This window comes from Pelodiscus sinensis, chromosome 5, assembly GCF_049634645.1.
Source record: "Pelodiscus sinensis isolate JC-2024 chromosome 5, ASM4963464v1, whole genome shotgun sequence".
Taxonomy (NCBI): Eukaryota; Metazoa; Chordata; order Testudines; family Trionychidae; genus Pelodiscus; species Pelodiscus sinensis.
In genome coordinates, this window is record NC_134715.1 from 20,654,350 (window position 1) to 20,938,392 (window position 284,043).

At 42.5% G+C, this 284,043-nt stretch overlaps 1 long non-coding RNA gene across 3 annotated transcripts; it reads left to right on the top strand.

Moving 5' to 3' along the window:
• The first annotated feature begins 21,838 nt into the window (after positions 1-21,838).
• LOC142829538 (uncharacterized) lies at positions 21,839-137,255 on the top strand. Of its 3 annotated transcripts, none has more exons than XR_012904032.1 (5): positions 21,839-22,227; positions 94,780-94,816; positions 107,348-107,475; positions 110,385-111,790; positions 136,346-137,255. It is a non-coding gene; the product is annotated as an uncharacterized LOC142829538 (long non-coding RNA). The 3 variants fall into 3 exon arrangements; XR_012904033.1 differs by lacking the exon at positions 136,346-137,255 and adding an exon at positions 129,854-130,029; XR_012904031.1 differs by lacking the exon at positions 136,346-137,255 and having other exon boundaries at positions 110,385-112,060.
• The last annotated feature ends 146,788 nt before the right edge of the window (positions 137,256-284,043 follow it).

The following is a 284,043-nucleotide window of genomic DNA, read 5'->3' on the forward strand; positions in this document are numbered from 1 at the left end:
GCATTAATTAATTAATTTAAAAATATTTTTACCTTGTCTATTTAAAATATTTGAGGCAGCATTAATCTTACTTATCTTTATCACATGCTATAAGGGAACATTTAAGTTTTTGCTTTATATTTTTTCTGCTCTGAAATGGTGAGCCTGCCAGGAGGCATCACTTCCTGTTCATCAGGAAAGCTATCATACCCAGATGGGCTATTGCAGGACATTACAATATAAAAGACTATGTGTATTTCCATCTTCTAGAATTCAAGCTGAAGGGAGGAGTCCTTTGGGGAAATTAAGATTGTGAACAACATTTTTTTTTTGGTCTTTTCTTTGCTGGTTGGACTCTTGTCAGGGCTAAAACTATACACAGAAGCAGAGATCCCCAGGGTTAACCTGTGTTACCGTGAAAAACATTCAGAGCTGACAGATCACTACAACTATCATCTTGTAAAACCACAGACCATAAGTCATTTGCATAGATAAGTTTGTTAGCTTTGATTTTATAAAAACTCGCTCGTTTCTTTTTTCTAGTTTACTGTGGGATTGGCTTCAGGCATTGTCTTTGCTGTGAGTTCCAGAGGTACACACTGAGGGTATGTCTACACTACAGCGCTAATTTAGTTCGAATTAGTTAATTCGAACTAAGCTAATTCGAACTAGTTCATCTAGACCTAAAAACTAGTTCGAATTAGCATTTTGCTAATTCGAACTAGCATGTCCACATTAAGTGGACCCTGAACCGGGGTTAAGGATGGCCGGAAGCAGTGCCGGCAGGGCATCAGATGAGGACTTAAAGTGTGGAGCTGCTGCCACAGTCTAGCCGAGGTCTGTGCTTAAAGGGACCTGACCCCCACCCCGGACAGACAGTTCTCAGGGCTCCCCACTTGCAAAGCAGTCCTGGCTTGGAGTGCTCTGAGTGCCCACACTGGGCACATCACAGCACTCGGCCATCAGCCTGGCTGCACTTGCCGCAGGCTGCCATCTGGGAAGAGCGGGCAATTGGGGGGCTGCAGGAGAGCTTCCACCCCCAGAAGCCCACAGAGCCAGCCCAGTGCTCCCCATCGGAGGCTTGTACCCCATTCCTCCCTCACCTCCTTCCACTTACCCTTCCCTAGCCCCCCTTCCTGATGTACAAAATAAAGAAAATGTGTGTTCAAAAATAGAATCTCTCTTTATTGAACAAAACTCAGAGAGACTGTGTAAAGGAGGTGGGAGAGGGGAAGAGAGAGGGTAGGAGAAGGGAGGGCAACTACAATGATCAGAGGTTTGGAACAGGTCCCATATGAAGAGAGGCTAAAGAGACTGGGACTTTTCAGTTTAGAAAAGAGGAGACTGAGGGGGGATAGGATAGAGGTCACTAAAAGCATGAGTGGGCTGGAGAGGGTGCATCCAGAAAAGTTCTTTATTAGTTTCCATACTAGAAGGACTAGAGGACACCAAAGGAAAGGAATGGGTAGCAGGCTTCAAACTAACAACAGAAAGTTGTACTTCACAAAGCAAAGAGTCAACCTGTGGAACTCCTTGCTCCAGGAGGTTGTGAAGGCTAGAACTAGAACAGAGTTTAAAGAGAAGTGAGATAAAGTCATGGAGGTTGGGTCCATGGAGTGCTATTAGCCAGGGGGTAGGAGTGGTGTCCCTGCCCAAAGTTTGTGGAAGGCTGGAGAGGGATGGCACGAGACAAATGGCTTGGTCACTGTCATCGGTCCATCCCTTCCAGTTTCCCTAGGGTTGGCCACTGCCGGCAGACAGGCTACTGGGCTAGATGGACCTTTGGTCTGACCCAGTACGGCCATTGTAAGCTCAGGGCTCAGGGTTGGGGGTCTCAGTGGACTACCTTGATTTTCATGCACACCTGCTCCTGTGTGGCCAGGCTGGCAGCTCTCCTGCTCTAGACGGCCACTTTCCTGTGCCTAGTGCGGAGGTCATGGACAAGGTCCACGATGTCCGCACTAGCCCAGGCGGGTGCCCGCCTCTTGTGGTCCCGGGCAAGCTCCCGGGAGCTGCCAGTCTAGCCCGGGAAGAGGGGGAGGGCTGGGGGGCATCGGGTGGCTGGCTCGAGCCGTGCCAGGTGCAGGGTCTGCTGGCTGGGTGCTGGCAGGCTTGCACCTGACACGGGCACCATAGCCAGCCCGTGCCCCTTTAAGGGGTCCGAGGCTGGGAGGGGGGCATAGAGTTTCCCTGGTGTTGGCCAGAGTGTCCACCAGGGAAAGCTGGGGCGGGCTAGCCTCCCACTAGTTCGAATTAAGGGGCTACACACCCCTTAATTCGAACTTGTAAGTTCAAACTAGGCTTAGTCCTCGTATAATGAGGTTTACCTAGTTCGAACTAAGCGCTCCGCTAGTTCGAAGTAAGTTCGAACTAGTGGAGCACTAGTGTAGCGCCTATCAAAGTTAATTCGAACTAACGTCCGTTAGTTCGAATTAACTTTGTAGTGTAGACATACCCTGATTTGGGGTAAGTGATTGCTCTCTTGGGACTCGGAACAACTTGAATATTCTGTATTCTTTGGTGTATTGTAACCATGGCTAAGTCCAGATTGCCAGGGTGGCAGGATAGACTGGAATGATGCCCAAGGGACAGTCTGTGACTCCATAGCAAGGCAGTTAACATCACTTTACTTCACACCTGTTACTGGATTGGTGAAATCTAAATTATACAACACACAACCAGCCTGGGTTGTTGGCTCCACTCCATGATAGTCATTCCTGAGCCTGACACTCATTATCAGGAACTTCTCCATCTTCTTGAGAGCTTGATATTCAGGAGTGTGGAGCACCTTCCATTTCTAGTGAATTCAGTCAGTGTTACGGGTGCTCAAAAATCAGGCCACTGGTGTTCTGCACTCAGTCAAAAGGATTTCCCTTTCCCTACCAGCCAGATAGGAGAATTCAAATCTATCTAATGATTCAGCCTTGGTAACTTTGACGAGTAACTGACACAGGTATGTAAACTGACTTCACAGCATGTCTGCCACTTGTGGCAAATTGCAGAGTCCAGGGATGCAGCAATTAAAAATCATATACAAACAGATAAGCAGAAATCATTGGAGCTACAGGGGGGTAGGTAATGGCACAATTTCAATATAATGCACAATGCATTGTAACTTGTGTAAAGAATGTAACCGATTTATTTTTCCAATGAGATATTATTTATTTTGTATGCCTAGGAAAAACAATCTCCAAAAACAATGATTGTAAAAGCTGATTCAGTCCATCTAGCAAGAAAGCATTCTAATCTAATCTAACATGGTATTATCATGCACAGTTGCCATTTGAGAGACAATAGAGATTTGGTATTTGTCTCCTAATAAAATAATTACCTTTTTAAATACTGGGGGAGGAGACTGCAGAACAGTCTTCCATAGTCAACTTGACTAATTAATCTTTTGCTGTAATAATTATTGCTGATGGTTGTACAAAGTATAGAAACCAAAGAGCAACACTTTTCTAGAATGATATGTGGAATAATATGCATGTAATTGATACAATAATATGATATTTATTTTTATCTACATTGTCTCTGAGAAATGCCAAAACAATTTGATGAGTTAGAGATGTCCCCAAATGCCGAGATGATGGAATTGCAGAACAGAGTTGTGACATCAGTGGGTGAAAATCCAAATGGTATTTGTCACAACTGCTTAGTTAACTTTCCCAGTAGCAAACGATCATGTAGTATTTCATACTGAGCTCTGATGTAAGTCCTATATTGCAACCACAAGATTTCTGTTCAGTATGTGGGCTTTGTCATTACTAAAGACTGAACAAAAGTAACAGACCAGCAAAGGATACAAAAAATGCCATATGTTGACCACCTGACGAGGACAGCGATACTGACACTGAAATGCTGAGGGAGATTAGAACTCTATAATAATGGGGGATTTTAATTATCCCCATATTGACTGGATACATGTCACCTCAGGAAGAGAAGCAGAGATAAAATGTCTCAATGGCTTAAATGACTGCTTCTTGGAGCAGCTGGTACAGGAACCCACAAGGGGAGAGGCAATTCTCCATTTATTCTTGAGTGGAGCACAGGATCAGATGCAGGAGATAACCATTATAGGACCGCTTGGGAATAGTGACCATAATATAATAATATTCAACATTCCTGTGGTGGGAAGAACACCTCAGCAGTCCAGCATCCTGGCATTTAATTTCAAAAAGGGGAATTACACAAATATGAGGAGGTTAGTTAAACAGAAATTAAAAGGCACAGTGACTAGAACCAAATCCCTGCAAGCCGCATGGAAACTTTTTAAAGACACCATAATAGAGGCCCAACTTAAACGTATACCCCAAATTAAAAAACATAGCAAGAGACCTAAAAAAGAGTCGCTGTGGCTTAACCACTATGTAAAAGAAGCAGTGAGGGACAAAAAGGCATCTTTTAAGAAGTGGAAGTCCAATCCTAGTGAGATAAATAGAAAGGAACATAAACACTATCAAATCAAGTGTAAAAATGTAATAAGTAAAAAAAAGATATTGAGGAACAGCTAGCCAAAAACTCAAAAAGAAATAACAAAATGTTTTTTAAGTACATTAGAAGCAGGAAGCCTGCTAAAAAACCTGTGGGTCACCTAGATGATCGAGATATAAAAGGAGCAATCAAGGATGATAAAGCCATTGCGGAGAAACTAAATGGTTTCTTTGCTTCAGTCTTCACGGCTGGGGAAGTTAGCGAGATTCCCAAATCTGCATTGTCCTTTGTGGGTGATGAATCTGAGGAACTGTCCCGGATTGATGTGTCATTAGAGGAGGTTTTGGAACAAATAGAAAAACTTAATGTTAACAAATCTCCGGGACCGGATGGCATTCATCCAAGGGTTCTAAAAGAACTAAATTGCTGAACTATTATCTGTAGTTTGTAATCTATCCTTTAAATCAGCTTCCGTACCCGATGACCGAAAGGTAGCTAACGTGACACCAAAATTTAAAAAGGGCTCTAGAGGTGATCCTGGCAATTATAGACTGGTAAGTCTAACTTCAGTACCGGGCAAATTAGTCGAAACCAGAGTAAAGAATAAAATTGTGAAGCATGTAGAAGAACATAATTTGTTGGACAAAAGTCAACATGGTTTCTGTAAAGTGAAATCATGTCTTACTAATCTATTAGAGTTCTTTGAAGGGGTTAACAAACATGCAGACAAGGGGGATCCAATAGATATAGTATACTTAGATTTTCAGAAAGCCTTGACAAGGTCCCTCACCAAAGGCTCTTGTGTAAATTATATTGCCATGGGATAAGAGGGAAGGTCCTTTCATGGATTGAGAAGTGATTAAAAGACAGGAAACAAAGGGTAGGAATAAATGGTAACTTTTCAGATTGGAGAGGGGTAACTTGTGGTGTCTCTCAAGGGTCAGTCCTGGGACCAATCCTGTTCAACCTATTCATAAATGATCTGGGGAAAGGGGTAAGCAGTGCAGTGGTAAAGTTTGCAGATGATACCAAACTGTTTAGCATAGTCAAGACAGAAGCAGACTGTGAGGGACTCCAAAAGGATCTCACCAAACTAAGTGAATGGGCAACAAAATGGCAAATGAAATTTAATGTGGATAAGTGTAAAGTAATGCACATCGGGAAAAATAACCACAACTATACGTACAGTATGATGGGGGCTAATTTGGCTATGACAAATCAGGAAAGAGATCTTGGAGTAGTCGTGGATAGTTCCCTGAAAACGTCCACACAATGTGCAGCGGCGGTCAAAAAGGCAAATAGGATGCTAGGAATTATTAGGAAAGGGATAGAAAATAAGACACAGAATATCTTACTGCCTCTGTATAAAACTATAGTACGCCCACATCTTGAATACTATGTACAGATGTGGTCTCCCCACCTCAAAAAAGATATGTTGGCCTTGGAAAGGGTTCAGAAAAGGGCAACTAAAATGATTAGGGTTTTGGAACGGGTCCCATATGAAGAGAGGTTAAAACGACTGGGACTTTTCAGTTTAGAAGAGGAGACTGAGGGGGGATATGATAGATGTCTATAAAATCATGAGTGGTGTGGAGAGGGCAGATAAAGAAAAGTTATTTATTAGTTCCCATAATAGAAGAACTAGAGGACACCAAATGAAGTTAATGGGTAGCAGGTTTAAAACTAATAAAAGAAAGTTCTTCTTCATACAGTGCATAGTCAACCAGTGGAACTGCTTGCCAGAGGAGGCTGTGAAGGGTAGGACTATAAAAGTATGTCTACACTACCCCGCTAGTTCGAACTAGCGGGGTGATGTAGGCATACCGCAATTGCAAATGAAGCCCGGGATTTGAATTTCCCGGGCTTCATTTGCATAAGCGGGGCGCCGCCATTTTTAAATCCCCGCTCGTTTGAACCTCATGGAATGAGGAGTAACGGTAGTTCGAACTAGGAAGCCTAGTTCGAACTACCTAGTTCGTGCCGCGTGTAGCCGCGCGGCACGGGGTTCGAACGAGCGGGGATTTAAAAATGGCGGCGCCCCGCTTATGCGAATGAAGCCCGGGAAATTCAAATCCCGGGCTTCATTTGCAATTGCGGTATGCCTACATTACCCCGCTAGTTCGAACTAGCGGGGTAGTGTAGACATACCCTAAAAGAGTTTAAAGAGAATCTAGATAATTTCATGGAGGTTAGGTCCATAAAAGGCTATTAGCATGGGGACAGAAATGGTATCCCTGGCCTCTGTTTGTCAGAGGCTGGAGAAGGATGGCAGGAGACAAATGACTTGATTTGTGCTGGCCACTGTCGGTAGACAGGCTACTGGGCTAGATGGACCTTTGGTCTGACCGAGTACGGCCATTCTTATGTTCTTATTTAAGAAAGTACGTGCTCTTTATGGCAATCACATTTTATCCTGTTTTAGCTGGCCAGAGTAAGTCTAAGGTCTGACACTGGGTTCCCAAAGTACGCCACACAGGTATCTGTCAAACACAAGTAGTTTATTTCCTGACAGCTAACAGCTGTGCCCCATAACTGAAAGAACAACATAACAACGAAGTGGCATATTTTACGTCCCTTCCTGAAAGCCTGGGACCCCAGGTAGGCTGTGGACGAAGTGGGAGGTTGTCTCAGATTCCGAGGCGCCGATACCCAAAGCCCATCGGTGAAGTCCAATTTGCTAGGCTCTGAGGCAGCCTTAAATACAGTTTTCCTGCCTTGTCTGGCATTTTGGAAATTTCAAGGGGTTACTCATTAGTGCTGATGTAGCGCTTAGCTCTTAGTTATCAATCTGGTTCTGATCTGGATCTTCTTGTTCTTTGGCCCTGTTTACGTGATCAGTGCGTTAGGGTAAAGAATTGTTTATGTGTACTTGTCCTTTACCCTTATCTCATACTTGTTCTTGCTATACTGGCAACAATGCTTATCTTAAGTGGTGTATGTTCCCAAATACTTCCTTCTGGCTCATCAGATATAGGGAAAAGGGAAAGGGGGGAAGGAATGCAGGCCTCACCACCCCTAAACTAGCATGTACAAAGTTCTTCTGCAATTGACCACTACACCTGTCTCCACTGCACAGTTCAACTTCGAGTGGACTGGAGACAGGGCTCTCGCTCATAAAATCTTGACAAGCACTCTTAGCCCAACATGTGTCAGTTCCATATACGTTTGGCAAAGCTCCATGTGTTTGTTTCCTTTTTAGTTGGAGTTATTTACCATTATTTAAGATTGGGAAGCAAGTTAGAGAGTTTTTTTTCTTTCTTTTTAATGACAATTTGGACAATGCCATGCATGTTTGAGTTAGGGATTATTATTCCATTAGTCACAGGTGAACAGTAATTAATTAAAGCTCATTTATTATTGGCTAAGATTATTTTTCAGATATACATGGGCTAACATAAAATTATAGAAAGCATGGAAATAACAAAGGAAACACAAGAAAGAACTATCTAGAACATATTTTTAAAAATGGATTGCTAAAGACTTCAGTGCAAACTTCCATACACCATCACCCCAATATGTCTAAATGCTTTTCCTGAGGATGCATCTATTAGGCAAAAGGGAAATCTCTTACCCATGTCAATTCCATCCTTGCCTTTCAGACTGTTACATCTAACAAAGCAGCAAACTAATGCCCAGTGTGAGGATTGTTTCTGTGACATCCATTATGAAAGACCTATGGAAGTAAACAGTGAGTTGAACCAATTTAATTAGATAGAAATGTATCAAGGTTCGATAAAAATCACTCCACAAACATACCTGTTTAAATAGAGAATGTTATCCTCTTTCTATTTTTTAATTGGTGGATATAATTCCCTATTAAATGCATTGTAAAAGTTCAAAATGATATTTTATTTTTCTATTAAATTCTATAGACTTTCCCATAAGGCGCGGGCACTTGTCTAGTAGATTGTCTACACAGATAACTAGTTTGTGGCAAGATATGGTGTCAGTCTTCCCGCACACTAACAAATCAAAGTAGACTCTGTTGAAGCATACTAGCAGATTGTTAATGGGTATCAACAGTGTCCACATGAACAGTCAACATGCAGCAGGCTAGGATGGGATAGATTCACATCACAACTTGCTGTGAACTAAAGCTTCACATAGATAAGCCCCAGGAACTCCACTGATTTCCCCAAAATTGTTTCAGACAGGTTGCCATCAGATGGTCACAACATAGTGTCACAACTGACTTCAGCTAGATATTTTACTGGTGACCTGTAGCTGAAGATTACGTATACAGTTTCCAAATTACCAGAGTCCCTCAGTCCCCCTTCAAATTCTCCTTAATACAAACCCACAACTTAGTAAATAGACAAATCTGAATACATGCTAACATTTTACCTACTGGAATAACATTCTTGAGACATTACATCTCATTTTGAAAGTGTCCTTAGGAGAAAGCTAAAAAATACAGAGTCACATTGCACTTTAATGCCATGTAGGCCATGGTCAGAAAACGCTCACCCATAAAGTTAGATGAACCTACATTATTCATAGGATTTTAATATTTTAGAAACATATTCTTTTATCTATATAATATCTTGTTATACAATGATCAGTATTAACAGCTGAGATTCTATGCCATTTGGGGTGAATTTAAGAAGGAAATGTTAAGTTATTTTTCCAATCAATGGTATTTATATGGTTTCATTTGTTTCAGAATTATAGAATGATATGAAACTACCTGGAAAAAGTTGAGACTCAGACACCTGCTACATTCTCTCTTTGATACCCTTATTATTTGCTACCATAAATGCCTATACGACTTTGGATGAATTACTTATTGTCTGTACCTTGGTTTCTTCATTTGTAAAATAGAAACACACAACAATGTGTAGGGAAGTTGAGGCTAACCTAATTTGGAAAAATGCTAGATAATAGATGCTTTATTGTTCTTACCAACACCAATTAAATGATAATATACTTCTGTTCTGAGGGTCTCCGATGGCCATTAATGCTGTTTGATTTCCATGGCAACTCTTGGTTTTGTTTTGTTCATTTGAGGCATCTACTGTCATTGATTATGCTACCATTTATTATGGATATGGACAAAAGTAAGTAGGTTCTCCAAAAATCTTTTTGGTTGTTTTTAGTTTTGCAGAACAGCCTGTAAAAATTTGTATCTAAATGCTAATTGATCATAATCTCTAAAGTCTGAAGCATTGTATAAATGGTGTATATGAGGTAACATTGACTATTCCATTTGCTATATCTTGGTGGAGAGCAAGAGGCTTGATGTTTGTTAATACAGAAAGCCATGGTGGAGGTGCTGATTTTAAACTCCTTTTGATTATTCATATGATCTGATTCAGCTGCTTATTCATAGGCAAGGTGTGGCAACTTCTTGTCTACACCAGCTTTTGGTACTCTGCAACGGAGGACACCAGGGACAAGGCCCCATGTTCATATCACCAGAACTGGTGATGCCCAGCTTGTTCCTGCTCACTTTTGAATAATGTTGACACAAATTTTTGCTATAGGGGCTACTTGAGGTGATCATGAAATGTGGTCAACAATGACACCAAGAGATGTTGGTTTTGTGCCATGACTCAGTTTAACCAGAAAACTTGGGATTTTGTGCAATTCTATTGCTGAAGTGGAAAGTAGACACTCTCAGTTTGTGTGGATTTGGTCTCAGCTGCCACATTTGTAAGCTCTCCTAGAGAAGGATACTGCTTTTATCAATCTGTCAGCAGCTTATGACACAAGTTGGGAGTGTGGTCTGTTACTAAAACTGCAATAGCTTCCCACATGCAAAACCAGCGCCCCCAAAGCACTTCCAATGTAAGAGGATAGACAACAAGTTCATATATACAATCAGCTGACTAGGTTTAAACTTTTTAGTAATGATGAATCCTATGCAACACTGATCAAGGGCCTTGAGGCATGAGTTAAAATGGCTTAGAAATCTCAGCATAAGAAATAACTTTTATTACCTTATTGCTTTGGTATGAAAGACTCTATAGGACAAAATGATTGACTGACTAGGGAATATGAAGAAACAAGTTGTGATGCAGCTTGAGATGATGCTTTGTGAAATAAAATATCAGAAATTATTGGAATGACTTCTGACTCATTTTGTTTTCTTCTGAGGCATTTCTTGTTAAGGTGAATGTTTGAAATAAAAGATTATTTCAAATTAACCATGATGGCGATTTCCTAGGTAATTTTGAGGGGAAGCTATGTGAGTAGTACTCTGGGAAATAATCAGGAAAGAAAAAGCAATGAGGAGAAAATAGTGAACCCTAGAGACTAGAATTACAGAAATTACACACTCAAAATACTCAGTTTAGAGAGATATTTAATATCTCTTGAACACAACAGAAGGGAATCTAAGGTGAAGATATATGCAACTAAAGTATTAGGAACAAGGGAGAAGAGAAACTACACTGTAATATTTCATGGCCTTGATTGTGCAGAGTTCAGCAAAGAGCACAAAGTTTTTTCATCCCTTTGCAAATGTGATCAGAGGCTGTATTTAGTGAAAGCCAGATTAAACCATAGACATAGTCCTCTGTACAGGCCACCAGTATATCTCAACCATCTTGCCAATTTCCTCCCATGTCTAAGAGCCCGGGATAAAAGTAATGGGTTTAGAGAGCAGAATGAGCATGTCTGAGGAGACATGAGCTTACTGGTGATCTTCAAATACATGCTGCCCTTCTCTCCCAGTCTTTTTTTTTTTTTTTTTTTTTTTTTTGTATGACTAACAGGTCCAGTATTGCTGGGAACAAGGAAGAAAAGATTTCTGCACCAGCATATAGGAAACAGACCTGTCATAACCCTAGCATTCCTTTTGCAGAAAGTCAGTCACCGGCCACTGCCTAATTACTTTTTTTTTTGGTCTAGTCAGATTATCTCAGTGTCGTCTGAACCTCTCTGTGGTAACTCCTATTAACTTGCAATGATACCTGCCAGAACTGATCACTTGTCAGACTCTTGCTATTGAACTCAGCCAATAAATTGTTCAAGGTTCAACTTGATGCTCACAAGCACTGAATTTAAAGTTAGTAGAAAGCTTTATAGGCTTTTCTACCTTTCCTGCAGGAGAGAAATAGCTACAAGTTTATTGTTTGGTTAGTAAACAAAATGCTGAACTGCTGATCACTATCTCCACATGATCAGGATTAATTAATAAAATAATCTAGCAGATGAGAAATGAATTACTATACTGAGCCAATCCCTTATTAAGTACTTATATTTGGCCTATAATCCAGTTTAGACATATAGCATAGGAAGAAAGAAAAGGCATAACCAGTTTAACCATAGTTACAATTTAACCCAGTGGTCTCAACATCTCCAATCTAGTGTATCCCTTTCAGGAATCTAATTTGTCTTGCATACCCCAACTTTCATCTCATTTAAAAACTACTTGGATTATTCGTAGATGGTATAGTGCAGTGGTCTCCAATCTTTTTAAGCATGAGATCACTTTTTGAATTTAAGTGCAATTCAGGATCTACCTCAAACTCAAATACCCTTCCTCTCCTCCTTCCTGCGTCTTCTCTGAGGCCCCACCCCTGCTCACTCCATCCTCCCTTCCCCAGCCTCACTCACTTTTATCAGACTGGGGCAGAAATTTGGGGTGTAGGAGGAGTTCAGGACTGGGGCCAGGGTTTGGAATGCAGGCTCCAGCTGGGCACCACTTACCACCAGTTGCTTCTAGCTGGTGGTGCAAGATGCTAAGGCAGGCTCATCCCTGCCCTGGCCCTGCACCACTCCCAAAAGCAGCCAGCAAACTTTCTCCATCCCTGCCCTCCTTTAGTCTGTGGAGGTGGGGTACAGGTGGAGGGAGGGACACCTTGAGATCTATACCCTCCTTTCCCTTCTTTCCATGCCCTTCACAGCAAGCCAGAGGATCCCATGGGTTGGGGGCAGCTCCAAGGCAGAGGGCAGGAGCAGCACAGCAGTGCTGAGAGGGGCAGCTGAAGCGATGGCACTTGATAGTCTCCTGGCCAAACCTCTCAGGATCACCTGTCAAAGGTCCAAGATCTACCAGTAGATCCTGAGCTACTGGTTAGTGACTACTGGTGAAGTGCTTACAAAAGGTTTTTTTTTCTTCATTTTAAATAAGCAATTCTGAAACTCAGAAAGCTTTCTTAGAAAAAAAAGTATATGGCTTACCCATAAGCACAGGGTGTTTTGTCATCAAATGTCTTTGCAAATGTGCCAGCTTCATGCTGTTATTTGATAGAGTTTCTCTGCAAAGGAAACACAAAGCTTGAATAGGAGCACAATTTGTAGATGTGAATCCAAAAGCAATAGATTTCTTGCAGAACTGATTTTTTTTTCAGTCAGTCATTTTCAATTTCTTGCAATTTTCACTGTAACCATTACAGCCACTTCTAGCTCATTTTAAAAATCTATTCATATTTATACCATGATAACATCAACCTCATTAACATACTTGCACATGAGAAAATGACATAAAACAGGTTTAATACACTGTGTATACACAAGTTATGTTACCACATAATGTAGTATATAGAGCATTATAAACAAGTCATCGTCCGTATGAAATTGTAATTCGTACTGATTTTTCTAATGTTTTTTATGTAGCCTGTTGTAAAACAAGGCAAATATCTAGATGAGTTGATTATCACACAGAAGACCTGTGTGTAATCCCCAGTGTTGTACCCCTGGTTGAGAAGTATTGATTTACTCACTTAGTTCACCTGGCTAACAAAATACATTTCAATTAATTTCAACAGCTCTAGCAAGAGAATCAGACTCCATTATTTCACTTTCATTTTTTGTCTTAAAATGTTTGTCTATATAAAGCTGTCTGAGGCTGTAGGGAACACCAGTGGCTTCTGGGATTTTAGAGCATCACAGGTGTGTTGCAAGGAAACTGCCTCCAGAAAGGACATTAATAGATACTTTATGATCTGACCAGGCCATTGGGTTAAAAATATGAGCAAGACAGGTTTCTGGTATTTGGGGTATTACTGTTAAGCTTGCAGACATGATCTAGAACTTTTACCAAGAGCTTCATTGAACTCTGTGAACATAATGAGACTCTTTTAATCTTTCCAAAAATTTATCCCCAAAGAGGCCATTACAAGACAACATACTAGGTAGAGTCATTCTGTTATCAAAACATTCTGTTGGCTGAACCAGCAGCATGGGAAAATAATAAATGCAGATGTACTGAATCATCTTTGTACTCCAATGTTTGATATTTTTCCTTTAACCTCCCCCTTTTCCCACAATCCATGGAGTCCCACTGGGAGTAGCAATTATGGAAACACTAGTAAAGGCCAATCAAAGATTTTAACCATTTTGTCATTTACTTCTAATCTGTGCAAGTTTAGGTGATATGATAGTTAAAACTCTGACAGCTGCCTATGTTCCATCTACTCTAGTGCTACTGCCTGTGCTACTGGTAATGGACTTGCACAGCAGGTACCAGTAGTGGCAATTTTTAAACAAAAACACTAGTGTAAATTGGACTTAAACCACTGGAAGTGAAACTTAAATTTAGGAGCAGCTGTTGCGTCTAGCTGCAGAATGGGAATTGAGGTCATGTGGAGAACACGGTCTTCTGTTATGGCTTCTTCTACAATGCTCAGCTCAGCTGGCCAAACACAAGAACTTTTGCAATACTCAGCAGGCAGGACAATACTTCTTAGTAGCTACAAAGAGTTAATGATTAACCATTTCAGTGTGTCCTGTATAACACAATGACCATAGGCGTGCGCAGCACATTTCATTAGGGTGTGCACCCAAATAATTTTTTTAAAATGTATTCTTTGACCACCATTAGCCACGCCGCTGGAGGTAATACTTTTGCGGCAATATGGACACATGACCAGAAATAAAAGGTGTCATATGACCCCCCTCCAAGGACTTTTCTCACCATCCTCTTACCAATAGGGATTAGTTTCGCCCTCACCGACCCGCCTCCCCCATGCAACTATCCTGCAATTGCATTAACCTAATGTGTGTGACATTAACTCGGGGCGGAGGGGGGAAGAGGCTGGGGGAAGTGTCCCCTTGAAGAGTTTCCTCCCTTGAGCACAATAAATTTTGTGTTATGCACCAGTACTGAGTTTGTGACTTGTTTGGATGTGCCACTGTTTGGATGTGGCACCCAAGTTATTAACAAGTATCTTATAAACCTCTACCTTTCCCCTGTGCTGCCCTGTCTCCTTCCCTTGCTCCATCAGCTCCCCTGGTGCTTACAGCCCCCCAATACCTCACCCACCTCTGCTGTCCTGACTTCTGCCCTTCTCACTGCCCTCAGCCTTCCTGAGACCTGCCCCCCTCCAAAAGCCCTTCTCTCCCCCCCGTGCCCACTCCTCGAGTAGCCCCACTCTGATCATGTGAGCTACCCCTCCTCATCCCCTCTACTAACACCTCTCTCTACACACCTGCCCTGCCTCTCTCCTCTGGTGCTGGTCCCTCCCCTGCAGGTGTCTGCCCTTCTGCTTCATCCCCAGAATTCCCTGGCACCTGCACCTTCCCTTACCCCTGCACCCTCCTGGTGCTTCCCCCTTCCCTCACTGCTCCTGCCCTCTTTTTCCCTGATGCCCACCCCCTCACCACCCTCTGCCCCCATTTTCCTCATGCCCCTGTGCCATCACACATGCCTTGCTCCATCCCTGCCTTCCTCATGCCCACCCTTTCATTCAAGCCTTCTCCCAGCACCTCCCCTTCGCCCCTTTAGCTCCCAAAGCCCTTCCCCTCTCCTCTCTTAGCATCATCCTGTCCCCCCTCTCACTGACACTTCCCCTCCTGCCCTTTTCTTCATTGTCTCCACTTGGCCCCCTAGTATTTGTCTCTCTCCTCCACCCTGTCCCTTGGTGCTTTCTCCTTTCTTCTCCTGACCTGCCCCCCTCCCCTCAGCACAAGCCCCTTCCTCTCTGACCCTTTCCCCCTATTTTTCCCTCCTCCTCCAGCAGCCACCAGCTGGTCTGTAACAGAGTTCTAGGGTCGCCCTGACTGTCACCCTTCTGGTGCTCCCCCTACTCTGTCTTTCTTAGGTTTCTCAGACCCCTTTTGGGCCACAAAACCCCACCCTGCAGTCTCTGGTTCCCAAAGTTCCGGCAGTCTCCCCATCACTTGGTGCCTGCACCGGGTCTGACTCTGTGTCAATTTTTTGGGTCCTCTGTCTGGTAGAAAAATAATCCAGAAAATATCCGACATGTGCAATGTCTGGTATTTCCTGGTTTTCTGGCTGGGCGCCAGACTGAAGCCTGGTGCCGGCAAGGGGAATGACTGGAAGGTGGGGTGCGATCGGCACTGTGAGCCTCTACTTGAGTCTGATATCTTGGGGAGGAGGAGAAGCCCTGTCCCTGAGCATGTTGTGGAGCTGCAGCTGGGTTACCAGGTAGACCACCTCCAAAAAAACCGGACACACTTGATCATGGACAGGGTGGAGGGACTGAATGGGGGCGGTGGCTGGCCAGGAGGAAGGGAGGGTGGGAAGCAGAGCTGGGAGGGAGGTCAGAGGCGACAGGGCTGGCCGGGAGGAAGGGGGAGCTGGGAGGAAGAAGGTGCAGGAAGCAGAGCTGAGGGTGGGGTTCGAGGAACGCAGGGTTGGCTGGGAGGAAGAGGGGGGCTGGGAGGAAGAGGGGATGGGAAGAAGCTCTGGGGGACGGGGGCCAGCCACGCTGCTCCCAACCCCAGGGCCCCCTGACCCCGGGCCAGCCGTGCTGCCCCCTCCCCAGGCTCCCCCTCCTCAGGCCGGGCCGGGCCACTGCCTCCAATCCCGGGCCCCCCCTCCCTGGGCCAGCTGCATTGTCCCACTTATTCCTCTATTAGTTCTTGCAGGTGCCTATGACAAGGCCAGCTTCTGTAAACTCCTGGCTGTTAGCTAGTGCTTAACTGACTTTGTATCTAAAAGCTAGCCAGTTCATTGTTCAGGAATAATTCTGAATCTCTCTCAGTGCAGCAATCAGATTTATAATGCCATCACTCTCTGCTTCACAGCTATTTCTTTTATTGATGACTTGCAAAAGTCAGCCTTCTTGTACCATCGGAGCAAGGCCACTTTCAAGTGAAGCTGTTCCGTCATCATATCCATTCAATTGGGCCATCCAGGTCAAAGCCAGATTTCAGTATGTGATCTGCCTCTTCCCAATTCACCCCAAACAAGTCTTCCCTACCGCCAGGGTAGTAAGTAAGGAGAGGCAATGACAAATATGATCAGAGTTGTTGTCTTGTGAAAGTTAGGGGGAAATGGAAGCTTCTTGTCAAAAAGAAGGCTGGAGAAACCGGTGTTGTGCCCTAGGGAAGCTATTAGAATGAATCAGCTCTCATTCCACGCCATGTGGACAGGATCACTGACAAACATCACAATGACATTTCTCTTTGTCCCTCATGAGATGAAGTCACCTTTATTCTGAGTCCCAGGGAACTTGCAGGTTTGGCATCATGGCCTGAAGTGACAATGCATCACAGAAGTACCATATTGATACTCACTGTAATTTCAGAGATGCTCCAAAAGACATGTCAGTTGCTTACATAGTATATTTAGAAGAGTATCTTATCCGGTCTTGGTGACTGCTTATGCCTATCTTTTTAATTCATCATCTGTTCCATTGTATTATCAGTTGTAAACATCCCAGTAAAGTAGACATTAAGCTCCTTTAAAATTACTATGTCCTCCATCAGGAGGGTATCGTCATGATTGTTCAAGGGATCTTTTTCTTTTATCACCAGGGCTACAAGCCTTGGCAACAGGGAAAAATGGAACATCTATTTATAGAAGCAGCGAATGAGGAGTGCAAAGACCTAAAGAAGGACCAATTAGCAACTATTCTGTCTTGTTAGCATTCAGTTTGGAATGGAATAGAAAAAGGAAACTCTAAGGATCATGTCATACTGGGAACAACGAACCCAATTTGATACTGCCTAAGGGAAGCACATAATTACAAGACAGTATGGGTTCCAGAATGGAATCCTGTAGAGCCCCAGAAATAACAAATGGTACGTTGAAGATAAAGGGACTTAACTGCAACAAGCTGGCTTCACTGAAAGGAATAGAATTCATGCCATGCTAGATAATCCAGAAGGGATCATTAATCTCTTCTGCAAAAACTGATGGCCATTCATATAAAAAGGCAGACAAATCCTAAAATAGTAGGAGATTAACATGGGCTTGTTCAACAGATATGTGGAGGTAACGCTGTGGGATACTGCTATCAGGCAGTATGGGGTGGGTAACAATTGAAAAAATGAGATTGAAAATATATAATACATATTGCTGATTAGGAGATGTTCTTGTATCTGATAAGCAGCTATAGTCTGGATGATAAGAGTGGCGAGGAGAAAGAGAAGGAAGATGTGCTGTACAGCAAGTCCCTAAAACCAGTCATAGCAGCATAAATTCAAGGAAATACTGATAATTTCAAGACAAAGAAAAGGAACTGGGAAGAGAGTTATCTACTCTTTCCAATATTCTTTCCATTTGCAATAAATAGAGTCCAGCTTTGTGTTATTTTTATGTGTATACCTATCTCTGCCATAATCATAAAGCCTATCTGACTAACACACACACACACACACACACACACACACACACTTTTTATCTAACCTCTACCTGAGTTAACCCAGATCAATAAGTACTGTTACTTTCTCCATGCTGGAGATGGACCAACAGAGGTGGGTAAGATTGTTTCATGCTAATACAAAACTTCCTTTGTGACATTGTCTGATATATTGCCCGGTTTCCTCAAAAGATGTCACTAGCTCTTGGGTTCCTCTAGTGAGAGAGTAAGAATGGCATTTCTCTCTGCCTGGAGTTTCAGAGAATGGTCTAAGAACTATAACATGTTTTCTCCTGGAACTCCCTGCCAAATTTTCTCTCAAAATCAAACAATCTGGAGAAATATCATTTGGTTTTGATAGATTTAAAATGCATCTTGTGACATTTCTCAGCCTCCAATGGACATTTTCTGAGTCTGTGAGATCTCATGTAGATAGCTATTAGAGTGCTATCATCTGAAGTCTTTTGGGGTAGTTTTCATCCTGGACTCCCTATTCAAAGTATCCCCTTCCCCTCCCTCCATGGCGGCTCAGCTGAGCGCTGTGTGCTCAGCCAGGTGCCACGGTGGGAGGGAAAGGGGGGACGGGGCGGTGACGTACACAGCCCCGCCCCCAGCCGTGTACATCAGCGCCCCACCCCCTTCTCTTCCACTGTGGTGGCCCACTTCATGGGGGAAGGGGGGAGACCGGCCAGGAAGGGAGCAGCGCTGGCTGGGAAGCGAGGGGACTGGAAACAGCTAACGAGGGGGGGAGGGCAATGCGGCTGGCCAGAGGAGATGGGAGGAGGGGACCACTGGCCGGGAGTGGGTGGGGGGAATCAGAGTTGGTGGGAGTGGGGAGAAGTGCAGCGGCGCTGGCCAGGAAGATCAGGAAGAGGAATGGGCCGGTGGGAAGCAGAGCTGGGGGTGTGTGCAGGGGGACTGGCTGGGGAAGATCAGGAGGGGAAGTGGGGGAGAACTGTCCAGCCAGGAAGGGGTGAGTGAGCAAATTGGCCGGCGGGGAGCGGGACTGACCTGGGCACTTGCTGCCTGCCCTGCGCAGGGTCCCGGTGACGCACAAGTGAGGAGAAGGCTTCCCCTCCTCCTCACACTCAACCGACTGAGGGTTCCCAGTGGCAATCGTGGCCCCGCCTCCCAGCTGGGACTCCCAGCCACTCCCCCTACCCACGCCAGGCTTCCGTCTGGTGCGCAGCCAGAAAAATCAGAAAATACAGGACACTGAACATTTTTTTTTACCAGACACAGTGTGTAAATACTGGACTGTCCAGTACAATGCTGGACACCTGGCAATCCTACCTGCCTCTCCTCCACCACAGAAGCCCAGCTGAGTGGGCAACACTCAGCTGAGCCACCACGGAGGGAGGGAAAGGGGGCAGGGTGGTGATGTACATGGCCAGGGGCAGGGCTGTGTACGTCACCACTCCCCATTCACCTCCTGCTGTGGTGCTCAGCTGAGTGCTGCGCCCCTCAGCTGGGCTGCCGCGGGGGAGCCACCAGCGCAAGGGGCCATTTGGGCTCTCCCACAATGGGAGGGGACAGGGGGCGGGGCAGTGATGTACATGGTCCCGCCTCCTGGCCGTGTACATCACCGCCCTTCCCCTCCCCCCCTCACGGCAGCCCAGCTGAGCAGACAGCACTCAGCTGAGCACCACGGTGAGAGGGGAAGGGAAAGGGGAAGGGGTCAGGGAGAGACAGAGGGGAGGGAGAGGCAGGAGGAGGGGGAGAAGAGAAAGAGACAGAGAGAGAGGCAGGAGGCGGAGGAGAGCTGAGACAGAGAGGGGAAGGCAGTAGGAAGAGAGAGAGAGAGAGACGGTGTGAGAGACCGGAGGCTCAGGAGAGAAGACCAAGGTGGAAGAGAGACCTGAAAATCCCATCGTATGATGGGCTAATTGGCTAGTTCTGAAATAATGGTGCTGTATGGACATACTCTTTGAAGTCAATGCAATGTTTCTGGTGACTTCAGTGGAAGGACGAGCAGGCCCTCAGTTTGATGATTGTTTCCAGCTTGAAAGGATTTTGCTGTTCTCATCTTGACCTGTGAAAGCCAGCTTATGTTTGGGTTTTTTTGTTTGTTTGTTTGTTAGGGTTTTTTGGGGGGAGGAGGGAGTTTGCAGTTGCTAACCATATTTATGAATGTATGAAGTCACAGAAAGTAGGGGCAGCATTCAATGGATCAATTATGTAGAACTTTCGTCAGTTTTGTGAGATATATGCCCCCCTACTGAGCAAATTAGTTCCCAGGCTTGTAACCAAATTGTAGCAGTGAATAGAAAGAGCTCATTATAAAGTCTGAAAGGTTACCAGAACATCTTAGTCTAGATCTGTTCTTATTCATTCCATCAAATATCTCAATTTCTATGTCTAGTTTATGAAAAAGAAAATGAAAAGAAACGACTGAAAACATTTTGAAATAAGTAATGATCAGAAAATTTGCTGTATCTCTAGGTAAACATTCTTACTGGCCATTAGTGCGTTAATGAGCACAGAACACTTCAGTGAATTATTCAGTGATGTAATTGCTCAGAAAGAACAGATCCTAGAAGGAGACCCTGCAGTTTAAACTTATTTTAAAACTTTGACTTCCAAAAGCTAGGGGTAGTAAATTGTCATTTCTCTGGCTATTTATATCACCCAATCCCAGATATAAATAGGGAATACAGGAAGGTGAATTTAAATTATATCTGGACAGATCACATTTGGATGCATGGTCAAGAGGAGAAGACGCTAGGTAAACAGGTCATGGAATTTTGTAGATGAATGCGTTAGTTCAATTGTTCAATTTTTATTTTAGCTTGTGATTATGGAAAACCAATGTTTAGTCTAACAAGATAGGCGAGTGTGTCATATTTCCCTGATTCCTGATTAGACTCCTAATATGTCAATTGATTTAAACTAGTATAGCTGAAAAAGGAACAAAATGACATGCCTTGAGGATTAAGCATTGGCCAAAAAGAATATGTTGGTGACTTGAGAAAAATAGATTATAAATTAGTCAATCCTCAGGAAGCATGCAGGTTTTCGCTATGTGCAAAGGGTCTTATTTATCAGAAGAAAAGATTCCATCTTGATTCTGATTCACACCTTGATTCTGGCACCTTTTTGCCTTTTTAGGGTCACATGATAAATTGGCACCCTGGGTTTGGCTCAAAGCAGAATTCACTATCAACATATTTCATCAGTTTTGCATGAAAAGTGCCCAGCACTTCATTCCCATGGCTTCTGTGGGAAGAAGATGATCCTCAGCACTCAACTTCAAGGAGGGATAGATATGATGATTGACCAACAATGAAAGCCAGATTCTTACCCACTTCCTTAGCTCTTTCTCTGGTAATAATAAGCAGTTGCAACAGCAGAAGTTTTAATCAGCTAGGCATTCCTCCAGTGTGGGAAAATCTGCAGGTGGTATTTGATGGACTTTATGCCACATACTTTCTGGGCCATAGGGGAAGAGAAGGTAGTGGGAGGAACTAGAGTACCTCATATGTGAACTAGAGTACCTTGTATTAAATGAGGAGATTGATATAATAGGCATCACTGAAACCTGGTGGAATGAGGAAAATCTGTGGGACACAATAATACCGGATATAAAATATATAGAAAGGATAGAGCAGGCCGGGTGGGTGGCGGGGTGGCACTGTATGTGAAAGATAATGTAGAATCAAATGAAATAAAAATATTAAGTGAATCAACATGTTCCATAGAATCGCTATGGATAGTAATTCCATGCTCCAATAATAAGAAATTAGCAGTAGGGGTATATTACTGACCACCTTGTGAAAGGAAGGTATTGAGGCCTACCCAGAATATGTCAAATGAGCACCAGTTTAATTATAAGTGTAAAGGAAAGGCAGCACTCTCAGATATAGGAGATAAAAATAAAAACAAAATTTGATTGGTTGACCAACAATAACCCCGCTTTTAGGGAAGTAACTAACTCAGACAGCAGTATGCAACAAAGTGCTGATTACCCCAAATGGAGCAGACGAAAGTTTTTTGTAAGGGCAGAATGAGACAACAAAAATCTAATGTCAGCAATTGACAGGCGAGTGGAGGAGTACCAAAATACCGAAACAGGGTATATAAGGTTGGCTGAAACAGACCAAGAGCGGACGGGTTGCGAATCCAAAAAGCCAGGTCTGATCAACCAGGGCTCCCTCCCCGGCGCTGAATCTCGCTGCCGTACAAAAGCTCCGAAAGGGGAACAAATAAGCTCCGAAAGGGGAACGAATACTGGTCGTAAGTTGCAACAAAAAATCCAAAGAAAAGAAAAACATAAAGAAAAGAATATCTCCTGAATCTAAGCAATGCTTCTATCTTTCTTAACGTGAGTATTATATAATTGTTAACTCCATAAATTGTTTAAAGGTAAATCAGGAGGGTATATCTGTAGGAGAAGTTATTTCTTGTTTTTTTTAACTGTACTGTTTTTCTATTTTTTCTTTGTATATTATATTGTCTTAAAAGAATCAAAAATAATGAATTGATTTAAATGGAAAATTGATTATAAAGTAAATAGAAAAAAAATAATCTTTGTTTGACCCTAATAAGAAGTATTCCTCTCTCTGTGGTTTCAAATCCTTAAAGAACCAAACCCGGTTACCGAAACACCTGACCAGGACAGCGATACTGACATTGAAATGCTGAGGGAGATTAGAGAGGCTACCAAAATAAAGAAATCTATAATAATGGGGGATTTTAATTACCCATATTGACTGGATACATGTCACCTCAGGAAGAGAAGCGGAGATAAAATTTCTCAATGGCTTAAATGACTGCTTCTTGGAGCAGCTAGTGCAGGAACCCACAAGGGGAGAGGCAATTCTCCATTTAGTCCTGAGTGGAGTGCAGGATCAGGTCCAGGATATGACTGTTATCGGACCGCTTGGGAATAGTGACCATAATATAATAACATTCAACATTCCTGTGGTGGGAAGAACACCTCAGCAGTCCAGCACCCTGGCATTTAATTTCAAAAAGGGGAATTACACAAAAATGAGGAGGTTAGTTAAACAGAAATTAAAAGGCACAGTGACTAGAGCCAAATCCCTGAAAGGTGCATGGAAACTTTTTAAAGACACCATAATAGAGGCCCAACTTAAATATATGCCCCAAATTAAAAAACATAGCAAGAGACCTAAAAAAGAGTCACCGTGGCTTAACCACCATGTAAAAGAAGCAGTGAGGGACAAAAAGGTATCTTTAAGAAGTGGAAGTCCAATCCTAGTGAGATAAATAGAAAGGAACATAAACACTATCAAATCAAGTGTAAAAATGTAATAAGAAAAGCAAAAAAAGATTTTGAGGAACAGCTAGCCAAAAACTCAAAAAGAAATAACAAAATGTTTTTTAAGTACATTAGAAGCAGGAAGCCTGCTAAAAAACCTGTGGGTCACCTAGATGATCGAGATATAAAAGGAGCAATCAAGGACGATAAAGCCATTGCGGAGAAACTAAATGATTTCTTTGCTTCAGTCTTCACGGCTGAGGACGTTGGGGAGATTCCTGAATCTGCACCGTCCTTTGTGGGTGATGAATCTGAGGAACTGTCCCGAATTGAAGTGTCATTAGAGGAGGTTTTGGAACAAATAGAAAAACTTAATGTTAACAAATCTCAGGGACCGGATGGCATTCATCCAAGGGTTCTAAAAGAACTAAAATGGGAAATTGCTGAGCTATTATCTATGGTTTGTAACCTATCCTTTAAATTAGCTTCCGTACCTAATGACTGGAAGGTAGCCAACGTGACACCAATATTTAAAAAGGGCTCTAGAGGCGATCCTGGCAATTACAGACCGGCAAGTCTAACTTCAGTACTGGGCAAATTAGTCGAAACAATAGTAAAGAATAAAATTGTGAAGCATATAGAAGAACATAATTTATTGGACAAAAGTCAACGTGGTTTCTGTAAAGGGAAATCCTGTCTTACTAATCTATTATTGTTCTTTGAAGGGGTTAACAAACATGCGGACAAGGGGGATCCAGTAGATATAGTATACTTGGATTTTCAGAAAACCTTTGACAAGGTCCCTCACCAAAGGCTCTTGTGTAAATTATATTGCCATGGGATAAGAGGGAAGGTCCTTTCTTGGATTGAGAACTGGTTAAAAGACAGGAAACAAAGGGTAGGAATAAATGGTAAATTTTCAGATTGGAGAGGGGTAACTAGTGGTGTACCCTAAGGGTCAGTCCTGGGACCAATCCTTTTCAACCTATTCATAAATGATCTGGAGAAAGGGGTAAGCAGTGAGGTAGTAAAGTTTGCAGATGATACCAAACTGTTTAGGATAGTCAAGACAGAAGCTGACTGTGAGGGACTCCAAGAAGATCTCACCAAACTGAGTGATTGGACAACCAAATGGGCAAATGAAATTTAATGTGGTTAAGTGTAAAGTAATGCACATCGGGAAAAATAACCCCAACTATACGTACAGTATTATGGGGGCTAATTTGGCTTTGACAAATCAGGAAAGAGATCTTGGAGTTATCGTGGACAGTTCTCTGAAAACTTCCACAAAGTGTGCAGCGGTGGTCAAAAAGGCAAATAGAAAGCTAGGAATTATTAAGAAAGGGATAGAAAATAAGGCCCAGAATATCTTACTGCCCCTGTATAAAACTATGGTACGCCCACATCTTGAATACTGTGTACAGATGTGGCCTCCTCACCTCAAAAAAGATATTTTGGCCTTGGAAAGGGTTCAGAAAAGGGCAACTAAAATGATTAGGGTTTTGGAACGGGCCCCATATGAGGAGAGGTTAAAGCAACTGGGACTTTTCAGTTTAGAAAAGAGGAGGCTGAGGGGGGATATAATAGAGGTCTATAAAATCATGAGTGGTGTGGAGAGAGCAGATAAAGAAAAGTTATTTATTAGTTCCCTAAATAGAAGAACTAGAGGACACAAAATGAAATTAATGGGTAGCAGGTTTAAAACGAATAAAAGAAAGTTCTTCTTCACACAGCATGTAGTCAACCTGTGGAACTCCTTGCCAGAGGAGGCTGTGAAGGCTAAGATTATAATAGAGTTTAAAGAGAAGCTAGATAATTTCATGGAGGTTAGGTCCATAAAAGGCTATTAGCCAGGGGATAAATTGTGTCCTTGGCCTCTGTTTGTCAGAGGGTGGAGAGGGATGGCAGGCGACAAATCGCTTGATCATTGTCTTCGGTCCCCCCTCTCTGGGGAACCTGGTGCTGGCCACTGTCAGTAGACAGGATACTAGGCTAGATGGACCTTTGGTCTGACCCAGTACGGCCGTTCTTATGTTCTTATGAGTTTTCTGGCAGTAGAACAACCACTGGCATTTGGTTGTAGAAGAGCCCCTTGGTGATCATTGTGTATGGTTACCTGTCGGACACAGCCCCTCCCCTCCTTCTCTTCACTGGTGTCTAGCTGACCAGACACCTCTGCTTTTCCCTTCTCCCTGACCTTGGCTTTCTTAGTTATAATTTGTTAAGCTTTTTATCGTGCCTTTAGTACGTTCTTAGTACAATGCAAGGCCATGAGGCCCCATTTTGTTTAGAAACCATATTGCTTATGAATATGTATTGTGGCAGGGAGTTGCCCTGTACTGGCCCATTAAGGGGCTGAGACCTGGAGTCAGGAGGAAGCCCAGCTGAGGCAGCTAAGGAGGGCCCAGCTGGAGGACATATAGCTCCTGGGAGGAGTAGAGAGACCTGCCTGCAATGAGAGAGGCTTTGGCCTAGCAAACCTAGGCTACCCAGCCTGAGGCCTGCAAGGAAGCAGTCATGGAGGACGGGGCTCGCATAGAGGCAGCCCTAAAAGGCTGGGCAGCAAGGCAGCAGCTGCGGTTCTCTAGGAGGCAGCTGCAGTAGGCTGGGGGAGTTTGACCCAGGGAAGCCCCAGGCCATAAGTCCACAAGGCAAGGTTGTAGGAGGCAACCAGACAGGCAGAGTGGGAGAAGAATTGGGGTTCTTAGGGAGTAGAGAGGATGCTGGAGGAGGAGCTGAGGAAGAACAATGACTCCACACCGGAAGGGGGTGTGGACCAAGACCAGAGTAGTCACTGCAGGAGGGCAGTGCCCTGAAGAGAACACCTCACTCAAAAGGGGTGCATCGGCATCGGAGCAGCCAGTTACTTCCCCAAAAGTCATCCTGAAGAAAGAGCCATGCAGAAAGTGAGTCGAACCCACTACAGTATGTAACCTGTGAAATGTGTGTGAGATATGAATGAGAAATACCCAACCAAAAAGGCAGTTTAGGATCTGTGACCTTTTAAAGCAGACAAAGACTGTGAAAGCAGATAAATTCACTGAGAAGCAGACAGAAAAAAATCTCTCTCTTGGACAAAATGTAACATCACAGCAGAAACCTGGAACCGGTTCAGGGGGATCTCCCAAGGAACATCATGGTTGAGTCTCCGGGAAGCTGACACCTGGCCAGCACTCCAGCCACCAGCGAAATCAAAAGTAATCTACACTGCATTTGCAGCCTGTCTCCAAAGTGTGTGTGTGTGTGTGTGTGTGTGTGATTTTACTCTTAAGAATCTGTCCCAATAAACAACCCCAAAAGTAATACTGATCCAGTCCACCCTTTGTTCCTCAGCATGTCTAAGGAAGTGTAATAGAGATAGTTGCAAGGCTTAATTTTTGTGAAGATTTCAACCACGTATTGGTAGCCTTGTGGATCGGGAGATAGACTTGTGTGGGTATTTTTTAATAGGTGGTAAAAGGGGCACAGAGGTATTTTTTAATAGGTGGTAAAAGGGGCACAGAGGTATCTTAAAACAGATCTGGTGCAATTTACAATATCGTTCCAAAAAGACAAGATATGGTCTTTGAAGTATGTTGGAGGTCCTGTTCCCAGCATCTTAAACCCACAGTCCATGATATTATAAAAACAATCAAATGTGTTGATACCTCCAACAGCAACTTAAATATTTTTTTAGGGACCATGACCAAGCAGCATGGATTAGCACCTCCAGCTCTTTCAGAGAATGAACCCCACCATTCTCCAAAGCCACACACACAAACTCCCCACATTTTACATGTAAAATAATCTTATAGAGCTTATAGCCCTTGTGAGAAAAATCTGTTTTTTAAATCATATGTCACACTTTCATATTTAGTTCAGGTTTAGTCATGCAATTTCACTTCAGAAAAGTTTAATATCAAATATTATCCTTCTACTTATTTTCTTTCTTCAGAAGAGAATGATTTCAAGGACCCTGAATTTTAATAATTGTATCATGAGTTGGGAGTTTTAGTATTATACATTTTTCCTTATCTGTATTCACAAAATGTTTTCATTGTTGGTGAGTTCTAGGTTTCACATGGTGCAGGGATGTATTTCTTTTTTTTGTTTAGCAAATTGCTTATAGGTCTTCAACCAAACACAAAGCAGGCAGAAGAAAAAGAAGGTGGTTTAGTGCATTTCACATTTATAAGAAAGGCTTGTAGGCCAGCTCAGAGTAGCAGTTTAAATATCTCTCTCTCTCTCACACACACACACACACACACACACACACACACTCATTGTCTCTCTCAGATTGGGGCTTTCGTTGTAAGCTGCATGGCAAATCGGACAGAAGCTTATCAGAGTTTTACCAACTGTTTAGTCATATGAAGTGAATATGAGCAAGAGCTGTGGCAGAAGATAAACTATTCATACTATTGTCTTCTGGTACTATATTGACATTCATTTTAGACTGTCACAGTCAATTTTTGCACTGTAAATCATGCCAGTGGCTTTTCAAGAAGTCATGTGCATAGCAGGGCTATATTTGTTATCTTAGTTTTGTTTGTTGAAAGGTTGTCACAACCCACTGAATGGCCATTAGGTCAAAGTGTTTCGGTTCTTGAGTTAGTCCAACCAGAAAACCCTCTGCAAATTATATATCTGCAATAGAGATTTTTTTTTTTAAACCTCAGATATCTAGGCCCATCTAGAAATAATTTAAGTTGCATTTTGCAAAATATTGCCCATCCCTTCCCTCTTATGTAATTACAGAGACACACCTGAAGGAATTTTTCAGCCTGTAATATCTCAAGGGTAATAAAACTAAAATTGGGCCACAGATAAGACTGTAAACTTTGCTTTATCCTGTTAGTATGGTCTTGTTGTTAAGAGACTTCATGGAGACTCAAACGAACTCATTTCAGTTAGTGGATCTCCCAAAGATCCTGTGTGACATGAGGTAAATAAGACCATAAGAATGGTGATAATGGATCAGACCAATGGTCTGTGTAGCTCACGGTCTTCTAACAGTGGCCACTGCCTGATGCTTCTAAGTGAATAAACAGAACACAGAGAATCAATGCATTCTCTGTCATCCAAACCCACTATCTGGCAGAGGCCTAGGGACACTCAAAGCATGAGGTAACATCCTGACAATCTTGGCTAATAATCATTGAAGGGCCCGATCCCCCATGACTTACTAATTCTTTTCGGAACTCTGTTACAGTTTTGACTTTCAACATATTCTGGCAACAAGGTCCATAAGTTGACTATGTGTTTTAGGAATCTAGGGGTCAGACTGGACAGCTTAATATGAGTCTACTGTGTGACACTTGCAAAAAAGGCAAATATCATTCTGGGATGTATTAGCAGGAGTTTTGTAAGCAAGATATAAGAAGTAATTCTTCCAGTCTACTCATTAGGCCTCAATTTTAGTACCATGTCCAGTTCTGGGTGCCACATTTCAGGAAAGATATGGTCAGATTGCAGAAGGTCCATAGAAGAGCAGCAAACATTATTAAAGGTCTAGAAAACATGACCTATGAGGGAAGATTGAAAGAGGTGGGGTTGTTTAGTCTAAAAGAGAAGGGGGAGAGGGAGCATGACAACAGCTTTTGAGTATCTAAAAGATTGTTACGACAATGGAGAGAAAGTATTCTCCTTAACCTCTGAGGATATGACAAGAAGCAATGGGCTTAAATTGCAGCAAGGGGGTATGACTACACTGCAGAGTTTTTTTTGTTTGTTTGTTTTTTTGAAAAACAGCTATTTTTCCAAAAAAAAATCCCTTACGTCCACACTGCAATCACATTCTTTCAAAAAAAATTGAAAACAGAGGGATTTTTCCAACATTGGTAAACCTTTTTCTGAGGAAGAACCCTTTTTCTGAAGGAGCTCTTTCAGAAAAAGCCATGTGTGGATGGGGAAGAGGGAGTTTTCAAAAGAGGAGGCAAGAGGAAAAAGCACAGGTGCCCTGGTAGCCACTCCATCCATAGTAATAATAATTGAAGCTTAAATGTGAGAATCTATTCAGTGTGGACGCTATCTTTCGAAAAAGCAGATCACTTTTTCAATGCTCTTTTGCTGTGTAGATGCTCTTGTAGTTCTTCAGAAGGGCGGCTGGGATTTATTCCTAAGGTGTCCTCACAGGTCTCTCTCTCCAATGATGATGATAACCAGAAGGCTGCTTATGTGTGTGCTCAGTGATGTGTGCTGTGTAGACTTGTGCACTTAGTCTTCACAGCAGACCCCAAGAAAGCCCCCAAAGACCACAAACCAGATAAGGATTGAAGGTGCCAGGCCAGATTTATTGTAAAGTGCACTACAGTAAGAGTTGTCAGTAGTCTCTACTGAACCACTATGCATACATATGTACTTGCCACAATGGAATGACTTAGTCAAGTGGGAAATTTCCACTTTCCTCCAAAGACTGTCTCCCCAAGACACCACCTTATATACAGGTACAACAAATCACACCTCACTGTTGATGTATCAGGTTGCCACCTTCTGACACTGTCAGGTAACCACCCTCTGACCCTACTTAGAACCACCCATCACCCTGTACCTCATGGTTTGATTAGATCATCTCTTTCCATCATGCTGTCATTTTAGACCCTTTCCTGAACCTAAGTCTGTATCTGTGAGGAGTGGGTACCAAGGTCTTTTTTTAATTAGCTAGTGATATCATGTGCTTTCCACTTATGACCAGTACCAATTATTGTTCTGCACCTGGGCCAATTACCAATTAGTGTCCAATTTAAATGTCCGCCAGTGATATGAACGGAATAAAAAAGACTGTCTAAGGGTATTTCTACACTACAGTGCTAATTCGAACTAACTTAGTTAATTAGTGAATTCGAACTAAGCTAATTCGAACTAACACATCTAGAACTACAAACTAGTTCAAATTAGCGTTTTGCTAATTCGAACTAACGCGTCCACATTAAGTGGACCCTGAAGCGGGGTTAAGGATGGCCGGAAGCAGTGCCGGCAGGGCATCAGAGGAGGACGTAGAGCGTGGAGATGCTGCCTCAGGCTAGCCGAGGGCTGTGCTTAAAGGGTCCCGACCCCCACCCCGGACAGTTCTCAGGGGTGTCCCGCTTGCAAAGCAGTCCTGGCTTGAAGTGCCCTGAGTGCCCACACTGGGCACATCACAGCACTCGGCCATCAGACCGGCTGCACTTGCCGCAGGCTGCCATCTGGGGAGAGGGGACAATTGGGGGGCTGCAGGAGAACTTCCACCCCAGAAGCCCGCAGAGCCAGCCCAGTACTCCCCATCGGGGGCTCGTGCCCATTCCTCCCTCACTTCCTTCCACTTACCCTTCCCTAGCCCCTCTTCTTGATGTACAAAATAAAGATAATGTGTCTTACAAAATGGAATCTGTCTTTATTGAACAAAACTGGGGGAGACTGGGAAAAGGAGGTGGGAGAGGGGAAGAGAGAGGCTGGGAGAGGGGAGGGTAACTAAAATGATCAGGGGTTGGGAACAGGTCCCATATGAAGAGAGGCTAAAGAGACTGGGACTTTTCAGTTTAGAAAAGAGGAGACGGAGGGGGGACAGGATAGAGGTCTCTAAAAGCAGGAGTTGGGTGGAGACGGTGCATACAGAAAAGTTCATTAGTTCCCATAAAGAAGGACTTTATGGCTTGGTGGCTTGGTCACTGTCTTCGGTCCATCCCCTCCAGGGTCCCTAGGGTTGGCCGCTGTCGGCAGACAGGCTACTGGGCTAGATGGACCTTTGGTCTGACCCAGGACGGCCATTGTAAGCTCAGGGCTTAGGGTTGGGGGTCTCAGTGGACCCCCTTGATTCTCTTGCACACCTGCTCCTGGGTGGCCAGGCTGGCAGCTCTCCTGCCCAAGCCGGCCACTTTCCTGTGCCTAGTGCGGAGATCGTGGACAAGGTCCACGAAGTCCACACTAGCCCAGGCGGGTGCCCGCCTCTTGCGGTCCCGGGCAAGCTCCCGGAAGCCGCCAGCCTGGTCCCGGGAAGAGGGGGAGAGCTGGGGGGCATCGGGTGGGTGGCTCGATCCATGCCAGGTGCAGGGTCTGCTGGCTGGGTGCTGGCAGGCTTGCATCTGGCACGGGCACCATAGCCAGCCTGTGCCCCTTTAAGGGGCCCGGGGCCGGGAGGGGGGCAGTAGAGTTTCCCTGGTGTTGGCCAGAGTGGCCACCAGGAAAAGCTGGGGAGGGCTAGCCTCCCACTAGTTCAAATTAAGGGGCTACACACCCCTTAATTCGAACTAGCTAGTTCGAACTAGGCTTAATCCTCGTGGAATGAGGATTACCTAGTTCGAACTAAGCGCTCCGTTAGTTCGAATTAAATTAAATTCGAACTAACGGAGCGCTAGTGTAGTGCCTATGAAAGTTAGTTCGAACTAACGTCTGTTAGTTCGAACTAACTTTGTAGTGTAGACATACCCTTAGTGATTTCTTTTGCAAGCAGAACAGCTGCAGTCTCTCTAATCTCTTTTCATATTGAAGCTGTTCCATAGCTCAGTCATGTTTTTGTCCTTCTTTGTACGTTTGTACCTTCTTTGTATCTTTTTTTTTTAAAGTCATGTAAGTTGACATCTACTTCTATTGAAGTCAACAGCAAAAACCTCATCCTTAGTCTTTCTGTAGAATGGAGATAATTTCCTGCTTACTGGAGATTTAGTGAGGATAAACTCATTAATATTTTTAGTTGCTTAGATACTATGGAGATAAGAGCCATCCAGGTTCCTAGATAAATACATAGGGCAAGGAGAATTTAAACCTCAAATGTCATACATTGTGTTCCAAATCTGCAATCCACTCTTTTGTCAGGTTCCAGACCTGAGAAATAAGTTTTCATGCCTACACAAAAGCGGTTGTAGTCACAGTTATTGTTCCATATGCGTGGTAAAAGAGTGATAGTTTCTTATTTAATTGCGTTGGTGTTTTATTTATAACTTTTAATTACATAGTATTGGAGTTGCCAGAAGGAAAATTTATATGGTGAGCTGTAGGCTCTGGCTGGGACTCTTAACTTTCATGAGATGCATGTAGCATAGAATGTGATCAGAGAATGATCAGAAAATGAAGCAACAAAGTTGTTGTTCAAAGCACCATCTAGAATTTTATGAGAGGAGGGACAGAAATTTTTATGAAAAGCTAATCTGGAAATGGAGTTTCTCTCCCATGAAAAGTTTCAAGTTTAATTATTTTCCCAAAATGATTTCATAGAATAAATTGACTTTCTCTGGGAGGAAAAGTAATCTATCTGTGTGCTCATCCAGCTTTAGTCTTATATGCAATATGCAAGTCAGATTTTTGGCTATAATCTATAGAAGAAGAAACAAGACAGATTCTTGTCTAGGTCAGCTGCCATAGAAAGGAAAACCAGACCTAGAGATGCAATGGAGCTCAAGGGTCTCCAGAACATAAGATCAGCCATACTGGGTCAGACCAAAGGTCCTTCTAGCCCACTTTCCTGTCTTCTGACAGTGGCCAATGACAGGTACCCCAGAAAGAGTGAACAGAACAGTGAATCATTAAGCAACCCCTCATCTGTTACCTATTTCCAGCTTCTGACAGAGGCTAGGGACACCATTCCCACCCATCCTCGCTAATAGCCATTGATGGACCTTATCTCCCTGAATTTATCAAGTTCTTTCTTGAATCCTGTTAAAGCCCTTGTCTTCACAACCTCCTCTGGCACAGAGTTCCACAGGCTGATCACGCAATGTGTGAAGAAAAACTTCTTTGCTTGTTTTAAACCTGCCACCTATTAATTTCATTTGGTGATCCGTAGTTCTTGTTATGGGAACAAATAAATAACTTTTCCTTATTCACTGTTTCCACACCAGTCATGGATTTATAGACCTCTGTCAGGTGCCCCCTTAATCTTCTTTTCTGAGCTGAAAAGTCCCAGTCCTTTTAATCTCTTTTCATACAGGACCCATTCCAAACCCCTAATAATTGTTGTTGCCCTTTTCTGAACCTTTTCCAATGCTAATTTATCTTTATTGAGATGAGGTGACCACATCTGTACTCAGTATTCAAGATGTGGGTGTACCATGGTTTTATATAGAGGCAATAAAATGTTCTCAATGATTCCTAACATTCTGTTTGCTTTTTTTGATGGCTGCTGTACACTGAGTGGATGTTCTCAGAGAACTATCCACAATGACTCCAAGATCTCTCTCGAGTGGTTATAGCTAAATTACTCCCCATCATATTATATGTATAGTTGGGATTATTTTTTCCAATATGCATTACTTTGCATTTATCAATATTAAATTTCATTTGCCATTTTGTTGCCCAATCACTTAGGGTATGTCTACACTACAAAGTTAGTTCGAACTAACAGACGTTAGTTCGAACTAACTTACATAGGCGCTACACTAGCGCTCCGTTAGTTCGAATTTAATTCGAACTAACGGAGCGCTTAGTTCGAACTAGGTAATCCTCATTCCATGAGGATTAAGCTTAGTTCGAATTTACTAGTTCGAATTAAGGGCTGTGTAGACCCTTAATTCGAACTAGTGGGAGGCTAGCCCTCCCCAGCTTTCCCTGGTGGCCACTCTGGCCAACACCAGGGAAACTCGTCTGCCCCCCTCCCGGCCCCAGACCCCTTAAAGGGGCACGGAATGGCTACAGTGCCCGTGCCAGGTGCAAGCCTGCCAGCACCCAGCCAGCAGACCCTGCACCTGGCACGGATCGAGCCACCCACCCGATGCCCCCTAGCCCTCCCCCTCTTCCCGGGATCAGGCTGGCAGCTCCCGGGAGCTTGCCTGGGACCGCAAGAGGCACTAGGCACAGGAAAGTGGCCAGCTAGGGCAGGAGAGCTGCCAGCCTGGCCACCCAGGAGCAGGTGTGCATGAAAATCAAGGTGGTCCACTGAGACCCCCGACCCTGAGCCCTGAGCTTACAATGGCCATCCTGGGTCAGACCAAAGGTCCATCTAGCCCAGTAGCCTGTCTGCCGACAGCGGCCAACACTAGGGACCCTGGAGGGGATGGACCGAAGACAGTGACCAAGCCATTTGTCTCGTGCCATCCCTCTCCAGCCTTCCACAAACCTTGGGCAGGGACCTACCCCCTGGATAATAGCACTCCATGGACCCAACCTCCATGACTTGATCTCATATCCCTTTAAACTCTGTTCTAGTTCTAGCCTTCACATCCTCCTGCAGCAAGGAGTTCCACAGGTTGACTCTTTGCTTTGTGAAGAACAACTTTCTGTTTGAAGCCTGCTACCCATTCCTTTCCTTTCCTTTGGTGTCCTCTAGTCCTCCTTTATGGGAACTAATGAAGAACTTTTCTGGATGCACCCTCTCCACCCCACTCATGCTTTTAGAGACCTCTATCCTATCCCCTCTCCGTCTCCTCTTTTCTAAACTGAAAAGTCCCAGTCTCTTTAGCCTCTCTTCATATGGGACCTGTTCCCAACCCCTGATCATTGTAGTTGCCCTCCCCTCTCCCACCCTCTCTCTTCCCCTCTCCCACCTCCTTTTCCCAGTCTCCCCCAGTTTTGTTCAATAAAGACAGATTCCATTTTGGAACACAATTATCCTTTATTTTGTACATCAAGAAGAGGGGCTAGGGAAGGGTAAGTGGAAGGAGGTGAGGGAGGAATGGAGTACGAGCCCTCGATGGGGAGGACTGGGCTGGCTCTGCGGGCTTCTGGGGGTGGAAGCTCTCCTGCAGCCCCCCAATTGCCCTCTCTCCCCAGATGGCAGCCTGCGGCAAGTGCAGCCGGTCTGTTGGCTGAGTGTTGTGATGTGCCCAGTGTGGGTACTCCGGGCAATCCAAGCCAGGACTGCTTTGCAAGCGGGCACCCCTGAGAACTGTCTGTCCGGGGTGGGGGTCAGGACCCTTTAAGCACAGCCCTTGGCTAGCCTGAGACAGCATCTCCACGCTCTAAGTCCTCCTCTGATGCCCTGCCGGCACTGCTTCCGGCCATCCTTAAGCCTGGTTCAGGGTCCACTTAATGTGGACATGCTAGTTCGAATTAGCGAAACGCTAATTCGAACTAAAGTTTTTTAGTCTAGATCTCTTAGTTCGAATTAGCTTAGTTCAAATTAACTAATTCGAACTAAGTTAGTTCGAATTAACGTTGTAGTGTAGACGTACCCTCTGTTTTGTGAGATTTTTTGAAGCTCTTCACAGTCTGCTTTGGTCTTAATTATCTTGAGCAGTTTAGAATCATCTGTAAATATTGCCACCTCATTGTTTACCCCTTTCTCCAGATCATTTATAAATAGGTTGAATAGGACTGGTGCCAGTACAGACTCTTGGAGGACACCACTAGTTATTTCTCCCCATTCTGAAAATTGTCCATTTATTCCTCCCTTTGTTTCCTCTCTTTTAACCAGTTATCAAACCTTGAAAGGACCTTTCCTCTTTTCCCATGATAACTTACTGTGTTTAAGAACCTTTGGTGAGGGATTGTCAGCTAAAAAGAATGGTTCAGGTTTGGGAATCTCCCTGACTTCCTCGGTCTTGAAGACCAAAGCAAAGAATTCATTTAGTTACTCCGCATCATCTTTGAGTGTTCATCTTTGAGTGTTCCTTTGGCGTCTCGATCATCCAGTGACCCCACCTGTTGTTTAGCAGTCTTCCTGATTCTGATGTTAAACATTTTGCTATTACTTTTTGAGTTTCTGGCTAGCTGTTCTTCAATTTGTTTTTGGCTTTTCTTATTTATTTTTATACTTAAACTTTGTCAAATTTATGCTTCTTTCCATTTTCCTCACAAGGATTTAACTTTAACTTTTGTAAAATGATACCTTTTTATTTCTTACTGCTTCTTTTACTTGGTTGTTAAGCCACAGTGGCACTTCCTTGATTCTCTTATTGTGTTTTTTTAATTTGGGGTATATATTTAAATTGGGCCTCTATTATATTGTCTTTAAAAAGTTTCCATACAGCTTGAAGGGCTTTTACTTTTGTCACTGTGTATCTTTTCATTTCTGCTTAACTAACCTTCTCAATTTTGTGTTCCCCTTTCTGAAATTAAATTCCACGGTGCTGGGCTACTGAGGCATTTTTCCCACCTCGGGGATGTTAAATTTTATTATGTTATGGTTACTATTTCCAAGTGGTCCACTTATATCTAAATCAAGAATTGCCTCTCCCCTTGTGGGTCCCAGAACCAGCTGCTCCAAGAAGCAGTTATTTAAGGTAACAAGAAACTTTATCTCTGCATCCTGTCCTGAGGTGACATGTACCCAGTCAATATGGGGATAGTTGAAATCCCCTGCTATTATTGTGTTGTTTTTTGATAGCCTCTGAAATCTCCCTTAGCATTTCATAGTCACTATCACTATCCTGGTCAGGTGGTCAATAATATATCCCTACTGCTATATTCTTATTATTAGAGCATGGAATTACTACCCATAGAGAGTCTATGGAACATTTTGGTTCATTTAAAATTTGTACTTCATTTGATTCAACATTTTCTTCCATATATATTGCCACTCTGCCACCAATACGACCTGTTTTGTCTTTCCAATATTTTTGGTATTCTGGTATGACTGTGTCCCATTTATTGTCATCATGCCACCAAGTTTCTGTGATGCCTGTCAATATTCTCCTTTAATACAAGGCACTCTAGTTCACCCAGCTTATTATTTAGACTTTTAGCATTTGTGTATAAGCACTTTAAACATTTCTCACTATTTATCTGTCTGCCATTTCCTGATGTGTTAGGCTATTTTCCATTTGATTGTTTCTCATCTGATCTTACCCATACTTCATCATCTTCCATCTTCTCCTTTTTACTAAAGCATAGAGAATCTCTATTAATAAACCATCCCATAAGAAATGTCTCTGTCCAATCCATGTGTTTCTCCACACCAGTCAGCTTTCTCCCAGCTCTTAGTTTGAAAACTGCTCAACAACCTTTTTAATGTTAAATGCCAGCAATCTGGTTCCATTTTGGTTTAGGTGGTGCCTATCCTTTCCTTTGTAGGCTCCCCCTTTCTCAAATGTTTCCCCAGTTACTAATAAAACTAACCCCCTCCTCTCTACACCATCGTCTCAGCCACTCATTGAGACTCTGAAGTTCTGCCTGTCTACCTGGCCTTGCATGTGGAACTGGAAGCATTTCAGAGAATGCTACCATGAAGGTCCTGGATTTCAATCTCTTTCTTAGCAGGCTAGATTTGACCTCCAGAACCTCTCTCCTACCCTTCCCTATGTCACTGGTATCTACATGTACCATGACCACTGGCTCCTCCTCAGCACCACACTTAAGTCTATCTAGAAATCTGCAACCTTCACACCAGGCAGTCAAGTCACCATATGGTTGTCCTAGTCATCACAAACTCAGCTGTCTAGATTTTTAATGATTGAATCCCCCATTACTAACATTTGCCTTTTCCTAATGACTGGAGATGCCTCTACTGGGAGAGGTATCCTCAGTGTGAGAGGATACCACAACATCATTTGGAAGGAGGGTCCCAACTATGGGATGGTTTCCCTCTGCTCCAGTTGAATGTTCTTCTTCACTGAGCCTTTCACCATCCTTAAGAACTCAGGGGCTGTCTGACTGACTGGAGGTGCGACAGTTCTACAATGTCCCGGAAAGCCTCATCTATCTCTCTGCCTCCCTTAGCTCCAGTTCAGCCACCATGGCCTCCAAAGCCTGAAGAAAAAGACTCAAGCAGTCACTTGATTTATTTGTGTTGAATGATGACTCTGATCTAATCAACAATTCTGTTACCAATGTAAGATGTGTTCCCAATTAGAAATCCTTCTCAGCATTAAAATATATTTTCTTCTCCCACATAAGACCCAGCCATCATTGTGGTATTCAACCTGGTATTGGGGGGTTCATCTGTGCTGCTTTCTTTAACAGCCATTAACTTAAGGGATATGCCCATCTTAATACTAATATTCTCCTGCAAAATTGTGTGCAGATTTTTTTTAAAGTCAGAATTCCAATAGCTCTTGCAGGTGCCAAAAATATTTACACACAGATAGACAGGTCCTTCCCTGGAGAATTTAGAATTAGATTTGGTTTAAAAAATTGCCAAGATGTCACCCCTCCCTATTTTTTTTCTTTAAATAATGCTTCGTGGAAACTTTTCTTTTGCAACACTATAAAGAAGGTTTCTCAGATCAAGGATTTTAGGAATGGGAATCCCATCCCCAAATAGCTAATTGTCTTGCAGCGAGGGGAATTCAGCTGGGATGTAAGAAACCAAATGGAAGTCCCTGTTCCAAATCATAACACTGGGCTATTGGCTATTCAGGGTTGGTCTTGGTCTCTCCTGAAAGTTTTCACTTTTGTTATGCATCAGAACTAAATGTTTCAAAACCTCAGTTTATTATGAAATGGAATTGTTTTCATGCCAGCCATATTTGCCATCTAATCCGTAGTATAATAATTCTCATATTATGGAGACAACTGAGGTACAGAACCAGATATCATCAGTCCTAGCTCAGTGCTTTACTCTCAGATTAACCTTACTGCTTGAAAAAACAGATATTATAGTGAAAACACTTACATTACAACCACATTTTATTTAAAAAAATTGTTCAAAGATTTATGGATTTTATTTTGGTTTGATGCATTTTTAATGAATTCTATTTGCCGGTGTCTGTTTATACAAGTGGTTGTGTGCATGGAATATAATCATATATTCAATGGTTTCTTGGGTGAATATCTGATTTAGTGGCTGTTTCGCAACTGACTTCATTATTAGTTTAATACATATTCTCTAACGGAAGGAAGAACTACCATCAGAAACTGCCCTATTACCTATTGTGTAACTTAACTTATATTCAAAGTTTGAACATTGTTTCAGCAAAAATTGCTATAGAAACAGCTAATTTACCTCGTCTCTCTCTCACCTTGTGGCTGTGTCTACACTGGGCCACTTATTCCGGAAAATCAGCCGCTTTTCCGGAATAAGCTGCGAGCTGTCTACACTGGCCCTTGAATTTCTGGAAAAGCAACGACGCTCTACTGTACAAATCAGCCACTATTCCGGAAAAGCTATGCTGCTCCCGCTCGGGCATAAGTCCTTATTCCGGAACACTGTTCCGGAAAAGGGCCAGTGTAGACAGCCCAGTAGTCTTTTCCGTAAAAAAGCCCCGATCGCGAAAATGACGCCAACGCGAAAAGGGGTTTTCCGGAAAAGCAGCCTGCCAATGTAGATGCTCCTTTTCTGGAAAAACTTAAAACGGAATAGTATTCCGTTTTAAGCAGTTCTGGAAATTCATGCCAGTGTAGACACAGCCCCTCTGTGTTACAAAAAAGCCATATGTATGTTTGCAGGGGTTAAATTTGTATTCCTCTAGGCCAGCCATGAGCCCTGCTAGTGAAAATACGAGGTGTACTTTATCAGATGGCCTTCATCAGCTGCAACTTCCTATGCTTGCTAGCTGAGAGCCGAGTATAGAATAAATATCATGATCTTGGTTCTCAGTCCCGTGGGAACTTTGAGAGTGGCATTGGGTCAGCATGCGCGCACCTGGTAAACAACTGGGCTACGTCTACACTGGCCCCTTTTCCGGAAGGGGCATGTAAATTTCATGAGTCGTCGTAGGGAAATCCGCGGGGGATTTAAATATCCCCCGCGGCATTTAAATAAAAATGTCCGCCGCTTTTTTCCGGCTTTTAAAAAAGCCGGAAAAGAGCGTCTAGACTGGCCCCGATCCTCCGGAAAAAGCGCCCTTTTCCGGAGGCTCTTATTCCTACTTCAAAGGAAAGGGCGCTTTTTCCGGAGGATCGGGGCCAGTCTAGACGCTCTTTTCCGGCTTTTTTAAAAGCCGGAAAAAAGCGGCGGACATTTTTATTTAAATGCCGCGGGGGATATTTAAATCCCCCGCGGATTTCCCTACGACGACTCATGAAATTTACATGCCCCTTCCGGAAAAGGGGCCAGTGTAGACGTAGCCCTGTAGTATAACTAGTGTAAGGAGTCCCGTGTCCAGTGTGTCTTACCAGGGACCTAAACCTTGAATGGTTCCCTGGATCCCCCTAGTTGGAGCCACGTCCACTGAGGCCTGGTGCAAGGTGACTAGAACTGGACTCCCCACAGACTGAAGGAGTGTAAGCATTTCCAAGTGTCTGTTACGCTTTTATGCATTGCTCTGTCTATGCTTATTAGCATATTACTTTGCAGTAGCTGTGTAACACCTGGCAGTACTAAGCCTGTAATAGTAGTGATATTAATAAAAGCAACTACCGCTAATCGACTCTGTCTTGAAGTGAATCCACAACCCTATTGGGCCCTGCCCCTGTAAGCTGACAGTCTTTTTGTGGGTTTTGGCAAAATCCACCCAACCTCCATGAATTTATCTAACTTCTCTTTAAACTCTGTTATAGTTCTAGCCTTCTCAGCCTCCTGTGGCAAGAAGTTCCACAGGTTGACTATGTGCTGTGTGAAGAAGAACTTTCGCTTATTAGTTTTAAAGCTGCTGTCCATTCATTTCATTTGCTATCCTCTAGTCCTTCTATTATGGGAACTAATGAAGAACTTTTCTTTATTCACCCTCTCCACACCACTCATGATTTTATAGACCTCTATCATATCCCCCTCAGTCTCCTCTTTTATAAGCTGAAAAGTCCCAGTCTCTTTAGCCTCTCTTCATATGGGACCTGTTCCAAACCCCCTAATCATTGTAGTTGCCCTTTTAGGAACCCTTTCCAAGGCCAAAATACCTTTGGGGTGAGGAGACCACATCTGTACACAGTACTGAAGATATGGCGTACCATAGTTTTATACTTCCCCTCCTCCTTCTTCCCCTGGCTTCCCCCTTCCAGCTCCCTCCTCCCAGGTTTCCCCCTTTCCCTCTCCCACCTCCTATTCCCAGTCTCCCCAGAGGTTAATCCCCCCCAGTTTTGTTAAATAAAGAGATTTTCTATTTTTGAACACTTGTCCTTTATTTTTTACATCAGGAAGGGGGGCTAGGGAAGGTTAAGTGGAAGGAGGAGTGGGAGGAATGGGGCACGAGCCCCTGATGGGGAGGACTGGGGTGGCTCTGTGGGCTCCTTGGGGTGGAAGCTCTCCTGCCGTGCCTCCTGGATCCTGACTGCCCCCCCGATTGATCCCACCCTCACCCCAGATGGCAGCTTGCAGCAAGTGCAGCCGGGCTGATGGCCGAGTGCTGTGATGTGCCGTGTGTAGGCACTCAGGGCACTCCAAGACAGGACTGCTTTGCTGTCCCTCATCGAGGTAGACAAGCAAGCGGGGAACAACTGTCTGTCCGGGGTAGGGGTAGGGTCCCTTTAAGCTCAGTCCTAACCTGATGCCCTGTCAGCACTGGTTCTGGCCAGCCTTAACTTCGGTTCAGGGTTCACTCAATGTGGACATGCTATTTCAAATTAGCAAAACACTAATTCGAATTAGTTTTAAGGTCTAGATGCACTCATTCGAATTAGCGCTGTAGTGTAGACATACCCTAAGAGACTGTCAAACATGGTAGATGAGAAGGCTTCTGCTTAACACTTTCTCCAGCTACAGGGGAAAGGAGCACTGGATGCTAAAGTGAAAACCTTAGTTAAGACTAGACATTTCAACTGCTTTCAGTGTTTTCCTTTATCTTTAATAAAAGATTAAAAAGGACGTTAATGGTTTGCACTTGTACCGAGCTTGTCCAACACTATTTGATGTTGAACAGCATCTGAGCTATATTAACATCTTTGGGCCCCTATATGCCAGCTAAATTAATTCAAGAGTCCTTCTCTTAGTTGGGGCCTCTGCATGCAACAACAGCACTAACAATGAATAATTTTATGACATGTAAAGTTTAGGTGATAACTAGTGGGTAACTATTAGCACATAAGGGACTTTGGGACCTAATACAGTATGATATCTGATTAAAATATTAGCACTATACAAAATATAGCATTTATTAAATGGGTTAAAATGGCTAATAATAACCAAACAGGAAAGTTTCTATTGGGAACTCACAGGTATTTTCTGGGCCTAATACTATTCAATGTTTATCAGTGATGTAAAAATAATAATAATACTGTAGCTAAAGTCTGCAAATAGAAGAGATTGGTGAGTGGTAAATAAGGACAAGAGGCAACTATACATGATCATCTAGATCACTTGGCAAATCAAATGGCAGAAATCAAACATGTAATGCCACCAAAAGCAAGGACAGAAACATACCAACAAATAACATGTGGGAGAGAGCGACTGCAGTATGCATGCTGAGTTGCTCTGCTGAGCTACCTAGAAAATTTAGTTCAGAGTTAAAGGCGGCTTGTGGTCATCTACATGTGTGAAGATAGTTAAGTATATAAGAAAGGGATTTTCAGAAGCTCATCAGCTGAGCAGAATCATTCTAAGTGAGTCAGGAGTGAAATGCCAGAAGATACTTCTTCAGTGCAGCTGGGAGTGAGGCTCCCAGACCAGGCAGACAAATTTGTGCTAGAGGGGCTCAGGGTAGCATACCAAGATAGCAATGTGGATATTGCAGCCCTAGCAGAGACTTTGACTAACTACCCGAGCTCCAACCCGGGAACTTGGCAGGCTTGAGTGCCTGAGGGTCAGCTATAGTGCATTCAGAATAGCAGTATCTTGAACGTCACTTATGCAAATCTTACTACCCATGCTGAGAGTTACAACACAGACCAAGCCTACATGGCTGACCTGGTGCACTTCACAGATAATTCAGAGATTGGTACCTCCCTCTGCTAGGAAGACTTAGCTACAAATAGTCTTTTGGAGTTAGCTTATAGCAAACACCAGTTGTTTCCTTCTCATGCTCAACGTACCTGTCCCTGTGCCTCTGTCTTTTGTGCAATGCTGTGCTGCCAGCATCTAGTGTGGGTCTGTCAGGTGTACGCATGCTTACAGCACACCTAAAAGATCAGTTCTTGTTTTTAGTTTTTTCCAGTACAGACCAATTTGGTTACCCCTCTGCATCTTTTTATAGGATGTGGGTGTCAAGGCACCTAATCATCCCAAATGCCCAACTTTCTGCTAGTTGCCATTTTCAAAGTTGGTAAAGTGCTGCTGCCCTAGCTCCAACCTGGAGGCCCCAAAGTTGAATTTTTAAACTAGGCAGGGGAATGCCTGTTTGGCCAATAGGAACTGATCTTGTAGGTGTGCTGTAAGCATGTGTACACCTGACAGACCCACACTGGATGCTGGCAGCACTGCCTCTGTCTGTTGTGCAATGCTAACAATCTAGCAGCACATTAAAGACTAACCAAGATACCATGTACATGTTTTGTTAGCCTTAAAGGTGCTGCTCGACTATTCATTGTTTTTTAAGTTTTTAAGATGACCCTTCATTATTCAATATAATTAACTGAACATGAGCTTCTAATGTGATGCTATAGCTAAGAGGGCTCAAGGAATTCATTAATGTACAAACAGGACAATATATTGTAATAGCAGGGAAGTGATAGCTCAGAATAAGTCACTGGTGAGAGCATTACTGAAATAATGGGCACAGTAATGGTGTCCAAGAAGAGAGAAAAGAGACTGATTCAAGATCTGGAAAATCTGCCTGACAGATTTCAGAAACTCAATATATTTAGTTCTCAAAGAGAAGCTTAAGAGTTGACTCACTCACAGACTGTAAATACCCACAGGAGAGCTTCTGATAGTACAGGACTCCAATACAGCCAACAAAGGCCTAGCACAAGCCAATGACTGAAGGGTACCCAAATTCAAACTGGAAGTAAGATGCAAGTTCTTAACAAAACAGCTTTGGAACTTCAGGCAATTATGTACAAACAGGGGGAAAGAAACGATCCCTGATATAACAGTGATGCATACTATTTAGGGCTTCATCAGTTATAAAAGCAGCAACTTAAAAATGCATCAGCTTCAGTTTCCAGGCAATGCAGGAGTGCTGTTCTGTTCAGACAGATGCATCACTATTTAAGTGAGTAGTTATGTTCTCTTACGTTTTCTCAGACTAGTTTGGTGAGTAAAGCACTTTAATAACCATCATTTAATAGCAAGAATTATGCTGAGGGAAAGTCTGAATGTCAAGACCTTGGCAAGGGTAAGATTGCTGTGTCTCTGAAGCAGGTCAGCAATTTGTCACATCAGCCCCTTTATGAACTATCAACCTCATTATTGTGGTTCACTGCACAAACCACCCTTGGGAGTCTGGAACTAATAGCATGCACAGAGAGGTAAGATGCACAGTCTAAACTACCTTATTATTGATTCACTTTAAAGAAACACGTGCATCTTAGAGTGAAACAAGCATTACATTTAGAAGAACAAAATCAATAAGAGAAGCCAAACAGCTATTTTTAAGTAATAACCTCAGAAAGAGCTTTAAAAAAATGAAAATAACCCGAAAAAGTGAGATACACACATTGTTGGTATATACGTTCTCTCAAACTAGATCACATATGTAAATGTCAACTTCCCATCTCTGCTTGAGTTAACATAATGAGAGAGACACTGTAATATAGACACATGAACAGGGAGGTGCTTTAAAGGAGACATGAATCGCCAGGAAAAGACACAAGGGGCATCCAATTTTAGATCTGCTGGGCTGTGCCAGTCATAGAATCACAGAGCTAGAAGAGACCTCCGGAGGTCATCAAGTCCAGCCCCCATAGAAGCTTTAAATGATAGTGGTTAGAATTGTAATTGCCTAAAGGAGTGGTCCCCAACCTTTTGGCGGGTGCCCGGGGGCAGGGGCTGCAAAAGCGCCGGGAGCCCGGGGTGCAAGAATGGTTCGGGCCAGCCCTGGTCACTAGGCGGGCACCATGGCATGCCCTGGCGGGCGGCATGTCGGGGACCACTGGCCTAAAGTGTTATCCTTGCATGGTACTGAGTATTCAGGTGAAGTGCTGAGCTTTTTAAATTCTCATGGACTTTGATAGAAATTGAGGGTGCTATGCACCTCACAGAAGTGCCCCATGCCTTGCATGAATCAAATCTAGAAAGCATCATGATATTCTTATTGATGAATGCAATGAAGTGTATTGTTATTCTGGAAGTCATTAATTGCACCTCCATTTGATTTTGTGCACAAAGATGTCAAAGCAAAATACAGTGTCAGGCTGAAATCTGTGTTACTGATATTAGGGTACATTTTGTATGCCCAACAATCAGAACAGATCTCTTTAAAGAGTTAAGTTACTATGACTTCAATAAAACTAAAAACTAGCAAGGACTGTCTATACTATTGAGAATTATAGAAAAATTTAAGATACTGTCCTGATAATACAAAGCATTACAACTATATTCCTTTTTTTACTTTTCCACAGATCTAATCACTTTACTATGACATCCTAAAAATCATTTGACTAAGTTCTCTATTTATACACAATTCAAAACAAATATATAGGAAAATCCTTTTTCTGTTTGGGTGAAACTGATCAGTATTACTTGCTAACTGTTCAGGGTGAAACAACCTGTTTAATAAATCAAATGTGAGATCACAAACTTAGCAACGAAGAAAATGAAGGTGGGAAGAGATTGCTTTCTGGAAAACAAGGATCCTGAAAAGGACTTAGGACTAGGTTCTTAAAGGGAGTTGGGTATTCCTCTGCCTTAAGAGTTTTAGCCTTGAGTTAAGACAGAAAGGTTCATCACAAGGCATAAATATATATAGAGGGGCATAGTCTTTTTGCTGCAGAAGTGTGAATTGCTTTGTGTTCATGTGAAATCACAGTGAATTAACCAGTTTTTGGATGCACTCATATTTTTATGTAAGTGGCACGAAGTAGAAAATATATTTTTGAAAGATGTAGCTCTTCTGTTCAGTTTTTGTATATTTTCCCCTAGTAATCATTAATGTTTCATTTACATTCATAAAAAAAATTAGGATCCCTTTTGCAGCCAAATGGTCACATTTAACATCCCAGTGCAGTTGAACAAAGTTATTCAGCCTGTTGAATAAAGGTAAAACCTTGTGCAATTGTGCCCTACATCAATGGTGTATCTTGGTGGCAAAACTTAAGATCCCAATTCTGTAACACATAAAACATGGCTATATTGCTGCCCCTTGTCCCTACAGTCAGTGGGACTTTGGGTGGGTACAGCATTCTGGTGCATGCTTTGTTACAGGATCCAGGCCTTATTGCCTAAGGAAAAGGAGCAATCTGTAAAACGGGGGCTGGCGTGTCGTACTGTCTCATAAGTTGCCACCGGGTTAATTCACTCACATGCTACTAGAAATCAAAGGAATGTTAAAAGCACATGGTGTGTTCAAACCAATTCACTTGGAGGCTGTAACTGTATTGTTAAGCTTGACTATATCCTGGTGTTCACTTGCTATTCCGCATGCCTTGTAGTAAATAGCCCTAGATCCAAAAGAGATAAGTATAAGGATGAGAATTAGTGAGCAGAACTTCATGAATACTCAGGAAGGATTCTTGTATTGTTTCTATTTATCTGTCCATATTGTAATGAGTGGCTGACAATTATATTATGTATATAACTATAAATGGTTTACTTGTATATTAATAGAAGACAGAATGTTAAATTCAAAGCAAGGGTCATTTTGTATTCAACAATGTACATTCATAGTCCTAGTCTGCATTTCCTAACATTTGTCATCAAAAGGAAATACCCATGTGGATCAAGATGCTTGTTTGCCTTGGCTCAGTTCTCAGACAGTGGATTGAGTGACCCATTCCAGGCACTATGAGATGTACTCTCTCTCAGTGCTGGTGCCTGAAATTCCTTTTAGTAACAAATGAGTAAAGGTTTTTGTCTTTTTTTAATAGCAGTCTTGCTTGTTTCTGTGCTGGGAGAAGATGCCAAGTGTGGATTCATGCATGACTCATGTTGATACTACGGTATATTTAAGACATTGACGTTTGCATAAGCAGATTTTGAGTTTGACTTAACAAAGTTTACATTTTAGAGCACACATCTTAACAGCTCAATAAACTGTACAGTAGGGTTGAAAAAGCCAAACTTGGTCAAGAGAAAAAGCGACACTCCATAAATATTATGGAAATCACAGAGGAATGAGTAACATCTGTGCTCTTAAAAAAATGTGGAAGATTAGCAAAACTGTATGTTTCCTTTCATTTATGTGTAGCCAGATTGTTCCTCCCTAGCAGTGCAATTTCCCTGATGTCAGTGGGGTGGCAGGAGTCTAAACAATGGCAGCATTTAGTAGAGGATATTTTCGAATTCAGAAGCCAACAATATTGTAACCTGCCCCTATCTCCTCTTTGAGTGTTGTAGTACAGGATAGTTTACTCCTTTGGTAGCAAAAGGTGCCAGATGTACACGTTTGAAGGGTCAGACCACAGGCACTTACAGTTTCTAGATTTCTAACAAGTCCCATTGAGAAATATTTTTACTGTGGCTGGCAGAAAAGGAGTAGGAGTTAAAGCCCTACTATCACATGAGTTCAGCTTTTAGAAGGAAAAAGGTAACATGATAAAAGGAAGACTGCTTGTAATATTTGTGATTAAACATTTTTTATTTAAATAATTTGGTTTAAACAAAACAGCATTTTTCAGAGATGTATCTGATTTAATGGGAAGATTTTTGAGGTCCAGAGTGACTATGGTCACTTTCGGAGAAAACCTGAAATTGCAAATGTGACCATATGAGTTGAACATGAATATTTTGACAATTCTATTTTGCAAAGGGGTTGGATTTTGTCCCACTGTGGAAGGAGATTTTTAAAACTTCGAAAACTGTCAGGAAATGGAATTGTCATCCTGTGGCCAGCTCTAATTTATTTCCAAAGGGGCAGTATGGGAACACTGGCCCTACCCATGAGATCTTGGCTGTATTTAAAAATTGTGTCTCGGCAGTTTCCATTTTAGGAATAAATGCTTTGTCTCTTCAGAACTATAGTTTTCAGGGCCTCTCTGTATCAACACCAAACATGTCAAATGTAGCATCATACTGGTACAGGAGCAAAAAGTCCTGATCACCAGCAAACTAAGATACCAAAGGACATGGAAAACTAATTCCCCAGCAAGAGCCAGAATAATAAATGAACATCTCAGTGGTAACAGAACCCATCTCCTTTAGGCTGAAACATAGTAATCAGCACCCAATAAGGAAATTTAAAAACACCACAGGACATAAACGAGATACATACCCGAAGGAGACCAATTCTAAAAATTCAGATTAGAGGATCAGAGAATGAAAGAACATGTCAAAGACATAATTTCTTATCTATCCTTTGACAACTCTGTCGATAGCTATGTCCGGAATTAAGTACAATCATACAATCATTATTTTAGTTGCATTTCATCACACCTATGGTTTATCAGAGATGGTAGCGATACCTTCCCTCTTCCCCACATGCATACTCACAAATCCATATCATATCAGCACATTAAATTGGATATCTTCTTTCAACTGAACCTCAAAACTATTTCAGAGGTAGGTGATAATCCCTATAGTCTAGCCAACTGTTCACCACTGCATATTGCTGGAAATGCCCTCCTAGACCGTAACTGCGATCGGTTAAATCCTAGAAGTAGGAGATTTGTTTATTTTCCTCTTTAAACTGTAAATCTAATTGATCATAACATTATTCAGCCCTTTTAAGAGAGTAACTACATTTGTTAAGCCAAATAAATCACTGGCAGAATGCTCTTGATTTCAATGGAGCAACATTAGAGAAACTTGGCTCACTAAGTCTAATGAGTGCAACATGCGGTGTGAGTATTTCCTTTTCTCTGTTCTAATTTTGCTTGCCATTAATTTATCAAGCAACCCCTTTCATCTCATATTACAGAGCCTTGCATGTGGATACAAAGGAAGCTAAAATGCAAAGGCCCAAATTAATCAATGATGTTTCACCGGGGTGAATTTGTACTATTTTTCAGAGGTGTCCATATGCTGGTATCTAAACACTTCAGGCCTGCAAATTAAGAAAAACAGATATTAGTAGGAGGAAAACTATTTTAAAGTAAACTGGAAGCCAGATATTTTTCTTCGTTCCAGTACCTAGTCAGGACAGCATTAATGAAAGAGGCTTTCTAAAAATAATGTAGCTTACAAGTCAAACAAAAGATGGCAGGGGATTTGCCACTCTCCCCACATTTATACTGCATTTCAAGGTATTTGAAACAAACTCTTCCTCAAAGCTTTTTTTATTTGGAGTATTGGAATTCCAACCGAGATGTTCCTCCAGGACTGTTCTTGGTAGCCCCCAAAGGGTGTTTTTTTTTTTAACTGGCTATTTTCAAAGGTAAATTTGTTAAAGCACTGCTTCTGATAAGTGAAGAAGTGTCCTTTTCACCTCATGCTACTGCTGCAAGTTGCATTACCTTATAATTTGTGGAAAAGCAAAGCAAATGAGAGGTGTACTGTAGTAGAAAATATTGACATTTAAAATTGGGGCTCCAGAGGTGGAGAAAATATTAGGTATTCAAGTGTTTGGTAGTCCAACCAAGGTTCTGCAATAGACTTGGGGACCTCGCTTATGCTTGGACATTTGTACTGAAGAAGAGTTACTCACCAGCTGATGTGTCCGTTTGTGACTGGACATGACATAGCAAGCTCTTTTCATCTGAAGACTCAACCCTCTGGCCAGGTCTGTCAGCTGACGGTCAGGGCAGTGTGTGTGTGTGTGTGTGTGTGTGTGTGTGTGTGTGTGTTACCGAGAAAAGGTTTAACATCTGTGACTGTACCACTAGGACCGGGGTCCCGTTGCGGAGGGCAGCCAACAGGCTGACAGACGCCCCAGAGTTTATAGGAAGAGCTTATTACATCTCAGATTTCAGCTGCTAGGATACAGGATCCCTTCACAGCGGGCAATCTAGGGAAGACTGAGAGATGCCCCAACGGATCTGTCTCCTGGGAGTGGCATGATCCAAACGCCCAAGCTCCTCCTATACCTGTCCCTTATGACTGGCTGAAGTTCTTTTCAATTGTGCTTGGTTCTGTTACAGCAACTGAAGGAGTCAGGTTAAAACTTAAACAGTTACAGGTTTATTAAAGAAGCTTATAAATCATATGGTTACAATGGCTATTGCTCTACTTCTTAACTGCTAGCAAATACAGATCCTAAAAATGGTTACAAAGAAAATAAAGATAGAAAATAGAAATAATGGTACCAAGTGACAGCTTAACCTTTAGAGAGCTCTATGTCTATGTGTACACTTAAGACAAAGGACCACATCCAGGTACAATTTTTACCCCCTTCTGTGCCTCTCGACTCCAGCGGGTCAAGCCAGGGCCGATCCCTCAATTCCTAGGAAAGACAAATACGAGGTGGGCATCCCTGTGGAACCTTGGGAGGTCAAACACCTAACCCGACCAGCAGATAGATGGTAGATTGACACTCAAAGTAAATGTGCTGCTGGACCCATCTTTATACCCATAGGGGCCCGTATCCTCTTTCTTATCTAAGATGCCAAATTGTACTGGTCTGTTTCTGTGGCACCAGTTCTTACAAGCAAGTTTCAACTTAATTTACACTTGCAAGAGAGATAACTAAATTGTGAGTACTAGACTTTTTTTACTGGGAGAGAGATTCCTGCCCCCCTCCCCCGCAGACGGCTGTGTGTTCGTATCAATATGGGTTTGTCAAGGGCACTCCTTGGTAGCCTCTTGGTCAGCAATTGGCGTATCTCCGTTTACAGCCATTCACGGTCACAGCAGCCTGCATATCCAGGCAAGCAAAGATGGATGTTACAGGGGGGTTCCTGGCTATAAGGTCACATTCAGTCCCCTCCCATCTTGGGGCAAACAGAGCCTCACAAAACAGTACTCCAGTGACCTTATGCCAGGTGTTCGGCTTAACTCGGACTCAATGATCCTTATGCCACTTACATCAGGAGCCTTGCTTTCCCCCTTCCTCTGTGGCTGGGAGAGGAGCCCAGGTCTTTTCTCTGGATTCCAATCCCAGTCAGCTTCCTCTCACTCCTTGCTGCTTACTTGGGTCATTTCTATCTCCGCCTGTCTCTAGGCCTCTTGCCCCAGTATATTCTAGGCTCACTTCTCCAGAGATTCTTCAGCCAGTCTCTGCAGAGTCAGTCTTAGTTCATGGACCAAGCAATGTCTCCCAGGGCATTCTTCCTGGGTGCCTGGCTCTGGACTACTTCTTCCAAGGCCTTCTCTGTGTGAGTCTCTTTCCTCCATAAACTCAGCCCATAGGCTTGAGATTTCGCCAAGATTTCAAAAGAACTTGGTCAGCCACAACGGCTTCACAGTCTCTCTCCTGGCCCTCTGTAGAGTTCCTGTCTCAGGAAAAGTTCTCAAGATCTATTAATCTTGTGCCTTTTGTTCTACTTTTCTGGAATCTTAATCACCTAGCTCCCTTCAGCTAGGGACTCAGCCACAGTTTAGCCTCCCAGGTGTGCCTAATCTAGAATTGGCCCTGATTCATGCCCCTCCTCCAGGCCCAAATGGATGCACTAATTGTTTTCTGGCTCCAGTGAACTCTTTCTCTGCCAATTGTTACACATTTAATACAGGGCAATGAGCCAAAACCTTATTCTGCTCTTATTTAGTCTTACCTCTGGAAAAGATCAATACAAACCTGGCCTGAGTCCAGAGTGAGTGAAAGCTGGATGACTTCAGGAGCTGGCCCTATCGCTGAGATCAACTGAATTGAAACTTTTAAGTTCTTTCTTCAGTAAATCAGTTATGGCAGCAGGTTGGCTGAATGTGAAATTTTCACACATTACACATCTCCTGTCTTTGTCTGTGTGCTGATGATTCATCAGTGACCAAGAGGCTTCTTGCAACATTACATCTTATGTCATACTACATGAAGACACACAAAGGAGTATACTATTTGTTCTGATCCTGAGGTCTTGTCACATGAAAAATAGAATTCCTACCAGTGAGCTTATTCTATGTGAGAGCTGAAGTGGGCAGCAAGGGTTTTTTGTTGTTGTTGTTTTTTTGCAGGTATTTTTTTTTCTTTTCAAGGAGTCATGAACCTTCCAAAAATGTATGAAATGTCCGTATGTGTTTAGTTGTATAATACAGAAATATTCAATACTAATGCAAGCATCTTCTCAAAAGGTTTTGAAAATGTTAGGCACAGAAATCATTGATATTGTGAAAAATAGAGATGAAGTTAGACTTGTGATAGGGCACCTGCTTGGCTTTTGGCCTATGGAAGAGCCCTGTAGCAGGACAGGACCACTGCAATAGTAGAAGGAACAGATAAAATGTACATTGTTAGAGGTGTTATTGAATGGGCAAAAAATAAACAAATAGATAAATAAATAGAGTTTCAGCAATGTTAAGCAAGTTTTTCTTTAAAAAAGGTTTTAATGCTTAAATTTAAGTGGAGAATAGAAAGAGATTCAATGTCTGTGATAACAGGAGCTAAAGTATTTTACATGGTTTAATCAAGATTTGTTTTATTCTTTTAGTGGTAAAAATTGTGTCTGAATTAAGTTTATATACATATATAAAATAATTGACCCTTTTGGTGTTCTGTAACTAGAAGGGAGCAATCTGTCTCTCTTGTAGGATTTGTGGGTTGTAAAGTTTTTTTGCAGCTAAGAGCAGGATAAAATGCAAGAAACAATGTGGGAGAAGGTAGGAATACATTTTGAGGGTGTGATGGGAGCAAAATGGGGGGAGGGGAATAGCCCTGTGCTGTGATCAGCTCTTCTGATAGTACATTCATGATCTCATCTAGATGTTGTGAAAACAATAGACAATCACCATCCAGCCAGTGTCCCTTTCTTATTGAAGACATGCAAAGAATTCTGAGAGAGCACAGTTTGCAATCACTTGCTGGCAATCTTAGCTATTGTGTATGATACATACATATCTAGTGTGGTTTCTCCCAATGTCCTAATTGTTCAGTTTCTGTTTATATTGTTCTATTTGTTTTCCTATCCCTAGGTTTGATCCCTGTTAGGCATCACATAAATAGGAATGCCTATTTAACACTATAGTTCATTGTAAATAAGAATGAGAAAACTAGATAAAACACTTTCCTTTATGTGATCCAGAAAGCAATTTCAAAATGTAATTGTGAGTTATAGAACCCTATTTCAATCTAACATGTTCATCTTAACTACTGGATTTGAAACAACTTATTCAGCAAAACCAACCCAACAAATGAACGAAGAAGCACTGATAAGTCTTCAAAATGTTTTGAAAACAGATTTGTTATTCCCATCTTATTGATTGCTGTGCACTTTATAGACCATTACTCTCTCTCAACCACAGTAAAATTTTGGCATCTGGACCTCCCACGTGGACAGACTTAAACCAAACTTCCCTCATGCCATGTTTTGTTTGTTCTCATAAAGAAATGCAGAGCTGAAATATCCACTCTGGAGAAACTTAAGTCAGCTAAACCAGTATTATTTTCCTTTCTTATCAAAGAACTAATCCTTAGGGAAAAGCAGATGGGTGAGCGATCTATTATAGATAACCAGACCAAAACCAAGTAAATTATTAAATTGGAATCAAAGTTTGAAATATACCTCAATAAGTTAATAGGGGAAAATAATAATAAAAAAACCCACCGCCTTAAAAAATTGGAAGGGCTGGAAAGTCAAAGTTAAGGGTATGCTCACAACCTTCCACAAGCTTTGGAAAGTGTGGAAATGCAAAATGAAGGTAGGCATCCCCAAAGAACCTTAACTCTGCCTGATCTAGACCACAGAGAATCTTATACCTTCAACAATGCCAAAAAATGTATCTGCCCCCTGTGTCCTTTATGGAAAATTAGATCCTAATTTACCAGGTAACTTTCTCTTCACCTCGATCAAAAACAAGCAAAGAAAAGGCCCTGGCACTTTCTTTGCCCTCTTCCTGTGCTATAGACCTTGTTTGGTTCTTGTCCCATGCCGCAGCAGTCTTCAGATACTATGCTGAGTTCTGTTAATTCTTGTAGTGTCTCTCTTTTCTTTTCCAGACTTTTCTCCATGGGCAATTGCGCTAGCTGCCATGTTGGCTGGCACCTCAGGGACCTCCAGAGCTAATAGTGTAATCTGCTATAGTTTGAACTAAACAGCCAAGATTCTGTAGCTTGCAGCTGTAACAACTCATATTCTCTGTGGAGTTGCCATTGTCCTTCCCATTTTCTCTTCTTCTCACAAGCTCATTCTCTCCTGCTTCACTGCCTCACTCCAAAATCCTTTCAGGTTCTTTTCTCTTTCCTCAAGTTCTCCCTACTGCCCACTTCTCATCCCTGTGACTGCTGCTCCCATACCTCCCCACTGTCTCTTGCAAGTGTCCCCCTGTGGGAGATGAAGGGGGAATTGCAACCCAGTCCAATGTAACCTGCTTCAGAGACCCACAGAACCAGGAGGGTAAGGGCCTGTTGACATGGGAGAGGGGATGCTTTTACCCCTATTGGATATTTGACAGCTCCCAATGGAGCAGGTTGTTGCCCCACCAGTGAAAAAGATGCAGTCGGGAATTAATACAGCCTGTACAGCAGTTTATTGAGCAGGAATTACACCGGTGACAAACAAGATATCAAGAATATACATCTTATGTTAGACAAAACAATACATTAAGGCTACGTCTAGACTGGCATGATTTTCTGCAAATGCTTTTAACGGAAAAGTTTTCCATTAAAAGCATTTGCTGAAAAGAGTGTCTAGATTGGCACGGACGCTTTTCCGCAAAAGCACTTTTTGCGGAAAAGCGTCCGTGCCAATCTAGACGCGCTTTTCTGCAAAAAAGCCCCAATTGCCATTTTCGCGATCGGGGCTTTTTTGTGCAAAACAAATCTGACCTGTCTACATTGACCCTTTTGCGCAAAAGCTTTGCGCAAAAGGACTTTTGCCCAAACAGGAGCAGCATAGTATTTCCGCAAGAAGCACTGATTTCAGACAGTAGGAAGTCGGCGTTCTTGCGGAAATTCAAGCGGCCTGTGTAGACAGTTGGCAAGTTTTTCCTCAAAAGCAGTTGCTTTTGAGGAAAAACTTGCCAGTCTAGACACAGCCTAAGAGTTCTCCATTCCATTAAATAAGTCTTTTTCACAAGCTTACACAAGAAGTTCCTATGGTGGCCAGACATAGTGCCTGCCTGGCTAACAGAAGGTGGTTACTAATTTATAGTTGGCATCTCTTCTCCTTGTCTCAGCCCTCTGGTCTGGTTGCTTTGAAGGCTCTCTGGTTTACAGTCTTAGTTCAGCAGAGTTTGGGCTACTCTGTCCAATAATGTCACCAAGCTTCTTCTTATCACATTTACTTCTGCTTAAAGAACCTGCTCCCAGAATTCTATGCAGCTATTTAACCATGGTTTGATTGTGTCAGGTTATACTCACATCATTCATTCAGTATAGTCACACCATCTGGCACCATCACAACAGGGCCCAGGTAATAAGGCATCTGAGCTGGTTGTAAAGAGGAACCTCAGCTTTAGGCAAAGCAGATAGGATGTAACTCTTGCTTCCAGAGGGCTGCAGTTGCAGCTGCCTTCTGCCTATTTGCCCTGCAAGCCTTCCTAGCCACCCCCTTTGCACTACCTAGGCTGGCTGCTGGCCTGCCTGTGAAATGATCCTAGGAAGCAGCTGTTCACACTTCACTTCATTTCCTCACCCTTGTATCCCACCCTGATACCAAGTGGTGGGATTATCACAAGTGGCAGAAGGGGGAGGAGGCCTGGTTGGTCAGTTTGCTTTCCATGCTGGTCCCGCAGCCTGCTGGGGGTACTAGCTGGAAGCTCCTTCACAGAGTTGTGAGTACTGGCATGTATCTGGTGTGTACCTCACCCGATACCTGTCCATTCTGTGATGAATGGCACATCGCTGCCTTGAGTGTGTCAGGTTGCAGCCCCTTTTCTGCCTCCTCCAGAACCTTTGCCTCCGGTCCTGGCTGCACTTTTCACTGTGCCTCCTGATCTATGCCCGCTGGCCCCATGGCCCCATGAAGTTAAGACATCTTCTCATCAACTGCCACCAGATGTTAGTTGGAGAAGGAAACAGGAGAGCTGCTCTGTGACTGTGGGGCCTATTTCTGCTCCTCCCTAATGTCATCTCTCTGGGCAGAGTTCCTCATATCACAAATAAGAAAAAGTTCAGAAATATCCTTTTGTATTGCCCTGTTCCTTCATCTATGCCCAACTGAATTAGCACAGATGGGCATAGATGACCCGATGTTCATTCTGAAAATTAATGCGAAACTTATGTGTGGCAAAGACAGTTAAGTCAAAATGGCCTTATTTTTCATTAAAAGAACAAAACAAGAAAGAGAAAATGTGCAATCTCCAGAGACAAGCACACTGTGTCTTTCTCCTCTATAATAGTCTGGATAACTCTCCTTTCTGAAGTGGCTCATAGCGGGGACTTACACTGGTTGGCTTCTGACCATGTTTGCTGCCTGTTTCTCTCACATGAGGTTCTTTCTAATTTCACCTAATCTTTCAGTGGATCAAATAACACTCCAGTTTGGGATACAGTTTCACAAAGTTTAAAAGAAAATACGGATGTCTCTACAGCCTCCCTGGCTGTCTCACAACATTCAGTGTGAAGCTCTTGGGCCTAGACCACGAAGGCTCCCTAGTAAGCCTTCACTGACACACCCAAAGCTAGTGAAAGTGGGTCTCTCTGAGTGAATTCAGGCAATTCTTTTCCCAAACAGGTCCATTTTTGAGTCACATGTTCCCATCACATGACTCCTGAATTCTTTACCTTGACCTTTGAGCTACATCTGGCACAAGTGAGGTTTAAGCATAAACCTATTATAGAGCCAGCAAACTTTATGACCGGACAGAACACAGAGAACACGACCCTAAAAATTACAGAACTCTGTACACAACATTAATTTTGTGGATGTGTTTGCTACCTCAGATAAATGGGGACTTAAAATCATCTTTCTCCAGCCTTTCCCCTCAGTCGGCTTATTTAACCAATTACATCTAAACAATTTGCTTTATAAGTAATGCAGATATTTTCCTTGGAGCTTAGCAAATGTCTTGTCCAATCGATCACATCAATTTCCTTTATGTGCTTCGCAGTGAGAGGGTTAGTGATTTTACTGACATCACTGTCACTGACAATAGTCTTGAGTAAGATTTCACTGAATGTTTCTGCTGTGGATTCTTTTTTCTTGCTTCCTTCCCTATTTAATGGCTTAATAGGAAGGTGGAGTGGCAAGAATTCAAACACAAGCTGGATTTGAAAACATATAAGCCGGTTCATCAGAAAATGTAAATGGTGAAACTCCATTGAGATCTAGGAGGTATATGATAATTTACACCAGATGAATATCTGCCCCTTCAGGAGAATAATGGCTGCTCTTGCATCAGTGAACAAAAGGGAGACATTTATCTTGCATTGTTCCTTTGCAGAAGGCAGTCATCATTTGGCATCTTAGCCTCTAAGGGTAGGTCTACACTACAAAGTTAATTCGAACTAATGGACGTTAGTTTGAATTAACTTTAATAGGCGCTACACAAGCGTGCGCTTAGTTCGAACTAGGTAAACCACATGCTACGAGGACTAAGCCTAGTTCGAACTTACTAGTTCGAATTAAGGGGTGTGTAGCCCCTTAATTTGAACTAGTGGGAGGCTAGCCCTCCCCAGCTTTCCCTGGTGGCCACTCTGGCCAACACCAGGGAAACTCGTATGCCCCCCTCCCGGCCCCGTACCTCTTAAAGGGGCACTGGCTGGCTACGGTGCCCGTGAAAGGTGCAAGCCTGCCAACACCTAGCCAGCAGACCCTGTACCTGGCACGGCTCGAGCGAGCCATCCGATGCCCCCCAGCCCTCCCGCTCTTCCCGGGATCAGGCTGGCGGCTCCCGGGAGCTTGCCCGGGACTGCAAGAGGCGGGCACCCGCCTGGTCTAGTGCGGACATCGTGGACCTCATCCATGACCTCCGCACTAGGCACAGGAAAGTGGCCGTCTAGGGCAGGAGAGCTGCCTGCCTGGCCACCCAGGAGCAGGTGTGCATGAAAATCAAGGTGGTCCACTGAGACCCCCGACCCTGAGCCCTGAGCTTACAATGTCCGTACTGGGTCAGACCAAAGGTCCATCTAGCCCAGTAGCCTGTCTTCCGACAGCGGCCATCCCTCTCCAGCCTTCCACAAACTTCGGGCAGAGACACCACTCCTACCCCCTGGCTAATAGCACTCCATGGACCCAACCTCCATGACTTTATCTCACTTCTCTTTAAACTCTGTTCTAGTTCTAGCCTTCACAGCCTCCTGCAGCAAGGAGTTCCACAGGTTGACTCTTTGCTTTGTGAAGTACAACTTTCTGTTGTTAGTTTGAAGCCTGCTACCCATTCCTTTCCTTTGATGTCCTCTAGTCCTTCTAGTATGGGAACTAATGAAGAACTTTTCTGGATGCACCCTCTCCACCCCACTCATGCTTTTATTGACCTCTATCCTATCCCCCCTCAGTCTCCTCTTTTCTAAACTGAAAAGTCCCAGTCTCTTTAGCCTCTCTTCATATGGGACCTGTTCCAAACCTCTGATCATTGTAGTTGCCCTCCCCTCTCCTACCCTCTCTCTTCCCCTCTCCCACCTCCTTTTCCCAGTCTCCCCGAGTTTTGTTCAATAAAGAGAGATTCTATTTTTGAACACAATTGTCCTTTACTTTGTACATCAGGAAGGGGGGCTAGGGAGGGGTAAGTGGAAGGAGGTGAGGGAGGAATGGGGTACGAGCCCCCGATGGGGAGGACTGGGTTGGCTCTGCAGGCTTCTGGAGGTTGAAGCTCTCCTGCAGCCCCCCAATTGCCTCCTCTCCCCAGATGGCAGCCTGCGGCAAGTGCAGCCGGTCTGATGGCTGAGTGCTGTGATGTGCCCAGTGTGGGTACTCCGGGCAATCCAAGCCAGGACTGCTTTGCAAGTGGGGCACTCCTGAGAACTGTCTGTCCGGGGTGGGGGTCGGGTCCCTTTAAGCACAGCCCTCAGCTAGCCTGAGGCAGCAGCTCCACGCTCTAAGTCCTCCTCTGATGCCCTGCCGGCACTGCTTCCAGCCATCCTTATCCCCGGTTCAGGGTCCACTCTTTGTGGACAAGCTAGTTCAAATTAGCAAAACGCTAATTTGAACTAGTTTTTTAGTCTGGATCCGTTAGTTCGAATTAGCTTAGTTTGAACTAACTAATTCGAACTAAGTTAGTTCGAATTAGCGCTGTAGTGTAGACATACCCTTAGTGTGCTTGAATCATAGAATCATAGAATCATAGAACTGGAAGAGACCTCAGAAGGTCATCAAGTCCAGTCCCCTGCTCTAGGCAGGACCAATTCCAACTAAATCAACCCGGCCAGGGCTTTGTCAAGCCGAGACTTAAACACCTCTAAGAATGGAGACTCCACTACTTCCCTAGGTAACCCATTCCAGTGCTTCACCACCCTACTAGTGAAATAGTTTTTCCTAATAACCTACCTGGACCTCTCCCACCACAACTTGAGACCATTGCTCCTTGTTCTGTCATCCCTCACTACTGAGAACAGCCTCTCTCCATCCTCTTTGGAACCTCCCTTCAGGAAGTTGAAGGCTGCTATCAAATCCCCCCTCACTCTTCTCTTCTGCAGACTAAACAGACCCAAGTCCCTCAGCCTCTCCTCATAAGTCATATGCTCTAGCCCCCTAATCATTTTGGTTGCCCTTCACTGGACCCTCTCCAATGCGTCCACATCCTTTTTGTAGTGGGCGGCCCAGAACTGGACACAATACTCCAGATGTGGCCTCACCAAAGCCGAATAAAGGGGAATGATGACATCTCTGGATCTGCTGGCAATGCTCCTCTTAATGCAACCTAATATGCCATTAGCCTTCTTGGCTACAAGGCCACACTGTTGACTCATAACTAGCTTCTCATCTACTGTAACCCCCAGGTCCTTTTCTGCAGAACTACTACTTAACCGGTTGGCCCCCAGCTTGTAACTATGCTTGGGATTCTTCCGTCCCAAGTGCAGGACTCTACACTTGTCCTTGTTGAACCTCATCAGATTTCTTGTGGCCCAATCCTCCAATTTGTCTAAGTCATTCTGTACCCTATCTCTGCCCTTAAGCGTATCTACCTCTCCCCCAAGATTAGTGTCATCCGCAAACTTGCTGAGGGTGCAATCCATCCCCTCATCCAGATCATTAATAAAGATATTGAACAAAACTGGTCCTAGAACCGAACCTTGCAGCACTCCACTAGAAACCGACCGCCATCCTGACATCGAGCCATTGATCACTACCTGCTGGGCCCGGCCTTCTAGCCATCTTTCTATCCATCTTACCGTCCATTTATCCAATCCATAATCCCTTAACTTGCTGGCAAGAATATTGTGGGAGACCGTATCAAAAGCCTTGCTAAAGTCAAGATTTATAACATCCACTGACTTCCACATGTCCACTGAGCCAGTTACCTCATCATAGAAGCTAATCAGATTGATCAGGCACGACTTGCCCTTTGTGAATCCATGCTGACTATTCCTAATCACGTTCCTCTCATCCAAGTGCCTCAATATGGATTCCTTAAGGATCCCTTCCATGATTTTTCCAGGAACTGAGGTAAGACTGACCGGCCTATAGTTCCCTGGATCATCCTTCTTCCCTTTTTTGAAGATGGGCACTACATTTGCCTTTTTCCAGTCATCCGGGATTTCTCACGATCTCCACGACTTTTCAAAGATAATAGCCAAAGGCTCCACAATGACATTTGCCAACTCCCTCAGTACCCTCGGATGCACTAAGTCCGGACCCATGGATTTATGTACGTTTAGCTTTTCTAAATAGTTCCTAACCTGTTCTTTACCCACCACGGGCTGTCCATCTTCATCCCATCTTGCGTCACTTGGCGCAGAAGTCCAAGAGCCGACCTTGTCCGTGAATACAGAGGCAAAGAAAGCATTGAGTACTTCAGCTTTCCCCACATCATCTGTCACTAGGTTACCTCCTTCATCCATTAGGGGCCGCACACCCTCTCTGATCACCTTCTTCTTGTTAACATGCCTGTAGAAACCTTTCTTGTTATCCTTCACATCCTTAGCCAGTTGCAATTCCATTTGCGCTTTCGCGTTCCTGATAACCCCCCGGCATTCTCGAGCTATACCTTTAAACTCCTCCCTGGTCATTTGTCCGAGTTTCCACTCTTTGTAAGCTTCCTTTTTGTGCTTAAGTTCACCAAGGATTTCCCCTGTAAGCCAGTCCGGTCTCCTACCATGTTTGCCTCTCTTGCTACGCGTCGGGATGGTTTCTTTCTATGCTTTCAATAAGGCTTCTTTAAAATACTGCCAGCTGTCCTGGACTCCTTTCCCCTTCATGTTAACATCCCAGTGAAAGTCCATGCTGCCTCCAAAACACACCTCTCTAAGCAAATTTGACATGTCCATGAGCCGATATCTTGATGACAGCAAAGTGCAATGCATAAAATCAAAGAGGCATGCTTCCTTCTACAGATGCCTTCCTATACCCACAGCTTCTGTGTTTCTAAAAAAGCCATAAGACACAATTTTAGTGTCTAAAGTTTGGCACTTAATTCCATATTCAGTCACCTAAACAAGTTTAGTGAGCTTCGCATGGCATTGAAAGAGCCAATGGGTGCTTTCAAAATCAGGTCATTTATTTAGGTGCCTACCACTGAGCGCTCACATTTGAATAATTTCATGATCAAATGTAGCTCTTTGTCTTGAAGAAACTTTCATTTCTTTCCCAGGGTGAGTTAGCAGGTTGTTTTCCCATTCCTTTTTAGAGCCTTGAGGATTTGTCTAATGTACTTTGCCTTGGCAGTCAAGGAAGAGTGGGAAAGGCTCTGTCTTGGATCCATTGACTTTCCTGTCTATTGTCTTCTGGAGGAACAAGAGATTTTTGAATACCACAAGGCCTTCTCTTTTTCCCTGCCATCTCTTTGCAGCATTGGCAAGATAGTAGACCGTTTGATTTCCTCCTGAGAGATGAATAGGAAACAGACAAATCACAGAGTAAATATCTGTGACTTTAATTAAAGACAATCTCAAGTATTTTAGTTTCATTCCAACAGAGAAACAAAAGAGACAAAAAGCAGAGTAGAACCCATTGTAGTGGTTTTTGAAGAATTGTAAAATGTAATGCACACATATCACAGAGAAATAATATAGCTTCTCCTATTCAGGAGGGTTTCAGATATCCAAACGATCTCTCTTTCCGGAGATTATATTGTACAAATTAAATTAACTTTCTTTCTCTGACTCTCTTCATGCTATCTAATAGAGCAAGATAACATATTTGTAAGCATAAGTTGTTTGCTTGGTAGTTTTTTGAGAGAGGGATTAATCGAAATAGTCTCCTTTTAGACTTTGCAAAATATTCACAATTTGGAGTGACTTCATGATTTTTTTGTAAGTTCTCAGCAAAACTGTGTGTAAAATCTTTTTGAACGGGAATGTTTCTGAAAAACTGAAAAATCTGCTTCCAGACACTAACTCACACTCATGGGAATTGAAAAGGCAGAGAAGGGAGAGTTAACAATTTTCCCTTAAAACAATAAGAATCACAGGTGGAGGAGCCAGGCAGGTGTGAATTTTATTCCTCATCTCTGTTACTTAGTGTAAGTAGTGTTTTGATTGCATTTAGAATGTCTATCCTCAATACTAGCTGCTCTTACAATAATGGAAAATCCACCCCAAGTCACCAGAAGTTTGCCCCTCAATACTACTACTAATGATGATGACTTATAATAACCCCTCAAGCAGAATTATAGCCCACAACGTTTCAGCATCTCAAAATCTCAAGAGAAAAGATGCACATTGCCATGAACCCTGAAATTAACAAATCTGGACTCTGCTTACTAAGGTGAGGGCTAAGAGACAGAATATAGGACTACACTCAGAAAGGACTTGGCACCAATTTATTTCATAGGTTGGAAAGGCAGCACACCCCTTTCAACTCATGGTTTTAGTAGGCTAAAACAGTGGGCACAAATTGCCTGGAGTACTGGATCTACTGAGTCTGTGTAAAAGAGTAACAATGGATCGATAGTTCCTCCTTCAACTAAGTTGCGGGTTGCTCCAAAGTGACCTTTGCCATAAACTTACATAGGATCACGGCAAAAGGCCCTTCTCTTGGTGAATATTGGTGCACACGCACCTTTCATCATTGCTCCTGAGGCAGACACTCTTTCCCCTCAAGCAGTAGCTATGCCAAGCTCCTGTGGTGTGGAGAGCCTTATTATATTCTGTGGTGTGGAGGACCCTATTATAGTGTCTCTTGTCTAGTTCCAGTTCTATCTCTAGAGATGGCAGATGTTCTAAAATGTCAGGTTTATATATGCATAACCTATACTGTGAGGCTGTCTCTAGACTGGCAAGTTTTTCCGCAAAAGCAAGTGCTTTTGCGGAAAAACTTGCCAGCTGTCTACAATGGCCGCTTGAATTTGCGCAAGAACACTGACGATCTAATGTAAGATCGTCAGTGTTCTTGCACAAATACTATGCTGCTCCCATTCGGGAAAAAGCCCTCTTGCGCAAATGTATTTGCACAAGAGGGCCAGTGTAGACAGCTAAAAACCAGTGTAGACAGCTAAAAACCAGTGTAGACAGCTAAAAACTGTTTTGCGCAAAAAAGCCCCGATGGCGAAAATGGTGATCGGGGCTTTCTTGCTCAAAACCGCATCTAGATTGGCACGGATGCTTTTCTGCAAAAAGTGCTTTTGCTCAAAAGCGTCCATGCCGATCTAGACGCTCTTTTCCGCAAATGCTTTTAACTGAAAAACTTTTCCGTTAAAAGCATTTGTGGAAAATCATGCCAGTCTAGATGTAGCCTGACAGTGGATCTGGTCTTAAGGTATTCAGGCCTAATGGTATGTCAGGGGATCGGGCTAGTGGTCAGAGTCTGAATGCAAAAGCCAAGGTACAAGACAGAGTCAAAGTCAGGAATCAAAGTTGAGGTTTGGGACTGAAGTCAGGATCTGGATGCCAGAGCCAATGCAGAATGAGAATCAAGAGTCATAGATGGATCATCAGGAGCCTAGGAAGGCAGGAACAGAGCTGGGTGCGAGGCAGGAGCAAGGATGGGCACAAGGTTGGGTGCACGATTGGCTCTGGACTAGAGTTGTGGAAGAGCATACCAGGAGCAGGGCTTGGAGAAACTAGTACAAATGTAAGTGCTAATCCCATCTATTATGTTTAGTGTTTTGCTTTGGTATAGCTATGAACATAAATGGACAGAGCTGGAGCTGATATAAATGGGCATAGCTCTATTAATGGGGCTACCCCAGTTTAGTTACTGCTGAAAATCTGTCCAAAATCTTTTTAAAAATCTGAGCATTAAAAAAGGATTATTTTTCCTTTAATTGTACTCCTCTGAGCCCATTTCTAGTTCTAGTTCTTCACAATTCCTAGCAAGTTGTTAAAAGATTTTGTTCTTTAATCATTTTCTTTAACTTTTAATCCATGGTGTGCTTTCTATTGGGGTGTATGGTAAAAACTCACAAAAATGTCTTTTATTCTCATTTCCTCTCAGCAGATGATTTCTTTTTATTCATTTTTCCACACATGTACTTCAGTTCTCTTAATATACCACAGTGCCTGTTTCTTCATTAACTTTGTATTAGTGTGCAGTACATACAACACGCTGTTTCACAGTGTTAAATGTAGATCCTGCCCTCTCTGTCTCATTATTTTAAAAATGTCTTTATGAAAGATTTGTATTACCCCACTGCTACACAATATATTTCGAAGGACCACTTTTTTGCAATCTATACACAATGCAACTGTCCCATAAAACATCAGATAATATTGTTCATCTATGGATGAACAATAGAAATTAGAGGGACTCAAACCTTAACTTGGGGACAGATCAGATCCAAACATTAAGACTTGGCTATATTTCTCATAAGAATGCAAAAGGAAGCATGCCACAGCTTCCAATAGACTGCTGTGAAAATGACATATACAAACAAATGAAGTACTGAAATAAAATAAATCCCTTGTCTGGGTGTAGCATGATAATGGTGAGGAAGAGTTGCCAGATCACCCTAGCAAATAGTTTCAACAAGGTTCTAAAACGGTGATGAATAGTATACATTTCCTCATTAGGAGAGAGTCCAACCTCATGGACATCAGCATAAATAATAGACTCGTAGAAGATAAGGATTGGAAGAGACCTCAGGAGGTCATCTAGTTCAACCCCCTGCTCAAGGCAGGACCAACACCAACTAAATCATCCCAGCCAGGTTTTTAAGCTTGCCTTAAAAACCTCTAAGAATGGAGATTCCACCACCTCCTTAGATAACCCATTCCAGTGCTTTACAACCCTCCTGGTAAAGTAGTTTTTCCTAATATTAAACCTAGAACTCCTGCACTGCAAGTTGAGATCATTGCATCTTGTTCTGTCATGTCACCATGGAGAATAGCCTCACTCCATCCTCTTTGGAACCACCAGATAGTTTGGAATCTTCAGGTAGTTGAACATTGCTATCAAATTTTCCCTCTTTCTTCTCTTCTGCAGACTAAATAAGCCCAGTTCCCTCAGCTCCTCCACATAAGTCATGTACCTACCCCAGGTGCTCTACCCCAGGTGTCCCAAAGTCAGCAGCTGCTGAAACTGATCAGCAGCTGATTCCAGAAAGCCCGGGGCAAAGCAGCTCTGCCTCGTGCTTCCTGTAGTCAGCCGCTGGTCAGTTTCAGCAGCGGCTCAATCGGGGACACCTGGGGTACAATATGTACCAGTTCCAACTTACATACAAATTCAACTTAAGAACAAACCTACAGTCCCTATCTTGTATGTAACCCGGGGACTGCCTGTACTCCAGATGAGATGAATAGAGAGAGAGAATCATTTCCCTAAATCTGCTGGAAATGCTCCTACTATTGCAGCTCCTAATCATTTTTGTTGTCCTCCCCTAGATCCTCTCCATTTGTCCACCGCCTTTCTGTAGCGAGGGGCCCAAAACTGGATGCAATACAGGCAGTCCCCGGGTTACGTGGATCTGACTTATGTCGAATCCCTACTTACGAATGAGGCTTTTCTTGCTGCGGCGAGAAAAGCTGCTCCATGTCTCCCTGGTCTGCTGGGGGAGGCCCCCCAGCAGACTAGGGAGATGTGGAGCAAAGCCACAGAGGACGCGGGAGGTGGGACCGCGGCGCATCTCGGCGGTCCCGCTGCCCTGGTCTGCTGGGGGGGTGCAGCTAGTGTGCCCCCCCACCCCCAGCAGACCAGGCTTTTCTCGCCGCGGAGGACGCAGGTGGCGGGACTGCCAAGACACGCTGCGGTCCCACCGCCCGCGTCCTCCGCGGCGAGAAAAACCCCTCTGCGTCTCCCTGGTCTGCTGGGGGGGACCCAAGCCGGAGCAAAGCCTCGGAGGACACGGGCAGCGGGACTGCGGCGTGTCTCGGTGGTCCCGCCACCCGCGTCTCCCTGGTCTGCTGGGGGGGGCGCAGCTAGTGTGCCCCCCCCAGCAGACCAGGCTTTTCTCGCCGCAGAGGACGTGGGTGGCGGGACTGCCGAGACACACCGCAGTCCCGCTGCCTCCGTCCTCCGCGGCGAGAAAAGGCTGGTCTGCTCTGCCCCGGGCTTCCTGGAATCAGCCGCTGATCAGTTTCAGCAGCAGCTGACTTGGGGACACCTGGGGTAGAGCAGCTGTTCTGTCATGTTGTTCTGTCAGGTGCTGCCTGGTTGGTCTCCGCAGTGCCGAGGTGCAGTGCTGCAGGACCAAACCAGCAGTACTCCAGCTGCTCTGCCCCAGGCGTGTCCGATTCAGCCACTGCTGGTCAGTTTCAACAGTGGCTGAATCTGGACGCCTGGGACAGAGCAGCTGGGGCACTGCCGGGTTGGTCCCCGCGGCGCTGCACCTCGGCGCTGCCTGGACCAACCTGGCAGCACCCCAGCTGCTCTACCCCAGGTGTCCCCAAGTCAGCAGCTGCTGAAACTGATCAGCAGCTGATTCCAGGAAGCCCGGGGCAAAGCAGCTCTGCCTCGGGCTTCCTGTAGTCAGCCGCTGGTCAGTTTCAGCAGCGGCTCAATCGGGGACACCTGGAGTACAATATGTACCAGTTCCAACTTACATACAAATTCAACTTAAGAACAAACCTACAGTCCCTATCTTGTATGTAACCCGGGGACTGCCTGTACTCCAGATGAGATGAATAGAGAGAGAGAATCATTTCCCTAAATCTGCTGGAAATGCTCCTACTATTGCAGCCCAATATGCCATTATTGCATATTACCAACAAGGGCGCATTGTTGACTCATATCTAGCTTCCTGTTTACTGTAAAATCCAAGTACTTTTTCTTCACAACTGCTGCTTAGCCAGTCGGTACCCAACCTGCAGAGGTATATGGGATTCTTCCATTCTAAGTGCGGGAGTTTGCACTTGTCCTTGTTGAACTCCATCGAAAGTGAAAGTGCAAGCTGGGACACGTTAGTTCGAACCAAAACCCTTTTTGTGAGCAGTAGGTCAAGAGGAGTCTGACTTCCAGTTGGTTCCTCCAGAACTTGCACTGGGAAGTTGCCCCCAATCCTCTCAAAAAACTTCCTATATTGCTGATTCACTGCTGTTTTGATCTCAGAGTGTCAGGCTGATTGAAGTCTGCCATGAGAACCAGAAACTTCTGATAGTTGTCCAAAGAAAGCCTCATCTACCTCATCCTCCTGGTTTGGTGATGTGAATCAGATGCCTACCATGACATTACTCTTACTGCTTTTGCCTCCAATATAACCCAAAGACTCTCAAAGGGCTTTTTTCCAGTTTCATACTGAAGCTCTGTGAAATCATACCATTTTCTTACATACAATGCAACTTCTCAACCTTTTTTATCTGCCTTTCATTTTTGAACAGTTTGTATACCCATCTATGATAGTACTCCAGTCCATGTGAATTACCTCAGCAAGTATCTGTTATTCTACTCTCATCCAAGCACATCCTTGACTCTGAACATAAGAACAACCACTTTGGGTCAGATCAAAGATCCATCTAGCCCACTATCCTGTCTCTGACAGTGACCAATGCCAGATGCTCCAGAGGGAGTGAACAAAACAGATAATCATAAAGTGATTCATTTCCTGTTATCCATTTCCAGCCCCAGACAAACAAAGGCTAGGGACACTATTCCTACCCATTCTGACTAATAAATATTAATGGACCTAACCTCCATGAATCCATCTAGTTCTTTTTTGAGCCATGTTAAAGTTCTGGTCTTCACAACATCCTCTGGCAAGGAGTTCCCCAGGTTGACTATGCAATGCATGAAGGAAAATCTTCCTTTTGTTTGTTTTAAACCTGCTTCTTATTAATATCATTTGGTGATCCCTAGTTCTTAGGATACGGGAACAAGTAGGTAACTTTCCTTGGTCACTTACACCATTATCTGTCATGATTTTATAGACCTCTATCATACCCCTCCTTAGTCTCCTCTTTTCAAGCTGAAAAGTCCCAGTCTTTTAAATCTCTTTTCATATGACACCCATTAAAAACCCCTAATAACTTTTGTTGCCCTTTTCTGAATGCTTTCCAATGCAAATATATATATATTTTTAGGTGAGGCGACCAAATCTATATGCAGTATTCAGGAAGTGGGTGTACCATGGATTTATATAGAGGCAAAAATATATTCTTTATCTCTTTTTTTAAATGATTCCTAACATTCTGTTTGCTTTTTTGACTGTTGCTGTATATTAAGTGGATGTTTTCAGAGAACTATCCGCAATGACTCCAAGATCTCTTTCTTGAGTGGTTATAGCTAAAATAGTCCCCAGCATATGGTATGTATATTTGGGATTATTTTTTCTAATGTGTGCTACTTTGCATTTTTCAACATTAAATTTCATTTGCCATTTTGTTGCCTAATCACTTAGGCTACGTCTACACTGGCCCCTTTTCCGAAAGGGGCATGCTAATTTTAAACTTCATAATAGGGAAATCCGCGGGGGATTTAAATATCCCCCGCGGGATTTAAATAAAGATGTCCGCCGCTTTTTTCCGGCTTGTAGAAAAGCTGGAAAAGAGCGTCTAGACTGGCCCGATCCTCCGGAATAAAGCCCTATTCCGGAGGATCTCTTATTCCTACTTATTCCTTTGAAGTAGGAATAAGATCCTCCGCAATAGGGCTTTATTCCAGAGGATCGGGCCAGTCTAGACGCTCTTTTCCGGGTTTTCTACAAGCCGGAAAAAAGCGGCGGACATCTTTATTTAAATCCCGCGGGGGATATTTAAATCCCCCGTGGATTTCCCTATTACGAAGTTTAAAATTAGCATGCCCCTTTCGGAAAAGGGGCCAGTGTAGATATAGCCTTAGTTTTGTGAGATCTTTTTGAAGCTCGTCACAGTCTGCTTTTGTCTTAGCTATATTGAGCACTTGAGTATCATCTGCAAATTTTGCCACCTCACTGCTTTCCCCTTTCTCCCGATCATTTATAAATGGATTAAATAGGATTGGTCCCAGTATGGACACTGGAAGGACACCATTAGATGCCTGTCTCCATTCAGAAAACTGAGTATTTATCCCTACTCTGTTTTCTGTTTTTTAACCAGTTATCAATCCATAAGATGACAACTTCCCTCTCATGCCATGACAACTTACTTTACTTAAGAGCTTTTGATGAGGGACCTTCTAAAAGTTTTCTGGAAATCTAAGGACATGATGTCCACTGGATCTCCTTTGTCCACATGCTTGTGGACCCCCTCAAAGAATTCTAGTAGATTAATAAGGCATTTCCTTATACAGAATACATGCTGACTTTTCCCCAACAATTTATGTTCATCTATGTGTCTGACAATTCTATTCTTAACTGTAGTTTCAACTAATTTGCCCAGTACTGACGTTAGACTTACTGGTCTGTAATTGCTAGGATCACCTCTAGAACCCTTTAAAAATATTAGCTATCACATTAGCTATGTTCCAGTTGTTAGGTACAGAATCTGATTTAAAGAATAGGTTATAAACCATAGTCAATAGTTCTTTCAGAATTCTTGGGTTAATGCCATCTGGTGCTGGTGACTTGCTACTGTTAAGTTTATCAATTTGTTCCAAAACGTCCTCTAGTGATCCCTCAATCTGGAACAATTCCTCAGATTTCTCATCTAAAAAAATGGCTCAAGTTTGGGAATCTCCCTATCTTCCTCAGCCGTGATGACCGAAGCAACGAATTCATTCTGCTTCTCTGGAATTACTTTATCATCTTTGAGTGCTCCTTAAGTATCTTGATCATTCAGTGGCCCCACTGATTGTTTCTCAGGCTTCCTGCTTCTGATGTAATTAAAAAAACATTTTGCTATTACTTTTTCAGTTTTTGGCTAGCTATTCCTCAAACTCCTTTTTGGCTCTTCTTGTTGTATTTTTACACTTAATTTGACAGAGTTTATGTTCCTTTCTATTTTTCTTACTAGGATTTAACTTCTGTTTTTTAAATATCTTTTTATTACTCACTGCTTTTTTTACTTGGGAGTTAAGCCATGGTGACACTCTTTTGGTTCTCTTACTGTCTATTTTAATTTTGGGTATACATTTAAGCTGGGCCTCTATTTTGGTGTCTTTTTAAAATCTCCATGCAGTTTGCAGGGATTTTACTTTTGGCATTGTCCCTTTTAATTCTTGTATATTTCCTCTTTCTGAAATTAAATGCCACAGTGTTGGGCTGCTGAGGTGTTTTTTCCCACCACAGAGATGTTAAATTTTATTACATTGTGGTCACTGTTTTCAAGCAGTCCAATTATATTTACCTCTTGGACCAAATCCTGTGCTCCACTTAGGACTCAATCAGGAATGGCCTCTCCTCTTGTGGGTTCGAGAACCAGCTGATCTAAGAAGCAGTCATTTAAGGTGTCAAACTTTATCTCTGATGTGATGTGTACCCAGTCAATATGGGGATAGTTGAAATCCCTCATTATTCTTGAGTTTTTTTTATTTTACAGCCTCTGAAATCTCCCTTAGAATTTCATAGTCACTATCGCTATCCTGGTCAAGTGTTCAATAATATATCCTCACTGCTATAGTCTTATTAATAGAGTATGAAATGACTACCCAAAGAAATTCTATACAACATTTTGGTTTATTTAAGATTTTTACTTAATTTGTGTTTCCTTCCATTATCCCACTTCCCCACTTAACTCGGGGCTTAGGTCACCATCCCCTGGTAAACTTAGTTTTTAGAGTCCTCCTCACTAGGCTAGCAAGTCTGTCTGTAAAAATGATCTTCCCTCTCTTCATTAGGTGGATCTCATCTCTTCCTAACAATCCTCCTTCCTGGAACAATCTTGCGTAGTTGAAGAATCCAAAGCCTTCTCTCCAACACCACTTGTGCAACTATGCATTTACCTCCACAATTCAACGGTCCCTTCCTGGACTTTTCCTTTCAACTGGGAGGATGGATGAAAACACAAATTGTGCCTCAAACTACTTCTGACAGCCATATACTCTGCAGTGACCTGCTTGAGGCCATTTTTTGGTAGTATCATTGGTGCCTAGGTAGAGAAGTAGAAAGGGGTACCAGATCAGTGTCACATCCTGAATTCTTACTCCAAAGAAGCAACACACTTCTCACATTTCCTGATCTGGATGGAAGATGGATGACTCCATCCCCCCCTTAGGAGGAAGTCCTTAACTCCCTCTCCTCCCCCCCATCCCCTTCTCTTGGTCATGAAACTCCCACCCCTAGACAATGAATCCCATGTCTTCTAGTTGATGAGATCTCCTTCTGATCCCTTCCCTCTGATACATCTTCCAAACCACTCTCTTACATAGTACCTGTGCAGAATGACTGAAAATGGTTTCTTACCACTATCTGCATCAGGGATAGAAGTTAATTTTCCTGTAAAAAGTGCAAGCTGGTGTCCACGGAAACTCTCAGGGGGTAGCCATGTTAGGCTGTATCGGCAAAAACAGCAAGAAGCCACAAGACTCACATTGGAATGGAAGGGTAAAGGATTAGAGGAACAAGTACCTACCATGTGTTGCATCATTACATAAGTTCTCCTCTTTCTTCTTCTGGAGGTCACAAACTGACAATTTTCTTCCCTGCTCTTCACTGCCCTCTCTGATTCTTCAGCATGCTGTGTCTACAGTACCAAACTCTGACTTCTGTCCAGAAAGTCTTCCTTTTCTCTAATGCAACACAGGTTAGATATTTGGGCCTCTAGTCCTTTAACCTTCTCTTCCAGTATGGAAGCCAAGTTTTACTTCATACAGACACATTCACTTCTATCTTCTGGGAGAAAGATAAACATGGCACATCCTGTGCAGGTCACAGCAGCTGATTACTCACTATCCAGATTATCTTCCATCTTAAGAGTCTCTTCAGAAGTTTGACATGCATCTGACGAAGTGGGTCTTTGCCCACAAAAGCTTATGTTCCAATGAATCTGATAGTCTATAAGGGTATGTCTACACTACCCTCCTAGTTCGAACTAGGAGGGTAATGTAGGCATACCGTACTTGCAAATGAAGCCCGGGATTTGAATTTCATTTGCATAAGCGGGGAGCCGCCATTTTTAAAACCCCGCTGGTTCGAACCCCGTGCAGCGCAGCTACACGGGGCTCGAACTAGGTAGTTCGAACTAGGATTCCTATTCCGAACTACCGGTACACCTCGTTCCTAGTTCTAGGAATCCTAGTTCGAACTACTTAGTTCGAGCCCCGTGTAGCCGTGCTGCACGGGGTTCGAACCAGCGGGGTTTTAAAAATGGCGGCTCCCCGCTTATGCTAATGAAGCCAGGGAAATTCAAATCCCGGACTTCATTTGCAAGTGCGGTATGCCTACTTTACCCCGCTAGTTCGAACTAGCGGGGTAGTGTAGACATACCCTAAGGTACCACAGGACTCCTCATTGCTTTTGCAGATTCAGACTACACAGCTACCCCTTTGATATTCTTCAGATGTTATATTTTCTGCTCAAAGAAGCCTGAAAGACAAAGAATCCTGGCAAAGTCTCTCTGTTCATTCTAAAGCAAGAGGAGTTACACTGAAGTCAGTAGTTACACTGGTGTAAAATCAGTTGAGAAATCAAAATCAAGTCCATTAATTCCAAAAGCCAATGAGTCTTAAAACAATTCTGGTACTTGTGGGAGGGCAATCTACCAATGGGCCCAAGCAACCACAATTTTATTCCTTACTGGAGTTAAAATTCCCTCTCTTTACCCCATACACTTGTGTACAACCGTATATGATAAAGACCAGCAGATTTGTATGTGAACTGTTGATAAATAACCTAGTAGTCCTTATGGACTACATTCACATAATATGTTATCTGTCAAACATGTCGTCTTTTGCATTTTCATTTTCAAAGAGCCAGATTGTGAGTAATGTGTTCACAATGCAGAGCAGTTACCTGGGAGTAATCTCATTTGAGTTCAGTGAGACTAAAAGTGCAAGTAACTTCTCACTAATTAAAGGAAAGGGCTTCCAAACTGACCCTAAATTTTATCTTCTAGACGTAGAGGATGTGAAGTGAAATTCACTTGATAGCTAATTAGAAACTATATTTTCAGTCCAGATATCGTGGAGGTAATTTAAATAGAACCTGTACTTTTTTTTACAGCATCACCATCTTGGATCTTTTTGCTGGCTCAGAGCCCTAGGGGTGCCTATGGCCTAGGTTTAGATGCTACTGTGACCCACAAAAGTCCTGCTATATTGCCACCTCACCCTGTAGGCACCTAAATCTCTCTTTATGGACATGCATGCTGCTGTCTTGGACAGAAGCCTGGATACCCATGCCCCATTGTGATCTTTAAACCAGTTAAAGATACACGGAGCAACACCTATGTCATTTGCAGGGGCTGAGGTGAGGTGCTCAGAGCATATGGGAGGACAGAAGGACGCTGCCCTTATAATCTTTAGCAAAGTGTAGTCACCTGGGACATGGTTTAATTTCCCCCTCTAGCTGTGAAGAAGAAAGGGATTTAAATAAGCAGTGCCCCAACCACTAACCTATGAGATATGCATTGTGCCCACAATAATGCGAGAATGAATCTGCATGAGGAAGAGTAGTAGGGGTTACTCACCTGGGATGTGAGGACCTCTTGTTCAAATCCTTTCTCCTCACAGGGCAGAGAGGGGAAGTGAACTACAGTCTCCCACATCCTGAGTGAATATCCCCACTGGAAATCTTTAGTAGGGAGGGTATCTTCTCCTCTCCAGTCATTTTACGTGGCTGTAGGCAAGCACCACTGCTGTTCTTCCAAGGAACAACTTAGGTGCCTAAGGAGCCTGACACCAGGAGAAGATTCCTGGTTATGGCTCCCAAGCAAAATTAGGCACCTCTCTCTAGCCTGGACTTGGGCACCTACCTCAGTAAGAGAGGCATACCCCTTTTGTCAACCACTGCTATTGGTTAGCTTACATAAGTGCCTAAGAATGGGATCAACAAAGGCACACATGCTAGGCAGGGACTCATCTCTCCCCATTCATTACACAGGGAGATTGGGTGCCTAACCCAGAATTTGCTGTTTTCATGGGCTGGCTAGTCATCTAAAATTTAGGACTTTCCGTGCATAGTTCTGTGTGGATCCTGACCAAGATAAAGCTGCTGTGAATAACAACAGTGGCCATAAACTAAAGGCTAGGAAAGGGGAACTACTGAAGAAAAAAGAGACAAAAGAAGGGAGATTGCAAGAAATTAGTGCTAAAAAAGAAACTTTATTAGTATGAGGAATATTTTTAAATAGTGCTCATCATCTGATGAAGTGGGTTTTACCCATGAAAGCTCATGATGCTTTATATTTTTGTTAGTATTTAAGCTGCCACACGACTACTTGTTTTCTAAATAGTGACTAGTTATTCTTGGTTTCCACTGGGAGATAATTTAAAAGACCTTATTTTGTGAGAGTGCAGAGCACTTGCCTTCTGAACATCAGGCCTTTTAAGGACTCTTTAAGGTGACCAATATCATCTTTGAAAATGTTGGCCATATTTTATAAAAACGGCAACACCTTTAGCATGTTACTTTCCTTGACTAAAACACAGTAAATATTGTGGCCCCAATTCACCTATCATTCTTCACAGCCCATCAGATCTTACTCTGCAACCATTTCTGCTGAAATCAGCGGGTCTTCTTGTAGGAGAAGGCACCCCTTATTGCAGTGTGGGAGGCACAGTTGGTATCAGTATCTGTATGTAGTTGCTGAATGCACAATGTTCATCTGAGAATGCTATTTTGTCTGATTTCTTATTCTTTGGATTAATATCTTTTCTGGGCCTCTTCTTCCATCATTCTTCTCTCCATTAGTCCTTCCTCCCTACAGCTACTTGAGGATGGGAAGCACGGGCATGTGCGCACGCACGCACACACACAAAAGGATGAAGTTTTAATTTTCTCTTCCTACTGTTACTGAGAATGAGAATTCAATGGACAACCTGGTGCCTAAATTACCGCCTAGGTTTTGTGAGCTTGGGTTACACTTAAAGATTCTACAAAGAGAATATTACATTACATTTTCTTTCTCTAGTTTCCAAATGCTGACATTGATATTACCAGCCAACTTAAAGATATCAATCATCAGAAAGCTTATTGACTGTTCAGAATAGTTCTATCAATATCTAATTTGCTGTCTGATCTAATGCACAGTCTGTGCGATGACAGTGCATTGACTTCATCTTTTAAATCGTAAGGCATCACTTTGCTACAAGATTCGCAAATGGTTCACATTGTGTGCTTGGCCCATATAGTCAGATAGATGACTTACTGCTCCCATGCTGATCGCTGTTCAAAAAAAGTAATGTCGTAACATATGTTTCAAGTACAAGTTACAGCAGTACTGAAGAAATACTTACACTGAGGCAATATTTTGCCTCCCAAGTTTTCAGATAGGATTTTGTAATGATTTTGCACTGCTCAACTCAAATGAAATGCATTGTTTTTTTCCTTGAATTAATTCAGTATGTTAAGTAACTAAAATTGATTTAGTTGCCTAATACATAGCAAAGCTAACCTAATACTGTAGTGACACAAGACACTAGTACAAATTCAGTTCATATCTTGACTTCAGTTCATGTGTGTTACTGTGAGAGCAGTATTTCCTTTTTGGTATATATGGCTTTGTAAGGATGTAATACAATAGAGCGGCCACAAGTTGGTTTGCAACTATCACTATCTCTCATGGAATGTTGAGAGTATTTTGCAATAATTCCAGGCAGGATTATGATTTGGGCAGCACATCTACACAAGAGTATTAGACCAAATCAAAATTCCTCATTTACTTGAGGATGAATGTGCTGGCCTACGTGGACAATGCACAGATTCAGTGGGCAGGAAAGAGTACAGAATAAGTAGAGACTTGGCTCCATCTCTGGAAATGGACTAGCCAGTCCACCTGAATTAACACGCTCCAAGTTCTGATGAGGTTAAAGATTGTGGGATTAGGTCATCATACTGAATCAAGCCCAGGTTAGGAGTGAGTTTTAAATGGATGCTCTGATAGTTACCCATCCAATGGCTTTAGTTCAGTTTCCAATGCTCTGGTGCTCACTTCAAAACTACTAAAACAATTTGCATCCTATAAAAAATGTCAAGCTATTTACCAAACAATTCCTCCCCGTCCCGAATTGGGGCAAAAAAACAGGATCTCAAATATTTTCAAAATCCAATGAGCCTAAAAAAGATTCAGTTTTAGTCAATTGAAACATTCCCCTTAAATAATTTTGAAATACTTTGTTTCAATTTTGACCTTTTCCACTAAAATTTAGTGCACGTTTACCTACATTCCAAAAGAAGATATTATTTCTACTAAGAAGTTCTGAAGCATTAAAGTTTGAAAATGTAAGAATGTAGTGTTTTAACAATTCAAAAATGTTTTACTCATTTTTTTCTAGTTGAGAGATTTGTCAAAATTGAGTCTCTTACACAAACAGTATTGATATTCATTCACAATTGTCACTTTTTCAAGAGAGAAAGATTCATTAACAATTCCAAACCATCTCTATTGAGCACCTGCTCTCTGAAAATCATGTCTCTTGACCACGCCATAGGCTGGGCATCCAAAAATAGAGACATTCAAAATCCTTAGCCATTTAAAAAAATGCCAACTAGAACTGAAAGAAAAAAGGGAAAGGGGAAAACAGACATACCCAAAAACACAGATGCCAGTTGCAATGTTTCATAGAATAAAATATTACACTCCTGACCAAATTACAGTAGAAGTCCAGGTAGTACAATGTACTGAATGGCATTATTGTAGTGTGGCACTATACTAAAACTTCCCATCAATCTATGGCCTAAGGAGAACGACACACAATATTCTTCATTTCTTTGGAACTAAAGATGGATGAAAGGACTAAAATTCTGATCTACATCTGCATTTGGATCACTTTCAAGTTCATTAGTTTATCACATCAGAGTTTTGTTTCAGTCCATTCGATAGATTGGGCTCGTGCAATATTTGGACCCAGATCTGGATTGTAGACATCTCTGAAATTTTTGAGATGCCTAATTATGATTCAGACTTGGAACACACTCTCCTTGAAACACTATCAATGAAACAGATATTTGCAATATCAGGGTTAAATGAGCAAAGAGATAATTATGTTGTCCTTATTTTTCTCTATCAGGAAAGGGGAAAAGAAGAAAAGGTATTTTTGGCACAGAGGAATTGAGATTGTTGAAATCCAGATGGGATAGGACGTATGAAAGTGCGGAGTGTTCTGCTGAGAGCCCATGTGCAGACTTGAAGAAGTTAACTCAATGATTCTCAAACTGTGTTGGATAGAACCAACTGGGTCAAGACCCAATTTTAATTGGTCACCAGGGTTGGCATTAGACTTGCTGGGGCCTAGGGACAAAGCTGAAGCCTGAGCCCCACCAAAATTCAGTGGCTTCAGCCCTGGATAGCACAGCTCAGGTTCAGGCCCCCTGCGGGATTGAAGCCCCCCCCCCACTTCACAGGGTGGAGAGGCTCAGGTTTTGGGCACCCCCGGGGACAGTGGGGTTTGGGCAGGCTCAGGCTTCCATCCGCCCTCCTAAGGTCATGTAATAATTTTCATTGTCAGAAGGGGGGTTGTGGTGTGATGAAGTTTCAGGATCTCTGCACTAACTTATTCCTGCAGTCATTTAGTGCTGAGAATGAATAGGGCCCTCTGTCAGTTGAGAACTGTTATCACCAGACACTGCATGCAGAAGCATACAGGTAATTAGGGCAGATGTGAATTTGTAGAAGTTGAGTGTTAAACCTGGCAACAAAGGAAGGCTATCTGAATTACTGCAGCCATAAAATGTTGTTATCATTTATTTATACAGAACCAGAAGTGTGCAAAATACTGCTTTGCTTCCGGAAGCTGCTGGCACAGAGTGGAAATGGCTCCATTTAAGCAATGTTTTATTCTAAATGAGGGAGTGCATTCAGCAAAAACTGCAGCATACATACAGGGGGGAAATTACAGAGTAGCTTTTGCTTAGCAGATGTGCATCTAACTTGCAGGAAAAATGTTTAAACAGATGGGCGTTGAAGTATTTGATTTATTCACTTGCATATTGATATGCTCATCTTCAGTAATAATTATTGTGGTTGGACACCCTAAGCACAATCTTTGCCCCATTGTACTTGGGCAGGCACATAGTAAGAGGCAGTCCATTTACCCATGGGTTTATAATTTTTATAGCACCATGAAGGTATAAAGGATTCCATTCCTTTGAGATCAGAGGCCTGCAGCTAGCTGCCTGGCTGCTTAGCCCTGCCTGCTGCACCTGAGAAGAGTTGAACTCAATTAACTGATCCTTGAGAGGTAGAAAGTAGACCTGGGAGATTCTAACTTTTCTCAGAACCCTGAAGAGCCAGAGGTTGTATTTTCAAAGGACTGTTTCTGGAATCACTGTAGAAAGGAATTGTCTACCAAAGAAACCAAGTGGACAGAAGAGAGGTTACTGAGGTGAGTGCTAGGAATTTGGGGTTGCTGAAGGTATGGTTGTGAGGCAGAGACTTGGGGAAGAGACAACTTAGATACATAGACTTTGAGGGAAATGCGTGTGATCTTTGATTTCTTCTGTTAAGGAGGAGTTAAAATAAATAACTAAGCCTGCTGAATAGTGGTAGAAATGTTGCCGTGTTAGTCTGGTGCAGCTGAAACAAAAACAGGACTGTGTAGCATTTTCCCTGTGTCCTTTTCATATGTGTTCATTTTTTTAATTGTATACTTTGGTATACAGGCAGTCCCCGGGTTACGTACAAGATAGGGACTGTAGGTTTGTTCTTAAGTTGAATCTGTATGTAAGTCGGAACTGGCGTCCAGATTCAGCCGCTGCTGAAACTGATCAGTTTCAACAGTGGCTGAATCTGGACGCCAGTTCTGACTTACATACAGATTCAACTTAAGAACCCCAGGCATCCCCAAGTCAGCTGCTGCTGAAACTGATCAGCGGCTGATTCCAGGAAGCCCGGGGTACGGGCTTCCTGTAGTGAGCCACTGGTCATTTTCAGCAGCTGCTGACTTGGGGACACCTGGGGCAGAGCAGCTGGGGTGCTGCTGGGTTGGTCCAGTGGCGCCCAGAGCGGCGCTACGGGACCAACCGGCAGCGCCCCAGCTGCTGTACCACAGGTGTCCGGAGCAAAGCCGCGGAGCACGGGGGCAGCGTGACAGCCCAGACGCGCCGTGGCTATCCTGCTGCCCTCGGGCTCCGTGGCTTTGCTCTGCTTTGCTCCCCGTCTCCCTGGTCTGCAGACCAGGGGGTCGGGGAGCAAAGTGGCAGAACACGCGGGCAGCGGGACAGCCCAGACGTACCGTGGCTATCCTGCTGCCCTCGGGCTCCGCGGCTTTGCTCTGCTCTGCTCCCCCTCCCCCTGGTCTGCAGACCAGGGGGAGGGGGAGCAGAGCAGAGCAGAACAGAGTGGCGGAACACGCGGCCAGCTGACAGCCCAGACGAGTCTGGGCTGTCAGCTGGCCGCGTGCTCCACTCTGCTCCCCCTCCCCCTGGTTTGCAGACCAGGGGGGGGGGGAGGGGGAGCAGAGCAGAGCAAAGCCGCGGAGCACGCAGCCAGCTGACAGCCCAGACGCCTCTGGGCTGTCAGCTGGCCACGTGATCCGCCGCTTTGCTTCCTCTCCCTAGTCTGCTGGAGACCAGGGAGAGGAAGGGCCCCGTTCGTAACTGCGGATCCGACGTAAGTCGGATCCGCGTAACTTGGGGACTGCCTGTATATGGTTGTGACAATTTTCTTCCACTATTTGATCTGAGGAAGTGGGTCTGGACCACGAAAGCTCATCACCTATTAAACCATCTTGTTAGTCTTTAAAGTGCTACACAGTCCTGTTTTTTGTTTAAGCCTGCTGAGAGCAGCTTTCCTCTGCTCTTTGAAGAGTGCTCAAATGGAATTAACCTGGGCTGAGAGCAGGCTCACCAAGAGACTCTTTCCTTTAAAAGCTCTATGTGGTTGACCCTCCTGGCTTACCACCACTAGATGGAATTCACCATTTCCTTTTATTGAACCTACTACTAAATGAAGGAAGAATGTCATGATGATGACACAATATAGGCCACTGCATGATGCTGCTGTTACATTAATTGTGGTATAAAATAAAGAAAATCACTCCCAAACACACACAGTAAAACAAATATTTTAGCTGAAATGGTTTGTTCTTTTTTTCAGTATGTTGCAAAAACAAACAAACAAAAAAATCACGACGTTGTTTGAGTGCTTTGACTTTTTTCCCTTAGTTACATTATGCCTTCCCCCCTCAAAAAAACCTTCCTAAAGCATAGAATGACTTAATTGAAGAACTCCAAAATAACAACTGAGATGTATGTGGCATGTCTGTCTATATGCACCTATACCCACTTATATCTGCTACCATACAAGAAAAGCATGATGAAATGTCATCATTACTAAGTTTGCAAAATTAAGCACACAACTTAGAAAATGTAGGACTGGAGAGGATCTACATAATGTTCCACAGTATAAAGAAGTCCACATCATATATGAGTCTCTCTCAGTGTGTGCATGGGTGTATATATTTGTGTGGGGTGTGATTATATGTACGTATATATGATTGAGAGATGGATTAGTAAACCAAGGATAGGTGAGGTGGTCAAAAATGCACGACAAATTAACTTACCACAAGGAATTCATCATTATATGTAAAGTATATGTACAAATTGCACTTTACATATGTGCCCAGCAAGTAGTACTAAGATCATGTGTATCTCTTACGATGTTCATTAAAGGAGACAGGACACCCCATGTGCAATCTAAATGTTGGGATTATGTGACTTTTCATTGTTCAGACATACAACCTTATTATTTTTAGTATCTTTAATACAGTCTGTCTATGTCTATGTCCATGCCTATACTCAACATTATCTATAATATGGAATATATAAAGACTAATTTAAAGAGGGAAAGGTAAGATATTATGGCTTCAAGTGAGGAATAAGCTTCACTAAAAGACGAACTCTTAAACTACAGACATTTGGAGAGTGGTTTTTTTTCCATGCTAATGTTGCTGGTAATAAAAACTAAGGAAGAAAACAGAAAATATTATTATACCATCACTCTTGCAATGTTATGGTTGAGAAGGTATTTTCATTATAACTCTGATGTAGATAGCCAGGCACAGCAGGATGCTCATTATATATATCATGTAGGTGCACAAGAGGTGAGGGAAGACACAAATTCTATCCCTTTGCTTCACTCATGCAAAGACTGGGTAGAGCCTCCATCCAGCCTCAGCACTGCCTTGAATTCAGGCACTGATCCTCTTAGAACTCTTGAGGTGAAAACCACCCCAAAAGTGGTAGAGAGGAAGAGAAACTATGGCTCTTTCCCAGTAGAGCTGGCCCAGTTTGTAGTGCAGTGTGTACTAAGGAGTGATACAACAGGCACACTGCCGATGTGCTGAAAAGCACCACCCAGGATCATGCTCTCATTGTACAACTGCCGTAGTTGAGCCTGAAGTGTTTAGTACTGCACAGACTGCTATTGTCAATAACATACTAAGGTGTGGCGCTCCAGATCCAAATGCCCACATTCCAGGTGGGGCAGTGAATCACAGCAGTAGAGCCATTTGTTTGTTTGTGGAGTCAGTTTAGGATCCGTTTCGTTTTCTTTGCAACAAATGACTGACTTGGTATTCAACCAGGTCAGGGTAAAATATTTTTAAAAGTTCACTGGTAGGAGGCTTTGTGCAGCAGATAGTTTTATTGATCTGAAATTAATTTGTGTCTTTTTACCTTCCTTATTTTCCCATCTCTCTCTGCCCCTCCAAAAAAAATCCAAGTAACTAAAACTAAAAACCCACAGGCTACGTCTAGACTGGCATGATTTTCCGCAAATGCTTTTAACAGAAAAGTATTCCGTTAAAAGCATTTGTGGAAAAGAGTGTCTAGATTGGCACGGACGCTTTTCCGCAAAAGCACTTTTTGCGGAAAAGCGTCTGTGCCAATCTAGACACGCTTTTGCGCAAAACAAATCTGAGCTGTCTACACTGGCCCTTTTGCGCAAAAGGACTTTTGCCCGAACGGGAGCAGCATAGTATTTCCGCAAGAAGCACTGATTTCTTACATGAGATCATCAGTGTTCTTGCGGAAATTCAAGCGGCCAGTGTAGACAGCTGGCAAGTTTTTCTGCAAAAGCACCTGCTTTTGCGGAAAAACTTACCAGTCTAGACACAGCCACAGTGTTTCTTTTTTTAAATGTTTGTCTATCATGTGGAAACTCTAAGACTAGGAAATATAGCTATCTAGTCAGGCCCAGTCCAGCTTCCACTGAAGTCCCACTGATTTCAGCCAAATGTAAGAGGATTGTTAGCCCCTTAATAAAACTCAGTGGGAGTTTTTGGTTGGCCAGCTCCCAGTACCAAAAGGGGAAGGGTCCATGAGAAATCAGTCCCTGAGACTGACAGTCCCCGGGGACAATGGGAAGAGGCCAACACTCCAGCTCAGCCTGATTGACAGGTTGAACAGACCAATGAGGGAATTATGAGGCTCCATGTGAGCTGTGATTTTTCTGGGTCTGTGTCAAAGGAGGAGCGAGCTAAGAAGAGCAGCAAGAAGAGCAAGCTGTGCTGAGGAGCAGATCTGCAGTGACCAGAGCCAAAGGGGTCAGAGAAGCAACACAAGGAGCTGGAGGCTGCAAAGCGGCATAGTCTGGAGCTGGGTGGTAAGCAGCTGGGACCAGCAAAAGGGGGGAAGAGGCTCTGGGCAGGGAGATGCCACCAGCCAAGAGGCCCTGCAGGCCAGTCTTGGAGAGGGATTGTAACTCCAACTGGGAGAGAGGTCCTGCCACCTAGAGCCTGAAATTGTGTGGTCACTGCCAGAGCAAGCGTGTCCAACCTGCAGTCCCCCCTGCAGCACAGCGGGGGCCTGAGAGCGCGCCCTGGGATCTATAAGGAACAGACTGTGAATTGTCCTTACACTCTGCAAACTGCTGTTTGTGATGTCCCCGTGCTATAGAGCGGTGCTGTGTGTTCTCTTCTAACCTTTCTCATTTTTTCTTATGCTTTTCTTTTTAATCAGTTGCTGTTCAATAAATTGTATTCACTTTGAACTGTATGTAATGATCAGTGGGTCAAGATGGCATCCAGTGTAAAGAGAGCACCCCAGAGTGGGGACACCCTAGCCCCTGCCCTAAGTGACTACAAGGTCGGGGATTATGCCCCAGAAAACCTGGGCCCAGCCTTGTTATGATTTCGAGGACTTTGCTACTCAGGAGAGTGGAAGGGGAGCCCCCAGGGCCAGGGAGGCCTTTGGGTAAAAGGAGTGGGAGTGGGGACTCAAGTCCTTTCACTGGTCCATTTCACCGAGGTAGTATTGAAGCCAAGGAAGTTCCCCACGATAGCAGGACCATTCCCTCGCTTACCCGAAGTTGGATCATGTCACTAGAGACCTTTTAAAAGGCGAGCAACTGAACACACCATCTCAGAGGCAGCATTATAAACCCACTTCTGCATAGCCTGTTGCATGGTTGTTGCTTTATGGACTTGTTCTTGTGAAAAGTTAGAGATTTTTACAGGAGCTAAATGTCCATGAGTTAGGTGCATGAGTTCATGAGTTGCTCAGGATCTTACAGTCTGAGCCCTGAATCAGCCAGCCACTGAATAGATAATAGAAGTGCAATTTGAACCAGTTGCAAGAGACACATGTTTGCAAGATGTATCACATTCAGAAGAAAAAAGCTCTAACATATAAAGGTTTTAAGGATTTTATGGTCTGATCCTGTACCACTGAAATCAATGGGAAATTGACTATTGACTTCAACAGGAGCAGGGACTTTCAATCCAATGCCATGCCTATCATTTTATCATTTATTTTAGAATAATTTCTTGTGGATCTCTGTACTCATGCACATGCATATCATTCCTCCATCTGCTTCTTTAGGATGTCAGCATTAATAATTTGGTAATGCAGCCTCTCTTTCCATTCATTTGTGCTATGTAGATGGAATAAACAGATTCAGAAGCCTGGGTGCAATATAGTTGTATTCAGTTGTACGTGGCGCCTTGGGGATTATTCTAACAAAGATAATTGGATTAGAAATGACTGAACTGAAAGGAAGAGAAGGTAGGGGTGGTGGGGATTGAATCATTTTGAGCCCTGCAGCATTTTGGAAAGACTTAACCCTAACAGCTGAAGTGAAGATGATAAATCACATGTCAGTTCTGACCAATCAAGCAATGAAATGGCAATGGCAGCAAAGTGTTTTCTAGTGTGTCACTTTTTTTTAAACATGCCTTGTGATATAATTTCATAAGTACAGCTGATGTCGCTTTGGGGGTTGCAGGACTCGTTACAGGCGCTGTTTTTCTCAATACTTCACTAATTACACACACAGCTTCTTCAGAGGGGGAAAAACCCATGATCAAACAAACCACACCTTTAAAGACACTGTTTTTCTCTGTAGAGGGTGTGTGTGTGTGTGTGTGTGTGTGTAAGAGAAATCAATTACTTCCATTGTCTTGGTGGCCTTATTCACTGCTGTACAACCCGCTCCCTCCACAAGTTCAATTAAAAGGTCAATCATATTTTTAGGTAGATGCTTACGTGAAACCCTATTGTTGAGCAAGGGCAAACACAGCAATCAATGTTTTTTTCATTCTGCTGCTGTGTGAACATCCAATGACAATGATTAAAATAGAATGATTAGAAAATCCCCATTTTAATTTTACAATTAAAAAAAGCAAATTTATTTTTCTGATTTAGGTTAATAAGACTGTGGTGATAAGCTAACACTGAAAGTTGTTGAAACTTTTTAAATTCTGATGCATTGAAGTCAGTGGCTAAACCTCCATTAACTTACAGAACTACAATGAGGCCAGCACTGAATACGTCTGAAAAGCCCACCCCTAAAAGTATGAGTGTAAGAGGTCCAGATTCGTATGTCAAGCAATCACCTGTTTTATTGTGCCCTCTGTCACCTTTACAAACCCCAACAGTACATGTTCCTTACGGTCACGCTGGACAATAACGCCCCATAGACACTCACGTGGGCTGGGGCACCATTGTGCGATCTCCGACGGTGGAGTAGGGGGACCCGGGCCCGGCCACTTTCCCGAGTCCCGGCCCAGGGCTCTAAGGTAGGGAGCCTAGCTCCCTAACCTAGCAAATGGGGGAGATGCCCCTAAACACGTTTGCTCATGGGCTCCGCAACCCCACCCAGGTCCACTTCCTACCTCTGCTGTCCGAATTTTCTCTCTCTCTGGAGAGGGGGGTGGTGTGCTTGCCCAACCCTGGTGCCCCCCTCCTCCTGCTGTCCCCCCCTTTTACTTTCGGTGTCCGCCTTTTCTTCCCCTCTCTAGCGCTCGATGGGTGACGTCATGCCGACCTCTGCATCCACCCTCCCCCCTTCCTCGCTCCCCGGCACTGGTTCGACATCACGCCGTCTCGGCATGTGACATCTTCCCCTGGTGCCATGTTCATGACCGTTCTCAGGGCTTTCTCTCCAAGCGCAGCCCCTCCCCCTTCCATGAGCAGGGCTTCTAGATCTGGACCTGCCACTTCCCGGTCATGGCGGGTGTTGGCCAGCCTCAGCTTCTGGAACTCCCCCGGCCCCGGGTAAGAGCAGGATTGCTTCACCCCGCCACACTGAGAATAACAAAGAGACTGAGAAAAATCAGATTAATGAATGGAGGAGGTCTTCACATAGATGGCATGTGGGATTTTGGTGACCCACTGAGGGAAAATGTGCAGCCCATCATGTAACAATAGCCAGGCTCCCTAGTAACCTGAGCCTGGGTGGGATGTGTGTCCAGGTGACACCTTGGAACCCGGAAAGTGGGCAAAGGGACAGGTGGGGCAGCCTACAGGCAGAGACTAGTTTGGGAGTGTGTGGGGCTCTCAAGGGGTTTGGAGCAGGATGGGGGCCCAGAGTCCTTTCTCCCCAAGATGGGTTGTACTGTTTCCTCCTGGTTCCTGTGGTAACAACAAGATTATGCTACACTGTATCCCTGTGAACCAATAACCCTTCTGTTCTACCTACTGGCTGAGAGTCACATCTGGCTGCGGATGGGGATGCAGGGTCTGGTGGCTCCCCCCACTTCGGTGACTGCTGGAGAAGAACGGTATTCAGCATAATTGGTTCGCTTTAGGGCAAACTCTCTGTCTTTGAGAGGAGATGGCTTTACAGGGCTGTTTTTCACCGCAGTTTGTCATCCTTGCTTCACTATTGTGAATCATATGGTGCATTCTGTCTTCCCTTTCCTGGCTATAGTTGAACTTGAGGGAGGGGAAGTAGCGTACATGTAGGTAGAAATAGTTGAAGCGCCAGCATTTCATATGTCCCAGAATGGAGGGAGACATTGAAGATAGGGCAAGGCCATAATTATTTGAGCCTTATATGGGGATTTTCTGTCCACTTCCCCATGAAGTGGATGAAGCAAGAGCAGAGGTAGCTCTTGCCCTCTGGCTTCAATATCAGATGTAGACCTGCTTCACTGTTGGTCACCTTCTAAGAAGGATTTTTCAGAGTGGGGATCCCTTTTGTGCATACAGTTACTAGATTTGTGTGTGTCTGTGTGCGTGTTAAGAACAATGATCTACCTCTAATGGTTTATTGCTGAATGTATAGCATGTTTTTTTCAGTTCCCTATAATAAGCATCTAGAACTTTAACAATGTACACACAAAATATTTAATACCACTTAGTGGGGCAATACAGCCTCCGCTAGATTCCAGCTTCAACTCGTATTACTGATGATGAAAATTATATGTATACCCCATTGGTAAAGTGATACACCATGTGGTAGTCATGGACTTCAGACACACAACATGGGTACATATCCAGTTTTCAGTCACCTCTGCAAGGGATTGGGGAGAACATATGTTTGGATCCAGGGTTCTGCTTTAGCCCACTATAAAGGTTTCAGGTAAGAGCTTACTGTTAATTTTGGATCTGGATTCCGGTTGAGATTTCCAACACTTGATAGTTCCTGGGCGTTTGTCACAGACCCACGTCTGGAATATGCACAAGTCTTTACTGTAAACTAGATTAGGAATATGTAACACGTTATTTTTCAAAGAAGAGAACTACTACAAAAGCCCATTTTTCTATATACAGTTCATATTATTTTGCTAGATACAGTACATGTAATTTTACAACCCCCTCTCTAACGGCACACCTTTACTGCTGATTTACAGAAATGCCTTTATGTTCAAAATGAAATATGGACAAATCCATACCATGTTACTGAAAGTCACATCTGGTTGACCAAGTCTGACCAAATAAAAAAATAATTAAATTCCCTGCCCTAGAGAGTGTTAATCAAGTGGGAGGCTATTATGTTTTGCAGCACATTACACTCAGAGAAAAGGCTTGGTACTAAAATCTAAGATTCTTTAATTAAAGTAGGAGTAAAGTGCAAATTTATTTTGTACCTTAAAACCACTGACATCCTTTGAGTTGGTGGCCTGTATCAATGATTGTTTGCTTCCAGCTGGCACCTATAATTACTGTATTTCCAGCTAACTATGTTTCCAGATTTATTTAGCAAGTGTCGTCTCCCGGGATGACATTCAGTTGTCAGTAAAGACATTTCCTTTGTTGCTATATTGTTACTTTCTACAGGTTTTTTTTAAGACATCTACCAGTACAATAGCTTGAGCCAAACACAAGCGAAATCCTTGCAATATGCTCTTGTACCCATTCAACCATTTAAGCTTTTTAAAAATTAAAGCAATTTCCTTGTTTAGAGTGAGAACAACAGATCTTCAAAATGTGTGCTGCATGCTGCCTGTTAACCTATGACATACTGTACAGATTGCGCCACAGTTGCAATCTGTACAGTATGAATCTCTTGCTGGAAGTCAGTTGTTTTTGCTTTACATAATATGGAGACATTCCTAGCGGAGCAACTCTCTTCATAATTTTGGAAAACGCCACTCTTTAATCAACATGATGAATTCTTTACATTAACTTGCCCCATGGACTGTAAAAGTATCACATGTCTAATATTGTGTGCATGCCAAGTTAGTAATTATGAGAAACTATTTGAATGTTTTTTTCCCCAGATAGTCATATTGTTAACATATGTTGACAATATAAACACAAATGGTGTGCAAATAATACCGGGTCCATGTAGACATGGCTTGTGACCAGTGCGTATGAGGCAACTGGTATTTTAAATGTTGGTTTTCAATTGGGTGTGAGAGGTAAAGTGTGGTCTATGGGGAACCTAGGGCCAATTCTTACTCTGCCATAGCTAGCCCTGTGCTAGTCAGATTCTCAAAGGTATTTAGGTAACTAACTCCCACTGAAATTTTATATCTTTGAGGATCTGGGCCTTAGTTTTTCTGTGTTTCAGCTTCTCACCTATAAAATGGGGGATAATATGTCCCCACCTCAAGGAATGTTGTGACAACAAAGCCATTAAAGATTGTGAGGAGCTCAAATGTTATGGTAATAGAGGATATATCAATACCTCAGGTATCTCATTATGATTTTTCAAAGCTATAATACTTGGTCCATGTTTATTCACCTAACAAAATGACCTTATTTTCAAAATCCTTTCTCCTAATGTCCATTTATAAAGTTTAGTGGTATCTCATCATTCACAGTTAAAGAAACATTTATATTGTAGGAACTGTGCTGAGCTACTAACCTATACTAAACTCTATCAAATGATAAGGCAGGCACACTATGAAGTCTTTTGTGACTTGGGCCAACTGCTAACTATTTTCAGCATACTTAAGAGGATGGGGATTTTCAAATATTCACATACAATAGAAGACCTGTTTACAAGGTTGCTTTTTAAGACGTTTTGAACATGAAGTCACTCACACCCCAGTTTAGCACTTTACAAATCTTCAGAGCCCACTGGCCCAATTTAAGGAAATATGGATCAAATCCAGATTATAGCGCCGAAGCAAAACTTTAGGGCCAGGAAACTAATTCTGGAGGTTCCCTCCCACCCAGTGGAAGAGACTTGGAATTAGAACACTCAGATCAGCACAGTAGGAGCAACAATAAAAGTTAGTGTATTTCAATGGAACAGAGAAAAGTAACAATAGGGAGACCTGGAAAGCATTAAGTGATGAGATGTGTTCAACTACTTTAGTCCAATGGCTAAAGAAAGTAAAGAGGGAGCTCAGGTGTCAATGGGCCCCTGCTTTCAGATTTTGGTGAAACACCTAAGGGCATGTCAACATAGTGCTTTAGTCCACACCAGCTGGTGTGCAAATTCTAATGTGCACTAGTGAGTTGTGCATTGTCCTGTTTGGATCTTTTTGGTGCATGTTAAGTTCCCCACTGTATGTACTGTCCTTTCAAACTCTTAGGCTGGCTTTAGCTTAAATTGTTGAGTGTTCATGTTTTTTTGGAAAAAATGATTTTCTTGTTTTACGCATTATTAGGTGAAGGCTTGCTTGCATGCTGCCAGTAAATTAATTAATTGCTCAGTAATATAAATATTCTCTACTCAAATGGCTTCTTACATTGCTAATTAGTTTAGCATCAAATGACCTTACTATATTTGTACATAACAATATCAGGCTTTCATTCAGAGACAAAAGAGTTGCAAATATCCCTATTAAACAGTTGAGAAACAACAAAGGTTTTCACGTTTAAATAGAAACATGAGTTGGGAACTAATCAATAATGTCTGTAAAGTGTTTCCCACCATAAATGTTAAAAGCATCAAGATGTCTGTATTTACAACAAAAAACAGTTTCAGTAAGTATTTCTCTAATCTTTTTTGTGTGAGGTTTAAACTTACTTTCTTTTCAAATAAATTTGTGGTGCGGGTGCAAGGAGAAGGGAGTTAGAATAGATTCCCTTGACCTCTAGATTTATTGCTCTGATAACATAACCCTCCATTCCTCTAAAAATCCTATTTTCTCCTAAAAGTGTTCACATATTTTCTGCTGCTTTGCTTGCTTTTGGGAGCTGGAAGGAGAAATCTTTTGGAATTTTTTTATTAGCATTAACATTCTGTAACATAATTAGCTAAATATGTATATTATAGCTCCAAGCGTCCTCTTGTTAATATTTAGTAAAAGTGCAAGTTTGTAAATGCTTAGAAACATCCATTACTTTTGCACCGGTATAGAGATCTCTCTCCCACACTTTCCCACTGTTGAAATCTTCCTGTCACTAATATCTAAGGGTATGTCTACACTACCCCGCTAGTTCAAACTAGCGGAGTAATGTAGGCATACCGCACTTGCAAATGATGCCCGGGATTTGAATTTCCCATGCTTCATTTGCATAAGCGGGGAGCCGCCATTTTTAAAACCCCGCTCGTTCGAACCCCCGGGCAGCGCGGCTACACGGGGCACGAACTAGGTAGTTTGAACTAGGCTTCCTAGTTCGAACTACCATTACTCCTCATGAAAACTAGGAAGCCTAGTTCGAACTACCTAGTTCGTGCCCCACGCTGCACGGGGTTCGAACGAGCGGGGTTTTAAAAATGGCGGCACCCCACTTATGCAAATGAAGCCCGGGAAATTCAAATCCCGGGCTTCATTTGCAAGTGCGGTATGCCTACATTACCCTCCTAGTTCGAACTAGCGGGGTAGTGTAGACATACCCTAGGTGACAAATCCTCTCTGAATTTCCCTGCTGAACATTATTATTGGGTATGAATACATCTCAAGTTTTGTATTCATCTCAAGTTTTGTGATAGAACAGCACACCATACAGAAAAATCATCCCTTAAATATGTTTATAACTACTTTACCTTTCCCCAATATTTCACGTAGTGCAAGTTTACCCTTTCATAGGATTTTTTCCCCCTGCATGCATTTTTCTAGGGCTGGTCCTTGAGAAGAGCAGAGAAGAGCAACTGTAGTTAAGTGACCACTTTATGGGCTGCTTTCTCCTACCATCTCTCTCTGTTCTCCATCTGATAAAGTACTTTTAATTGCGATGATTTCATGCCCCCCTCCCCTTTCCCAAGTTTTCCCCTTTCTTATTGCTGCCAGCTAAACAAAGAGAAAACTTACCTTATGTTTTAGTAGATAAGTAGGTAAGTGTTTTTGAAACTGGAGCTAAATGATCTTTTCATGGAAATAATAATGCTTACCGTTTTTATCACACTTAAAGCACTATATAGATATCAACTAATTACACCTCTCAGGCACCCTTTCAAGAAGGTGGGTGTGAGCTAAAGAGCCTGCCAGTGCCGGAGGGCACCACGCTTACTGGTAATTTGTATTAAATTACACTCAATTGTCAGGCCATTTGAATCCCAACTTTCTGACCTTTTTAATCTATATGTAAAAGGTGTTATGTAACATATCACTGGAAAACTAATGTACTGATCCTTGTTCTTGCATGATGTATGTATGACGTGTGTACTGAGAGTTATAGATATATGTGGGAGGGACTAACATGTTTAAATCAGACACATCTGGGTGAGTTGGTAAACAGCTCTGTCCTAGACAAGAGTGACCAGCTGGATTGTCAAGCCGAGTAAGAAAAGGTCTATTAACATATTAGGTAAACAAAATGGGAGAAAAGATGACTTCCTGCAGGGAAGAGAAACTTTATCAGAACATAAAGACAAGAGACTTGAACCTCAAGTCATAAGTAATTGAATCAATTGAATTGAATCAATTCAATATCATATATTACTGAGGTGTTATATAAAGGTTTTATGAAAATATCTGGCAAGAGTGCGAAGCATATGCACCCAACATTACATAAGGAATTATGATTACTCACTGATATTAGGCTTTACATTCTGTGCCCATCAAAAGGAGAAATACCTCTCTCTCAGACAGGAAAGACCGTCACAACTACTATGTGTTTTCCAAGTAAACTAATCATGCTTGAATCAAAACAATAGAAGTCCATTACAAGCGGACGGGAAGCCCATAAAAAGGGCAGAACAGCATGAAGTCATCCTACCACTTGAAACAAGGTAATGGAACTTTGGTAAATGTAAGCTAAGACAGAACCCATCTTTGGCATCCATCGCTAGACAGACACAAGTTGCCAGAACTCTTGAAAGCTGAAAAAGCTGGGCACTTCCACCACAAAGGGTGTAGTTCAAGCCTCTGGAGACTGAACATAGGGGAGCTGCTTAGACAAAGATTTTTCATCTGAGAAGATAAGGGAAGCCAGCAGTTTATCCTTCTGTGGAAGGCCCTGTTATAGGAAAAGTCAGCCATGGCTGGGCAGAGAATTTCCTCAGCAATCAGGCAATCTCAAACAAAGCCAATACTTTCCTAGGTTATTTTAGAGCTTTTAAGGTACATGTTTTTGCTTTTATTTTCTTTATAACCCTGTCAGGACTGAGCCCCACTCTGGCACTCCGAGTGCAGAAGGTGGGGGCCTGCAAAGACTTTTAATATACTTTGCCACTCAGGTACTGATTACAAAAACTTCCCCCATAATCACAAATACACAGATTTTGGGGGGGGGGGGGTTGCTGCCACCATCAAGTGACTTTTTTTATCCCTAAAACCAGGGGCAAACACTTGAATTCTCCCCCAGGGGCACGTCAAGCTCTTTTGCGACAAGAGAGCTGGAAAGAACAAACAAACAAGCTGCAGTCTCTGGTAGCTGACCTCTCAGTCTGAGGCATGCAGACACACAGACAGACCTCCTGCACCTTCCGGAACACAAGAATCAAACCATCACCTTAAAAAGTGATTTTTAGTACAAAACAAAAGATATACTTGATTGCTAGATGTTATAGAGCAACCAAGGAAAACAAATTGAAATACAGAGAAAATCTCTGGAAACAATGTTTAGATGGTAAATGGGAAGGGAGGCATAGATTCACACAGAGCAGTTCAAACCAAACCACCAAATAAAGAAAATACCAGATTGTGACTAGATTCTCTTTCTCTTTACTAACTTCCAATCTTTTCTTGGTTCAATTCACTTCCATGCCCTGAATTCCTTGGAAGCATTGTAGTCCTGCCTGGGTTTAAATCATTCTATGTCTCTCAACTCCTGGTTTAATTCTCCCACACAAAGAAAGCAGGCAAGGTACCTTATACTATTCAAATTTCAGCATTTTATTCCTATTGGTCCTCTTGGACTCTGGCCAACACCCTTACTAGCGACCTGAGTTTAATCCCTTAGTCGCTGGGTGCTGGTCAGCACTCCTCCTGTCCATTTCAAACCCTTTCTAACTTCATTCCTTTCATTTGGCATCATTTAATCTTATTTTCCAGGGTTCATAAATTCATCCAGTTTTTACTATAAACGACTTTAGTGCTGTTTGAGGGGAAGAGTTTGCTTACCCTAGTTAATAAGCTGTAATATGCTTTGCTCTCTTCAAATGAGTCATTAATCTTATTATCTGAGTGATCCAAGAATGGACTGGACAATTCAGGACACATTCTCTTTTAGGGAAATTTTGGGACTGGGAGTGTGGGGTTACCTTGCTAGTTGTAACCAAGGCTGATGGAAGCCAGAATAGGACTTTGGTAATGTGGACAGGCTGTTCGGCTCAAAGGTGCTGAACAAGGGCTGTCTAGCACACAGGCACTCTAGGAGTATGTTTACACTACCCCACTAGTTCGAACTAGCGGGGTAATGTAGGCATACCGCAATTGCAAATGAAGCCCGGGATTTGAATTTCCCGGGCTTCATTTGCAAGTGCGGTATGCCTACATTACCCTCCTAGTGCGAACTAGGAGGGTAGTGTAGACATACCCTTTGTGAATTGTGACTGCTCCCTGGATCCACCTCCAGCCCTTCAGAAAGTTCATGAAGATAACAATTCATATTGAAGAATCAGGGGACTCCCTTTCCACTACCTACACCCACATGCAAGTGGACTTTCCTCTTCTTTGCTTGAAGAGAAATGATCTTGAACTAACAGGATTTCCTTGTGGTATTAAAAGGAATCAATGACTTAAAAATGAAATAGGAATTTTTTTTATTGATTGATTTTTTTGGGGGGGTGGTGTACATTTTTAGGCAATTTTATTCTAGTTGTCTGATCCAGTAAAGCACTTGGGTGTGGATGTAACACAAAGCACATGTGTAGAGTCCTCTGAAATAATTTAATTCTAATGATGTGCTTAAAAACACACACAAGTACTTTGCTGGTTTGGGTCAAGAAGGAGGGTTCATATTCTTCCTATTGGACTGCTTTCTATTTTTTTTCAGCCTATATATTTAGAAGCACTTGTGCAAAAGTGTGTGCATGCAGTTTGAGTAAGCATGTCAGGCACTGTGCAAATGCAACGCAGCTGCATGAAAGTCTGGGGTAGGTGTGTACCCCCATGTACTCTTGTGTGCCAGTCCCCACCTTGTGCTGAATCTTTCAGAGTTAGATCTTTCCCTCATAAAATGTGCTTATTAACAGCTTTAAAAGGCAATGTATTACCTTGCTGAAAGGCAATTTCAACAGTATTATTAAATAGCATCAGACAAGCTCTGTTAATTTTTCTCACTCTGGAAAAGCCTAGCTTGTATGTTGACTTGAGTTTATTAAATTTCATGAGCAGAAAGACTCAGCCATTCATTGTACATATATCCTTACAGACATATGCCCGGGGATCTCATTGTAAGTATTTTGGTAATCTCCCTGCTTGCATCTCACCTTTCAAGTCATTTTGTAAAGCTATGAAGTCCTGGTATTTTGATCTGGAATTTGCTGGAATAAATCTTCTATTTGACTATGGCTTTTTTTTTCTTCATAGAGTAGTCCAAGAACAAGCCAATGTCCTGGATTTCAAGGTCAGTGTAGTGGTGACAACGTATTACTTTGGGCTGGTGAATCCTTTCAGCTTCTGAAATGTTAAAACTGTGTTCTAATGTTCCTGAAATAACGACATTGTTTTAGCAAGTCCAGTCTAAAAGCCATCTGGTTTATTTGAATCAGCCTGTGTCCATGGCAACATGGTTCTTTTACTAAACTGGTATTGGATTCCAATTGCCTGACTATTTCTTTGCAAAACTAGGGTTTCTTGCAATTTTGTGAAAAATTGTTGCCACTTCTCAGCCATGTGTTCACCCTGATATTGCTCATTGTCACTTTACTATCTCCTGCCTCCCCAACACTGATTATCTGTTTACCCAACAATTCAACTCCACGGTCAAATCAATTTATGTGTTTTCCCCTGCACTGTAGTTTAATTAGAAACAAGGCTTTATGTTAGCTTGCTGCTGATAGAGGTACAGGGGAGAAGGTTTATGGGAACCTGTCCACATTATTTATGTAATGTTTCAGTATTACCAAGCAGCTGATGACACATCAGTCATCAATCCAAATCCATGTCCAGAGAGACACTAAAACTTTAGTGCTTAACAGAGCTCGAAATACCCACCTGTCCCTCTAGCTATCCTGCAATTAGAAATTGAGAGAAAACAAACTATTCTGCAGAAGCTGTGAATCCAGTATTATCCTTCACATTTCATAATGGGTTCTGGTGCCAACTCTGTTGTTGCTGATATTACTGGTCCTTAGGATTCATCAGTTCAGTAGGGCAGAGTTGAGAAAGCACAGGAAAACAGGCACTAGAGTTATTGACTATGGAGGGACAGTCGTATTTACATGCAATACATGATTTCTGTGGAAAAAGAAAATGAAGTATACATGTTCCCAAAAGGCATGTATTTTTGTTTTAGAGTTTATATATGAACTTTTGCTAGTGTGTAAGACACATTTCTATTGGGGTTTGGTTTGATTTTTTTGTTTAAATGACGGTTTTACTATCCGTAAAAATGAATGTTATGAATGAAGTAGTAGCACTTTAAAATAATATTCTTTTCTTTTTCAGGTCTTATTTAACCCATTCTTTCCCCATCATGGTACCTGAAAGTCTTATTAAGTAATCGTCTGGCTTCAGTCATAAATGGCTTTAATTTTCATTATAAACTTCATTACGGTGAAGTATAATAAACAATATTGTGGATATATTGCACTACATGGTATTAACATGGGAATCAAATTGTATTTCATAATATTTAGTTATAGTCAAGTATGTCTTTCATCTTCAAACCTTTTTAATCTGTTCCCTGTGAACTAGTTTGTTTTTAGACTTAAAAAGGGATAATGTTCATAGAAAATAGAGGGGTAGGTGGAAGAAATGACTTTACCAATGCCAAAAAGGAAATCTATTTCAGCTCTAACATAAGAACTAAAATTAGCCTAGTTCCTAAACTTGTACTCCTGTAATAGTTTAAGTCTCCAGTCCAGTAAAGCACTCAAGTTTGTACTTGAAGCTGAGGCATGTGAATTGTGTAGCTGCAATTGGTGTAAATGCACCAAATTTCAAAATAGATTCAAGACAAGATACGCAATTTGCATAGCTCAAATTGCGTATCTTATTTCGAGTTTAGGGTGCTGTGGAAACGCACTCTTCATGTGCTGTACCTGGTACTAACCCTAGAACACCAAGAATGGACCAGGAATAGGCAGAGTTGGAGGGCAGGAGATAAGTCTCCTTTTTCCCTTTATAAAAAAGCAATCAAATCACACATACACCCAAAGACCTAAGCAGGTCCACAGCATGAGCAGAGCTGGCCGGAAGATTCTGTTTCATTTCACAGGGCATGATGGATGAGGATTTAGACTGAGTTTTGTTCCAGTGTCAAATGAAGCTGAGAGCAGAGACCTGAACCTTTGTGTCCATGGTACTGAGCCAATGTCTTAACCACTTGGCCAGTGGCAGGATAGTTCAGGTTGGATATTCCAGGTAGCATTGATGACATTTCTGTCTGTTTCCATGACACATTTTTGGTTTCAACAAGAAAATATGTAATCGAAAAGTTTTTGAATAGTTCTGATTATAAGTAGGCAACTAACCACTTCAGCAACCTGAGATCATTAAAAAAAAAAGTCCTTCCCTGACAGGGGTTTTCTTCATCCCCCAGTACAGAGTCTTAATTTTACACTCACCCTGATGTTAACAGACTAGCATGTATTGAGTAGGAACAGTAATCTAAAAGGTAAGATGATGAAATTAAATAGTGCACAAGTAAAGCACTAATGGGACAACATGAGACTGAAAGAAGCCTTTTGGTTACTGGGTTGAATTTATGGGAATGGATAGAAATAGACCATCAGGGTAGAGCTTTTAAATACAGACCCTCATTAAGTCTGCAAAACCTGAGTTTTGTACTTTTGTTGGCTTTAAGACACTGTGTGAGAGATACTTGTTCACCATGTTTAGAATGTATTCTTTTGGATTCCAGGGTATGGAAAGATATAATCTGTTTGGTTAGAGATTTATCATTGGTATTTGTTGATGGCAGTTTTTCTGGAATTAATGAGAAGATCCTGTGTGGCAATGTGTATGGCCATTGAGTAAAACAGGTTGAAGCTCCTAAATCCAGGACTCTCTGGTCCTGCAATGTCTGTGGTCTGGCAGGATCACAGATGTTGCTAGACTAGAAAGCACTGCACCCAAGAGTGCAAACTGGTTGGGAACCCAGCAGCGGGGAGCCCCACCATTGGGACTGGCAAGGCCCATCCTGGGGAGCCCCAGCTGGGCGTGGCACAGTGGGGCAGCCATAGAAATAGGAAACTCCAGCTGGACGTGGCACAGTGAAGCAGCCATGGAACCCCATCTCCAGGAAGGCCTGGCTGCACGTTACTGAAGCTGGGCTGTGGCAGCTGGGGAGCTCAGTCCCCAGAGAGCCCCAGCCAGCTGGCAGAAGGGGCCCAAGCCCTATAGCAGCAGGGCTGGAGTGGAGCTAGCTGGAGGGAGGTGCAGTGGCCTGGATGGCCAGTGGCAGGGGCCCTCCACTGATCTGGCAAATTCCTTCATTCGGGAATGAGTCAGGTCTCAAGGATGCTGGACCAGGGAGATTCAGCCTGTATAAATGCAAGCAGGATAAAATGCAACAGGAAGGGGCTTTTCATGGTGTGCATTTAGCAAACCAGAATCTCAGCAACGTAAGCTGCATGAGTCCATTGAGTTCAATGGCTCTGTGCTAATTTACATCTTGTGAGGATCTGGCCCAAAGAGTTTGGATTTGGAGGGATTCACCAATTAAACTTTTTGCTCTATCCACTTCCCCCGCTGTTCCACCACAACCCTGGTGACATCATAGGAGTTGGGTTGGTCCTGATAACATCTTAGCAGCTGGCATATTTCCTTACTAGCATTAGAAAAAATGTGATTTTTTTGTATGTGTGTGTTTTAAAATGCTTCCTTTCTTATGGTGCAGAATATGACTGCTCTATCATCAGGTGGCTGATCTTGATTAAACTCTTTGTGGTAACAGCAATGTGATTACAACTGCTGGTGGCCATCAAATGAAGAGAAAAAAATCTTGCATTGTGGAGAATCACTTTTTCTCAAAACCCAATATCTTTTTGGAGAAAAAGATTAGATGATGATATACAGGGCTTTTATCATGCAAAATGAAATCACTGTTGTCAGAAAAATACACATTTAATAACACTGGAGGAAACCCTATTAAAGGCAAATAGTTTACTCTATAGTAATGTCTTTTCACCTTTCATTGCATTTTCTCCACTTGGCACAAAAGAGCTTGATGCTTTTAAGAGGTTTTTTTTTAATGTAGCCAGCAAAATGGATTTTTCAATATGCCTTGATTCTCAAAGGTTTTAAGGATTATGCTAAACTACAGCAAACTGTAATTTGTAGTCTTGGCAAACTGGGAGCATTACTTTCTTATAGGAAGATGAGGGCTGGCTGGCTCCATGACTAAAATGATGCATTTCCATCTTGCTGGTTCTCATTTGAAACATCAAGGAAAGCTCATTTGGTGCCATATTTGCAGACTTGCCATTGCTGAAGTTCATAATGGAGCAAGTACACTGATCTTCTAAAAGTGAGTTTGATTATATAAATGGGGAGAGAGGCAAAGGATATAGATGACAGAATACTAATCAGTCTAAAAATTACTTCCACTTCTGGCTGTGTATCTGTGTGGTCCCAGAGGTGTTTATGCAGTCAGAGCCCAATGCACCTACTAAAGCCCTAGTCCAGCCACCAGTTGCATGCTTTCCAACAGCCCATCATCCTTTCTGATCCATTTGCCACTGGCCTATATTTTGGAGAATTCCTCATTGCTTGGCTATGTAGCACAAAAATTGGTGAAGTATACAAGCTAAAGATGAGTGGCGGATTTGGATAAAACACAGTCCTGGAAGCTATCCAGTACAGTGAGGCAGATTCAGAAGAGACATTATTGCCAAGAGAAACATCTGCTTCTAGGGCTCACTGGAGAATGGGTTGCTCAGTAATGTGAGGGGGCAACCTTTAGGTACATAGGGGTTGTGTGCATTGTGAATATGTGGGAATGCAAGCTACTAAAGAGTTGAAAGGGAGCATTGGAAGCTATATAGTTAGTCACAAATATTTCCAAAGAGCTAAACTGTGCCGAATATTGTGCAAGCTTATTGGGTTGGGGGAGGGATAGAAGAGAAGCCTTCCTCTCCCCCTTGAGTCCTATATGGAACCCAGGTAGAATTAGAAGCAGGCTAGAAATGAAAGTTTGAGTAAAGAGGCATATGGAAAATGGTTCTCTTCTCCCATGAAAACTTTCATGACTTCTAGCACTTTCCTGTTCCCCATTAGGATGAAAACAATATCTGAAAACTGGCTAAGGCCCTTGCATGGTATGGAAAAGAATGAGGTTCAAATTTTGGATTAACATTGGGCAGAGTAGGAAATAAATGTGGGAGTCGGAGGTTCAACTTAAGTGCCCTAACTACGCAGGCTATGTCTAGACTACAGAGTATTTTTTTTAAGTGGCCTCTTTTTCAAAAAAACGTCACCTGCGTCTAGACCGCCGTCATGTGCTTTTGAAATTAAATCGTAAGAACACGGCAGTTTTTTCAACAGTGGTAAACCTCATTTTACGAGGAAGAACATCTTTTTTTCAGAAGAGCTCTTTTGAAAAAAGGCGTTCTTGAACACAAACAGAGCTTTTTCGAAAGAAAGAGTCCAGATTGCCTGGTGCTGTCTTTCAAAAAAGCAGATAGGTATCTGCTTTTTTGAAAGTCTTGTGGCAGACTAGATGATCTCTTTCAAAAGAGGCTTTTAGTTTAGACTTAACCTTATTGAATAGTCTGGGATGGCACTCTCTGCTTTTGACCAGAAATTCCATTTTGATTCATAGAACCTTTCTCTGGTGAATGCTTCATTTGAACAGGCATTCCTATGAAAAGTTTTGGAGTCAACTGATGCCTTCCAATGAAAATCCATTTTGTTGGAAAATTCCCAACCAGCTCTAGGTCCTAATAGCTGCTCACATCTAATGCAGGCTTTGGACATTTTATTACAGCTACTAAACATGAAGTAGTAAAACCTTTACTGAAATTATACTGGGATGCATTCATAGTCAAAATAGCATAGAGGAAATCAGATCATACTTCGCATTTGTTTCAAAAGGAGTTGCATCTGTTGATTCAGAAAATTAAAAAAAGTTGCTGCTAGACTGTCAGAAAATGGAAGGAGGCTTTTTCCACGGAAAACTTCAAGGATTTAGCAAAAAAAATTTAGATTTGGAAATGCAACTGGGGAGCCTTAAGGGAGTTATGGTCCTGGTAGCTCACGATCCCATTCTCTTCTCTAGGTTGAGCTCTGTGGCTGGATTACATCTTTGCGCCAGTGTCTTGCCGCATGATGAGGGGAGGCTGTGCATGAGAGTAGTTGTATCATTGTGGTGCATCATAGGAGATTAAGTCCAGCTGTGGAGGCAACTACAACGCTCCAAGAAAAGTGAAAGCATTTCAGAGTTGAAATATTTCAGTTTTAGCTAAAATATGTTCTTTCAAGAGTTCAGTTTTTCAAAAGTCTAAATATTCCATGGAAAGTGACTGCTTTGTGCAAGAACTTTAATTTTTGCCAAAGCCAGTTTTCTGCTTTATACTTCTAAGACTTTGCTAGAAGATCAAAGCCTGAACCAATCCTCCACACATGAAATTGCACCATATCATGCAGAATCGATTGTTTTAGTCTGCAGGGCAAAAGAAAAACGTATTACACAATCCTATGATGAGACAGGACTTTTTGCAGCTCTGTCCCCATTCAATCATGTGTATATGAAACAAGCTATGTCAAAATGTGAATGTTGCAAAGACAAACACCGCAGAATTAAGATTGTCTCTCTGTACAGGCTTCACTTGAACCCCTTTCATATACATGTTATGGTTAGAGCTCTGTGGAGAACAATAATTCATTTTGGACATTGTCAGTGTTGAAACCAAATTTCAATGTTCTATAACAAACACCTAGAATTTGAAAAAACCACTACAGCTAGTTCTAGCCTTACATTCTTGGCTTCCAGTTCCAGTCTCCCTTTGCCCCTATCCCTTTTTTTGCCCAGTCATACCATTTCCTGTTGATATTTCTTGCTCAGCCAGTCCTATTCTGCCCTTCTGGGCTCTCTGTTCTCTCTCTCTCTCCCCTTCATCTCTTATTGCCCACCTTTCCTATCCTACTTGATCCCAGTTTACGTATAAGACTCTTCATCCAATCTTTAATTCAGTCTGTTTTTCCTGGCCTCCATAGCCCATCTCCCAGGCTCTTTGCCCAACCAGTGCCTATTCTCCACCTGCATCAGTTTTTTTTTTCTTTCCACTTACTGCATTTCCCCTTTTCCTCACTGGTTCTCAATACAAGTTTCTTGCCCACCCAATCCTGGTTTCCCTTCCCTTCATCTTCCAGGAAAGGTCCTGGCCCTTCTGCACTCACAACTGACAGATTCCTTTTCCACGCTGCCTGGGACCAACACTGAGAGCAAAGGAAAGCTGGGTTATTTGCTCTCGGTTCCCAATACTAGCATGGCCTACACTGCAGTCTCAAGAAAAATTCTGCCCATCCGCACATCCCAACATACCAAACTATCGGATGCCTTCAATGAATATGTACAAACTACTGCTTTTCAAAGGCTTATCACCATTTGGGCAGATTTGGACAGATTTATATGGGGTCAACCAACAGAATGTCCCTAATATGTAAGCTACCTTCCTGCCAAATTTCTAGCCTCTGCTCCAAAGCATAGTAGAACCAAAGCATCTCAAATACACAGTAACCAGAATTTTCAACACTGGTGGAACATATATTTCTCTAGACTCATTTTTTTTAAAAAATTCAACCTTTTTGGCTAAAAGTCTTCTCCCCAAACTCCAATGTTTTTCAGGTAAGATTGCAGTCTGAATGGCCCAAGTTTGGCAAAGTTAAAAGCACTTGAAAACAGGGTCCTCTAATGAGAAGTGTTGAACAACTTTAATAATCAGGGCCGGTAGCACAGCCTATTATTGTATATTCAGCGCCGGCCCGAGCCATTTGTGTGCCCTGGAAGTGCGGCGCCACCCCAGGGAGTGTGGTGCATGCACAGCCCTGCCCCCGGGTGCATGGCGCCCGTGCGCCCCGGCGCATACATGGACCCGCCCTCACCCGGTCAGGCCTCGCTGCATGGCACCCTCTACAATGGGGCGCCCCGGGCAGTAGTCTGGTCAGGCCGTACCTTGGGCTCGATTTGTGTGTATGTATGCATACCCTTTTGGTTATACAGTGGTAGCGAGGACTTTTAAAACTGTTGAAATGGATAGCGATTATCTAAACTATATGGCCATGTGTATCTTCTAGTTACAAAATTCTTAAGAGTGCAGTTTGCAAGGAAATGTGATAGCGTTGTTCAGTGAATTGTTTTAAAATTATGATCTGTATTAACTTCAGCATATCTTTACATCTCCATTAGGGAGAAGTATTTTCTACAAGACTTCCACAGGCAGAAAAAAATCAAGCTGAATGTTAATTTTTATAGTCCTGAACTTGATCAATCATTTCTAATGGGAGATAATATTTTGCTCATATATATATATTCTTTTACCTGAAGGTTTTTTACATATGTTACATAAGCCTCCATTGCCACTGGGTTTACAGGAGCTGGAAGTAAACTAGTCCCATGAGGTTCACTTGGCCATAGAGGGAGAAGGAGGTTGATCAGCTCCCTAGATATTGAAAAAACCTCATCCCTTGAATCTTTGCAAATGAGGCCTGAGATTCATGCATGCTTCAGATTTCAGATCAAATGCTTAGCTCCACTTGGTGTGTGGCTACATGGCACTAATTGGCATAGCTCTAGTTCCATCTAACTGACAGGCTAGATAAATAGTTTGCCCGTGTTACTGATCGGCGAATGGAAATGATGGGGTTGGCTTTTGCTGTTGCACTGCTTTTGGCATGTAGGTTAACTCATTTGCATGGCCACTGTCTGTTCAGATCCAAGAAAGTTGCACACTTTTTACCACTTACAGCCATTTCATCCTCACCCTATTGCACTATTCACATTACAACTGAATTTAGCCCAGAGACACCTATGGAAGTAATGCCAGTTCTGAATTTGAGCTGTACTTTCTGGTTGGCTGAAACTGTCTTAGCTACCTTGGAAAACACCTAAATGTATATATTTATCCTAAAAAGAGGATTACTAAGCCTCCCTTCTTTTAGACAACATCTCTGATGATACCTATTGTCCCTGACAGGATCAAAATGATAGAGAATTATACAGTCAGTGGTATGTTTGGCTTTTTTAAAACAAACCCTGAGCTTCTTGAGCCAAAATAAATAACTTCTTCTTTTTACTGGTCTTGTAAATTGAGCTTACTTATATTTGATGTAAACCTTTTAAAGCAAACAAATACCCCAGATCAAATGAAATTATCGTGTATATATAGTAGTCCAATGTCTGTGACTCTGTAACGTTGAAATGCTGGCTGTTCCCTTTGAGCGGCACTGTTGCCTGAAGTGCTGGCTGTTCCCTCTGGGTGGCCCGTGCTGCATGGGGAGTGCGGGGCCCATACGGCCACTTGCGCTGCTTGCTCCCCTGCGGTGGCCCAGCTGAGCGGCGCAGAAGTCAGCTGAGCGCCACGGCAGGAGGTGAAGGGGGGCAGGGTGGTGACGTGCAGCGTGACAGTGGCTCCAGGCCCTGCCCCTGGCCGTGAACGTCACCTCCCCACCCCTCTTCGCCTCTCCATGGCGCTTGGCTGACTTCTGCGTCGCTCAGCCAGGCCGCCGCATGGGAGCAAGTGACACAAGCGACCGTTTGGGTTCCGCGGTCCACCGAGTGAGAAGCAGGAGGGGGAGGAGAAGAGAAAGAGAGAGACAGAGAGGCAGTAGGAGGATGAGAGAGAGAGACAGTGTGAGAGACCGGAGGCTCAGGAGAGAAGACCGATGTGGAGGAGAGACCTGAAAATCCCGTTTTATGATGGGCTAATTGCCTAGTTGGTATTATATTCCATTAAAAGATGCAGCTTTATAGCCGAGAAAATTTCTATCTGAACTGATAACACTATTCTTAGCTGAAAATAATTCTGCATTACTTAAATGTTGGCTAAATTCCAAGATTAAAAAAAAGTGATAAAAACTTCTTGTCAGTTTAAAAATATTCCAACAACTCAGGGAGCAGTTTCTATGGCTGGAAAGGAATCATTCCTGTTTTTAAATTGTGCACCAGTAATCACTGGCCCAACAAACGTTTCCTTTTTAAAACTCACGGAAGGGGGCCCATAGTGGGGAAGTCTTCATTAGGTTCCCATGGAAGAAGCAGTAATCACAGCCATCAAGATCAGCTGATCTCAGAGATCCACAGGGAACACATGACCATCTGCATGAAGGTCAGGTGCTTCCAAATTGGCACTAATGCCCCCTACAGTTCTGGCCTGCCCCCATCTGTGTGACTCCATAGGAGCCATATTGCAGGGTTTCTTCTACTGGCAGCTGAGGTGGTAAAGCTCGATTTCTCAGTGTGGGAGGGCCACAGAAAAGAGAAGAGAGCATAGATGGTCCCACTAGGTGTTGAGGCCCTTTCTGTAGGGACCTGGTCTGGAGCATGGGAATAGAGTGCTTGGCCAGCTATGTCCTCTTCACATTCTGGTCTAGAGGGATTGCTCTCAGCAGCCTTGCCATTTGTTTGCATGATTTGTCTCCTCACCCAACACAGAAGATGCAGGAACAGCTGATGCAAATGCGTGCAGCTCTGTCTGAGACTATGACCCATCATTTCCTTCTGTTAACAGTTTTTGTCAGAAAACTGCATTGCCTATAATATGGGATTAACACTGACGTCTACACTACGGTGACTGCAAGGGTTCTTCTCTCTCTAGTGCAAACCGGGAGCAACTCCACTGATAACCAGTGGTCACTCTCCACTCTAACTTTCAGCAGGTGTCTGGCAGGGTGCAAATCCAGCAGTAATATCTGGGGAGTACAGAAGTTCGTTTTAAAGTACTTTTATCTTCCACGTTTCCAGAGTTCGTTGCACAGTTTGCTTCTCAGCTGTACCTGACGCTCTGATCCAAGGCAGCATTTCCTGTAAGCTGTATACTTGTGTGGCTGGTCAGGAGAGATTCAAATGCTGCCCAGCTGATTAGCAGAGGGCCCGCAGCTAGGGTTTTATTTCTATACAAGCCTCCATGCTCATAAAAAAAAAAATATGCTGCACATGGATTGGAAAGATTAGAAGGAACATTGGTTCAAAGTATGTATAAACCTAAATCTGCAGGTGCTAAGTAAGGAGGACAAGGAAGGAATTGTATGCTAATAATATTTTGCTGTTGCTAGGTTGGTAGCAGCTTGCTCAAGTGGCCTGCCATCAACTGATATTTATAGCAATTTATAAAACTTAGTGATGACATCCCTTTTAAATTCAAAAGCTTAAGCTAATATTACTGTCTGCATTCAAAGCAGAGCTCAGTGCCTAAAAGCTGGTCAATAAACATTTTAGTACTGCTCTATTCCAGTGATCCGAATTCAATAATGTTACCTTTCCAGAAGCTGCAAAATGGAAAGTGAAAGAATGATTTATGAAGCTTAGCTATGCATGGCCAGATAAGAAAGCTTTAACTGATGCTTGCAGGATTCTCTTTAATGAAGTACAAGTTGCCAAGATAAGTTTAGGTAAATGAAGCCTCTGTCACAATATGTTACAGCAAAAGGAATGATAGACAGAGTGCAGCAGATGGGGGTTATTACAGAAGAGTGGATCAAGCAAAGTTGTCTAGGTAACTACACAAAGATGAAGCAGATGCATTAGCGTTATAATGATAAACAATTTGATAATACCAAATTCCTTTGAAATTAAGCACAGTTGGCTTCTTTGTTTAAGTTGTCACTTACTCCTCATTGAGATCATGTTTCTAACCCATCCATTCCTTTTAAAATGATACTATTTAATACAACCTCTTTTTAAAATGTGACTATTAGTCTCAAGCCCCCTGACGTTTTGCCTTTTCAAGATCTTTTGCTAAGAATGTCAACAAAACAGGAAGCCAACGTTAAGAAGCTGTGATTCCAATGGATGCAATCCCTGCCCTCCTAGTTTAATACCTTAACATGAAATGCAACCTGGCATTATGAATTAAATGAGTCTGGGGGGTGTATCTGTGTTGCTGGTGCTTAACATTAAGAGTCTATGCTAGAGACTCAGGATTCCGCTAATATGTTGTCTTCAGGAGAGGCTTGGGATAAATAAATGCAGCAGCTGCCACTGTAGTATTCCTTATTGTTTAATGCTAGATAGTGAGGTGGTATTGGAAAGAGATGTCTCTGGAGACTCATGACTTGTGACATTGTGCTTGGATGCCAAGTTAACCATGGAGGACTTGGACGCTGAGTAAACCATGGAGGGTTTCAGTGAGTCCTTGAAACCTCACAAGAAGGTCCACACCTTTTCTTTTGAAAAGTTAGGGCCTTCTGTATAAAGGAATGCAGTATTTCAAAGGACACTGCCAAAGCTGAGACGCTCAATTTTTCAATCCACAGTACCTTGAAAATGGAGTTTTTTGTTCTTTGCATTCAATCCAGAAAAAATATCACCTTCCCAAAAGAGGTCTATAACAACCTCTCTGCTGGGCGACCTGCCAAATGAGCACACAGCCACTGGGTTACTTTGCAAATGCACATAGGATCAGATTGCAGCCCTCATGTTACACAATTCCTCCCCACTGCCAGCCTGCTTTTGTTCTTGTTTGAAGGCAGGTATTGAAAGCCTGGCACTGAAGAGCTTCACTATCTATAGTACACAGACAGCAGGATTCTTCCAGACAGTATTTTAATACTTTGCCTTCTCATAAAAAAAGATGTAGATGGGAGCATGTAATATACTTGTACCTGGAAACCGAGATCCCTCTAAAAAGAATAACTTCAGACTGACCAGGGTTGGCAGAATCTCTGACACACTAAACTACAAAAACTGCTTGCTCTTCTCATTTTTTTTAACAGCAAACTACTTGCTTTCCTCCACTTCCCAAGGCCTATCGATGAACATTCGTCTTCCTCCTAGGTATCTTCACTATGGTCTCCCCATCGAACGCTTCAGTCTTTAACATTCAAGTCACTCTTCACCATCTTCCCCCCTCCCCCCAATCAGGATTTCAGAAGAGACTGGAGGGAGGGTGGAAAAGGATAGAGGTGAGTAGGGGAGTATACAAATAGCAAAACTGGTGGAGATGCAGCTGTCAGCTCAGAGGGTCCATGTTCCCTGTGGCTAACAAGACATCTGTCGTGATCAGGACATAGCCATGGGTGGCCAAGCCCACCTCCCTACCCACCACAGTCCTGGCTCTGCTTCTGCCCAGACACAGGGCTTGGCTCTTCTCCTGGTGCACCAGTCAGGTCTGGATAATGGAGTCAGGGGCTACCCTACTCTGCTCATCCAGCATTGCTGCCAGGGAGCAGAGTTGGGGGCATGTAAGACCCCTGCTCCTGCTGTGGGGTTGGAACACTTGAGCCAGGGCAAGCCCCAGCACTTCAACTCTGCCAGGAGCAATGGAGTGGGACAAGCTCCCAGTATTGAACTCTGCTCCTTTGCAAGCCCAGAGCCTGCTCACCACTGAGAGCACCAGCTAGAACTTGGATAAGGCCCAGCTTCCCAATCCAGCTCCCTGCTGGGAGAACTATCTGGAACGGAGCAAGCCCATACGTCCTGACCTTACTCAGAGCACCATGAGAGGGAGGGGCACAGCAGGACAAACCCTGGGACCTTGATCCTGCTCCTCCCTGGGAGCACTGGGTGAGCATAGCAGGACAAGCCCTGCATTCCGGGTGGACAATGGGAAGCTCACATATTTATGGGCCCCCTATTTTTATGGGGCCCTGCCCACTGAATCGATCTCTCCTTTCCCCATGGGTATGTCTACACTACAGCGCTAATACGAACTAACTTAGTTCGAATTAGTTAATTCAAACTAAGCTAATTCGAACTAACGGATCCAGACTAAAAAACTAGTTTGAATTAGCATTTTGCTAATTCGAACTAGCATGTCCACATTAAGTGGACCCTGAACCTGGGTTAAAGATGGCCGGAAGCAGTGCCGGCAGGGCATCAGATGAGGACTTATAGCGTGGAGCTGCTGCAACAGGCTAGCTGAGGGCTGTGCTTAAAGGGACCTGACCCCCACCCCAGACAGACAGTTCTCAGGGGTGCCCCTCTTGCAAAGCAGTCCTGGCTTGGAGTGCCCTGAGTACCCACACTGGGCACATCACAACACTCAGCCATCAGACCGGCTGCACTTGCCGCAGGCTGCCATCTGGGGAGAGGGGGCAATTGGGGGGCTGCAGGAGAGCTTCCACCCCCAGAAGCCCGCAGAGCCAGCCCAGTCCTCCCCATCGGGGACTCGTGCCCCATTCCTCCCTCACCTCCTTCCACTTACCCTTCCCTAGCCCCCCTTCCTGATGTACAAAATAAAGAAAACATGTGGTCAAAAATAGAATCTCTCTTTATTGAACAAAACTCAGGGAGACTGGGAAAAGGAGGTGGGAGAGGGGAAGAGAGAGGGGAGGGCAACTAAAATAAACAGAGGTTTGGAACAGGTCCCATATGAAGAGAGGCTAAAGAGACTGGGACTTTTCAGTTTAGAAAAGAGGAGACTGAGGGGGGATAGGATAGAGGTCTATAAAAGCATGAGTGGGGTGGAGAGGGTGCATCAAGAAAAGTTCTTCATTAGTTCCCATAATAGAAGGGCTAGAGGACACCAAAGGAAAGGAATGGGTAGCAGGCTTCAAACTAGTAACAGAAAGTTGTTCTTCACAAAGCAAAGAGTCAACATATGGAACACCTTGCTGCAGGAGGCTGTGAAGGCTAGAACTAGAACAGAGTTTAAAGAGAAGTGAGATAAAGTGATGGAGGTTGGGTCCATGGAGTGCTATTAGCCAGGGGGTAGGAGTGGTGTCCCTGCCCAAAGTTTGTGGAAGGCTGAAGAGGGATGGCATGAGACAAATGGCTTGGTAACTGTCTTCGGTCCATCCCCTCCAGGGTCCCTAGGGTTTGCCACTGTCGGCAGACAGGCTACTGGGCTAGATGGACCTTTGGTCTGACCCAGTACGGCCATTGTAAGCTCAGGGCTCAGGGTTGGGGGGTCTCAGTGGACCACCTTGATTTTCATGCACACCTGCTCCTGGGTGGCCAGGCTGGCAGCTCTCCTGCCCCGGACGGCCGCTTTCCTGTGCCTAGTGCGGAGGTCGTGGACGAGGTCCACGATGTCCTCACTAGACCAGGCGGGTGCCCGCCTCTTGCAGTCCCGGGCAAGCTCCCGGGAGCTGCCAGCCTGGTCCCGGGAAGAGGGGGAGGGCTGGGGGGCATCGGGTGGCTGGCTCGAGCCGTGCCAGGTGCAGGGTCTGCTAGCTGGGTGCTGGCAGGCTTGCACCTGGCACGGGCACTGTAGCCAGCCCGTGCCCCTTTACGGGGTCCGGGGCCGGGAGGGGGACAATAGAGTTTCCCCGGTGTTGGCCAGAGTGGCCACCAGGGAAAGCTGGGGAGGGCTAGCCTCCCACTAGTTCGAATTAAGGGGCTACACACCCCTTAATTCGAACTAGTAAGTTTGAACTAGGCTTAGTCCTCGTAGAATGAGGTTTACTTAGTTCGAACTAAGCGCTCCACTAGTTCGAATTAAGTTCGAACTAGCGGAGCGCTAGTGTAGCACCTATCAAAGTTAATTCGAACTAACATCCATTAGTTCGAATTAACTGTGTAGTGTAAACATATCCCATGAGAGAGGTGGCCCCATCATTGCCACCATGAAGTCAGGACCCACCCACTTGTCCCATCCTGGCTATCCCACTGGTGGTGATATGCATTTTCTCTGGATAATTCATCTGTGCTCTTGTGTAGGTGTCACTGTTGCACTCACATATGACGTTCCTAGTTGGGACAGGAATGCATTTTTCTGTCAGAACCTGTTAGATTAGAACTTGTTTTTCTCCATTTTCCTACTCTCTTGAAGTAATCTATTGATCATTTTATTGTGAGTATTGTACAGCGAAGTATCAAACAAATCTGCCAATGTCATTTAACTCAGATTTATTTTGTTTACTTTCTCCAGGATAGAAGCTTTAATGAAGTATTTTGTAAAATTCTTACATACTGTCTGCTCTTCCTTTTTGATGAGAGAAAATCCTTCCACCCTACAAAGAGAGCTAAGATGTCTGTCTTGGTTTTGATTTGTTATGCTTCTTGTAAATACATAGCCTGTGTGTAAAAGGAGAGAGATTCAATTCAGATGGCACAATCAGCTTAAGGTTCCTTGTGGGTTTGTAATAATAGTTTCTACAGCAGTACCTTTTTATCCTTGCAAGTAACCTTTTCCTACTGCTGTTTATAAAGACAGCAGAAAGCTTTAGATAGCAGGAGACAGATCAGAAATTGTATGTAATTGAGAATTAGATGGTTGCATTTCAATAGGTAATGTTTGTCTTGTTACAGCTACGAAGACGTAATAAAGTCCAAGATTTAAAAAAAAATCTGAACTTCATCAAAGTTATCTACAAAAGAAGAAAACTGAGTTTTAGTGTCACTTGGCCCTCAGAATGGTATATCTTCTTTTTGGGCTAGTGAGAAATTTGTCTTTTAGTCTGTTAATAAGTCAGGATAGGGTATCAAGACAAAATCAGATCTATTATCAATAACCATCAGAAATCAGCAGGGTGTCATTTAAGTCAGAAGAAGGAAGGCAAGAAGTGCCAGTCCCGTTAAGGCATGTTTAGAAACTTCAAATGTACTTTGTGTAGGCAATGATAAAAATAAACAGATGGTCAAAAGTGACCTGAGAAGTGGGTTATATGGTTGTGGATTTCTGCTTAAGGTTTTATGTGCCCGACTTTGATTGCATTGGAACACATGGTCACAATTCCATAAAAACTAAGCAATCTCATTGTTTTGCTGAAAAGAAATGACAGTTTGTCATTTAATAGCTGAAATGCTGTGAGAAGATGACTACTCAAGTATATTTGTTTTAATGGGTGGGGAATGACTCTTAGCTCCTCTGTTATGCCCACAAGATTATTAATCCTTTATTTGTTTAGCATCTATGAGGCCCAGTCATGGACAGGACTGTAGTGTCCCAGAGATGGTACAAGCACAGAATAAAAAGACAGTAAGACACTTTGAGCTCCAGAAAGCTTACAAGCTAAGAGAAGAGAACAGGTGGATACTGACAAATGGGGGTGGGAGTGAAGGGAGCATAAGGCACATCTGGGCATCCATATAGAGTCCCAATTCTTCCGAGAGGTCTGTGGAGTGATAGTGTTGGGTCACCCTTCAGATGTGAGCAGCATTTGGTTTCCTGGTGTGGAGATGGGAGACAGGGCTGTGACTTGTCCATGCTCATCTCCTTCTTTAGAGAGACTGGCACAATGCATCCTTGCAGAGAGGAAAGCACAAAGACTTCACTATGTCCAGCTCCTACTAATGTGCAGGAGGCTACTCACACACCTGTTCAGCAAATCTAAGGTAATGAACCCTGTCGATTTTATAGCATGTTTTGTCAAGTAAGAGCTCAAATACCAATCCATTTCAGGTTTGACTCAGTTTTCACCTTCAAAATAAAAAAAACATTTACGTATGATTCTGCTCTTAATTTTGGTTTGAATGATTCATTCAAGATGCTTAGCTCAATTAAATAGAGAATTTTATCATAATTAGTTCAGAGGTAGTGGAATTAATTTTGAATTACATGGAGCAACTAGAATTTACAGAGCATAAACAGTATTTTTTTCCAAATACAGGGGAAAATAAGGAAAAGAGAAATATAGATTTTTTTAAAAAATAGACTTTAGACTTGGAGTTTATTATTCTGAATTGTACAATATATGGATGAGACTTAAATAAAGGTTTTTTAAAGTCTCATCAATATATTGTACAATTCAGAATAATAAACAACTTCAAGTCTAAAGTCTATTTATCAGATACAAATTAAATGGTGACTTCAGACTTCTTAAAAATAAGATTTTTTTAATCATTTAGTATTCATTAACTTTCTTAAGAAAAGATTAACATAGCAAACAAACTGAGATACTGAATGAATATATTCAAACATCCCATTAGCCAATGTAATAATGGTATAACTCAAACTAATTCCAAAATAATTAGAGCAAAACAAACAAAACAGACAACAAGCCAAAACATCTCCTGAATTACGCATAGTATTTAACAAGACACTATCACAGTGGACTGGGTAATCAGGGACACAACACAGCCACTGCTGATCTATGCAGGTATATAATCCTGGTATCTCATGTTAAGTACATCTCAGACTATCCAAACAATCTAAAAATTAACTTCATAGTGAGCATTCTCAATATTCCTTGTCAGCAAAGGGGTTAACCAAAGAAACAAAATGTTGTCATAATGATATTGGTTTAGATTTGTTTGTGGTTTTCTTATTTAGCTATTTCCAATGAATTATTTCTGACTTGATTTGTATCAGGGAGAGGTTCTGTTTTTTCATGTTATTATAAATAATTTTTTAGCTTTGAAAGAAACCATAATGTAGGCAGGAAAGCACAAAGATGTCCATAAAAAAGTCAAGAGGTATCAACAGATCAGGCTCATTCAAATTCCATGCTGAGTCAACAGCCAGTTAATTGTAGAGAGAAGCATCTGGACAAAAAGGTTGAACTGTTGAGCATTCCCGTAAATGAGTTAGTGTTTCCTTGATTTCTGGAATTGCAACAGGAGCATCACATTTCTCTAAGTCTCCTTGCTGTCCAACACATCCACGGATTTTTCTTTAATTAAATTGCACTGCTCTCTAGCTATACTACAAAACTTTCAAGTTGAAAATATTGTCTGTAGAGTGAGTAATGATTTCTGGATGTTGGACATCTCCAAACTGAGGAACTCAGTGAGCCATTAGATATTTTCCTTTTTTTCATCAAACTCGCGAACACTGAGGTGATCACTTCTGTAGTTCTGGCAAATCTTGAAAGACCGGCTATTAAATAAATAAATAAATAAATAAATCTTCAAAAGATGAGACACCCCACTTACTCCTGATATTTTCCCTTAATTTTAAATTTGGCACATCAAACTAGTGCCTTTGCAAAGCAAGTAAAGTGGGTTTTAAGATACTCTGGCCTGTCATACATTTTGCTGTTCACAATGAAGGGATTAAAATTCTTACTATAGAAGTATATTGCCAGATCAAAGTCTAACACAGATTAAATGCTATAGGGTGACAAATTGAGATTTTGAAGACCCAAGCCTGCCATACTAATCAAAAACTTAAACAGCGTGGAAACAGGTTCTGTAAAAGTTCTTAAACTTCCCATGTGTCTATTTGGGGAGATGAGTGTGTGTTTCAAATCTAGCTTGAGAGAATCCTAGTTCTAGAAACAGTACATTATACTATAGGGGGCAAACTTTGACACAATGAAACTTGTCTGTCACAAGGAGAGTTTGTGCTTTGCATATGCTGGACATTTTTAGGATATATATTATCTGGTGCTACAACCAATGTGGTGGCATGTTTAATTTACTGCAAATAAACCATTCTGTAGAGGCACACTTCACTGTCACTTGGACATACGTCCAAGAGGGACTCACAAGATCATCTTAAATAAGTTGAACATATTTGTACTTTTTAAAATAAAGAATGAAAATGCCACAAATCTGTAACTTTGTCTCTATAGATGAGAATGTAATGGGCCAGTTCACACTCAGAGTGAAACTTTCAATTATATTTTGAGTCCTGTTCAGGACTTATGAGTGGAATTTTGAACATGCAATTATATGAGTCCACATATAACTGAACATAAATCAGATGATAAGGTATCTAGAAGCCTAAATTCTGTCTGCAGCCCCAGTTCCATTCCAAAGAGGTGCAAAAAGCTGCATGTTCAAAATAGCCAATTCAGATTTAGCCACAGAGACACACAAAAGAGAGAAATAAGCAAATAGAATCTGGTTACAGCTTAGCCTCCTGGTATTTCTGATCACATGGCAAGTAGTTGGATTTATTCTTGTGAAAATAAATTGAAGAAAACTATGTGGATTTCCTTTAAGTTAAATGGAGGAACATCCACAAGCCGTATTGAGAAAGAAATGGAGACAGGTGACTCTAAACTGAAATTTGAATAACTTTAGTTCAATATTTTTCAAAGACTAAGGCACTTGTAGTAGCCAAATGTCAACAGAGAATTGGAGAATGTAATCTGTTGTATATTTTTCATACACTAGTATTATAATATAGGATGTTTGTTTTATTCATTCCTCAGTGCTTTTGATATTTTGTCTACTGACTTCTTAAATTAAATTAAACTTTAAAAGAATTCAGAGGTGTTACACCAGAAAAGACATCAGTCTAAGACTAATACACAAGTAAAATACTTTTTTAAAAAAAATCTATGTTGCCATTTAATTATATAATGATACATAGAAGACTTCACACTTGTCAGTCCTCAGAAATCCGTCACACCAATTGACTCAATTAGTTTTGTTAACTTATGGCCAAATTCACCACTGCCATAAATGGGTGCAGATCCACTGAGAATTAAACCAGCAGTGAATTTTTGTCCCATGAAAAAATTCAAAAATCAAACTGGAAAATATAGCTAATCTCTGTACCACCCTCTGAGGACCTATAATCAACTTAGTGAAGAAATGAACCCTCCTCTACAGGAAGACATGTCTACTTTTTCACATTTTCCACCCTAGATAGACTCCTTCTTAGCACATGTACAGCATGCCTCAGGTGGCTTGTGACCAGGATTCATGATTTGGTCCTCTGGTTGGATCTAGCTTCCTTGTCTACCCCCCTTGAAAAATTAAGCCCAAAGCTCCATTACAGAACTTACACTGGTAAGACTCCCTAGTGCAGATGCAGGCTATACCAACTGAAAGATTTTTTTTCTACCAATATAGGAACCTAGTGCAGATGCAGCTGTTCTGCCTTGGGCTTCCTGGAGTCAGCCGCTGATCAGTTTCAGCAGCAACTGACTTGGGGACACCTGGAGCAGAGCAGCTGGGGTGCTGCCGGTTGGTCCAGTAGCGCCGAGGAGCAGCGCTGTGGGACCAACCCAGCAGCAACCCAGCTGCTCTGCCCTATGCGTCCCCAAGAGCAGCTGGGGTGCTGCCGGGTTGGTCTCACAGCACCAAGGGTTGGCGCTACCGGACCAACCTGGCAGCACTCCAGCTGCTCTGCTGCAGGCGTCCCCGATTCAGTCGCTGCTGAAACTAACCAGCAGAAGCTGAATCAGGGACGCCTGGGGCAGAGCCGGACTATCGTAAGGGGGGGCTATGAGGGGTCTGGGGTGGCAACCCCCCCACCCCACTCCAGTCCCCTCATAGCCCCCCCTTCCGATAGTCCAGCATATTTGATAATCCGGCACCCGCTGGGTCCTAAAGGTGCCAGATTATGGGAAGTTTACTGTAAATATGAATCAACAGGGATTATAGTGGACTACAAACTAAACGAGTCAACAGTGTGACACTGGCAAAAAAGCAAACATGATTCTGAGATGCATTAGCAGAAGTATTGTGAGCAAGACACGAGAAGTCATTCTTTTGCTTTACTCTACATTGAGTAGGCCTCAATTGGAGTACTGTCTTCACTTCTGGACACCACATTTCAGAAAGATCTGGAGAATGTCTAGAGAAGGGCAACACAAATGATTAAAGGTCTAGAAAACATGACTTATGAGGGAAGATTGAAATAATTGGATTTCTTTAGTTTGGAAAAGAGAAGAGTGAGCGGGGAGATGATAGCAGCTTTTCAGTACCTAAAAGGGTGTCACAAGGAGGGAGAAAAATTATTCTTCTTATCCTCTGATGATAGGACAAGAAGCAGCAAGGAAGCTTTAGGCTGGACGTTAGGAAAAACTTTCTAACTGTCAGGGTGGTTAAGTACTAGAATAAATTGCCCAAGGAGATTGTGGAATTTCCATCATTGGCGATTTCTAAGAGAAGGCTAGACAAACACCTGTCAAGGTTAGTGTAGATTGTGCTTGGTCCTGCCATGAGTGCAGAGGACTGGACTTGATGACCTCTCGAGGTTCTTTCCAGTTCTAGTATTCTATGATGCTAGGAGTTATCGTATCACGCACAGTGATGCTACAATAAAAAGTCTTTGTCCCAAGTACTATAGGTAGTTGGCAATCACATCCCAGATTTGTTTTGAGTGTTCTGTCATTCAAACTGATCCGGACAATACCATGGGAAGTGGACACTACTGGAGAACTTTTGATTTTTGCCTGCTCACACTGAGATTGAAGTTTTATCTGACTGTACTATAAGAAATAGATCCAAGAGCAGGGTTTTTTTTTTTGTCTTTACAAGTAATAATACTGTTAAACTGTCACACTCACCTGGGTGATCTAGTACCACACAATCACTGCAGGCTGATGGAAAACTAAAAAAGAAAACTTTTCCCAGGATAAAATGCACACGTTCTGGTTGGTTTGATATCTGCCCATAAAGAGCTTGATGAAGGAAGTGTGTATGAAGATGTTATACTAACAATGACTAGAAATTAGAATTTTTGTCCTTAAGCATCTTATTTAAATGGGCTGTAATTGTATTGATCTTTAACACAGGTGTCCAATATACAGCAGAAAATTGTATTCCTTACAAGATCAATACGAATGATTTTCTGAAGAGGGATCCAAATCAGATGGGACCTCCCCATATACTGTAATCTCCTGGTCTACCCCCTCCCCCACACCCCATAGTCACTGTTATTAATACTTCAGCCTTTGGGAAGATTTAAAAAAAAACTTTCTATGTTTATATGTCTCCTTGCGCCCCTCCCCCGCCCCCAGTACATCATTCTTTCCTTTTTGCTTAGATTCTGTTATCACGACATGCTTCTCTTGGCACAAAGTTGAAGGAAAGGTTGAGCCTTATTGAAAATCTGAATGGGGGGTGGTAAACTGATGACTGTGCAGGATACTTTCTTCAGTGAGTTGATGGATTCTCTGCATTCATAGTATTTATTACCAGATTTTTGCTAAGACCCATGATCCCTGAAGTGCCATTTTCAGGGGAAATTTCAAATAATTTTTAAAGTTCTCAAGGGATCAAAAAAAATTTAAGGACTAGGCTTTTAAATAATTCAGCATCTTGTGAGTTCTTGAAAATCTGCCCCAGTTGTAGATGGTGAGTGCTCCTAAAAGACTGGTCCTCAAAAATGTGGAGTAACCCAATGGGAGTTGCTCATTTTCTGAGGTTGGAGACTTGGACCATGGTACTTGGATAAAAGTTAATTCTTCATTAGGCTCTTTCAAAGATGCACTAAATTTGTTGGAAATGTTAAGAGGCATGATGTGATATGCCTTAGTATAAAGCCCTGTCAAGTCATTCATTCCTTTGTTTGTACCATATAGAGCCTTTGTGGAAGAAAATCCAGATATCAATAAACACACTCAGGCTACAGATTTAGATTCTATTATTAGCACAGTTTCAGTAGTCTGCTGCTCATTCTGAGCTCAGGTACGAGAATATCTTTGGTTATAACAATGCTGGTCTTTAAAAGCATATGTCTCTTTATGGTGTGCTGAATGCACTTTAAAGTTAAGAATATAGACTTCCTTATACCCAGAAGGAAGTGCTGATGTTCATTGTTACTTCCAGGTAAGTTCTTGTAAAACACTTACCTTTGTATCAATATGAGTGTCTCTGTGATCCTGGCTCCTATGTGTACCACAACATGATATGTCAGAAGCGAATGGATATCCCATTCAGATTGTAGAGAAAACCAGGGAAAAGAATAAAGAGTAATAAAATCTCCTGCTTAGAGTGGGTAGGATTTATATTTTTCACCCTGAAGCATGGAAGTAGGCTCCAGAATAAACTCTGCTCCCAGAGATGGACAGAGAGGAAAAGAAAGTATTCTGGCAAAGGTTGTAAGGACGGAAAAGCCAAAATAATGAGATAATCTTCTCAATATTTTGTACCATATATGAACTGAACTGCAATCTGAAGGTAATATCTAAGGGTATGTCTACACTACCCTCCTAGTTCGAACTAGGAGGGTAATGTAGGCATACCGCACTTGCAAATGAAGCCCGGGATTTGAATTTCCCAGGCTTCATTTGCATAAGCGGGGCGCCGCCATTTTTAAATCCCCGCTCGTTCGAACCCCGTGCCGTGCGGCTACATGCGGCACGAACTAGGTAGTTCGAGCTAGGAAGCCTAGTTCGAACTACCTAGTTCGTGCCGCGTGTAGCCGCGCGGCACAGGGTTCGAACGAGCGGGGATTTAAAAATGGCGGCGCCCCGCTTATGCAAATGAAGCCCGGGACATTCAAATCCCAGGCTTCATTTGCAAGTGCGGTATGCCTACATTACCCTCCTAGTTCAAACTAGTGGGGTAGTGTAGACATACCCTAATTAACTCAGCCTAAGGAAGGACTCCCTGAGGCTCTTTATATATCTCTGTGAAATAAATAAAATGCTATAGAACCTGTAACAGCCCTAATTTCATAGTAAGAAGTGAAAATGCGGAAAAGATGAAATCCTGAGCAAGATAGTCTTCAAAGTCTTCTGTGAGATAGCAGAGCCTTTTAGGTGCCTTAATTTTAGCCAGAGATGCATTCCCAGTAGTAGTCCAATGAGTGATATTTATAAATGTAGCTATTCTACTTCTAAGTAGGGCTACTGCATACTTAAGTCAGACTTTCAGGAAAAGTCTTCATGACTTGGTACTGCACAGCATTTTTATGAAAGAATTTTATAACAAATTAAACATGGATTGAATGAAATGCATTAAAAACTGTCTGATAGGTCTCAAAATGAAATCATAAAATGGGCATCGCCTTTCTCTGCAGTGTTGGACAAAGGGCACTTAAAGGCTCAAACTAGTGTAAATAGATTCTCTGTAAGTTCAGGTCTTTAAATCATGATTTAAGGAATTCAGTAACTCAGCCAGAGATTGTGGGCCTATTAAAAGAGTGGGTGAGTAGTGTTCTGTGGCCTGCTACAGAAAAACAAATGATGATCATGATTGTCCCTTAGTCTGCATCATTGTGCAGTTTTTCCAGTGATGAAATTAATTCTTGCCCTACCTACCTTAGTTAACATTTTAATCAGCAGCCTGATGGGAAACATAAAATTGTCACTGATAGTTTGTAGGTGACATGAAAATTGGGGGAAAGGTAAATAAGAAGAGGACCAGTCACTGATGTGGAGTTGTCTGGATTGCTTGATAAACTGGCCACAAATAAAAAATATACATTTTTAATAATTCCAGGAACAAAGAGTATATAGGCCATATGTACAGGAGAGAGGCACTCTCCTGAAAAGCAATGACTCTCTCAAAAAGATTTGACGGTATAAAATCAGCTGATCACAAGCTCTTTGTGTGATGCTGTGACCAAAAGAGCTAATGTGCTGCTGGGATGCATAAATAGTAGAATATTGAATAGGTGTAGATAAGTTTATTTTACATATGTTTTGTATTTTATTTTGGCACCAGTGTGACTGCTCTATGAGTACTGCATCCAGTTCTGGTGCCAACCATTCAAGAAGGATGTTGATAAGTTTGCAGATGATACCAAACTGGGTGGGGTTGCGACTTCTTTGGAGGATAGGGACATAATTCAGAATGACCTTAGCAAGTTAGAGAAATGGTCGGAGGTAAACAGGATGAGGTTTAATAAAGAGAAATGCAAAGTGCTCCACTTAGGAAGGAACAATCAGTTCCATACATACAAGATGGGAAGCGACTGTCTAGGAAGGAGCATGGCGGAAAGGGATCTAGGGGTCATAGTGGACCACAAGTTGAATATGAGTCAACAGTGTGATGCTGTTGCAAAAAAAGCAAATATGATTCTAGGTTGTATCAACAGGTGTGTTGTAAGCAAAACTCGTGAAGTCATTCTGCCGCTCTACTCTGCACTAGTTAGGCCTCAGCTGGAGTACTGTGTCCAGTTCTGGGCGCCACATTTCAAGAAAGATGTGGAGAAATTGGAAAGGGTACAGAGAAGAGCGACAAGAATGATTAAAGGTTTAGAGAACATGACCTATGAAGCCAGGCTTCATGAACTGGGCTTGTTTAGTTTGGAAAAAAGAAGATTAAGGGGGGACATGATAGCGGCTTTCAAATATCTAAAAGGGTGTCACAAGGAGGAAGGAGAAAATTTGTTCCTCTTGGTTTCTGAGGACAGGACAAGGAGTAATGGGCTTAAAGTGCAGCAGGGGAGGTTTAGATTGGACATTAGGAAAAAATTCCTAACTGTCAGGGTGGTCAAATATTGGAATAAATTGCCAAGGGAGGTGGTGGAATCTCCCTCTCTGGAGATATTTAAGAACAGGTTAGATAGACATCTGTCAGGGATGGTGTAGACGGAGCTTGATCCTGCCTTGAGGGCGGGGGGCTGGACTCGATGACCTCTCGAGGTCCCTTCCAGTCCTATGATTCTATGATTCTATGATAAACATGAGAGAGTTCGAAGAGCCTAATCTATTTACCTTAACAAACAGAAGAGTAATGGGCAAAGGGTTGGAACCTGAAACTAGACAAACTCGGGCTGGAAATAAGGTGCAAGTTGTTAATGAATTCTCCATCACTAATTTTTACATCAAGATTGCATGTTTTTCTAAAGATATGCTGTAGGAATTGTGTTTATACAGGTCAGGCTAGATAAACCAATGGTCCCTCTTGGCTTGGGAATCTGTAAAATCTGATAAATGTAGTATTTCAGCTGATTTCAATGCAGAGTGTCTTTTCTCTATATTTATCTATTCCTCTAGGCTGACATTTTGAAAGTTGCCTAAGGGTGTGCATGCCCAATTCCCTTTAACTTTCATTTTCTATTTAGAATCCATATGATTGACCTTGGAGTATCCAAATCTTTCTTCTGTGTTTTTACTCCCTCCACAAGAGAATGGAACAGCACCATCATCCCAATATGCTTGATCTCTAGACAGTGAATCTGATCACTGAATATGTCTTGAGTTGACCTATAATGCTAATATTATCTTACATCCCTGACTCTAATCTGTTGGCAGATTCTTTGTACAACCACACGTTAACATGCTAACCACCACTCAGCATTTGAAATAATGTACACAATGTCCTCCTCTCCCTTATTTTATTTCATATTTCAGTAGCTGCATAGTTGTCCACCCTCAATTATATTTCTGACCTTGAGCTTAGCTGGGATGGTGTTTGGAATTGCAAATTCATTCATATTTCAGACTCCTGGTTGAGATAAAGTCCCCAAGGCTATGAAATGTTGTTAAATGCCAGTGCTACAGTTTATACTGATGTATTTAATTAAGATTCCAAGTAACACTCATACACACACACTCTCTCACCCTCTCTGGTCTTTAAGTATCTGTGTTAAAAGAAAAGTATTCTTTTTCAAAACTACAGTATAATATCATCTTCTTGCACTACGCAAATTGAAATTCATCTGGTATATTGTATTAGCAATGATCTAATACCTTCCTATAATACTAATAATTGTCTAATACAGATTATGATAGAGATATTTTGATTAGCATGGCATACATTAAATTATCTGAAATATTTTTCCATTCAATGTAATGTGGCAAGACAGTATGTATTGCTGAAAAGGCATATATTAAGGTAATTAATTAGGGCCTGATTTTTGTTCAGAATTTGTGGAGGATCTGGATCTGCCATAGATTTCACCTGGATTTTTGGGTTCTCAGCATTTCTGAAGATCAGGAATGAAGTTGGTCACCTTCATACAAAAATCAAACAATTATTGTTTTAAAAAACAACAAACCCAGTAGAAATGTTAATTAGTGTTTGAAAAACTGTTCGTGGAATGCTTTTTTAAAAACAAAATCCTGCTTAAAATAGATTTGATAGCTACTGTAGGGCTGTTTCCCCACATTTATGACTTTAAAATGTTAGTGTGTTACAGGTTTGTATCCCAATACCCCTTTTATTTACATCCATGTAAAATAAGAAGGAACTCAATTATTGACGTGTCTAGTATACATGGAAGGAGAACCTTGCTGTATGTATACATACATTACAATATAACATACTTGAAAATGATGTTTCTACAAAGTATTTAAAAGTTCTCTCTTACAACAGGATAACTCTAAACTGTAAGGACATGTTTACACTAGGAAAATATTTGAAATAACTAAATTCGAAATAACTCCCAAAATAACAAAAGCAGGAGCACAGATTACAAAATAATCAGCCTGTTATTTTGAAATAACCTGCTTGGTAGTGTGGACGCTCCAATTATTTTGAAATAAGGAGGTTTATTTTGAAATAACTGCCTAGTGTAGACCAGGACCAAGTGAGAATTTGGATAAAAGTTGAATAATATGGCAAATGTTAGAAAAAGTGGTCCATCTTTCACTTTTCATGTTAGTTAGCCATTGGAGTGAGTAGACTACAGTGGTTTCCATTGGAAGAACGCATAGAAGAACTCAACACATTACACTAATGGAGAAAATTAGGTTGAGTATCAGTTAAATCTCTCTGTGAAATTAGACTACCAAGTAGTCACATAAAAAAGGTGGTACAAGTTTCATCTCCTGGGACTTACTTTATCCTGCCTTTTTATAAAACAATAAAAAGAAACCTTATCCTGTAGGGAACATTCTCCATGGCAGGCATCAAGGGTTAGAATTGTTGTATATTTCCCTATTACTTTTATATCTTTGTTCATGTGCTTCAGATATGTCATATTGTCAATCATGCCAAAAGTGTTAAAAGAAAATGATTATGGGATGCATTTGTATGGATCAGCCCCAACATCAGGTAATGAAGATGGCAGATAGAAAAATGAAATTCCAGTTCTAGGACTCCAATTAAAATTAACAAAACAGAACAGGTGCCCACAGTTAGATATGTAAACCTATATTAAATCATCCAAAATATGTGGCTTGATTTCCAAAGATGCAGAGACGCCAACAGCTCCCACTGAAGTCAGGTGTTAGCCCCAGTGTTCTGGACTACAGCCTTCATTATTTGTACAGTGGTGATTTTACATCACAACGGTGTGTGTGAACATTTATTTTGCCTTACTCTATGGTTTTGTTTTAAGAGCACTTCTGTTGTCTGATATACTGTATTTAGGACTTCATTGCTGAGGAATCTCTTACAAGAGAATGCAGTTCTCTGTTGTGAGCAGCAATGCGAGCTGGCCTGAGAGCAGCAGCAGATAAAATGAAAAGGACAATCAATAAAGATGAGAATAGTCTGAGTCAGAATTGCTCTGCGTACTATTCTACTCATGGTCTCAGCATTTGTATTAATTGACTTTCACATTCCCAGAGCCCTTAGAAATATGGACAACATATAAAAAGCAATGCTTAATTGGATCAAATAAGTTAGAGATAGAACAGGCCTATTACAATGGTGCCCACATTTTGAGGTTGAGCCCATGTCTCATGAAAATAAAACCTAGTTGTACTCTGTCAATGGCTACCCTGCCATAGAGTGATGAAAAGCTACAGAAGTGGAATTGTGCAATGATGAAGGTTCTTGCCGGGGCTTGAGGTAAATACTTTCCTAACTCAGTGGACTATTGAAAGATTCTGAAGATTGAGGTGCTCAGATACTGCGCTGTTGAAGGCCAAATAAGTACATATCTTAGGGTATGTCTACACTAGCCACCCTAGTTCGGACTAGGGTGGCTAATGTAGTCATTCAAACTTGCAAATGAAGCCCGGGATTTAAATATCCCGGGCTTCATTTGCATGTTCCCGGGCACTGTCATTTTTAAATGCCCGGTAGTTTGAACTACCTGCCCGCGGCCTGCAATGAGGAGTAACAGTAGTTTGAATTAGGAGCTTTAGTTCGAACTACCTAGCCCGTGCCGCAAGTAGCTGTGGGCAGGTAGTTCGAACTACCAGGCATTTAAAAATGGCGGCGCCTGGGAACATGCAAATGAAGCCCGGGATATTTAAATCCTGGGCTTCATTTGCAAGTTTGAATGACTACATTAGCCACCCTAGTCCGAACTAGGGTGGCTAGTGTAGACATACCCATAGAGACTAACAAAAAATGCAGATGGTATCATGAGCTTTCGTGGGCACAAGCCACTTTTTCAGATGAATGGAGTTAAGGAGTCCAGGCTGCAAAATAAATAGTAGAGAAAGAGAGGGGATGGGGAGGGAAAGAAAAGGGGGGGGGGAATTGGGGAAAAAACTGTCAGAGCATCCATGTTGTGGTGATGTCGCTACTATTGACATTTGAATAGAGTTGGTGCAGGAGTTGATTGCAGAGGTGGGTTCCTGGATGAATATATTGGAGGTGTGCCGCGTGGTTGCTGAAAATAATTTGTTTGAGATTAGGAGGTTGTCTGTAGGCAAGGATTGGCCTGTCATCCCAAGGATATATGGACCCCTGGGAAGGAGCAGCACATCTCCATCATACTCATGAGGGAACCCACCCCTGCAATCTGCTCCGGTACCAGCTCTGTCCACACATCTATATTAGCAACATCATCACAGGACCTAACCACAGAAACCAACACATCAAAGGCTCATATCATTGCACTTCCACTGATGTGATCTGTGCCAGCAAATGCCCCCTTGCCATGTATATTGGCAAAACTGGACAGTCTACAACAAAAGATGAATGGACACAAATCAGATATTCAAAAAGGCAACACACAGAAATCTGTTGGGAAACATTTTAACTTGCTCAGGCACTCGTTAATGGATCTCAAAGTTTACCATATTATTACAAGCCAATTTAAAAAACCAGCTTGAAAGGGAAGCTGCAGAACTTAATTTCATTTACAAGTTTGATACTTGTAATAGAGGTTTAAATAAAGACCTTACGCAGTACATTCCACATTCTAATGACATAAGTAGCCATGTACTGGGTACTTAAGAGTATTTAAAACCCTCTCTATCAGCTTCATTTAGTATGAACACTCTAATTGACAATTTTTTCCCCATTTCCCTCCCTTCTCTTTCCCTCCCCATCCCCTCTCTTTCTCTGCTGTTTGTTTTGCAGCCTGGACCCCTTAACTCCATTCATCTGAAGAAGTGACTTTTGCCCACAAAAGCTCATGAAACCATCTACATTTTTTGTTAGACTCTAAGGTGCTGCAGGACTATTTGTTATTTTTTATTTTTTTTCAGTTACAGACTAACACAGCTCCCCCTCTGAAACTTAGCTACATATCTTCACTTAGACATCTTCCACATTGGCTGCCCAACTCCTGTCTAGTCCTTCTCTCCCCCACTCACCCTTTGAGAGAGAGTGCTCTAGATCTTCATAATATATTTCTCATCTTTTCTTATATCTTTAAACAGTAAAATAATTAACAAAATTGATATTTTAAAATGATCATTTGTTGGCATCTGAGTAGTAGCTCTTATTGAAATATATGGGGCTATTCACTCCTGAGATCTATTGTCTGCCTGAATTTGTAGGCCATCTGAAACATCTCTGCATTAGTTAAACTTGCTTCACATTGTGAAGGTACTGTTCAGCTAGAAGCTTGCTTTTTTGTCTGTCTTTTTTCTTTATGTGAGAGCTGACATTGGGAAAATAACTGAAATGTCTGCACACCACAGCTAGTTCTTCATGGGCTTCATTCACAAGCCTGGAAGAGTTGCACTAGGGGCGTGACTACACGAGGAAATTATTCTGAAAAGACTCATTTTGAAATAACTCCTGAAATAACTATTTTAAAATAGCGTGTCCACACTACAGGGAAGTCTCGAAATTAGTACAAGGCAGGCTCACTTTATGTGGATGGGCTACCTCGACTAAGAGCACCAGGAAGCCCTGGGGAGTACAGTAGACTTCTGATAATACGGCACCTTTGGGACCTAGGTAATGCCGGATTATCAGATATGCTGGAGTACCGGGAGGTACTATAAAGGGGCATACTACCAACCCAATCCCCTTCCCCTGCCCTCCCCTGAAGCCAAACACCTCCCCTCCCTGCTGTAACCCTTTCTCCCTTCTCCCCCAACCTTATGTCCGGGTCCCAAGGCCGCTGCCTATGCTCAGTGGCCGGCTGCTAGCAAGTGCAGGCTGGACGCTGTATGCATTGGGGACCATGAGTGGAACGGCACGAGGCCACGAATGCGCATGTGGCTCACAGCAGCCTAGCCGTGAGAGCGGCTGATTGGAGCACTTCTGGGTTCCAGCTGATGCCAGACCATTGGGAGTGCCGGACAGCTGGATCCCAGACAATTGGAGTTTTACTGTAATTACTTTGAATGACTCTGGGTAGTAGTTATTTTGAATTAGTAGCAGTGGAGGATCTATACTATCACTATTTTAAAATAACAATTTTGAAATAACTCCTGCTTTTCATGAGGAATAATGCTTATTTCAAAATAACCAGCCCCTTATTTTGAAATAATGGGCTTGGTAGTGTGGACACTCTGCCTGTTATTTCAAAAGAAGGGGAGTTATTTAGAAATAACTCCCTAATATAGATCAGGGCTAAAAGACCAGTGGGAATACATGTATTGAAGAATGGTTCCCTGTGGCCCCAGCACTCAGGGGATATTTTATCTTCCTAATTCTTTCCTCCATGGCATTCTGATACTGAAGATGCTCTTCATTCATATGCCCATATAACTCAAAAGCCATTTAACAGGGTGGGATAAATGGATGCTATGTAATGGGCCATCGGGCATCTGCTTACTAGAAGGATTGACAGTTCTTCACTATCAGGTTTTTCTACCTCTGCAAATCTGTCTCCATATTTTATTCTAGTCTCTTGCTCATTAGTTCCAGAATCAAGGGAAAGAATAGACCAGCCATGGCCAACCTGAGGCTCACGAGCTGCATGTGGATCTCCCCCACCTCCACTGGGTGTGGCTCATGAAGCCCCCCTCATCCCCCGTGTCTCATAAGCCACCCCCACTTGCCCAAAAATGGCCCTCTCTTCCCAGCTCCCTATGCTGACCTGGATAGGGGAGCTGACCTGCTCAGCCATGAAAAATGTAGCATTAAAGATGGCATCGGCCAGCAGGAGACTAATGTGGCCAAAAAGCCTCTAAATGCATTTAAATCCATTTTCTTAAAGGAGCTTTTTTTTTTCTTGACTAAATGCGACTGGGGTATCCTTTTAAAGGCGCAAAAGGGGCAGTCTTTTTTTTTTTTTTTTTTTTTTTTTTGAGACAACTTTGTCCCGGCTCTTTGCACTGGATCCGCTGCTATCTTCGCTCTTTGCCTGGAATGAGTTGGCCACCCCTGGAGTAGACATTAACATTTAGCTGTTTGAGTATAGATTCTGCATTATCTGTTTGCTTTGATGAGCAACCATTCTTCAGCAAGACAAAGTCTGAAATGTTTTGGGGCCAATCTACTCCTCTGAGTTGTCTCAAGTGCTTTGAAACCTGGCCCTCTGCTCTGTGCAAGGTCATATGTTAGCATAAGCAGTTTCCATATGATGCAGTTGCAGCTAATGGGAAAGAGCAGCAACCAAAATGGAATCATCATCTCTCCACAGGTGCACTAAAACTGAATGTTTTTGTTAGCAAACAGAATCAGTGTTCAAAAAGGTGACTAAACTTAGGCGTGCAGGGTGAGATTTTTCAAAGGTGCGCACAGGAGTTAGGTGCACAACTCCCATTCGCACCCTAAAACTCCTTTGGAAATTCCAGCTTTAAATCCACATTGAGATATATAAATTGGAGGCTTGAGGGTTTTTTTTGGGGGGGTGGGGGGTAAAGATATAGCTTCATTCAATTAAATGACGGCTGTGAATGTTGAGGCATTCAAGAAATTAGTCTACTTTTTAGGAGGCTAAATATAGATTAAGGTGCCTAAATGTAAGCAATCCTGTTTAATGTTGGCCCAGGTGGTTGGATCTATATAAAACTGGCTTTGAATCACTAAATGTAAATGTCATCATAAAAAGGCTTAAAAGGATATGAAGAATCATCCAATCAGTAGGTTTAATAACCATTTTCCTGTCTAGTATAGTGCCAGATTTGGTGTAGAGTACATTATCACTTGTCTAGTCATTATCGAAAATGCAAGAAATAAATCACTGTTTTAGGGAACAGTAAATTATTTTATATTAATGATCAAAAGTTGTTAGGGTCACTAGTTTCAGTGATAATCTATATGCAATAATGACATATTCAAAATACCTATTTTCTATATTGGAAAAGATTTATCACCGTTTTCAGCTCTAATGAAAAATTACAAATGCCCATGAAGTAAGTCAGCTCTGCCTAGGTGCTGACTGCACCATATTTAGTTGCTTATACAGAAATAATCTCCCTACCTGTCACCGTGGTTCGTCAGGCGTGAAAGCACACTAAAGGGTAAGGAAAAAAAAGGAATTATTATGGTATTTGTCAGTAAAGTCTGATCTTGAGAGGCTGTGCAGATGGATATGCAGATGTGTGGAGACAGAAGATTATCTTTCCATCATTGGGAGTAATCTCCAGAGTAGCTAGTAATTTCCAACAGGGGGTTAGGAGCTGCCACAAACCTGTCCTTTCCATGCCACTGGTGATAGCTGAATAAATGGACTAGCAACTTCTTTGATTGGTTGCTGTTGCTGAGCAGTAAGGAGCTATGAGGCTTTCTAAATAAACCTAGAAAGATGAAGAAATAAAATTTCTTCAAACACTTCCAAGCACGCACTATGACATGGTGATTAGTCACACAATGTACTTTCCAAATAGGAACAGGTCTGTTCAGTTTCATTGTGGCATATTCAGTAAAAATTAAAGTCAGACGTGCTCATGGATGCTCCTTGATTCTGGTTTACTAACTTGGTATACTCTTCTAAAATGGAAAAATATATTTCATTGATTTAATATCTGCTTTTTGCTGTGAAAAAGGTGGTAAAATGTTTGTTGGGGTGTCTAGTGTCTCTTGCTTCTATGAATCTCATGGCACAAGTTTGTTTTCATTTTAAAAAAATTAAAACATTCTTTTCAAGTTGCTATATATAATAGACATGAACAATGTCTTTGTGAAGCATTCAGTGCAGACAGCTAATTCTCTAAACACTATATACACTATGAAAATCATAGACCATTATCAAATCAACGGTTAGCTGAAGAATCTCCTCTTTATCATTTGTATGAAATTACAAAAGCAAGTCGATCATATAACTGGCTGTGGGTTGCTCATCTACCTACTTTCCCAGACTATTTTTTTCTGTAGTTGAGGGAACAGTTTTGTTCAAAAGGCACCAGATAACACCAAGTAGGATGTGACCGGGTATTGTGATCTAGTGGCTAACAGAGTGGACTGAGAGTCAAGAGGTTAAGGTTCTATGTATGGATCTCCAAAAGAATCACTGCATGGCCTTGGACAAATGATGGTTATAGAATATGTAGGGTTCAAAGGGACCAGGGGAATTCATCATATCTAGCCCCCTGCTATGAGGCCAGACCAAATTCAAATAGACTGTCCCCGACACCTTTGTCCAACTTGTTCCATAAACCTTCCTTGGAAGCCTATTCCATATCTTGACTATAATTATAGATTAGAACTTTTCCCCTAATATATAAACTAAATCTCCCACGCTGTAGACTAAGTTAATTACTACTTCTCCTTCTTTTAGTAGACTCTGAGAACAAAGGATCCTATCCTCTTTATAACTGGTGTAACCCCATCTTTCCTCCCTGGATTACTCAGGAGAAGGCCACGCTGACCTGTGTGCCTGGGTGCCTGATGGTTTTAATATTAAAGGAGATCCTGAGTACCCCAGCGGTGATGTTGTATAGTAGGGTGTGACAGGGCGCCTGCCCTGCACTGGCCCTTTAATACCAGGACTCCGGCCGGGAGCCGGGGCTAGCAGAGAGGAGGCCAGCGGGAGCTAGTTAGGGCTAGAGAGGGCCCAGCTGGCAAAGACCCAGGACTGCAGAATGGCTAGTAGAAGCCAGCTGAACCTATTAGGGCGTGGGAGAGCCCAGCTGGCAAAGATCAAGGACTGCCCGAGTGGCTGGGGGCAGCCAGCTGAACCCATTAGGGCGAGTAGGAGCACAGCTGGCTTGTGTATATATAGAGAAGCCCAGGTTGCTCAAGGAGAGGAAAGAGGCCAGTGAGGGGCTGGCTGTGGAGGAAGCAGGAGCTCCCAGGAGGGAGACCTGCTGGGACTAGCCAGCTAGAGCTGGGAGAAGGCCAGCTAAGGCTACCCTGATGAGGGGCCGGAGGAAAGGCCCGGGCATGGAGACAGGTTGCAGCCTGGCTTAGGTAAGCGGGACCAAATGCCTATGATGAGCAACCCATACAGACTGTATTCTGCCCTGAGATGGGCTATATGAAGACAGTCAGGGGGCACTGAGGCGCACTGGGGTGTGAACCCCCTGACAGATGGTGGAGAATGTGGGCAGTATAACCCCACCCTGATGGAAAAGGGGGTTTATTGTGAGTAAATAGTGGTCGGTAGACCACAGGACTGGAACGGGGAGTGGGGAAAAAAAAAAAAAAAGTGGATGATGAATAAGTATTGGAGGGTCTGGGAGGCCCTACAGGCGGGGCCATGGGAAAAGGGGAGCAGGCCACGACAAAGGGGTGACCTCGAGCTCCATAGCAAACCAGGCTCCAAGAGTTGGGGGCAGGGGCTGCGCCTGAGAACTTGTTTTGCCTGTGGGCACAGGGGACACCTGAAGAGGGAGTGCCCCTACGGGGTGGGAGCCAGAAGGCCCCCCCCCAACTAATAGGGATAAAGGGAGAGCAGCCCCTGTGAAGACAACAGGGGAGGCTCGGACATGTTGGGCCTGCGGGAAACCGGGCCACATCCGGAGGCTGCGCCCTGAGAGGTGGCGGCGACCAACCACCAGGGAAGGGACTCAGAACCACCGACCCGGGATGGTAAGAGAAACTAGAAGACGGGAGGAAGGCGGTTTGGACCCGGGCGAAACCAACGCGCAAGGGAGCCCAGACTGGGGTCCTACCCCGCAGCGTGGGGGTGGGGACCAGCAAGCGGCCAGCGAAGGTACGACCCCCACACAGAGGGTGCGTATGGACAGGTGATGGCTGCTGACCTACGGGCAAGACTGCGGGACGGGACAAAGATCACCCAACAGGTATGGCTAGAGGGGAGGCCAGTGACCGCCCTGGTAGATTCGGGATGCAGCCAGACAATGGTACGATCTGAGCTGGTCCCAGAGTGGGAGGCGGCAGGGGGATCCATCTCAATGCAATGCATCCATGGGGATGTTAGCACCTACCCCACGGGTTGGGTCCGGTTGTCGGATGGGGTAGATGAGGTGATCTGCAGGGTAGCGTTAGCCCCAAAGCTGGTGTACCCAGTGCTACTGGGCCGGGACTGGCCGGGTTTCAGACGCATCCTGTGAGACTGGGAGAAGCAGGGGCAACCATCACCAGCAGGGACGGAAGACCAGGAAAGGGGAACACCCCAAGGCCCAGAGGAGGAACCGGGCCTGGAGAAAATCCTCAGTTCGGAGGAAATAGGAGGGGATGAGGACTTCATGAGAGACCAACGGGAAGATCCCTCCTTAACCCATGCCTGGGAACAAGGGGCAAGAGAGACTGAGGACCCCAGCACGGGGGCAGCGGTTCGACCAGCACCGCGATTCGAGGTAAGAGCCGATCACTATACCGGATCGCCCGGTCGACCGACGGGCAGACAGAGGTTAGCCAGTTGTTGGTTCCCGCTCGGTATCGGAGGCAGGTATTAGACCTAGCACATGCGAACCCCTGGGCTGGACATTTGGGGCGAGAGAAGACCCTACAACGCATAATGCAGCGGTTCTTTTGGCCTGGGATTTATAAAGAGGTCAGAGACTTCTGTGAGTCCTGCCCTGAGTGCCAATGGACTGCTCACGGAGGAGTGCCAAAAGCCCCTCTAGTCCCTCTTCCCGTGGTGGAGGTGCCATTTGACAGGGTGGCTTTAGATCTGGTAGGTCCCCTGGAGAGGTCCCAACGTGGGCACCAGTATATACTGGTCATAATCGACTATGCCACCTGATACCCTGAGGCGGTCCCCCTTAAGAACACGACGGCGGCAACGCTGGCGCGTGAATTGGTACAGGTATTCTCCCGGGTGGGACTCCCCAGGGAGATACTAACTGACCAAGGGACCAATGTGACTTCCAAACTGATGGCGGAGCTTTGCCGTCTCTTAAACATTAAGACCCTGCGTACCTCAGTTTACCACCCGCAAACAGATGGACTTGTTGAACGTTTCAATAAGACATTAAAAAGTATGTTGCGGCGGTTTGTGGAGCTCGACCCAAAGGATTGGGACTTATTACTACCGGCACTGTTGTTTGCGGTACGAGAGGTGCCCCAAGCCTCAACGGGATTCTCCCCATTTGAGTTGCTTTACGGCCGACAACCCCGGGGGATCCTGGACTTATTGCGGGAGAACTGGGAGGAGCAGGATTCCAGGGTGACGGGTACAGTGCCCTATATCTTGGACTTGCAAAGGCGACTCTGGACCGTAGGGGAGCTAGCTAGGGAGAACCTCCTTCAGGCCCAAAATAAGCAAGCCCAGTATTATGACAGGGGCGCCAAACCCAGGACATTCCAACCGGGGGACAGGGTACTCCTGCTATTACCGGCGCCAGACTCAAAATTGTTGGCCAAATGGCAAGGGCCCTTTGAGGTTCTACGGCAGGTAGGACCAGTGGATTATGAAATCAAATTATCAGGAAAACAAAAGGACAAACAAATTTATCACGTCAATTTACTAAAGAAGTGGAACGCCCGAGAGGGTATGCTTATTACCTTACAGCCACCAGAACCGGAACTAGGACCCTGGGGAGGCGACTTGAAGGCAGAAGGGACAGCGCACATTGGGGCCGAACTGACGGAAGAACAGCAGAAGGAGCTGAACTCCCTCCTTCGGGATTTTTACCAGGTCCTAACCACAAAACCGGGTAAGACCCCCTTGATGAGTCACCATATTGCGACAACCCCAGGTAAGAAGATCCGGGACCACATACGACCCCTGCCCCGGAAAATGTGGAGACCAGTTCAGGAGGAGCTGCAGCGAATGCTGCAAATGGGGGTGATCAGGGAATCTAAGAGTGAGTGGCGTAGCCCCATTGTATTGGTGCCTAAACCTGACGGCACTATACGATTTTGCATAGACTTTCGGAAGATTAATGCAATCTCGCGATTTGATGCGTATCCTATGCCACGAGTAAACGAACTGCTGGAGCGGCTGGGCAAGGCCCACTACATATCTACGCTAGACCTAACCAAAGGCTACTGGCAGATTCCCCTGACACCCGCCTCAGAGAGCAAGACCGCGTTTGCCACGCCTTTTGGTCTGTTTCAATTCAACACCATGCCTTTCGGATTGAATGGGGCGGCAGCGACGTTCCAGAGGCTAATGGACAGGGTACTACAGGAACACCGAGAGTATGCGGCCGCATACATTGATGACATTGTCATTTTTAGTGAAACCTGGACGGAACATCTGCGGCATTTGAAGGCGGTCCTTGGGGCGCTGGCCACGGCCAAGCTCACGGCTAACCCAAGTAAGTGCCATTTTGGACAAAGAGAGGTGTCCTACCTAGGCTACCGGGTGGGGCGGGGAAGGATAAAACCCCAGGTGGACAAGGTGCAAGCCCTGCAAGATTATAAAGCCCCCACCACAAAAAGGCAAGTCCGCCAGTTTCTGGGTCTAGCCGGATATTACCGGAGATTTATACCCAATTTCGCCACGATTGCAGCGCCCTTGACAGATCTGACCCAGAATACAAGACCCCAAAGAGTCCAGTGGACCCCGCAGTGTAAAAATGCGTTTAGAGCGTTAAAATACCAACTGACGCAGTCACCGGTTCTCCATCAACCCGATTTTACAAAACCGTTTGTAGTACAGACAGATGCGTCAGAGGGATTGGAGCTGTACTGTCGCAGGAGCAGGAAGGGGAGGAACACCCCATCCTGTATTTAAGTAGAAAATTACTCCCACGGGAGCAACAGTATGCCACGATTGAAAAGGAGGCCCTAGCAGCTAAGTAGGCGATAGAGACCCTGCGCTATTACCTGCTAGGGGGAACGTTCACACTAGTAACAGACCATGCGCCATTACGATGGCTGCAGACAATGAAGGAGACCAACCCTAGGATTATGAGGTGGTATTTGGCCTTGCAACCATATAAGTTTGAGGTCTGCCACAGACCGGGGAAAGCCCATAACAATGCAGATTTTTTTTCTAGGTCCATAGGGACTAACGAGCTGGCAGGAAGGGCTGGAGTGCTGGAAAAGGGGGTGAGCGATGGGGCATTGCCGCCCCACACTAACATCGACGGGGTGGCCCTCTGGGGAGTGCACCGGCCAACACTCCGACATTGTGGGGCGTGCTCTGAGGCAGCGAGGGCAGACCTGGCGGTGGTGGGGCCAGGAGGAGAAACCAGACCCCGAGGGAGGGCATAGGAGCGGCCGGGCGGAGGCCGGCTGAAGAAGGGAAGCTCGGTCTGAAGGGGAAGGTGTGTGACAGGGCGCCTGCCCTGCACTGGCCCTTTAATACCAGGACTCCGGCCGGGAGCCGGGGCTAGCAGAGAGGAGGCCAGCGGGAGCTAGTTAGGGCTAGAGAGGGCCCAGCTGGCAAAGACCCAGGACTGCAGAATGGCTGGTAGAAGCCAGCTGAACCTATTAGGGCGTGGGAGAGCCCAGCTGGCAAAGATCAAGGACTGCCCGAGTGGCTGGGGGCAGCCAGCTGAACCCATTAGGGCGAGTAGGAGCACAGCTGGCTTGTGTATATATAGAGAAGCCCAGGTTGCTCAAGGAGAGGAAAGAGGCCAGTGAGGGGCTGGCTGTGGAGGAAGCAGGAGCTCCCAGGAGGGAGACCTGCTGGGACTAGCCAGCTAGAGCTGGGAGAAGGCCAGCTAAGGCTACCCTGATGAGGGGCCGGAGGAAAGGCCCGGGCATGGAGACAGGTTGCAGCCTGGCTTAGGTAAGCGGGACCACGGAGATAAGCCCAAATGCCTATGATGAGCAACCCATACAGACTGTATTCTGCCCTGAGATGGGCTATATGAAGACAGTCAGGGGGCACTGAGGCGCACTGGGGTGTGAACCCCCTGACATAGGGGAACCCCTATCTACAGTCTTGCTGCGGTCTCTTGCTCCTAAAGGAATATACAACAGTGGTGCCTTCACCTGGCTGGCCCTCTACACACTTGGGGTATGTCTACACTACAGCTAATTTGAAATAATGCATCTAGTCACAAAATCTAATTCAAAATAGAATTTTGCTATTTTGAAATAGCATGTCCACACTGATTGGATGCTGGATCGCATTTAAGGGCAGCTGAAACTGGTTCCAGCAGGGCATCAGGTGAGTAGTTGCTTTGTGTGGTTGCTGTCTGAGGCTATCTGAGGTTTGTGCTTAAAGGGACCCCCCCTGGCCAACCGGTTCTCAGCTTTCCCACTTGCTTGCTTTGCTGAGGGACAGCAAAGTGTTTTCCTCTCCACTTTGGTCACTCTCATTTGGGACACCACGGCACTCAGCACCATGGAGCCAGAGCCGCCCCGGGCACTCTGGTGCTTATGTTGAATATCTTGCTGCAAGCCTGGCAGCAATTGCTGGAAGCTGCCTGGCACCATCTGCTGCAGGCCAACCCCCTGGCCCTCCCCCTGGAGGAGCAGCGCTTGGATGCCAGCGTGCCCCACCGCATCTGGTGTCTGGACACCAGCAGGGACTGGTGGGACCACATCATCCTGGTGCGCTGGGGAGACCAACAGTGGACCCAGAACTTCAGGATGAAGAAAGACCCCTTCCTTGAGCTCTGCAAGTGGCTCGTCCCTGCTCTGCAGCGACGGGACACATGCATAAGGCCCGCCATTCCCCTCCACAAGCAGGTGGCCGTCGCTCTCTGGAAGCTCTCCACACTGGATAGCTACCAATCTGTCAGGAACCAGTTCGGCATGGGGAGATCCACTGTTGGAGTGGTGCTCATGCAGGTACAGCAGTTACCAGCCACTGGGCCAGGAGGGGGAGCTGCAGGGAGGAGATGGGCTGCTCCAGGGAAAATGTGGGGGGTGTAAGTGCCCTCCCCAGAAGGGTTTGGTCTGTCCCAGCCTGCGGTGGCCAGGATTGCAGCGGGGGTTGCTCCAGGGAGTGGGGCACAGGGCAGTGGCAGGGAACGAACACTCCCAGCCACCCGGGCACCCTAGTGACCCTCAGTTTTGTGTGTGTCTCTGCAGGTGGTCAAGGCCATCAACAGGGTGCTGCTCCGCAGAGTTGTCCGCCTCACCAACCTGGATGTGGTCATCCAGGGGTTCGGCGCCCTGCGTTTCCCCAACTGCAGGGGGGTAATCGACGGGACGCACATCCCCATCCATGCCCTGGACCACCAGGCCTCCCTCTAAATCAACCAGAAGGGGTATTTCTCCGTGATCCTGTAGGCCGTGTCTGACCACTGGGGCCAGTTCACGGACATCAATGTGGGCTGGTCCAGCAAGGCACATGACGCGCGGGTGTACCACAACTCCTCTGTGTGCCAGAGGCTGCATGCCAGGACTTTCTTCCCTGACCGCCACATCAGGGTTGGGGACATGGACATGCCAGTGTGCCTGCTTGGGGATGCGGCCTACCCCCTACAGCCCTGGCTGATGAAGCCCTACGTAGGACACCTGAACCCCTCCCGGCAGGCCTTTGATGCCAGGCTCAGCAGGGCCTGCATTGTGGTTGAGGGGGCCTTCGGCCGACTGAGGGCCCGATTCAGATGCCTCCTCCCCCGCCTCGACCTCTCCGAGCACAATATTGTGCATGTGGTGGCAGCGTGCTGTGTGCTCCACAATTTACGTGAGAGGAAGGGGGAGGCTTTCCTTCCAGCCTGGAATGCAGAGGCTGACCGGCTGGCCGGCCAGTATGAACAGCCCCTCATGGTTGCCAGCCAGGAAGCCCTTCGGGGGGCTGTCTGCATCTGGGAAGCCCTGCAGGAGAGCTTCCAGGCGAATGAGGACTGAAGTCCCTCTGGCGTGCCCCACTGGGGCCTTGTGTCTTACATTCCACCCCCACCTCCTCCCCCTTTCCCCTCGCTAACCCTCCTTCCTGATATACAATAAAAACACCTGTGTTGCCACAAAAAAACTCTCTTTAACATATCTGGGGGGGGGGGGGACCTGGGAGGAGGGAGCTGGAAGGGGGAGGCAAGGAGAGGAAGGGGGAGGGGAAGCTCAGAGTTGGGGTCCTGCTGGTTCGCCCATCTCGTAGCACTGCAGGTGCGGGGGCCTCGGCATCCTCGGGGGGCAGTGGGTATAGAGAGGAGATGTGCCCTGCCTCTGTGTAAAGGGGGTGTCTGGAGGGAGGGCAGTATGCAGTGTCTCCCTGGGGTCAGGAGCCTGTCATGTGCCTTTACACATACACGCGTGTGGGGAACAGGCCAGGGCCCCTGTATGGCACCCAGCTGGGGCCACATATCCCAGCTGGCACAGCAGATGCACAGGTTGCCGCCTGCTCCGTGGTTGGCAAGGCCCACGCACACGGTTCCTAGGCTCCCTCTCCCCACCCCGCCCTGCATAAGGGGACCATGATGGCACTCACATGTGGAGGCCTCCCTGACCTCAGATGAGGCTGTTGACAGACTCTTCGGTACGGCTCGGGGGTCCTGGGTGCAAGGCACGCTCCCTGCAGGCTCCTGCGGCTCCTGGCTGCTGTCCTCCTCCTTTTCCTCCTCTTCTCCTGTGTCGGGGCAGGGCCATCTGCCCCAGGATCAATGACCACCAGGGGGGCATGGACCGTCTGATTCCCCAGGATGCGGTCCTGGACCTCATACTGTGGGCAGGCCTCCGGGTCAGTCCCTGGTGGGAGGCCCTGGCATAGGCCTTCCGCAGCTCTGTTATTTTAGTCTGCACCTGCCCCTGGCTGTGCATGTGGCCTCTGGTGGCCAGGCTGGCAGCCATGCAGCTGTAGACAGCCGCATTCTTGCTCCTAGTGCAGAAATTGTGGGCATTGGTGGCCTCCTCTCAAACCTCAATGAGGTCCACGATCTCTGCACTAGACCAGGCAGGTGCCCGCCTTTTGCAGCCCCTGGCAGGCTCCTGGGAGCTACCAGCCTGGTCCTGGGGGAGTGGTGAAGGGCTGGGTAGTAGCTGGTTGCTGGCTTATCCTGTGCCAGGTGCATGGTCCCCTGGCTGTGTGTTGGCAGGCTTGCAACTGGCCAGAGTCTGCCCCTTTAAGGGCTCATGGGCTGGGGGGGGCGGAGCAGAAGAGTTTTCCTGGTTATGCCCAGAGTGGCCACCTGGTCTTCCTGGGAAGGGCTGGAGGCCCCCTATTTCGAATTTGGCGTTACTCCTTGTAGAATGAGGTTTACCAAATTCGAAATAAGCTCTCCGCTATTTCGATTTAAATTTGAGATAGCGGGTTGCATGTGTAGATGCTATTTAAGTTAATTCGAAATAATGGCTGTTATTTCGAATTAACTTTGTAGTGTAGACATACCCTTAAGGTTATGCCTTGGGAGCTTCCAGGAATAAATTTCTTCCAGTAATAATCTGGATCTAACTCTGAAAAAACAATTATAAATAATATACATCTAATTAATTGAATTAGAAATAACACACCTTTTATTTAACAACTTAAAGAAATAGGGTTTAACACATTAAAAGTGAATAAAATCAATTAACAAAGTACACAGAAATAAAGGAAACTTAGCTAACTGGCCGTTACCCTGCCACCATTTATCCCAGCCCAGAGTGTGCATTCCTCTGGATTCAGAATCCCAGACACTTACGTGAGCATGCTTGAAGGTCTCCAACTGGAGCAGAGACAGAACTGTGCACGTTCCGTGTGTGTCAATCCAAGATAAGCAGCCAACTGCAAAATCCCTGTGCCCCTGGAGCAGGCCCCATTAAATGCCAGCAGCTCTCGTTCACTGGGTAGATAACTCAGGCTCTCTTTAGACCCAGAGTCCATCTGTCTTCTGTGCTCTGTCCCGGGCAGCACTTTCCCAAACAACCACAGTTACTCACAGTTACTTCTATGCAGGTTTATGCAGGCCCTTCTCAGCCACAGGCACAGCCAGGGACTCTCCCCTCCAGGGATAATCATCAAAAACTGCTGAAGCAGCCTGCTAGATCCAAGCCCCACCAGACTTTCATCAACAGGCTCTAGCTTCAACCAGGAGCAGCACGAGGCCGGCTGTAGCAGCTGGCACCCCAGGCGGAAAGCACGATCGGCACCCCTACCTGCATGGCCATCAATGGCCATGACGTAATCACGGGGCGCCTGGACCAGCGGCGCCCTAGGCAACCGCCTAGTCTCCCTAGGCTCATGGGCTGCCCCTGGCTTCAATACAATAGCTCCTGGCCTGTAAAAAGCTCCATAATCTGGCTCCTTTCCCCAAAATGGAATGCACCAAACCTCTCTCTCCCTGCCTGGAAGAAGAAAGCAAGAATTTCCCCCTGCCTTTTTCCTAGGGCTCATGGGAGTTGTAATTTTTAGGGTTAGATTGACTTTTACTAGGAAGATCCTTTGTGCTGCAAAGGTTCCTATGTTAAGGGGACTACACTGGATGCATTTCAACATTGTTGTCCACTCTCTCACTCAGTCAACTTTTCATAAGACTAAACATGCCCATTTTTTTAACCTTTCATCATTGGTCATATTCTCTAAACCTTTAATTCTCTTTTGGAATCTTTGATTTGTGAATGTTTCCTATGCTTTACTTCCAGAATTGGACCTAGAACTCCAGATGGGACCTCACCCTTACTTCTTTTGCAACTGCATAACATTGACTCCTATCAATATGTGATTGACTAGAACTCTCATATCCTTTTGAGCAGAACTTCTCCCTTACCAGTTTTCTCCACTATGTCGTCGTGAATTTGATTTTTTTTCTTACTAAGTGATGTATTTTACATTGACTGTCATCTTGAGTCATTTTACCTTTCTCTGACAGTTTTCCTTTCCATCCTTTGTCTGGTCTAGTTAGATTTTAAGTTTTCCAGGATAGAGACTGTTTCTTACTATGCATTTGTAGCATACCTAGTGCTGTCCAAAAAATGCAGGGAGAAAAACATTTTGTGAATTTGCATAGATTTTGGCAAATTATTTCAGCTGAAACAAATCTCTCTCTTTTTTTTGTTAATGTTGGAATAAATATGAACATAGCAGAATGACCTTGTTTTCTGAGGTATCTTGGCACTACTATAAGATTTTAAATGTACTGTTTTTGTTCATTGCTTCATAATGCCAATAGATATCAAGATAGTTTGTTTCATCCATCCAGTTTAGATAGGGATCTTCATTAAGCATGGAGTTATTCAAATTACATCCTATATATATTTCACGAAGCATCTTAGACACATGATGATAAATAAATTGATAGTAGCTTTAGAAACTATAGTGGTACATTTTACTTACCCACTCCGGGTAGGTATTTTATCTACCATTAGTTAAGGACACATGAAAAAATACAGGCAAAAACCAATATTGACCAACTGTTTCATAATGAAATAGAGCACTTGGAAGTAATAGAGAATGAAAAATAAGGGACCATGCTTAATTTTATGCATATGAATACTCGTTGTCTTCAGCAGGGTAGCTCATGTGGGTAAAATTAGGTGCACAAGGAAGAGTTTGCAGAATTTGAGCCTAAATCAGCAGTTTTTTAACCTAATAATCCATTATCTGCTGCTATATTCCAGTGAATAACAATGCACACAGACTGTCAAAGATTCCACTTGGTGGTGGTTTTAGTGTCACTTACTATTCGTATCATTTATGTGTATTACTGATTAAGATTAAGACTAAAACTCCATTTGTTGTTGGGATGCACAGTATGTAAGCTATAGAGGGCTGAAAATCTCTTCTTTCAGAGAAGTAGGATACAGGAGTCTCAGGAGAATGAAAATGTCATCGGTTTGATTACTAGTCTCTCACTGGTACTTAGAACATAGAAGGTGATGCAAGTTATTTATGGATCTGCCCTAGCCTGATCAAAGATGGACCAAGACCCCCCTTGCATTAGGCACCCTATCCGTTCCAAACAGAATACTTGCACTAAACATCCGCCACAAGGAGGACAAACACAGAACAAAGCAGTGGTCCCAGAAAAAGGAGCAGAATGTAAGTCGTAAGAATGTATTAAGTCTTTGTATAGTTCTACCACAAGGAGGCCTCTGTTTCCTAATCAAGCTGTTGTCCAGCTATTCTGAAGGAGAACAGGAGGCACTGGATGCTGTTTTAATCAGGCCAAAACATTTATTCTTCAATATCTGGGAGTCCCTCACAGATAAAATTACACAGTGAGCGTAATTCCATTTACATTTCCATATATTCAAAGCTGCTGTTCATCTTCCCCTCTCCCCTCCAGTAGTCCTGGTACCACCCCATCCTGCTCCTGTTCTTTCTCTCCCCTTCCCTCCCCTCTGAGGGTTAATGGAGCTATAAAGGAAAATTTGCTGCTGTCCCAGTCATAGGAGACCCCTCCTTTCTCTATTCCTTTAAAGGATACCACTTTTAAATCCTTCACAAGTACATTTTATTGGATTACCATATCAATTGTATATAGAGTACATGCATTGGACATCCATCACTGGGGGCACCAGCGTTAGTCTGACAGTTTCCCATTTATATCTAGCTAGGCTCCCAGACATTTACTGATGCCTTCTTTAATATCAGTCAGGATATCAGTCCTCAGTCAGATAGGTGAACCCCATCCTTTCTGAGTAATTGCTGTACTGTAAACTACATCTGGATGAGAAATTAGCAACCTTTTGCCATTGCATATAAATATGGCCACCTTTCTGTTCACATGCTTAACAGCCTTGTTGACTTTCAGAGGTTTCATGGATCTCTGGTACACCCTGCCTTGCAGTTTATCAGACCAATTAACTGTCTTTTCTGGGAATAATTCTTAGTAATGAGAATCAAATCTATCTTTTTTCACATACCCATATAATTTTGTCTGAGAAGAACAACAATCCTATCTGATGCCTGCTCCCTGACTACCATAGGAATTACAAGGGGCATCAGCTGATCCCTTAACACACCCCTCCTACCAAGTCAGCACAGGACTGAAATCCAGCTGTGAACCTCCAGTCAAACCATAAGTCTTCCCAGTATAAGTGCACCCAGTATAAGTGCTATGCCTGCAGATATCCAAACCGCCCTTTTCCTGGCCAGTATGCAAACCTCTGGAATGCAAATAGGAGACACATTATTTTGCATTTCCTACCTCCATTGTGTATGCATTAGAATGCCAGCACCTAATTGGTCCAGTCCCAGCTGTGTTGCTGCTCTGATCTAGAATGAATGGGGGGGAAATGAATTCATGTGCAGGAGTCCCCAACTTCTATGTTGTAAAAGGACTCCCATCACTGTGAATTAAGAAGGGCGCATTATTAGCTTGTTTTGTTTCCATTAATGCCCTCACAGAGTAGATCTTGGCTTTGTAGCATAATGGTTTTCCTACTGGTATCCTTGATACCTATGACATCCTCAAGGTTCAGACAACTGATCTTCTCCATTGATGTAAATCCCTTCACTCTAAAACCCTTTATGAAGAATTCATGTGCAATCCAGACACTAGTTGACTGATCCCCAAATCTTCAAATGCAACCAGGAATGCAGCCTTGAACAAGGCCACACCTTGTCCACGACAACTGACAGACTTGAGAATTTGCACCAAATCCAAAGTACATAAACAAAATTAGGTTGAAATGAATGATCTTTTCAGTCCTCTCACTGAAAACCTAGCCTACAGCAAGGATCTGAGTTACCAGTCAGTCTACTGACAAATGTAAGACCTGCTAGCTGATGGGAGATGATCAATGACACCAGCCGTTGGGTTGCCAATGACATCATGTATTGAAGCACTTGACCCTCCACATTCAGTTATGACATGGACATGTCCTCTCTTTCCTGAAATTGCACAAAATCAGGAAAACCTTTCTCATTGTTCATGAATGTTCACAGAGAAAACCATTTCTGGGCAGTTCTGAAAGCCATGTGACCTCAAGAGCTAGCGATATCTGTTCATATCCTTTGCTGGTTCTCTTGGGGGCAATCATATAATTATTTCTGGGAAAGTTTCTAAAATGAGCTGTGAAAACCTCACCTTGGCTGGAGCATCATGTCCATTGACTATTGACTAAAGATATCCTTTCTATACAAAGGTTTCTGGAGCTAATACAGCTCCTCTTTTTGCTCTTGCACAACAGGGTCCTGTGGTGTATGAAGGCACGGACTCCGGCCAGTGCAAGCACGAAATCATTTTATTGCAAGATTACAACTACCTTTATACCCTCTCAACTTCCCAAAAGTCCACATCCTGCTTTTTCACAAACTGTGCTTTTTCACAGCCCCAACACAGCATTCTCGAAGGTCGTTGACTCGGGCAGATGTTGTTATTGTTGGCTCAGGACTCTTGCTTGGTTTCGTCCTTGGGATTCCCTGTCACGCGGCCAATGCACTATACTTGCTGATTCTCTACAGGGTCCAACTCTATGATTTTCAATAAAGAACTCCTGATTTAAGCTTTTAAGAAAGAAATCACACACAGTGGAGCTATTCATGGAAGTGGGGTGGTACGGGGGCTGAGCTGCTGAAAAGAACTTTCAACTCATCAAAGAAACTAGGAACTTTTGCAAATAAAAACCAAACTCTATTTTGAAGCCTTATTTAAACTCTTGTTTTTGCAATGAAAGTAGCACCATGCTTTTTAGATAACACCCACAAAACAGCTCTGTTTACAAACTGGCATACTCACAGTTTATTTTCTCATATAGCAATTGAACTAGTGTCTTTTCTGGTTGGCTCAGAACTGAGAATTAGGTGGGAAGATGAACTAATGTTCTAGAAAGAATTGGCCATAAAATGAAATCTGTGAAATCTCTGAAGGACAAACAGTTATTTTTCAGGTTGTTTTCAGTGATTGACCAAATGGCATCAGATTCCATCAGAAGAATTACTCATCAGAAACATTTTTAAATGAATAAATGATGTTGTTTTTATCTACTTTTTAAATACATAGGCTCATATGTATGTTAACTTGCATACAACAGACACCATTAAGAAGTCAGAATGTATATCAGTGATTCCTGACAGAACACAGCTATCACTGAAATATTAGTGATATTTGCATCGTGCGCCATATTCCATTTGCATTCTGTGTCATATTCTATTATTGTGAGAGACTTTGAAATATGCAAATGGTTTCATGGGGAAGCTACCAGGGACTCACAATGTTCAGGTAGAAAAGTTAGGACCATCTATTTGATAATCTTTCCGTAAAGCAATGAACTTCCATCTTGTTCATAATGACTGAATTTCATGCTTAAGTAACTTATAGAATCATATGACCACTCAAAGTTCCTTCTAGTCCCCAAGTATAGTCCCCTGCACTCATGGTAGGACCAAGCACCACCTAGACCATTCCTGACAGGTGTTTGTCTAACCTGCTATTAAAACACTCCCATGATGGAGATTCCACGACCTACCTAGGCAATGTATTCCAGTGTTTAATCACCCTGACAGGAAATTTTTCCTAATGTCCAACCTAAACCTCCTTTCCTGCACTTTAAGCCTGTTGCTTCTTGTGCTATTATCAGGAGTTAAGGAGAATGTTTTTTCTCCCTTCTCCTTGTAACAACCTTTTAGGTATTTGAAAGTTATCATGATCCTTCTTAGTTTTCTCTTTTCCAGATTAAACAAATGCAGTTCTTTCAATCTTCCCTCCATAGAGTATGTTTTCTAGACCTTTAATTATTGCTGTTGTTCTTCTCTGGACTTTTTCCAATTTGTCCACATTTTTCCTGAAGTGTGGTACTCAGATTTTGACACAATACTTCAGTTGAGGCCTGGTAAGCATGGAATAGATAGGAAAAAATAATTCTAGTATCCTGCTTACAGCATTCTTGCTCATACATCAACCATGTTGACTCATATTTAGCTTGTGGTCCTCTATGATCTCTAGATAATTGACTCAAAATTTCCATTGATGCTTCGTCTCTTTGCTTCCCACAGTTCTCCTTTTTAGGCAGTTATTTCCTATTTTGTATGTGTGTAACTGATTGTTCCTTTCTCAGTGGAGTATTTTGCATTTGTCCTTATTGAATTTCATCTGAATTGCAATCCTGTCATCCAAAGCACTTGCAACCTCTCACAGCTTGGTATCATCTGCAAACTTTATAAGTGTACTCTCTCTGCAATTAGCTAAATCATTAATGAAGATATTGAACAGAACTGCATCCAGAACAGGTCCCTGCAGGACCCAACTCGTTATGCCTTTCCAGCATTACTCTAAACCACTGATAACTACTTTCTGGGAAGAGTTATCCAAACAGTTATTCAGTCACTTTTATAATACTTACCTCTAGATTGTATTTCCCTAGTTTGTTAATGAGAAGATAACATGGGACTATATCAAAAGCCGTACTAAAGTCTACACGTGCCACATATGCCACTTCCCTCTTATCCACAAAGCTTTTTTGACAAGGTAACAAGCTGTCAGGTTGGTTTGACATGATTTGTTCTTTTCACCTTATCTTCTAGACGTTAGCAAATGGATTCCTCAATTGTTTGCTTCATTATTTTTCCTATTACAGAAGTGAAGCTGACTGGGCTGTAATTCCCTGATTTGTTCTTATTTCCCTTTTATAGATGGGCACTATGTTTGCCATTTTCCAGTCTTCTGGAATCTCTCCCGTCTTCTAAGCCTTTTCAAAGATAATGGCTAATGGCTTAGGTATCTCCTTCGTCAGACCTTGAGTATTCTAGGATGCATTTCATCATGCCCTGGTGACTTGAAGACATCTTACTTGTCTAAGTAAAATTTTCACTTGTTCTTTCCCTATTATAGCTTCTGAACCTGCCTTATTTTCATAGGTATTCACTATGATAGGTGTCCAATCACTACTAACCTTCTGTGAAAACCTAAACAAAGATATTATTAAGCACCTCTCCTCTTTCCACATTTTCCTATTCACTAAGTAATGGGCTTATCCTATCCTTGATCTTATTTTTGATTTATGAACTACTTTTGTTACCAGTTGCATCAACAGTCACTGCAGAAGTAGGAAATGGCTGACAGGTGGCTTTCAAAGAACCACCTGTTGCTTTAACCACAAGTTCAGGGGTAATTTTCAGTGGAAGTAAAGATGGATCTGAAGTCAAGCATTTCCCTCCATTCTCCGTGCTGTCCTCCTTTGTCCCATGTCCTTCACACCTTGTTAAATCCTCCATGGAGAGTGGGGTGGGAGGACATGGTTAAAATTGGGAAACTGCTGCTAGGCATCTCCCTACTTGGAATCTCTGTGAAATTAGGGGAAACACCCTAATGAACCAAGGCTAGAGAAATCTACCAGGAGAACGTTTTGGAAGTTTCTTCTTGTTAACTATTCTCTAGCCAGATTTCCCACCATGTTTTACACTCTACATTATTTTATGAGAGGATTGGCTACCTTATAAATGGCCAAACCATTGTTACACAGTCATATCTCATGTGCCAGGATCTGATTCCAAATTTTAGAGAAATTACCTTTCTGTTGACAAATGTCACAGCTTATTCTCTTTATATAAGGAATTTGTGACATGTCAGTCATTCTTACATAGGATAGGAAAAGTGAGTATATGAGGGTTTTTTTTAAATTTGGTTTATTTGGCACATCATATTACTTTACAATTATTCTAGTTTTAGACTGTAGAAATTCATACAAAAATATATTTATAATGACCCAGATAAAGAACAATGTTCATCTCTAGATATTGTTCTATATTCCTTGTTTCATGTTTAGAAGTATAATATTAAAATATTTACCCCACATAAAACTGTTAATTATCTGTTCAGGAAGAAAAGATCATAATTCACATATTGATAAAATACAGGAATGAATACCCTTCTATTTGTTTCATTTGAAGCTAAAAATGGCTGCATACTATCCCTTGAATTAATCCAGACTGAAACCTCAATTTTGAATGGATGACATAGTTACATAGGACCTCATCTAAAGAACCTAGAAGTCCATGGGAAAATTATCATTTTCAACATCATAATTCAGAATCTATTTGCTTATGAGTAGTTATTTTATATCTTAATTATTCATAAATACGTCCATAATGAGCCACCTCTCACACTGAGGCCTTTGAGACAATGCACAAACAGGGCATGTCTCACTCTGCGTGTATATTTGTATATAGAAATATTTTTAAAAATCTTGAAATAATTTTTAAAAAACCATGCAATAAAAACAGATTAAATCTGTCTGCAACTCATTTTCTAGCTCTCATACTTTAAATTATCAGATTTAAAATTAAAAGTAAAGTTGTACCTATTATTGGATATAATTTACAATTACAGGGTATTTGTATTATCCTTTAGCATTCCATAAGAACAAAATGATGCTATTGCAAGGGAAAGAATTGCTGAAGGGAATGATTACAGAACTAAGAAGTTTGGCTGGTGTGATTTGGGTATTAGCCCCCCGCCAACTCTCTCCTTTTAAAGATAATTTCCAACTTTCCATGATGAAATAGAGTTAGGTCTGCAGAACACAGACTTCAGAAACAGGGAGCATTTTGGCACACTTATTAATGCACTTTGTTTTGCAGATAATGAGAACATTGCAAGCTGTTTTGCTCTTTTGTCTAAAAATTCCCACCAGAGGCTCTTTTAAGCCACCATGGCTTTCAGTGACTGATTCCTGTGGAGCTCAAGTCTGGTTTTGCTGTAGCTGTCAGCTGTTTCGTATGCTTATTGGGGCCTGCTTTACCATCAGTGGGAACCTAGCCAAAGTTCTGAGAAATCACCTGGCTGTAGGACAGGTGTTTCTCTCCCCCCCATGTCAGGGAAGAGAGCTGTCATTTTGAAACTCATCATATGATGACATACATTAACTTGCATTGCCCCATCCTGACCAGAAGGGAAATGGAACTAATGACTGGCATATGGTAGTGGAATGCACAATCACAGTGGGTAAATCTGATCAGATCTTAGACTTTTGAATATTTCAACAAGCCAAAAATCAACACTAGTTGAGATTCTAACTCAGAATATTCAATATTTAAAATCTTAGTGTTATGAACTAAGTTACAATCTAGAATAAAATCAAGACACTGTCACCCTCCCTTGTGATCAGCTGTGTAATAAGTGACTTAAAAAGCAGCTTGCAGTTTTCATCCTTGTTTTTCTCTTGTCCAAAAACTGGTGCAGTGAGTGTCATTCATTGGAGATTATGGAGGCAGTCCAATAACAGCTTTCTTCCCTTTGTTTTGATTTAAATAGAAGTTACAAGCTTGTTTAATGGACTAATGGAGAGCATCATGTATGCTTATATCAGAAGATTTGCACCTTAGTCTTAATCTGGCACAATTTTAATCAGATTTTCTCAAATGCAAATGGAAAAGATCTGGAAATTTTAATCATTTTTTATCAAATGCATCTGGAAAAGTCAAAGATCAGGAAAAGGTTTCCACGTATATAGACCATAGCAGATAAGTGTGGTGGATAGTCACATTTTCCACTTAGACAACAACATCTTCCACCTGAGGATCACAAAATGCTGTATAAACATTAATAAATTAAACCCTACAACTTTTCTGCAAAGTAGAGACTATCCCATTTTAATAGGTACCCACGCACTAGCAAGTAAAGAAAGTAATGTATCCTAAATAACACCAGGAGTGGGTGGCAGAATTGGGAATAGAACCAATTTTTTTAAAGTGCTCACTTCTGTACCTTTAAACCACAAAAGCAATCTTCTCTGGTAGAGAGTTATCAACACTGCTGTGCACTGCAAATTGTTTTTCACGAGGTGGTGATCCTGCAAGCCCTTGCACTGTGTACAGATGGGTTGGTATGCCTGCTGTACTCCAGCAGGAGTAGGAGTGGAAGCTAAGCACAGGATCAAGAGCCTATTTCAGTTTCCATTGAAGTCAGTGGGAGTGTTCCCATTCACTGAAGCATGAGCAGACAGCTCATGCCCAGTGTAACACTGAGCATTAAGCAAAGTCTTTCATGCTGATCAAATTAAATCAAGTCGGCTGTGCCCTTCTTCACAAACGTGCCTGATAAAAATATAGACTAGGGCACAGGTGAGAAAATACTGGCCCGCAGGCTGGATCTGATCCACCAGGGTTAGCTTCTGGTGGGCCCCCTCCACTATATTTATCTGCACAGCTGCAAGTACCAGTGATCACAGCTCCTGTTGGCCACAGATCACCGTTTCCAGCCAATGGGAGCTGCAGGAAGTGGTGTCCTGGTCCACACCGCATCCCATCACTCCCATTGGCTGGAAATGGTGATCTGCAGCCAATGGGAGCTTTGATCACCAGTGCCTGTGACTATTCAGGCAAGTATAGTGGTGGTGGCCTGCTAGGGGCTAACCCGGGCAAACTGCTGCCATGTTATTGCCCACCAGTGGGATAGGATGTACTTGAAGGCAAGGGCTAAAATGCAGTTCTCATATTAACAGACTTCTTAACTACCTCTTCTCTCAGGCCTTTCTTTTGCTGGCTACATAGGAGTGCTCCCAGCATCATCTACCTGTGATGTGGAAGATCAAACACTAACTAGTTTTTTTTTTCTTTTGCAGAAGAATCTGGAATAATAGTAGGCATAGCTACACCTTAAAACTGACCATAAATGAGAAGAAAGCATCAAGCTAATGAAACCATTTCTTGGTTTAGCTAAAGATTTCAGAGGCAGCTTTTCAGTTCATATTATGGGGAATCAAGTGTGCAGTTGTCTTTATTGCTAGATTCTTTGCTGAAAACATATCCCATTGAGCTCTTCAGTTACCAGGAGATAAAGCAGTTCTTTGAACAGCATTTCTGTAGTTTTGATCTTCATGTGAGGTTAACCTACAACCCAATTCTGTGGTTTGTGTATGCATTTACATAAGAAATCATTCCTTTTCTGCTTACTAAGACTGAGCAATTTTTTCATCTTCAACATTTCATACAGCAAAAATGCTTGTTTCTGTAGTGAACATGAATGCTCCATTTCATAAATGTCTTTTAGTTTAAACCTTCTTTCTCTTCCTTGTCAGAGAAGGTTACATCACTTGTCTGGTCAGACTCCAACTCACTAGCAAAGTTGGGCATAGAGATAGGATGGTGTATTTTCTATGCCTTCCATAGTACATGGAAACACACAAACAAGTAGTCAAATCATTATAGAGAACTGTGTGTGGAAGGCAGGAGAATTCTGTATTAACATGAGCACGTTATGTGGAATTTAAGATGAAAACAAAAACACCTCTTATTGATTATTTTAAAAAAACACTGTATACTAGAAGATTTACCTGGTGTTGCCTGGGTCCTTCTGGGCAGGGGCTGGTGATGTGGGGCGTGCAGGAGTCAGGGCAGAGACTTGGAGATATGTGTATGGAGGGTAGGGTAGAAGTCTGGGGACATGTAGGGATGTAATATTGAGGGTTGGAGAATGAGGAAGGACTCAGAGCAGGGGCTTTCTCTCTCTTCCCCCGCTCCCTGGCCAGAGGGGCTTTGTTTCCCCCTCCTTCACTGGTGGGTGGGGCTTTCTCTCCCCTTCAGCTCCCCCAGTTGGTGGGTGGGGATTTCTCTTCCCCTCCCTTCCCCTTTCTCCCAGCCCTGGCAGGTAGGCAGGTGTGGATTGGGCCTCCGCACCATGATGGGTTTTTTTCTCCCCCTCCGTCCTGGCATGTGACCAAACTCTGAGGAGGAAAGGATTTTGGGCAGGGGACTTACTTGGTCTAGTAGGAGGTAAGATGGAGGAGCTTCAACGCTGCTGGCCACAGTCTGGTTGGTACAGCTGCCCCCCAGTGGCCACTCTGCATATAGCTCTCTCGTGCACTCTGGCTACATCTAAACTACACCCCTCTGTCTGCAGAGGGATGTAAATTAGATACATTGGAAGTGCAAGTGAAGAAGGGATTTAAATATCTCGTGCTTCATTTGCATAATCTCATTTGGGCGCTGTTTTGAACAGTGCCATTTTGAAACTGAAACCGAGACTTAGACGCAGTTCTGCCGACAGCGGGGTGATTTTTCGACAGATCCTGTACTCCTCGTTTTTTGAGTATAGGATCTGTCGAAAAATCACCCTGCTGTCGGCAGAACCATGTCTAAGACGTGGTTTCGGTATCGAAACGGCGCTTGTTCGAAACAGGGTCTGAACATGATTCTGCAAATGAAGCACGGGATATTTAAATCCCCGTTTCATTTGCACTTCTGATGTGTCTAATTTACATCCCTCTGCTGACAGAAGGGTATAGTTTAGACATGGCTTCTCTGTCCCCAGGGGATACTCTGACTCGTGTCACGCCTCTCTATGCCCCTCCCTTTCGCATCCCTCGTCTCTCTCTCCCCTCCCTTTCCATTGTGTGGAAAACAGTCCCAATTCCCTGCATTTCCCAGATGCTTAGCACAACAAAACCCCGACCTTGCTTTAAGTTAGGATAAGAAGAAGCTGTATACCAAATTTGGTGGTCTTAGCTCTTCCAGTTTAGGAGTTCTTGAACAAATTGACTCAGACATGGATTGGCAGATGGACATTTCTGAAATATATAGATAGATATGGAAGATCTCATTTAAATCCCCCAATCAAAATATTGATTTCCAATGGCAATAATGAAAAAGAAGCTTTAGTGTGTATTGGAATTTTACCAGCACAAATGTAACGTTCTTTTGATGAAACAAATCCCTTTAAACACATAGTATGATTTCTCATGTCTTGTTCCATAATTAATAACGCAGATATAATACATGGCAGTGCTTTTAATATATAGTGGATTAATTCTGAATTAATGAGACAGAGTTCAAAAAGTCATTTTTTTTTCCTGTAATTAGCAAGAAGAAAAGTGATGCTTAATCTGTCTCAAATGAAGGTCAACCAAGGACAAAGAATATTTGGGTCAGATTTATGTGCAGATTAGAATTACAGCCCTAAAAGATGGGTTTTTTTCATGTGTAAAACAAATAACTAAACCTATTACCTATTCATTTACATCAGTGGTATGTTAAGAATCATTTCAAACCAGAGAGTATCTGTAGGGAAAATCTGATTCTGAAGGAGGAGGACTTTGAGAATAACATGACCTCAGTCCTGAGTTTGTATCCTGGATTATATTTTCTTCTGCCTACTAGGTACACAAGCTATTTGTGGAGAAAGAGTCTACTGGAAAATAGTCATCACAAACATCTAAAAAAATCTTATTTTTAGGGATACTTGAAGATACCAACTTCTCTTTGCTGACTACTGACAAATTCCTCTTTTCCCTAAGTGGATTTTACTATCAGGTAAATGCCATCTATTCTTTTTGGCGTATGACATGTACATCAGACCAACCAGACGGTCTCTGTGCAAAAGAATAAATAGACACAAATTAGACACTAAGAATGGCAACATTCAAAAGTCAGGGGGGAGCACTCTAACCTCCCTGGGCACACTGTTTCAGACTTGTAAATTGCCATTCTCAGACAGAAGAACTTCAAAAACAGACTGCAGAGAGAAACTGCTGAGCTGAAATTCATGTGCGAATTTGACACCCTGAACCAAGGTCTAAATAAACACATGAAGTGGTTCTCGCATTACAATAGATATTTTCCCATTCAGGTACTCTACCCCTCTTACCACTGTTAGTGATGAGCCACATCCTTTCTGATTTAATTAGCATTGATGTCATACTCCTATCTCTGTATTTCCCCCCCTCCTCTTTCTGTCTGTCTTTCTTTTTCTCTTCAACATTTAAGAAAGTGAGTTGTAACTCATGAAAGTCTGTGCCGGGGTGGCCAACCCATTACAGGTAAAGAGCCAAATTATTTGTGCATATAGTACAAAGGCTGCCCCTTTAAGAAATGCAGTTACAGGCTTTTTGGCCACATCAGACTCCTGCCGGCCACTGCCATCTTGAAAATGCCATTTTGAATGGCAGTGCCGGATGGCATCCCTGTCCTGGTGAGCACAGGGAGTCGGGAGGCGGGGGACGTTTTCAGAGGCGCGGGGGCTGCTTCACAAGCTGCACTTTCAGGGAGGGAAGAGCCATATAAAGCTCACAAGCCTCGGGTTGGCCATGGCTGGTCTGTGCTCTAATACTTCAATAAATTTGTAAGTCTTTAAAGTGCCACTGGCCTCATTGTTTTTGCTGAAACAGACTAACATGGCTGCTTCTTTGAAACTAATTAAAAAGTAAACAATTCCAAACCCACATTTATTTTATTGTGGCATTTTCCATATTTAAAATGTACAGTTCATTTAGGTATTAAATACTGTACCTCGCAGGTGTTGTCAATATTTTATGAGAGAACTCCAAAATGTATCCCTGCTTGGTCTGTGGTAAATGCCATGTACATGAGTATAAGTGATTGTAGTGAATAGGGATGAGAGGCTATATATTCATCTGTTTTCCATTTAAACAAACAAAAAATCATAAGGAGGGGAGTACACTATACTGGACATTTTCCTGTTTGTGAAATAATTTTCTAAGTATATTGATAGCCTACCCGTGTCCAGCTTGTGAAACTGTGTGTGTGGGAGGGATGACCAATATTCTCATGTAGGAAATTTATTTTAAAAAATGTGATTGCACCAAATAATCAGGTCCATTCAACAATTAAAAAAAAATGAAAAATCTTTAGAAACGTGTTCGAGCCTCTGGGAAATAAGTATCATTTCTGGTTTTGATGATTTAACCATATCCAGAGAACAGGGTGTGTCTTTGTCAGAGGCAGGAAATTCACCTCAACCTTTTCTTCAATTTGGTAGTGGAAAAGAACTGTGACAAGAGCCTTCCACCATAGCTGTGTCACACTTCACAAATCTTAGGCGATTTTAAGGTACCGATCACATTGGCATATACACACTCATGGTATATCATTCATTTACAGCCTGTCTCGTTCAAATGATCAAAATGAATTTAAAATCATTGGCTTAGGTGCACTTTGGATTGGACCTTTAGTTATAACTAGGTAAAATAACTGAGGAAAATTATTCGGTCTGTATCAAGGAAGAGGTCAGACAAGGTGATCTAATGGTCCCTCTGGCCTTAAAATCTCTGAAACAATGCTTTGCTTTACTGTTGACATGCCAACAAAGACCACTATGAGGTTGTTTTTTCCCCTTTTGTGAATATCTGTAAGATGCAAACTTTCTTAACAGCATGTGGTTCAAACAAATATTTCATTTTTCATCTTCCAGCTCAGAGCTTTTTTCCTTCTCCTTATTTGAATACGTTGCGGAGTGTTAATGGGCATAACATAACAGTGCTGAGAGACAAACACATTTTCAGCCAATTCTCATAATGAGCAGTGCTTTTGAACTCCTTAACCCGTTCTTACGATTTCCTTCAAGTAATCTGCAAACGGAAAGGAAACGCCTTCCAGTTTACTATTTTTCTTGCTTCATCTCTGTGGATGCTGTCTGTAAAGGGCTGTTCTTTTCATTTTGATGATGTGACTGGGGAAAACTGTCATACTGAGTTAAGGAAAAAAAATCCTGCTTATATATTCATCTTTTTATCTACTTGGCTCCAACACCAATCAGATTTAAACATCTTATTAGAATAAAGTGGCATTTAACATGTTCAAAGTCAGATATTTACATAACTTTCTAGTATCAGAGAAACTACAAAGTATCTCCAGGATGTGCCTTTAACTAGAACAGTTTTTCCCACTGTATCTTGAATCTATGATGATGGAAAGATATACCACACATTGATTTCCAAACATTGTAGAATGTGTACCTTCTCGAGTTGATCGTGGTGACAGATTTATTCATTTTTTAAATGGAAGTTGGTTGGAATCCAGACTATCTCTGGATTGCAATTGTTTAGACACGCAGAAAGAAATTCTTCATGAAGTTAACTGACCCATAATCTGGGAAATCAGGTCTTGCTAACTTCTCCTTTAAAAACGTCTTCCTTTATTGATTATCACACCCATTTATATTTTTTCAGGCACTCCAATTGAACCAACAAGGATATCTTTAGGGAAATGTAAGTTTATAGTCAGTGATGCTGTCGTGTTATTTACATTGGAGCTGGCATGAATGTACCTACTCAGTGAAAGTCATTTGCAAATACACAGACATGGAATTCAGTTTTCGTGTGTGTGTGTGTGTGTGTGTGTGTGTGTGTGTGTATCTGGATAGTTTTTTCTTCCGTACAAATAAGTTTTTTAGAATTGGCAACAGGTTTTCATTTTGTTTTCTATTTTATAACACAAAACTTATCTGGTCCCCATCCCCCTCTGTGTAGAGCAGACAAAAATCTCCCCAAGCTCTGACTTACCAGCAGGTCTCCCCAGGCTGTAGTGAGGCCTGCACAGTACTAGATAAGAAAAGAGTATACTTCAAACAGCTAGGCATTAATCAGCCAGCATGGCTTCAAGCTCAGAACTATAGCAAAGGAATGCAATTCAGAAGCTTGCTTACATTAAATGAAATTAAACGAAACAGACTCACTTAATTCTGGCTTTTAAGAAGCTCTTGAAGTGCTATTTTAATACTGGTTGCTTTATGATGTCACTAAGCAAGAATGCTAATCTGGTTCATCAGAGAATGGAAGTGGAAGAGCCCTTGGGATTCTTTCACCGAATTGTTGGGCTGGCCTTTGAAACAATTTCCTTATATCTTATTCATACCTTTGCAGTGTAACATATTGTACCATCTATTATTTTTAACTAGAATGCTCGGCTCCTCCTTTTGTATCAGTGTTCTGGGAATCCCCCTGTAAGAAATGCAAATGATAGAGTGATTTAAACTATCAGGCACCAAAAAGCCCTTCTCTTTACCCTGTTGACTATATTTCCCAATTTGATTCATAGGCTGTATTAGCCTGTGACTTTAAGGACTGTCAGCGACGTATCTATGACACTAATTTTACTTGCATGCATGCTCTGAATCTGTGATAGGAAAATCTTGGGAAATTTGGAAGACATCAGTGTAGGGTGTTGGGCAAATTCTCTTTTTCCCCATCGTTTTTTTCCACCTTATGATTTGTAAGTTCCCAAAAGTAGGAGGTCCACAGAACACTCTTCAATAAAATGTGTGCAGTATAAGTAAATGCTTTAACTACATAGAGAGCATGTAACAAATCCAGTCTAAAGTGTTACAGAATCTGAATAGGAGAAATAACCCTTCCAGAGTTATAAAAACTATTCCAAAATGGTTCAATAACAAGGGACTGTTTCCTAATGAAGTGATTAGCCAATCAGAGCAATCAATTTATGCTAATGATAGGGCTAATAGTAAATCCCCAACTGGGTTTTAAATCCATGGCTGCAAGCTTGGAAGCATCTGTTCTAATGATTAAACCATTTGCTCTGATACTAGCCCATTAGTTAAACCAATGAATGGTAAGTTAAGTATAGCTCTTCTTTAAAAAGAAAATTAAGGCACAAAGTAAAACAACAAAATTATCTGCCCTACTGACCAATTCTTTGACACAGTGACCTATAACTCTGCCTTAGGATGAAAACAAGTCAGTAGCACATGGAATTGTGGCTTCTGCTCTCACATAAAGAGTGATTATCCCCCAAAACTATGAAAGGCCCACTGCATTTTTCCTGGCATCTCCTGTTCCTGGTTCAGAAGTTTATCATTTCTGTGTGTAGCTGCATTTATAAAACGGTAATGTAGTAAACTGAATACACAAGTTGCAGGAGAATGAACTCTATTCCAAGGAGTAGATGGAGGGTCAGCATGACATCAGAGGAGCTATAGGGGGGGAAGAAAGAAATCAACCCCACTGTCTTGGAAGAAGAAAATGATTGGCATCAGGCTTTTCACTATTCGGTCCATGATAGTGAGGAAGAGGCTTCTCAGAGTAGGTTCTAAATTAGGTTCAAGAGAAATGTTGTGCTGTCCAGTTAAATGAAGATAAATCAGGAAATATCACGCCTCCCTGTAACAGAGAGTAGGCCTCTATCCAATCAAAAAGCCACGGATTTTATTTCCTTCTAGCTAAGCTAACTCACCCACTCGTTTTTGCCTCAAAGAGTTCAGTTTTCCTAGGAAACACATATGCCCTTTCCCCTAGAATATTCTATAATGCACTTCAGCTGGGTTTAGCCATGCTTCTCTCACAGAGCAGGATCCCTGCAGCAAGGGCATACAGCAAGGGCATACTCAGCAGATAAATCTTGCCCTACCAAGTACTGGATTACCATTGTCACTGAAATGCTCACCTGAAAACGTGATGGAAGTAAACACTGTAGCATTTATATTTGTATAAGTACATTACAATTGAATGGGAATACAGTATATTTTGGCTCCTTCCAAAATGGCCTTTTAACATCAGGATATTGACTTGCAATAGTAGGTTGTGTAGGTAGGATTGCAGAGTTAAGAGGATCAGGAGAAAGAAGAGAAGAAAATGGAGCTTGACACAAGAAAAATTCAGGCAAAGAAGAGAAGAGACATCCACATCATGGGGAGAGAAAAGAGGAATAGGACAGAGGATAATGGAACAAGAAAAATAAAAGGGAGGGATAGGAAAGTAAGACACAGATAATATAGGTCAAAGAGCAAGGGACAAATAGGCTAGATAAGTGCTCTGTGCTAGGGCACAGAGGAAAATTTCAGCTATCTTGGTAATTTCCCAGTCTCTGTAGTTCTGCAGACTATAAAAGAACAGAGAGAACAGATGCCAGAGCCAATTTCACCATCGCAGTCTGTACAGCATTTCAAGGAGATGAGCATTGGACAAGCCCAAGTCTGTTTATGTATGGAAAAAAGAAATGACACAGTGGACTTCTGGCCTAAAATGGTTAAATGTGACAGGAAATAGCTGGATAGAAAATGTCAGGGCTGCCTGCACAACGGGAAAGTGGAAAATGCAAAAGGGAAAAACTTCCCTTCCTGCCTTTTGTTTTGTATCCTCTCTTTCCTCTTTATTTAGAAAAATAAATTGGAAGGGGTAAAGTGAAAATTCGGTAGGAACAGGTTTTGTGATATTCAAGGGAGATTTTATCGCACTGCATGAGGAGAAGACCGTGGATTGTGTTTGTTCTTTCTTTTCTTCCTTGTCACTTCTGAACTTTCTTTCTGACTAGGAGCTCACTTCTTTGCCTACCACACTTAGCCAAAGTGGGAAGATGAGAAGTAGCTTGGAAGGCCAAGAACTGTCTCTGGTAATTGTGTTTTGGAAAGGAATAGACTAAGGGTATGTCTACACTACCCCACTAGTTCGAACTAGCGGGGTAATGTGTGCATACCGAACTTGCTAATGAAGCCCGGGATTTGAATTTCCCGGGCTTCATTAGCATAAAGCCGGCACCGCCATTTTTAAAAGCCGGCTAGTGCGAACCCCGTGCCGCGCGGCTACACGTGGAACGAGGAGTACAGATAGTTCGGAATGGCTACGTAGTTCGAACTATCTAGCCCGTGCCGCGTGTAGCCGCGCGGCACGGGGTTCGCACTAGCCGGCTTTTAAAAAACTTCTAGACAAGATGGTTTGGCACAACTTGCACAAAGAGGATTTCCTGGGCATGCAGGAGAGATTGTGAGATGGATAGTGGTGGGAAGACCCACTTGTAGATTTTGTGGTCCCCCCAGTGCTCGGGGTGGGGCCGAAACTGAGGGGTTCAGAGTGTGGGAAAGACTGTGGGTTGAGGCAGGAGCGTGAGTGCAAAATAGAGATGTAACAGTGTAACCGTTTAAACGATTAACAGATAGGCATGAGCTTATTTGTTATCGTAATGGTTACACACCAGTTCTTGGCCCTGCTCCCAGGGAAACAGCTGCCACCCCTCTCTGATGGCTCTGTATCAGAGCCTGCAGCACAGGGAGGCAGCCGGCTCCCTGGGAGCGGGGCTAGGAGCTTCAAGGAGGCACTGAAGCAGACAATATGGTCAGAATGAAGTCTCCACTTGTGCCTCTGTTGTCAAGGGAAATAATTTAACATTATTTAACATCATCTCTTACCTCTTCCGTGCTTCCCAGGCCAGGCAAGACAAGATAACATGCAGGGCCTTTAGTTGTTGCAGCCCAAGGCCCCGGGCTAAGGCCAAACTATCTTGATTTTTGGCAACCTGGAGATCTTTTTGTAGCCCCCACCTTAGCCTGGGGCCCTGGGTTACAGTCCCTAAAGACCCTTTATTAATCCAGCCTTGCTTACAGAGGGAAATCAAGTCACCGAAGGAGCCATGTATAACAAATAACTTTTTAAAAAGCTTTTAGGAAAAAATGAGAAATTATAACAAACAACAGGACTGTGTAGCACTTTATAGTGAGGGAAAGCAAAATAATAGGTTAAAAAAAGGAACAATACACTGGGTAGATGAGTAATCTCTACTTTGGTGATGTTTAAGCCCAGAGTCATTCCATTGATTTTAATGGCAATACTCCAGCAAAGTACTGTTTGCTGAGAGAGAAATTTGGCCCAGTACATTTTCAATGCACTATTGTAAGTGATTATTTAGGTCAACATAGTCCATGGAAAAAATGCCCCACTTTCAACAGAAAAAAGTGACATGTATTTTGTTGCATTGTTGCTCATTGTCTGGTTAGGATGTTCATGTGTGCTATAGAGGCAGTTTCCCAAGAAAAATGTAATTGTTTCAGCTAGTTGTTCCCCTCTTGTCTCCTCCCCTGCAGTAGCTTTGTGGCCATGTGCTGTTTCTTCGGTCAGGAATAGAACATCAACTTTTGCCAATACTGGTCTACTGGGAGATCCCCTTGCATTGGGCAGCTGTCTTCTCTGAGACAGAGAGCATCACCTCCATAAAAATCTCTTTGCTATGCTCATGGCTGAAAGCTTGAGTTCATTCCAGAAACCAATCTTCCAGTTGTCACTCAGCATGCTATCACCATATGCTAACTAGATGGAAAGCTGTCTTCAGTGAAAACATGATTGTCCACTCTGCGTGTGTTTGTGTGAGCCTGCAAAGCAGTGGGGAGCAAGGGTGTAGGGGAGAAAGAGGATAATATGAAATGTTTCAAGTTATTTTCCTGGAATGAAAAATGGAGTGTTAGATAATCTTGTATGCTGTGTGAAAACTGGCATCTAACATTTAGGTGTTTTAGTATAAAAGAGCATAAACCCTCTCAGGCATAAAAAAATTAAATAAACACATTTCTTTATTGGGTCAAGCGAATAATTTCCAACCTGCAGTTCATAAAGACGGTAACATTGATTTATTCACATTTGGTAATGTTCCTTTTCAGCAACTGGATTGTGTTACATCTGGAGGCAGAAACAGATGATAAAGAGTCTCCAGATACTTATAGTCTTTGAGAGCAAAAACTATTTTAGAGCATTTAAATAACAATTGCTTTTTCAACGTTATTAGTTCCAAAATCAGCTTATTAGGCATGCCTTCAAACCGCACTGGGTATTTTCATTTTTTTTTTTAGACAGTAAAGTTTATTCTGAGAAATGTGTAAATGCCAGTGAATTTCACTGTTATCCAGCGCTGACATTTAGGCAATTCCCTTATAATATAAGGGATGCTGTTAATTCGGTGCCACTGTTCACATCAATGTTGGGAAGAAAGTATTTTTATTTTGGAAAATTAAGGGTTTATTCTCCCAAGATTCTGTAGGGGGGCATACATTGAAAGTTTTTCCTGAGCTGCTTCTTTATTAGTTCAGGATTACTAATGGAATTATTTTAGAGCATTTCAACATGAGGCATTCCTTACCTGTCGAGATGAGAAACAAGTTGAGAATATTTAAATTCTGTCCCTGTTCATCTCACATTGTGTATATATTGGTAGGTGCATCTGTATATGCATAGAGACATGTCAGTGTTTATATAAAGAGGCCAGCTTGACTGCAGTGAAAACAACACTTCTGAATCTATCTCCAGAACAAATACAGCCAAAAAATCTAAGTTTCCCCGTGATGGCCTGCCAGTGTGTTCTGGTATAGAAAGTCGGCACCATTAAGACAAAATGCATAGTTAAGTCTCCACATCTAATCTCTTTCCTTCTCTGTTCAGACTGCTCTTAGCTGAACCATTGATAGTAATTTGGACACTGACACACTAGGAACAGTTTATCAAACAAACAAGCTCATTATTTCTGTATAGCAAGCACAGCTTAGCCAGGAGATGGTATTAGCTTTGTCACTACTGGCCTGATGTCAGGATTTGAACCAGTGACCTGGTAGGGCAGGGAAGTGCTGCAGCTCATTAGTAATCCGCTCAGCTATCTAGTACCCCAAACCTGATTGACTATTTTGAGGTGATAACGAAGCAATGTCAAAATAATAGGATGTAAAACTGAAGTGACATTTTTTGCAGGTTTAGTGATTTACTAAATTTAGGTGCACTTTGCCTGTTCAGTGGTAAAGGAAGGAACTGAAGTTTGGATAAGTTTAAAAAAAAACGTAAAAAGCATTTCCAAGTTTTCAACTGTTAATGTAATTTCTAGTTACATCACTGAAGAGATGAACAATATGTTTCTATATCTACAGTAGCACCGAGGTAATGCATGTTTTCTTCTAAGTAACACTTTGAGTTGATAGAGTATATTTTTGGACTAATCGTCTATCTGTCAAAAAGCTTCTGAAAATATATGTGCTCTGATCTATTTTACAGGCTTATTTCTCTGTAATTCTGCTATTCACTTATAACTGATTCCTATGGTATAAATTTCTGGGTAACTACTGCAGCACATAATACAGATTTCCAAATTTAGACAAATCCAAATACATGCATGAAACATTTATTGCACAAATACATGTGCATACATGTGGCCATCTAGATGGTTAATTGATTTTTTTTGCATAAATACAAGATGCAAAAAAGTTGTGGACATAATACACACATGATTGCATATGTGCAGATGCCACAGTTAATTCTTCTGCATTACCGTCCCAACTCCTTCCTAAAAATACTAGATCTGCTTCAAGCAGAGTTCAGATCCAGTAAAAAGAGAGAGGCTAGTGACTCAATAAAGTCCACTAAAGGGCTTTTCTGTTTCTATTACATTCATGTGGAATGGGCTCAGATACTATCGTGCTAGGCAGCAGTATAAAATTCTAAGATAATTAGGTGTTCAAGTTTGGAAATCTGGGCCGATCCTGACAGGTTTTCTATTTCTAGCAGTGATATAACCCTTCATGTAGTGCAGCAGGCACAGAGAGTAGAAAAATACATGGAAATCCTGGGTAAGGATGACAGGAGGTTCTAAATAAAACTTGCAGTGAAAGAAGACATTCAGCTGAAAAGAAGCAGAGTTGATAGAGGCTTTGCATTTAGCAGGTGTTTCTCTTATAATCTTATATCTTTTAGCAGGTGTATAGCAGTTGTGTCAGCTAAATTGGACCAGCACTCTGAATGCCAAGTATCTTTATGCACCACTGGAGCAGAACTGTAAGATGTCAATAATGAACCTGGCCATCCAGGTATACACCCACTTACATTTCAATGTTTATAAAAATGTTTTGCACTTCATTGCTGAAAGATGATGCTAGAGACTGAGCAAATATCTGCCTTTCAGAAACTTTATTACAACATCATGGTGGTTCTTATCACAGACCATGTTCTTTCAGTTTCATGGTTTAAGGGTGAAGAAAAAAAATCTAAACAATAAATGCCTTCCACATACTTCTGTCTTCATCTGAAGACTGAATCCTAAACTGTTGCCTTCCACCACGGATGTTTGCCCTGCCCACACTCTGCCTCCAGAACTCCTGCCCTCCCTGTGCTCTGGGCCAGGGAGGCTGGAGCCCGGTGGACTCCTCCCTCCCTGGTGCTCTGGGTGTGGAGAGGCTGGGGCTGTGCCACACATCCTTTTCCGTCCCCCAATGCTTGGGGGCCAGGGAAGCTGGGTGAGAGCATGTCTACCTGCTTACCTCCTCCCCCTGGGGGAGACGGTGGGGCCTCAGCAGAATGGGCAAGGCTGGAAGGGGGACTCCCTCAGCCCTACCTTCACCAACTGCCCATGCACAGGAATCAAAAGTCACTTAGGGTACGTCTACACTACAACGTTAATTCGAACTAACTTAGTTCGAATTAGTTAATTCGAGCTAAGCTAATTTGAACTAACGGATCCAGACTAAAAAACTAGTTCGAATTAGCATTTTGCTAATTTGAACTATCATGTCCACATTAAGTGGACGCTGAATAGGGGGTTAAGGATGGCCGGAAGCAGTGCTGGCAGGGCATCAGATTAGGACTTAGAGCATGGAGCTGCTGCCTCAGGCTAGCCGAGGGCTGTGCTTAAAGGGACCCGATCCCCACCCCAGACAGACAGTTCTCAGGGGTGCCCCGCTTGCAAAGCAGTCCTGGCTTGGATTGCCCGGACTACCCACACTGGGCACATCACACCACTCGCCCATCAGCCCGGCTTCACTTGCCGCAGGCTGCCATCTGGGGAGAGGGGGCAATTGGGGGGCTGCAGGAGAACTTCCACCCCCAGAAGCCTGCAGAGCCAGACCAGTCCTCCCCATTGGGGGCTCATGCCCCATTCCTCCCTCACCTCCTTCCACTTACCCTTCCCTAGCCCCCCTTCCTGATGTACAAAATAAAGAAAACGTGTGGTCAAAAATAGAATCTCTCTTTATTGAACAAAACTCGGGGAGACTGGGAAAAGGAGGTGGGAGAGGGGAAGAGAAAGGGTGGGAGAGGGGAGGGCAACTAAAATGATCAGAGGTTTGGAACAGGTCCCATATGAAGAGAGGCTAAAGAGACTGGGACTTTTCAGCTTAGAAAAGAGGAGATGAAGGGGGGATAGGATAGAGGTCTATAAAAGCATGAGTGGGGTGGAGAGGGTGTATAAAGAAAAGTTCTTCATTAGTTCCCATAATAGAAGGACTAGAGGACACCAAAGGAAAGGAATGGGTAGCAGGCTTCAAACTAGTAACAGAAAGTTGTTCTTCACAAAGCAAAGAGTCAACCTGTGGAACTCCTTGCTGCAGGAGGCTGTGAAGGCTAGAACTAGAACAGAGTTTAAAGAGAAGTGAGATCAAGTCATGCAGGTTGAGTCCATGGAGTGGTATTAGCCAGGGGGTAGGAGTGGTGTCCCTGCCCAATGTTTGTGGAAGGCTGGAGAGGGATGGCATGAGACAAATGGCTTGGTCACTGTCTTCGGTCCATCCCCTCCAGGGTCCCTAGTGTTGGCCGCTGTCGGCAGACAGGCTACTGGGCTAGATGGACCTTTGGTCTGACCCAGAACGGCCATTGTAAGCTCAGGGCTCAGGGTCGGGGGTCTCAATGGACCACCTTGATTTTCATGCACACCTGCTCCTGGTGGCCAGGCTGGCAGCTCCCCTGCCCTAGACGGCCACTTTCCTGTACCTAGTGCGGAGGTCGTGGACAAGGTCCACGATGTCCGCACTAGACCAGGCGGGTGCCCGCCTCTTGTGGTCCTGGGCAAGCTCCCGGGAGCCGCCAGCCTGGTCCCGGGAAGAGGGGGAGGGCTGGGGGGCATCGGGTGGCTGGCTCGAGCCGTGCCAGGTGCAGGGTCTGCTAGCTGGGTGCTGGAAGGCTTGCACCTGGCACGGGAACCGTAGCCAGCCCGTGCCCCTTTAAGGGGTCCGGGGCCGGGAGGGGGGCAATAGAGTTTCCCTGGTGTTGGCCAGAGTGGCCACCAGGGAAAGCTGGGGAGGGCTAGCCTCCCACTAGTTCGAATTAAGGGTCTACACAGCCCTTAATTCGAAGTAGTAAATTCGAACTAGGCTTAATCCTCGTGGAATGAGAATTACCTAGTTCGAACTAAGCGCTCCATTAGTTCGAATTAAATTCGAACTAACGGAGCACTAGTGTAGCGCCTATGAAAGTTAGTTCGAACTAACTTTGTAGTGTATACATACCCTTATTCTCTAGCCGTTACATTAATTGTGCTGTCTGGTTCAATCAGAGAGAAAACATAAACAGCCCAGGTAATTCTGCATTGTGTGAGTGGTCCATCTCATTGCCAGCACAGTTGTGTCAACAGGGTGACAGGCATGCAGAGAAGATCTAGGGTTTGGTAACAACAGGAACATGTTTGTTTAGATATATCACTCATACAGGAAGTGGCTCCCTTCTTAATTCATGGCTGTCCAAGAGGAACTGTCTGTATTCTCTCACAGCAAGATATAGTGGGGTCAGATGCTAGTAGCCAGTTGTGCCAAAGAGCTTCAAAATAGATTTTCTCTACATAAAATCACTAGAGTTAAACACTAGGATCCTTTATCCCTTAGTTGATGATAACTTTCCCTAGCAGCTAGTGTTTCCTTTGTATTAAAAATACACACTGTAGCTTTTAATGCATGAAATTGTCATATTGTATCAGGTTATTCCTTGGCAAATGTTGTATCTTTGTAGCAGATAGGACTAACCACCCTGGCACCTCCTGTTGGTCTCAGGGAAATTGCTCTTGCAGGGCCAAAGCACCCTCTTCTGGGCAGTTTTTCCCCTCTTTTTCTGCCTTTCCTTTTCCACCACCTGTCAGGACATCCCTCCTCAACTGTGGTGCTCTTTGTTCAGGGGTGCTGCCCTATGGCAGTGCCCATGTTCTGGGGTCCTTCCTTCACAGGCTATGTCTCGACTATGGGGTTTTTGCGAGATACCTCCAGTATCCCGCAAAACCCCCACCACGTCCAAGGAATGTGTTTACTCTTCTGCCTTTCTTCATGGAAGAGCAAACACACTCTTTTGTGGAGTCCTGTATACCTCATTTCATGAGATATAAGGGCTCCACTGAAAGAGGAAGCTTTTCCGCCTTTGGCCGTGTCCAGACAGGGCCAAATGGTGGAAAAGCCTCTTCCAAAAAAAAGTGGAAAAAGCTACGCAAAATGCGGAGCACATTTTGCATAGTTTTTTCAGCAAAAACATCGCAGACTAGACCTAGCCATAAGGAACCTGGTTACCTCTAAATGCATCACTTTCTCACTGCTGTTCTTTATCTATCCCTTCTCTCAGTGGCAAATGGCAGTCTGAACTAGCTGCTCATCATTGGCAAGGTGGGTTGGACATGCCTTTTCTCATCCTGCAGCCCTCGCACCCTTTCAGGACCCTTAGTAGAGTCTCTGCCTGGACATTAGTGAGGCTGGAACTTCCCTGACCTTTTTCAGCATAGCTCTATTCCAGATACATTCCTAGTAGACAGCTCAGTCCCTCTCCCCTCAAAATTGGAGAGGAGACTGAGCTTCTTCTGGCCAGTCACCTTTTTAATAGCTCAGCCCAGTCCTGATTGGATATCTCAAGCCCTCTCCTGATTGGTTGCTGCCTACCATGGCTGTTTAACTTTTATTACTCAGGATGGGGCAGTTGCCCCATCCCAATCTCCTATTTGGAAGTTGGGAACATGTCTCCTACATGTCTTCTTGCCTTCCTGGGATCCTTGATATCAGACTTTTAAAACAGCAACAATTTTGTGTATTTATAAAACTAATCACTGAGGCCTAAATGTTTCACTGTGGCTGATGGAGTGATGTACATTTTTGAGGGGAAAGTTCCACATTTAGGTTAAGCCTTCTTGTGGAAAAGCTTATGCAAATGAAGCTTGGCGTGGAATATCACCGTGCTTCATTTGCATAATTAATGAGCAGCCGTTTTTGCACAAGAGGCTTTTGTGCAAAAAAGACCTGTGTAGACAGCTCCTTTTTGCACAAAAAACCCTCTTATGCAAGCGCCATTCTTCCTCATTTCTCCAAACATCACGTCAACCAGTTTTAATGTCAAATATCAAGAGTTGTTGCAGTGGCAAAAGCAGGTGATTTTTTTTAAAGTGAGATGACCAGTTCCCAGTGAGCTGTAGCACTCACTTCTATCACTGGATTTTCCCAAGAAAAGTGCATTGTGATATTCTTAAGTAGGAAAAAGTGATTTTTTTAGGTACATTTTTGGAGATGTTGTAGATTTATTTTTTTTTTTTTTCTTTTCTTTGAGCATGTACAGAGTTTCATGGGAACAAAGACAGTCAGATGCAAGGTCAGGAGTCCCAATAATGTTTTACACACTCACTAAAACAGTATTAAAATAGTTTCTCTAGCATGTGGCATATGTAGTATGCCTAATCATATGCCCTAGTGGATTAAACAGCACTCATATGGGATGGAGCTTCATAACTCATGGCTTTGTCACTCATAACACATCACATTTATGTTAATTAAATCTTTATATTTGGAACTAATCAAAAATTGCATTTTGACTAATGAACAGTTTCTTAGAGATGTTTGTTTTCTGAAAGTTATTGAATTTTCATCGGAAAATAATGAACAAATGTTGCAGGGTGGCTGAAAATATTTGTGGGGTTTTTTTTACCAAAAATGTATGGTTTCTCCTTTTTTCCCCAAAAATAATTTGCTGTGAAAATAGAGCCCATTTTCTGGCCAGCTGTTTTTGTTTTTTTTGTTGGTGAGTTTTCCCCCCCCCAATATGTTACCCCATATTGCACTCTGGATTCAAGTTTACCATTGTCAGTAATAACATAGTTAATTATAAATCCTCTCAGAGCACTGGAGAGAAGCTCTCCACTGTCCATTTTTCCTCTTTTTGCCCTTGCAACAAAAATGATAAACTGTTAATTTTCCTTAAAGAAAAAAAAAGCAGAAAAGTTTGTGAATAGTAAATTGCTCTCCATGACTGTTTATGTAACACGACATGATTGTTCCAAAGAATTATTTTTAAGACCAAAGAGAATGATTTACAGTTGAGAGAAAATATGTATGTGTACATACATTTTGTGGAAGCAGAGAGTTAGATGTCCTGATCTTTAATTGAGGAAGACACTAGAAAGTACCCTCTGGGACTACTGATGTGCTTCAAGTTAGGCAAATATTTAAGTACTTTGTTGAGATGATTCCCCCTGGTCAGGTGACTTGTAATTAATTTAAATGCTTCATGTCTGTGAGTAACTAGCCTCTAATAACAGGCAAATTATCCTCCAAATTGCATGTATTCAAACTGGCAACAGTCTGCACGTGATTGTTACAATTGCACATGATCTTGTGCACACTAGTCATTCACCATGGAGTTTCTTCTAATTCAGATTCTATTAACTGAACTACTTTATAGCAAATTATATGTGCTGCTATGATTAGAGAGGCCACACATTTCCCTATTAATTTCTTCAGAACAGTAGCTCTGAGCATCAAAGCCACTGTTCCAATTAAATGAAATTGGTTTGCTGCACAATATTGACAAAGCAGCTTCAAGAACAGAACAGGTGTGAATACCTATCCTCGTGAGAGATGTTGAACAATGTAGAAAGGGATTTTTTGAGGATCACAAGTTAGTCATTTAATTTGCAGAACCAATAAGTTAGCACACTTACCAATTTCAATGAAAGCAAAAAACCCAGCAGTATGGATCTCTTACAATTTTGTGCCCCCTTTACAGTCCATTAGAAGTACAGAGGAACCTGCTACAATATCTCAAGTTGCACGGGGCAATTTTTGTCTTTGGATGCATGTATGCATGCATTGGAACTAATGGCAGTTACGAGTGTGAGCATCCAAGGATAAAATTTGGCCTGAAGTAAAAGCTGACTCTCAGCTGCACCCTGGGATGAAAGTGTCATGAATACAAAACCACATCAAACTAGCAATTCAATCTCACTTTCCCTGCTTTCCTATTAACAGTGCATCTGCTACAGTGGGAAGATCCCAGGTTCAGAAACAGGCATATGTCTTTGTTCTTTTTAAATGAACTCTGTTGATTACTTATTATGCCTATCTAGTTAATCTGCTTTTTCTAAGCACTGTTTACTGTTTACTCTGTCAGGGTGTGACTGAGAATCACAGTCAGGTCCCAGTTTTCCCCTTTGCTCCTTTGAGGAAGTAATGTGTGCCAGCCCTTTTGCAATTTCCCTTTTGAAAAAAAAAATTAGATGATGAAAAGGGGCAGATAGGATAAAATCTGATGTCAGCAAGAATATCCTCTGCCACACACAGGGCTTAATTATTTCATCTTTTCCTTCTGTGAGTAGCACTTTACTTCATTAAATTATATGGAATTTCATGGAGAGTAAGATACTACTGACAGAAAAAGGCTGTCAGTGATATCATACAGTGCTACACTTCTCCTGCTTCAGGCAGGGGGCTGGACTCGATGACCTCCTGAAGTGTCTTCCAGTCCTAGGATCTATGATTCTTTTAGTCTTAGATTTTATATTTCACCTAGTTTAGGGTATGCAGTTTTTTAGAAAAAGGATTTCTCCTGTGTATGATGAAAATAACACTTCCCCTCTCGCCCCAAAAGTAGAATGTTGCTCTGAACCTAGTTATTTCTTATTTAAATTGCATCACTATCCGCTTTCATTGATTCACTTGTATGATTTTTTTTTCAATCCCCAGCTTTTTGAAAAAACGCCGTCTTTTATTTCCCATCTATTTATATACTATACTGGAACTCCAGAATGGTCCATTTGTGAAGATTCTACCAAATACCACCTTCCAAACACTTGGGCTATGTCTACACAACAGTGTTATTTCAGAATAACTGATGTTATTTTGAAATAACAAAGAACATGTCTCCACAGTGTGCCATTATTTCAAAATAATGGCAGGCTGGAAGACTTCTTACCCTGATTCCTGTAACCTTCATTTTACAAAGAGTAAGGGAAGTCAAAGAAAGAGTGTTCTTCCTTCAGCTTCCTGCTGTATAGACAGCTCCAAAAGCCAAGTTAAGCTATTTCAACTTCATCTACACAATTGACGTAGCTGAAGTTGTGTAGCTTCATTTGACTTTTGACCTGCTGTGTAGACATGCCCTTGACAACTTAAACTTTGAATAGTTCTTTGCTAGAGCTTTATTCTGACTGTGACCTTTCCTTTCCATGTCCATCCTCCAACATTTGGCATTGTAGAATAATTGAAAAGATAGTGTTGTACTTTTCCATTTATTTATGGATACATGGATGTCCTCATTATTACTGGCCTACTTTGCTAAATATTCATGTTTATAGAAACCAGTCACATGTTGTACATGATTATTAGAAACACTGTGTGAAAGTGTTCAATTTTCCATTTTTCAACTAGCTAAGAAATGCAGCATTTTTCACAAAAACCATTACCACGCACCAGATAATAAAATATGAATGTTCAGAATGACTTCCATTTTTCAGTCTGTTCCTTAAAATTGTGAAAAGCAAAACAAATATAAATCTGCAAATTCTAGCCCAGGAAAGCATGACAATTCACTGGCTATATGTGACAGGTTTCCTTTCTGTCTATAACTTTTAGTGTCCCAGCTTCTCTATGCTAACTCATATTTGCTCTTGACCTGACATCTAAAGGCCTTGAATAGAGTTTTTTGCATGTGCCGTATGTCTTCAAGGACAAACACAAGGCTTGCAGCAGAACTCAATGCACTGATGTAATACTGCAAAAACATCAGGAAATTGTGAAGAAATAAATAACTTGAGCCCCATCATTATGATAGTTAATGGCTTCAGGGATGCACTAAAGCAGACAATATGGTCAGAATGAAGTCTCCATCTGTGTCTCCGCTGTCAAGGGAAATAGTTTAACATCATTTCTTATCTCTTCCTTGCTCCCTGTGACAAGTAGCCCATGAGGTGTTCAGACTTTGCACTGAAGTAACTAATGAAAGATGATGGGCTGGGAATTGCTAAACGAATTGGGCTTGACTATACGCCCTACAACGTCAGACAGCAGCTCCTCCTCCTATCAATTTTATAATCTTTCTTTTAGTTTGATGCCCCTGGAAAGCCTGCCTGCCTGACTCTGCTATGCCATCATTTTCACAGTGATTCAGAAATGATCAGAAAGGCAGGCTAAACATCACAGGGAGCAGTGCTAAATAGATGTGCTGTCAAAAAATATTTCCCCTTGAAAAGGTTTAAGGCTTTCTCTAAAATCTGAATCCAAAATGATAATCCAGGAAAAATCCTGGCAAACTAAATTTCAGTATAAATGTTTCACCTTCTTCAGTACAAAACTTTCAGTGGTCTTTGGATGTAAAACAAATCACTATTGTGTTATAGAATGAAAATAGAATTGAGAATGTTAATTTGGGCTAATCAAAGTTTAGGATTATGCAAAATTAAATTGAAAATGCCAGGCAAAATTGCTAGTGTTTTCTGGATACACACACCATAAAAACAGTCTTTCTGGAGATAATTTAGTATGACCACCTGAAGTACCAGATGTAAATAGGAAAGGCAAAAGCTCAAAAACAATATATTTACATTGTATTTCCTTTTTGAAATGAAAACCATTTTTAAATTTAGTTTTTATTTTGGACTAGATTATACCAATCTTGTTCATATTTAGTCATGTATTTTATGGGTAGTTTGATTCAATGGGGTTGTTCGGACTATGCTGGGAATAAGGTGCTATTCAGTAAGAGTAAGCTGGTCCTTTATTTAAACTGATCTGGTTGCATGAGTATTTGTCATGCAAGTTATTGAAATCAGTAGCTCATGCACCATTCTCCTCCTCTGATCTGATCCACTGATTTTTCTTTTGTGAGTCTAACCCTGTCTATTTTAAAATTAAATATATTGCTGTCCAGTGAGTGCTGAGTGTGTTTGTGCTTCTTAGTTTTATTTACTTTTCAAATGAATAAAAATGCATCTGTTTTGGTATCTACTTTTGTGTAATCAAAATAATTCATAGTCTGAGTTACTGTTAATTGAAAAATAAGGAAGAACTCCATCTGCATCTCTTCCATCTCCCCCCACCTTGTGCATACAGACACGTGTATGAGCAATGTGATCACAAGTAACTTTTTGAATATTTGAAAATACCTAGACAAGATTTTAATCAGTTTAAATGATTGGCTGCCTTCTGATCAGAGGCATTCAGCTCCGCCCCTCATCATATTCTGTTTATCTGAGTCAGTAGGATGTGAATGAAAAGTGAAAGGAAATTCCTGTATCCTGCTATGATATTAGTTATGAACATTTGAGCCATTATACAGTGTGGCCATGAGGTGACTTAGAGTGCAAATTGCTTATCTAATTTTGATTCTATTTTGAAATTTGAAATTTGGCGCATCTACATAGCGCCGAATTTCAAAATACTGTGCTATTTCGAGACATCCCTTAACCCTCGTGGAATGAAGGTTACAGGGATGCCAAAATAGCATGTTTGTTATTTCTTAAAATATTTCAAAATAATACGGGGCTTGTTAAGATGAAGGGTATCTCTGGTATCCTGAAATAGCCATGCAGTGTAGACATACCCTTACAGCAAGGAGTGCCAGTATGCCATTGGTGTAGATGAGTTAAGTCTTCACAGCAGAATGCACAGACTTTTTCATATTTCATTTAAATTCTTCAACTGATTTATTTTTTATGTTAAGGGGATGAAGACTGCCAGCTAAACAGTTTGCTAGTGGCACCTTGTGAGGGGTTGATCCAGCAAGGAGATCAAGTGATGAGCCAAAGAACACAAGACAGTGGAGTTTATTATCTCCCAAACCTGATGTTTTTAGGAAAATGAGAGTGATGTTGCCACAAAATCCAAACAGAATGGGTTGGTTGGATAATAAAGATACTTAGCTCTTGGGCTGTGTCTAGACTACATGGCTCCATCGATGGAGCCATGTAGATTAGACAGATAGGCAAAGGCAAATGAAGCTGCGATTTAAATGATCGCGGCTTCATTTAAATTTACATGGCTGCCGTGCTGAGCCGACAAACAGCTGATCAGCTGTTTGTTGGCTCAGCGCGCTAGTCTGGATGCTCCCCTGCCGACATCAAAGCCCTTTGTCGGCAGCCCCGTTATTCCTTGTGGGATGAGGTTTACCGGGGCTGCCGACAAAGGGCTTTGATATCGGCAGGGGAGCGTCCAGACTAGCGTGCTGAGCTGACAAACAGCTGATCAGCTGTTTGTCGATCAGCTGTTTGTTGGCTCAGCGCGGCTGCTATGTAAATTTAAATGAAGCCGCGATCATTTAAATCGCGGCTTCGTTTGTCTTTGCCAAAAAAACAAATCTACATGGCTCCGTCGACGGAGCCATGTAGTTTAGACGTACCCTTGGTGTAAGAGCAGCAAAGTCACGTGCACATTGATAAGTTTAGTCCTAGTGGACACAGTGGGGCACTTGTCATTTATAACTAAGTAAAAAAGAGCAGTCAGGTTACCCCAGAAATGAGACGACTTGTAAGGATTTCCTCCTCTCGCTGATGTAATTTTAGTTTTGTGGATTACAATAAGGCTGAGGTCAATCTAAGCATATTTCTTAAAAATTTCCCTTTCACCTTGTCATCCACAGTGCATTTATATTTAACTAGTTTCAGTTGTCACTTGAGGTCCATTCCACTACACCTGCACGCAGTCTAAGTAATTGGGTTCTGTGCAGGTGAAATGCAGAAGAGGTTAAATTCAACCCTGTGACATCAATGAGCAGAGTGAGATTACTTGAAGCCCACCTACAGATGCTGAACAGCAATTGTAGCCCATCTACACCTGTTGTACGTCTTATTGGGGTTGCTGGATTCAGGAAATGAAGCACTTATGGGCTACGTCTACATTGGCCCCTTCTCCGGAAGAGGCATGTTAATTTCCAACTTCAGAATAGGGAAATCCGCGGGGGATTTAAATATCCCCCGCGGGATTTAAATAAACATGGCCGCCGCTTTTTTTCTGGCTTGGGGAAAAGCCGGAAAAAAGCGTCTAGACTGGCACGATCCTCCGGAATAAAGCCCTTTTCCGGAGGATCTCTTATGACGTAGCCATGGTGTTTCTCTTGGCTCATGCTCATTCCACCTCTCTATGCTGTGCCACTGCAGAAAGCTTGCGTGAGGCCATGAGGATAGGTTGGCATGTACTCTGTGTGCAGGGCCCTATGCTGGCTCTGTACATCAGACATCAATTTCACACTTGGGGATGACAGAATTTTGGACTTGTTTGATCTCTTCCCAAACTTATTTCTGAAAACTAGCTAAGACTCTCATGGCCTCTATCTGCTTCTGTCCTGACTGCATCATGCTTTTGATACTTGATTGTTTTATAGTCCCTTTTATCTACTCAGTCAAGCTTAACTTCACCTTAACTTTCCAGGCAAGGTAGCAGCTTTGGGTGTAGTCTGCACTGTATAATTTATCATAAGTCAGTTTGGAAATAGGATTTCAAACCAGGTTCCCCATTCCCACAACCTCACTCTCTTTTTCCTTCCACCTTCCTCCTCCTTGTGTGGTGGTCATGATCTCTTCAGTGCAACTGCCATTCATTTGGACACTAACAAAAGAATCATCTAATATGATAAGAGGGTATTTAGAATCAAAGAGCTGAAAGAGACCTCAGGAGGTCATCAAGTCAAGCCCCCTGCCCAAGGCAGGACCAATCCCAACTAAATCAACCCAGCCAGGGCTTTGTCAAGCCGAAACTTAAAAACTTCTAGGGATGGAGATTTCACCATCTCCCTAGGTAACCCATTCCAGTGCTTCACCACCCTCCTAGTGAAATTTTACCTGGTCTCTCTCTTAAGGTGTGCCTAACAGCAATATCTGGAAATATTTTAATTTAATCAAAATATGTTTAGAGCAATAGGTATCATCCATTACATGTTAGGTTACTTATGCTGATTTTTAGTTTAGGTGAGTAGGAACAAAAATTATATTTCTTCTGCTCTCAAGGTTAATAGCCAAGCAATTATTTTCCATTCTGAAATTGCACCGCAAGGCTCCGAGTCCTTTATCTGAACTTACTAAACCTTGAATAAAATTTAAGTTACACTTTTATATTATCTACAAGCTTTATAGAAATGGAGATTGATAATATACATATTTAATTTTGTGTACACTCTGAACCCTGTGTTCATATAAAAAGAGCTGCAAAATTGGACACTTGTGGGCATTTTAAACAGCATCGAGGCACAGAGAAACCCACTGTGTGTAAAATATATTCATGCATTAAATATATCCTATATGGATTTTTCTTAATTGCGCTATAATAATTTGTAGTTTATACTAGATTTGTTTAAAAAAATGCACTCACTGATATTGAAACTAATTAACACAGAAACCAAACTCAAGATTGAAAGTCCCCACTTGGAAAAAATACAATGCATATTAAAAGGGAAACAATTTGTTTTCCATTTGGCTGGATTTTGTTTATGATGAAAAGACATCATTGGAGAAAAAAACAGCAGAGGAATCTCAAGCACATTTCATGGGTTATGTTTGTCTATCAGGAAACAGAATGGTCCTGTCATAGGTTTGTCAAAATAAATATAAAGATACTATTACTGTAGCTGTCTCCCTCTGGTACGTTTCAAATGCCCATCAGTGCAAGTGATGTTCCTATTTTCTGCTTCTTAATGTTACTCTTGTGCTTTCTTTAAAGGTTTGCTTAGTATTGGATATGTAAATAGAAATCTAGTTGCCACATCTTTCATTTTTTATACAAAATGGACACAGTTTGTAAAAGCTTTTGTTTTTAACAGTCCCTTGGACTTGTATTTTATATTTAAGATATACCCTTTAATATATGAAATCTTTGGGACCTGAACTATAAAACTTCAGATGAATTTTAATCTTTTTCATTCTATACAAATATGACATATTTTTACAGGAAATACTAAATCCATACAGTGGCATGTGTTTACACTTGATCTCATTTCTTTACATTTATTACTTAAGTAATAAACCAAAACACAAAATGACCTACAATATTTCCCATTATGTGTTTGTTTCCAGATTCTAGTGATATAATATTCATTCGTAAATCCAATTTTTATTAAAATAAATACAATGATCACCAAACAATAGTTGGTTCAGGTTTACAGAGGGTTGCATAGTAAGTTATGTGTGGGCTTTGTTTGTCTTTAAATTTTGTGCCTAACAATTTCTACATCAAACAACCCTGATGGCTCTTAAATTTTAAATTGCTCTTAAACAGCAACATGCAGAGACATCATACCAAATGTATTTACATCTCTTAAGTGTTTCCAGGACCTATAGCTCCTCTGGAAAAATCATCTGCACTGAATTTCAGAACAAATTGTTTGTTTGGATGGATGGATTGATTGACCTGTGAGCCTGGTTACTTTTCTGATAAGTTGTACATCCATAAGCTTTGGGTAAATACAGAGGTCAGTGAAGTGAAAAGTATATAGTTTTGCAGTATGTATTGTGCAAGCAGTTTACTGCTTCACATCATATTTATCTACAATACAGTATATTGTCAGTCATCGGAGCTGGATATGACCTAACTTTGAAGTCTGTATGATAAATAAAATGATTAGGTGAAGGCTGCTTCTAAAATCCTGTGTCATCCTAGTCAGCAAAAATGATCCTTAGAAATAATTTGAGTTCATGAACTCATCAGAAATCATTTAGATTTAACTTTTTTTATTGAGATTTTTATTTGTGAGGCATTTTTTTCTTCTTTTCATGTGAACTGGCCACAGGTTCCATTTCTTTTTGAACAAGGGCCATATATGTTAGCAATCATAGGCACCGTGGCCTGGGCCGATATCCTACTTCTAACAACTGTTCCCATTTCAAGCTGTCTTACACATAGTCTGGCATCCTTGGCAAGCATGAGCTGTGAACTTTTATTAAGCATTGTCATATAAATGTGAAAGTCATACTGTGTTAATTGAAAAAAAAAGCACTGGTATCCTATGTCAAAGGGGAGGGATTTTTCCTGGTGTTGGCGAGAGTCACTGCTCCTCTCCTTCCCATGCTGTGCTTTCCTTGGCAACAATCTTCCCCCAAGAAGAGTTGGGTGCATTTCAGTGGAACTGTATATCTATACTTGAGAAACACTTTGTTAGGTAAAAACACTATATAAATGTAAAATGTTAAGGGTCAATCTTTGGCCCTGATCCATCATCTTTGCACTGCTTCGCAGGCACAACATGGATTGTAATGTTGGATTAAACAGCTTCTATGGACTCCAGTAGGGCAGGGGAATAATGGGGAAGAATAGAGATGCCCCTGGCAATAAGGATGTGGCTGAGGATCTGAGGTGGAATGTGCTGTAATCCTGCCATCTCTTGCTGTCAGAATGACTCATTTGGAGATACTGTAACTAGTTCAAATAACAGTAGCTGTAAGTTGTACCAGTGCCAACCCACCCCCCCAGCTGACAGAAGGATCAGGAGAGCACAAGACACATCTCTCACCTCGTCAGGTCCTTTTCTCAGTTCAACTGGGCCATATTTTGGCCAAAATTCTTTTTGGTGAAAAATATGAACTTGGCAACATTTTGTGAATACATGTTGATTTCACTGAATGGTTTTGAGAAAAAAATTTGGGGAAAAAAGCCCATAATATTTTATAATGATGCTTTCAAAATTAAACACTCAGGGTACGTCTACACTACAACATTAATTCGAACTAACTTAGTTCGAATTAGTTAATTCGAACTAAGCTAATTCGAACTAACGCATCTAGAACTAAAAACTAGTTCGAATTAGCGTTTTGCTAATTCGAACTAGCATGTCCACATTAAGTGGACCCTGAACCGGGCTTAAGGATGGCTGGAAGCAGTGCCGGCAGGGCATCAGAGGAGGACTTAGAGCGTGGAGATGCTGTCTCAGGCTAGCCGAGGGCTGCGCTTAAAGGGTCTCTACCCCCACCCCGGACAGACAGTTCTCAGGGTGCCCCGCTTGCAAACCAGTCCTGGCTTGGAGTGCCCACACTGGGCACATCACAGCACTCGGCCATCAGCCCGGCTGCACTTGCCGCAGGCTGCCATCTGGGGAGAGGGGGCAATTGGGGGGCTGCAGGAGAGCTTCCACCCCCAGAAGCCCGCAGAGCCAGCCCAGTCCTCCCCATCAGGGGCTCGTGCCCCATTAATCCCTCACCTCCTTCCACTTACCCTTCTCTAGCCCCTTTTCTTGATGTACAAAATAAAGGACAATTGTGTTCAAAAATGGAATCTGTCTTTATTGCACAAACCTGGGGGAGACTGGGAAAAGGAGGTAGGAGAGGGGAAGAGAGAGGGTGGGAGAGGGGAGGGCAACTACAATGATCAGGGGTTGGGAACAGGTCCCATATGAAGAGAGGCTAAAGAGACTGGGACTTTTCAGATTAGAAAAGAGGAGACGGAGGGGGGACAGGATAGAGGTCTCTAAAAGCAGGAGTGGGATGGAGAGGGTGCATCAAGAAAAGTTCTTCATTAGTTCCCATAATAGAGGGACTAGAGGACACCAAAGGAAAGGAATGGGTAGCAGGCTTCAAACTAGTAACAGAAAGTTGTTCTTCACAAAGCAAAGAGTCAGCCTGTGGAACTCCTTGCTGCAGGAGGCTGTGAAGGCTAGAACTAGAACAGAGTTTAAAGGGAAGTGTGATCAAGTCATGGAGGTTGGGTCCATGGAGTGCTATTAGCCAGGGGGTAGGAGTGGTGTCCCTGCCCAATGTTTGTGGAAGGCTGGAGAGGGATGGCACGAGACAAATGGCTTGGTCACTGTCTTCAGTCCATCCCCTCCAGGGTCCCTAGGGTTGGCCGCTGTCGGCAGACAGGCTACTGGGCTAGATGGACCTTTGGTCTGACCCAGTACGGCCATTGTAAGGCTCAGGGCTCAGGGTCGGGGGTCTCAGTGGACCCCCTTGATTTTCATGCATACCTGCTCCCGGGTGGCCAGGCTGGCAGCTCTCCTGCCCTAGACGGCCACTTTCCTGTGCCTAGTGCGGAGATCGTGGACGAGGTCCACGATGTCTGCACTAGCCCAGGTGGGTGCCCGCCTCTTGCGGTCCCGGGCAAGCTCCCGGGAGCCGCCAGCCTGGTCCTGGGAAGAGGGGGAGGGCTGGGGGGCATCGGGTGGCTGGCTCGAGCTGTGCCAGGTGCAGGGTCTGCTGGCTGGGTGCTGGCAGGCTTGCACCTGACATGGGCACCGTAGCCAGCCCGTGCCCCTTTAAGGGGTCCGGGGCTGGGAGGAGGGCAGATGAGTTTCCCTGGTGTTGGCCAGAGTGGCCACCAGGGAAACCTGGGAAGGATTAGCCTCCCACTAGTTCGAATTAAGGGTCTACACAGCCCTTAATTCGAACTAGCTAGTTCGAACTAGGCTTAATCCTCGTAAAATGAGGTTTACCTAGTTCAAACTAAGCGCTCCGTTAGTTCGAATTAAGTTCGAACTAACGGAGCACTAGTGTAGCGCCTATGAAAGTTAATTCGAACTAACGTCCGTTAGTTCGAACTAACTTTGTAGTGTAGACATACCCTCAGGGTTGTTGGGTTTTTTTGTTTGAAGACTTTTCTTGTAAAAACGTCCTTCATATTTTTATATTAAAATTGAAAATTATTTTTTAGAAATGGGAATGTTCTGGACTTCTTGATTCCCTGAAAATTTTCAAAAAACAGTGTGTTTGCCTGACTCAAAATGATTTCCTCCTACTCTTCAAAATTACCAGGAAACCAGGGTATGTCTACACTAGAAAGTTAGTTCGAACTAACGGACGTTAGTTCGAACTAACTTTCCTATGCGCTACACTAGCGCTCCGCTAGTTCGAATTTGAATCGAACTAGCGGAGCGCTTAGTTCGAACTAGGTAAACCTCATTTTACGAGGACTAACGCCTAGTTCGAACTAGCTAGTTCGAACTAAGGGCTGTGTAGCCCTTTAGTTCGAACTAGTGGGAGGCTAGCCCTCCCCAGGTTTCCCTGGTGGCCACTCTGGCCAACACCAGGGAAACTCTATGCCCCCCTCCCGGCCCCGGACCCCTTAAAGGGGCACGGGCTGGCTACGGTGCCCGTGCCAGGTGCAAGCCTGCCAGCACCCAGCTAGCAGACCCTGCACCTGGCACGGCACAGAGCCACCCACCCGATGCCCCGCAGCCCTCCCCCTCTTGCCGGGACCAGGCTGGCGGCTCCCGGGAGCTTGCCCTGGACCGCAAGAGGCGGGCACCTTCCTGGGCTAGTGCGGACATCGTGGACCTCGTCCACGATCTCCGCACTAGGCACAGGAAAGTGGCCGGCTAGGGCAGGAGAGCTGCCAGCCTGGCCACCCAGGACCAGGTGTGCATGAAAATCAAGGGGGTCCACTGAGACCCCCGACACTGAGCCCTGAGCTTACAATGGCCGTACTGGGTCAGACCAAAGGTCCATCTAGCCCAGTAGCCTGTCTGCCAACAGCGGCCAACCCTAGGGACCCTGGAGGGGATGGACCGAAGACAATGACCAAGCCATTTGTCTCGTGCCATCCCTCTCCAGCCTTCCACAAACTTTGGGCAGGGACACCACTCCTACCCTCTGGCTAATAGGACTCCATGGACCCAACCTCCATCACTTGATCTCACTTCCCTTTAAACTCTGTTCTAGTTCTAGCCTTCACAGCCTCCTGCAGCAAGGAGTTCCACAGGTTGACTATTTGCTTTGTCAAGAACAACTTTCTCTTACTAGTTTGAAGCCTGCTACCCATTCCTTTCCTTTGGTGTCCTCTAGTCCTTCTTTATGGGAACTCATGAAGAACTTTTCTGAATGCACCCTCTCCACCCAACCCCTGCTTTTAGAGACCTCTATCCTGTCCCCCCTCCGTCTCCTCTTTTCTAAGCTGAACAGTCCCAGTCTCTGTAGCCTCTCTTCATCTGGGACCTGTTCCCAACCCCTGATCATGTTAGTTGCCCTCCCCTCTCCCAGCCTTTCTCTTCCCCTCTCCCACCTCCTTTTCCCAGTCTCCCCCAGTTTTTTTCAATAAAGACAGAGTCAATGTTGGAAGAAACGTTATCTTTATTTTGTACATCAATAAGAAGGGGGGCTAGGGAAGGGCAAGTGGAAGGAGGTGAGGGAGGAATGGGGTACGAGCCCCCGATGGGGAGGACTGGGCTGGCTCTGCGGGCTTCTGGGGGTGGAAGCTCTCCTGCAGCCCCCCAATTACTCCCTCTCCCCAGATGGCAGCCTGCGGCAAGTGCAGCCGGGCTGATGGCCGAGTGGTGTGATGTGCCCAGTGTGGGCACTCAGGGCACTCCAAGCCAGAACTTCTTTGCAAGCGGGGCACCCCTTAGAACTGTCTGTCCGGGGTGGGGGTCGGGACCCTTTAAGCGCAGCCCTCGGCTAGCCTGAGACAGTATCTCCATGCTCTAAGTCCTCCTTTTATGCCCTGCCGGCACTGCTTCCGGCCATCATTAAGCCCTGTTCAGAGTCCACTCAATGTGGACTTACTAGTTCGAACTAGCAAAACGCTAGTTCGAACTAGTTTTTAGTTCTAGATGCGTTAGTTCGAACTAGCTTAGTTCGAATTAACTAATTCGAACTAAGTTAGTTCGAACTAGCGCTGTAGTGTAGACGTACCCCCAGATCTGTTGTTTGCGGCACTTTAGTTCTGAGCACCATTTGTTGAACCAGAAGATCAGCTACTATGAGCATATCTTTACCTAAAGACTCGTCAACATAATGGAATGGCATTTTTAAAGGCAAGGAAAACAATTTGAACTTGGCAGTGGGTTGACCGGGTGAGGCTAAGTGCACTTCTGGACCTAAATGTTGAGCAGCAATAGCTTTGGTATCAGTCTGTGTTAGCAACTAAACATGTTACCTGCCACTGAGCATTGGAAGTAGAGAGCAGTGAGCTGTGCAGCCCCAGTCTGCCAGTTCAGCCAGGGGAAGGGAGAGGAAATATCTGTGGCTTTTAGACTGGGTCTACATTGACAGAGAAAGTCAACCTAAGAAACGTGACTCCAGCTATCTCTTCTCTGGAGGACAGCAGGAGAAACTCTCCTGTCAACGCTCCTTACTCCTCAAGACCAGGCTGCCATTTACAGTGATTGATTTAAAGAGTCCCACTAGACCCACTAAATCAAACTCCGGGAGATCGATCGCTGTATCGTCGATCTCCTGGTAAGTGGAGACAAGAGTTTAGCTAGAACCACAATGATAGACAATTTGATCTTATTGGCAGCACTAACAATAATAAATAATACTTTGCACTTATTTGCACAAGGAATTAAGAGTGTGGTGAAGAAGCGCTAATGGGGAAGAGCTCATCTTTAAGTATATGTAATTAATTATGACTGATGTGAGTTTACTCACTGAAAATGAAGGATTAACAGTACTAATTTCTAGACGTGACAAATGTTCTTACTGCAGTTCAGTTGTTAATTGTTACTGATGGGTAAATTTTCACAATACAGTCACTGCAAATATTTATTTCTTTATATTTCTTTGGAAAAGATGTGCAACTACAAGTGGCTGTTATCTGCTTAACTGTAATAAAATATTTCTTTGCTGGTTATAGCAACATAATAAATATTGCAGCTTGTCAAATAATAGCAACACTTATAAGTGAATAAACGGCCCAACTATTATTAACAATGAATTACTCAACCAGATCTAATAAACATTCCCTTTTTTGATGGCTATTTCCATTTTCTACAAGTAGAGATTTCTCTTTGGCTTGTTCGAGAGCACTGTAAGGCCATAGCACCTCCGAGTAAGGGGTAGAGAATAGTGGGGCTGTCTAAGGAGCAGATAGGGGAAGTCTGAGAGTCATTGTTTCTCCTCTGCTTTAATTGCTGCTCTGGAAATAGGCAAACTGTGCCAGGCCTATAAACAGGGTAACATAGGCTTCCCAAAGCACTAGTGCATCAACGCCATACACTGTTTGAGGATCCCTGCTCTGTTCTGCTCCTTCCAGCCCAAATGCATGAAAGGTGGAAGCAGCAGCATTGTGGATCCTGTTTCCTCTCCTGTGCTGCTACTCATGATATGGTAATAGTCCTGGGACATAAATGGACACCTTGCACCTCCTGATACTCTGGTATTCCTGGAGGGAGGCCCAGAAAGAGCAGCAATTGAAATATTAGCTGCACTGTAGTTCTCTGTCTTGAATATAACTCGTTTATTAATTTGTAAAGAAAGAATTGTCATGGACCAGATGAGAAGAAACTTTACATCAGAAACTCATGTTATTTGTTTTTAGTCATTGTTGAATCATCTGTGCCCAAGAATTTAGCAAAGTATTTATATATAACTTGAATAAACAACATGACTTCAGTCAGATGTCCTGCTCACTTACAGGTAAGCACATGCTTAACTGTTCCAACCCAGCGGAGCCCTATTGAAAAGATATTTGCATGAGAGGACTAAACCTAGGAAAACATGAGTGAATGTGGTCACAGATCCCAAACAATTTCCAAACTGAGAGGACGATAATTACAGTATGTGTGATGGGGTGTGGTCACAGAAGACCCCGTTGGTCCATCACAATATGATTTTTATGAAAAATTAAAAACATATACCTGAAATGGGGTGTACAAATGTCACACTCAGCAACAAGGGGTTAAGGGATTATTTGGGGCTCAGCTAGCCCCTCCCTGCAACACTTGCAGCAAATGCAAGACCTACAGCCTGAGCAGAGACTCTGACAAAGCTGCCCGAAAAGGCACTCAGTGAGAAAAGGGAGCACCCACCCCAAAGATGATCAGAGAGTGAATTATCCTGACTTTGGAAGCCTCCTTTACTTACTGTGGTTTGGATTTCCCCACCAGGGGAAAGCCTTGGACTAAGCTTAGAGGTGGATAAGAGGGAGAAGCCCAGGGAGAAGTTGTAAGCAGTCTTGGATGCCAGACTATAAGTAGCCTGAAAGCTAGCTCCACCAGTCAGAAGCTGGTAGAGTGGCTGGCCCAGGGCCCCTTTCACTACCTCCTCAAAGCAGTCAGGAGTTGTGAACATGATCATTAGGCCACGCTCTTCAAAAGAGGATTCTTCACAATCCCACTATTGTAACAAATGTGACTGAATTTGGATTTGATTCTGAAAGCAAAAAGATAATATTTTTTTGCTTTCAGCTGAGCTGGCAGCGCAGTGGCCATTTTTATTTTAATGAAGCTGGGGATATTAAAATCCCGGTTTCATTGACTATGTCGGGTAGTCTAACTTACATGCCTCTGGTGACAGAGACATGTTGTCTAGACATACCCACACTGTTGTGGTTGAGGCATTGCGTTCCTTAATTTGTGTGAATAAGTGAGCTCAATAGACACTTTTTCCTGAATAAGAAATGTTAGAACTGTAGAAACACACAATCCACATCGATTAAGATGTAATATAAATAATTATGATTTGGGAGGGATCTCCTTGCAGTGGATCTGAACAGAGAACTGAAGAGAAGATCAGTTTTAAAGCACTTCCTTGTAAAGTAGGCAGTTTACACCAGCCGTAAATACCAGGCTACTATATTCATTATATCCCCAATATGCATTTAATGAGAGCTATAATGAAGCCGTGGAACCTGTGTACAGATTGGTGTGTGCATAGATCTTTCTTATGCACATTGATCTTCCCTTTTTCACATGAGCAAATCAAAGTAATCATAGCAAAATTAGGCTTTGTCTACACTGGCATATTTTGTTGCCAAAAGCCCCTTTTTGGTGACAAAACCCAAAGAGAATTCATATTCTAATGTGATAAAAGTTGTGACAAATGCTCATTGTTGGTAATGAAGAACCTCCCACCTCCACACAAGATTTTTGTCTCTTCCCCTTCCTTTATTGTCAACAGTCATGCACTGTGTACTACAGTAGGTATTTTGTTGAGTTTATTAACCTCCACCATGTTTCCCACAATGCCCAAGTAGTCACTCTGTCCAGCACTTTGAACTGTGACTGAAAAAGAGATTTGATGAGTTTTCAGTTTTGGCAATTTTTGTTGCATGTCAACAACACTTTTGTCACCAAACCTTTCCAGTGTATACACAGCCTGAGTGTATATATGACAGCATACAGTAAGTAAACCAGCCTTACGTTACAAAAAAATAAATAAAATGTAAAAAATGTTCATACAAAACTACTTATAAATCTAATATAGTGGGATTCTCAGTGTATAGAGTTCAGTTTGAATAAGTATCCCTTAAACCCTTTCTTCCCCTTGAAATCTTCTTCCCAACAGATTCTCCCTTTAAAATCTTTCACGGCGCTGTTGGGAATGGATGTGTTGGTATGAGGACTAGTAGCCTATTATCTCCATGTTGTTAAGGGTTTGGGTGGCTGGCAAGCCTACGACTTAATCTCTGTCTTCAGAGATGGGATGTGGCTGCCAGGCAGGCACACTGCCCCTTCCTCAACTCAGGATGACTTTGAATGGAGAAATAAACCCATCCCTTAGTTCAGGGATGTTCCACTCTGCTTATGACTCATAGAAACTATATGCCCCCACGGACCTGGTGAATATTTATTAGGGAAACACCAAGAACTCTTGAAAATTTAGAGAAACGAATGTTTGTGCTTGATTCAGAAGACACACACAGTGCAGCCCTCTGATCTCAGAACATGTGTCAAAATGGTTTCTGGTGGTCCTCTAGAGTAGATTGGGTAAGCTCATTTAGTAAGAGAAACAAAAAAAAAAAAAAAAAAGAAGCTTCAAGTATGTAATTGGATGCAACTCAAAACTCAGAATTGAAAATAAGACAACTAAGAAGTTTTAGAGAGGTAGCAATGTTAGCGTGTAAGGGTACGTCTACACAGCACTTTAATCTCAAAGTAAGATATACAACTTGTGCTACGCAAATTGTGTATCTTATTTTGAAGCTATTTCAAAAATCTTATTTTGAAATTTGGCGTTTATATACAGCACCAAATTTTGAAATAATGCGCTATTTTGAGACATCACTTATCCCTTGTGAAATGAGGTTTACTGGGGAGGCGAAATAGCGCGCCGTTATTTTGAAAAATATTTCAAAATAATGGGAGCCTTGTGTAGATCGGGATAGCTATTTCTGGATACCTCCAGCATGCCAAAATAGCCATGCAGTGTAGATGAACCCTAATTGAAAAAACTTAAAAAACACCAAGTAGTCATGTAGCACCTTAGAAACTAACAAAAAATATAGATAGTGGTATGCACTTTCATGGGCACAGCCCACTTCAGATGAAACTGAAAGAAGTGGGCTGTACCCACGAAAGCTCATGATACCATGTACAGTTTTCGTTAGTCTCTATGGTGCTGCAGGACAACTAAGAAGGTTAAACACACAAGGCACCTGAGGTAATATCGTTTACTTGGACCAGTTTCTGTTGGTGAGAGAGAGAGACGCTTTTGAGCCACACAGAGCACTTCTTCAGACCCGGGACATGTACTCAGGGTTACTGCTGAAGAGAAAGTGGAACAGATTGTTCAACATAAATAATTAACACATTTCAAGGGACTATTCAAGGTAAATGGCCAGTTATCACCTCTCCAGTCGTGGGTGGGCAAGGAGGTGGGGATGGGGGGAGATTGTTGTAATGAGCCATAAATATAGTATCTCTATTCAGCCAATGATTTTTAGTGTCTAGCAAAGTTATGAATTTATGCTTACAGGCTCGCCTTTTAAAGGTGTTGGGTAGATTTCCTTTCAAGTTGAAAACTGAGAGGTCATATACAGAGTGATTGCTTTGTGAAAAATATTCACTCATAGGCCATTTGGTACTTTTGTAATTTATTACACTTCTGTGTTTATTCTTTTAGGGGCATGGTAATTATTTCATTTCACCCACACAGTTGTTTTGGGGTTATTTAGTTCAATGAATAAGGTACACCATGTGCTATAATAGGCATGAGTGGGATAGATGTATATTAAAAGATCTACTGGGGCAGTTTGATCCATATAGAAGTGGGATATGTCACAGGTTTTGCACCTGTTCTTGCAGGGTGCCATGCTGAGTTGACGTGTGCTGGTATCTAGTGAGTAGGGTTGTGAATGGGTAACTGGTTACTCAGTTACCCAATAAGCATCGCTCTTAATAGGTGATGCTTAGTAGGTGATGGTTAATTATTACCTGGGAGCAGCTCCCAGCCTGCCACAGACAGAGGGCTGCTCTGGCCCTGAGGGACTACCAATTCCCAATCCACGCAATCTTGGAGTCGACACCTTGCACAGGGCTAGAAGCAGCAGCCAGAGTGGAGGAAGGGAGGAACTAATAGTGTCACAACCACACTGTGTAGAACTAAGAAGGTTTGCAGATATCCTGGTAGTGCACATAATATTCTGCTGAAAAATAGGCACAACTTTTTGTGTAGTACATGGTCAGGAAACTTCCCCTAATATGATTTGAAATTTCGTAATTAGTTGGTATTGATATAATACACATTGGCTCATTCTACCGAATCTCAAAATTCTGTATGCAGAACATTAAATAGAATGGAGTAACTATCTGTTCACGTAATGTGTTTTTCTTAGAAGCTGATTTTCGAGAGGATAAGAGATTTTAAATTGTGGGCTTAAAAACTTCTATTTACTTTTGTCAGGTGTATTTGGATAACACCTTCAGATACTAAATATGCATCCTGACATGACTGGAACTGGGCAGCTGTCCAGGCCATCAACTAGCTGCTTTTGCTTTTCAATGTTAGTTCGGAGTTTGAGACTGGAAGACAATTAGGTATGTTGGTGTCACTGATGTCACCCTGCATTTCTGTGAATAGTGCTAACCGCTGTCCCAGTTGAAGAAAAATACATTCCATTCTTGCAGGTCTTGACTGAAGTTCTAGCCTATTAATTTAATATGGGCAGAGGGAAATGATCTCCTATTATGTATTTTACTAAAGGAAGCTCAGGACAGATGAAGCAAAAAGATTCAACCCTTTTAAATAATGCCTGTAACAATGGAGAGAAAGAGAAATGTAATGGCAGGTCAAGCTAAGGACATTTGTATGTGTGCATGCTTGCTCGCATACATTTAACCTTACTCTATACCAGTCAAATGTAAAATGAATGGCTGGAAGCTTTATATCATATGACAGAATTGGATCAGAAAAGGAGCTAAACATTAAAAGGAAATGTTTAATTCAGAATTTTACTCCAAAAAAAAGGGGGGATAGATGTTGAAATGACATAAAAGGCCTTAATTTTTTTCAGCTGACTGTTCCCATTCCTTTCTTCTGCCATCTATATCTCACCCGTGGCTCCTGCATTCCTCCTCCTGCGCTTCTGTCTAACTCCAGTACCCATGCTTCAGTCCCTGCCCCTTTGAAGTTCCTTGTGGCCGGCAACCTCCTTCTCCTTACATATAACTCCACCAGCTCCCTTGGTGTCTGCTTCCCTCTGTTGCCTGGCTCTTGGTGGTTACTGACACTACATACCCCTTCACATTTGAGTCAGGTAGCTTCCTCCTCCAAGAGGCTGAGAGTCAGCAAGAGGAGTTGCAGTCACATTAAACACAATCCTTTCTTCCCCTTCCTCTGCTGTATGTTCATGTGCTTAGCACTGCAGCAACCTGCAGCAGGCAGGAAGAGCAACTGCAGGGGAAAGCCCTACTAAGCCCCTGAAGATCTGGGCTGGAGCATGCCTAATGGCTCTGCAAAGACAGCACATGCTCAGTGTGGTTGGCACTAGCAGCTGTCAGGAGATGGAGTGCTGATCAGATCTTTTGAGAATTTAGTTGCCAAATTCCAACAAGTCTCTCTTGAAAAAAAATGTTTTTCAAAGGTTTTTAACATGGGCAAATCTGGATGGTTTTCAGAGAGGATGGTGAAAGGCCCATTTCTGCCAAACTTAAAGTTTCTGATCCATAGCATAGAGGCTATAGATTTTCTTAACTTAAAGATCATCGGAATTTTTTTAATGTGGGCAAAACAATATATTTTTTCATTACTCTCTTTCTCAGATATGGCTGATTTTTTTATTTTAAAAACATAAATAGTTATTTTCTTATGTAGCCTGATATAGACATGCGTATATGGTTATAGTTTGCAAAGTTATAAGCAAACTGGAAACAGGATGTTATATTGAATATTGCCAGGCAACCTTAACTTTAGGTTCAGTCTTATGCTGACATATGTTTACAGAAATATACATATTCAGAGAAATGTATTATTGCTATTGCTTTGCAATTATTTGACAGAATAATGTAGTCAATGGCAAAGTGGAATATGCAAGCTCTTAAGCAGTGTGTAGTGCATGCTTCTAGTTATATAAAAATCTGTTGACTGTTTTTGAATAGATAGAAATGAGAGCAATTTTTCCTGTTGCTATGTAACGCTGCCTATGTGTATCTAGTAAAGGTTATAATACTTAAATGCTTTCTGAGAAAATGTTGACTTTTAAAAGAAAATACAATACATCTGCCAATGTGAATTTCAAATATTATTGTTAGGACATTTGCAGAAATTGATGTGGGTTTGAGTGGAAAGCGTTTCTGTCTTGTTCCTTTTTGAGAGATCTTTTTCGAGATCAGGGACAAATGGAAATGTCATTTGTATAGATTAAGGAGAATGTATCTTAATGAATATGAAGAGTAATATGACATCCTATGGTGAAAAACAACCTCTCTGAAAATATCCTTTATGAAGATCTAAGAATTCATGCCCTTAGCAGAAATATAGAAGGAAAACATTAAGCTGTGAAATAGTAGATTCACGTGCATTCATTGTACAGAAAGAAGCCGGAATTTTTTCTATTGACTTCACTGCAATTATTCTAAATTATTTTTATCTGTTATTTATAGTAAAAGCTTCTTGAATCCAATGTCAATTAGAGGTTGATCCAAAGTCCATTACAGACAATAGAAAAACTCAATAGACTTTGCAAGGCTCTAGATCAGGATGTAAATCCTGGGCTCTAGATCAGGCTCTACACAGATGTAAATCAGGAGGAACTCCACTGAAGTAAATGATATAACAATAGTGTAAAAACAAAGTTTAAGATTATCCTGCTCTAAGTGACATTGGGGATGAAGAGGCATCAAGGGTGGAAATCACAAAGATATTTAGATGCCTAATCACCATACTTAAGCACCTAATGCCCGGATTTAGGGGCTTAAATCCCAGTGTCAGGCTTCACTGCCATGCACAAAATTCCTGTTGAATACTGTAGGCAACAAAACTTACTTAATTCCTATTTTTTTAGGGTTAAAGTTTCATAGAGTCTAAATTTCTGCCCGTGGGCATGTGCACAGGTGCTTCACTCGAGACATCTGGATGTCTCTCTCTTGCCAAAGTCCCAGAGAAATCCACATAGCCAGACAAATGCTTATTTTTCCTTGTCTCTCCATTTGGCCTCCAATTTGGTAGGTGCTTATGGTGCCTGAATCACGGGAGAACTAACTTCAATGTCCCTATTTGCCTGAGGCTGACAAGATTTGCAGAGGGAATCTCCCACATTTCCTGGGAGAGTGCTCTAATCACTGAGCCACAGAATAATCTGATGTAAGGCTCCTTCAGTCTTGGCTTTTGAAGTTTTCTTAATGTGCATAAATAATCTTTGGGAAACGACAGGCTACAGAGTCATTTTCAGTCATTTGCTCTCAATCTCTGGTCAAATAAGAAAATATTTATACATAGTAGAACAGCTTGAAGAGGAGAACCTGAGGGAAGAATCTCTCACCGACATTCCACATGCTGCTCTATATGGAATGAGGAAGATGCCTAACTCATTCTCACACACACAAAAAAAGAATTAGCTGTCTAAGTTACCTGAGTCCAAGAGGGGTCCTCAATTGTGGATCATTAGCACAGGACCTCCTCGCAGCCTGTACTTAAGGGGTCTAACTAGACCAGAGGTGCAGGGATCTCCTTGGGTAGTTTAGGGAACTAACTGCCTAGTATGCTGGCTTTTGATAGATTGCATTTTAAGGCCCCATCTTTCCCCATTCATTATCTAGGAACTGTAGGAGCCTAAATCAGGCTTCGTGGATCACGGTATTATATAATTTTTCTCACTAGATAGAAGTTAGGGGCTATGATGCTCACTATCATAATGCCTAAGTCTGTTTGTGGTCCAGCCAAAGGTATTGTCAACTTTCTCTCTAAGCAATTATTTAAGCTGTTAGCTTTTTGGCACAAGGACCATTTTTTTGTTCTGTGTTTGTATTAGATCTAACAAAATGGGTTCCCTGTCCATGACTCTCTCTCTTATGGTACATCTACACAGCAGAGCTATTTTGGGATACTAGAAGTGTCCACATCTATTGAGGCAGACCGTTATTTCAAGATAGATTTTGAAATAACAGATGGCTTATTCCGACATCCCAGTAACCCTCATTCCACAAGTATTAAGGAGAATTTCAGAATAGCAAGTTATTTCAAAATTTGGCGCTGTGCAGATGGCCAAAAATTATGAAATAAGCTATTTCAAAATAGCATCAAAATAAACTCCACAATTTGCGTAGAGCAAATTGCGAAGCTTATTTCAAGCTAAAGGTACTATGTAGATGTACCCTTAGACATTATTGTAATACAAATGAGTAGCTCATTTGTAGCCATGTCTATCCCTAGAATGGCTTGTTACTGAGGGGAGACCAAGACCTCTTCACATTTACAGACTTTATGATTGTTCTAAATGTTAGAAGATTTGACAAAACAAGGGAGGCATTAGTGTCTCACTGTATTCCTATGCAAAGGATAAACCTTCTGTTTTAAAATGAGCTCTTGGATTTACGTTGCTATAAAGCTAGATATTACTTGGAAATGATTACACTTGTGGGTAGCAATCAGACTGTGCCACTTATCCTTAAACTGCAGTTAAATGTTTCAGGGAAGAATGTTTCTGATCTTGAAGGGAGAGCAGAAGCACAGATGATTTAATCTCAGTAATGCTGGACTATGTTTCTCTCTGTGTGGAGGGAGGGTCGGCTTAGATTTGATAAGCTAGTCTATTTTATAAATCAGCTTAGGTCTCAGATTTTATAAATAGGAACATTGTCAAAACCAATAGAAATATTTCACAGAATATAGTTTGATAAATGAACTGGAATGGGTTTTTAAAATACCTGTGATATTTGCAATTAAAACATGGCTGTGGTAACTGGATGCCGCTTAGGGATTCCTCACACTAGAAAAGTTCTCAGCTGGCTTTTTCAAACCATTTTGTGGCTCCTCTGCACCACCAAAAGAGGCCAGACTGGGGCCAAAGATCTAGCCCTGAATCCAAATTCCACTTTGAATTCCAGCCACTTTATGTCATGATACTGTTGCAAAGCAACCCTAAAGCTGTCATAGCAAGCTACAGAAAGGCCAACCCATTTCCAGGATGATCTTCTAGTTGTATAGCTGCTTATTCACTACCCATCCTCCACATAGCCTTCATAGGAGGTGTCATGAAGGGGGGGAGTGCTGACCAGCACCCGGAGACTAAGGGCTTAACTCAGGTACCTAGGAAAGGTGTCGGCCAGGAAGCCGGGAGAACCAATCGAGATAGAGGTTTGAATTTTGAATTGGATATAGGTTCCCTGCCTGCTTTCTTTGTGTGGGAGAGTTAAACCAGGACTAGCATTGCCCCTCCCCCTCACGGAATTCAGGGCATAAGAGCAGACTGAACAAAGAAAATTGAAAGTGAGTACTAGGGAAATGTGTGTCCAGTGATGTTCAGGGTATTTTTATGCCCTGTTCAGGTAATTTATGCCTCCCCTCTCCATTTACTACCGTCTAAGTTTTGTGCCGAGAATTTTCTCTGTTTTTTTAGTTTGTTTTCCTCAGTTGCTCTGTAACATCTAGCAACCAAGCATGTTTTATCAAGTTTAACTTTTGTTTTGTAAGGTGATGATTTGATTCGTGTGTCCTGGAAAGTGTCTGGGTGTGACTACACTGCCACCCTAGTTCGAACTAGGGTGGCTAATGTAGGCATTCAAAGTTGCAAATAAAGCCCAGGATTTAAATATCCCGGCCTTCATTTGCATCTTCCCGGGTGCCACCATTTTTAAATCCCGGTTAGTGCGGACTCCGTGCCCGCGGCTACATGCGGCACAGAGTAGGTAGTTCGAATTAGGCACTCTAATTAGAACTACCCTTACTTCTCGTGGAACGAGGTGTACCGGTAGTTCAAATTAGAGAGCCTAATTCGAACTACCTACTCCTCATTTGCAACTTCGAATGCCTACATTAGCCACCCTAGTTTGAACTAGGGTGGCAGTGTAGACATACCCTCTGTGTGTATCTGCACGCCTCTGACTAAGGGATCAGCTACCAGGGACTGCAGCTTGTATTTCTCCTTTCTTTTTCAAGCTCTTTTGGAGCAAAAGAGCTTGGGGTACCTCTGGCAGTGGTTTCAAGTATTTGCCCCTATTTTTTTAGGGATGAAAAGCACTTGAGGGTGGCAGCAAATTCCCCAAAATCTGTGTATTAGGATTCTGGAGGAAAGTTTTTGTAACCAGTGCAAGGTTTTGCAGCTCTCTTGCGAGCCCTCACCTTCTGCATTCAGAGTGCCAGAGTGCGGAACAGCCTTGACAGGAGGCATGACTGGAAAAAATGGGGGCATCCACTGTTTCCTTGTGCTTTAGTGTTGTTAGCTATCATAATGTCCTATTTAAAGCCACTGGCTCGCAGTATATCTTAGCTTAGCCCTCAGGCTACGTCTGTACTGCAGCCTTCTTCTACAAAAGCTTATGCAAATGAAGTGCAGAGTAGACTATCACTGTGCTTCATTTGCATAATTAATTAGCAGCCATTCTCATTTTTTCAGGAAGAATGGCTCTTGCACAAGAGGGGGGTTTTGCGCAAAAAGGAACCATCTACACAGCTCCTTTTTGAGCAAAAGCCTCTTGTGCAAAAATGGCTGCTAATTAATTATGCAAATGAAGTGCAGCAATATGCTAATCTGTGCTTCATTTCCATAAACTTTGTGGAAGAAGGCTGCAGTATAAATGTAGCCTCAGACGGCACTATTTTTTGTCTAGGGACCAACCACAGCACTGCTGGAGCCAAGGACGTGCGCAACTCTGCACATGAAAAGGACTACACAAGGCTACAGGCACAGGGGAACCTGGCCCCATGTATTCACAGCAGCATAAATGAGATGTCCTATGAGAATCAGGCCCAAGAGATTTTTACAATCTTACTTAAACTTATTTCTACTGAATGCTCTTTTACAAGCCTAAGGCTTATTTTATGTGAAGCATTTAGTTTGTCTCAAAGAGCCCCATAAGTTACCCAGATGCTTGTGTATTCTGCTTCTCTTCTTGACTGTTAAGTGGCCATTACTACAATACAGTGCTTGTGAAGGATAGAATCATTTTATAAAGCATAGAAATGTTTTAAAACACTAAAGATAAATAGACAGGAAATATGACTGCTCTGTGCTACCTATTATCTGTGCTTTTTGGAAATGAGGGAAGAGCCGGCTTTGTTAAAAAAGAACATCTCTCAGAGCAATTTTTACATGTTTGACAGTTCATTTGTTAAGAAAATGCACATCTTTCCCTGATATGAAGAGGACAAGAGGGAAAGATGGTAGGAGCATGGAAAGATTTTTCACCAGAAAATGGTTTCTTGCTTGCTGAAAACAACAACCTCCTTGCAAAGTTCAGTCAAGGCATACAAACACATTTCTGTGCTATGCTGAGTTCAGAATCCCAGCTGACATTTCTAATGGTATTTAGACAATCTGATTTATTTAGGTCTCTCTCGATGGCTGACATAAAAGAAGGGCTGATTTGGTGACATATTAATCATAGCACCTTCAGAGCAGTTTCTTTTACTGATAGTGGAGACTTTTAACACCTATGAATTTCTCTCAACACCATAGTTTATGTTAATATTTCTGTTTTTAAAGGCTCTGTTAGTTTAACTGGACTTAAACTCCTGGCAGGGCCTTCACACACTGTATATTTCCTTGAAAAAAAAAAGTCCCATCCGACCCCAATTTAGTTAATTGAGGCTAATGCCTTGTAAAACGCTGATTGAGTAATTCAGAAGGAACTTACTTCAGCTCTGTGCTGAAACAGTGGCCCCTGCAGTTTTATAATTTAAGTAAAATGGAACTGAAATGCATTGTTAAAAATTATTACCCCTTTATATTTGTAACAGTTTCCTTTAAAACAGCAAATGAGGACAAACAGCCTTCTCGCAGAAATGAGGCCATTCTTAATGAACAATTGCATTTGAGGTGTCATGCTTTACAAGCTGCAAATTGCAATTGCAATAGTGAGGCCTCACCCCAAACCCATGGAAGTAGCAAGAATCTCTCATAATTAAAGCATCAATCACACTAGACTCCTTCATTCTTGCCTTCTTCTCCAATTAATTAATGGCCTGCCATGTTTTTCTTCATCATACATTATCAGAAAATCATAGAATAGTAGGATAGGAAGGGACCTCAAGAGGTCATTTAGTCCAATTCCCTGCACTCATGGCAGGACTAAATACTGGCCCTGGCATGTGCTTGTCTCTTTAATAGCTGAAATTCCACAACCTATTTGTTACAGTGCTGACTCAGATTTTTCCTAATGTCCAGCCTAAACAGCTTTTGCTGTAATTTAAATCCACTGCTTCTTGTCCTAGCCTCAGAGCTTAACAAGAACAATTTTTCTCCCTCCTCCTTATAACAACTTTCTAAGTTCTTGAAATTGTTATGTGCCCTCATAGTCTTCTCCATCATAGTAAGTCTACCCATTTTTTTCAGTCTTCCCTCACAGCTCATGTTTTCTAGAATTTTAATAATTTTTGCTGCTCTTCTTTGAACATTCTTGGATTTGTCCATGTCTTTCTTGAAATGTGACACAATTAGGGTGGCCAGATGGTTTCAGAAAAAATACAGAACAACCACCACCAACAACAACAAGAACAAAAACATGCCAGGAAAATGTTTGTTAAGGGGGGGAGGGGAATCACCTTAAGAGTTGTAAAGCAAAAAAAAGCAAAAACAAAAACAAAAGCGTGGCCCCTTTAAAAACTGTGTGGTGAGGCTTTTTGGCACTAAAAGGCTGCCGGCGGCTGCCGGTGGCTGCCCACCATGATGCTTCCCTGAGCTAGGCTGGACAGCTCCCCGGTAAGTACTAGGGTTGACAGGCTGTCTCCATATTGAGCTGGACAGACTGGGATTTTTGTCTCCTGGCTGGGAAAAAATCAGAAAGTACTGGACATTTTAAGTGTCTGGTATTTTCTGAATTTTTTTACTGGACAGGAGGTGAAAATAATGGAGTGTCTGGTTCAGTACCGGACACCTGGGAACCCTAGACACAATTCTCCAATTGAGGCCTAATCAGGATGAAGTAGAGTGTAAGGATTACTTCTGACTCTAGCTCACAACATTCCTAATACATCTCAGAATGATGGGTTTTTTATTTTTTGCAATGATGTTGTGCTGTTGTCTCATATTTACCTTGTGATCCACTATAGCCCCCCAGATTCTTTTCCATAGTACTTCTTTCTTAGCAGTTATTTTCCATTTTATATGTGTACAAATGATTATTCATTCCTAAAAGGGTGTACTTTGCATTTATTCTGTACTGGATTTCATCCTATTTACTTCAGACCATGTCTCCAGTTTGTCCAGATCATTTTGAATTTTAATCCTGTCCTCCAAAACACTTGCAGTCCTTTCCAGATTGGTATTATCCACAAACGGAGTGTCCTCTCCATGCCATTATCTAAACAATTGATGAAGATATTGAACAGAATCAGACCCAGAAATGATCCCTGTAGGACCCTGTAGGATTCCTTTCAGCCTGATTGTGAACCACTGATATCTATACTTTGGGAATGTTTTCCTCCCACGTATGCAACTGATATCTATTCTTTGGGAATGTTTTCCACCCACGTATGCAACTACCTTTTCATAGCTCCATCTAGATTGTATTCCCCTAATTGGTTTGAAAGCAGGATCTGAAAGAACATTTCCCTCATAGCTAGCTGGAAGGGAGGAAAGACCCTGGATGTGTCTATCTAAATACAGTTTGTTCTTCCTTTACTTGGATTTGCTAGATATTCACTGAATGGATTGGTATTGTCTATAGAATAAGAGGGAAGGGAAGGTTATTTTGTTCACAGAACTTAAGAACATGAGAGGAAAAGGACATTGCCCAACCTACTTGGGATGGGACTGTTACTCATGGTTTATGTTCATGAAACTTGTCTGTGGTGTTTTCTCAACTTAATGCCACATTATTTCCCTGCCTTTTATAAAAAGTTTCTTTTCTATACTAAGACCCTGTGCTTGCAAGTAGGGAAGTAGTGCCTCTCATGGGCACCCAGGCTTGGTGTGTGAATTTCTCAGATTACTGAGTGAGGGTTTGAGATGATTCTGTGTTGGACTAATGGAAAGGAATCCCTAGATATTGACCCCAGCCCTGGCTGCTACTGGCTCCGCTTGTCAGAAGGGTTACAGGATTATGAGTGGGTCATGCAAAACAGTATCAGCCATACTAAAGTCAACATATACCACATCTACTGCTTTCCTCCTTTCCACCAGGCTTGCTACCCTGCCAAAGAAAGCTTCTTAGGTTGTTTTGACATGGTTTCATTATGACAAAGCCATACTGACTGATACACTTTCTTATCTTCTAGGTGTTTGCAAATTGATTTCTTAATTATATGCCCCATTATCTTGCTGGGTATTGAAGATATGCAGATTGTTTGTAATTCCCCAGGTTGTCCCTAATTTCCTTTTTTTTTTGGAGGCTAGCACTATTTTTGCCTTTTCCCCGCCCTCGGGCATCTCACCTGATTTCAAGGACTTCAAAGATAATATTAGAGCCTTTGGGGGCACCTCAGTTAGCTCATTGAGAATTTTAGGGTATATATCATCAGGTCCTGGCAACTTGAAGAGAAATATGAATACAATGCAAAACAGAGCTTATTATTTAATTATTAATTCATTCTTTCCTTTCCTGGCTCATGGGTATTTAAATCCATGCTTGTTTATCTGTTGCAAAATTTCCAGTTTTATGCGTGTCAATGGAGCAAACTTTCATGAATTTAAAATTGTTCTGCATTAGAACCCTAATGACATGTAAGCAAAATGATAGTTGGATGAGGCATACAGAGATGCTATTTCACTGTATGGATATTTGGTTTTCCTTCGTGCCATTTTCTGCTGCAGAATACGATGTATCTTTTCACTTCAAAATGGAAGACTCAGAGATGATGTCAGGAGATAAGTGTGTAATGTAAATAGTGTCTCATCCTTGGACTTCAACCTAACTGGGATGCTAGCAGGAGGTGTGAAAGGAATTTCATTGTCTCTGACAGGTCCCAGTGGACAATTTTTTATGATATAAAATCATTATAGACTGTTTAGTCCAAATGTACTGAATTGCTCTTATTGAGGGATGTTAGTGCTTCCATTTTATATATGAGAATGATTCTTAAGAATCTGAAGTGACTTCCCACCTTTTACTAAAATCCTTGCAAATTTTCTTTACAAAGAAAGTTACTCTTCCAAATCAATCTTTTGCCATTTGCTTCCAAAGCAATATCTATATTGCAGAAACACAAGCTATTGATTAAATTATCTGGATTTACTTTGGGAGTGGTAACACAAACTAACCCAGTCATTTTGTTTTCTTCCGTGCTGTTAAGTGCAGAGCTTGAATAATAATATATGTGAAGCAGTTCACCATTATATCTTATAGCAGATGTCTTGCAACTATCAAATAATGTAGGGGACTAAAGATATATTTACCTTGTATAGATGGTATCATCCAAATATCAATCAATCTGTTCTTATCATTATAGTGTCTAATACCCCTGCTGATACTAGAAAATAAAATCTAATGTATTTTAGTAGAACATTCTGGGATTTAAAGATTTCCACACTTGAGGGGATGGTCTCAAATACTTCTACAATATCTTCCAAATTTTGGAACCTCTGTTCTTTGCCATCAACAGGAGTAGGCAACAAAATCTCTATAGATTTCAGCTGAGACTAAAGAAAATTAAACATCACACAGATCTGGAAGCTTCTTATTTTTGTCATTGTTAAAGTTAATTCTATCAATAATTTTGCATGTTGAGATGATTGTGCTATTATTCTGTGCCTTAAAAATTTGTAGACGGCACAGATGAATGAATGCAGTAAATTGATATGTTTAGTATGTCCTTCACAGTTGTTGACCTTACCTAGGTCTGATCCTCATTTACATGGCATAACAAAAATCCACTTAATAGACACTTAGAAGATGCATTTTCATGGTTTTCAAGTTTTCTTGGTGTTAATTTTCTCACATTGCTGAAAACAAAGGGGTTATATTTTAAATGAACCATGTATGTGGTGGGGTAAGTGCTCATTTTCAATTATTAGACTTGCAGGCCTATTTAATTGCAATACTCAGTGGAAAACATACCAAGCTACCTATCCGGTATTATGAGATTGTCAAAGGTTATAAAGAATCACATAAGTGGTGAGGAGCCATAAAATATCTTGCGTCTGAGTTGCTCTTATATCAGCAGACATGAAACTGAGGACAATATATCTAAGGTGTACAACTTTCTCACACTTCTCAGGACAGAAGAGGTTGTAAGCACTGTGTGTTGTGTTTGTGTACGAAAGACTATGTGTGTCATCCATCCTCATAACATAACCAATCTAGCAAAACTGTTTGTTCATAAGCATTGCTTCCATGCACATGATACCACACAGCTTAAGGATCTCCCTGTTAGGAATTTTGTCCTGCCAATTCACATGAGAAAATGTTGTCCCACCAATTCACCTGAGGCAGCATATATGGCATTGATTGAGTTTCAAAATGTGACAGAGATATATGGTCCATGACTCCAAGCCATAAAGCTGGATATTCAAGATAACATCCTGATAAAATGTTATCTTCCTATGAAGTTTAACACCCTGGTCATTCTGCAAGCAACAGTCAATCATCCAAAGGTAACACTGGCTTTGGCTAGTTGAGAAGATACATTGTCATCAATGTTTATGCTGAAGCACTATATGCTTCCAATATAGTGAAACTTATCAACATGTTTAAGGACAGTATCAGTAGCAATGATCATTGAATTCTGGGCTCTTTCCAAACAGACTGGGACATAACTTCTGTTATCTTAGGACAAGAAGCAATGGGCTTAAACCTCACAAGGGAGGTTTAGGTTGGACATTAGGAAAAAGTTCCTAACTGTCAGGGTGGTTAAATACTGGAATAAATTGCCTAAGGAGGTTGTGGAATCTGCATCTCTGGAGATATTTAAGAACAGGTTAGATAGACATATATCAGGGATGGTCTAGATGGTGCTTGGTCCTGCCATGAAGGCAGGGGACTGGACTCAATGACCTCTTGAGGTCCCTTCCAGTTCTAGTGTTCTATGATGCTTGAGGCTCACAGTGAATCTAAATTTTTCAAAGCAGAAGAAGCAAAACAATCAAAAAAGCTCATGTGCATCTTTTACAGAATGAGTCAATTATGCATAGTCATCAGCAAAGAGGAGGTCATGGATAGTTGTAGCGAACACTTTGATGTGAGCCTGAGGTCTTCAAGAATGCTATTGTCACTTTGGAAATAAATAGGTATGCCCAACGCGCAATCCTTGAAAGCAACTAACAGCATAATTGAAAAATAGATGCTGAACAGGACAGGTGCAGGGACACATCCTTTCTTTATACATTTGATACTTCAAAAGGTGCTGATGTCACTCTATTGTTAAGGAAGAGACTCTGCATACCAACATGAAAGGACCAAACTATAGCGTTAAATTTTTTTTAGGACAGCCAATTCACCCAAGTACCTTCCAAATTCAGTTTCAGTTGACCATGTTAAACACCTTGGTCAGGTCATTAAAATATATAGAGAGATCCTGCTGTTGCTTGCTATGTTTTCTTGGATCTGTCTGACTGTGAATATCATGTTGACAGTGCCTCTATCAGCACAAAATCCACAGTGTCTTACAGAAATCATGCCCTTTGTGAACACATGTAATGATAACCAGTTGTATAGGATGTGGGCCAGTGTCTTGCCAACTATAGATAGCAGTGAGATGCCCTGGTGGTCATCACAGCATGCATGGTTATTTTTTCTCTTATATATGTATACAGTCAGGACATCTTTGAAGTCCTGGGGGACTTGTTCCTTCTCCCAAATGGTGATAAATAAACAGGTACCGTGTCAAGAGATGGTGCTATAATCAGCTGTGAATCATTAGCCCACTGAGGAACTTCTTCAAAAATGCTGCTGTCAAAAGTTGATGCCTGATTTAATACATTGCGAAAATGTTCAGCCCTGTGGTCAAAGATTTTAGTACTATCTGTAATCAGAGTGCTGCCATCAGCAAAGCACACTGGTGTAGAGCTAGCAATGCATGGTCCATAGCCTGCCTTCAGCCTATCATAGAATGCTTTGAAATCATGTCTTTTGGCTTTGTCTTGACATTTGACTGCTCTGATTTCTACCAGTAGTCTTTCATTTGCTATAATTTCACTGTGCCTTCTGCTTATCTTGAATCTATGCTGATTTCCTGGAGGCATTCTCTTTATCATTGATGCAGGCCAGTTATGTCACATGCATCTTATCAAGAAGAGCTCTGGCAACTTGTCCTTGTCATTAAAGCTGTCCTCGCGTTGGAGTACTACGGCACTGAGGTGCGTCCTCAGGGTAGCAGATTGAGGAAGTCCTCCATTGAGTGCTCTTGAGAGATTGCGCCAAATAATATGGAATAAGGTGCTGTAGACCAACAGTACCTAGGAGAAGGGAAATTCTGATTTCAAACCAGGACAGACAGAGTTTGCTCTGCTTTTTTAGGCACATCTGTCTAGGAAAAGGTGATTCTGATCTCAAAATTGTGCTGTTTCCCTCCAGTACCCATCATAGCTCCTGTACCCGTGTATGAAGGTTGGTAGGAGAAGGGGGGTGGGGTGGAACTCACAAGCCAACCTCACTGATGCCTTCACATATGAACAGAAGCTAAAGATTTACCTCTTGTTAATGAAAGTCCTACAGCAATGAGCAAGTGATATTGGATGCAGGTGGAGGATATCACTGGAAGCAGCTAGTCACAAACCTGTATGTAGGCAGCCCGGGTGTGATGGTTGTCTCTCTGCTGAACTGGAACAGCAGAAGCTCTTGTATACTGCCCAGGTGACAAAGCAGCCCTATTTAGAATCAATGCTGCTTTCTTCAAAAAGAAGAGGAGGAGAGAAAACAATTCCTAAACACAGCTTGTTCCAGTTGATTCCTGTCTGTTAATGAAGACGGACTGGCTATTCAATTTTGTGGTCATGTGAGAAAATCAATGAAGGACAGCAGTCATTATTAAAAAACTTGCACATTATAACATGGATGTCACAGCCTTAAGTGAATTATGCATATCTGGCCCCAAGCAATTCACAGAGCTTGGAGCAAGCTATTCATATTATTGTGTGGGCTATCCTGAGGGACATCCAAGACAAGTGGGAGTTGGCTTTGTCATCAGTGGCTTTGCTATTGGTTCCCCATCTTGAATCCCAGCCATGTCATCAGTCTTTGCCTAATGATTGCAAAGCTTAGACTGAGACAGGAACAGTGCCTTGTACTCGTTAGGGCATATGCGCCCACTTTGCCTGCTGCAGATGATGAAAAGGAGGATTTCTACGATAGTAATCAATGATCTCTTCAGTACCATTTAAATCCAAGCTATATATATATATATATTCAGTTGATCGGGACTGCACCACATGACCAAAGGTGCTTGGACATCTGGCATTAGAAATAGTAATTTGCTTAATTAATTCTATGTATCCACCTACAATAGAAAGTAACGTGTGATACATTGTATACTCTAGGTAATTCCCAGACTACAATATTGTACATTACTTCCAACATTTTTCAGTGTTTATCATTCCTCTTTCTCTCTCTCTCTCTCTCTCTCTCTTTTCGTTAAGTGAGCTTTTCCTTTAATCTCTTCTTTTATATCCAACAATCTCTCTCCTCTTTTATTCTCATTTACCAATTGCTCGTCTCCTCCTTTCTATATGTTATCTTTTCCAGTCGAGTCTCACAGGGCCAGATCATCAAAAGCAACAGAGTACATGTTGAACCTCTCTAGTCGAGCACCCTCGGGACCTGACCGGTGCTGAACCAAAGAAGTTTCTGGACCACGGGAGGTCAATTTTATGTAGCAGCATTACCAACACTTCCACTGCTTACTGGGCTGTTAAAAGACATTTAGGGGTAAAATAGAGCTAAATAACATCACAGAACACTGAGACCTAGGACTGGTGGCTGTAAATAAACTTTATGGAACTGTGGGAAACTTAGCCACACCCATGAAAAGTGGTTATATAGCTAACTAAAATCATTCCCGATGACAGATGTTTCTGGACCAGAGTTCTGGACTAGAAAGGTTCGACTTGTAGCCATTTTCTTTCCCCAATGCTACTAAAATATATTAGGTTTCTCTTTTTCTCCTGGACCACTCCAATATGTTCTGTTCATTGGCAGGACAATGAAGCAAAATGTAGTGCAATCATCTCCTCTTCTGTACACTGAGTGAGTGAGGAGTAGTTTTACTGAAGTCAACAAAGCTACTTATGATCTATATCTGTACAAGTGAGAGAAGAGTCAGGGCCTTTTTCTCCGGATTTTGCCTTCACAATATGTAGCAAACAATAGAGAGAAACCATGGACTCAAGAACAAAAAAAGAGGATAGTAGGGGAGCAAAGAAACACTGTTGATTTTTAAAAAAATCTCTCCTCACTCTGTCTGGTCCTATATATACCTATCTATTAGTTTATATTGAGGTTTGATCAAATGGAAGCAGAGTATTGCAAGAGATACCACAAACATTAAATGCTTAAATCCTCTGTCACAACAGTGGAAAAAAATGCCTGTAATATTGGTTTAGGAGCACACAAGATATACTTAAGATTGGCTCTACTGGTAATCATTCAGCCAGAAATAATCTTGAAGAGATTATCTGATGGGCTTACAGTATATTGACTTTGACAATCTTAAAACATAACTGAAAAGGAAGAAACCATCCTAGGAACTCGGACTTAAGAGAGTAGGTAACATTAGATACATCTGAGGACAGATCCTAGTGCCAGTTCTGGCTGTTCTGTGAGTCAGAGCTGGTGGCAAGCTGTCCTAAGTAGTCAAGAGAATCCCTAGATACCTTAACCAACTCAAAGACACCCACCTCTGAGTTTGGGTGAAGGTCTGTATCTGGAACAGAACTGGGGAAGGAGGCTGTGGCTGGTCCTCTGGGATTCCTATCTGCTGAAATGACTCTTTATGGACCAATACAACCAGCACAATTCAAAGTAGCGACAAGGCTGCACTGGAAGCTGAACTGAATTCCAGCCTGACCCAGGACTTGGGGCCATAGGGCTGTAAGGGTATGTCTACACATAAAAGCTATTTTGGGATACCAGAGGTATCAGCCAAAGCAATTGTGCAATCCAGCTGTAACCACCAGCAGGTGGATTTCAACATGGGACCTCTGAAGCTTAGTATAGGAGCCTCAACCCTTTGAGCTAACAGCCAGCTGGCTTGCAGCCCCTGCTGTAGAGGTCTCTTGTTCTTATCTGTTGCTGCGGACTAAGTGCAACTGAGTGGGACAGTGAACCACACTAGGTGTCTGGGTTACACAGCCTAGAGGTCCCAGCAGGCTGAAAGGGGGAAATTGTCCATTAATGTTCCCCAAGTCCTGCCTCTTCCCAGCATCACTCTCTCTTCTTCCCCCATGGCACCCTTTCCCCCGAGGATGCAGCTTTTGGGCTCACTGGGGGGCTTGGTGCAGCACAGCAGCAGTGTTCAGTCCCTCCCCCCCCCCACTCCATGTGGCATCAGGAGCTGCAGGAAAGCAAGGGGGAGGTGGTGACTGCTGCTGCTGTGCAGTGCCAGCCCTCCCTCCCCAATAATCCCTAAAGACACATTCTCATGGTATAGGGTGCCATGGAGGAGATAGGAAAGGACGATGGCAGGAAAGGGTGGAGCTTGGGAGCAGTAATGGAGAGGTCCCAGCCCACTGGGACTCCCAGGCCAAATTGCACTATTGATCTATGCAGGGATGGCTCACAGGCCAGGAGTTTGAGTTCCCTTCCATAAAAGCTTGAATAGGTTGAGTCCAGGTTGCCCTTAAAACACGTATTTCTTCCAGTGTGATACTGCAACAGTTAAGATCATCCAGGACTCTCATGTTAATAATCCATAGATATATTATGAAGGTTTGGGGCAGCACATGCCTGAATGAAGACCTGTGGAATTAATTTCCTGGTGAGTTTCACTGTAACTTCAATCTAGGGATCTTCTGATCATGCTGCAAAGCCCGTTTAATCTTTCTGATTTTGTTACCAGAGCACTAGCAGATTAAATTATGTGGGGATGGACAGAGAGCTTTAAGGGTGAACTAAGAGGATTCACACACTCCTGTTGATGTCTTTTGAATTTTGGTAATTTTGTCATTAATTTTTTGTTCATGCACCCAAGGTCAAGGATAAACACACTGTAAAAGTAAAAATATAGAAACCAAGGTGTATGGCAATTTATACAGGACAGAAAGAAAGAAAATTTCTGAATGTAGTTTTTGAGCTAGTTTTTAATTTATATGAATGCTTTAGTCCATCTTTTATTAATAACCTCAGACATAAATAGCACAAAATTGACTGTCAGCCAAATTTGGGCCCTACAGTGGTTGAAAAAAAAATTAGTAAGCAGTAGAGAGGCATGCATATGAGAAATGTCAAGCTCAATTTTAAGGCCAAATGAAAGTACCTTAGTATTATGTGATACCTGTAAAGTAGAGGATTTATTCTTTTGCAAAGAAAAAAATCAATAGTCAACTGTGGAAAGCTCAAATCAGAGGAGGACAGCTTGAGATGAGACAGGCAATCAGGTTGAATTTCACCATTTCTGACTACAGGTGTCCTTAAAAAAAACAGATGTGATAAGACTCCCTAGTTTGCAGAGAAATCTATAAGTACTGTGTGAACTTAATCAAAGAAGGGGGTTATGACTAGAATCTGAAAAAGCAGGAAGAAAAACAGAGGTTAAAGGGTCCACCAGTAAGAGGCATTCCTTGCAGAGAAGTGAGGTTTCAGCCTTCAAGCTTCTGTGCAACCAGAAAAGAGGCAGGTTCTGTGAAATCTTTAAGGAGTTCAGAAGTTTCAAGAAACTTGTTACAGCTGTAGTTCTTCAAGAATGCAAAACAAGTTGCAAAGTGACAGCAATTCCAAAAATGTGCCCTGAAGATCCTGTATTTGCACTGTATTTGCATGACCCAAAGCAAAGCAGACATAGGCCCAATCCAGTGAAGATGAGCCAGTGCCTTAGCCAGCAGGGCTACTGCATTTTAGGTACCAAAATTCTGTTGTTAGATAAAATATATAATCTGAGATGCATAGACATCCTGTGTTGTCATAAAGGAGCCTAAATGTGCTTGTGTGGACAAGGTTGTTTACTTTTTATGTTGGGGAGAGAAGTGGGGTATGCTTAGTTTACCATCATCTTAATTGACACAATTTTTACATATGATTTTCAGGATTTTGCCAATACCAGGCCATTTTTGGCCTTGACTTACTTTCCATGCACTGTTTAGCAATCCATGGAAATGTTCCACCATATGTTGTGTATCACTGATTTGAGGTTAACACAGGTCCCTACCTCAACGTAACACTCTTGACTGTTTTTGCTCTTAATGCTATGAATATCCAGCACAGATTACAGCATGATTTCCACTACTGCACAATAATCTGCACTAATGTCAAAATCCTAAATCTCTTTCACTTGGAGTAAAGAAGAAATAAGATTTTTTTTCATACTCAAAATGTCTGTGATAGATAAGGAAAGCATATATTTTATTTAACTATACTTCAGGACATTACATTAGTCTCCAAGTCAGTGCCTTGTCTGTCCAATTTTTTATACATTTTCTTTTTTCTGTTTGTCTACATAATGTAATCCAGTGAAGTCTCTTCTCCCACCACAAACTGCCATCAGCTATAGCTTAGTAACAAAGCTACATAAGTCTCAGAAATGTCAAACATAATGAAAAAAGGTGAAAACACAAAACAGGAAATTGTTCCTGTGCATTCCACTCTCAGAAACAATTTGCACAGTCTTCTGGTTCATCAGTCACACCACAGTTATAAGGTTATCCAACATTCCTCTGCTACTCTTGTGGCACTGTCAAGAGGAGATGGCATATTTGCCATTAAAATAACATATCGCACGGAAATACCTAGAATTACTGCCTCCTGATAGCTTTAGAAAATAGCATTTTTATTGAACAACAGGATTTTTTCCTTTTGTCCATCACAGAATAAAATGATAAAAAATGCCAAGTCTACTAATTGTTAGTGCCAGCTGAAAATTTTCCATCACAACTTTTTTTTAGAAAAATTTGGGTTTTGTTGTTAAGAGTGTGCTTCCTGCTGAAAAATTCATTTTTTTTCATTGGAAAACCAAACACCTGAAAACAGAGTTGTAGTTTAATTGCCTCATGTCACAATTATCCTCACTGGGATCAGCTAAGGTGATGGACTACATCTCCCATGATGCACCATGGCCAGGAGCTGCCCCTTCCCCATGACTGCTTCCTTCTCCAAGAAGGATGACTGTTACATCATGTGAGATGCAGTTTGAGGAGTCTGATCTGTAGAATAGAATAGGAGCATCAGAAATCTAAACTACTCCTCCTAGGAAGCACCATGATGGGACTTCCTTAATTAAATATTTTGGTTTTCAGACAGAAAATTCTGGTATTCAAATTGTGCCTATATTTGATTATTTTCTGTGGGGACCACACCCAACCCCCAATTTTCCAACGTGCTTTACTTATTGTACCAAAATTTAAATAATCTGTCACCTGACAATCCTGAGTTATGCTCAAATTGCAGGCAAAACATTTCACCATATAAAAAGATGCTATTGATCTGCTTAGGCTGTGATGCTTTCTTTTCTCAAAGGATACTTAATCTCACGTAATATCCCTGAAGGAATTCTTATTTCCATTCATATTTTAACCAATATTTTAAGGCTTAAAACAATGGTTAGTCTCTCTAGCAAGCATAAGTTTGTGAAGTTAAGATGTAGCATAAAGGTTTTATGGGTATGTTTTTGGGATGGCCATATTTCTCAACAGTAGCAACATCTTGAGTATACTATATGGATGAAATAGGGTGGATCAAGCAATGAGCCCAGAAAGGGCCATAGAGAAGTCCTCCGGAAGGCTTGAATGGGGATAGAACAAACTAGACAATCAGGGGCCAGGGCAGACTTACACAAGAAGCTGCAAAGCTCAGCAGCAACTCAGTTGCAGTGGATCCCTGAAGGACAGAAAACCAGGGGTAACTGGATGGCTGCTGGAGCAACAACACAAAGGACAGCTCTTAGGGTATGTCTAGCCTGCATCCCTCTGTCGGCAGAGGGATGCAGATTAGACAGGTCTATATTGCAAATAAGGCAGGGATTTAAATATTCAGCACCTAATTTGCATAAAATGGATCCGTGTTTTGCAGACTCAGCACTTTATCGGCAAAAATCGGCAGTCTAGAAGATGATCTGTCGAGAAAGAAAACCTTTTTCGACTGATCCCTTATGCATCCTGCAAAGAGATTTACGGGATCTCTTGAAAAAGGCTTTCTTTCTTGACAAATCCCCCTCTAGACTGCCGCTTTTTGCTGACAAAGTGCTGAGTCAGCAAAATGCGGTGGCCATTTTTATGCAAATTAGGCGTGGGATAGTTAAATCCCTGCCTTATTTGCAATCTCAACCTGTCTAATCTGCATCCCTCTGCCGACAGGGATGCAGTCTAGACATACCCTTAGTGAAGAACCACAAAGAGACCGTGAACTAGAAGATAAAACCCTGAGGTTAAGACAAGGAGTTGCCTCCAGGAAGGGAAGCCCTGGAGGTAACACTCTCATCCACAGTGTGGCAACAGACTGAGAGACACTCTACAGAGGACACTGGGATAGTTCTATTTGAGAGGTTTGAATATTTCAGACAGAGTGTAATTCTGTTAGGGTATGTCTACACAGCCATTATTTTGAAATAACTGTACTAGCGTCTACACAGGCCAACTGCTATTTCGAAATTAATTCAAAATAGCGGAGCGCTTATTTCAAAATTGGTAAACCTCATTCCATGAGGAATAGTGCCTATTTCAAAATTGCTATTTCAAAATAAGCACTGTGTAGATGCTTATTTCGAAATAGGGGGCTTCCAGCCCTTCCCAGGGTGTCCTGGTGGCCTCTCTGGGCACAAACAGGAAAACTCCTCTCCTCCCTCCTCCTCCTGAAGCCCTTAAAGGGGTAGAGTCTGGCTACAGTGTTTTTGGCTAACACCAGACTAACAGGAAAGCCTCCTCCTTCCTCTTGCACAAATTGTGCAGCATACAGCATGCTGCCACCACGTGCGGAATATTCCACTCAGAGAGGTCCAGGCAGGCAAGGAAGCATCTAAAACAGGCCTTCAGCCAGCTGAAGGCATCCTCCACCACGATGCGGGCCCTGCCAAGCCTAGCATTAAATGCCTGTCGGGGAGTGTTGAGGTGTCCCGTGTAGGAGTTAATGAGCCAGGGTTGTAAGGGATAGGCCACATCCCCCACCAGCACACAAGCATGTCCACGGCCCCAACCCTGATGTGGTGGTCATGAAAGAAAGTCCTGGCGTGCAGCCTTTGGCAAATGGAGGAGTTGTGGTACACGTGTGCGTCGTGTGCTTTGCCGGACCAGCCCAAATTGATGTCCACAAAGTGGCCCCGGTGATCAGACACAGCCTGCAGGATGATGGAAAAGTATCCCTGGCAGTTGATATAGAGGGAGGCCTGGTGTTCTGGGACATGGATGGGGATGTGTGTCCCATCGATAGCCCTCCCGCAGTTGAGGAAGCCCAGGGCACCAAACCCTTCGATGACAAGGTCAACATCGGCAAAGCGGATTATTCTGCAGAGCAGCACTCTATTGATGGCCTTGACCATCTGCGGAGGGACACACAAAACCGAGAGTCACTGAGGTGCCAGGGTGGCTGAGAGTGCTTCTTCCCCATCCCTGCCCCATGACCCCACTCCCCAGGAGGATTCCCCCCGGCAATCCTGGCCACCGTGGGCAGTCCTTAGTGCGGGTGGGACAGAACAAACCCTCCCATGGAGGGAACTTGCACCACCTCCCCCCCTTTTCCCTTGGGCAGCCCATCCCCTCCTTGCACCCCCCTTCCTGGCACAGTGGCCGGAGACTGCCATACCTGCATGAGCACTGCTCCGACGGTGGATCTTCCCATGCCAAACTGGCTCCCCAGTAGCTATCCAGCATGGAGAGCTTCCAGAGAGCGATGTCCACACGCTTCTGGAGGGGAATGGCAGGCCTCGTGTGCATGTCCTGTTGCTGCAGAACAGGGACGAGACACTCACAGAAGGTATCCTTCTTCAGGAAGAAAACCATTGTTGGTCTCCCCAGAGCTCCAGGACAATGTGGTCCCACCAGTTGCTGCTGGTGTCCAGATGCCAGATGCGGCAGGGCATGCTGGTGTCCAGGAGCTGCAGCTGCTCCTCCACGTACGCCAGGAGGGTCCGGATGATGGCCAGGGGGTTGGGCTGCAGCAGATGTTGTGAGCCAGCCTCCAGAAAACACTGCCAGGCTTGCAGCAATCCATCCAAAAGAAGCACCAGAGTGCCCTGGTGCAGAGTGCTGTGGTGTCCCGAGTGAAGGTAACCAGAGCATGCAGAGAAAAAATGCTTTGCTGTCCCTCAGTGAGGTAGGCAAGCAAGCAGGGAAACCTGAGAACCGGCTGTCCAGGGAGGTTCCTTTAAGCACAGGCCTCAGATAGCCTCAGGCAGCAGCCACACAAAGTAACTCCTGACTTGATGCCCTGCCGGAACCAGTTTCAGCTGACCTTAACTGTGATTCAGCATCCAATCAGTGTGAATGCACTATTTCAAAATAGCAAAACACTATTTAGAAATGCATTTTGTGTGTAGATGCGTTATTTTGAAATAAGATATTTTAAAATAACTATTTCGAAATTAGATATTTTGAAATAACGCTGTAGTGTAGACGTACCCTTAGAGGGCTGAATAGCCAGAAAGGCTTAAATGGGATCTGAGTGCAAGAACCCACACTCGACCAGAAGGGGGCACTCGCAGGAGAAGTTGCAATTATTCTCTAGTACCAGACTATATCATCATGTATAATATTCTGTATGCACAATATCATTGGAAGGGTAGTTTTTTTAGAAAAGCTTTAGAGAGTATTATGAAGTTCAGTGGCACTGATTTTTCTGATATTTCTAATGTAAAGGCCAGTTCCCTTACTGTCAGAAGTCCAACTTTACAGGCAACCAAGGGAGAGGGGAAGAAAATCTATCATATATTTGAGAGAGTTTGTTTGTTGGTGAGTGAGTGAGTGAGTGAGTGTGTGTGCGTGTGTGTGTTCAAGAAGCCAGAAGCCAGGACCACCAAATTTGGTATACAGGTGCTTCGTAGCATAACTTAAAGCAAGGTAAAGGTTTGCTTATGCCAGGGCAATGGGATGCACCTGGAATACGATTGTTTCTCATAACATGGAAAGGGAGGGTTCTGCTAGCTGAGAGAGTTATATTGTATAATAACAACAGAAGGGCAACAGCGGCCAGAAATGGGGACTGGGAGAGCTAAAACCCTATTGGGCCAGTAGGGGGCAGAGATGGAGATATGGGTACAGCTATCTACTATATACTTGAGAGAGATTGTGTGTGTCTGTCTGTCTGTATTGTCTGTCCCCCAGCCAGGGGACATGCACCCCTTCCCCAGATGTATCCATTGCAGCTGCAGTGGCCAGGGACAGGCACTTTCCACCTAGTCCCAAGTTATTCCGGTGAGACAGGGCTGGGGTTGTCCTCTCTCCCTAAGGCACTCTCCATACTGAAACCCTCATCCCCAGCCCCACCACAGATCAATTATTTAAATAAAGAACAATGTTCAATTAGGGATCTAACCAATGCCAGAGAAATCTTCTAGTATTATATATTTTAGAAACCTCCAATATTATGTAAAAAAGTTCTTTATAATATAAGAGATGTGATTTGTCAGGTAACCTAGCAGGTCCAAATATAGGTTCAGTGTATCCCATTGTAAAGATGGGAATTATGTACATCTTTGGGTATACAGAATCCATTTCTAGCTTAAATCTGAGCTAAAATTTGTCCCTGGTCCAGTGCTGATTATTGCCCATCTTTGGTCACAGGCCAGTGTAATTTTGCACAGAAGTCCCTTATTTATGAAGTAGAGAAGGAAATATTTTGGCAGTTTTTATTTTAAAACTGAAGGTTCAAGCTCTCTGAAATTTGTAATATAATCATTATGAGTTATCCCAGAGGAACTGCATTACTCAGCAGAATGCAAATGAGGTGGTTGAAGGTGCATGATAAATGTAACTTATAAAACAAATCTTTCTCGGTGTGTATTGTTAATTTTATATTAATGGTGATTAGTGTAGTGTGCCTGAAGACATTATTTCCCAAAACACACACCCATGGTTCCTGAGAGTGGTAACCATTGTCAGAATTGGTCCAGGTCTATTGATGACGATTCAGAGGAACTCTATCCTATGATGTTGGAAAGCATCCTTTTCAAATATGTATGCTGATGCCAGATATAGACTATTGCCCTCTAAACTGGGCACTTGCTCATCAAAAGGGCAGTAAGTACAAGTCCAGCTCTTTTTGTGACTGTTTTGTAAGCTATGTATTTCCTTTCTCTAAGTATGAAATTTACTTAATTTAAATAAAGGTATATTTTGTGACATAAGTTCTCACTGTCCTTTCAGTTGCCAAGTGTTGAAAAATCAATTGATGGCTCAGAGTCAGCAAGGGAAAATGAGCGGAAGGAGTGAGTCATTGGATTTATTGGAAGGCAACAGACGGCGGAAGCAATGACTGAGAAATCTGATTCTGAAACACCTGTGCTGAAGAGGAGTCTAGGTCAGGGAGCAATGGCAAGGCACCAAAAGGAAAACAACACAGGACAACCTACCAGCCAGCTCATTCTCTCCCCACATTTTAATTTAAAAGCCCCCACATAGAACAGCCCAATTTTCATTATTTGTTTTTACGTCAAGCAGATTCACAGTCTGTCTAATTGCTACTGTCAGTTTGCAGTGTTGACGTAGCCATGTTGGTCCCTGGATATTAGAGAGACAAGGCGGTGAGGTAATATTTTTTACTGAATCAACTTCTGCTAGTGAGAGAGACAAGCTTTCAAGCTTGTAGCCTGGCAGTTTGTCTCTCTCATCAATAGAGTTGGTCTAATAAATATTACCTTTTCCACCTTTCTCTATTGTCTGAAGGTACAGTGTCAATTAAGGGAGTCGTCCCAATCTTTCTATGCTGAATATATAAACGATATACTAAAGCCTTCTGTGTCCTCCTAGACATGCTTCATTTGAGAGGTGGATGAAGGGTGATGATGTCACTGCAAAATACTAGTCTGATAATGATTTGCTAAGCGTTATTCTTCCCAGAGGCTCCTAAGCCCTTGACAAACTGTGCATTGGGATCATTTCATACACAAATCCAGCCAACTTAAGGGTGAAATATGCAGAGCAGCTGCAGTTTAGGACATGAAATGAAAAATAATGTTGCCTTTTTAAATTGGGGGGGATTTTAGGAGGCAGAATCTAATTGTAATAATTTTCCCTACCCAAAAAGCAACCATATGTCTTTCAATATGGATTCCTTTTATTTCAGACTAAGGGAGAAAAAGAAATACAAGAAAATAGTATATGCAGAGAGCACTGTGTATCTGCTCCAAAAATACCCTGTAAACTCTGTCTTTTAAACTGGCAGGAAATTATTTTAAAGACGGTCATTTTGTGGAAAATATGCCAAAAACCTACAGAAATACAGATACAGTATGTTTGATTTCCATAGAGCTGGTGGAGCTGACCAGATAATACTCAGGAATATTATTGATATTTTTTTCAATCAACTGGAAAATAAATGATTGCTAAATCTTTACTTATTTTACTAGCTTTTATGAAGACATCCAGTTGTGTGGTTCTGCAGGACCATGGGAAAGGAAGATGTTCTTAGTTGTTATGAAGAGATGAGCAGGGAAACCCAGTGCTCTTTTTAATGGGGAATACTGTGCTGTAGTTTTATGTTTTGTTATTTGTTCTGTTTTTTTTCAATAATTGTATTAAATGAGGATTCCTTTCTCATGTCGGGCACATTAGAATGCATGTATTCTCATTGATTCTAACGGGATTACTTGTGGAACAAGGTGTTTGGGGGAAAGGTCTCCTATACAGTATACTACTATGAATAAAGGTGGCAGTATACAGCCATATAAGATTGCTGATCCATTGAATGGAAGACCTAAAAGAGCATTTGGGATTGGGAAAAAGGGCGGGCAGTGGTTTCAGTGAAATTGGTGAAACGGTTTTAGGTTCTGACAGCATACCAACTTCTCACACTAGTAAGGTGTTCTTTCATAGAATTTCAGAGTAACTCTATACATTCCTTGGTTTTTGTCAAAACCATTGTATTTTGAAATGTTTTAAAATCCTCCAGAATGATGAAAAATTTAACTGACTAATTAACATTCTCTGGAGGACTACTTCTTTTCTTCCCCCCTGCCTGTTGATAGCATTGCATTTTGCCTCAGCAGGTGATAGGCTTGCACGGAATAGCAGTTATGTGCATGTTCCTTCAGACTATTCTGAAATTACTGAGTTGACTTAAAAGTAATTAGCACGTAACCTGCTCTGTGGATTAGAGGGACTAATCATGCATTTATCACATAATAATGAGATGGTATATGTACAATTATCCTACAGCTAAATAGTAATAACTGTGTAATTAAATGGTCAACAATTTAAGTTGAGAGTGCTTGCATAATATTTATCTGCCATAATTTAAAATGTGACTGTTTTTTTCCTCCACTGTGCCCTCGTCGCTATTCCTAAGTTAGCCACACTCCTAAATTCTAAAATTGTATTAGTCAGCTATAAATGGGCATGCATGGCTGGTGCATAACAAGTAGAAGGGCATGTAAGGGGTTTTTAAAAAGTGACTTGCAAAGACATTTCTGCCACTGAATTGTCCATGTTTAAGATATAAAGTCCTGATCCACAGCCCACTGGAGTGAATGAAAGGATTCTCATTAACTTCGATGGATTTTTTATCAGACATCTACTAACTGGTCCAGAAACACATGAATGAATAATCTTACAAAGAGCAACTGCTCGTGCACCTGTCTTCGTGTTCCTTTTTTGCAAATTGTCCTTTATAAAAATTATTTTACAGCTTTCTCAAGACATGTGTTAAACACAATGTGTTATATAATGGCCTCCAAAGCCAATAGTCAAACTGATAATTTCAGTACAATGAATGATGAGCCAGTGAGATAAATCTTGCAACAGCATAGCCCCTGAGTGACCACTGTGTTTTACTGGGGTTATACTTGTAGGCCATAGCAAGATTTTGTCCACTCTCCCTAACCATGTCCTCCAAGAACAGTATCAGTAAGAATATAAAAGCTTTCTAAACTCTGGAGTAGAACTTGTGCCATGCTGCAGTGATAGTAACTTAGAATAATATCCCCTTCTACACAAAAATGCGGGCTAGGAAGAAAGCAACTCACAAAGAAAAAGTTAGGGGCTACAAGGAGAGAACATGGTCACCTAATTAAGCAGCCTGGAAGTCTATGGTGAATCCTGGTTGTAATCTCCCCGAATTCCAGGTCTTCAGCACAGAATTTTGGACATTCTGTGTTTCTCTTTGTTCCTTTTCTCCTGCAGCAGAATTCAGTTATAGGCATGTGGCATTAGTGGGGCCAGCTCCTGCTACACACCCTTTCCCTCACCATAGACACATTCAGTGAACACATGGTAAGGTGTGCAAAGCCAACAAGCTAGATATAAAGTTACTGAAATTAGCTTCCAGTGGATTTTCTGGAGAACAATCTACCAGTTTGCCGTGGAACAATGCCACTTAGAATGACAGATACATTTCTTGCAATTGTGTTAAGGCCCACACTGTGCTGTGCTCATGTAAAAGGTCCAACCATCTCAAACAGAAGATGATTATGATGACGCATAAGCTTCTCTCTCCCATCTGTGCTTGCTGGGACACATTGGCTGGGATTTGTGCCATGCTGTGCAATTGAGGGGATGATGTCACCCATATTCTCAGAAGTAAAATATGATTAAATACATACTCAACTGTAGAGCTTAAAATGCCTTCCGATAGAATATGTGAGTGCCCTGAATACTATGTGAAGGCTAGAAAGAAAAAAGGAAAAATAAGATTATAGCAGCCATGGAAAGTTTCATCCTCTCGGAATTCCAAATTCTGCCAAGACGGTTGTGTTGGAAAATTTGTTGTCTTTTCTTCCAGCTAAGCACGGTTTTAATGAACACTCTCCATTTATTTCAATTGTCCAAATGCTTGGTCAACAAGTGAGAAGTATGAGTTGTGAATTACATTCATAATTATAGGCTGTATTTCCCCACAGAGCCCAAATCACTGTAATACTGGATATTGTTTGTTTTTTTTTCAATCTAAAATTTTCTATCATAACAAAATCTTTGCAATTGTTTGAAACATTTTGTTCCTAATCAGCTATAGTAGTATCAATCCTGTAAGCAGCATTGCTTCAGAATGCGATAGTACTTTAGATTACTGAAGTGTATTTTAAGGAAAGAAATCCTTTCAGACTTCTTAATCAAATGAGTGTTTAAGGCAGAGAAATAAGGTAGGTTGCAATAAAATGTCTGCATTCGCCATGTTACTGTATCTGAGACACTACTACTATTTCCAGTTATGCTTAGAAAAATACTAGGGCTGTCAAGTGATTAAAAAATTTAATCGTGATTAATCGTGCGCACCTCCCCTTTGAAATGCCTCAGTGGCGTATCAAGGGGGCAGCGCTGCATGAGGTCCAGAATCAGCTGGAGTTCCCAGCTGACCCTGGGCTCCATAGAGTGCTGCCCCTTTGAAGCACCAACTGGCAGTGCAAGGCATTCTGCGTGGCATTTCAGCGGAACCCAGGGTCAGCAGGGGACTTCCAGCTGATCCCAGGTTCTGGGGAAATGCCGCAGGGAGCCCGGGATCAGCTGGGCAGTCCCCAGCTGACCCTGGGCTCCACGGCAGCTGCCTCTTTCAAACTCTGTCTCTGCACATTTCCATGGGGCAGTGGAGGCGGGTGACGTGACGCCAATTCCCCCGCCTCCTCCTTGCTCCTTCTCCGGCACTGGTTTGACATCACACCCCAGGTTCCACTGCAATGGGGAGTCCAGGATCAGCTGGGAATCCCCAGCTGACTCCAGGTTCTGCTGCTATGCAGAGCCTAGGATCAGCTGGGCAGTTCCCAGCCGACACTGGGCGCCATGGTAGCTGCCCCTTTAAAACGTTGCCTCTGGTGTTTCAAAGGGGCAGCTGCCGTGGAGCCCAGGATCAACTGGGAACTTACCCAGCTGATCCTGGAATCCCTGTGGCACTTCCCCGAAACCCAGGGTCAGCTGGAGACTCCTCATCTGACCCCAGGTTCTGGGGAAATGTCACACAGAGCCTGTGGTCAGCTGGGGAGTCCCTAGCTGACCTCGGGCTCCACTACTCCTTTGAAACGTGCAGAGGCAGCATTTCAAAGGGGCAGCCACTGCACAGCTGATCCCCGCTCCACATTGTGCGGACTCTCCAGCTGATCCTAGGCTCTGCATTGCGCTGCCCCTTTGAAGCACCAGAGCTGCACTTCAAAGGGACAGTGCAGCATTAACTCCTGTGATTAATGCATTAAAAAATGAATGCATTAATCTTGCCCTGCGTTAATCGCAGGTATTAACGCATGTGAATTGACAACTCTAAAAAAGACTATAGTACTTCAAATGCTGTTATTGGGTAACTGTTGACTACTGGATGTTGTGGGAACATTGCTAAATTTGTATGGTGGTTATTATGCTAGTGGGTTTTCCAGTTTTAAAATCTAAATGTTTGTTTTCTATCTTGAATCAGAAGTCAGAGCTTATCATGTTCCTATAGTACTCTGCTTTGAACTTCCTACTCAAGAAATCAATACTCATTTTCTAGTCTTTCACTCTAATATCCACACCAGATATAAAAGACTACTGTGTAAATTTAAATGCACACACATCAACATATAGGTACTGTTTATTGTCTACATCAGGGCTACTCAAATTGTACTGCACCACAACCCCCTTACAACAATGAAAATCACTACACAACCCTAGGAGGAGGGGGCCAAATCCTGAGCCCCACTGCCCTATATGGGGGGACCAAAGCTAAATCCCTATGGCTTCAGTCCCAGGTGAGAGGCCTCTGACTTGAGCATTGCCACCCCAGGGCTTTAGCCCTCAAGCTTTGCTTCGGCCTTTAGTGGTGGGGGTTGGGCTTTGGCTTCAGTGCCAGGACTAGCAAGTGTACCTCCAACTCTGGTGATCCCATTAAAACAGGGTTGCAATCCACCAGCAGTACAACTGAAAAGATTTAACTGGTGAGATGAAAAGATTTAACTGGTGAGCTTCCCCCTTAATGGGTGAGGCCTACTGGTTAAGGGTTCACTGGTGTGTGGAGGCCAGGGTGCCCCGCAAGCAGGGACAGCTCCAGCATCCTGACTGGTGCAGCCTCCGTCCGTTGCAGTTCCAGGCAGCCCCTGCCTACTGGGCACCCTGGTGGGGAAAGGGGCTGCAGACAGAGGCTGCTCTGGATGGGCTGAAGCATCCCTTGCCTGTCGTGGGAGCAATGGGTGGGGGGTGACACTCCAGATGGGCTGGAGTGGGTCCCCCACTCATCATCCCCTTTAATCAGTTAACCACTTCAACAATATGTATAACCGGTGTGCCGATTAAGTGGGATTTTATATTCCTGGTCTATATTACACACTTGAAATCTATAGTCACTGTATGGACTAAATTCATTTACTCTTGGACAATGTAAAGGGCACAGTTACCATCAGAATATTATTATTCAAACATAGGAATACTGGCTTTTTAACTACTGGGATACCAATCTTACCATCTTTTATCTTTTTAAATAAGACAAGTGTCAGAGAAACACTGATAAGCCACCTTCTCTGATGTTATTATTAGGACAGTGTAGATGGATTGTTGAAATGATTAAACAAGATACAATGCAAAAAAAAAACAAAAAACAAAAAACAAAAACCAGTGCAGCAGCATTTTTTATTTTTTCTCTGTTATAAATGACTAAAATATCAGGCTACTGCATCTTTAGAAGCATATAGAGTTTCAGGAACTTGTGACAGAAACTTGCTTATCCAAAGCTAATCTTCAACTTTGTCTAAATATGTTGTCTGATCCAAAATACGTAGTGTAGAAGAGAGAATATTGAGCTTTTTTGTGTTCACATTGATTCCCAGAAAATAAAGCTCTTTTGTGTTGATGTCTATTCCCAAACACTGTATATTTAATGGCAGAATAGAGTACCTATTCTGTACGTCATCTATGGTGGAGGTTTCTTATAAATGATAATAAATTGGACAGCTCATTTTCAAGAAATCTGTTATGGGCTGAGGTTTTGTGTGTTTCTCAAATCTCTTGTGTGTATCACCATCTGTTTTTAAAGAGTAATATACCTGTCTAGCCTCCAGCTATTTTGCCAGTGACTCAGACAATTGGATGAAGCTTCCAACAGCTTTATAAAGATAATGCTGTTGTGTGCTTTAACCATAAGAGCAATTTAAGCCTTTAAATCACTAGGAAACATGGTTTTTTTGCATGGAAGCAACCTGGTAACAGTGCAGTAGTTCATTGGGATGCCATGTGGGAGGAATAAAAAGAACAACTACTTCTAGATCTTATGCTTGCCAAACCAAATTCTGTCCATTTTACAGGTATAATAGCAGAAATTGAGTGTGAAAGCTGATATATTCTTGCTTTCTTTATATGAAGATTACATATTGAATGCCACTGTCCTAAATGTTGGCCAATGGATAAAATATGAGATCATATTTTCATGCAAGAGTATTTCAGTATAGTACTATGTGAGTAAATTTTACTCAAATGAACAGTATCTGTTCATCTGCACTACTGAAGCCTCATCTTAAATCCACAACTTATTTAGAGTTTACTTTGTCCAGAAAACTTGGGGTGAACTCTTGGCACTAGAGGGTATTTCACAGTTTGGGCCAAATGATACTCTTGATTTTCTCTATAATAAACTGCAAATAACCCCACTGAATTCAAGTGAATTCCAATATTTCTGAATTAAAATGAAAGCAGAATTTGGCCCGGTTAGTTTAACTGATGATATAAGAACCAGCTTTCTTTCATTCTGTAAACAGTATGGCATGCAAAGGACCAAAATAAATTCATTGTCTAGAAGTCACTGAACTGACAGACAGAAAGTCTAAGTCCAGTTCTCAGTTCTGCTCTAGGCTCCCTGACTGTGTCTAGACTGGCCAGTTTTTCAGGAAAATCAGCTGCTTTTCCGGAAAAACTTGCCAGCTGTCTATACTGGCCACTTGAATTTCCGCAAAATCACTGACTTCCTACTGTAAGAAATCAGTGCTTTTTGCGGAAATACTATGCTGCTCCCGTTCGGGCAAAAGTCCCTTTTGCGCAAAACTTTTGCTCAAGAGTGCCAGTGTAGACAGCTGAGATTTGTTTTCTGCAAAAAAGCCCCGATCGCGAAAATGGCAATTGGGGCTTTTTTGCGGAAAAGCACGTCTAGATTGGCCACGGACACTTTTCCGCAAAAAGTGCTTTTGCAGAAAAGCGTCCGTGCCAATCTATACGCTCTGTTCCGAAAATGCTTTTAATGGAAAACTTTTCTGTTAAAAGCATTTCAGGAAAATCATGCCAGTCTAGACGTAGCCCCTGTGTATTTTGGGAATAGCTAATTTAAGTGGGAATTTTCAAATGCTTAATTTGGCTACAAAGGGTCTGCTATGCACTCCAAATTATCAATAGTTTCAGAAGCAAGAAAAAAAATCAAATGCTAAAATGCCAAATGGGGAATAACTGGCTAAACAGTTATACCACAAGACAAGAAATTGGGGGGAGTTATAGTTGTTATTGGGAATGTTCTATTTAAAAACTTAGTTTTGTCTTATTATGTGAAAGAAGGAGGTATGGAATAAAAAATTTCTTGAGGTCCCTTCCAGCTCTACATTTCTAATTCTCTATTGTTGCCAATAGATATTTCTGTTATGGCCTTTCACTTTTATTGGAAATGCAGCCATTTTGAATAGCAGCATGAGGCAGCAGTGCCTGTTTTAGCTTGCATTCCTTTTCTCCAAGATTTCTCCAGCATCTTTTCTGAGCAGGCATAATGTAATCTTCTTTGGTGGACCTGCCATACTCACCCAAACTTCAGATGTATTTCCAATATATGGTATATTTTCTCTTTTTTGTTACTCAGTGATTAGCACATAAACCTTGCTTAGCCTCCTGCTATGTGTGTTATTCCATGTGCACAACAGATATTAGATGTGACAGTAATGTGGCAGTACTGCCTTTTGAAAATCCATACTGATGCTTGCTTTTTTTTTTCAAAGAGTTCAAAAAGTGGAGGTAACCAGACCAGGGGCAACATTTTCAGAAAACTTTGATAACCCACCTATCATTTTGAACACTTCACCATTTTTAAGAGCTGAAGGCTCTGATTTCTGTGCATCGTAATAGGTGGCATTTCTTGCCTTGGTTGCCCATAATGGGAATATTTCCTTATTACAGAGGCATATTATTTATTTCCATTGTGACAGCACCCAGAGACACCAGGCCATGGTGACAGGTATTTTATCAATGAATACTAAAAGAGAGTTCCTTCCCTGAACAGTCAACAATCTACTTATGAGAGAGGACAACAGGCCAGACCAATAGAGAAAAGGGGTGAGCAAAAAGAAATAATAAAGCATTTCAGAAAAGTATAATAAGCATACTAGCTGCCTAGCCATTGTTGGGTTTTTTATTTTATTTTATTTAGTGGACATCATGGTAGAGTTTAGTTTTATGGAAGGTTTTGTAGTAGGACAGTATGTTGACTTTGTGGGTGTCATGGGGAGCTTTTCCATATAGAAGATGAGACCTGGGGGAAAGCACAAAAGTGGTTGTTGGAAAATTTGACAAATAGCATCACTGTGCATCACTGGCATAACGGTGTGTAAATGCATCAATATCTGTGAAGTGCTCAAATGTTATGGGGCTGGGGACAGGATAAGTAACTAGATAAAAAGATAACACAGCTCTTCGCTCCCACATAAGATGTGAGTCATTTTAACTGAATCATCTGAAGCACCAGGTCAAATTCGATTTCCTTTGTAAACAAGAGCTTTGCAATATAAAGTACACAGAGGAAAGCAAAGTGTTTTAAGGGAGCATTTAGGGATATATACTCTGACTAGTGTCATTTATACTGGTTCTAATGAGGTCAGATGACAATCTAATATTTACTTTATTCAGTATTCAGACTCACTAAATTGTATTTCTCTTTTACTTTGTGTTCTGACATTGGCTTTCATTGTTCTGAATGCAGTCTCACATTGCACTACCAATAAAATTAGTGTCCTCTGTCCCAGAGCAATGTGGATTCTTACTTCATTTCTCTGAATTACAAAAAGGGACTTCAGCAAATTATGCCCCAAGAGGCAAAATTTTAAAAAAAATCTGGTCTCAAGTGCAGATACTCACTCCAGATCAACCCAACAACTTAGTGACAAGGGACAGTCAGTTAACCTCTGTGTGCCAGTTTATCCATCTCTCCAAGTGTGGGTGTGTGAACTAAGTGCTATGGATGCAAAGCATTTGGTAAAGTTGAAACAATATTAATGTAATTGATATAATTCACTAAGGAGCAAATCCATTCTACTTCTCTGCAGCTATAGAGGGAAATGGCATGGCTGAACTGGTACAGCTGCAAAACTCAAGGGTTGGAATGTTGTGGCCAGCCAGCCCAAAGATATGCACTGCCTGCTGGAGTTCTGCTCCCCATGAATCTGTGAGATAGGTTTCTGAGGCAAAAAATGGATGAAGCACAGCTGCATCTGGCTACATGGATCCTCCTATTCAGGAGAATGTTTCACGTAGTCTATTTCAGCATTTGGCTAAAACAGTCCTTGTGTAGTTGTTCTGTAGTTACTCTGTGGTTTGGTATAGGAGGATTTCTTACCGTACATCTCATCTCTCCATACAATCTCCAAGGTCTGACCAAGTTCTAGCAGCTGGGTTTGGGCCTTTGTATCTTTTACAGTACCTTGGAAATCAAGGGTACTTTTGCCATTGATTTCAATGGGAGTGGACTCAAGCTCCCCAAACTGGCCAATTAACTTTCAGCCTCAGCCATACCCTCACTGAAATCAATAGCAAGTAGAATTTGGATCAGATCTATATCTTGTGTAAACTATCAAAATTAAAACAACTGAATGAAGCTGTAAAATTAAAAATACCATAATGAACATAAAAATCAGCAACTAAAACCAATCATTTTAGCAGCCTTTTTAAAGATGACAAGTCTTAAATCAATACAATAGAAATCTACTTTATCAAACCTTTGGATGATAGCCTACTGTAGGGAGAGCTTAAGTAGGCTTACCTGGGAACATCTTCAATGGTAAGGAGCTATTTTATAAAGCTATATTTAGTTCAAGTGTAATATCAAATGCACAAGTACTGAAATACCAATCAAGATAGTATTGACAGAGCACACTTATCATGCTTGGGTCACTACCAATTTTAATAGCAAAATTATTGTAGATACATATTTGAGGGGTTTTTACCCTCTCCACCCCCATTTTTATTTATAGTAGTAATGAAAGCTACTCTTTAGTAATTACTTTCCATGTTTTAATTTTGTGTGTATGTTTGTTTTCATTTCCTGCTTGGTTTCTGTTTTCTAAAAGCAACTTTTGACTTAATTCATTAAGCAATCCGTGCACCATTTACATGCAGTTCCCCAAGTGTTGCTTGAAGTAATTTTCCATTTGTGGAGGAGATAGCCACACCATCTGAACACAATTAAGGGCAGTCCACTGTCTATGTGGAATGCAGAATCCCTGGACTTTTTTCATTGGATTTGCAATTATGTTTTTGTTTGAAAAGTCATAAACAGCTCATGATTTGAGCCAGCAAGTGCTGTTCTTTCTACTGGCCTGTCACATTAATGCAGAGAGGGTTCCTGGATTGGAGTGTGGAGAGTAGCAGGGAATTGAAGTCTTGGCGTCTTGAGCAGTGAGGATCTAATTGTATTTGCAATGTCTCAGCTGACATTGGCTGGCATGATGCCCTCCAAAACTACAAGCCACAGTATTTGTTGTTCTTAAAATCAATGCCGACAATTCTGAGCAAGGCATTGATTCCGGGGTCAATGGAGTTGCTGTGGAATCTGGAAAATTGGCACACGATACCCAGGGCTTGTACTGAGGTTGGAAATGTTGGTGTATCACGTTGCCAAGGTGTGCCAAAGAACTTCTGGTTCATGTTTGCTCATCTCTATCTTTTGGTGTTGTCAAGTTGTTGGCAATAGCTCAGCATAACTCCCAAGGCTGTGGGCTATGGTCCTGCAATGGAGACAGTGGGGGTAGTGGCTGTAGTGAGGAGCAAACTATGCAAGACATCATGGATAATTGCCCCATTCATGTCTACAATGATGGCATAAGAAGGGGATCAAGATTCACCCCTCCTACAGAGCCTGAAACAATCCATCGCTCTGGTATGGGACAACTCATCTGCACTGGTGTACCGGTAGTTCGGAATAGGAAGCCTAGTCTGAACTACCTAGTTCGAGCCCCGTGTAGCTGCGCTACATGGGGTTCGAACCAGCGGGGTTTTAAAAATGGTGGCTCCCCGCTTATGCAAATGAAGCCCGGGAAATTCAAATCCCGGGCTTCATTTGCAAGTGCGGTATGTCTACATTACCCTCCTAGTTCGAACTAGGAGGGTAGTGTAGACATACCCGCTGCTATTAGCCAACTGGCTTTTAGCTCATGTGGTAGAAGTGCAGACACTAAGCTCCAGAAGACCCAGGTTCAATTCTGCCCGCAGACAACCAAGGTGTCTAGGCATTACACTTGCAGTGACGTGGCACTCCAGGCATGCTGCCAGCAGCCTATCCCTGCGTAAGGCCTATGTCAGATGATCATCAGGAACAGGTATTGCACTGACCCTGCCAGAGCTGCAAGTTAATCTGTGCAATGGTAGTTCTCAGCCAGGACCTCTCCTGCTACCTTGCAGTGTTACAAGCTGCCTGACCCTCTTCCGTCTCAGATCCTTGGACTGAATCCCTCCCAGATTGACCTTTGGGCTGCATCTGGACACTGACTATGGTTTAACTTCTCTGTGGACTCTAACCTTTGCTCTGAGCCAGAGCCGCATCCCAATCTTGGTTTCAGTGTTTCTCTTGGCCCAGTCCTGATTTTGGGACTGGCTTTGACTCTTGTGTCTGTTCTTCATTATGGCTCTAGCCACCAGCCTTGACCATCTCAAACTCAGAGCCTGACACCTGGGGATTGCAGCTGATCAGAAACAGGGACACCATATTTTGTGAAAAATAAATAAATAAAAAATTGTCATTATAAAAAGGAAATGCAAGGGTTTTTAACTAGCTTTAGTGAGGACAATAGGGTCTGTTTGTGATTTTCTACCATAAGGGCTATGGGAAGAATACAACTGGAAAAGCCCATTTGGGAGATCATGTCCTGAGGGATGGAGGTTTTGCTCTTTCACAGGACACTTGGATGAGTAGGAATTCACTTTGGTTTGGCCACAAGGTTAATCAGTTGAAAGGAATTTGCTGACAATGTGAAGGGAACTCTCATTGCTGCCCGAGAGATAAAATGCTGCTATAAGCACACACCTCTGCAGAATGGTCTGAAAAGTGTTGCTCTAGCAGTATTAGTAGTATGGCCTGAAAAAGTAAATACTGGTAATTGTATTTAAAGAAATCACCCCAAACAAACCTATTCTCCGGCAATTTCCAGCTCAAATTTGCTGCCCAAAGAGGTTTCTAATAGCTTTGATTAGGCGACTGAACTTCTCTGTGCTTAACTATGTTAAAGCAAGGTGCAGAACTTTTTTTTTCTTTTGTGAATCCTATTGAGATTATTCTGTTCTTCCAGCTTCTTTTTTTCACCTTTATCCTCTTATTTCACCTCTTATTTTATTGAGAAATATAGCACTAATATTCTGTGGAAGCACATCTTGTAATAAGTTTCTTTTCCTTCACTAGTCAAATGCCATCCAGATAACAGTATACGAATGCATAAGGGAAGATATAATGGAATGCATAATGGATGGTATATGCATAAGGGAAGAGCAAGGTCTGAATGTACCACTACAGTTTGTGTTCCATTATTGCTCTCCTTTTGGTGTTTATACGATTTTGTTTTCTCCCATATATGGTTGTGTAATGGAGCATGAGGTTGGGTCCCCTCTATCTTGCCCAGGAATCCACTGAAGCTGTCGGCTCCTCTCCTGGATACACAAGGAACAACACATCAGGTTGCTGCTGTGGCATGACCCCATGTTAACAGGTTTAGATTTCATTCTGCAGCCCATCCCCCAGTACAGGCACAAAGCCAACAAAGGTAAGTGAAGAGAATCACCTTAGCTTCAGTGGAATTTGGATTAAGCCCATCAACCCCATTCTAGCAAAGCTCTTAAACACCTGTCTAATCTTAAACTTGGGAGAAGTCCTATTGCTTTCAGTGAAACTATTCATATATTTAAAGTCAGGCAGGCACTTAGGTACTTTGCTGGAGTAGGGCCTTCAAAATAAAATATATATGCTTTATTCAGTAATAAGAATTGTGTCTTCTTTTTACTAATCTCAGTCACACTTGTTTCCCATAAGCCATATTAAGACGTAACTTCCAGTTTGTGATAGGAAAATAGCATGCATCAAATTATTCTTTTGTGGTAAGTTTTTAAACACATCTTCATTGAAAAAGAAGAATTGCCCATACCGAGAAGACTTATAAATTAGACCCCCTTCTGTGACTGAAATGTGAAATGATAGCACATTAGTTAAACCTCAGTCCAATACCAGATTAACATTTCATTTTAGAAGTATGTGAGAGATTGTTATCAAATGTCAGATTCAAGATAATATAAATGATTTAGATACATTGCTAAAAGGATATATTTTGCAATCACAAGCGGCAGTTATCTTTCATGTCAGAGAAACCATATTCTCTTGATTATTAAAAGCATATGTGTAACAGAGCAACCTGAGCCCTGAAAGAGCACTGCTGGTATACCATGTAATTATAGCCATCCCTGCCTCTGTTTCCTTTAGTTGGTTCATGGATGTAGCCAATATCCCTCTATTGTCATTGTAACTCCTGTGCTCCAGCTGGATTTGCTGTGTCTCTCCTCTCTCAAAACCAAAAGTTCTACTGGCCATTCTACTGGGACCTTCACTTAATAATCCCAGGAGTGAGAGCTTTGTCTCAAGGCCTCTCCTAAAGGTCTGCTCCCTTTATGTGTTATTCCCCCTTTCTTGAACAGAGTAGAAGTAAAGGATGTTCAAGTGGAAACACAAAGGAAAACTCTAATATCTCTGGGTATGTCTACACTACCCCGCTAGTTCGAACTAGCGGGGTAATGTAGGCATACCGCACTTGCTAATGAAGCCCGGGATTTGAATTTCCCGGGCTTCATTAGCATAAGCGGGGAGCCGCCATTTTTAAATCCCCGCTGCTTCGAACCCCGTGCAGCGCGGCTACACGGGGCTCGAACTAGGTAGTTCGGACTAGGGTGCCTATTCCGAACTACCGGTACACCTCGTTTCACGAGGAGTAACGGTAGTTTGGAATAGGAACCTAGTCCGAACTACCTAGTTCGAGCCCCGTGTAGCCGCGCTGCACGGGGTTCGAAGCAGCGGGGATTTAAAAATGGCAGCTCCCCGCTTATGCTAATGAAGCCCGGGAAATTCAAATCCTGGGCTTCATTAGCAAGTGCGGTATGCATACATTACCCCGCTAGTTCGAACTAGCGGGGTAGTGTAGACATACCCTCTGTTATGGCTGTCACCCTGTTCAGGGTTCTGGACAGTCTCTCTCCTACCCCAGATGTTAGGGGAAATCCAGCTCAGCCATCTCCTCTGGGTCACAACCCAGGAACCCCTGGGTGATGCAATCAGTGAGTTGTTTATTTAACTCCTGTAATGCTTCTGTGGGCTGCCTCTTGTCTCAGTCTTATATGTACCTCCTGATTGGTAACATACTTTCTCTGAAACTTTCTGGCCGAGAATGGTTTCTCTGACCAGCTTCCTCTGGTCTGACCCTGTAGCAGCCCCTTTGCCATGGCTTTGTCTCTCCTACAGCCACCCTATTCCGGCTGGGCTGCAGCTATATATTTCTACTTGTTAGCCTGCCCATAGGTTGCAATTAGGGAGGTGAGTGCTCCCTTCACACATTCTTTAGTATCCATTCGCTTGTAGGCTGTGTCTACACTGGCCCCTTCTTCGGAATAGCCATGCTAATTTAGAACTTTGGAATAGGGAAATGCGCGGGGAATTTAAATATCCCCCGCGGGATTTAAATAAACATGGCCGCCGCTTTTTTTCCGTCTTGGGGAAAAGCCGGAAAAGAGCGTTCAGACTGGTGAGATCCTCCAGAATAAAGCCCTATTCCGGAGGATCTCTTATTCCTACTTGAAAGGGCTTTATTTTGGAGGATCGCGCCAGTCTGGACGCTCTTTTCCGGCTTTTCCCCAAGCTGGAAAAAAAGCGGCGGCCATGTTTATTTAAATCCCGTGGGGGATATTTAAATCCCCCACGCATTTCCCTATTCCAAAGTTCTAAATTAGCATGGCTATTCCGAAGAAGGGGCCAGTGTAGACGTAGCCGTAGTGTCTTTACATCCCATGACAAATGCAATTTGTAATATTCAAATGAAACCGACAAGAGTGCAATTTCTGTGTAAATCTATAGTAATTTTCTTGAGGTCAATGAATTTATATTGCATTTCTGTATGTGCTAAGGAAAACAGAAATTGCCTATTCTATATAGGCAAATATAAATAACCAGGAATATGGGATAAATAGTAAGGGTATGTCTACACAGCAAAGTTATTTCAAAATAACAGCCCTTATTTCAAAATAACTTTCCTAGCGTCTACATAGCCTAAATGCTATTTCGAAATGAATTCGAAATAGCACAGTGCTTATTTCAAATTTGGAAAACCTCATTCCACAAGGAACAACATCAAATTCAAAATAGCTATTTCAAAATAAGAGCTTCCTCCTCATGGTGGAAGCTCTCCCACAGGGCCTTCTGGATACTGACAGCCCCCTGATGGACCTCCCCGATGGCAGCCTGCAGAAAGTGCAGCCAGGCTCACAGCAACGCATTCAAGAGAAGCACCAGAATGCCCAGGGGCAGCTCTGGCTCCATGTTGCAGAGTGCTGTGGTGTCCCAAGTGAGGGCAACCAGAGCACGCAGGGGCAAAATGCTTTGCTGTCCCTCCTTGAGGTAGACAAGCAAGCAGGGAAATCTGAGAACTGTCTTTCTGGTGGAGTCCCTTTAAGCACAGACCTCAGATAGCCTCAGGCAGCAGCCCCACACAGTAAGTCCTGACCAGGTGCCCTGCTGGAACTGATTCCAGCCAGCCTTAAATGTGATTCAGATTCCACTCAGTGTGGACGCGCTATTTCAAAATAGCAAAATGCATTTTGTATGTAGATGTGTTATTTTGAAATAAGTTATTTCAAAATAACTATTTCAAAATAAACTATTTCGAAATAACAGGGTAGTGTAGCTATACCCTAAGATGGCAAAATTTGCAGGTTATGCAAAATTACTCAAGGAAGTTAACTCCAAAAACAGACTTCAAAGACTTGCAAAGGGATCTCACTAACCTGAGTTACTGAGCAACAAAATAGCAAATGAAAATCAATTTTGATAAACGCAAATAATACATACTGGAAAACATAATCCATAAGAGCAGAGTGGCCATGCTGGGTCAGACCAAAGGTCCATCTAGCCCTATATCTTTCTTCTGATACAGGCCAATGCCAGCTGCTTCAGAGGGAATGAACAGATGATGATGGGAGTCTAAAGTAGCAGTTACCTCTCAAGAAAGACTTTGGAGTAACTATAGATAGTTCTCTGAAAATCCCCCCTCAGTGTGCAGTGGCAGTCAAAAATCTAACAATATTAGGTATCATAACATTGAATACTGGGCAGTTCGGGTTGCTCCATTAAAAAAAAAGATATATTAGAATTGGAAAAAATACAGAGAAAGGCAACAAAATGATTGAGTTGGAAACAGTTTGGCTATTTCTACAATACGAGTTTTCTTGGCAAAAAATATGCTAATGAGGGACTCATTTGCATGCATCGTGATCTCATTTGCATATTTTCTGCTGATCCCTTTTTGCGTAAAAACAAGCAGTGTAGACGTTTTCTTTTCCGCAAAACCCCTTTTTCTGCAAGATCTTTATGCCCCCCAAAAAGGAGGTATACCCATCTTGCAGAAAAAGGGAATTTTTGCACAAATAGAAAACATCCATACTGCTTGTTTTGTGCCAAAACCCCTACGCAAAAATGGATCTGCAGAAAATATGCAAATGAGATCACAACTCATGCAAATAAGTCCCTCAGCATATTTTTTGCAGAGAAAACTCGTAGTGTAGATGTAGCCTTTCTGTATAAGGAGAGATTTACAAGACTGGGACTTCTTAGTTTGGAAAAGAGATGTCTAAGGGAGAATATAATAAAGGTCTCCAAAATCAGGAATGTGTGCAGAAAGTGAATCAGGTAGCAGGTTGAAAGGAAAAATAAGGAAGTTCTTCTTGACACAACACACCGTTAACTTGCGTAACTATTTGCCAGGGGATGTAGTGAAAGCCAGAACTGTAATTAGGTTAATACATAAGGTCATAGATGATAGGTCCATCAATGGCTATTAGCCAAGATGGTCAGGGATGCATCCCCATGCTCAGGATAATCCCTCATTCCTGTTTACCAGAAACTGGGAGAGGATAATGGGATGGATTACATGATAATTGCCTTGCTGTGTTCATTCCTTCTCATGCATCTGGCCTTGTTCTATATTGGAAATAGGATACTGGCTAGATAGAAAATGGTTCTGACTTTCTAGTGGTTTTTACAGTTGCAAGTGAGAGAGAGAGAGAGAGAATGTGTGTAATACACACACACACACACTGCTGCAACACAGAATGCTATAAATGTAAGCAGTCCCAACACATGTGCCTTCAATACTTCTGCTTGCAATGAACAGACACCCAGCCTTCTCCTTACCACACTTTCATGGAAGAAGACAATCATCTCCTACTTTTCACATACTGTTTCTGCCTGTGAAGCCACAACAGCTTAGTTTTAAAACAGAGGTCACCTGATGTTCTTCAATGTATAACTTGCTATTAAACTGTAATTGCTAGATTTATTTTTGTAATGTGTATCACGAAAATATAACAACTATCCCCCTTGGGCAAAATCTGAAAGGAGTCCCATGCGGCTACAGACTTCACAATTGGTTTTGATCATCTCAGTGGTTCTAGGAATGCATTCAGCAACTACGTGTTCTGTCCAGGCTTGTAGGATAGATTTTTATCTTTCATGCCCTCTCAACTGTACCAGCATATAATGCTGTGACTTAGGCTCCCATTGACTTCAGTGCAGCCTAGATTTCATTGTCAAACTGCATAGCAATGGCAATACTCAGACAGTAGTGATGAGACCTCCTTTTGTTTATCTATGAAACACTGGAAAAGTTTATACATGAGCAAAAGATCTTCCTGTGAAGTATTAGTGAATCCTGTTTAGCTTATCATAGATAAATTAAATATTTTAGTAATGGACAATGGTGAGCAGTCTGCATTAAGTCCCACGAAACCAAATAAAGTATTCAGATCAGTTATATTAAAAAGCTATTCAACGGGTTATGTTCAAACAGGCAAACCATTGAGTCTTAAGAATCAAAAATCCAAATTAAATCCCACTGTTTACCAATGTTGGCTTATGTCTCATAGGGTTTCACAGGAGATGCTGTCAATGTCTTAAATTACAATAGCATTTCAATATCCCATTAAAAATCTTTGCAGGAAAAAATCAAAACTAGTTCCTTAGCAGTGCTTTGACAAGCTTCATCTCACACACCTGATGCTGAAGAAACTCTTTAATTGGAAAGCTGCTTTTTCTTGATGTTGGTCTGTGGCTGCTTTTCTTCTCAGCTGTCTTGCTTGGAAAGACAGGACCAGGATGAGCAGAGATGGAAGGTTATGATGAAACTGTTGTCTGGAGCGGTAAGCAGAGAGTGCTGCTAAACAGCTTTCTCAATTCAGAGAAGCATTGTACTCATCTCTTTCCTCTAATTTCACAGAAGGACAACACATTTCCTTCAGGCTTTGGTTGGATAAAAAAATGTAGCTGCTGCAATCCTTTCAGTGACTTTGTGGGTTTGTCTTAGTGACATCTTCAAGCGTCATATGTTAATGCGCAGACAGCACACAGTATACTTCCAATTGTCTTTATACCTGTGGTGTGGCAGGAAATTCTCAAAGCGCTTTAATGTCCAGAAGCTTCAGGGGGTAGCCAAGTTAGTCTGAACAGGATAAACATAAAAAACAACAAAAGGTTTGGTAGCACTTTTATAGACTAACAGAACATGTAGGTGGTTCCATGAGCTTTTATGGGCACAGCCCACTTCTTTAGATGACCGGAGTTATGAGTTTAGGTTGTGCAGACCCAAAATAAATAGGGAAGAAGGGAGGGCGGGAGGGGAGGAGGAAAAAGAAAAGGGGCGGGAAACGAAGAGCAGAGGGAATGAAAATATCAAAGGGAAAAACAAGTAGTCAGAACTGGTTGTATTTTTCATCTAGTCAGCTGATTATTTGAGAAATACATTGAATTATTCTAGCATTTGGTGCTCCAAATAAGACCAAAATCCTTATGTGTGGTATTAAGTTTTTCAGTTCTCAAAATATTCTTGTTTAACTTAATTCATAAAGAGGGGGTTTAAATTTAAAATAGCTGAAGTTAAAGAAGTAGCTGTTGTCTTTCTGAGTTTATTTAAGTAATTGCTTAAGCATTGCCCAATAACTAATATTTCTCCAATTAATATAAAGGTTCTATATTCAGACTGCCTCTTACAATCACCACTATTTAGCAATGTCTTTGGATGCCATAGTGATGCAAAAAATCAACATACCATTTGTATAACAATGATATTAGGAAGTTATTCCATTAGGGTATGTCTACACTACAAAGTTAGTTCGAACTAACGGACGTTAGTTCGAACTAACTTTAATAGGCGCTACACTAGCGCTCCGCTAGTTCGAATTTAAATCGAACTAGCGGAGCGCTTAGTTCGAACTAGGAAAACCTCATTTTACGAGGATTAAGCCTAGTTCGAACTAGCTAGTTCGAATTAAGGGGTGTGTAGCCCCTTAATTCGAACTAGTGGGAGGCTAGCCCTCCCCAGCTTTCCCTGGTGGCCACTCTGGCCAACACCAGGGAAACTCGTCTGCCCCTCTCCCGGCCCCGGACCCCTTAAAGGGGCACGGGCTGGCTACGGTGCCCATGCCAGGTGCAAGCCTGCCAGCACCCAGCCAGCAGACCCTGCACCTGGCACGGATTGAGCCACCCACCCGATGCCCCCCAGCCCTCCCCCTCTTGCCCGGGACCACAAGAGACGGGCACCCGACTGGGCTAGTGCGGACATCGTGGACCTCGTCCATGACCTCCATACTAGGCACAGGAAAGTGGCCGGCTAGGGCAGGAGAGCTGCCAGCCTGGCCACCCAGGAGCAGGTGTGCATGAAAATCAAGGTGGTCCACTGAGACCCCCCGACCCTGAGCCCTGAGCTTACAATGGCCGTCCTGGGTCAGACCAAAGGTCCATCTAGCCCAGTAGCCTGTCTGCCGACAGCGGCCAACCCTAGGGTCCCTGGAGGGGATGGACCGAAGACAGTGACCAAGCCATTTGTCTCGTGCCATCCCTCTCCAGCCTTCCACAAACCTTGGGCAGGGACACCACTCCTACCCCCTGGCTAATACCACTCCATGGACCCAACCTCCATCACTTTATCTCACTTCCCTTTAAACTCTGTTCTAGTTCTAGCCTTCACAGCCCCCTGCAGCAAGGAGTTCCACAGGTTGACTCTTTGCTTTGTGAAGAAGAACTTTCTGTTACTAGTTTGAAGCCTGCTACCCATTCCTTTCCTTTGGTGTCCTCTAGTCCCTCTATTATGGGAACTAATGAAGAACTTTTCTGCATGCACCCTCTCCACCCCACTCCTGCTTTTAGAGACCTCTATCCTGTCCCCCCTATGTCTCCTCTTTTCTAAGCTGAAAAGTCCCAGTCTCTTTAGCCTCTCTTCATATGGGACCTGTTCCCAACCCCTGATCATTTTAGTTGCCCTCCCCTCTCCCACCCTCTCTCTTCCCCTCTCCCACCTCCTTTTCCCAGTCTCCCCCAGTTTTGTTCAATAAAGACAGATTCCATTTTTGAACACAATTGTCCTTTATTTTGTACATCAAGAAGAGGGGCTAGGGAAGGGTAAGTGGAAGGAGGTGAGGGAGGAATGGGGTACGAGCCCCCGATGGGAAGGACTGGGCTGGCTCTGCGGGCTTCTGGGGGTGGAAGCTCTCCTGCAGCCCCCCAATTGCCCCCTCTCCCAGATGGCAGCCTGCGGCAAGTGCAGCCGGGCTGATGGCCGAGTACTCTGATGTGCCCAGTGTGGGTACTCCGGGCAATCCAAGCCAGGACTGCTTTGCAAGCGGGGCACCCCTGAGAACTGTCTGTCCGGGGTGGGGGTCGAGACCCTTTAAGCACAGCCCTCAGCTAGCCTGAGACAGCATCTCCACGCTCTAAGTCCTCCTCTGATGCCCTGCTGGCACTGCTTCCGGCCATCCTTAAGCCTGGTTCAGGGTCCACTTAATGTGGACATGCTAGTTCGAATTAGCAAAATGCTAATTTGAACTAGTTTTTTGTCTGGATCCGTTAGTTCGAGTTAGCTTAGTTCGAATTAACTAATTCGAACTAAGTTAGTTCGAATTAACGTTGTAGTGTAGACGTACCCTTAGATGCTTGCATTTAAATGCAAAACACTTGCCTTTATACATCTCAAAAGAGGTTCATGCCATTTTAAGCATTTATGGAATTACAAAGCATTCACCTTTAAGCAGGAATATGAATTTAAAAACATTGATCTTCTACAGAACATTCCCTCTGTGTAAGACTACAGAGGGCTTGAAAAGGAAATTATTTTCAATATTTCTATAATTTGTTGGGGTTTTAAAACTGTGGGACTTTCTTTTGCAAAGGAGGGCAAAGAAAAGCCAACTTTTATTCCTTACTTTTATAGTTCTGGTATGCATCATTCATTTTTTGCATTCGTATGTTATTTGAAAGGGAGGCCTTCTCCTAAACTATAGATATTCTATAAAGTCCATTCTTTGAGATTAAAATCGTATACAACGCTGGTGTCCTGTTTTCTGATAAAATAATTGGTTGACTATGATCTGCCATTTATAACATTTACAATTTGCAGGTAAAACTTAATTGTATTGCAGCATAAATCACAATAACCAATGTTTTATATGCATTTTCTAAAACATATCAAAATAACACAGAAAATTAAAGCAAAATAGAAGTTATAAAAGTTGTCTTTTAGAGTTTGTGTAAACTCACCTTGGTATTCCCTGTTTTGACACTTGAGGCTTATCTTTGGCTGACAAAAAAGAGGAAGGTGCTAGAAGTACGGGTGCTGCCACACTCAAAATACATGGTTTAAATTTTCAGCTCCCTCTTCATAAAAATTGTTCCAGCTCCAGAGGCCACATGGGATTTCTTTAATTACCCAGAACATTTCATATCATAAAATTAAGCATCCAAAAACATAAACATGTGTTGTTATGGTCTCCAAACATTATGGCCGCGTCTAGACTGGCATGATTTTGCGGAAATACTTCTAACAGAAAAGTTTTTCCCTTAAAAGTATTTCTGCAAAAGAGCGTCTAGATTGGCATGGATGCTTTTGCGCAAAAACTGCTTTTGCGCAAAAGCATCCATGCCCAGTATAGACGCGCTTTTGCGCAAGAAAGCTCCGATGGCCATTTTAGCCATCGGGCTTTCTTGCGCAAAAAATTAAGATGCCTGTCTACACTGACCCTCTTGTGCAAGTATTCTTGTGCAAGAGGGCTTATCTCTGAGCGGGAGCGTCAAAGTATTTGCGCAAGAAGCACTGATTTTGTACATTACAAAGTCAGTGCTCTTGCGCAAATTCAAGCAGCCAGTGTAGATAGCTGGCAAGTTTTTGCACAAAAGTGGATGCTTTTGTGCAAAATCTTGCCAGTCTAGAGGCACCCTACGTGTATAAAAGTATATTTTAGAAGTCTCTTAAAGATCAGTAAATGAGTAGCCAAGTTTGTAATAACGTAAACATAAATTATAATTTTTTGTTACTATCTATTTTACATCCATTTTTAGTCTATTCTGTCCAAAGCCAAGTATCTACATAGACAGATATACAGAGGCATTGACTGGGGTAGGAGTTCCCTTATTGAACACTTAAGAATCGTAAGTATGTATGTGTATGTTTGTGTATATTTACAAATAATACATTTAAATACTTTAAAATGAATTTATTTACCTAAGGAAAATGTTTTTTTTAATTTTTAATTAACATCGTAATTGTAGTGTGTGTAAATGTCCTCTTCATTTCTTTCCCAAATACTTTAATTATTAGAAATAAATATCACATCCCTGCTTGATGTAATTCACCATCCAGCACACTGATTCAGGTAATATACAATCATATAATTAAAAACTTAATAGCAATGTATATACGTAGCTTATCTTTGGTGTTTTAAGTTTTTAAACTTGCAGTACAGGTTGGACCTCCCTTGTCCAGCTACCTCAGAACCTGACCGGTCCCAATGAGGGAATCTGCTAGACAAGCGGAGGGTCCCTAACACCAGCCATTCAGCCTTCTGCCCCTCTCCATAGCGGGCTCCTTCAGCCCGGTGAGGCTGACTGTTGGCCAGCTCCAGCCCCGGCTCCACTGGTGTGTTCCCAACTGCACTGCTTCTGCCAGGCTGCGGCAGCTTCAGCCTGGTTTCCCCTCCTAGCTACAGACTCAGTCCCAGCCCTGCACTGATGCACCCCTAACCAGTTTTCCCATCCTGGGCTGCCATGGTCCCAGCCTCACCGCTGGATGGTAGGCAGCCCCGATAGCACTCCACCATTGCTCGGGCTGCCCAGGCACCACCGCTGCCCTGGCTTCTGTAGTCCTGCTACCAGACTCACTGGGCTCCCGGCTGCTGGCCCTCCTGCTCCAGGGCTCTCTCATCCAGAATATCCATGCTCATGCCAGACCATGGATGTTACTGGACGAGGGAGTCTTGGTTAAGGGAAGTGCAGCCTGTATTAATATTTTCCTAACTTAGTTCCACAGTATGGAATTTCCTCGGCTTTTCTTAATAAAAACAAAAACGAAAGATGTGCAAATGAGTTATTGGCTCCTTCAGAAAACATTCACTTGATTGTGCTTTGAGGTTCCAATCCTGCAAATGTTTATGAAAATTATTAACTTTATCCACTTGAATAGTTCCTATGAATTCAGTGAGAGTATTTATTTGGGATAAGCATCTGTGCTTGTGGATTTGCAGGACTAGAGCATGAAGGAGGTAAAGTTTGCTTCATTGCATGTTAACAGAGACAGGGTTTATTATACTTTGTTACTATGATCTTAAACTAATTATATAATGGTAGCTTTTGCAGCAAGTGGATATTAACCCATTCAAATGATCTAAGTACTAAGTTGCTATAAACATAACCCAGGTTAGGTTACTTGTGCTAGGAAATAAGTACTGGTATCTAATCAGCTCCTGTGTGTCTCACTTTTATTACATGGACTCAGGAGAAAATGTAATTGGGGTGGGGGAGAGAGAGAATGGAGTAACTACATCCACTTGAATCAGTCAGCCTAGAAGGGAATGTGGTGGATAAGTAGATGGTGGTTACAGTGTTACAGTTTATACCTAGACGCAAACGGTATTTCTGAGCAACTCTCCATACAGCTAGATCCTTTTCTTGTGATTAGACAAAAGTATTTGTGTGACAGCCTTCACTTTCAAAATGGCTTCCCTAGCCCTGCATGTCATGTTCTTTCTCCATATCCCCCAGCAAATTTTACTGAGATTTCAATGTAGCAGTTCATTGAGGTCTACCAGAACCAGAAGTTCTGGTCTGAAAGACGGAGCTCTGCTGATATTGCATGTGTAAGGACTGTTTTCTAGAAACTGTGTGGAATCAAAATATATATTTTTAGCCGCTGCAAATGCTTTTTTAAATTTTACTCCTGCTTATGCTGTAAGTACCTTGTTTGTTCATAACATATATTGATGATCAGCTCAGGTCGTTACTAATGAGTCACTGCTCGGTATTATGAATACAGTGGCAGAAGGATATTATTACCAAAAGGCTCTCCACAGAGAATACAGAGATCTAACAATTCCCTTCACATCTAATAGTGAACATACTCTTATGATGTGAAATAAGGAAAAAAATAAGGGAAACTGCTGCAACATCCTGGGCTGAATTCAAGTCTGATGTAAATGGATGCATGTGAATTCAAGTAAAACATTTTACATCTGCTTACCTCAAGGCTGAATTTGACTCCAGGAGTGAAAGGAAAAATGAAGTAGTTTTGTGGCAGTGAAAAATCTCTCTCAGACACATACATAATTAAATCTTTTTTATGTGCACTGTTATCACAGCGTGAAATTGTTTTATTGAGCTTTCTTACTTATTTTAGTTTTGCGACAAGTTTGCTAATCAATACATTTTATTGTAGAAGTTGGTCCACATAAGATGTCCCTCAAAACAAAAAAATTTGATCCAAAAATTTTAAGCAAAAAAACTTGTACAACTCCAAAATATTTTTTATTCCAAAATAGGTTTTGATTCAGAGCCTATCGAAGTCAATGGGAGCCTTTCCGTCTACCTCAGGAGGCTGTGAATCAGGTCCTAGAGCTGATTGTCTCGCTGAATGCCAAAAAATAAGTAGCTACAGCCGAGGGGAAAATAGATATTTTCACTGACAATTTTGAAAAGTTAAAAAAAAATGAGTCAAATCAAAATGAAAAGTTTAAACATTTTTTGATTAATTAAAAAGTAAAAACGAGCATTTTAAGAATTTGAAATGTGGTTTAAAAAATTGAACTGACAAAGTAAAACATTTTTGTCTAAATGTTTTAAAGTTTTATCTGATCAATTTGATAACATGAACATGAATTTGCAAAATGTATCCACAGACACGGATCGACATTTTTCACTTGAAGTCAAAATATTTTGCCAAGTCCTAGAAATAGTAGTCTGATAATGGAGTTTCTAATGAACTCCTTTGAGACCTTTCAACAGCACAGGGAAATCTGTGTAAAGTGTCTGAAGAAGCAATAAATATGACTGTACATTTGCTTTCCATCTCACAAGAGCCAGTTTAGAGCCCTATATTGCCAGGTGCCTAATGAATCCTGGTAGATACTGAATGACATTCACTGAGAGGTGAATGCATGAAGCTTGTTCAGAGATATTCAGAATCAGGCCCTTTGAAAACATGGATATTAAACCAAGGCTAAATGTTCAGGTAATAACAATGGAAGTGCAAACTAGATAAACTTCATTTACCATAGTTTAAAAACCAGTAAATAGTTTTATATGACTGTTTATGTGTTCCAGATGGGTAATCTGAAAGTGTTTGGATTATGACTCCATTAAAAGTCAAATACTGAGGATGAATAATAAAATTGTTTGTATGGTTTACAGGATAATACCCACATTTGTTATTTATATAATTAATTAGGAACAGACATGCTTTGGATGCAAGATTCTTCCTCATTCTATCTGGAAGAGAATTGCTTGATAGGATGCTTGTTTATTACAGCTCTCTTGGCCTTGATTTAAAAAAGTCTCTACAATGAGCAGAAAGTATACTGTACTTATCTGCCTATGGTGTGTACTAAATGTCGAATTCTTTCCTTACAATTAAACTCATCTTTCTTTGTTCCTGGTTTCATGAAATAGGATTATACTTAAAAGACTATTTTCATAATAGCCCCTCTGAAGGACTTAATCACTACGATCATTTTAATCTATGATGGATTGTTTATAACATGTAATAAGATGAAATTTCAAATTGTGTCAAAAGGATTTTTAAGACAGTTTCTAATCAGAAGAATAATAGAAATACTAAGCAGGGGGTTCTATTTATATTTTCCTAATTGTTTTTGGACACCTGATTTTTTCCCAATGACTGAGGGTGTGCCTACACAGCACCCTAAACTCGAAATAATATATGCAATTTGCACTATGCAAACTGCGTATCTTATTTCAATTTAATTTTAAAATAGCCTATTTTGAAATCTGGGACATCTTCACAGTGCTAAATTTCAAAATAACATGCTATTTTGAGACATCTGATAACCCTTGGGGAATCAGAGTTATTTTTAGGATGCCAAAATAGTGTGCCCGTTATTTTGAAAAATATTTTGAAATAATGGGTGGCTTGTGAAGAAGAGGGGTAGCTATCCAGAGGTATCCCAAAATATCTGCGCAGTGTTGATGTACCCTAGATGTCCATGACAAGTGAGGCTGCACTTTAAATATTTTAGTTTCTGATATGATTGTACAATTTTTTGATCTACTTTAGGATGCAATGCTTCACTTGTTTTCAGTTCGATTCTGCTCCTGTTGATAACAATGGTCTTTGCTGCAATCGGGTTCAGGGCTCCTGCTGTGAATATAATAAGCAGCTGTGGGTTTTTAGTTTTTTAGCTGCGTATGAGACAAAAACAAATTGCTGGCATAAATTATGACTCATTCTCTTGAGTGTGTAATCTAGTCAAGAATCAGTCTTGTCAAGAGGTGCATTGGATTTGATATAAAGGACCTGCTGTTGCCACTGGGAACAAGACACATGCTGTATAGTAACAGCTATTCACAGCTTTTCTCACTCATCCCTCAGCCAAAGCACCAGATAATGGACATATCTTTTCATAGACTATAAATATAGGCATTTCATCAGCTATACCATATAGATTTGATGTCATTCTTGTTGGAATGCTATTTATTTTAATGTCTGTTGTCACATTTATTTGAGACTGCAAAATACAACATGAACATGCTACATGTTTTATTATACCCCCATAAAAATAGATCATTATGTACACCTAACTTAACACCAACCTTTTTTATTTAACTCTTAACTTGCTCAGAAAGGAAGATATTTTCCTCTGGATGTCAAGTATTATTTTATTGGTATTTTACATGCATCTCTGTGTACCTTTCAGGTAGTGTGATGCTGGAGCAATTGATATTGTTTCTTGTGATGAAAGGAGTCTGCCTTGCACTTAGTTATTAGAGGTGAGATGTTCTGAGACTCTGTTCCAAGTCTATTGGTCACTGATCCACCTCATGTCTTGCTGATCTGTTCTCAAAGGACTAAGTAGTTCACTATCCTCCATTTCCATGTATGTAACTTGTGGTCATAGCAGGCAAATGTACTTGTGATTTTGGTGGCATATATCCCTATCAACTAGTAAGTTAAAGAGGATGTACCTGTTTCACACACATAGCTTACTTCAAAGAGCAAGATTTGTCCAGTGGAAATAATCTGATCCAGACTGGATCTCCTAGATGCAGTTCTGGGAGACCTTTAGCTGTTTGGTAGGTGTTGACCCTCATATTCATCTCTTCCTTTTCATCTGTTATTCCTTCCACTACTGCCAATTGTGGTAATACAGAGGCTGAAGGCAATGAGTATATGTTGATTTCAAGCATTGTACCAGGTTGCTATAACTGCCCTCTGTGAATGTTTCTCCATTATAAAATAATTTGTCATATATTTTCTTTGATTTTTGGAAACGATTTTAGTAGTCTCAGTGATTTTAATGGACACTTCGTGTGCTATTTGACTGATTATGGCATAGTAATGAATTTCCATTTCTAGGTAAACTAAGCAAATTCACTGCAAGCAAGCTTCACTGAAAGAGCAGCGAGGAGTCCTGTGGCACCTTATAGACTAATAAAAGTGTTGGAGCATAAGCTTTCATGGGCAAAGACCCACTTTGTCAGATGTATGTAGTGGAAATTTCCAGAGGCAGGTATAAATATGCAGGTCAGAATCAGGCAAGAGATAACAAGGTGAATCCAATCAGGGAGGATGAGGCCCACTTCTAGAAGCTTATCTGGAGAGGAGAAGCTGCTTTTGTAGTTAGATAGCCATTCACAGTCTTTGTTTAATCCTGAGTTGATGGTGTCAAACTTGAAGAAGAACTGTAGCTCAGCGGTTTCTCTTTGAAGTCTGGTCTTGAAGTTTTTTTGCTGCAGGATGGCTACCTTTAGATCTGCAATTGTGTGTCCAGGGAGATTGTAGTTTTCTCCTACAGGTTTTTGTATATTGCCATTCCTAATATCTGTTTTGTGTCCATTTATTCTTTTACATAGGAACTGTCCAATTTGGCCGATGTATACAGCATAGGGGCATTTGTTGGCACACGATGGAGTATATTACGTTATTTTCAGACGGGTAGCCATGTTAATCTGAATCTGAAAAAGCAGCGAGGAGTCCTGTGGCATCTTATAGGGTATGTCTACCCTAGCCCCCTAGTTCGAACTAGGGAGGCTAATGTAGGCATTCGAAGTTGCAAATGAAGCCCGGGATTTAAATATCCCAGGCTTTATTTGCATCTTTCCATCCAGGCGCCATTTTTAAATCCCCTTAGTCCGAACTAACTGCCCGCAGATACACGCGGCAGTCAAACGTTAACTAGAACTAAGACCTTAGTTCGAGTTAACTGTTACACCTCGTGGAATGAGGTGTAACAGTTAACTTGAACTAAGGATTTAGTTCGAGTTAACATTTGACTGCCGCGTGTAGCCACAGGCAGTTAGTTCGGACTAAGGGGATTTAAAAATGGTGCCCGGACAGAAAGATGTAAATAAAGCCTGGGATATTTAAATCCCGGGCTTCATTTGCAACTTTGAATGCCTACATTAGCCTCCCTAGCTCGAACTAGGGGGCTAGGGTAGACATACCCATAGACTAACAAGTATTGGTGCATAAGCTTTCGTGGGCAAAGACCCACTATGTCAGATGCATGAAGCGATACTTCACTGCAAGAGTTTACTGTCTCTTAACTGCACACTTTTGAATTCCATACCTTCTGAAATACTCCATTTTTCCATCTATGATAGTGTCTATCAGTTTGTGACAGTTCCACAGGGCTGAAGAGTAGTCTACAATACTGAGCTTGTTTGTGTGGTTTACAGTAAAAAGTCCACACCTATTTTGCTTCAAGGTCTGTTGGGATTATTGTGTATTTTCCCAGCCTCTTTTTGCTACCTCGCTTGTATTTGCCCACATGTATCAAAACTGCTCACCAGATCTTTGAAATACTTAGGAATGTTTGACCAGCATAAGATGTCTGTGGTTTTCTAAAGACATGCTTTTAATCCCAAGTGTCTCCAATATATTCTAGTGAGGTTCTGTTCTCATTGATTTGAGTATAATTATTCAATTGCCTTTATGTATGACACCAAGTATTTTTTTTGTATGACACCAAGTATTCTTGCTTCCAGTATTACTGAGAAAGTGGTGGAATTTCTTTCATGGTGCCTCATCATTCTGACAGAATGATGAACATGATCATTTGTAGATCTTCGTCTTACAAAATTCTTGTAGCAGGAGTGGAAAGTGTTTGGGGGACGCTAGCAGCGGCTTTTTAAATATTGTTTAAATAAATACTAGGTTATGGGACATCTTGGAAGGGATTCTGTTCAGTCTCTCCTTGAAGTTTTCCACTTATTACAAATAAATACTTATTGGAGCAGGGATCTGAGCCCACCTTTCACAGGTGAATGCCCTCCCTAAAAGAGTACAGAATCATTCTCACCAGCTTTCTGGCCCAACGACTATCCATTGTCAGTCAATACATTGTCATTCATGGTGATAGTGGATAATGATGTGGCTAGAAAAACAATAAGACTGACACTAAGGTCTGGTAGGCAAGATACTTATTTAGGTTGTGGCAGAGCCAAGTTGAGGTCTCTGCTGTTATGGCTATTTATTTGGAAAACTGGAAGAGCTTCAGTAGAACAGATTAAGAAATTCCCATACCAGCATCTTGCATAGCCTAATGGCTAGGGCTCTCACTTGCAGTTCAAACCCTTTTTCCCCATCAAGCAGAAGGGAGAACTGAATCTAGCCCCTCTACATCTCAGTAGACCCAAACATAACACCACTGCCTTCTCTTGGCTTAATCATTCTCTTTGCAGGTATGACATGACTCATAGGGTACGTCTAGACTACAGGCTTCTGTCGACAAAGAGCGTCTAGACTACATCCAGTTCTGTCGACAAAGCAAGCTGCTTTGTCGACAAAACACTGTAGTCTAGACACAACCCTAGATGCAATAACCACCTTCTGTCGACAGAACTCTGTCGACAAAAGGTGTTATGCCTCATAAAATGAGGTTTACCAGCGTCGACAAAACTGCTGAGTTCTGTCGATGTTATGTCGACAGAACTCAGCGGTAGTGTAGACGCAGGTATAGTTTTGGCGACAAAAGTCCACTTTTGTCGACAAAACTCTGTAGTCTAGACACACCCATAGACTTTAAGGTCAGATGGAACCATCATGATCATCTAGTCTGACCTCTTGCCTGTTGTAAGCCACAGGACCTCACCCATCCACTCATGAAATAAATCTCTGACTTCTGGCTGACTTACTGAAGTCCTCAGAACACTTCAAGTTACAGAGAATTCTCCATTTACGCTAATTTTAAACCTGCAAGTGAGTTGTGTTCCATCCTGCAAAGAAAGACAACCCTTCTCTGCCAATCAGACTTGGAATAAAATCCCTTCCTAATCCCAAATACGGCAATCAGTTAGACCATGTGAACAAGACCCACCAAGGCAGATAGATGAGAGAGAAATTTCCATAGTATCCCAGAGTCTTCTCCATCTCCAATCATTGTAGGCAGGCCCATCAAATCATCCCACCATAACTTTATCAAACTCAGTCTTGAAGACAGTTCATATTTTCCCCTGCACTGCTACCCTTGGAAGGCTGTTCCAGAACTTCACTTCTCTAATGTTTAGAAACCTTCCCATAATCTTCAGCCTAAACTTGTTGATGGCTACTTTATATCTATTTGGTCTTATGTCCACACTGGCACTTAACTTAGGATGTATTTATAGAGAGCTGTCATATCTCCCCTTAGCCTTCTTTTGGTTAGGCTAAACAAGCCAACCTCTGTCTGGAAGACATCCATTTTCAAAAATGACTTGGTAATCTATTAGCAGCTTAACTGCAGGGATATTGTCACAGGACAGGGCTTCTCCCTAGCTTCCTCACACTCTCTGCTTGTTCCTGTCTCCTGTGAAAAGGAACATTCATTTAACAAACGCAAGCAATGCCACAGAAAACAGTCATGACCATATCGCTAACAGTCAAAACATCGGTTATAGGTACTTCAGCTGACAAAATACTTCCGCCCTCTACAAGTGGGGTTCATGTTTATACAAAAGTGCTCAAGCCCATAATGAGCCATTTACCTGCCATTTGATATGGCAAAATTTTTGTCTTTCCTGTGAGGGAGGGTTTTAAGCACCTGTGAATGAAAAAAAAAAACTGTCGGTCAACTGGCGGTACAGACAAAGACTAATACTACCATATTTCCCCAATATTTTTAATAAATAACATGCTGTAACTTTTGTTATCTTAAGATGTTTGAATTTCTCCACAAGCTTTTCTCTTTATTCCTCACAACTCTAACATACCCATAAAAGGTGATGAATAGTTTCTACTCTCTGCCAGACTGCACAGAGTCCATCTTGGTTTGTGTTTCACTAAGGAAAGGAAAAGGAAAGGAAAAGAAAACTTTGCTTAAAGCACAATAACCAATTATTACTCTCATCAAATTCTTTTATTTTATTCCTATCTGGGCTGTGAAGTATACAGTTAGCCTCAATTCTAGGGCACAATTTAAAAAAAAAATCTGTCTTTTTTTTTCATTAGCGCACATTTTTTGCCATTTCTTTTCATTTTTTTCTATACTAGATTTTTGAATCCCTGTTTACCAAAGAGTATTTCTATCTCATTTCTTCCATTTCATATGGTGGTGGTAGATGCTTTGGCCACCATGTTATATCTGTTATCCCAAATGCTACGTCTATCCCCGTCTGTACTAGTTCTGTTAATAGAAATATAATTTCTTGGATTAAACCACTTATGCATACAGAGGCATGCTTTTTATCACCATAAGGCCTGTGAGTGAATAAAAAAAATGATCATGGCTGCTGGGCGTACATCCCAGATCCAATTTAGTGCTAGCATAATTGCTACCAGTTTGGCTGACTTGACAGCTATAAAATCGAATATTCTTTTAGATGTATTAATTCCAAATTTTGGTTTACAGTATGCTGTGTCCCTACTCTTCCTGTTTTGTTGTCTTTGTGCCCATTTGTATGTACTTGACAAAACTGACTCTAGTTTTCATCTAGATACAAGTATGTTTCATTTTTATTACCTACTTTTTTTTTCTATTAAGTTTAGAACATGAATCTAAATCCATGTTTGGAAATGTCACCTTCCAGAGATAACTAGTTTTCACATCACTAAATGTTTTTACTTTTTTTTCTTTTGCTTTCCTTTTCCTTTCAACTTCTGCATCTACTCTAAATTCAGTGGCATGTGGAATTCAAATGGTGTGTTATTGGTCACTTATCAAATGTTCAACAACCCTCTTCTACTTTCATTATTAAAATTCCCATTACATTTGGCCCAGAATATTAGGATTAAGAGTTTCATTCATAGGGTAACTGGCATTTCACTAGACACCATCTGTTGTGTGCATATAGGTGCTGTAATGAATTCATTGCATGTAATTTGTAGTGCCTGGACTTATACTAAAACTAATGTTAAGTTCTGATTTTGATGGTGACCCAAAAGCTTGGCAGCCATAGTTAATAACTGGTCAGATTATAGCTTTCGATACTATCAGCAATGTTTTCTTATCCACCTCCAATTAGTCCCAGCAAAACTTTTAACCCGGCTAATCTTTCTGGTACATTTATCTTGAACATGGTCAATATGATCTTTCCAAAATAATTTAGTATCAGATAGTACCTGTCATATGTCCCCCCCTTTCGTTTCAGGGTTCCCCATACTAACGTTCAAGGAGGTATCGTTTATTGCTGGTCGACTACCAATCGCCTTGGTAGCAGGGAGGGGGGTCCAGGCCCTCCCTCTCTCCGGACCCCGACCCAGGGCCCTGACACCAGGAGCTCGGGGCTCCTGATGGTAGCAGGTGGGGGCTTGCCCCTAAACTCACCTGCTCTCGGGTTCCACGACCCGCCCTGGGTCATTACCTACCCCGCTGGTGGGTCTAATCATGGGCCCATGTCCCCCTTTGCACCGGGTAGGGGATTACCTCCTCTGCGCCCTCCTCCTGCGGATCTGCCTCCCCCCTCAGTGCCAACTCCCTACCCCTTTTATTCCCTGCCGCGTCTGCCGGTCCATTCCCCCTTCCGGGTGACCAGCCTCCCCCTGCCGTCGTGCCGCTGACGTCAGCGGGTGTCCCGGTCGCACGGCGATTATCGTCTGCCTCCCCGTTTGCCCAACACACCGGCGCCGTCTGGTCTGCGCCTTCTGCCCCACTGCCAGCGTCCTCGCCACCCGGCGCGAGTGAGTGACGGGGTTGCCTCACCCCATCACACACCTCCCCCCTTTGCATGACTTTCCCTCCCCCCGCGTAATTTTCCCTCACGGTTGTTCCCTCAGGTGGTTGTTGGTGGAGGGGTTGCTTCACCCCTTCCCCCTTTTCACCCCCGCTATTATTTCCTATACTTGCCGACTCTCCCTGCCTCATCTCCAGCAATCGCGATAAGCAGTCTGCATTCTGATTGTCCCTACCTGGCTGGTGTCTTATTTCAAAAGAATATGGCTGTAGGCTTAGGTACCAGCATAGTATTCATGCATTGGTGTCCTTCATATTTTGGATCCACTTCAGGGGTGCGTGGTCAGTCACCAACGTGAAGTGGTTGCCTAGAAGAAAATAACGCAGGGAGTCGATAGCCCACTTAATCGCCAATGCCTCTTTTTCTATCGTGGCATAGTGTTTTTCCCGGAGGAATAGCTTCCTACTTAGGTAGGCCACTGGATGCTCAACCCCCCCTTCTTCTTGCGTTAGTACCGCCCCAAGTCCCACCTCTGATGCATCGGTCTGCACAACAAATGGCCTGTCAAAATCCGGTTGTCGCAGCACCAGATCCGTTATCAAGGCCTTACGTAACGTCTCGAAAGCTCGTACTTCTCGGGGCCCCCACACCACCCGTTGTGGTTGATTGTTTTTAGTCAGGTCTGTCAGGGGGGCGGCCACCGAGGCAAAGTGTGGTATAAATCGCCAATAGTATCCGGCTAGGCCTAAGAATTGCTGCACCTGTTTTTTTGTATTGGGCTGTGGATAGTCTCGGATTGCCCTTACCTTATCTAGCAATGGCTGTAGATGCCCGTTCCCCACTGTGTACCCCAAGTATGATACTTCACGCTTACCAAACTGACATTTTTTGGGATTAGCGGTTAGTCCCGCTTGCCGGAGTGCCTGTAAGACTTTGTCGAGGTGTTGCAGGTGATCTTCCCAGGAGTCACTGAAAATGATGATGTCGTCAATGTAGGCGACCGCATAATCTTTGTGCGCATTGAGGACCCGGTCCATTAAGCGCTGGAATGTGGCAGCTGCCCCATGGAACCCGAAGGGCATGGTGACAAAATGGTATAAGCCGAACAGGGTCGCGAATGCCGTTTTTTCCATTAAGCGCTGGAATGTGGCAGCTGCCCCATGGATGTCTGAATTTTCTTGACCCGTAGCCATTTGCACAATTCAGTCATCAGTCGCGATACCAAATTCGGGCCCTGGTCTGTCAAAACCTCCTTTGGCAGGCTGACTTGGGAAAACATTTTCATTAGTTCATCTGCTATTACCGGGGCGGTGGTTTTACGGCGGGGCACCGCCTCAGGGTAGCGGGTGGTGTAATCCACCACCACCAGGATGTTTCGGTGACCCCTCCGGGTTCGTTCCAAGGGCCCCACGAGGTCTAACCCCACCCGTTCGAATGGCTCTTCCACCAGGGGCATTGGCACGAGTGCGGCCCGTGTTACCTTTGTCTTAGCTGTTAACTGACACTGAGGGCACGAGGCACAGAAGTTCTTAATATCTTGGTATATACCTGGCCAATAAAATCGTTGGAGTACCCGCTGCTGGGTCTTCTCCCCTCCCAAGTGTCCAGCCCACGGGTTGTCATGCGCCAGTTCCATTACCCTCCATCTATAGGCTCTGGGCACCACTAATTGGGCTTCTTCTTCTTGCAGACCGGCCCCTTTAGTTCGGTGATCAACTGCCGTTGATGCTTCTGAAACTCGAGCATGAGTTGCTGCAGGACCTCCGTCTGTTGTTGCAGCTGCCTTTGGTTTTCCACCATCCACTCCAGTATCTTACCCATTTCCATACTGCGTTTCCCTTTAAACAACAGATATTACTATTCCCACATCCACCAGCCCCCTTTTTGGAGCTTGGGATATGCTCACATTCTCCACCACGTGTCATATGTCCCCCCTTTCGTTTCGGGGTTCCCCTTACTAACGTTCAGGGGGTATCGTTTATTGCTGGTCGGCTACCAATTGCTCTGGTGGCGGGGAGGAGGGTTCGGGCCCTCCCTCTCTCCGGACCCCAACCCAGGGCCCTGACACCAGGAGCTCGGGGCTCCTGATGGTAGCAGGTGGGGGCTTGCCCCTAAACTCACCTGCTCTCGGGTTCCACGACCCGCCCTGGGTCATTACCTACCCCGCTGGTGGGTCTAATCATGGGCCCACGTCCCCCTTTGCACCGGGTAGGGGATTACCTCCTCTGCGCCCTCCTCCTGCGGATCTGCCTCCCCCCTCAGTGCCAACTCCCTACCCCTTTTATTCCCTGCCGCGTCTGCCGGTCCATTCCCCCTTCCGGGTGACCAGCCTCCCCCTGCCGTCGTGCCGCTGACGTCAGCAGGTGTCCTGGTCACGCGGCGATGATCGTCTGCCTCCCTGTTTGCCCAACACACTGGCGCTGTCTGGGCTGCGCCTACCGCCCCACTGCCGGCGTCCATGCCGCCCGGCGCGAGTGAGTGACGGGGTTGCCTCACCCCGTTACAGTACCCCTAGGAATTTAAACTTTTTAGTTGTATCTAATTGTTCTCCATACAAATATAGTTTGCACTCTCTTGTAACTTTCCTTTTTTGGAAAGATCAATCATTTGATTTTGATCAATGAAGAATTTGAAGTCCATGCATTTCCCCAATCAGAGCTCTCTCTTAATACTCTGTCAATTCTCTGTTCTGTGATCTCAATATTCCTGCTCTTAACCCACAAAGCACAATCGATCTGCAGATACAGACACACCTATCCTGGCACTTATTTATTTTGGGAGATCATTTACCATAATATTAAATAGGGTCAAGGTGATGATACTTCCTTTTGGGTATACCATATGTAGTCAACCTAAGTTTCCCATCTCTGACCTACAGGATGAAAATTATCTAACTCACCCATCAGTTCTCTTCCTTTTCACCTACTTTCCTTCCATGGCATGTAATATGCCTTTTCAATATCCAGAGATATAGCCCTCATGAAACTCTTGTACCTCATGTTCTTGTATTTCAGTTTCTAATTTCACAATGTGATCAATACTGCATCTTCCCCTCAGGAAACCGCTCATCATTTTGTATTGTCATTGTTTTCTAAATAGGCAACCAGTCTTTCATTCACCAGTCTCTCCATAATTTTACATAGACATGATGTCACTAGATCGATAAGCCTCCATTTGTGTGATTAGTTTTAGTTTTGGAATTATTACTGCGGGGTTCCACCCCACTGGTGTTGCTACTTTTCCCCAGATAGTGTTATATAATTTCAAAAATTCAAACTGTTTTCTGAGAGAGATGTAAATGTTGTTACATATACCATCTTTACATAGGGATTTATTCTTGCTAATATCAATAACTTTCTTAACTTTTCACATACAAAACTATTCATTCAATATGGTATATTCCCCAACTTTATAATAATCATTCATTATTTCCTTCAGTGAATTGCTTTATAATAAGGCAGAAAAAAATCACTTTGATTTTCATTATTATACACCCCTCAGATAGCTTCTGCTAAAATGTCTGCTTTCCCGTTGTCAAAACGTTTAACCATGTTGTCAATTCCAGTAAACCCGGAATGTGACTCCTCTTAGAATGAATGCCACTCATACTTATAATTTGCCTTATATGTCTGATATCTGAGTATCTTCGTTTATCCATTTCCAGTTCTTCCAACTTTGTTTCTTTGACTTTTTAAAATAATTTTCCATGTTATTGCCTTATTTTTTATATTTCGTAAGATCTTCAGTGTGCATTGTATCTTTTTCTTTTGATAGGTTTTGTTCCTTTTTTAGTTGCTATTTTGCATTCCTCATTTAGATATTTCATTTCCTGACCTCTGGCAGCCCTTCATGTGCCCAGGGGTAGCCCAGCCCCCTATATTTGGTGGAATTGGGATCATTGCAAAAAAAGCAAACATGATTCTAGGATGCATTAACAGGTATGTTGTGAGCAAGACATGAGAAGTTATTCTTCTGCTCTACTCTGTGCTGAGTAGGCCTCAGTTGGAGTATTGTGTCCAGTTGTGTCCAATCATACTTTGTATTTGAATGTGAACACATTCACATCCATTGCACATGTCTGTAGCTCTTGGGAGAGTTAGTGTGGGCTCTCTGAACATTCTCATTCCAGCTTCTGCATCTTTCTTTAACTAATTCATGGCATATTAATAATAATTTTTAAGATTTGCTAAGTATACAAATCAGCCATTTTATGTAGTTTGTCAATGTAGTGATCTATTATTTTTCCAGATTCTTATACTTATTGAAAAGATATATTTCATTTGGGACATATTTTGTGGATTGAAAATGTTTTTTTTTAATTTCTAGAATTATACATAAGTCATTCAAGTCTGCTTATATGAATCATGGTAGCCCTTATATGAATCATGGACTAGGACTGCACTGTGCTAGTTCCTATATGAGCATACACCAAAAAGACGGTCCCTAGCTCAAGTGCTTACATTCTAAGTATATACTGGTGCAGTTGTGTTTTGACATCCTTTGCTCATCACTGCTAATATTGTGGCCGATTTTCTTTTCTTTATCTAGTCCATTTGCAATTTTGTAGGTTACTTATTGTGATCTATAAAATGTCCAATTGCCATAAATACTCATTTACGTGTCCATCTACTCAGGGAAAGGAATTGGTGTGCCAATGTGATTGTTTACTCTTTCCTTTTCTTTTTTAGAATATTCTTAGAAGTGAGTTCACATCATAAACTGACACCATGTTCTATGTGTGATCATAGAGAGAGAATGAGTGCCAAGACGTTATAGCATTCAGGTTTTATTCCTTCCTCCACATATTCTGTCCTCTCTCATCAGACACTTCCTAAAAATAGAGTTTTCTAAATTCCTGTACATAATAACACTGTAGCACCCCTATTAGGAGGCTATTTATCATTAAGAAATCTTGCAACTTGTGAAGCCAGCATTAGGGTTGCATTGTTATCATGACTGACAAAACAATGTGTTTAGGTGTTTGTAATGGTTGGGCATTACAATCCTTCAGTACAGCACTGATATGCTCAACAGTGAGAAACAGCTCCATTTCCCAGGAGTCTCTTCCTTGATGATGTACTGGTCTGTTCCTTATCCAGGGTTATTTTTTTACAGGAACAGTTTACTTGGCATGGCTATCTGGGAATAGCCTTTCAATTTGCTAGAAACAATCAGCGGCAGCTCTAAAGTAGCCATTTTGCAACTGGCTGCTGTTTGCTGCCTCTTCTAGCTGTTAAGTACCTGTTATGGTTCCCTTTAGATTTCCCTTTTCTATCTTTGAGGAGGAAGCAAATTGTCACAACTCCCAGGCTGAACATTTTCATGTTTGCTCTAAGCTGAAATGTAAAATATTCCCTGGAAGTCTGGTGAAAGTACACACATCTCTTTTGGGAATAGTCTACTATGAGGAGAGAGATGATTTTTTATAGCTAAAGACATTTTTTAGCTGATTTCTTTGCATATGGATAACACAAACTTATCTTGTCTTTAAAACTTGTCATGGACACTGTTTACATGGTGGATAAAAGTGGTTTTACATTTGCTTTAGAAATAATGAAGTAATAAGTGTCTGAAAACTGCATACTGTGAATTACCAGTTCCTGACTTTTCACTAAATATGTAACAATATGCCAAAGCACGGTGCTCCTGATACATGCAAATATATGTGCACCTGTCTATGCAGTGCGATTTTTCATAGTGATATAAATGCTGCTCTTTATTTCAGTGATTGCACATTGAAATAACGTTGATAATTTTACGTTTAGGTATCAGCTTCCATCTCAAATGATCCTAAAAATTTACAAACTATGGCCCTCATTCTTCAATTAGATCCATGAAGGTGGAACTCCCATTGATTTCAGTAGAGCATGATGGACATTCAACATAGATCTGGTTGCAGAATCAGGGCCTTTGTTGGTGACCCCTGTAGGCTTTGGCCCAATACATAAAAGAAACTTTGCCAATGGCTAATATGCACCCACCTTTGGAATAATGTGTGGCAGTTGTTGAAGATTGTATAGCATTGAGGCACAGGACTAAAATGAAAGAACACCTTTCGTTCACAGAAAAACATGGAATATGTTTATTTTAGCATGTGGATGCATATACACATGTGAACATATAACTAAATGGTTAAATAGATCCAAATGTACAATTTCTTTTAAAGTACTTTTGCAGACATTTAAGCATTTAGAAATGGATCATTCTGTATGCCAATCAAGTTTAAATGCTGTGTTACAGAGATGAGTGTGAAGTGGTGGTATCCTGCTGAATTTCATTAAAATGCACACTATGGAATTAGTGGTGCAAATGAGATTAGGGTTTGGTACACACTGCAAATTTTGCACATTTCATGTCCATGTAGCGTGAAGTTAGTAGTGGGTTTTATACACAAAACAAGATTCAATCTGATGAACACCTACACAACTGCTTAATTTTAAGCATGTGAGTAATGGTGTTGAATGCTTAAAGTTAAGTATGTGCATAAGTATTTATAAAATCACTGCTTTATGTTAGTGATTGGGGTATTATTACTCATTCATTGGTACAGTGCTCTTTGACTCCATTGTTCTTGTACTTGACTTCAGGCTGAGTTTTCTAAAATATGTTCAGCTTCCTCACTGTGTTAAAAAAACCTCCCCAAAACATATTTTTAGGACTTAACAATGTAAAAGTGAGATATCTTTTCTTAGGGAATCAGCCCTGAACTGCTTATAATTCTTTGTAGGAGTACAAAAATGAATATAAATAAGAAAATGAATTATGTATTTAAAATGGAAAATCAGAATTCTAGAATCTTTCAGCCTCCTATGCTAAACTGAAATCCTGGGTGTAAAAATGTGCACAAGATTATAAAGTCAGCAAAGATAGAAGACCTTCTACCCACCCAACTCACCTGGGGGAGGGGGAACTTCACGGGGTCAACTGTGAGGGCGGACCTACCCTGCAGCAAGGTGGTGAGCTCCTCCCACACCTGGGAGTCCATGGTACACATTGGCCAGTCAGGAGGGAAAAGTACTGATTGGCCTGCATTCTCCTAGTCCCAGGATTTAACCTGGAGCAGAGATAGCCAGAGCCTCTTTTTATTCCATTCCAGCAGCAACAGTCAGGATGCAAGCGAAGGCAGGGATGGAATCTCTACCCCTGTAGAAGGGGCTTTGCCTTTTGTGGGGTTTGTACATCTGCACCCCAGCATGGGGTTCTGAAAGCTCATGGAGCAGGAGCCTGCTTAGGGAGGGATTCCATGCTAGAACCACCCCACTCTCCCTACTTGAAGGGGAGATGTCTTTGGGGGCCACAGGTCTAGAAGTAATGCTGCATGAGTCAGGACAGCTTCCATGCCTTGCCTCCTGCTTGCAGGAGCAGGAAACAGTCCTGGGTTCTTAGGCAGTGCAGTAGGTCCCTGAGAAGGGAAGCTGTGGGGTGATATGGGAATGCACAGCTTCTGGTGCCCTGGTCTCTCTCCCCGCCCCCCCCCCCCCCACCTTTCCACTTCAGGAAATGTAGAAGAGGACTCCGTTTCAGATAAAGGCGTGGCCAGTGTCCCTGCAGGTGCTTATTCCAAGAACCACTCTGAGGGGGCCAGGTGTAACACCCGGACCCTCCTCGCCACCATGGAGTGAGACAGTGGGGGTTGTAGTATAGGTGGTAGCATATCGGAGAGACTTATTGAAGGCAGTGAGTATGGTGGCACTGGAGGAGAGTTTATTTGGTGGGCAGTCTTGCTAGGCAATTGTTTGCCTGGGATTATGTGCTCTGTTTTATGTGGTAATAACCTTGTAGTTACTGAACTGGAACCCCTTAAAAGCCTTTTGTAGGAGAGTACAGGTGATGGGCAAGTAGCATCCTTCCCATGTTCAAATTTAATAAAAGCTGTGGTCTGCCATCTTATATTCATCCATGTGTGCAGGTCCTCATTTCACCTCTGTGTCTGAATCAATGAGTGTAACTGTTACAGCTGTTCCCTACCTGTGGAAATCAATAAAGAACTCACTAGATTTTCAAAAATGTGTTTACCTTTTAATGTTGAAAGAAGGTACCCTACAAGCTTTAACATGTCTCTCTGTATCGATGGATGTGTGCTTTCTGAAAAGTTTCACATACCACAGTTGCAGTAGATACATGTATAACACTTTACAGCCTGTTTACTACCATCAGCCTCATGGCACAAAGAAAACGTGTAAGTCCCTGCCAAACCCGCTGAAAGGTGAGTCAGAGTTGGTGAGCAGTGTCAAATTGTAGGAAGGCTGGTGTAGTGGTCTGGCCCGGAGGAATGATGAGAAGGACCAGTATGGTCAGTGTAAGATGGGGCTTGGAAGAAAAGGTTGATTCCAAAGGGACATTCTCAGGAACTGGCAGGCAAGGAGGCCTGAGGCATTTAATCCTGAAGGGAGCTCTTCTAGGTGGCAGGAGAGCCCTAGGAACAAAGGTTGGTTCTGGAAGGAAGTTCCTTTGAGCAGTCACAGGTGAGGAGGTCTGGGGAAGGGAAGCTTTTCCAGGAGCCCTCTTGCAGGAGAGCAGACTGGGAAGATGTGGAGGAGAAGTAAGACTTGGAACACTTGGGTAGGAGGCCTGGAGAGTGGGGCCTTGGAACAGGGCCAATGGGAACGGTGACCTTTGGGTGGGTGTAGTGAGGCAGCCTGGGGAGGACTCCCTAGAGTCATTGATGGACCAGAGTCACCCAGCTCCACCCACAGGAAGCAGGAAGACAGGGTCAGAAGTATAAGAATAGGGGCTCAGAGCATATGGCACTGTAAGAAAGATGCATTTCTTAAGCTGATATGGTTTTAGGCCTTTTCTACACAGGGAGGTATTCCTGATAAGGATTCTTTATTCTGATGTAGTTGAATTCATTTTGGAAGTGGACTAAGATAATCTGAAATATAGCTCTTTTATTCTGGAATATAAGCTTCCAACACAGAGTTAATCAGGAATAGCTAGTTTATAACCTGCCTTATCCCACATTGACTGTTATGTATTGACAAGCCCTTAGTTAATCAAATGCTGATGAAATCTTGTAATTTTCATACAAGAAGATTAGGGGATGGTGCCCCCTGCTTGCTACGCTCACCAAACCCCCTTTCCGGGGTAGGCAGCCCCAGCTCTCCCCCTGGATGCCAGGGAGAGCCAGGCCAAGGCATGCCAGTCCTGGCTTGCCCCGGATCTCCCTACTCTATCCGCCAGTGTGTATGGGGGGGAGCCTCAGATGGCCTGGATCTCTCCCTCCAGGTAGTGGGGAAATTGGGTCGGACATAGGCTGGCCTAGCTCCCTTCCTCCAGCTGCTGGGAGAGGGGGATGGTCCTGTCCAAGGCTGGCCCAGCTCCCTCACTCCAGCTGCCGGGGGGAAGGGGCTGGCCCAGCTAACTCCTTCCGGCCACTGGGGATGGAGTTGGTCCAGACAGAGGCTGGCCAAGCTCCCTCCCTCCTGCCACCGGGGGGTGGGGATGGGGGTGGGATTGAGCCAGACCAAGGCCAGGACTGGCCTGGCTCTCTCCCTCTGGCAGGCCCAAATTGAAACTCTTGACAGCCTACCATATGGCAGCTGCTAGGAACACTTCCAGCCCCGGCCCCAACTCAGGGGCCAGAGTATCCAGCCCGCTTCAGGATCCGGAGTGTCCGCCAGTCCTCCGCCCTCCCCTTTCCAGCAGCCCTCCCGCCCCCAACCACAGGCCTGCCACCGACCCCTCTCTCTCGACTGTCAGAATTTTTTTACCTCCCACCCCCAGCAGGCCCCTCTGTTCCCCCCCACATACAATTTTCCTCCTCCAGCCCAAGGAGCCGATCCCTCAGCTGGGTTAGAAGCAGGGAGAAGGAAGGAAGGGAGGGTATGTCTACACTACAGCACTAATTCGAACTAATTTAATTCGAACTAGCGAATCTAGACCTAAAAACTAGTTTGAATTAGCATTTTGCTAATTCGAACTAGCATGTCCACATTGAGTGGACCCTGAACGAGGTCAAGGCTGGCCGGAAGCAGTGCCGGCAGGGCATCAGATTAGGACTTAAAGAGTGGAGCTGCTGTCTCAGGCTAGCCGAGGGCTGTGCTTAAAGGGACACGACCCCCACCCTGGACAGAGAATTCTCAGGGGTTCCCTGCTTGCAAGAAGTCCTGGCCTGGAATGCCCTGAGTGCCCACACTTGGCACATCACAGCACTCAGCCATCAGCCCGGCTGCACTTGCCGCAGGCTGCCATCCGGGGGGGGGGAATCAATCAGGGGGCTGCAGGAGAGCTTCCACCCCGAGGAGCCACCCCAGTCCTCCCCATCGGGGGCTCATACCCCATTCCTCCCTCACCTCCTTCCACTTACCCCTCTCTAGCCCCCTTTCCTGATGTACAAAATAAAGGACACGTGTGTTCAAAAATAGAAACTCTCTTAATTGAACAAAACTCGGGGAGACTGGGAAAAGGAGGTGGGAGAGGGTAGGGCAATTAAAATGATCAGGGTTTGGAACCGGTCCCATATGAAGAGAGGCTAAGGAGACTGGGACTTTTCAGCTTAGAAAAGAGGAGACAGAAGGGGATATGATAGAGGACTATAAAAGCACAAGTGGTGTGGAGAGGGTGCATAAAGAAAAGTTCTTCATTAGTTCCCATAATAGAAGGACTAGAGGACACCAAAGGAAAGGAATGGGTAGCAGGCTTCAAACTAATAACAGAAAGTTCTTCTTCACAAAGCAAATAGTCAACCTGTGGAACTCCTTGCTGCAGGAGTTTGTGAAGGCTAGAACTATAATAGAGTTTAAAGAGAAGTTAGATAAAGTCATGGAGGTTGGGTCCATGGAGTGGTATTAGCCAGGGGGTAGAAATGGTGTCCCTGGCCTCTGTTTGTGGAAGGCTGGAGATGGATGGCATGAGACAAATGGCTTGGTCATTGTCTTCAGTCCATCCCCTCCAGGGTCCCTAGTGTTGGCCGCTGTCGGCAGACAGGCTACTGGGCTAGATGGATCTTTGGTCTGAACCAGTACGGCCATTCTTATGTTCTTATGTTCTAAGCTCAGGGCTCAGGGTTGGGGGTCTCACTGGACCACCCTGATTTTCATGCATACCTGCTCCTGGGTGGCCAGGCTGGCAGCTCTCCTGCCCTAGACGGCCACTTTCCTGTGCCTAGTGCGGAGGTCGTGGATGAGGTCCACGATGTCCGCACTAGACCAGGTGGGCACCCGCCTCTTGTGGACCTGGGCAGGCTCCCGGGAGCCGCCAGCCTGGTCCTGGGAAGAGGCGGAGGGCTGGGTGGCAGCGGGTGGCTGGCTCAAGCTGTACCAGGTGCAGGGTCTGCTGGCTGGGTGCTGGTAGGCTTGCACCTGGCACGGGCACTGTAGCCAGCCCGTGCCCCTTTAAGGGCTTCGGGGCCGGAAGGGGGGCTGACGAGTTTCCCTGGTGGTGCCCAGAGTGGCCACCAGGGAAAGCTAGGGAGGGCTAGCCTCCCACTAGTTCGAATTAAGTGGCTACACAGCCCTTAATTCGAACTAGTTAATTCGAACTAGGCATTAGTCCTCGTGGAATGAGGCTTACCTAGTTCGAATTAAGTGCACCGCTAGTTCGAATTAAGTTCGAACTAGCGGTTTGCATGTGTAGCGCCTATCAAAGTTAATTCAAACTAATGTCTGTTAGTTCGAATTAACTTTGTAGTGCAGACATACCCAGAGGGAGGAGGCAGGACAGCTTGGGGTAGGGACTGTGGGATGCAGGGTGATGGCACTCTGTCGTCCTGCAGGAAAAACTTTTAAAAATAAAATAGATTAGATTAGATTAGATTAGATTAGATTAGATTAGATTAGATTAGATTAGTAGGTAACTTCAGGTTTTGTGTTCTCCAAATACTCCCCAAACCAATCTCTTTGTATCCTTTAACTCTTTACACTTCTCTTGCTCCCCTATATTTGATTGTATTGGTAGTCCTCAGATTAAATTCTGTCCTGATTTAGACTTTCCATTGAAAAATACCAGTTTTCCAAGGAAATACTACATTTTATAATTGCCTTTACTGCCATGATGAATGCTAGACCTCATGGACAGAATTCATCTCTGCTCCTGTTATTCCAAAGTAAATATATCTTCAAGCACATATTAGCAGTGCTGGATGATAACTGCACAAAACAAATCAGCAAATATTTGCTGAAATTTAAAAACAAATTTGTTTTGGCTGTTATCCAGCCTCTCGTGCTGGCTTTCTATAAAATGAAGATTCACTACTATTAGTATGTTGTTTTTTGAGTGTCTAGAAATACACTGGGCACTCTCAATGACCAAGTTTTAATTTGCTCTATTGAAAGCACGCTTTAAGTTCTCAGACTTGAGTATTTTCACCAGAAGTTACGTATTCAGCATGGGATGAGACCCACCTTGAGCAGAGGCTGGGGTCCCAAAATTTCTTGCCGGAGACCTGGCACATAGACAATTAAATAAGCCAGGGCAAGGATCTGAGCCACCTGTAGCCAGAAAGGAACCCACACCTGTAACATCCATCTTGCTTGCCTGGAGCATACAGGGCACACACAGAGCAGTAAAATCAGCATAAGTTTTGAAGCCTTGACAGGAGGCCCAGATATGCTAGGTCACAGTGACCCTGGATGGCTGTAAACAGAGATATGCCAATTGTTGACCTCGAGGCTGCGAGAACTGCCTTGGCTGACACCTATATTGATACGAACAGATACTCATCTGAGGGGGGAGGAATCTCCCGCCCAGTAAAGACTATCCAGTAATCACAATTTAGTTATCTCTCTTACAAGTGTAAATTAAGTTGAAACTCCCTTGTAAGAACTGGTGTCACGAAGACGGACCAACACAATTTGACATCTTAGATAAGAAAGAGGATACAGGCCCCTATGGGTATAAAGATGGGTCCAGCAGCACACTCACTCTGAGCGTCAATCTACCATCTATCTGCTGGTCGGGTTAGGTAATTGACCTCCCGAGTTTCCACAGGGATGCCCACCTCATATTCATCTTTCCTAGAAATTGAGGGACCAGCCCTGGCCTGATACGCTGAAGTCGAGAGGCACAGAAGGGGGTAAAAACTGTACCTGGATGTGTCCTTTGTCTTAAGTATACACATAGAGCTCTTTAAAGATTAAGCTGTCACTTGGTACCATTATTTCTATTTTTTAATCTTTATTTTCTTTGTAACCATTTTTTTAAGATATATATTTGCTAGCAGTTAAGAAATAGAGCAATAGCCATTGTAACCACATGATTATAAGCTTGTTTAATAAATCTGTAACTGTTTAAGCTTTAACCTGACTCCTTCAGTTGCTGTAACAGAACCAAGCACAATTTAAAAGAACTTCAGCCGGTCATAGGGACAGACATAGGCAGAGCCGGGCATTTGGATTGTGTCGCTTCCAGGGGACAGATCCGTAGGGGCATCCAGCAGCCTTCCATAGGCTGCCCGCTGTGGAGGTACCCCGGTCCTAGCAGTTAAAGTCTGAGGTATAATAAGTTCTCCCTGTAAACTCTGGGGCATCTGTCAGCCTGTTGGCTGCCCGCCGCGAAGGGACCACGATCCTAGCAGTCAAAGACATGGACATAAAACTTTTGGGGCGCCTGTACGTTCTCTCAAGCTATGAAGGTTTGTACTGCACCAGTACTTATAGAAGAAAACTCCTAGGTACTTCTACATACTACAGGGCATGGTACTGTGAGTTTCCATAAGTGGCATTTTTCCTTCACAGTCAGCTCTGAATCTATGCTTTACATGGTATTGCGGAGGACTGTGATGGTTAAGGTTTCAATGGTCAGATGTAGAATTGGTAGTCTTGAACACGAGTGGTCATTTATCTTCCATCCATGTCACTTTTTTATGAGTACATATATTTAGACCTGGCATTTTGCTAAAATATCTAATTCAGTTGTATGAAGATAAATAGCTGTTGCACTGCACTATGGAGGGGTATGCCTACACTACCCTCCTAGTTCGAACTAGGAGGGTAATGTAGGCATACCGCACTTGCAAATGAAGCCCGGGATTTGAATTTCCCGGGCTTCATTTGCATAAGCGGGGAGCCGCCATTTTTAAAACCCCGCTGGTTCGAACCCCGTGCAGCGCGGCTACATGGGGCTCGAACTAGGTAGTTCGGACTAGGATTCCTATTCCGAACTACCGGTACACCTCGTTATGCAAATGAACTACCGGTACACCTCGTCATTTCCCCGCTTATGCAAATGAAGCCCGGGAAATTCAAATCCCGGGCTTCATTTGCAAGTGCGGTATGCCTACATTACCCCGCTAGTTCGAACTAGCGGGGTAGTGTAGACATACCCAAGGTGGGTGCACTAATTCCTGTGTATCACTTACCTTCCTTCCCAGGTGGTGTTTTGACCCCAGCTAATCTCTCCAATGTGCTTTAAGATCAGTAATATAAAAATGCCAGATATGATCATTACTAACACATCAATTCAGCTCACGATAGACTTAAGTCTCAGTAAAATCAGTGATACTCAATGTGCTTAAAATGCTTTAAAATTTAGGGTTGTATGTGAGTGCAGTGTGATTTGATTTGCTAAACTGGTGCCTAAATCTTTACTTTGTTGGAATTATATTGTCATGCCTCTGTCAAGGAAGTCTTCATAGTTAAGTAACCAAGTGTCTTTTTAAAGTGTAGAGAATATAAAGGAACTCCAGAGTTAGTTTTGGGGAAACTTAAGCCTTAAAAACTGTCTAGTATAAAATCCACAACACTTATTGCAGAAAGCCACATTGGATTCAAACATTTTTGCACTGCTTTAAAAAATTACCTTACACAGCCACTGTTCACTTTTCTTTAGGAAGTCTTTCCTTTGTGCAATCCCTCAACTTGTCAATAAAATTAGAACTGTTGGGATTTTTTTTTCATTTTTTGTGTGCTTGATGGAATAAATTTGGTATGCAACTTCTAGGGTGCCTATTCATTAGCAGCATCCTGCTGTTCAAATTTTATTAATGAAGCAACCCATCACCCCCCTACCAGCAATACTTAATTCCTTCCCAGAATCCATCTGTTTTTCATGGACTTCAGAAACCATCTTTTCTTATGAAATCAGCTTTAACAAAGCCATAGTTCCATGGGTCAATTAAATACAAATATAGTTATTTCACAGTTACTGATCCCTTTAAAATGTCTCTTAGCCATGATTAAATTCTAAGCTGATTTCTAGGGAGGGGTTTAGGAAATAGATATCCTACTTTAAAATAAACATATTCTTATGACAACTCTTGAGTATTGCATGTGTATGGACTATGCTGCTGCTGCTGTTTCTATCTATTATCCTTTTATGTTCATGATTTGTTTGGAACTTGCTTTGCTTTAGAGTAGATGTGGTGTCTTATCTTTCACTAATAAATGTATCATCTGTATTAAGAGCTGCAACTTTGTCAACCATACTCAGTCAAAGGAGGCACCAGTGAATGATTGCAGGTGTATCAACAGTATGCTTTATAGAAAGACCACAAGCAGCATTTGTAAATACTCCCCTCTTCTGTAATAAAAAGCATTTCAGTATCAGTGTCTTTAAAATATTCGTGTTGTCCCAGAAGATTTTGAAGTACATCATATTAGTTTAGATTCTTTGGTGTAATTTGTCTGATCTCTTGAAGTCATAAATGCTCTGTGTGTATTCTGGTTGTAGACACTGTGCGCTCCCAAAGTAATTGAGCCTGCATATATTCATACTGACTTTCCTGTACGTTTATGCAGACCATCTTAGCTCCAATTACAAACAAAGTTATTGATGGCTAGATCAGCAGCAACACAGCCTGGATTCCAAATATAATTTCCTAATATAAGGTTTTGGGATTGACTCATCATGGCTTTAATTTATTTTAATCCTGAATCAGGGTTTGATTCTGTCATGTCTCTCTATTCCTTGTTCACGTTGAATAGAACTTTACTCTGCATGTAATTCCTTGAAAATCAGTGAAACTAAGGCACTACTCATGGTAAGTAACAGTGGACAGCATCTAGTTCAATATGTATGAATAGTGACTTATGGCAAGAATTCTTAGATGTGGGCAGCAGAACAGCAGGACTCAAGTCCTGGTACCCATTACCTATCAAGACCATATTCATTTTGCTCCAGATACAATAACTTGTTTATGAAAGAGGAAAAACAGTCAGAGAAAGACATCATTGGACAGAGGAGAAAATGAAGAGAAGAGAGGATGGGATCCACTTGGTCCAAATTTATACTAGCAAAATCTTAGTTCTTAGCCAGGATGGGTAGAAATAGTGTTCCTAGTTTCTGTTTGCCAGGGTCTGGAAATGGATGACAGGAGAAGGATCACTTGATGATTACCTGTTTCTATTCACTCTTTCTGGGGCATCTGGCATTGGCCATTGTCGGAAGACAGTTTACTGGGCTAAATGGACCTTTGGTCTGATCTAGTATGGTGGTTCTCTTAAGACCTGATCCTTTAATACTGAAGTCAATGTGATCTTCTCCTCTGCCTTTAACTCATACAGGATCAGCTTCATAGACTCTGCCATAATAGTCACCTTATGCACAGACACAGTAGGATCTACTCCTAAAAGCAAAATTTGGCCTTGGGGACTCTTTCTCAAGTGGCAATTCTAGTCAATGGAATGACTTGTGAATTTGAGTTCTGTCACTGTTGCCTAAACCCAATCATTTTATCCTTGGTCTGTCTGTCAAACTGTAGTGTTCCCATGGATCATAATTGTCATGGGGAAGATAAATGGCTTTTTGGTTCAATAAACTGAACCATAGATGGATGTGGACATTTACAATAAAATTAATGAAGATAATGTTTCAAAAACCTTTTTGGTGATAAGCAATGGTGTATTCTGGGCGCATGCACAGACCAGACTGATACATGCATTTCTTATAAGTTCCAACTTAACAATTTTCTTCCTCCTCTTCTCAGTTTCCTTGTTTGACTCTAGCTCTTTTATAATGGAAAAGTGTATACTCTGCTGTTGATATGCCTTCTGTTTAGGAACCCTGCTTGCAACATGGGATGAAATCCTAGAACCACTGAAGTCAATGTGTTACATCCAAGATGCTTACTCATGATAGGGCAAGTAAAACACTGCAAAAACTGTTTTTAATATTGAGTCATACTGAACAGCTATTAAAGATTGTCTTTAATATTATAATAGGTGAATATGTTTATTAGGTTCCTTGTTATAATACATAACAAATCAGTATTAAAATAGGGCCTATATATATTTGCAACATTATTCTGCCTATATCAGACAAGCACACTTTAAAATTAATAACTACTTTGCATTACATAATTTTTAAATAAAAATCTAACAACATATACAGGATTTCAGGTATATTAAACAAAAAAATTCTCACATTTCTGTGTATCTGGTTCATAGCAGGTAATGGGTTGCAAAGTTTTAATATAAATTTTTAATATCTTAAAAGGTATAGGTTTCAAAAAATTCTTCCAGAAAATGTTAATAACTGACACTTACATGACTTCTTTGTTTTAAATGATCTCCTACATGCTCAAATTTGGTGTCCTGGGTGATATGAGAATGCAAGTATAGCACGTGATGGGTCACCATTGACAAATTAGTTAAGAAACTTAGGCTGGCTTTTGTGAGGCCTGGAAAAAAAGTAATCTTTGTATTTAAGTGCTGGATGTTCAACCTTGCCCTCCAATTTGGGCGATTCAAGATACGCAGATGTAGTTGAGGGAAATTTTAAAAAGATTTTCAGGTGATCTTTTACTTTAATATGTATATTTTTTAATTTGTCAGTTCCCATTCAATATACTTCTCTGTTTCATATGAAATTTCTGAGATCTTGCTGGCTGGAATAAAATCCAGTCAAATGCAGAAGGTTGTACCCATGGGGGGGATAATGGATTCCCTGCTCTATTTCTAATTCAAGGCTAGTTGACCTATAGTTAAAGGAGGAAAAATTGCTCTGCTCTATAACTATTCCATATGAGTGGCTAATATTTTCCAGCAGATTGATTCATTTCCTTATAAATTACACAAATCTATGTACATTTCAGTCCCTGGAACATTCATCCATCACATGAGTTACATGCCGATATTTCTAAAAGGACTCAGTTAATTTCTCATCCCATTTTTTAAAAAGAACTCTTTAATCGTGAAGCCTCACATGACAGCAAAATGACTCTATCAGTGAGTTGTACTATTGACACTTTCCTTACTTTGGGACAGCTACAGTAACAGAGAATTAATGTGGGTAGCAAAGTTGTTTTTGTAAGAGATGCAAAGCCAGATTCTCTGCTGACTTGCAAGCCCTCAGATGCAATAATCCACGTGTATCCCTGGTGAAACTCCATGGACTTTAATGGAGTTGTTAAATATTAGAGTGCAATGTCGTAAATATGTTGTAGATGACATAACACCACCATATGTATTTATGACATAATTCCATTTCATTCAATGAAAAAATACATGAATATTTTCAGTTGGGAACATTATACATTTATAAGGTATTTTTCAGGTTATATAAAGGAATAAGATGAAAAACGCGGCAAGAGTCCTTAGTAAACTAGAATAATATCTACTATATATTTGAGAGAGATTGTGCATCTGTCCGTCCATCTGTCTGTCTGTTCAAGAACTTCTCCTAAACAGTACCACCAAATTTGATATGCAGCTTCCTCTTGTCCTAATTTATAGCAAGGTCGGAGTTTGGTTATGCCAAAAAATGGGAAGTGCTGGGAATAGGACTTCTTTTCCACTACATGGAAAGGGAGGGGCATAGAGAAGAGCGACAGGAACAGCTAACAGGGAGTTTAGAGAGGGAGTTCTCCAGGTGAAAGAGGAGTAAAAATGGGACCCTTGTGGTAAGTGGCTGTCTGGAGTGTGTTTTTGTTTGGGGGGGAGTTATTTGCTGTGTGCTGAGCTTGTATTTGTCTGTTTGGTTGGTTGGTTGGTTGGTTTGAAGGAGCTTCCAAAAGGTTTGAAATCTAGAAGCCTCTGTTAATTGGCTGAGCCTCAGTCAGGGGGTGAGGCTACCAGAGCTATATAAGCCTGTGACTCAGCGACCAGGGAGCTTGCAAACAGGAACAGCTAACAGGGAGTTTAGAGGGGGAGGTTAGAGGGCACTAGTGACTTCTGACCTTCTTTAAAACAACTCTTATAATAATCTATATTCCAGAAGTTTAAAAAGAATCCCAGTTTATACTTAATCTTATTCATTAGAAAAATGGAGACAGAAGCCCAGCAGCAGAGTGGGGGCTATCCTGTTTATTGCGTCGAGTGTAACATGTACGATTACCTGCCCTGTGGGCGAGTGGCATATGTGTGCAAGGAGCTCCTGACCCTCAGGGTATGTCTAAACTACATGCCTCCATCGACGGAGGCATGTAGATTAGCCAGATCGGCAGAGGGAAATGAAGCCGCGATTAAAATAATCGCGGCTTCATTTAAATTTAAATGGCTGCCCCGCTCTGCCGATCAGCTGTTTGTCGGCAGATCGGGGCAGTCTGGACGCGACGCGCCGACAAAGAAGCCTTTCTTGATCGGCACAGGTATGCCTCGTGAAACCAGGTTTACCTGTGCCGATCAAGAAAGGCTTCTTTGTCGGCGCGTCACGTCCAGACTGCCCCGATCTGCCGACAAACAGCTGATCGGCAGAGCGGGGCAGCCATTTAAATTTAAATGAAGCCGCGATTATTTTAATCGCGGCTTCATTTCCCTCTGCCGATCTGGCTAATCTACATGCCTCCGTCGACGGAGGCATGTAGTTTAGACATACCCTCAGAGACTGAGTTCGGGCTTTGGAGGCCAGGGTGACTGAACTGGAGGAGCTAAGGGAGGTAGAGAGATATGTTGATGAGACTTTCCGGGACACTGTAGTACTGTCCCACCTCCAGTCTGAGAGCCCCAGTACTCTTAAGGAGGATGAAAGTCTCAAGGGAACAGACCATTCAGTGGGAGCAGAGGGAAACCATCCCGTAGTTGGGACCCTCCTCCCAGAGGATTTTGCGGTATCCTATTGCACTGAGGATACCTCTGAGTGGAAGGGAATGCCAGTTAGGAAGAGGCAGGTGATAGTAGTGGGTGAGTCAATCGTTAGAAACATAGATAGTTGTGTTTGTGATGACCAGGAGAACCGCATGGTCGCTTGCCTGCCTGGTGCGAAGGTTGCGGATCTCTCGAGGCATCTAGATAGACTTATGTGTAGTGCTGGGGAGGAGCCGGTGTTGTGGTACATGTAGGTACCAATGACATAGAGAAGGGTAGGAAAGATGTCCTGGAGGCCAAATTTAGGCTGCTAGGAAAGAGACTGAAATCCAGGACCTCTATGGTGGCATTCTCGGAAATGCTTCCAGTTCCATGCGCAGGGCCAGGTAGGCACGCAGAGCTTCAGCGTCTCAATGCGTGGATGAGATGATGGTGTAGGGAAGAGGGGTTTGGATTTATTAGGAACTGGGGACACTTTTGGGAGAGGGGGAGCCTATACAGGAAGGATGGGCTCCACCTAAACCAGGGTGGAACCAGACTGCTGGCACTAAACATTAAAAAGGCCATAGAGCAGTTTTTAAACTAAGAGATGGGGGAAAGCCGATTGGTGCAGAGATGCACGTAAATCGGAGGGAGACTTCTCTTAGAGGAGAATCCATTGATAGAGATTCTCTAAGCTGTAGTCAGAAAGAGAGGAGGGGAGAGGGCAAACCATGGGCCAGAGCAGACAAACAACCGCATACAAAGGAATCCAATGCATCAGGGAAGGGCAGACAAATAAGCAGTGGCAAATTTTTAAAGTGCTTCTACACAAATACTAGGAGTCTAACTAATAAGATGGGTGAACTAGAGTACCTCGTATTCAATGAGGAGATTGACATAATAGGCATCACTGAAACCTGGTGGAACGAGGAAAATATGTGGGACACAATCATACCGGGATATAAAATATATCAAAAGGATAAAGCAGGCTGGGTGGGTTGTGGAGTGGCACTCTATGTGAAAGATAATGTAGAATCAAATGAAATAAAAATATTAAGTGAATCAACATGTTCAACAGAATCACTATGGATAGTAATTCCATACTCCAATAATAAGAAATTAGCAGTATATTACCGACCACTTGACCAGGACAGCGATACTGACATTGAAATGCTGAGGGAGATTAGAGAGGCTACCAAAATAAAGAACTCTATAATAATGGGGGATTTTAATTACCCCCATATTGACTGGATACATGTCACCTCAGGAAGAGAAGCGGAGATAACATTTCTCAATGGCTTAAATGACTGCTTCCTGGAGCAGCTGGTGCAGGAACCCACACGGGGAGAGGCAATTCTCGATTTAGTCCTGAGTGGAGAACAGGATCAGGTCCAGGAAATAACCGTTACAGGACCGCTTGGGAATAGTGACCATAATATAATAACATTCAATATTCCTGTGGTGGGAAGAACACCTCAGCAGTCCAGCACCCTGGCATTTAATTTCAAAAAGGGGAATTACACAAAAATGAGGAGGTTAGTTAAACAGAAATTAAAAGGCACAGTGACTAGAGACAAATCCCTGAAAGGTGCATGGAAACTTTTTAAAGACACCATAATAGAGGCCCAACTTAAATGTATACGCCAAATTAAAAAACATAGCAAGAGACCTAAGAAAGAGACATCGTGGCTTAACCACCATGTAAAAGAAGCAGTGAGGGACAAAAAGGTATCTTTTAAGAAGTGGAAGTCCAATCCTAGTGAGATAAATAGAAAGGAACATAAACACTGTCAAAAAGAAATAACAAAAAGTTTTTTAAGTACATTAGAAGCAAGAAGCCTGCTAAAAAACCTGTGGGTCCCCTAGATGATCGAGCTATAAAAGGAGCAATCAAGGACGATAAAGCCATTGCGGAGAAACTAAATGATTTCTTTGCTTCAGTCTTCACGGCTGAGGACGTTGGGGAGATTCCCAAATCTGCACCGTCCTTTGTGGGTGATGAATCTGAGGAACTGTCCCGGATTGAAGTGTCATTAAAGGAAGGGAATACAACAATGGGATGCAATACAAGAACAGCCCCTTCTCTAGGAGCACTGTCTTTTTTTGTAACTTCTTGGTTCCTGCTAATCCTCTCTTTAGCATGGCAGCCATCTTCTATGAATTTCCTTTCCAGCAGCTATAGCACTAAAGTGACCATTTTTGTAGCTGGTTGCATTTTGCTACATCACCTTCTCTTCTAGTTAATAAGTGAACTTTATTTCTATTATGTTCTCCCTCATTCTCTCTTTCTTGCCCCTAAAGAGAAAGCTAATCTTCACAGAGTATTGCTCACACATCAAAATAAATGGTGATACATATTTGTTCCAAGAAAACTATATTGGTAGGAAATAGATGTGTAGAATGTTTCCTATTGATACTTTTGTTGTAGCTATGTTGACTGAGCATTTCTTCCAATCTGTTTTGTCAAACTATGAAAATAATCTTTTCTGACATACAATTCTGCAGTTTTTATCCTAGTAATTGTTTTCTCTGTAACAATAAGTCCAATAAGAATGGCACCTTCAAGTGTAAACATGCCACCTGCTGCCCTATGCCACATACACAAACTACCTATTCATCAACTTAAAATCACATTTTAACCATGGAAACCTAAACAGCTACGTTTAGCTGTGTTTTATTACTGATAATGCCAGAAGAGTTCTCCACATCTTGGAAATTACAGTGATTGAAATATCTGTAGTGTTTCATTTATCAGCTTTTACCCCACAGGGAGTCTCTCTGATTATCACCTTGCTGTATTTCTGTTCTTAATTCTAAGATTTTGAAGACTGCTACCACTTATTGGGTTTCCAATCTTTGGGAGGGGTATGTCCCTACCTACCGGTGTTTTTATCTGAGATAAATATCAAAGTGTTTTGTTAGGTTTTTGCTTCATGATTCTAAATACAAGGAATATAGCTAAAACCAAATAGAATAATTTTAAATATATAACACTTACATGAGCTGAAAGACTAAAGAATGATTTTCATGAATAATTATTTTTCAAGTCTGAAGAGGAAAAATATTGAGAATCTTTTTGTTAGCATCTTCTTAATAGCACATTGCCTGGGATTTCTAGGATTCTGGGCCTTGCATAGTAACTACCATGTCATAATTCAAAATGACCTGAACAAATTGGAGAAAAGGTCAGAGGTAAATAGGATGAAGTTTAATAAGGACAAATTCAAAGTACTCCACTTAGGAAGGAACAATCAGTTTCACACATCCAGAATGGGAAGTGACTGTCTACAAAGGAGTACTGCAGAAAGGAAGCTAGGGGTCATAGTGGAGAACAAGTGAAACGTGAATCAACAGCATGACACTGCTGCAAAAAAATCAAACATGATTCTGAGATGCATTAACAGGAATATTATAAGACAGACATGAGAAGTAATCCTTTCACTCTACTCTTTGATGATTAGGCCTCAACTGGGCTGTGTCTACATTGGCACCCTTTTCCGGAAAAGGGATGCTAATAAGATAAGTCGGAATTGCAAATGCCGTGGGGGATTTAAATAACCCCCGCAGCATTAGCATGAATATGGCTGCCGCTTTTTTCTGGCTCGGGGCTTTGCCGGAGAAAAGCACCAGTCTAGACGGGATCTTTCAGAAAATAAAGCCTTTTCCGGAAGATCCCTTATTCCTCTTAAAATCAGGACTTGATGACCGCTCAAGGTCCCTTCCAGTTGTAGTATTCTATGACTCTACGTTAAGGAAACCAGAGTGGTTGGCATGACAGAACTAATACTGAATCAAATGGAAACAATTAGGCTATTAGGTTAGTTTCACATAATTTATTCTTGACAAATCCATACTGTTACTTAGAACTTCTTTATCTTCTAGGTGTTTGCAGATTGTTCTGGGTACTAAAGTTAAGTTGGTTGGTCTGTAATTCTCCAGGTTTTTTTTAACTTTCCTTTTTATAGATTGGCATTATATTTGTTCCTTTCTAGTCCACTGGAATCTCTCTCTCATCCTTGGCTTTTCATAGATAATTGCCAATGGCTCAGATATATCCTCGGTCAGCTCCTTGAGTATTCTAGAATGTGTTTCATCAGGCCCTGGTGACTTGAAGACATCTAACTTTGTCAGTAATTTTTAAATTGTTCATTCCTTATTTTTTAGTCTTTGATCCATCCATGATTTTCACTCTTAGATGTCCAATCTCTCTTAATCTTTCGGTGAAAATGAAAAAAATACATAATAATTTAGCACGTATGCTATTTCTACATTTTCTGTTATTGTCTTCTCATCTTCATATAAGTAACTGGCATACCTGGTCCTGAGTCTTCCCCTTGCTTCTAATATATTTGAAGAATGATTTATTGTTACCCTTTATGTCTCTAGCTAATTTAATCTCATTTTTTTGCTGGCTTTTCTATTTGTGTCCCTACATACTTGTAGATTTTGTTTGTAATTTGACATAGTTTCCACTTTGTTGTAGGACTCTTCTTTGAGTTTTAGATCATTAGGGTATGTCTACATTTGCCCCCTAGTTCGAACTAGGCAGGCAAATGAAGCATACCGAAGTTGCTAAAGAAGCATGGGATTTAAATATCCCACGCTTCATTAGCATATTCACGGCCGGTCGCCATTTTAAAAAGCCTGTAGCCCGAATTAACTTGCCTCATGTAGACACGGTAGTGTGATTCAAAACCCTTCCCTCGAATTAACTGTTACTCCTCGTGCAGTTTGGTTCAATGGATCTCTGCATCTCCACTATTCAAATAGCTCCAATACACTGGCTTGACAATGTTTTCAGCTCCCATTGCTTTTCTCAAATGGCAGTTGCACCAACAAGGAAGGCATTCTCCTCCAAGGAAGGCATTCTTCTCCATCTTGTCTGCCTCTATATAATAATGGCTTTTTGAGATTGGGGATCAAGCTTGAAATGCCTACTTTTCGAGCTTCTTAGTATTGATTCAGTCTTCATATTCTCCTTTTATATAAATAACGGTGAAAGACATTCTGACCAAAATACTCTGTCTCTACTTGAAAGTTAGAGGGAAAATAAGTATTGATATTTGTCCACAGTTTACTCAGAAGTAAAGACATTCTTGGTAGAAATGAACTTAGAAAAAATATTTTCTACACAATTTAACTATAAGTCGTCTTATTTTTCACTCAAGTGCCCTAGTTTAGATGTCTATATTTAACAGAAACTTTTCTTTCTCTCAGTATAATTTTCCAAATAACTAAGCCCTTAACAGGCTTAGGTGAGAAGCTGCCAAACTCAAGTGTGGAACCCGTAACGTTTAAGTCATCAGTCTAATACTCCCTACTGAGCTATTTTGATGTGGTAGTGTGTATATATACATGTGTAGGTATGTAAATAGGTATGATAGTGTGTGAGAGAAAATCCTTGCAAAAGTTTAACATGGAGCGTACAAAGAAAGGTTTGGGTTTCCTTTCTTTGAGTGTGCAGCGGGGTCAGCACTCTCCTCATGCAAGTGCTCCCTCTCCCCCCTCCTGCCACTTGGCTAAGTGTGGTTCCTTTGCTGCCTCAGTTTTAAAAGCCTTGCAGCTACTCAGGCTCTGGGAGACAGACCCATAGTCTCCTATAGACAACTACCTAACCTCAAGATGATTCTTACTAACAACCTCAGGACATACCACACTAATACCAACCCTGGTACCTTCCCTTGCATCAAACCCCGTTGCCAGCTTTGTCCACATATTCACTCTGCTGATACCATTATTGGACCTAACCAAGTGAGTTATAAGATCAAGTACACATATTCCTGCGCATCCAGAAATATAATTTATGCTATCATGTGCCGAAAGTGTCCATCTGCTATGTACATTGGACAAACGTCTCAGACACTTCACCAAAGGATCAATGCCCACAAAATAGATATTAGACAGGATCACAAAGAAAAAACAGTTTCTTGCTATTTCAACCAGAAAGGACATTGTCTCAATGACTTAATTACCTGCATCCTGCTTCAAAAGCCTTTTAAGACTGCACTTGAAAGAGAATCCTCTGAACTGTCATTCATGCTTAAATTCGACACTTTACACCTAGGTCTGAATAAAGAATCTAATTATCTTACCCATTACAAAGATAGCTTCCCCGATTATCACCTCTAATATCATTAGCTCACAGACATTTACCTTCCCTCCCCACCCATTCCCCTTCTGTTCTGAAATTTGACTTGTCCTTTTCATATGTGTTCATTTTTTTTAATTGTATCCTTTGGTATATATGGTTGTGACTACTTTCTTCCACTATTTGATCTGAGGAAGTGGGTCTGGCCCACGAAAGCTCATCACCTAATAAACCATCTTGTTAGTCTTTAAAGTGCTACATAGTCCTGTATTTTATTTCAAAATAGTTATTCTGGAATATCGGTAACGTGGTTGCTCCACTGCTGCTTTTTCAAAATAACTATTCCCCAGAGTCATTCGAAGCAATTGTTCCCCATTGCTTCCTGGTACTCTAAGTTGAGGTAGCACATTAATGGAGCTTGCCTCAGACTAATTTTGAGGCTTCCCTGTAGCGTGAACAAGCTATTTCAAAATAGTTATTTTGAGAGTTATTATATCAAACAAGTTATTTTTAAATAATTTCCTAGTATAGACATGTCCTCAGTTCCATGCCATTCCCCCACTTTGTTGCCTCACTCTGAAAGAATGGTATCTCCAGGGCATCCCCTTTTGGAGACAACTCCTTTGACCTTAGCTCAAGGCTTTACCTCCAAGTCCATCAGTCTCTCAACAGCTCTCCTCTTTGAGCGGTCCTTTGTTCTGCCAGCCAGTCCACCCTGACCTTCTCCCTTCCTGGTCTGGGCTGCAACTGATCTGCCTCTAGTCCTGCAGATTCTTATATAGTCTCTACTGGCCCTTGCTTGGCTGTTTTCCTCCTACTCTAGCCCACTGGAGAACTTTTCTATGGTCCTTTTGGCCTTTGGGCCCAGCACCATTGCAGGAGAGTTGGTTTCCTCTTATCTCATAAGTCTTGCAGAACTTACTTCTCATTAAAATTAAACAGTAGAGAAAAACAACCAAAACATCCTCTGTGAGAAGCTGTGGTACAAAAGTAGCTATAATGAACTAGGCAGCTAAGAGATCATTAGTTCAGCAATTTTTGCTTGCTATGCTGATGTCAAAGCCCTAGGATTTGAAGTCACTGGCTTAGGGCACTTGCTGGGAGGAAATCCAGTCCCAAGGCTTTGTAAAGTTACTGGCCTTATTTGTATGCACTTTCCTTGAAAGAAGGGGGAAATAAAGTTGTTTTCTTTTCTTTTTTCTAAGCATCAGGAAAAGATGCCATTAGTTTGGATCTTTCACGTGTAGGATGAAAAAAGATAAATACTAACATTTGGAAAAGTGTCTGCTTGCATGGTCTCAGCTTTCTTTTTTGAATGATATAGCATGGAGAACTGAAACAAGAAAACATATACTAGCGGCTATGAGAAGTGACATTTCTATGGCTGGTGCCTAAGTTGGCAATTACGCTCCCTTCATATGAATGTTCTCTTCCTGCTTTGGGGAAAAGAAGCAGTAGCATGTCGGCCAGGTTTAGAAACAAACTTTTGTGATAACAAAGGCACTGCAAGAATTCAGCTCATGACTACTATAACATGGACCAAGTGAAGGTAAAGTTTATTGCACGGGCTATGCCTTATCCCACACCTACATCCCATTATATTTGCTGTTTAAAAATTGGAAAAAAAACCACTGAAACCAATAACCTCTTGTGTGTCTGGTTTGTGTGTATCCCATGCTCACAAGCAGCGGGAAAGAAATAAGAAGTTTGTGTCTTCAAGGCAAAGTAATGAAGGGAAAATATTTGAAGAAAGGGCACGCCACCCTTACTTTCATTTTTCTTCATGTGTCAATAATATATTATTAAACGCATGTCTATGTCTTAATAAGATTGTGCATTTTTTAGTGTAATACTGAGTAATTGAGTGTTCACAATTATTGACATGCTGTAACTCAAAAGGCATTTGTGTAGCTGAGGTATCTATGTTTGGTTGTTATGTTTGGGTGATGACATGTATGGTGAGATTGATGTGGATTTAATGGTGTGTTTGCATTAATTTTTAGTCATTGCTATGATAGAAAATGCAGCTATCTAGTGTTATCTCTGAATAATGATTTTCCTGCATTTAGGGGGAAAGGTTTGATTAACTTCATAAGGAAGACAGAGCTGACCTTGCTAGCCATGTTGGTGCCCTTTTTAGAATTTTCTTCAATTTCTTCCAAGGATGAAAGAGGCTGTCTCTCTAAATGAATAAATTGTTGATATGACACAGAGGCACTGGGGTTGATCTAGATAGATACAAATTTTTGGATATGTTAAAGGCAGAGCGCTGTCTATGGGGACATTCCATTGTTTAATATCAACTCCAGGTGCCCTGCTCATTTTCCCAGATACTTGTCATTTATCACAGTTTTTCATTCCAAAATCATAATGGCAACAAACCATGTTTCATATGGCACTGTCCTTTATTTAAATTCTTAGATGAAATATCCTCAGCAGGGTGCAATCACAAATTCAGAGTCCAGAAGAGGTCATTGTGATCATCTAGTCTGACCCCCTTTATAACACAGGCTGTCACATTACCGAATTGGAGGGAAGCAGCCAGATCGCTGCTGCACCCCTAGGTGGGGGTGTTGGCCCCAGAAATTGGTATAAAAGGGAGCCATGTGGGGTATTGAATGGGAGCTTATTGTTTGCTGATCTTATGTACGCTATTTATGTGAGTGTATAATGTCTGTGTGTGTAGGTAGGAATCTGTAATGTGTGTGGAAGCTGAATATTTCTCTGAATGTGGTTAAGCATTGCTATGGACAGGCTGATTAGCCAGGCCCTGTGGGACAATGGCACTTGATGGGCCAAAGACACACCCAAAGAATGGGGGCTGTCACCTGAGAGCAGCCAGCAGGAAACACAGAGATTGGCCTCTGACCAGGTGACCTGCTGCATACAAGAAGAGGCCAGAAAGAAGGTATAAAGAGGCCATGGGGTCAATGCCATTTGGTTCTCAGGTCAGCACTTCATCCCAGAGGCAGCACTGCAGGGATCGAAGAGCCCGGAAGACCTGTGAACCCATCCTGACCCTAGGATGTACAACAAGAACTTTTAAACCAGCAGCTGTAACATCTCTGCTAGAGCCTGCATCGAGGACTGGGAGATTTGGTGCATGTAACGTACTATTCTTTAACAACCTTACTCTCATGCTTTTCTTTATTGTAATAATAAACCTTTAGATATAGATTCTAAAGGATTGGCCCAGCGTGATTTGTGGGTAATGTCCAGAGGGTAAATTGACCAGGGATCTGTGGCTGGTTTCTTGGAACCGGACAGAACTTGATCGGGGTAGGTGGGATTGGGTGCTAGGACCCCCCCTCCTGTGTATAGGCCCGGGGCCATCTGGGGCACGGATATTGCTGGGGTGTCGGAGGGGTTTTGCTCGGGAGGCTTCAGGCAGGTTGCTGAAGCGCTCTGTGGGACTGGTTTGTGGCCTGTTTGGAGAGGTCACCAGTCTGGGGGCTGTAAGGAGCCCCGGATTTGAGCAATTCGCCCTGAGCGGATGCCCTCAGCTGTGCCCAGACACGGCCCGGTCCGTCACACAGGCCACGGATCTTCCCCAAAATAGTTCCTAAAGCAGAACGTAAGGAAAAACACTCAGCCTATGTCTATGCTGCAGGCTTCTTGCGCAAGAACTTTTGTGCAAGGGTTCTTGTGCAAAGTTCTTGCACAAGATCGCATCCACACTGCCATGTGCTTTTGCGCAAGAGCATCCATGGCAGTGTGGATACTCTCTTGTGCAAGAAAGCTCTGATGGCCATTTTACTAGCCTTTTTGTGCAAGAGCTCTTGCACAAAATGGCTTATTCCATATGGGGAGAGGAATAACTCTTGTGCAAAAAGCCTTCTCTTCTGACGATGTACTGTAAATTTTCTTGCGCAAGATTGGGCTTATAGTGTGGATGCTACACAAGTTTTGTGGAAGAACAGTTGTTCTTGCGCAAGAAACCTGCAGCGTAGACATAGCCCCAATCTTGATTTTAAAACCGTGATGGAGAATCCACTATGGACCTTGTCAAATTATTCCAATCATTAATTACTCCTAATGTTAAAAATGTAAACATTATTTCTGTTTTGAATTTGTCCAGCTCCAACTGTTAGCCACTGGATTGTATTATATCTTTCTCTTCTACACTGAAGAATCTGTTCTTAAATATGCATTTCCCATGGAAGTTGTAGTAGGCTGTAATCAAGACACCTTCTAACTTCTCATCATTAAGGTAAACAGATTAAGCTCTTTGAGTCTATTGCGAAAAATAGGGCCCCTCCAAGTTCAAAGTCCATTTTGGTCAATTTCACAGTCATGGGATTTTAAAAACAGTAAATTTCATTATTTTAGATATTTAAATCTGAAATTTCACAGATTTAACTGTGACTGTGGGGCTATGTCTATACTGGTGGCTTCTTGTGCAAGAATATCTTGGGCAAGGGTTCTTGTGCAAGAACTCTTGTGCAAGAACACGTCCACACTTCCATGTGCAAGATGTGCTTTTGCCGATGAGCATCCATAGCAGTGTGGATGCTCTCTTGTGCAAGAAAGCTCTGATGGTCATTTTAGCCATAGGGCTTTCTTGCACAAGAAACCCCTGGCGCATGTCCACACTGCCCTCTTGCGCAAGAGCTCTTGTGCAAGAGAGCATACACCTGTTAGAAAAGAGCGTAGCTCTTGCGCAAGAAGCCCTCTCTTACCACCCTTTACTGTAACTCTTCTTGCACAAGAGCGGGCGGGCAGTGTGGATGCTCTGCGGAAGAACGGCCGTTCATGCGCAAGAACCCGCCAGTATAGAAATAGCCCCAGAGTCCTGAGCCAAAAGGGGCTTTTTGATGGGTGTCACAAGGTTATTGTAGAGGGATTGCAGTATTGCCACCCTTATGTCTGTGCCACTGCTAGTAGCATCACAGAAGCAAAAGACGGTACGGTACCATACCATACCACACCAGGCAGTGCAGAACTAATGGTGTCAATACTACAATAACCTTGTGACTGCTCACCATTACTTTTATGAGTTAGAATCCCTAATTTGTAAAATCCTGGTCTCCCATGTGAAATCTGCATATTAGAATAAAAGTAAACAAGAGACCAGATTTCACAGTTTGTGATGTGCTTTTCATAAATCTGATAGGGCCCTATCTGGCCCCAGAGGTTCAGCATTTTGGTTTCATTTGGTTTGGTTTTTTGCTTCTCACTTGTGTGCAGTCCCCAACTGATTTTTCTGTGGGTCAGTGGTCCCCAACCCCTCCAAAAAGGTTCCCTCCCCTGCTTTATGCATTCTCACAGCTCTTCTCTGAACCCTCTCCAATTTATCAACATCCGGTCTTTGTTTGGCATACTCAGTCTATTGCACAGTGCTGTAGATGCCAGCAATTCACTGTAAATAATTGTAGATTGTGCTTCTGATTCTCAAAGCAATCATTTGTCGGTGACAGATGAGGCACTTGTGAAACATCACTGTATTTTCCTTTCTGATGCATAGAACTGTAAGACCACAGGCTGCTTTGTATTCTAGCAAACATCATTAATAATCTTTTAAATCTTTTATTAAAGATATAGAAAAGAAAAGAGAAAATAATCTTAAAACTTCTGAAATGTAAAATACTAAATAAAGCCTTTATTTTAATACTACTTGTGCTCTTTTCCTCTAACTGTAGAGAGTTTTTAAAAGAAACCCTACCTCGCTCCTCCCCCTACCCCAATTTGACAGTCTGTTAGATTACATTTTAATTGGTAATATTCTTTTGGGAAAAAGAGAATTAAGTAGTAGAAATGGGCTAGAACTGTTTTTACGGTTGTTAAAATCATAAGAACAGGCACATCAGGTGAGACCAAAGGTCCATCTAGCTTAGAATTCTGTCTTCGGGCAGTGAACAATGACAGGTTTCCCAGAAGGGATGAACATAACAGGTAATCACATGATCCACTCCCAGTTGCCCATTCCCAGCTTCTTATAGAGGGTAGGGACCTCTCCCCTGCTCATCTTCACTGATAGGCATTGATGGACCTTTCCTTCATATATTTTCTAGCTCTTTTTTTTCTTTAAACTTTGTGATGGTCTTGGCCTTCACTATATCCTCTGGCAAGGAGTTTCAAAGACTGTGCAGTGTGAAGAAATACTTCCTTTTGTTTGTTTTAAACCTGTTACCTGTTAATTTCATTTGGTGACCCCCCTAGTTCTTGTGTTACAGGAAGAAATAAATAACTCTTTATTCACTTTCTACACAACTGTATGAGTGTATTTATAGACTTCTATCATATTCTTCTTTAGTCATCTCTTCGCCAAGCTGTAAAGTCCCAGTTTTATTAAATCACACCTCATTTGGAAGTTGTTCCATAAGCATTTTTGTTGTCCTTTTCTCTTTCTAATGCCAATATATCATCTTTGAGATGAGATGACTACCTCTGAAGTATTCAAGATGAGGTATGATGTCATGGGTTTATATAGCAGCAACGTGCAACATTTGGTTTGTTTTTTTGACTCCCTTTTTCGAAAGAGCCCATACTCCCCTTTTGTTCAGGTCTACGGGCTCTTTTGAAAAAGAGGGGTTTTTTAGAAAGAACTCCATCTAGACTGCACTTGCACTTTCGAAAAACCCTTTTTTGAAAAAGTGCTCGGATGTGAATATTCAAATGAAGCATGGGATATTTAAATCCGTGCTTCATTTGCACTTTCGATTTTCTTCATTTACATTCCTCTTTCGAAAGGGGAATGTAGTCTAGACATAGCCATTGAGTGGCTGTTTTCAGAGAACTATTAACAATGAATCCAAGATCTTTCTTGAGCAATAACAGCTAATTTAGTCCCCATCATTTTATTCATATTTTTGACATTATGTTTTCAAATATGCATTACTTTGCATTTATCAACATTGAATTTTATCAGCCATTTCATTGCTAAGTATTGAGAGATGCTTTTGAAGCACTTCACAGTCTGCTTTGGAATTAACTATCTTGAGCCGTATTGTATTATCCGCAAATTTTGCCACCTCACTCTTTGCCCCTTTCTCCAGATCGTTTATGAATGTTGAATAATGTTTGGAGTTTAATCTACTATTGTATAGGTATATGAAGGGGAGAGAAAAGCATAGCGAAGATGAAGGTACTGTCTCTGGTGTTTGACTTTCACTTGATCTCATTTGTAGAGAAAAGGGCATAGCACACAGTCTTTATACATTTGGGCTGTGTCTACACTGGGCCACTTATTCCGAAAAATCAGCCACTTTTCCGGAATAAGCTGCGAGCTGTCTACACTGGCCCTTGAATTTCCGGAAAAGCAATGATGCTCTACTGTACAAAATCAGCCACTATTCCGGAAAAACTATTCTGCTTCCGCTTGGGCATAAATCCTTATTCCGGAACACTGTTCCGGAAAAGGGCCAGTGTAGACAGCCCAGTAGTCTTTTCCGGAAAAGCGCATCTACATTGGCCACAGACGCTTTTCCGGAAAAAGGGCTTTTCCAGAAAAGCAGCCTGCCAATGTAGATGCTCCTTTTCCGGAAAAACTGAAAACGGAATAGTATTCCGTTTTAAGCATTTCCGGAAATTCATGCCAGTGTAGACACAGCCACTCTGAAACCAAGCAAACTTGTGTTAGCATCATGCTATTTAGGGCACTGCTTTTAGCTGCCTCTTTGGTCACAGGCTTACAATATATTCAGTGTTGGCCAGCCAAGCCAGAATCTTCTTACAAAGAAAAAGGAGAGGGATAGGAGAGAGAAGAAAGTTGGAGCTTGGGAGAGAAGAGAAATTTTCTAATTCCAGTGGCTGTTTGGGATATTTGGCTGGAACCAGTGGAAGTGGTGATGTCATCTAGTCCCTTTCTTTGGTCTGTTCTCCTTAGGACATCTCTCAGGTTGAGAGGTGTCAGTGGATCTTGGGGACCCAGAAGAGCATGCATCAGCCACTCCTTCATGTTGCTCATCTTTTAAAAAAACAGTCCACTTGTGCCCACTCTCTATTTAAGGACCCCAAGAGGGAGAAATGGGCAGAATAGGTCTCCCTTTCATTATTCTGTCTGCCAGTTAGGCTTAATTTCTGATATACAAACTTGTTTCACTGATTTCTTGTTTCATACATTTCTTGTTTGCCAGCCGGAGCAGTCCTAGACGAGCTGCCAGCAACTGGCACCGTAGGCGAAACGCGCGATCGGCACACGATAGGCGCCCCCGCCTCCAAAGCCCTCAATGGCTGTTTTTCTTGGCGCCCTAGGCGACTGCCTAGGTCACTTGTATTGACAGGCAGCCACTGTTTATCAGGAATGACTTTAATGCACTCCTTGAATTATATAAGGTCTTTTTGTTCATCCTAATTTAGATTCTGTTTCCCCTTTCTCCTTTCCCAATCAGCATGTTTGTTATAGGTTACTGCAACATTTTATAAATGTTCATTCACTCACTGTAATTGAGCTTACAATTAGGTTTAATTTGCAGGCCCTAATATTGTAAGAGACACCCAGTATTTGAAAATGTACCACTTGTGCTTTCTTGGGTACAAAACAATGGAATCTTTCCCAGTTTAGTTATCTATACAAATTCTAACACCAATATGATGACATTATAAAGTAAATGACTTCATCCTCCCATTGACTTAGTTAAGAGAAGAATCTGAGCCATATGAGCAATTAGGTTACAGTTTAAAAACAAAGTGATTACTGAGAAAAGGGACTTACCAAATTCTAAGCAAATACTTTCAGAACACATCTTCTTAGAAACAGGAAATGATATGTAATTCTAATATTAGACTACCTTAGAACAGTCATATCTTATGCTTAATACAATAGAATCCTTCACTGGTCTGTCAAGCTTGAGTCCCTTCTAGTAGTCATTGGACTGCTCAAAGATGTTTTAGTGCATATTTTACACCATAGGAAATAACTTAAAAGACTATCCAGTACAAAAAACCAGTCCTCTAAAATGTATTTAAAAGATTAACCACTCGAATTTAAGATCACTGTTCACTTTATCAAATTATATTGCTCAACATTTGATAAAATCATTTCCCCAATCAAGAATTAACTTCATCTGTGTGGTTTTACTTTATGAAGCTGCTTATTAGTACTAGCAATGAGCCCTGCAAGCTTTATGTATTGCAGAGAGTAAAAAATGAGTTGCTGTCCATGCTCAAAGTTGTACTTGACGTAACAAAGTGTAGGCGGTAAGGATTTGAAAGCCAATACCCATCAGCTTAACAGGAAAAACACAGAAGCAACAGCTCAAAACACTAATTCATTATCTTCTCAATCTGTAACTGATTTGTGCTGCATAAAATCATTTGATTTAAATATGAGCCTTAATAATCATTGTAGCTTCAGTCTGTGAGCTGGATTCACGTTTTCCTGAGGAAGGCTTGATTCTGATAGACTGAAAAAATCATCATAAATTAGTTCTCCCCTTCACTTTTGCTCACACAGACATTCTCACTCTTCCAGTTAATAGAGGCATAGGATATGACACACTGATGCAAACCAGGAAGGACTCCAGCAAACTTTGCGGGTTACTCTGATGAGAGGAAAATTAGGCCCTATTTAATCTACACACAAAAAAGCCCTGTCATTCAGATTCAATCAATAGTGAAATGTTACCTTCCTGACTAACATGACTTACACATGATTTTGCAATCCAACTTGCATCAAGCTGTCACCAAAAGAAAACAACTTTAAATAATTCTCCCTTGCTTGCTCCTTGACCCCACTCTTCATCTGCACAAAATATAATTTAAGATTAGAGTGATACAAAGGTAACTTTACATTACTTTGTGCTCCTGAATCTGGCTGGGTGTGCTCAAGCAAGATTCCCCCTCTGTAGGTTAGAGAAGCCTGAGGACTTCTCTAACTTGCATCATCTTCCAGTGTTATTCTGGTTGCACCTTTCTAGTCCAGAACTCTCTGGTCTGGCAACATCCATGGTCTGGCATGATTTTAGTGGATGCCCACTTATCATAGATGTGGCCAAGTTTCCCATGGTCCCACAAAGTTTGTTTACAGCCACCAGTCCTGGCTCTCAGTGTTCTGTGCTGTTATTTAGCTCTAATTTACCCCAACTGTTTTCTAAGAGCCCGGTAAGCCGTGTAAGTGTTGGTAATACTGTTAGACATATTTACTGCCCTTGGTTCAGTAAATTCTCTGATTTGACACAGGTCAGGTCCTGAGGGTACTGGTCTAGAGAGGTTCAACGTGTTCTTGAAAGAATTACATGGGATCTTTTTCAGGGGGATAAGGCAAAATGACACATTTAAGCTATGCCTACACTGCACCTCTCTTGTGCAAAAGCCTATGCAAATGGAGTGTAGATTAGCATATTGCTTCACTTCCTTTGCGCAAAAATAGCCACTAATTAATTATGCAAATGAGTGTGGCAATATGCTAATCCACACTTCATTTGCATAGGCTTTTACACAAGAGAGGTGCAGTGTAGATGTAGCCTTATTGATAATGTAACATTGTTTTGACATATGGGTATAGTATACCTACATTACACATACCTGCCCCCCATCTTGTTGGTGTTATAGTTCCCAGTCTGCTGTTGCTCACATTCACTCAGAGACCAGCTGGGAGGAGCTGGGTTTCTGTCAGTCCAAACTGATGCTCTATTCTTGACCAGATGAAACCCTTAGAATCATTCAAGACACCTCATCCTTTATAGGGCTTTTTTATCCAGTCAGATCTATGCAATTTGCTCTGTCCATTCACAATTGTATAATTCCCTTTGTGAAATATTAAATCTGATACAAATAGAAAACTTCTATATAATATCCTTCTAGCATAAAGTTTTAATTATTTATCATATCTTCTTCACCACACAACCTATTTCCTAATTATTCCTAAGAGCAACAGTGTGATCATGTTGAATCACAAGGATCCTTTTGATCTCTTACTGCCTAAATATCAGATACAGACACAGAAGTCTGTTTGATCTGTCTTTACCAAATGGCCTAAAAGACTGTTCCTTCCTGCTAACCAGAGAAGAGGGGCCTGCAGAATTAAAGTTGCTTTAACACTTACTAATCATTAAAGTATGTTACAAAAGAAATCATTGCATTGT